Source organism: Pseudorasbora parva, chromosome 12 (genome assembly GCF_024679245.1).
Source record: "Pseudorasbora parva isolate DD20220531a chromosome 12, ASM2467924v1, whole genome shotgun sequence".
In the NCBI taxonomy this organism is placed as follows: domain Eukaryota; kingdom Metazoa; phylum Chordata; class Actinopteri; order Cypriniformes; family Gobionidae; genus Pseudorasbora; species Pseudorasbora parva.
The window spans coordinates 25642104-25930461 of record NC_090183.1 but is presented as its reverse complement, the minus strand read 5'-3'; the positions used below and the strand labels follow the sequence as shown (position 1 = coordinate 25930461).

Genomic DNA, 288358 nt, shown 5'->3' with positions numbered 1-288358 from the left:
TTGCCATAAAAATGTTAAAGAAGCCTATTTTATTTAGAACATATATTTGAGTATTTATTTATTTATTTGAATTATAGGCTAATTTCATTGGGGACATTCTTAGCTGGATATGCGCTTTACTGTTTCAGGCCCCACTTTATATTAGGTGACCTTAACTCTGTACTTACATAAAAAAATAAGTTCAATGTACTTATTGTGTTCATATTGTATTGCAAAGCACTTTTGCTGATATTGAGGTGGGGTAAAATTAAGAACAGGTGTGGTGACATGAGTAAGTTTAAGAGTAGGGTTAGGTGGAAGGGAAAAGTCAATAGTGTATTTATAAATGTAACTAAATTAATTACAGATTTACTTACATACAGAAAATGTTAAAAATCTAAGTATAATATAAAAACGTGTATGTAGTCAACACAATTTGTGCTTTGTATCAAACAATTAATTAAAATGTTAGTACATAGTAGTTGCAGCCGGCTAATATAAAGTGGGTCCCTGTTTCATGTGTTGCAGTGAACAACTGTTGGTCTCTCATATGTCTTTTTGCCACACAGGTTGTGGATATGCCAGAGGTTCTCAAACCAGTAAGCCCGGGTGGTTTGCATTCGTGTGATCATCCTTGAATGGAACTGAGACTTATTGCTTTATGTAAAAATAATATATTTATTGGGCTTAAATTATTTATGTACTGTGATTGTGAGCAAACACTGATAAAACCATGATGTTTTCTGTTGTACATCACTACATCACCCAAAGAGTAGTGTCAGTTGTAAATATCTAACTTATTCCTGGATATAGACATTTCTTCTTACTTCTGTTCTTCAGTCTATATACATCCATTAGCCAACAGTAGTGCTTTTTTAACAAAAAGATACAAAAAACTGTGGATAAAGTATTGCTAAAAACACAGTCTGGTTTATTTTCACTTCTAACATATGTCATGAGATAGAGATGACAGTGTCTTAAGGATGGTGCAGAACCTAATATAACATGATATTATATATGTGTGTGTGTGTGTGTCCAGTTAACCATTTTAAGCCATGCTGCTATTATCGGTTCCCCAGTTTTAGCTTTCAAGTGAAGATTGTTGAAAGACAAATGTTTCACTTTCACTGGCGGTATGAAGAGAGTAATCATAATCCTGGTACAGCTCTGGGTCCCAGTGCAGTTCTGTAGGTGTTTTGTCAACAAAGTGGTGAGAAGAAACACTTTCTTTCTGGGATATTTTAATTTAAAGCCACAAACCGTGGATAAATGGAAATGAGGAGTAGGCATTTCAGCGCCTGTTCTTTTTTTTTTAAGACAGATATATTTTATGAAGTACTACAAGGAATTGATAAAAAAAATAACTGTGTCTGCTGGAGCCGTAGCTTAACGATTGGCACACATGCTGTGATGCATGCCCTGGTGCTCATAAAGGTGATGTGGTGCTCATTTCCTAATTATCTCATTTAAATGTATATCCAAAGTGACAAAAATAACTTGTCATAAATAAATCAATAATATGCTTTTGAGCTTTTTAGCAATCAAAGATTCCTAAATAAGCATCACGGTATCAAAGATATTAAGTTTTGTGCAACTGTTTCGTCATTGATAATAACAACACGTTTCTTGAAAATCAAATCCACATATAAAAATGATTTCTAAAGGATCATGTGACACTGAAGACTGGTGTTATGGCTGCTGAATATTCAGCTTTGCCTTAATAGTTATAAATTACATTTTAAAAATATATTAAAACGGTTATTTTTAAATTGTAATGACTTTTATGACTTGTATGGTGAACATACAGTCTAGCCAAAAAATATTCAGACACCAGATATCATTGTGTATCACACTATAGTAAAATAAAGTAAACTGTGACATATTATACCCAAAAAAATCTTCATACAGTGGACTACCAGTAAAATTGATAAACATTTGGGACCAAAATTATCCAGACTCTTTGACCTGACCATGTTTTGTTCAAGTGTTTTCTTCTACACCACACGGAGAAATAAAAAAAAGCATTGCTTGGTTGACCTAAATTGGTATTATCTAATTGTGTCCTTAAATTGAATAGCTGACAGCTGATTGGTTAAATGTAATCCATTACATTCCTTTCAAAGTTATCTGTCATTATCAAGATGAATTTGTTCTGACACAGTTTAATTGTGAGTTCTTGTCATATTCTATTACCTTTTATAGCGAATAAACTGATAATGTGAGAAAATTGTGTCTGAATAAATTTTGGTTTGACTGTAAGCATTTTTCAAAAACATTAAATCTTACTTACCCCAAACTAACTATACATATACAAAAAAAAAAAAAAAAAAAAAGGGTTAATTGACTATATTAAGGTAAGTATGACCCTTGTTCATTTTCCATGTACATATGCACCATATACAACCAATGTTATAACACTATGAAAGCATAAAATGTAAAAACGCCCCAGCATACAAATATAAATCTATCCTATCATGCTGTGTGTCACCTCTCATACCAGTGACTGCATTATTTACTGAGGATGCCTAAGCAGTAGCGAAAGAATCTTGTCTGTTGACAACATTGGGCTCCATGACACACACTGCCATGCAGGTTGACAAGCTGTCAGTCATCCTTCGGTTTGCAGCACATTACCAAATGAAAACTTAAACCCAAGTCAATGGTCTGAGACCCATGTGACTGGTTTGTGGGTCTAGATGTCACTTGTCTCATTCAGATCCAGTCACTTGGATCCCCTGTCAGGAACACACAACAATCAAATGACCCTGAAACTCTCCAGAGCTTAGCCTGAATCAAAGTAAAGGAAAGTAATTACTGGCTTTCAAACAGACATATGTAGTGTTGTACTAGCACAATTCCAACAGGGAAGTTCTAATGATGGCATGAATCACAAAGAATGAACGAGATGGAAATTGTATTGACAAATGTATCTCTGAATTTTGCACACAACAAGACAAAGGCCTACAGTGTTTGCTTTCAAACAATAGAAGCATGTTACCTTTATTAAGATCCTCACAAAGGTATCTTTCTAAGAGAAGTGATGTCAGAAATAACCTTCGCTTCCCAGACACTCTCAGGTGAGTAGAAAAGATAGAGCGCTTCTCCTGCAGGCTGCACATCAAATGTAATTAAATTTCATTCGCAGTTATATCAACTGAACATCAGTCTCGACAAAGGAGATTAGTGTGTTTTAAAAAACCAGTCGCAATTAATCGGTTTCAGCAAGAGAGCTGTTTGTGATGGCCAGACGGGAATTTCTTCATACTATTTCGGGCCTAAGTGAGCTCATTTTTTTGAATGCCTGACTGCAAAATGCTACTTCTTCTGTTGAAAGCTTAATACATTTACTATCCAATTAGGTCTGTGCCATACACTGAGTTTGTTCAATATAAAGTGAATTACAAATAAAATGTATTATTATTTATTATTATTATCCTTGGACAGACAAATGTGGTGCGTCCCAATTCGCATACTATCCTTTTTAAAAGTATGTCCCAAATCATAGTTTCACGAGTTCACACTTACATATCATTTATTTGTGATTAGCTGAGTGCTCTTCACTGCTGAAGATACCCGGATAATCTATTTCCGTTCGGAGTGCAGATCCACACACACGCTAACGCTGGATATTGCCCACAACCCATTGCGAGTCGGATGAGGATTCGATTAGAACTACAAACGCGGATTAAAAAGTGTACAAAAAGTCAGATGATTAAGTGGTCTAGGTGAAGGGGCTTGAGTGATCAATTTGTCAGTATTTAACCTGATGAACAAGATATTTATTCAATGTTATCAAGCATTGTGAACGTTTGTAATGAAACACTCTAAAAAAATGCTGGGTTAAAAACAACTCAAGTTGGGTTGAAAATGGACAAACCAAGAAATTGTGTGGTTTGGGTCCAGTGAATGGACCCATTCAAACAACCCAATTTCTGGGTTTGTCCATTTTCAACCCAACTTGAGTTGTTTTTAACCCAGCATTTTTTAGAGTGTACATTTGGCCATTAACCTTTAAATGCATCATTATATTTAAACTGCAAACACATGAGGAGAGTCTCTGCATTTAAAGACCCATGAATGGCAGATCAACGCGCTACTACATTTCTCTGATACGGTAGGAGATTAAATTGAATGTGGAGGATTTGAAACATGAAGATGATCGACAGGACAGTTTAAACGGTGACGGGGCAGACGTAACTAAGCGACAGAGTCCGTTAAAGATGACCAAGTAGTATGTCCCAAAGCTTGAACACTTCTACTACACACTCAAAAGTATGTACTTTTTCTTCACAAAAAGAGTACATGCTTTTAGTAGACGAACTGGGACGCAGCAATGCTTTTCAAGGTCTTCAGAGGTTCTTTGTTATTCGATGGAGTGTCCGCATGCGCCGAATTGGTTCACATTCATCAGTTCCAGCAGATAAAATCAAGTCAAGTCATTCAAAAATGACCTAAAACTGGTCTGCCAGAGTCTTTCTCTCTTTGGGCACAAATAGGGTGTAGTGGTCTGTCTGATTGCAGGCCTGTGGAGGACTGCGCGTATGTGTGCTAGAGAGAGAGAGAGAGAGAGAGAGAGAGAGAGAGAGAGAGAGAGAGAGAGAGAGAGAGAGAGAGAGAGAGCATGTAAGCTGAGTGGATGCTAATCGCTGCTCCCCGTGCCAGAGCATGTCTTCCTGGTCCAAATGAGATTAGAGCGGTGTGTGCGTGGGGCTGTGGAGGTGAAAGGTAAAGGCACTTATCAGGAGGGTTCCCCTCAGGGGCCGCGGTGACTGACTCAATCAGAACCCCGGCACGCACTTCTCACTGGATTAGACTAATCAGGAAAGAGCAGGAGGGATGTATAGACCACTTATCGGGACAAAAAACATTGGGCTCCCTTTCCCTTTGAACAGACCCTACAGAAATGTTTGTTAATTTTATTTATTGCAGGATGCTTGTCGCCGTGGCAATCTTCCATAGAATCATTAAATAGGGCTCTTCGATGCACGAAAGGCACTCAGTGTTTACATGCCACAGAGATAGCGAAGTCTTTGATGTTTTAAGACCCCCGTTCCCTCTCACTTTTTGTCTTTATTATATATTTATTTCTCACTCTCTGTTTGTTTAGGAAGCCACCGCAGATCATCCTGATGTACGGTAGTGAGTTAAACAAAAGTCGGAATAATTATACCAAGGCAACTTCAGGAGCTAATTGGGCCTTTAGCATGCTTGCGAAAGCATTAGCGATAAAGCAAATTAAGACACTTATGACTACCTCCAAATTAATCTCTTTTTCTGGAAGGGATTTAGGGTAGTTTACAAACATACAGTCTATCTCTCCTGTTCAGATCAATTTTTTTTTTATTATTGGGTTATAACAGAAAAAAAAAATCAAGAAGAAACATTTTAAAAACAAAACCTGTTTTCCAAAATGCTACACACTTCTACACATCTTGAACTGACTTCAGCTGAACAATAACACTATTTTCTTTTCCAGCTGCTGTACAGCCGAAATGAACTGTTTGCATCATTGAATCTCTTTTCTGTTATCACTTTAAAGCTGCTTTGAAACAATCTGTATAAAGCACTGTATAAAAAAAGGTGACTTGACTTGACATTGTGAAGAGGTTGAGTCGCGTGGCCCATTAAAGACAGTATGAGAGCAGTGTTTCCTGTAATCAGGTTAAATTAAGACCACATGAGCGTAAGAACAGCTGCATTTAAATGATTCAGCCTCATTAGCTCAAATTAATCTCACAGACTAGAAGTTAACAGTCTGCATCCGAAATGGCATACTTCCCGACTATATATAAGGCAAAAAACAGTATGTACAAATTTAGGCTTGCTCATAAAAGAGTAGGCAAAAAGTGCCTGAATGACTTCTACTACTTCTGCCGAGATGAAGTGAACCTTCAATGGACACTTTACTGTATGAGACATTTTTGCACAATGCACATTGGTGGTGGTTAAGGAGATTCCCCCTTATTATGTAAAGCCCTTTGAGTACCCAGAAATAGTGCTATATAAATGTAACAAATTATTATTATTATTATTATTATTATTATTATTATTATTATTATTATTATTATTATTATTATTATTATTATTATTATTATTATTATTATTATTATTATTATTATTATTATTATTATATGAGGCCAAAAGAAAGGATTTGTGAATGGCATTAAAGTCACGCAACTGATACTGGTAGGTCACGATAATGACAATTTTTCAAATGTAGTACATTTATACTATAAATATTCATACTATATAGAATTTTTTTAGTGCTCGCAAAGTAAGTACTTCAAAGTAAGTACATACTCGAGAGAGTATGCGATTTCAGATGCAGCTTTAGTGACACAGGGACTGCCTTGGGTTTTTTTGTTTACCCACAGTCCATTATTGATACGTTTGCATCTGAAGCTGAGGTCTCAAAAAAGCATCAGATTATAATGATACGGTGGCCTTGACGAACCTGTTGCCTTGGTTGTGTCATATTGAAGAGCCAGGGTAAATGTGAGTCATGAGTTGTGTGTGTGTGTAATATGACTAGTTCATTATGATCTTACGTTGGACGAGCTGTTTGGAGCCTGGATGGATGGATGGATGGATGGATGGATGGATGGATGGATGGATGGATGGATGGATGGATGGATAAATGGGTGGATGGATGGATGGATGGATGGATGGATGGATGGATGGATGGATGGATGGATGGATGGATGGATAAATGGGTGGATGGGTGGATGGATGGATAGTTTACTTTTCAAGACATTTTGTGAAAATGCTGTTGTTCAAAGTTTTCTTAACACAATATCATGAGAAAATGTGACTATTTTACGAATTGGTGATCTCATATGATTTTTTTTACGATTGAGCCATATAAAAACAAAGAATGAAGTTCCACCCTTAAACTGAACCCTCAGTAGGATGTAAACAGATCATAGCATTATATATATATATATATATATATATATATATATATATATATATATATATATATATATATATATATATATATATATATATATATATATATATATATATATACACACACACACACACACACACACACACACACACACACACACACACACACACACACACACACACACACACACACACACACACACACACACACACACACACACACACACACACACAAAACCTAAAGGATTATTAGGAACACCGTATACTAATACTGTGTTTGACCCCCTTTCGCCTTCAGAACTGCCTTAATTCTATGTGGCATTGATTCAACAAGGTGCTGAAAGCATTCTTTAGAAATGTTGGACAATATTGTTAGGATTTCTTCTTGCAGTTGATGAAGATTTGTGGGATGCACATCCAGGGCACGAATCTCCTGTTCCACCACATCCCAAAGACGCTCTATTGGGTTGAGATCTGGTGTCTGTGGGGCCATTTCAGTACAGTGAACTCATTGTCATATTCAAGAAACCAATTTGAAATAATTTGATATTTGTGACATGGTGCATTATCCTGCTGTAAGTAGCCATCAGAGGATGGGTACATGGTGGTCATAAAGGGATGGACATGGTCAAAAACAATGCTCAGGTAGGCTCAGGTAGGGTATGCTTTGTTGGCATTTAAACAAACTCCAGTTGGCACTAAGGGGCCTAAAATGTGCCAAGAAAACATCCCCCACACCATTACACCACCACCAGCAGCCTGCACAGTGGTTACAAGGCATGATGGATCCATGTTCTCATTCTGTTTACGCCACATTCTGACATCTGAATGTCTCACCAGAAAATGAGACTCATCAGACTAGACAACATTTTTCCAGTCTTCAACTGTCCAATTTTGATGAGCTTGTGCAAATTGTAGCCTCTTTTTCCTATTTGTAGTGGAGATGAGTGGTACCTGGTGGGGTCTTCTGCTGTTGTAGCCCATCCGCCTCAAGGTTGTGTGTGTTGTGCCTTCACAAATGATCATTTCAGTCAAAGTTGCTCTTCTATCAGCTTGAATCAGTCAGCCCATTCTCCTCTGACCTCTAGCATCCACAAGGCATTTTCGCCCACAGGACTGCTGCATACTGGATGTTTTTCCCTTTTCACACCATTCTTTGTAAACCCTAGAAATGTTTGTGTCTGAAAATCCCAGTAACTGAGTAGATTGTGAAATACTTAGACCAGCCCAAACATCTATGCCACGCTCAAAATTGCTTAAATCACCTTTCTTTCCAATTCTGACATTCAGTTTGGAGTTCAGGAGATTTGTCTTGACCAGGTCTACATGCCTAAATACATTGAAGCAACTGCCATGTGATTGGTGGCTAAGATAATTGCATTAATGAGAAATTGAACAGGTGTTCCTAATAATCCTTTAGGTGAGTGTATATATGGCCAATATACACACGTGAAATTAGTGAAAACTGAGTTAAAGCACATTAGGTATGCATTCAAACATGACTGAGATATGATGACTAAAGAGACCAGAAAAAAGCCATGTTGTCCACTCATGCCATAGCACTCTACTTCACAAACATAGTCTCTTATGAAAATGTCAGTCAGTAATTGATCATTCTCAGCATTTTATTACTGAAACTTGAGGCTCTATGGGCTGACCTTTACAACTACTCATCTGCCCCTTCTTCTTTCCTGTTATACGTTTATCATAAAGGCCATAATATGATACTAAACAGGTGGGCTGCATTAGACATAATAGACTGTTATTTCATGCATGTCATTTTAAATTATTTTCATTTTCAGTTATGTTAGTGAACCAAACAACATGAATTGACATAAATCTATGTGGAAAGCAGTCAAAAGTTGCTCAATCTAAGGGAGAAACAGACGACAGAAATACAGTTTTAAGCTAATGAGTTGAACTACTGTAAGCGGTGCACAAATACCCAATAATAAACTTTTAGAGCTGCAAAACAATTCCAGTACAGTGTCATATCATAAAAAATTATTAAAAATTTGATTTGTAACTGTACAAACTGTAACTTTTAACTCAAGACTCACTGGGAACAGTGGGCTCTTGGATGGCATCCAGCAACTAACTTGTGCTGGGAACTGTTGCATGATTATAGGTAGGATTACTGGCTCCTAAAAGACCTATGAGTGTAAACCTGCTGGTACCTTGACATTATGCCTTAAATTACAGGAAACGCTCTACAGGGGACATCTTGGTAATTCTACCCATAGCTGATGGTTTCCCACCATCTTATCTAGTTTTTGATCAGTAGAAGGTCAATTGCCATAAAATTGATATGATGTCCCATTAAGGCATTCAAGACCTAACACTGCTAACTTCTTTGGCAGCCCCTGTATCCGACTTCTCTCTCAGATGTACTTACATTGCCTCTCCTCTGATCAAGAGGGACCCGGACGAGAACGGCACTTGAAAAATGTTAGGACCACCCAAGCTTTAAAGGTTCAGTGTAGTATTTATGATTCTCTATTGACAGAAATGCAATATAATATACATAACTATGTTTTAATGAAGTATAAAGATTTTTAGAAAATGTACCATTATGTTTTTATGACCTTAGAATGAGCCATTTTTATCTCTATACAACTCGGCTCACCTTACAGGGAAATCGCCCTTTTGCGCTGCCATGCTTCTACAGTAGCCCTAAAGGGACAAACTACTCTACAAAGCGCTATACTCATTCTTTGGACTCCCTGACAACAAAAATGTTGTCCTGTGTTGGCCACCATAGCTTCTGTGTTCCAAAGGGAAAGGGGATCCAATTCACAACCTCACCGCTAGATGTCGCTGCACCTTTATTTAACCTGCGGTGACAAAAGTCGAAAACACCTCCTGCAGAAGAAAAACTTCCGCTGAATATGACTTTGCAGAAATCAAAAACCCAGTTTGAGGTAGTTACCATTGATAAGCCAGAGTAATGTAATGATGCTCAGGTGCAAGGGACCTCATTGTAGAGCGGCATAGGCCAAGCTACCCAGCTTTAAGTTAGGCAGCCTGACCAATGAGGTGCTACCACTCACCAGAGCACTACAGAATATTGGAGCAAGATTGTCTCAAAAGGTTTTCTTTGTATTGGTTGCCAATCAGTTATAGGGTTGATTTTAGGATTTTGTTGTTTGTTTTTAAATTTTATTGCTCCACCCTATCTTTCAGATCAGTTACAGTTATACTCAGTAAGATTACAGTAAGATCACTTACTGTAGGTCCTCTGATCAAAAACTCTTGACTGTCCTGAGGTCAAGTGGTAAACTTTGGGGTTATCATTATTTTTCAGTGTTGGCTCCGAAGCTCTGGAACAGTCGTCCGTTGGCTATTAGGACTGCCTCCACGGTGGCATCACTTAAATCTCTTTTAAAAACTCACCTTATCTCCCAGAATGGATGTAATGTATAATGTTTCTATATTACAAAGAAAGTCAAAATTCATTTTCTCAACTTGGAATGCAAGGATGATGGCCACTGGAATGACCACATACCAAGATCAGAGGAAATATTGATATTATTGAGAAAGACAGCTATCATACATATAATTAACTGTCCAAATGGAATGTCCATAAAGATGCTCTTCAAGATACAGGATTAGCAAGAGCAGGTACCATCAATGAGGCAAATTTTATGTTCTACAGTTTTGACAAGCCAGCTGATAAAACAAGGTTGTATGCTACATGCTATGCTGTATTTGCCATACATAATTGTCAGGTATAAGGAAATGGGGGATCCAGATGCAGAGTGACAAATAATTTAATGACAGGACAGTTCGACGAGACACAAGAGGGTGGTTGAGGAGTGACAGTTTAAACAGCAGTGTCAATGGGGAACAATGACAGGACATGTGAGCTGAAAAGCTGACCACTGAAAGCTGACCAGACCAGGTAGATGGAAGTGAAGACAGGGCAGTAGGCAATGAAGCAGATCCACGACTTGCTGCTCACAGACTCAGATCCAGTCTAGCTACCAGGTAGAAGGAACCAGCAGTCAGGGAATCCCAAGGAGGAGGCAGGAACAAACACGTGACAGGACTCAAGACGATTAAAGAAAACAAAACAAATAAAAACTGCCAAAACTAGGACACAAGTAAACAAAAGATACACTAAAAATAACTGGAACTAGAAAAGGAGAAAAAAAAAAAAAAAACCTGGAGAAACCGTCTCAGGTTACGTATGTAACCATGGTTCCCTGAGAGGGAACGAGACGCTGCGTCGAAACGCTAGGGGACGCCTCTGCGTGCCACGTCATGAAGCACTTGTGTAATCAGTCCAATAGCGGGACGATACGTCACGGGCGGGTGACGTCATCGACCAGGAAGCTATAAAGCATGCCCGGACCAAACAGTCACTAGCTTCTGAAAAAGTCGAACAAGTCGATCACAGGCATGCCGGGAGTATGGCATCTCGACGCAGCGTCTCGTTCCCTCTCAGGGAACCATGGTTACATACGTAACCTGAGACGTTCCCTATCTCGAGGGAACTTCGAGCTGCGTCGAAACGCTAGGGGACCTCAATACCCACGTCGCCAGAGTCCCAAATGTCTGTTTGTGTGATTTAACCCAGAAACACCCGGGACCCCGGAGTAGAGGCTACGTCCAGATTGTAAAACCTCACAAATGTATGCGGAGAGGACCACCCAGCCGCATCACAAACCTCTGACAGTGAAACTCCCGAAATAAGAGCCATAGAGGCAGCCATACTCCTAGTAGAGTGGGCGCGGACCCTCATAGGTGAAGGATGTCCGACCGACTCATAAGCGAGCGAAATAGCCTCGACTATCCACTTGCTAAGCGTCTGCTTTGAAGCCGGTTTTCCCTTATTGGAGGACCCAAAACATACAAACAACTGTTCTGACTTTCGCCACAGGGCAGCTCTGTGGACATATGCATCTAGGGCCCTGACCGGACATAGCAGATTTAGCTTCTCTTGGTCTTGACTAGTGAACGGAGGCGGACAGAAAGCCTGCAGCATTACTGGTCCCAGGACGTTGGTCGGGACCTTGGGAACATATCCTTCCCTCGGGAAGAGAAATACTTTCACCATTCCTGGTGCAAATTCAAGGCAAGAAGGTGCTACTGATAGAGCCTGTAGGTCTCCTACTCTTTTCAGTGATGAAATCGCTAGGAGAAACACTGTTTTTAGTGTGAGGAACTTTTCTGACACTTCCTCTAACGGCTCGAAGGGAGCCGACATAAGGCCTTCCAGCACTATGGCCAGGTCCCAAGTCGGCACCCTGGAGCGTGCCGCAGGTCTGAGCCTCAAGGTACCACGGAGGAAACGCGTGACCCACGGGTGTCTCCCTAATGATGCGTTATCTAATGGATTATGATACGCAGATATCGCCGACACATACACTTTCAGAGTCGACGGGGATAACCCTGCGGAGAATTTTTCTTGCAAGAACTCGAGAACTGAACCGACCGGGCAGTTAACAGGGTCCAAAGTCTGGTGCGTACACCAGGCGACAAAAACTCTCCATTTGAGTGCGTAAAGTCTCCTTGTGGATGGTGCTCTGGAGTGCAACATGGTCTCTATCACCTCAGTCGATAGACCCGTGTTTATGAACTGGGCCCCCTCAGGGGCCAAGCCCACAGTTTCCACAGTTCCGGGCGCGGGTGCAGTACTGACCCCCCGGCCTGTGAAAGAAGATCCCTCCTGACTGGGATTTCCCAGGGAGGACCCTCTAGGAGAGACATGATGTCTGAGAGCCATACTCGGCCCGGCCAGAACGGGGCTACCAATAAGAGCTGAAGCCCGTCCCGGCGGACTCTCTCCAGCACTCCTGGGAGCAACGCCAGAGGGGGAAAGGCGTACAGACGCAGCCTCGGCCACGTCTGTACCATTGCGTCCAGCCCCAGTGGGGCTGGATGTGTGAGGGAAAAGAATGCTGGACAATGTGTCGTCTCTCGAGACGCAAACAGATCCACCTGGGCTCGCCCAAAGCGGATCCACAGCTCCTCCACCACCTCGGGGTGGAGCCTCCATTCCCCCGGCACCACTCCCTGCCTCGACAGGGAGTCTGCCGCTACATTCAGGACCCCCGGGATGTACATCGCCCTGAGCGAGAGTATCTTGCCTTGGGCCCATATCAGAATGTGATGCGTGAGCTTCCACAACCGACGCGATCTCAATCCCCCCTGGTGATTTATATACGAGACCACCGAAGTGTTGTCTGACCGAACTAACACATGGCGGCCCCGTAGGTCTGGGAGGAAGTGTTTGAGTGCTTGAAACACAGCCATCAGCTCCAGCTGGTTTATGTGCCAGGAGAGCTGATGGCCCCTCCACAGACCTTGGGCCGAGCGGCCACTCATGACCGCTCCCCAGCCAGTTAGGGAGGCATCCGTCGTTAGCATTACGCGACGACAAGGAGCCCCCAGAACTGGACCTTGGGAAAGGAACCAAGGATCTTTCCACTTCACCAAGGCACGTAGGCAGCGCCGCGTGACCTTGATTAGGCGAAAAGGGTTTCCCCTCGGGGAGAACCCCTTGGTCCTGAGCCACCACTGCAAGGGTCTCATGTACAGCAGGCCAAAAGGTATCACGTTGGACGCTGCTGCCATCAAACCCAACACTCTTTGAAAGTGTTTGACAGTGAGTGACTGGCCTAGCTTTATCTGGTTGACGGTATTCAGGATCGTTTTTACCCTGGGCGGAGATAGCCGAGCCGACATCGTTCTCGTGTCCCAAACTACCCCCAGAAAAGTAATGCTCTGCTGTGGCGCCAACATACTTTTCTTTTCGTTCAACCTTAGCCCCAACACCTTCATGTGGGCGAGAACAGCATCTCGATGCTGAACCGCCAGTTGTTTCGACTGTGCTAACACTAGCCAATCGTCGATGTAATTTAGCACGCGGATGCCCTGGAGTCGCAGCGGAGCCAGAGCTGCATCCACGCACTTCGTGAAAGTGCGGGGCGATAAAGCTAGACCGAATGGCAGCACTCGATATTGGTACGCTTTTCCCCCAAAAGCGAACCTGAGGAACTGTCTGTGCTGCGGAAGGATGGAGATGTGGAAGTACGCATCTTTTAAATCTATCGTGACACACCAGTCCTCGGACCTGATGTGACACACGATCTGTTTTATCGTGAGCATTTTGAATTTTAATCTTTTTACTGCTCTGTTTAGATGACGCAGATCTAAGATAGGCCTTAACCCCCCATCCTTCTTCGGAACTATGAAGTACCGGCTGTAAAACCCCGACTCTCTGCAGTGGGGAGGGACCCGTTCTATAGCCTCTTTTCGCAGAAGAGTCTGTACCTCTTGTTCCATTACCAGAGCCTGCTCGGGGCTTACTACCGTGGCAGTAACCCCGTTGAACACGGGCGGGTGTAACCCGAATTGAATTCTGTACCCTTTTTCTATTGTACGCAGGACCCATTCTGAGACATTCGGCAGAAGTTTCCACGCTGCCAGAAAATCTACTAAGGGAACCAGCCTCTCGAGGCTGGTCTCTGGATTTTCCTGTGTGGTCAGCCCGGTGTCCTGTAACGGATAACCGGCAGGTAGCAACCGAACTGACCGCCCAGGGGCCCTCCCGAGAGGGCGCGAACATCCCCAAGCCGCTACGTTTCCGGGCGGACATGGAGATATGCGTTCGCTGGGGACCGCCGCGCCCTGAAGCACCAATGGTGGCAGGGTTGGCAGACCGGCCCCCCGATGGCACCGGGAAAGAGCGGGCGCCTCGGCGAGCCGCACTTTCCCGGAGGGGACTGCCATCGGAAGCCCTGCGCTCTTGGCGTCAGGACTTCTTAGCCGAGGCCTTCCTAGCGATAAGGACGGTCCTCAGATCCGTCCTACCGCGGGAAGGTCCCGGCTGAGCGCGTCGCCCGGACCCCCGTTCTCTCTGCGGGGGGGCCCGAGCGGCCACGCTCTGTTTCTGTTGCGCTCGATGCGCTGCGGAGGAGGACGTACTCGGCTGGGGCTGCCCCCGCCCGGCAGCCCCTGGGGGATATGATTTGCGGGGGAGAAATTTTGAGAACGCCGCCGCCTGCTTCCTGGCCTCCTGGTAACGGTCGACGACTGTTGTTACAGCGTCACCAAAGAGGCCAGTAGGCGAGACGGGCGAATCCATCAGAAACTTCTTATCCCTTTCTTTTATATCTGATAGATTTAACCATAAATGTCTCTCCGTGGCCACCAGGGCTGCCATAGAGCGGCCGATGGATCTGGCCGTCTCCCTGGTGGCACGAAGAGACAAATCTGCCGCCCGTCTAATTTCGGCGATCGTTTCTCTCCCCACTTCCTCAGTTTCTTCATTTATATCCCCCAATAAATCTGCCTGATATGCTTGCAGGACGGCCACCGTATGTAAACAGGCGGCCGCCTGCCCGGCTGCCGAGTACGCCCTGCCCACCAGCGCTGATGTTGTTCTTACGGGCTTGGTGGGCAGCTGCGGGGCTTGCAGCAACGATGCTGACTCGGGGGAGAGATAGCTCGCGAGCGTCTCTTCCACCCGCGGCATCGCCGCATAACCATGAGCCTTCAACCCGTTTATATTTGAATATTCAGATGTTGACGGGTTGAAAACTCGGGCTGACGCTGGTTTAGCCCAGGACCTCGACACCTCGGTGTGAAGGTCCGGGAAAAATGGCAAGCCCCGCTTAGGAGGTTGTGTATATGAGGGCAGAAATCTTTCATCTAGCCTGCTTGTGTGCTTTTGTGACTCATAACGCTCGGCCGGCCAGTCTAAACTTAATCTGGCAACGGCGCGAGTGACAACCTCCATTAGCTCCTCCTGTGCGTGTGTGTGTAATGGTGGAAGTAGTTCGTCAGTTTCATTTACGCTTACAACATCCAGTTCCTCGGAACTGGAGTGCTGCAGCTGATCTTGTGCCTCAGCGCGAGCGGAAGAAACCGCAGAGCGTGCTTCCAACTCGCGAGCTGAGGCTTGAGATCCAGCGGGTAAGGGCAGAGATAGGGGATCACCCGTCTCTAACCCCGCCACCAGATCTAACTGCGATCCCCAAGACGCGAGCCTTCGCTGTGCCTCGGCAGCAGCGGGACCCGAGCCCTGAGGACCGCGAGCCAAAGCACTCTCCTCGAAGAGTGCCCGGCGTGATCTTAATGTACGCATTGGGAGACTCTCGCAATGCTCGCAGCCAACCCCCTCGAGAGCTGACTGGGCATGCTCGAGCCCCAAACACATAACGCACAGGTCGTGTGTATCTCCGCCCGTGATGTAACGAGGGCAGGGAGGAACACAACGCCTGAACTGACTAGACATTCTCTTTTCTCTTTTGACACACACACAATAAATGGACATACAATATCACACAGAGCGCTTGTGAAGACACAGAAGCTAGTGACTGTTTGGTCCGGGCATGCTTTATAGCTTCCTGGTCGATGACGTCACCCGCCCGTGACGTATCGTCCCGCTATTGGACTGATTACACAAGTGCTTCATGACGTGGCACGCAGAGGCGTCCCCTAGCGTTTCGACGCAGCTCGAAGTTCCCTCGAGATAGGGAACTAGATCAAAATAAAGACATACACTTGACTAGACTAAACATTCAGGAATAAAGAAAATAAAGAAAATACTATTCTAGACCTGACAGAAGGACTAAATACTATAAGACTTGACAAGAACTGCAAGCAAACACTGAATACATACTCACAAGCACACACAACGGACCAGCAAAGACAAGCGGGAAAGGAGCTCAATATAAAGGGATCAGCACATGAGGAACGGGTGAGCATAATTAGTGAAACAAGGACTAGACCAGACTAAACAAGGGGACATGGCAACAGCAAACAAGTAGGCAGGACAGGAGGACCACATGACATAGGCCCTGTCCCAAATGACACCTTAAACCCTCACGGTCTTCCTCTGAGTCCGCACTTTTACGATGTAATGCCACTTTGACTGCCGGGAAGAAGTCCGCTGCGTAACCCGCACCAGTGCAGACTCAACAAAAGTGTGCCTCGAGGGTGCATAACGGCTGCAAAGGGGGCCCTCGCAAGCACCCCTCTGAGACGTAAAATGACAAATGGGAAACAATGCGGTCTTGAGGACTTAACGGACACGCACACGCACCGGCCATTGTAAGTCCACAAGACCGAAAGTGCATATGAAGTGTGCCATTTGGGACAGGGCCAAACACAAAGACAGACAGATCCATGTGCTAAGACACAACACAAACATAGAAACATTAAACAAAGACAAAACAGACAAGACTGCCAGGGCAGAACCCTGACATATAATAACCTGATCAGCTTATACAAACACCCACTGCAATAAGAGACAGGATTTCTTTCTTCAGGCTCAACACCAGCCAAGGTATGTTTTTGAAGTATCTGCCTATGCACCAACACTTACATTTAAAAAAGATCAATTATATGGACAACTAGAAATGCTTTTCCAGACATCTTATGAAACAGAATGGATAGTCTTGCTGGGTGACATGAATGCCAGAGTTGGGGATAAAGATAACACCTGTCCTGACTGCATTGGAAAGTTTAGTGTAGTTTGAATGAATGAAAATGGTCAACTACTAATTAAGCTCTGTTATAGAAACAATGGGAAACCACTCAGAAAGATGACCTGGTGCCACCCAAGAGCTAAAGCATGGCACCAGCTTGACTTTGACTTTGTAAAGCAAACAGGTGCATACTACTGACTGACTGTGACACACATCACAGTCTAGTTGTGTCATACATAAACATTGAACCAAAGCCTTTCGACTGTCAACTGAAACAGTCCCAAAAGGTTAATATTCACAAAGATCTCAGAGAACACATACTGCAGCAAGACTGAATAAAAATGTGCAGAGCATTCCTGATACCTCAGAACTTAATGCTTTCTGGGAAGCCATAATAAGTGTGATCTATGACATCACTCTACAAACTTTTGGAAAGAAAAGTGGACATTTTCTTTTATTTTTGAGGAAAAGCAACACATTCTAGTCCGCCTCAGCAACAGTTTCATATCGTGCTGTCAAATCCACTGCAAAGCAACCATTTGGACATGTGCCCACATTTTCTGGGGTATGCTATGCTCTAATATTAAAATTGCAATAAACTCTTGAAATATCAAAGGTATAAGGCTATCAAAATTGCAATAGGACCTACCCCCTAGACCAGTGGTGTGGTTAAAGCCCATGGGTACACTGAACAATTTTAGCAATCCTATAAGATCTTTACAAATCATACTGTGCGCCATGGATCTATTACACTTGGGTACGACATGCATAGACCGTACAATGATGACACCTCTTGAATCGTAGGTTACGATGCAAGTTTCTATAGAATAATAAAACGTCAAAGGCATACGATATTGCTAAACAAAAAGACCATGACGAATCACACTTTGGGAGTTGTAGGTTTTATGTGTGCTGATAAAAAGAGAAAGTGCCGAAAGAGGAAGGAAAAAGAGCCTGTTTTAAGTTTTAGCGCCATGTCACGTTGATTAAATGTCACATTTCTATTAGCTGGTCACGTAAGGCAAAGCAGCCAACACACTTGTGCAGTGATCATGCTGAATTTCTGACACTGTCAGTAAATTGTCGTAGGCTATTGGTTTCAAGACTGTGACAACGCCCCTCTTTTTATCTCTCTTATTGTACGACATAGGACCACCAAAGTAGGAGCCATGATCACAAAAATGTCACCATACCTGTCCCTAACTTTACCCGTATCCCACCTCAATATAAACAAAAATGTTTTGCAATACAATATGAACACAATAAGTACATTGTACTTATATTTTAATGTAAGCAGTAGTTAAGGCCCCCTAATATAAAGTGGGACCCTAAGGACTGGGCAGAGGTAAAGCCATTGGGGCTGATGCAATACCAGGCGAGCTTCTCCAAGCTGGATTAGACCCCCTAGCCCGCCATCTCTATCAACTCTTTGTGCTGGACCTCTATGCATGTTCCTCAAGGTTTTAAGGATGCAAAGATCACTACCCTCTACAAGAACATAGAGGACTTTGGAGACTGTGATAATTAACATTAAAATTTCACTGCTGTGTGTTACAGGCCCACATCTTATTGTCTCACCTTCAACAGCTAGCTATGGTCATAAGTATATCCCGAATCCCAGTGTGGTTTCGGCTCAACTGCTCCTCAACAGACATGATATTTGTTGTAAGACAATTACAAGACAAATCAAGAGAACAGAATCAGCCACTCTACCTTGCCTTTGTAGACCAAAGCTCTTTTTATGGTCCTGAAAAAGGCTGGCTGCCCTTCCACCCTTATATCACTTATCAAATCCTTCCATAATGGAATGCAAGGCAGAGTTCAATTTGATGGTGACCTATCAGACAAATTCCTTATAAATAGAGGCGGGAAACAAGGCTGTGTCCTTGCTTCAACCCTCTTCTGCATTTATTTCACCTATTCAAGTCTGCCTTACAGAAATTGGACAATCACACCGGAGTCACTCTTTTGACTAGGGATGATGAAAAAATGTCTTCAGTCTATCCTGTTTCAGAACAAGAACTAAAATACAAGAGTTTGTTATCAGAGAGCTGCTCTACGCAGACTCTGCTTGACTTTTTCTCATGCTTATGTGATGTTTTTTGGGCTCACAATCAACTAGAAAAAATGTGACTATCACACGTTGCCAACACACATTGTTTTCAGTTTAATAATATAGCACTTGATTATGTGTGAAAGTTCACTTATCTTGGCTCTCCCATGACCACATGTTAGTACCACCCTAGACGATGTGATTTCAATCAGGTTGAGGAAAGCTGCCTCTACTTATGGACTACTGACTAAACATACATGGCGGAATAAGCATCTATCCGCGTGAACTGAAGTAAGAGTGTATGATGCACTGAGTGCCTGTTCTGAATGCTGGACTACCTACAGACATCAAGAGAGTCAGCTAAGTGCCTTCCATACTAGATGCCTTAGGTTTATAATCGGTAAGACCTAAAGGGATAAAACATTGAATTAAGATCTGTTCAAAGTAACCAAAAGTCAACCACTTTCCTCCCGCCTAAAATTAATTTGTCTCAGATGGGCTGGACGTGTCACCAGAATGCTCAAGGAGGGTGCCCGCGCTGCAGGTAGACCCAAACGGAGGTATAAAGATGTCCTGAAAAGAGATCTGGTGGATTTCAGCATACCAACTAACTCCTGAACCCTGGCAGTGCTGATCTATTCAGAGGAAAGGCTCAATAACATGTCAACAGCCTCCAGCAGCTAAAATAATGTTGACGGAAATCCAACCAACAAATATGAACTATGCTAGCCAATATATCTCTATATCCTATTGTCACCTTTATTGTCGCTGGCGGCAAACGCATACCAAACAAACAAAAAACAACAACAACATTTGGCTAATTTGTAAGTTATGAAAGTTGTATGCGTTGGTCTCACCTGCAGCTTCTGAAATTAAAGTTATTCAAAATCCTTCTGAATAATACTAAAATCATAAACAAGTGGCTTAAATTTAATTTCATGATTATTCATAGTAGCCTGACGTGGTCATACTAAATTCTAGATGAGTCTGATACTGCTCCATTGGGCTGTGATTATGGGGCATGTTTCAACCGAACCAGAAAAGACATCAATTGGATGGACCTACAACCAATCAGAGCAACGAAGTGACGCATTACTTAGTTGTCAAATGTCAACAGAGCTCAACTGCACTGTGTTGCCGCGTTTTTTTCCCCCGCGGGTTGTTTTCTATGTCCGCTTGTTGAAGCGTATATTATGTGATATATAGACCCATGAATGCGAATTTTAGCAGCCAACCTTGCCAAAATAACAAACATTTTACCCCCAAACGCCATTTGTTTCTGGAGAATGTTCAAACAGATGTCCCAGTTTAATTTATATAGGCCACTGTACATACAGTACCAACAAACAGCAATATTTAGGTTTTTTAATCCATTGAAAAGCCTGCTGGGTATATGGAAAGAAGGACAGGCGTTTGGGAGGGAAAGAATCAAGTCACATATGCTTCATGTTTTGATTTAGTATCAGATGGTTGCAGCTTGCAAGGAAAACATTTTAAAGGAGGAGCACGTTTTTACATTTTGATTAAATATTATAGAGACAGTAGCATTTGGAATTTTGATTGGACAGTCCATGGGGTCAGTGATTAGCTTGTTAGCCTGGTTTGCTTTAAGGCAAAAAGCCTCTTTTCCATATTTACCATAAAATACTAACATTTTGCATTTAGTACAGTCATCTGTCATTAAATATTGCAAAATACTTTAAACAAAAGCTTACCAAGGTCATACAGAAACTATCATGTAACAGAGGTGCTCTAAATGCTTTTATTTTGCAGTAAAGACCAGTTTGACTGTTTTGACCCCTTACTCAATAAAAAGTTTGAGGTTGGAATAAGTCTCTTATGCTCACCAAGGCAACATTTATTTCATCCAGTAAAAAAGAACAATAACATTGTAAAATATTATTACAATTGATATAATTATTTTTTATTTTAATTCATTTTAAAATATAATTTATTCCTGAATTTTCAGCACCATTACTCCAGTCTTCAGTGTCAGATGATCCTTCAGAAATCAATATAATATGCTGATTTGGTAATCATTTTCATTATTATCAAAGTTAAAAATGTATCGGTTACTCATGTAACCTCGGTTCCCTGAGAATAACAGGAATGAGTATTATATTATAAAAGCAGCCCATTTTCACCAAATAAATCAGGCTATTCGACTGGAGCGATGACCTGTGATGTTTAATTGCATGGCCTTCTAGGCAATACTCATTCCCTCTATTCTTAGGGAACCGAGGTTATGTGAGTAACCAAGACATTCCCTTTCGAAAACATTTCCTAATGTTGCGTCACTCGATGCTTATGGGAACTCAGATCAATCAAGGCGTAATATAAAAGATGATGACCTAGATCTGAGCTCATGAGGAACCAAGCATGAGGCTATAGAGTAGAACTTCAGAAATCCAACGTGACCCGGGTGATGGTAAGAGGCCACTGAAGGAGTATCTGGTGGTTTGTGTCCTTTAGAGGCCAACCTCACTTTTCCATAAAGGACTTGTGCCTGCAGTGCAGGGACTTCCAATTTGTAAAATCTCACAAATGTGGACAGCAAGGACCACCCGGCTGCTGCACAAATGTCATCGACTGATACACCACTGGACCAACCCAATGAAGAAGACATGCCTTTTGTAGAGCGTGAGCTCTGACACCTATGGGGCATTGAAGGCCAATAGAGGCATAGGCTAGATAGCGTCTACTATCCATTGACGGAGCTTGACCAATCCTTGCCTTCAGACGCTGCCAATGAAAGGCTGTCATCATGGTAGTCTGCCTCTGAACGAGACGAGTCCACTCCCGTTAAACAGGGGCCACCCTTCTGTTTGTGTGAAGAGCACTGGCAAAGCCTGTCTATTTGGAGTGAACAAGGCACACTGCCGGGATCTGAGCCAGCATGAGTCATGTTGTTACTCTGCTACTCATGTTGAGCTCTGTTACTCATGAGTCCTCTGGTTTCTTCCGCCGAGGTTCCTGGAGGGGGGGGGGGGGGGGGGGGGTGGACTCTGGACTATGGACTATGCTCATCAGAGTCATGCAGAGGGACTCTGCATGCCTCTGCATGGCTGCTGGGAATGGTCGCGGGCGAAAGGATGCTCCCTGATTGGTTTGTGCACATATGCTGCCTCGTCATAGGTTCGTAAAGTTCCCATTATAGCCCAAACAACCAGCACTGGTATCTTGTATAATGATTTAATAATAAGGATTAAATATTTTAAAAAATATGTTTTCCCATAAGTGTCTAGCGATGCAATATTAGGGAACCGTTTTCCCATCAGAATCAAGTATTCAAGAGAGACATTTAATAATGGTGGTTACCGTTAATGCATTAAAGACTAGTACTATGTACAAAGATATCTTGAAAACAAGCCTTACCATTGGAATATGTAGATGTTCACTCTGGGGTGAAATTGACCTTTGACCTTGTGTCTCCTAAAGTCCCCTAAAGACTTCTGGGTGTCAGCTATGTTAAGAGGGGGTGGTGGTGGTGGTGGTGGTGGGGGGTGTCCTTCATAATCAACTGCAAACCCACATTCATGTATGGCTCCATTTTACTACATAACAGATATGTTCACACTTCAATCAATTTCCAGTGGATACAATTATTACAATTATTAAAATCTACAACAACAACAACAACAACAATTCTTGTTGACTTTTTTTTTTTTTTAGATTTACTCATGTAAATAAAGTTAAATAAAATAGTTTGCCAAATTGGTTTCATACTAAACAGTCAGTATGCTTCAGATAGAAATTGGTAATGCTGAACAAAATTATGATTATGACCATTATGACTGCTGCAGTAAAGCTTGTCTAATACTATAAGTAAATCTGTAAGTGGGAAAAATTAAATGACTCTCTCTATTCAGCTTCATAACCATTTAATTCCAGGTACATGTTGTCACAAGTCATGCCTGTCCTAGACTCCATTTCCCATGATCCTCCCTGGCCCACACCTGAACTCACTTTTTCGTCATCTCTCCCGCTCACCCTGGATTCCCTGCACCTAGTCCTCCTCATCTATACTCATTTTTTATTGTACTCACTCCAGCACTCCTTGTCCGTTCTATTGTTATGTCTATGGTGTTTGGTTGCTGTTCTGGGCCTGTTTTGAATAAACCCATCTCTTATTGGAAGTCTGACTCTGCCATTTGTAACAGAAGAACGGACCAAAACATTAATGACTTCACAAGAGGGACTTTTTCCTCATCCCCAGCTCTCCCATGCTCCTCAGGAGAGAGACTTAAGTGGTGGACCAGCTCTGGAGGCTTCGGCAGGTCGGTCGCCTGCTGTAGAGTTACATGAAGGCATTTGCTGAGCTCTGTTATTTGGAGAGCTATCCAGATGCTTCTCTTTCTGCCTGTTTTCTGATGGGACTGGATGAGGATACATTTTGCTTCATTGAACCTGCCTGTCCCTTCCTATTAACCTGATTCTAATTTTAAATTGTTCGGATCTTTAAATTGAAGAGGTTCATAACGAAGTGTCTTCCTCATCCAGTTCCCTCAGAAAAGCAGACAGCCTGGTCAGTCCCAACATCGCCGGCTTCCTCTACCTATCCCTCCAGTGGGTTCTGTCGTGTCTGTCCCGCAGCACTAACCAGCAAAAACAATGTCCTCAGAGCCCTCGTCTCCAGCCAAGATTGATGCCACCACAACAGAGCTTGTATCCCTGGCAAGGTTAGCCGCTGCAAACTGCAGGAAATGATGTGTTACTCCAAGTCCCCGTGAGCCTGCTCCAAGTCCAGAAAATCCTCCCTACCACCCCTGAACTCAACCCCTGGGCTCAAATGGCTCCTGATCTGCCAGGGTCTCCCATGACTCCTGACCCAACAGGGTTTCCTACGACTCCTGATGGACCTGTGTACCTGTCTGATTCCTTGCACCTGGTCCTCGTCATCTGCACTCCCTTTATATCTTACTCCCAGCACTCCCAACACCCTTCTGTTCCACTTTTTAATACACCACTTATTGGAAGTCCAACTCTGCCTCATCCCTGCCACAACCACCATTTGTAACCCGTGTAAATAACACTAAATAACTTTTTTTTTCCTCTCTTCAAATGAGCAGAATTGGATGATTAGAAATGCTTTAAGGTGAAATTTATATCTGCATATATGTGGAGAAGCTAATTTAACTGTCCCTCACATTGTTTGTATCACCATCACACTGGTGATAAAATTGATACAGCTTTCCAAGTAATTAAGCTGAAAAGTCATGAAACCTTCTACAAATGTGACTATACCAAAGTGCTTGACAAAGCGACTCTATCATCACTATTTGCATTTATTAATTAATTATAAAAATTTCCTAGGATGTCTAGGAAAAAGACCATTTTCCAAATGGTTCTTGTTTCCAATTACTTTTGTAGTGCACTTCCTACGCACACTCTTCTGTTCAACAGATGAAAACCATTATTTGTGAATGCTTCTCAAGGCCGACATATATTGTGAAGTCAAAAGTGTGGCCACTTTTTCTATATATTGATTTGCACATGAAGATGCTTTCACTCAGTGTGTTGAAATTAATAGAGTTTAAGAACACTTGTTCTGAGATGGAGGCCATTGTGTGCACTTCCAGAGCATCTTTGTCCTGCCAAAACATTTCAAAACAAAGTTCAAATGATCTCTGTGCTGAACTACACATAGTCTGTGCATAGCCTGTAAAATCAAATCTTGATTTGTTTGAGACGGCATCTTAAAATATAGTTCTTTGACTGGAATAATTCAGACATTCCAAAAGAAATCAATTATATAAAACCTGGTAAACCAAGCACATAATTGTTAAAATAAGAAAATGGATAGAACATTCAACGATAAATGTTTGTTGTGATGCTGAAATGCCCAAATGTCTAGTCCATTGCATCATTCAGACTATTTTGTATTGCTACATTCATTCGTTCATTCATTCGTTCATTCGTTCAATTCATTCAATGTTGTGAGTTGTGTTGTCATAGTACAGTTGTATATAACTTTATATGCAAAAGATTAGTAAGCATTTTTATCAAAATCATTAACACATGTTTTTTTACAACTTGTAGTATTTTAAAGTTTAGAATGACCCCAGACTTCCATCATATTGAACCCAGAAGGTTCCTTTAATATGTATTTTGTCAAGTTTTTAAAAACAAGATTAAAAAAAGCAAAAGGGTAAGAAAAATAAACTTTTTTGGAAAGTTGTTGTTGTTGTTGGACCATACAGGAATACAGAAGAACATGGTTCTAATGAGGGTCTGGTGACTTGGTAAGAGAGCATCATTAGCATTCATTATAGTCCTATAAGCTTGAGTAATTACAGGCGTGAGAGCACGGTAGAAGAGCGGTTTACACTGTTAGTAATTTGATTTCCATCTACGCTAATAACTTCCTTTGTGCGTGTTTATGTGCCGTGGCAGAACACAAGTACTGTTTGGCTGCAGGCTGAATGAGGAGGAGAAAGAAAAGGCTCTTTAAAATATCTATAATTAAGTTGTATTCATCTTATTGCACTGTCACAATCCAGATCTGTGACATGGGAAAGATAGAGAACGAGACTCGGCTAGCTTTACATGCACGTAAGGAGTAAGACGTGTTATTAATACTGGATCAGATCTGTTTTTGATTGGGTCATATCACATGCCATTTCTGAGGCTCAGGCTAACAAACACGAAAAAATAAAAGAATACAAATAAAATAAAATGAACTAGAGAGGTTGCATTGCAAAGCAGATCTGTGTTTAAGATTGAATTCAAATTAATGAAAAAATAAAATAAAATCCATTGGATGACTCTATGAGATGAAAACAAGCTTTGTTCATTAATTAACTTTATTAAGCCGCAGAAAAAATAAGATTATTTTGTCACTTTTTTGGTTTGATGCAGTTCATAGAAGAAATATGATTGGATGGTTTTGTTCTCAGCTGATCTGTGACTCTGTCCACACAGGCCCAAATGCATTTCAAAAGAATGAATAGAACTAGTAAAATAACCGAATAGACCATTTATAAGCAGAAAGAAAGCCGGAGTATTCACTTCTTTTTTAAACCAAAGATGCAATCTTCATTTTATTTTATTAGTTTTCCCCCAGCTATGCAAAAATAAAAAAAAGTAATCTAGTATACAGTGGCATCTGAATTAGTGTGCATCTTTAGATGAAAGAGAGAGAAATAACAGATCAAAACAGAGTCATGGCTCTCTTTAGTGAGAGTGTGTGTTGGTGTGTTTGAGGAGTGTGTGCCACATTCATATTTCAACATAGAACAAAACCTATTCACATGCTCTTTCATTGTGAATTATTTATTTATTTGTTTATCCGCCGTGTTTCAGAATTCGCTTCTAGACCTTTTAGGACTTGTCATTGACTGTTCTGCCTCCGTGCGTCCTCCTGTTGCAAAGACAGATGAGGTGAGGGTGAAGTACAGCGATGTGGTTAAACGTCACAGAACACACAAAAACATGTTCTAACGGTTGAAATGCTATTTTTGTTTTTTCAGTGTGCAACGCTTCTAAAGGGGCTTACAGAAGGTGACCTGTTGGTAATTGCATACAAATGAGGGTGAGTCGCGAGTTGAACCATGAACGCTTTTTTGCCACCGTTTCTGTTTATGTCCCCAAAACCTTCCTGCTGTAAACCTTAGCAAATCTCTCTCTCTCTCTCTCTCTCTCTCTCTCTCTCTCTCTCTCTCTCTCTCTCTCTCTCTCTCTCTCTCTCTCTCTCTCTCTCTCTCTCTCGCTCAGGGCAAGGTATAGAAATGGAGGGGTCAGCAGGTTAACTCGGCGTCTTTGTTATTGCACAATAACTTCCTATTTACCTGGACCAATTCCTTTCTTCCCTGTGTGAGCGTAACCCAGCTGTCAAAACCTGGTCTTTGTCTCGACAAGGAGTGGTGACCCATGCATTTGGATTCCCTTGCTTGAGTTTCAATAACCCCGGCGGATCTGCGAGGGGATGGTGGGGGCTGACTCATGGTACTGTCCTGGGAAAACACAAGCTCATAGGGCGACCTATGAGATCCCGTTGGTTTAAACCTCCCACAATGCCGTCTTTAAAATGATCGACTTTCTGCAAACGTGAGATCAAGTGAAATTATCCTAAATCTGTCTGAGGTTACTTGACTCGAATGCAATTAATGTGTCAAAGTACTGGCAGGTACACCGACATGAAACTAAAAATATTAGAAATGGCAAACGGCTATGCTTGTTGTGACATGACACCCACTAGAGTGAGCGGCAACGTAAAATAGACGGCTCCTGTATTTGAAGTGTTTTAATTGGTCTGTTTTGATGACAGAAGGGAGTGCATTATCACTTGCTGTTTGACAGGTAATGAGTGAGTAGAATAAGGAGACATTGTTTTCTTTTTTCCCTCAATGATTTGAATGTCAAACTCTGTTTTGTGAATTGATGGACTGGAATGTCAACACCCCCCCCCCTCCCCCTCCCCCCCAAACACACACACACACACACACACACACACACACACACACACACACACACACAACACACACACACACACACACACCCCTATTTTCTTTTTCTGTTGTATTGTGATTCAGTGGTGTGGGAAATCCTTTACATATAATATCTGAAACTTCTGTTTACCTTTTACATCAAACTTGTGTGGCACAAAAGAACACAAAAGATGAATTGATTCTTTTATTACTTTGAAAGGGACTGCAACAACACAATGCATAAAAGAAAGAAAAGACTAAAGGAATCGTAAATACAGAACTATGAAAGAGCTTCGCAAGAGAACGTCATCTGAAAACTAGTCAAGCAATTATTTACTGTGGTCCAGAAGGGTTTCGCACCGCCATTCTTGCCCCTGGCATTCACAAGGTCTTCTCTGCTCATCTGCCAACTGTGTCAGAGGATCTGGCGTTCAGCAGTGCCAGTGTGAGGACAGTCTGTGCCAGTGTAGAAGAAGAAGGCATGGCCTTACCCACCCACAGAGCCATTGTGTGTCTGACTGATCCACTGGCATAAATGTACTGCCTTCCCATATGAAGGTATGTTGGTGTTGGAATGTTGGTACCCCCCAAATGCAGTCCTACAGGTGACGGCAGTGCCACTGGATATTATTTTTGTTCAGGAAAGAAATTACTCAAATAACTACAAATCTTAGCATGATCTATGCACAGACTGTGCAAAGGAATTATCATTACCAATTGTATTAATTGTCCACAATAATTTGTATTAATTCTTATTAATGATTCATACTTTGTTTAACAATTTAGAATAGCTGGTAACACTTTATTTTGATGGTCCCTTTTGAACATTGTTCACTATACAAAGTTCACTATAAGTAACTTTGCAACTAAGCTACATGTCAGCTAAGTCTCATTAGAGTATTAATGTGTCTCCTTAATATCTGCTAACTCTTTATGATGGTCCTCCAACAGACATTCTGACTCTAAGTAACTTTGCAACTACATGTCCCATTATTCTAACCCTAACCCTACCAGTCTTCTGACACTGTACTAACACTCTACTAATCCTCTAATGAATATAGACATGTTGATGCAACATTACTTATAGTCAACAGAATATATTAAAGGGACCATCAACATAAATTGAAACTATTTTTTTTCACTAAACAGAACATTTTATTCAGCCAACAAATACTTCTTCAAAGACTTCTTGTTTAAAATTGACTAAAATAATTGTTGTATGGTTTTATGTGCTCTTTAAGGGATAGTCCACTCAGTTCTTTATTCTGTTGGACATAAAAGAAGCTATTTCGAGCTTTTTTCAGTGTTTTTTTTTTCTTTTTCTTTTTTGTTCATACAATGGAAGTTGGTGGTCACCCAGAAAAAAATAAATAAATGCATGGCAGGCTTGGAACAACATAAGGGTGAGTAAATGATGACAGACCAAAGCCAGAAACAGTCAGTAAAACTACAACAGTGACCACATATTTTATTTATGCTGCAGCTGCAATGCATGCTGGGACTTTGCAGAACTGTAACATATCAGCACACTGTTCAAAATAAAACTGTAAAATTGATAAAAATTAGGCTAGCTAAGACAACATTTATTATATTGTTAATCTAAGATGTGTTTTTGTTGGAAGTAATCCACTTCAAAGTAATTTGTGATTAAAAAAACTTACCGGATAGAATATAAATATATTTCCTGTCGTTTTTGTTAAATTGAATGCATCCGTGATTAATAATTAATAAACTTATTGACCTCAAACTTTTGAATAGTGTATATTTTATAATTTCTGAATTATATTTATTATAAAATAACAAATATATATTTTAAAATTGTATTCATATTTTGAATTATAATTTCAATTTCTATTCATAGCCATAGTCTCATATTTAAATTTTCTGCAGATGTAAATGCAATAATGCCACCACTATGCTGCCCGTAATTACATTTTATACATACACACACAAAAAACACTAACTTGTCATCATCTCAAAATATGTCTGTGCTACTGTAATATCTTCCAGGTCCCCCCCCCCCCCCCCCCTCTCTCTTTCTCTCTCTCTCTCTTTCTCTCACTAATCCCTGGTAAATGGCTAAAGTATAGAAAGCCCTGCAGGCAACAAGGTTTTGTGCTTGGAGGAGTGCTCAGTGAAGCATGCAGGAAAGAGGAGCCACCAAGGGCACATAGTTTGGGCTGAAGGTGACCTCAGATATGCACACCTCCCCTTTGATCCACCACACAAAGAAGAACGAGAAGATATAAAGGTAAAGATGTAGATCAGATCCGGGAAACCTCTGTCTATGACATAATTTCTGTCTTTTGGTCTACTCTTATTGCTCTCTCTTCTTCCTAGAAATGAATCCCCTCCACTTCTCAGTGTAATGTGTTTCCACATAATTAATTCTCTTCTTTTTGAATCCTCTCTAAATTCTCTTCACTAAAGCAGCATCTCTCTCTCTTTCTCTTGCCCCTCCGCCCCCTCTCGGTGCTGGATGATGAAAAGCTCTTGTAGGAGTAGGAATGGCTGCAGGCTGTAGACAGGCTCTTCCATTAGGCATGTTAAATATGAGAAGACAGGACTGTGTGAAAAGAGGCCCAGGCAGAAAGCTCTCCCTCCCACAGTCTCCGAACCTCAGCCGCAGAAGCAGTCAGGGTTTGAGTCAGGCCACGGTTCTGTAAACCACAACGCTAATTAATGTATCTCCACCCCTTCTGCACACGGAGAGAAGACAGATTAACAGGATGGATTTTAGAGAAGGGAGAAAAGTTTGGAGAGTAAGCATTAGCCCTGGTTCATGTTCACGTAAGCTAAGTGTAAGTGTGGCTGCAAGGTTGTTGCTTTATCCAGAAAATAAAATGGGTTATTATATTTTCAGGGAGACCATAGCAATATCCAGATTTAAATTAATCTGCATGGAATGGAGCTCAAACCAAAAACTGGATCAGGGGTCCTAGGACCAACAAGGAACCACAAAGAGGGGGTCTGCAGAAAAGTTCAGAGGGTAAAAAGTTAGGAACAAACCCAAACAGTACGTATACATGTGTAAATTCATATTTAAATAATATTATAAATGTATTTTGTAAGTGATATTTTTATTTTTCACGTTATTAATGTATAAATAATTTCTCTGTTGTTATTATTAATGTTAATAATGATTAAAAATGCTTTTAATTTTACATTATTATTGTTTTATTCTGCTTTTCCGTATTCTGGAATTTTTACATTGATTTTTGACATGAAAAGATAAATATTAGCATTTGTATTTTAGGAAGGCTAAAGGTAAGAAACCCTTTGATCTTATTTACCGAATGGAAAATTATGTTTGTGCGCTTGTCACTGCATGTATAACTTGCATCAATCTGACGCTCGTCACTGTCAAACAATGGGTGAGCAGATGGCTCCATTATTTATTGTTGCTTCAGAGCCTAGATTGCATAAAATGTGCATATTATCCATATTTTCTGCTGAGCAGCACATGATGCATCAAACAGGCTCAGCACAAAAACTTTGCTTGCAGCTACACTTCTGCTAGGCACTACTACACAGCTTGTGGGCCGTTGTACTAAAATAAATACGGTGTGAAACAAGCCTATCTTTTCTAGTCAAAAGTAATGTACCATCTGGTAGGTTAACTCTGTTTGTTTTGACTCCCACAGTTTCCCAATAACAAACTCTTCAGGCTCTGTGGATCAGATGAGCTAAAGACTTGTCTGAGTGTCTGAAGTGCTGTCCGCCCCCTCACCTTTGACCCGACACCCGACCCCTGATGTGTTTTGTTGGGGTGCAGTTGTCATGCAGGACAATAGGAGAAAGACGACAGGCCTGGGATGCCGCGGCAGTTTGTAGACCTTTGGGCAAAGACACCATCCGCCAACCCCCTCACACCCATTACCTTAGTGGGGTAAATCCAAATCACTCAACTGTGTCACCTGCCCCCCTCCTTCTCCAAAACCTCAATCTCCTGCCTGTGCTGCTAACAAGATCTGATACCATCAGATAACTGCTAGAAGTGCAGAAGTGGGTGGAGAAATCATTCTCCACCACCAACGAGATGTCACCACCATCTTTGTTGGAACTGTCACGTTAGAGTGGTTTGTGCTCCTCGCTTATTGGAAAGACCAACAGACATTGTTGGGCGAATAAAAACATGCCTCCAATATCAGATCTCATCGCCATCCTGAAAATGATTGCTGGATGAAGTATGTCATAGACAAGATTGCCTATGTGTGTGAGTGTGTGCGCATTTGAGGCTTCCACACAGTGTATGCAAGAATCAAATTATGATTCAGGAATGAAAACGTTGGAGTTCACGCTGATAGATCCTCATCTAGCATTATGAGTAATTTAAACCTGAAACTGCTAAACCATTTCACAACAGTTCAAACAAAGCACAAGAGATTTTAATGAGTGTCAAAGGCCAAAGAAGATCTGATAATCTCAATGAGATGAGAGAAGAAACCTTAAATGGATATTAATATCAAATCAGGACTTGAGGAGTGAGAGCAGCGTAGCGCGAAATGCCCAATCTGAAGATCTCAGGCCCGTCTCTGCGCTGGCACTAATGTGAGCTGACCTCCCAGAGCCCTCTGTTAGGATCTGGAGAGACTCTGATTAATAATGGAGAAACGGTGCGGTCAAAGACGGCTATCTTGGTGGTATGAGTCGGAGATGTCCCTCTGCGTCTGTCACCCCGAAAAACACAACCGTTCTAGATCCCCAGAGGACAGAATCTATAATTGATGAGAGATCAAAAACGAAGTAGGACACTATGTAGGTTGTATGATTTGAATGGTCAAATGTGCTGGAATGGGACAGAAGGCAATTTTTTTAGTTGTGATAAGAGAATGGGAGAGAAGCATGAATTGGAGGAAAACATGCAAGGGACTTTGTTTGTATTGGAATTATTTGATAAAATAAATAGAGTAATGACAAATTTCAGTGGCACAATTTCACATTGAAAATATTGTAAATATCTCTTATTGTCTCAGATGTACAATCATTTGTGTATGAACTAGAATTTGTGCTTTCCAGAATTTTCAGGCCAAGTACCACCTTCAAACTGAAGAATCAGTCATAAAATATCATAAAATAAGTATGTATGTATTAAATAAGTATGAACTTTGAAAAGAATATTAATATGGATTCTTAGAAATAAATTGAACATAGATAATGTTCTCATACAATGCAGAATTAAGAAAAACACATGGTGCAGAAAGTTCAAAGGAGAAACTTTTAATAATCACAGAGAATATACAAAGGAGGATAATAGTACTTATAGCAGATAACATAAGATGGGAACCGACCAAAAATTTAACAAAACAGGAATACTTATACATAGCGAAGTAAACTGGACTCAAGTGGCATAAATAAGTAACCTAGGCAACAAACAAGGAGGAATTAGTTACTAGGGAAACAGGAACTAATCTGAAAAAGAAAAGAAAAACATAGTAACATGAACAAAAACACAAAGAGACATAATATGAGCCTGACATTACACCAACCTCCCACCAGGCACATCTACACACTATAAACAGTCCCAGAGTGGAGGGAAGGAGGGGATCTTTGAGGAGGATGAGGCCTTGGCAAAGGACAGGACACAGGGAGGAGCTGGCAAAGAGGCGAGGAGCCAAAGTGGAGCCTTGATGAGACTCATGGGCTGGACCTGGGGATGAACTGAGGTGAAGATAACGACCGTGAGTGTGAGGGTTCAGGGTAACATTACAGGCCTGGAAGTCCAAGGTGACATCATCGTTTTAAAGGACAGAGGCCAGTGGAAGCAAGGATCATGGCAGAGCCATAGGGAATGAGGAATATGATGCAGTGAAGGGCTGAGGCAAAGCCAGAAGCCCAAAAGTCCACTGTGGAACCAGGATGACAAGTGACCAAGGAGGTCCTGATTAGGTGGAGCCAACAGTGATGGGGTGGAAGGGTGACAAAATGTGGAAGAGGATTGTCTAACAGGTTTCCATGTGTGCTTACAGTAGTGGGAACAAGGGTAGTGGGCACAAGGGTGGGAGTTGGCTCAGTCGAGAAGTTGAAGAGCCAGTGCTCCTCGACTGTATCTTGTAAAGATTGCCCCCATGGTGCAAACTCTGGGATGGACCCAGTGATGGGCTTCAGCCTTGGGATGGAGGTGGCATCCAGCTCTAGCTCCGGGATGGACACTTTAGCTAGCTCTGGTTTCTTAGTGGGAAATTGCTCTTGCATATAGTTCATGGAGGGCATTGGCTCAGGCTCAATGTCTGTGGTGGACTTGTCTGTGGCAGAAGATATCTCACGTCCTTCAGGACATTCCGTGCTAGGATGACGAGTGGCTGCTAGTGACAGAACATACACCTGGGAGTCAGACTTGACGACTCCCACGGTGAAGGAGGATCAGCATATCCACATGGTGTAGTCCACAAATGCAGCCAAGGGATGGTGATGCTCCCACAACAGTGGGGTTTGGATGAGGATGTCATCTATCCTGCTCCAGAAGATGTTTGAGTGTCTCATCATCCCAGTGCGCCTCATTGTTTAGATGTAGAAACCCCTCCACATTCTAGCGCTACATACCTTACACACTTCTATCATCTGACTGTTTTGGAGGTAACAGTTCTCTTTTGTATCTGTTTTGGTAGGTTATTCTCTCCCTTGTTATTCTGCATACACTGCGGTATTAAGTAAACACATGGTGCATAAAGTCCAACGGAGATACTTTTAATAATCACAGAGAGTATGCACAGGAGAATAATAGCATGCAGGTACACTCATCTAAAGGATTATTGGAACACCTGTTCAATTTATCATTAATGCAATTATCTAATCAACCAATCACATGGCAGTTGCTTCAATGCATTTAGGGGTGTGGTTCGGGTCATGAACTCCAAACTAAATGTCAGATTGGGAAAGAAAGGTGATTTAAGCAATTTTGCATGGGTATGCATGGGCTGAAGCTGATAGAAGAGCAACGTTAACCGAAATAACCACTCGTTACAACCAAAGTATGCAGCAAAGCATTTGTGAAGCCACAACACGCACAACCTTGTGGCAGATGGGCTACAACATCAGATGATCTCACCGGGTACCACTCATCTCCACTACAAAAAGGAAAAAGAGGCTACAATTTGCACAAGCTCACCAAAATTGGACTGAAGACTGGAAAAATGTTGCCTGGTCTGATGAGTCTCGATTTCTGTTGAGATATTCAGATGGTAGAGTCAGAATTTGGCATAAACAGAATGAGAACATGGATCTATCATGGCTTGTTACCACTGTGCAGGCTGCTGGTGGTGGTGTAATGGTGTGGGGGATGTTTTCTTGGCACACTTTAGGCTCCTTAGTGCCAACCGGGCATTGTTTAACTGCCACGGCCTACCTGAGCATTGTTTCTGACCATGTCCATCCCTTTCTGACCACTATGTACCCATCCTCTGATGATTGCTTTCAGCAGGATGATGCACCATGTCACAAAGCTTGATTAATTTCAAATTGGTTTCTTGAACATGACAATGAGTTCACTGTACTGAAATGGCCCCCACAGACACCAGATCTCAACCCAATAGAGCATCATTAGGATGCGGTGGAACGGGAGCTTCCTTCCCTAGATGTGCATCCCACAAATCTCCATCAACTGCAAGATGCTATCGTATCAATATGGGCCAACATTTCTAAAGAATGTTTTCCGAATTTTTTTGAATCAATGCCACGTAGAATTAAGGCAGTTCTGAAGGTAAAAAGGGGGTCAAACACAATATTATTATATTTAAGGGACATCACAGCAATTTCATACAAACCGTATAACACTGGGCGAGAACAATTTAATTATCATATGCTTTTCTTTTAATTGATAAAATATGTTAGAAAAAATATAGAATTATCATTTAATGTACCCTGTAAAATGACTCCTATGCACATCCCTTATCTTATAGATGTATAATGCTACATTATAACAGCAGATATTAAAAAGAAAATATTAAATGTTTCAAGTTAGATGTATTTTTTGCATGTTTGAGAACTTCTAAACTAAATAATTCTGTATGCTTTTGCTGAGATGGTTTTCTCAGTATCACTTAAGAACTATCTTTTTTGGGTCATGTACCTTAATAGTACTATGACAGTCTTTGAAATGCCCTGAGGTACCATTTCAATACCATGGTTCATGAATATGGTAAACTAATCCAGTGGTTCCCAATCCTGGTCCTGGAGTACGTAACGGCTGGACCTATCAGACACACAATTATCCGTTATATTTAATGAATAATCCAACAGACCCCTCACCCAACAACAAAACTAGGAGCCAAGGTGTCCGTGACAACCCCAAAGGCAGAACAGACCCCTGGTTACCATGGCAACAAAGACAAACCAGCAAAGATAAGACAGTTTACGACCCAAAGGAATGTAGAGAGAGTCCACTCTCAAAACCATTCTCTATAGAAAAAACTTTCTTTGAATGAACAAGCATATTTTTGTATATTGAATATTTTATGCATGCCACATGCCAAAATAATCTGTTACCGGTAAATAATCGGTTTATATCACCTCCTCATAACGTACATTGTATGCTTGTTATATAATTTCAAGGTAGGGAGGCATCAAGGCATATCCAAATCTAATGTTAGCTTCACTTCCTGTCTCCTGAGATACCTTCATCTAATCGAGTTTTGAAGGCAGCATAAATGTATCCTTCTCTGCCTTTATATCCCACAATGCTGTGCGTTCCATTCAGTGACAGTTGAGCAAATATTTTAGTTCTCACCAAAGCTCTCTCTATTTTGCTGTAGATCATGAAACTATTACACTGCCTTAGTAGTCTGTCCTAAATCCGTTTTGTGATGTGCCTTCATGCACAAAAGCTGCCTTACAAGTCATTGTTTGATAAGACAGCAAGGCAACAAGTCAGCTGCCTAGGTTTTCAGACATAGCCATGGCGTTTCTTTGAATGCGCTGATTTGAATCAGGTGTGTTTGATTAGAGAGACATTTAATATGTGCAGTACTGTGGGACACGAGAACCAGGGTCAGGAACCACTTTATCAAAGTATCTTACAATCTGATACCATTACTGTACCTTAGTGTTATCATAGCTTAGTGTTATACTTCGCCATTGCATGCATATTCAGAAAACCCTTTTGTAAGTAAGAATGGCTATCCTTGCTCAACACCACATGAATCTGGAGCATCAGTGTTACAGTGATTCTATAGTTCTTTATTTGTGACAGATCCAAAGCATGTGTGTCTAAGGTGCATCTCATATTTGTATGCTAGGCCAAATATTATCTATCTTGTAGGAGTACAACAAGTACAAGGAGTAACAGTCAAAATTTTATGATATTATCATGATTTTTAATATAAGCACATGAAAAATTCTAGTTTAATACATCTGTCACACTCCATGGTTACGGGCCACTGCACCACTGTACTTCAGAGTGTAGCTCCAACCAGCTCCAAACCACATGCCTGGAAGTTTCTAGTAATCCTGAAGACCTTGATTTTCAGGTTCAGGTGTTTAATTAGGGTTTGAGCTAAACTCAGCCGGACAGTATGGCTTGAAGTCCCTGGACGTCCCTTGAAGTCCCTCTAATATATGAATCAGTGCTATTTTAATATCATTGAGATACTATTATAGATTGATCAAAGTCAAAGTCAGCTTTATTGTCAGTTCTACCGCATGTACAGTACATACTGTACAGAGATTGTAAATGTCGTTATTCTCTGGAGCGTGCAGTTACACACTAACAGTTAGACACTAACAGTCATAAGACATAAGAATAGAGATAAGTTAGATTTAAATTATATATAATGCAAATATTATATATATATATATATATATATATATATATATATATATATATATATATATATATATATATATATATATATATATATATATATATATATATTATACACAGTGCCTTGTCAAAGTATTCGGCCCCCTTGAACTTTGCGACCTTTTTTCCACATTTCAGGCTTGAAGCATAATGATATGAAACTGTAATTTTTTTGTGAAGAATCAACAACAAGGCGGACACAATCATGAAGTGGAACGAAATTTATTGGATATTTCAAACTTTTTAACAAATGAAAAACTGAAAAATTGGGCATGCAAAATTATTCGGCCCCCTTAAGTTTATACTTTGTAGCGCCACCTTTTGCTGCAATAACAGTTGTAAGTCGCTTGGGGTATGTCTCTATCAGTTTTGCACATCGAGAGACTGACATTTTTGCCCATTCCTCCTTGCGGAACAGCTCGAGCTCAGTGAGGTTGGATGGAGAGCGTTTGTGAACAGCAGTTTTCAGTTCTTTCCACAGATTCTCGATTGGATTCAGGTCTGGACTTTGACTTGGCCATTCTAACACCTAGATATGTTTATTTTTGAACCATTCCATTTTAGATTTTGCTTTATGTTTTGGATCATTGTCTTGTTGGAAGACAAATCTCTGTCCCAGTCTCAGGTCTTTTGCAGACTCCATCAGGTTTTCTTCCAGAATGGTCCTGTATTTGACTCCATCCATCTTGCCATCAATTTTAACCATCTTCCCTGTCCCTGCTGAAGAAAAGCAGGCCCAACCCATGATGCTGCCACCACCATGTTTGACAGTGGGGATGGTGTGTTCAGGGTGATGAGCTGTGTTGCTTTTACGCCAAACATAAAGTTTTGCATTATTGCCAAAAAAATTCAATTTTGGTTTCATCTGACCAGAGCACCTTCTTCCACATGTTTGGTGTGTCTCCCAGGTGGCTTGTGGCAAACTTTAAACGACACTTTTTATGGATATCTTTAAGAAATGGCTTTCTTCTTGCAGAGAATTGATTACACACAGGTGGATTCTATTTATCATCATTAGTCATTTAGGTCAACATTGGATCATTCATTGGATCATTGGAACTTCTGGAGAGAGTTTGCTGCATGATTGTGTCCCACTTGTTGTTGATTCTTCACAAAAAAATTACAGTTTTATATCTTTATGTTTGAAGCCTGAAATGTGGCAAAAGGTCGCAAAGTTCAAGGGGGCTGAATACTTTCGCAAGGCACTGTATATATATATATATATATATATATATATATATATATATATATATATATATACAGTCCCTGACAAAAGTCTTGTCGCTTGTGTACAAATTGACCTAAAGTGCCGCTGAAAAATATTTCTAATCAAGATTTTTTTTACAAGAAATGGCTCATTTTAATCCCACCAGCTTTTGTGATAATGTTTCAGTGAAAAACTAAACTTTCAAAAAGTATTCTAATATTCACAGCTTGGTAAAGCCCATTGAGTCAATTTTTGCAAAGACATAAGTTATGTCACCTTGTCATATGAGCTTCACCTGTGACTAATAATGGATCAATTAGGTCTCAAGTGTGTATAAAAAGAACCCCAGTATGCTAGACCTGCACATCAACTGCAACTAGACCTCTGCAAACACGCCTAAGATTCACCCTGAGACTAAAGTTTTGATTATCAAGAGGCTGAAGACCAGATCCACTGCTGATGTGGCAGACACCTTCAATGTGTCTCAGCGTCAAGTACAGAGGATAAAAAAAAGATTTGAAGAGACTGGAGACGTTTTTGACAAGCCCAGGTCAGGCAGACCCCGCAAGACAACTGCTCGAGAGGACCGTTTGTTGGGTTGAAAATCCAAGGCCAGCCAATTTTCCACTGCAGCAGAGCTCCACGAGACCTGGTCACCTGAAGTCCCTGTGTCAACCAGAACAGTTTGTCGGATTCGGTCTCGAAATGGCCTCCATGGTCGAATCAGTGCCCGGAAGCCAGCACTAAACAAAAGACAATTGAAAAACCGTGTGGCATTTGCCAAGGCCCACAGCCTGCTAAAAGGATGGACGCTGGAAAAGTGGCAGAAGGTGGATTTTTCAGATGAATCTTCTGTTGAATTAAACCACAGTCGCTGCAAATATTGCAGGAGACCTACTGGAGCCAGAATGGATCCGAGATTCACCCAGAAAACAGTGAAGTTTGGTGGCAGAAAAATCATGGTCTGGGGTTACATCCAGTATGGGGGTGTGCGAGAGATCTGCAGGGTGGAAGGCAACATCAATAGTCTAAAATACCAAGAAATATTAGCTACCTCTTATATTCCCAACCATAAAAGAGGCCAAATTCTGCAGCAGGACGGTGCTCCATCGCATACTTCCATCTCCACATCAAAGTTCCTCAAGGCGAAGAAGATCAAGATGCTCCAGGATTGGCCAGTCCAGTCACCAGACATGAACATCATTGAGCATATGTGGGGTAGGATGAAAGAGGACGCATGGAAGACGAAACCAAAAAATATTGATGAACTCTGGGAGGCATGCAAGACTGCTTTCTTAGCTATTCCTGATGACTTCATCAATAAATTGTATGAATCCTTGCTAAACCGCATGGATGCAGTCTTTTAAGCTCATGGAAGTCGTACAAGATATTAAATTTGGATCTCACAGCACCACAACTTAATTTGCTGACATATTTTTGTATTTGCTGTAAATTTGTTCAATTTCTGTATAGGCGACAAATCTTTTGTCTTGCCAAAATTTGACCTTTCTGTCTTGATTAAATGATAAATATTTTTTCTGTGAACATTATTTATTTCAGTGCATTAAACATAATTTGGGAGGGTTTTAGCTTTTCATATGAGCTATTTCTAACACTAATTAATTAATTAAAAGTCAGGTTAATATCAGGTATTTCTAGAAAATAGATAAGCGACAAGACTTTTGTCAGGGACTGATATATATATATATATATATATATATATATATATATATATATATATATATATATATATATATATATATATAATTTGAGTTAATTTAGTAAAATAAAATGTTTATTTTATTTAGAGTAACACATTTTTTTATTTTATATATGCATATCAGAGTTAACTAAAACTAATGTATGTATTAGTTAAGTTAATATAAGTTTTAGTTAACTCTGATATGAAGGTAATGTCCTACTAATGTAGTAGTTTATGGAGGTATCACTTGCAACAACTTCAAGACCCATTATTTTTCATTGTCTACATCTCACAAACCGTCCATGTGTGTCTTTGTGTGCTCTTGTAATCTTTCACTACACTTTATGGAGAAAGATTATTGTCTGATAGAGGTGTTGATCAAACATGTCTAGACCTAAGTATATACTCGGGTGTCTTCTTTCAAGCCTGAAAGCATGTCATACTCTAAACAGGCTTTATCTTACACACTCATCTCTTTTCTTCCTTGTGAGCTCCCTCAGGGGCCACATGCTAGCACAAGAGCCTTCCATAGCTGGAGGAATATCCTTCGCTCATAAATAGGGACTCAAATACGAGCTTAATGAGTCTTTATAACTTGTGCGCATCATTTTTTTGAAACTATATAAAGGATAGTGAACATTAGATTTTAATGTAGTTTAATTTGATTCATTACGGTCTGATAATGCCACTTGACAAATGCGTTTTCATGCCTGAGGAGCAATGGTGTTGATAATATTTGTGTAATGATGTTGCGGTTTAAAGTTAGAAGACAGCTATTTGTGCACGTCATGGCCTTTTAAACCTTTTATTTGTAAAGCTTTAGTCAACTATCTTTTGATCATTTAAGGCAAGTAAAAACAAGAAACATCCTCTTCTGCGGTCTCATTCAGTTATTATCACCCTGAGGTGAATCCTGTAACTCCTTCTCTTTGGTTGTTTTTTTCACTAGCAGAATTGACTTGATATTACGGATCGAAACATCGGGTTGCTGTTTGTGTGCTGCTCTTGGCTCTTTTCCCTGCCCAAGGAAGGTACTTTGGTAGGCATATATCTATGTGTAAAGTGTGCAGTGTGTGATTTGTTGGATCCATCACAGTCGTTTATTGATGCCTTGAGGCCAAGCAAAGGTCTGTGAGAAGAGGAAGTATTCACATTTACAAACACATATACACATGAACTTGAAACTGGGGGGTGGAGGAAAGAGAGGAAAATCGACTCTTATACACAAGTTACAAATTGTGAAATGTAAAATGGTATTATCTAAATAGTAGTAAATGTATTTAAATATAGAATTTCTTGTAAATGTTTAAAGACATTTAGCTCAACAGGTTTGAAGCAATCAGATCAGGATTAAACTCCATCAGACTTTCCATCCAAACCTCATTTCACACTCTCACACTCACACACAATTACAGTGCATTAAAGGAAGATTTACTTTTTCAAAGACACATAATTACCGGGTATGGAATGAGTCATAGCTGTGAGAGACACGTAAATAGGAAAGAAAAACTCGTTCATCCAATTGTGACTGCCAGAGCTTTGCCCTGTGAAGACAAAAACAAGCCAACGGATAAAGAGAGTTAAAGCCAGACTCTTTCCTTTATTCCTGTTATTGTGCTCTTCCATTCTTCCCCATTCTGTATGTCTCACGTTCTTTCACTATTTCTTTTTAAACAAGTCAATTTTTTTGTTTAGAAAATTGTGCTGAATGAGAACAGAGCACATGTCATATAATGTTCTTCTCTAAGCCAAAAACAAAAGTTATATGCTAGTTTTTATGACAATATGGTTTTGCATTAGGTGTCATGAACTAATAATAACCAGTATTTTTATACAGTTATTAACATGGTTAACATTGTATATATATATATATATATATATATATATATATATATATATATATATATATATATATATATATCATAATTATATGTATACAAGTAGTCATTATTAATGCATAGAGTAGGTTAACATCAGGTAGAATTTTGGTTTACATGTCATTTTTTCTTCTTCTTATGTGTATGTGTGTGTGGGGGGGGGGGGGAGGTGTAGTACTGGTAAACCCTTTATTATGGGACATTTTGTCCACAATGATGGCAAAATCTGAAATCATTATCCTTGTGAGGACATTTCTTGGTCCTCATGAGGAAAACAGTTTATCATAGCCTATGATGTTTTTTCAAAATGTAAAAATGCAAAAAGGTTTTTTTTTGTGTGTGTTTTTTTTTTTTTTTTTTGTGATTGGTAGGTTTAGGGGTAGGGCTGGTTTAGCGGGATAAAATATACAGATTGTACAGTATAAAAAAATCATTATGTCTATGGAAAGTCCTGATAACACATGAAAACCCAATGTATGTGTGTTTGTGAGATTTATATCCATTTCATAATTTTAAACCTAATAAATGAGTATAGTTTGAACACACTTTAACGGTTTTATACTGCCGTGACCATATTTTGATTACCGAAAACCATGAGACTTGGCCCGGCTCAAATTATACTCAAAGATTCCTTATTAATTTCAATACATTTAAAGTATGATCCCTCTGTATGGATAGAAAATTGTTATATTAGGGCCAGGACAGTACTTGAAAACAGGACATGTCCTGGGAAAACAGGACGTTTGGCCACCCTACTGTAGCCTACAGCATTTTTTTTTTACATTCACTATATGATACTTAATAATCAAAGTCCATCAAACCTCATTAAAACATATCCCTTAACCCCCAACCCTGCATTTTAGAAATGAAAATTAACCAAGATTAGCCTAAATATTTCCAATTCATTTTAACCAGCATCTCAAAACTTTTCCTCACTTCCATCTCTTCCTTTCCTTCTCCAGCTTTTTCAGCAACAGTAAAAAGAAACACAAGAAAAACAAACACTAGGTTACGGAAAGCCAATAGGCTGTTGGCCCGGTGGGAGGATTTGCTGATGAAAATATTCGCTGATCAGGAATGAATCAAAGGAGATAATAAATGTTTTGGAATCTGTGCACCCTATGGACTACGTCCCCCTCGCACTATCAGCCTGAACCATCAGGTTACTTGTCTTTATCAGTCGTTTGGCTGCATTTCCATGCATATGGTCTGTTGACTATGTACAAGGACTGGGCTGCACTGCCCTCTAGTGGTGGATGTCCATCTGAGGCCAAACGAGGTAACTATTTCTGTCCTTCAGCTAATCATAATGTTATCGAAGGTAAAAGGTATTTGCATAAAAAATGCGTATGTACTGTGTGCGTACCTGTAGGTTTAAAATTCTTGCGAGGACAAAATATATACATTATTGTCTTAATTAAAACATAACATGCAAAATTGTTGCTGTGCAGGTTTGATTTTAAGGGTAGAGGATATAAATGTCTCGTAGTTTGATGGAAAGACCTTACCATGATACACAAACAAACGTGTGTGAGTGTTTTTCTGTCACCTGGCTGAGTGAGTGGGTTTCTCTTGGTTTTGTCCGGGCGTGAGGCTGCTCTTCCTGTTGAGGAGAGCGCAGGACTGGTGATAAGATTATGCCGTGACTTGTGTTTGCCCATGATGAACAAGCCCTCGTTAGCAGGACCTATAGTGTGCTCATTAGTATCATCAACACATTTTGCTGAGAGTTCAGACAGACTGTGGCTCTTCCCTCACCCTCTTCATCATCATTTACTGTTAGCACTCTTTAATTATCTGTGTCCCTCCTAAGCAGCTTGATTTAGTGCCGATATACACTTTTAGGGACTTTGCCAATATGGTTGCCCAGTCTTAATTGAACCCATTTGCTAGGATGATGCCACAAATCCATCAAAAGTAACTAAAAGAAGACTCAAGCTGTGGGAAAGAATTTACAGGTTGCAGATTGTAGAGCAGCACAGTAACTCGGTTGTTAACTATCATTGAATTTAAGACATTTAGCAGTATATTGTAACAATTATATATATTATTTTATAATTGTATTTTATATAATTTTTTATTTATTTATTTGCATACATAGAATATGGACTGTACAGGTTCACAACTGAAATTGTAAGGTTGTGAGTTCAAATGTTTCTCTGTCCGTGTTTTTATGTATTCATTTATTTTTATCTTGGTTTGAGACTAGTTAAATAGTCTGTTACAGTAAAATAATTTTGGAGAATTTTGCCCCAGACAAGAACCCCAGAAATAAAACCACACTGGCAAACATTAAGGTGTGTTAACTATACAATGCATTTAGATTTTAACCTTGGAGCAACAGGGAATGTCAGGTCAGGGAACGGTTGTATAGGCTACACTATTTTTCAACCGATTTTTTTATTTATTGTTTTTTATTAAGTATATACAGTTTTAACAGTCACTGCTGGCCAAAACAATGCTTTGACATTTTAGTATACATTTTTCCCCTTCATGAAATGCTTTAGTATTCATATTGTTGTTACCCTAATGTGACAAATTGTGTATTCAAGTTTCTTTTTTTTGTGATATAGCTTTTGAAAAGTTCAACAGCTGTTTAGTCAAGACATAAAGGTAGCCTAGATATGTGTATAGAAATTGACTGCTACCCTGAGAACTACCGCTGCAGTAAAAAACTAAAAAACTAAAACTAACTAACCCCAATCTCCTCTATCTTATGAATACTGTCTGCAACATCATCTTTAGGCACTGATATCTTTGTGCACTATTCTTTGTATTTCTAAGAAAGGTGTAAAATACAACATGGCTGCTCTGAAAGTAAACAAAGCCTTCCATTTCCATTTTTTCTTCGCAGTGGGGTGTTCTTTTTCAGCACTTTCTTTCATATCCTCTCTCCGGCATATCCAAGTTGTTTATTCTTCTTGATGACTATCTCTTGCACTATAGAAATCTGAAAAGACTTTGGAGCAAATCATTCAAAGCCTGGATATTTTTAAAAAGATTTTTAAGGCTTTTGCAAAAAAAGTACAATGCCTTGGGTTCCTTTTATTGCCGTCTCTCTCCTCATTCTCGTCATCTTTGTGATACTTGCAAACACACACTTTTATGACAAGAGCTTTAACTTAAATCAATTTAAATCGGCCTTTGAAATTCCTTTCGTTATGCTATTGTGCAGGTTTGAAAAAGAATGAAAGGCAAATCGGAATTGTAACATCTGGCGTATTGGGGTGCTCTTCCCCCTCCTGTGCGGCTTTCGTCACACACACAAAAAGGTATTGATCGATTCAAGTCCATTTAAAGGTTTTGAAATAAATCTGTATCTTCCCATTTTGAGAGGGGATACAGAGACAAGAAGGGAAAAAAAATCACGGGCCCTGCAGGCAAACAAACACATTAAAGATGCTGGGAGGACAGAGGAAGCCAAGCTTAGTTAAAGCCAACTGGATGATTCATTTACCGCTTCTATCGGCTCCATAAGCAGTATGTGTATTTCTGCTGAACCTAAGGACTCTCTCGCGTTCTGTCTCACTTTCAGTCTAGCTGCCTCTTTCCTTCTAGTGACTTTGAAGCACTCTTCTTACAACTCAATAGTGAGTCCTGCACAAAGCTTACCCAGAAAGATGCTGTTGGTGGATAGTACAGTGGGGTTTTTTTCTTTTTCTTTTCTTTCTGCCCTACATTCAAACATCACTTAGGCAATTATAGTCTTTTCTTTAAAGGTTAAAGTCATTCTGCAGTTATTCTAAAGCTGTATTGCCTTAATTTTTAAAAGAGAAGAAATTACCAAAAAAAAAAAACAAAAAAACATGCACTTGTCCATTTAATGTATAGGGAATGTGGCCTTCTTCAATCAATCAGTCAAAAAAGAAAAAAGAAAAAAAGGATTCACATGTCATAAAATCCCATGCCACACATTCCATATTACAACTGTTCTGATCTAGTTTGACATATCATATTTTTGTTCATTGCTATGGTTATGTAAACCACTGCGATTTCAACAGTGAATCCCGCATTTATATGTGAATGTCACTCCCGAAACTTTTGTGTATGTCGTCTTGTATGCAGCATGAAAAACAAAACGTATATACAAATTCTAAAGGAATTGTATAACCTTGAAAGTGTGCAAAGAGCGCTCGCTTTATAATAAATGTAAATCTGTCACGTACTTCAGTTCATTGCAAGCTCACAAAATTAGGTTATAATTAATGAAGCTCATACACTACATAATTAATCTTTTATTTACACTGTGTGTGCACTTTGTTATAATGAGAGGTTTCATGAGCATGCAGAACATTGTGTTCAAGTGATCAGTAGACATACAGATTGGCCATATCGATCAACGCTGCAAGGTTTGTGTGTTTGTGTTATAAATACAAACCTTTGATGTTCTCCAGAGCGCAAACATATACGATTTTGTCAAATCTGTTTTTTGGGGCCCTATATGGGCTCAGACTACAGGAGTTTTAAAGCTGTCATGAACTGGCTTTTAAATGTTTGTATACTGTTGTCTGAGGTCAACTAATGACGCTTGTGCAGTTTTTACATTCAAAAACATAACAGATAAGTAATAGGCTATGTTCTACACTGGTTTTGAGGCTTTCTCAAGAAACGTTAGTTTTGATGGGAGTGCAGCACTGAAGCCTTGGAAGTAAACGCCCACGGTTAGGATTGGATAAGATTTGCATATTTAATGAGCTTCAGCTCCCCTGTCAGTTCACATGAGGGAGGGATTGTTTTGAAAGCGGCAACCAGAATGATTCTTCTCTCACAGGGCTCACAAAATGTCTTTATCAAACAAACACAATGATTTATTTCTCATCCACCCACAATTGATTGTAATATTATTTTTGTATCGGTATGTGCTTATTATACGTGTTTCGCCGCACATGACGTCAAGGTGTGGTATATTCTGAGATCTATCGTTTTCTGGGCCTGGTGTCTATAAAAGCTTTTCTTTGACTAACAAGGAAGTTTTCAGCTCTTAAACTTAGAGGATATTCTTATATGACCATGACCTTTTATATATATCAAAAGCTCAGTGTAGTTGATGTAGTTGTGTAGTTGTAGTGTAGTTGATTTCTCAATTCATGACCACTTTAAAAACCTACGTGATCTCATGGGGAAGCGGATGTAAACAAATGTTTTTTTTTTTCTCCTTTATGTCACCAGACAGAGTTTTGGTTCCTTGCCAGCGTCGTCCCTGTTGCCTTCGGCATTTGGCTTGCTCATTTGGGGACACAAAATATTTAACTATATTACCTTCTATTAAATTATGTTGCATTATTTTCCTGCTACCATTGTGAAGCTGCTTTGAAACAATGAAGGTGACTTGACTTTACTTGACTTGACATAGCAGATCGTCATTAATGTCTCAACAGGTAATGTTTACATTTGCTAGCATCTTTCTACACTCACTCGGTATGTTCAAAACCAACTCGATTTCTCCCCAGCTCTTCCTTTTGTCCGTACGGTTGTGTCATGTTTTCAAAGACATGTTATACAAATATAGGTGTTTTTGCAATACTCAACACACAGTTCCGCCATCTCCGCTGTTCAACGGACCTGCACACACCAGCTTGTTTTGCGGTCGGTCGCCATTTCAAAAGTGCTCTCTTTCACTTCTCTCACTGGCTATTGTGAAAGAACAAACATAATCATCCTGATTTAAAATCCTTAATATAAAACATGTTTGATATGATCGGGGCTGCCCTGATACACATCGGAACCTATCGAGGTTCTCGACTAGATTTTTGAGGGGAAAATCGGGGATAAATCATTTTTATTGATAAATCATTCACTAAAACTCCTGTGGTGTTATACCAGATTAAACGGCCGCTTTTCCCAAATGTCATGAAGTGCAAGAACCTGAGAACCAATGAGCATGAGGTTATATGTTGGTTGATGTTGTGCGTTCATCAATGTTTTCATTTTATTTGAGGGTGAATAAAGGATAAGGGCTTTGTAAAACATCCATTAATTTGTGTGTTTGTGTGTTTTTTTGTGTGTGTGTGTCAGCGATGCGCGTGTTGATCCAAAACCAACGGTTGCCTGCGGTCACCTGTGGGTACCCATGGTTACAAGTCATCTAAAAATATTTTTAAGGATATTCGGGTCGCGGTCGGTTGGGTCGTTTGAAATAAAGATGACGCAGGGCAAAATCCCCGATTTCCCAAAACGTTGAACTGAGCAATTCTACCTTTTTAATAGGCTATAATTTTTTTAACGCATATAGCCTAGCTCAGTAATATCCAACACGATCACATGGTAGTCTAATGCGTATCAATAGTATGAGTGTGCAATCTCATGGAATATATATGCCAAAATTAGTTTTGACGTGTAAATGCCATACGCAGTTTTTCTCGTGTATATTTATGCCGTGTATATGACATGCTCTTGGGTTGGAGGTCCGTGCGTATAATACTCCATAAAGTGTGTATCATATGCACGTGAAAAACCGTGCATAAAACTCATTTTGGTGTGTACATTCCAGAGCTGAATTTTTGTTGGGAAAGTCGGGGGAGAGACACACACTTCGATTAGACTGGATAAACACATGCAGCACCTTAATGAAATAAATTAATTAATCAAGCCTTTATTACACAACACTAGGCTATATCATACAGCATTCAGAAAAAGAAGAGTTTGCGATTTGCACTCCTAAGGGCTTGCACACCTTTCCAAAATTGCTGATGAATTCTCCAAGCAGGGTGGAAACATAAACATCGCGTTCATCAATAATATGCATCTAGACAGCTGAAATGGTCAATGATGGGCCGCCTCAAGAACTGCCTGCTCTCGCCGCTGCACCTCTGAGCGCACGTCAGGGCCTGGAACATTTCTCCTCCAGAGGTTGGATTAATAATAATAATAATACATTTTATTTATAATGCACTTTATATTAAACAAAATCTCAAAGTGCTACAGAATTAAAAACAATCAACAACAATAAATAAATAAGTAAATGAAAAAAATAAAACTGTAAAAAAATAAAGAAGTAACAAGTCAATTAAAAGCTCTGCTAAAAAGGTGGGTTTTAAGACCACGCTTAAAGGCATCTATAGTCTGTGGAGACTATATTAATGAATATTATATGCCAGGGAGCATTTTACATTTAAAAAATGTGGGTCAGGAAGCGGGTCAGGTAACGTTACAATATTTAATTTTTTGCGGTCCGATTTGTGGGCGTGTTAGCGGAAAACGTTGGTCGGTGCGGGTTGTTAATACATTGACCCGCGCATCACTGGTGTGTGTGTGTGTGTGTGTGTGTGTGTGGTCTTGGTAAACCCTATCTTATGGGGACAAAATGTCCCCACAAAGATGGCAATATCCAAAATCCTTGTCATTGTGAGGACATTTTGTTTGTCCCTATAAGGAAAATGACTTTAAATCATACTAAGTAATGTTTTTTGAATGCAGAAAGTTTCAGTGTGTGTGTGTGTGTGTGTGTGTGTGTGTTATGCAGAAGAAATAAAGCCATACAAGTTTTTTAAAGCTTAATGATGAGAAAATTAATGATAAACTAAAGGTACATTCCGTAGTTTTTAAAATGGCGTTAGCATCTCTATTCTTCGTGTACTTTAAGAACTGGTAGCACAATGCTGTTAGATGATGGCATGCTTCACTTCACCTATCAACGTGGATCATGATTGTCTCTGAATTTTACATACATTACACTGATTCTAGTAAGTTTTAGAAAGTGGTCTACACAATAACTAATTCCCTTACCAGTGAAGCAAGCATAAACCAACTTAGATATCACTACTCTTGATTTCTGTCATCAAATCTTTCCATCTTTCTGAAATGGCCTATCTTACACACAGAGAAAAGGGTATTCAAAATTGTACCTTTAGGGTTAAAACAGCTTGTCGTTGTTGCAGTACCCTAAAGAAGACATATTTGTAAATTTTTAACTCCTAAATGTAGGTGTACAAATACGTACCTCAAATTACTACTATGAACCTTTTTTTTGTGTGGTAAAAAAGGTACAAATGTCTTTTTAAGGGTACTGCCCCAGCATCAAGCTGTTGTACCCCAAAAGGTACAATTCTGACACCCCTTTTTCTCTCTGTGTAGTTTATTAAGTGTGGTCCATTGGCTAATTTTCACTCTTTGCATCATTAAATAAGACTACGCTGTTAGCATATCTATAGAGGCGGCAGCCAATGATCAGCGAAATATGAGTTAAGTCTACATCTCATGTGAGTGTATACCATTCAGATGACTATTCACAAAAACATGTTTTATTTCATATACCAACAATTTTTTTAATACAATGGTACAGGAATGACATGTTTTTGTAGGCCATAAGCCAGAAACAAGTTAGCATTTTAGCACTTCTGCTTTTTCGAATGGGTGCTTAAATGCCTGAAATAATGTCTAGATATTTTTACATTTTATTCTATGAAATAAAAACTTAATGGTTGGGATGTTGAAGTCATAGGACCTGCCGATTATATTTAGTATCCAAAATTCATAAAAGCTTTATTATTCTGAAAAGATAATCATAAACTTTTCTGGTCAAAGCGGTTATTTTATGAAAATAAATTAAGTTGGCATATAAAAATACTTAATCACAGTATCATTCAACTGAATACACCTTTAACGGTTTATTTAAGTTATGTTATATAAGGTATACAAGGAAATTAGTAAATTAATCACAGCTCAATGCACAGTATTTGTTTTCTTTCAAATAAACGCATAAGCAGCTGAAACTTTTCCTGTAGTGCAATGAGAGGCTACAAAGTGGATCCCCATCCAAATGGACATGGTAGTCATATCTGTTTGAGTTGAATTAGGAATGTCTCCCTCAAAAACAGCTTAAACTCCGTGAGCAGTGCGAGTGAGAGAGACTTTGCCTCTAAGTCAAGTATCTCATTGACCACACTTCAAACTTGGTGAATTCTTGAGCCCCTTCAAAAGGCCATCTTGGCAACATAACACATGTGAACAAGCGCAATACGCTTGAGAAAGCTTCTCCTAAACACCCAGCACCTCTGATACAAGCAAATCCTCCCTAAGCCACTAAACTGTATTTAAGCACTGACCATGAGCAGAAGGCAGCATTAGAATCTATCAGAGCCATCGCCATATGATTTGTGGTGACAGGGTTGACGGGGAGCTATGGAGAGGGCTGCACGTGGGTGGTCAGTGATCCCCCCTGATCTCTGCTCTTCTTAAACCCTTAGAGGAAAATGGAAGCTGCTCGGATTATGGACTTCTGTAATTGTGAGAGGTGGCAAAGTCCGAGAGCAGTGATTGCAATGGATTAAGACAAGGAGAGAGAGAGAGAGAGAGAGAGAGAGAGAGAGAGAGAGAGAGAGAGAGAGAGAGAGAGAGAGAGAGAGAGAGAGAGAGAGAGAGAGAGAGAGAGAGAGAGAGAGAGAGAGAGAGAGAGAGAGAGAGAGAGAGAGAGAGAGAGAGAGAGAGAGAGAGAGAGAGCTCCTTCCCCTCAGGCCTTTAGAATGAGAATGAAGAATAAAGGTACAATCCTACAGTGCCTTCCAAACATTACAGTTGACATCAAAACTATGATTGTAAGACAATAAGATGTCCTTCCCCTGACAGTTCACAATCAAACCAGTGCCAAATGTAAAATGATCTGCAACTGAGGTTATTTTTTTTAATTTTATTCTAAGAGTAGATTTTTTTTTTTAAATTAAAGTTTTCTTCTTCCATATTGTGACATATACATCCAAGTGAAATGTAAAGTTCTGTTCATTAGTCACTGATTGAATTGAGAAAGAAAGGGGCAGGTTTAAGCAGGCTAAATGGTTGGAGAAGTCCAGTAAAACATTACCAGAGAGAAGTCTGTATAATTGATAAAAAAAAAATAGTTTCCATGTTTAGAATTTCCCTTTTTTTTTCTTTTTTTCTTTTCTTTTTTTAGACATATATCTGATGTGTTCTATTGTCACATCCACCACCTCTGGTCATGGGCACTCCTCTCATCTTTTTGCCTTTGCACGTGAACTGTATTTCCCACAACCATGGAGGTATGATCTATCTGAACAACCTATGAACTCTCAATCTGTCCTGTCACGACCACTGAGGGCAACCTTGAACTTTTAGCCTATTCTATTATGACCACCGAGGTCAATATGGAACTTCCCTGTTCCACGGAGGCCATTACTGCACACCATGCCTGTTCTGTCTTGACCAAGCGGCAACCTCCCACGATCTCTCTTGAAGCCAATACGGAAGTAATGTAAACTGTAATTCCTTAACTGGCCACTAGAGGCAGGCTCCAGAAGGGAGCAGAATCTCATTGAGCCCCATGTTAAAATTCTCAACAGCCGAAAAAAAACATGTTTACAGCCTGGTACAAATTGTGGTTTTGGCCTATACGGCTAATTTTGATCTTCATGACAACTGTGAGGGGGGTGAATATTTTTATAACTCATTCATTTACGTTATATAAGGCTTAAAGTTCTGCATAATTAAGGGCGTGGTTACAAGTGGATAGCCATTTATCTGCCGTCTATAGTTATTGCGTCACCACAGCTCCACGCACATCTTGCCTTTTTGCCCACTTTCTGTTATCCAGGAGTGACACGCGATGACTCGCTCACAAGATGGCGACGCCCAGCTCGCCCCTACTTTAAGCTTCAGAACGGCTTATCGGAATCTTATGGGTGACGTCATGGATACTACGTCCATATTTTTTTTTACAGTCTATGGTCTTGACTGAAGCTCTCCAGCCTCGGCTAGACTCTGCGTGCCTTGCTACTGGCATCACTCCTGAATGTCCTGCCTGCCCTGTATTGGCCATGGAGGCCGTTATTGAACTCTCTTTAGATACAACCCTAGAGGCAAACCCGAACCTCTTTATGCTCTTTGTTCCAGTTCTGCGTGATCAGCCGTGATAGTCTTCTACTCTGATGTGGTGGTCTTCTGCTCAGCCATTGGAATTTTCCATCCCATCAGCTCTGATGTGGTGGTCATATCCTCTTCCATGGCCATCTTCTGTCCTGTCTGCTCAGCTTTGGAGGTCATCAGCTCATCTTTGGTTGTCTCAAGCTTTGCTGAGACGGTCCTCAGTCCCGTCAACTCTGGCCACCTGCCCTGCCTGCTTCACCTTGGCCACCTGTTTGATTGGCTCCCCCCTGCATCCCCGATCTGCTTCAGTCTCCAATTCTTCCACCACACGGGCCTGGCCCTCCATCCCTCCCCCTATTTCGCCTCCTCTCCACCTTCTTCCAGGATTCTAGTGTCTGTTGTAAGATTTTCTAGGAGTAAGGATTGTACTGAATTGTGGAGTTAGACCATTAAACAGTTCTTCACCATTGCTGTGTTCAGGAATTTTTTAGGGCTAAAATGGTGGCTTGATGACGCACTGGAGCCACTAAGCCTGGCCCCTCCCCTAACACGATCATTACTAGAGCACAATCGCATCAGTAGCCCGCTCTATCGCGAGTTACTGTCAGTACTGTTAGTTAATACAGCCTACAACTTACTTTTTTTGAACAGCTACCTTGATGGAGAACTGTGGATTACCACCAACACCTTCCTCTGTAGTGATTTTACACAATATAGTTTTACAAATTTTAATCGGAGACAAATGGGATTGGCAAACAGCTGCAGAATGGGGCCAAACCGATTCTGCCCCATTCTGCCCTCGCTGGATTTCATCCTCGCATCCCGGCGACATCTGATGCCATCCTGAACTGTACGTGAGTGTTGTCTTGTGTGCTTACAGCAGTTTCCCCGCGAGTGGGTGTGGTTTCGGCGCCGACAGCAGACACTCCCCGAGCGTTTGAGAGCAGAGAATGCTGCTTATTTTTTCAAGCTATTTTATTAACTTGCTGGATTTCTTTGAGATACAAATTTGGCTAGGTGGTTAATAACACATTTATCCAGATGTGGACAAAGTACACAACTTCATTACTTGAGTAAAAGTACTACTGGTCAAATATTTCTCCGTTACAAGTGAAAGATTTAAAAACTGATTTTTTAATTAAAGGACAACTCCGGGGAATTTTTGCGTTTATCTTGATCGTTATACCTTTGTGAGTACAGTCTATAGAAAAAAAAATCGGATTGGTGCTTGCAACACGGAGCTATTACAGTTAATGCCCAGAGCCCCCACTCAGCTAAAACGGCAGCTTTGGGGGCATATACGTAAAGGGTGTCATTGTGCCTCTTATCAGACACAAAATGCAATTAAAATGTCTGTCCAACATGAACAGGTCCCTTACATGACAACGAGATGCGTTTAGTCATTTAGCCATTGTTTAAATTCACCTAAATAGTGTTTTAGATGGCCAGCTGTAGTCTCGCGATGAAGTCCCGTGGGAACGCAGTTGTAGCCAGAAAAAAAGGCAAATAGTCCAGTTGGAGTAGAAATCAAATCTCCATCTTGAGGAGAAATAAAAAAAGCGCCGCTCACACATAGTAATTTCGGTAAACATTCAAAATGTTACGCTTTATCTTTATAACATATGATACAGTTAAACAACATCACACAACCAAATGTGCTGTTTCCCTGAATACCATCACGCTTGAAAATGTCACTGATTTCCTATGACAGCTCCATAAACAGTCATTAACATTAGTTACTTACATTTTAGATGCAATATTGAGTCTTTTTGTTCTATTTCAGCAGCGAAAATAGTTCCAAACAAAGATTACAAGCAACAAAGTTCCAAACAGCAGAACCATAACACTTCTCATGTGTTTTGAATGATTCAATGGTTGAATCAAAGATTCAATAACCTGTTCGTAAATGACTGCCTCATTCTTAAAGGAATCAGTCGTTTGAATGAACCGTTTGAATTAATGACTCACTCATTAAGTCTCACCTACTGCTACCTACTGGTGGTTTAGTTTCCTATATTTTTCAACATTTATTTTGTTTATTCAAAAATACAAATCACATAACATTATTTAATGCAGTAGTAATTTTTCTGGGTAAATAATTTAATTTGATTGGTAACATAGTGTCTTATTTTAATTTAATGTATAGATCAGATTTAAGAATATAATACACTCTAAAAAATGCTGGGTTAAAAACAACCCAAGTTGGGTTGAAAATGCACCAACCCAACAATTGGGTTGTTTTAACCCAATGGTTGAGTTGTTCTTACCCAGCAATTGAGTTGTCTTAAGCAACATTTAACCCAACCACTGGGTTAAAACAACTCAACCATTGGGTTAAAACAACCCAATTGTTGGGTTGGTGCATTTTCAACCCAACTTGGGTTGTTTTTAACCCAGCATTTTTTAGAGTGTATGAAACCTGAAGCATAGCTTATATTTAATAAGATTAGGGGAAAATGTACCTTTATAAAGGTAAAATATCACTAATATGCAGATTTAAAATATGTCAAAGCTGATTGAACACTGAGAATATTGCTTCAGAATAAGTTATATTTACAACACACACACACACACACACACACACACACACACACACACACACACACACACACACACACACACACACACACACACACACACACACACACACACACACACACACACACACAAATCTAACTTTTTTCCGGACAAGAAAATATTTAACTCGGACAAGTGAATGACCATTTTACTTATTCGAAGGAGAGACATGAGCATGCTTAATGTCGAGCCCTAAATTAAATTAAATTTGAATGCACAATTGTTTTTTAAATACATAAGAATTCAACACTTTGCATACATCTGTTATTTTGTCTTATTATCTTTATTTAGTAAAGTCTGGTGCCTTTAGTCCCTTCAAGGAAGGTATACAGTTTATTATTAATTTAACAATAGTATCAGATCGGTATCGGGTATCGACAGATACACAAAGCCCAGGCATCGGTATCAGTATCAGTATCGGGACTGAAAAAGTCGGATCAGTGCACCCCTAATAACGATCAAGATAAACTTTAAAAAGTTGTCCGGAGTTGTCCTTTAAGTAAAAGTACAGTTTTCAAAAGTACTTAAGTATTAAAAGTAATTTTCCTTTTTTTTATGTCAAGTCATTATTTTATTATTGCCATCATGGTTTGAGCCAGTCAGTGTTGTTCCATCTGACATACTAGCATTCAACTAACTTAAAGTAATTTAAATACTTGTATAAAAGTTACAAAGCCCTTTACAAAGCTTACTTTAAGGCTAAATGCACAGATCCAATACACTGATACACATCTGATATTCCCACAACTGTTAACATTAACATTCTGACATATACGTTTTCTTCCATTTTGCAAAAAACTGAGCAGTGTTCAAAAAATGCTGGGAAATCATTGCACTTCACATGACCCTACAAGAGTGATTCCTGAAAGGCTTTTCTGCAAAAACCAAAAACACATTTTAAAGAAGAAAAAAAAATCATCCACTGACTTTCACACTTTTGACTTGATAAAAGACCTTGATAGAAATCTAGTGGAGTAAAAATTATGATATTTGTCTTTCAAATGTAGTGAAGTAAAATTCATGTTTTCAGAAGAAAAAAAAAAATACTCATGTAAAGTACAGATACTCAAAAAGTGTGCTTAAGTACATTACTCCAGTAAATGTACTTACGGTAGTTTCTGGCCACCTCTGCATTTGTCAGTGGTGTGAAAAACTCAGAACTCTTTTTTAATTTTGACTTTATAGGGACTGAGTGCACCAGGTTGGAGTGTAGCATGCACCATCTCCTTTGCTTTCCTATCATGAACAGCATTTCTCACAACCCATTGTCTGGACTAATGTTAGATTACATCTACCTGTTTCTAATTATCTTGTTAATGCCTGCCTATAAGCCCTGTGTTTTCACCAAACGGCAATCTCCCGCGATCTCTCTTGAAGCCAATATGGATGTATTGTAAAGGAAGTAAGTAAACTGCAAATCATCAACTGGCCTCTAGGGACAGGCTCCAAAAGGGAGCAGAATCTCATTGAGCCCTCATTTATATCCTGGTACAAATTGTGGTTTTGGCATATACAGCTAATTTTGACCTTCATGACAACTATGAGGAGGGTGAATTTTTTTAATAAAACTCATTAGTTTACATTATATAAAGCCTTAAATTTCTGCATAATTAAGGGTGTGGTTACTTTGAGTGACAGGTGGATAGCCATTTATCCGCCGTCTATAGTCATTGCGTCACCTAAGCTCCGCCCACATTTCACCTTTTTGCCCATTTTCTGTTACCCGGGAGTGACACGCAATGACTCGCTCGCAAGATGGCAACTCCCAGCTCGCCCCTATACTTTAAACTTCAGAATGGCTTATCGGAATCCTATGAGTGACGTCACGGACACTACGTCCATATTTTTTTTACAGTCTATGGTTTTCACTTATGCTTTGCAAATTCTTGTAAGTATTATATTGCATTTCTGAGCGGTCGCCCTCTGTATCCTTTTGGTTTCTGCCTGGTTTCCCATATTTTCCTCTTTGCCTGTGTTTCCCTGCCCTGTTGTCTTTTTGGATTATCTGCTTTGTGTTTTTATCTATTGCCTGATTTATGCTGTATGATTTTGGATTGTCCTAATAAAGGGCAATCCAGAATCCAATTTATACATAGATGTTATTTATACACCTATGAATAATTCATATTATTTTATACCATTTAAATCCAGACTATTAACAAATATAGACTACTTCAGTATTTTCAAATATTTTGCCACTACTAAAAGTGTGATTGGTTACCACTGAGACTACACTGTAAGAGAAGGACATATTTGAGGTGTAATATGATGTCAAAAAATAAAATAAAAGAGCATTTTATTGTGCATATTTTCCAAAGCTGTGGCTCTCTCAAATTTGATTCAAAAAGATTTGTTTAAATGTGTATTTACAATGAAATTACATAAAACTAACGACATACATTAGCTTTAGCAAGACAAAGAAGTCCTGCATTTGTTCAACATGTGCTAAGATTTGATTTTTATTAAAGTCAGTCACAATGTAACAGAAGTAGCGACAGACCTTTTGCGAAAATTGCAAAATTTTCATTTAATTGTTTGGATTTGGATGCCTAAAATGTTAGCTATGACAATAGCATTAGCAAGACAAAAAAAGTCCTGTATTTTTTCCCCTCAAAAACTTTGTCCAAAACACTAAAAGACAGACAAAAAACAACAAAACTGTTATATAATGACATTGTTAGTAGACACATGAAATAAACTAATGGGAGTTTATTTTCTAAAAGTCCACAGAGCTGAAAGTGCTCACAGAAACACTCAATTATCAACAGCAGTGATTGCGAAACAAATGCAACAATCGAAGCGAATAAAGCTAAAGTTTCCGCCGCTGAGCCGGTGGTGCTGAGGTGCCGGAGCTCATCTCCCGTCTGCAAGCGGCACGGCTCCTTTGTCTCCTGGAGGGGAGGTGACCCCATGTCTGCTGCTTGTATCAGTGGAGCAGCATTGTGCTCTGGGGGAGATTTAGCTTCTCAAAGCATCTCCCAGCCCCAGCTTTCTCCACAAACACCCTGACTGCCATCTCGCCTTTTCTCTCTCACAGACAGTAATCTTTCTCTCTTCTTCTCCATCTCTCATGAGCTCGCATTGTCAGAGCGCTGCTAATGTTTGCCTCCTATTCAGTATATATACACATATATGTATTTTTGTGTCTGGAAGAATCCATTGTTCCCAAATCATTGTAATATCTATTTAGAGTGGCAACAGCAGTGGCGGCTGATGCTCTGTATTCACAGAGCATAAACCAGCCTTAAGACTTAGAAAAGCTGAAAGAGCTTATCCCTATATTCTTAAACTCTCTGCTTTTATGCGGGTCTTAGGCATTAAGGGTAGGATTGTGAATAGCAATTGTTTGACTGCTGCAAAGAGAGAGCGAGTGTGTATACGTGGGTGGGGGAATTTTATTCCACGGCAAAATCCTCTCTCTTTTTCCTCCCCATTTTTTTCCCTTTTTTCCTCCTTCTCGCTCACACTGTCTTCATGACTGTAAATATTAAACCACGTTCTTAACTCGTAACGGTGTATGAGACAGAGTAATGTGCTTTTAAGGATACATTATGTGAAAGATTTTCCACAGTATACAGCGCTGCTCAGAAATAAGAAAAGGCTATTTTATGGAGACTGAAAACAAATTTGCCGCGGTTGAGAGGAGAAGAGAAAAAAGTGATTTGGAAGCTAAAAAAAAATACTGATAGAACTTTGAGGTATCAAATTGTTACCAGACAATAAAGAAAAGCCTTCAATGGGGTTGGGAGGATCTGGATTTCTTTTAAAAATAAATATATAAATAAAATTCTCAGTGTCCCATTTCTTTGTGCTTCATTGCTATGTCTCAAATCCGTACTTGGTTTTTCTTTAGATAGTGTCTAATGCTAATGCATTTCAAAAGGCTTTTTTCAAAGCACAATGGAATACACCATAAGAGTTTAGCAGTTTCGCTCCAGATGTGCTTGAGCTCAGCGTGTAGAAGAGGACGGCTCTCTGAAAGGCCTGCTGCTTTCTGTTTATAGCCATACTGTTCCACTGGAAATAGTTTATTATGTATGCAAAATGCTCTTACATTTACGGTATGGATAACATATGGACAGCAGGTTTTGGAGGACAACATATGGCTTATCCTTTTCTGCCTTTTCTTGGTGCCTTATGGCTCCAGAGAAGATTTTTGTTATTATCATCACCTAACAGTATTTAATCTATTATAGTCAGCAGCTCGGTTTTTTCCTATGGAGAGGAGTAACCAAGGCCTGTCTGTTATATCAAATTAATGACACAAGCTGTGAATACACACAGATGTTGTTGGTTTTAGTTCCTGTGTGAGTAAAAATGTAAAGAAACAAGAGCAAACTGTTGTGAAGTACTGTCGCTGAAAGCAGCTGGAGCCAGGTCTCCGCCTAGAACTGTAAACATGAAACAAATTGCTTCTTGGCTGTCAGGAAGGAAAGTGGTGGCGTTTGTAATTCTGTGTGCTGTCGTTCTACCGAGTCCATTAATACAGGCAGGGGCTCTTTAATTGAGGGAGCAAGGCTGAGGTTGGGTTGAAAATGAGTGGATGGTTAATGGGAATGAGCAGTGTGGACATTTTAATCAGCTGTGACTCTTCAGCAGGATTGAAATGGAAGCGAACAGCTTCTTGTCGGCACTGAGGTGCAGCCATCCATCTTAAAAGCCACTGGCTGTATCATTCCTCTTGTTTGTCATTCCTCTGTCATCAACACACCTGTTTCTCTGTTGTTGAAAAGGAGATATACCACTTGCCACAAGTACCAAAACTCTTACTGTTGACCAGCCTAAGTAGTGACAGAGACCGTGCCCTTGGTATTACTATGAAAGGCAGAAACTGTAACTGCCAATATGGCAGCTCTGATAAAAGAAGTCCCACCTTTCAAATAAAATATTTTTTTTGCTAATTGCTCTTGCTGTTTGATGAGAGAAGATCAAGATACCTTAGAAACAAAAGTAAAATGGTTGGTGTCATGAAACTTGCACTTAGCCTTTGATGTACACCACACATGTGCATTTGTAACCCTAGCTACTAGCAACCTCCATTACCCATTGGCCAAGTGACTTGAATTTGAAAATAAAGTTTCTGATAATATTCATTTCAGGTTTGATTTCAATAAAATTGTATTGAACTGTGAATTTTTTTAAAGATTTTCCTATTCAATTAGTTAGGAACTCTACTTGATGACAAAAAATAATTGTCAGAGTGTGTTCCCAAGATGGCCGCCGGCTTTGGCAATGATGATGACATATAGGGAAAAATCCAATTGGAAGTAAGGATCCCCATGCCCTCACTCCGAATGGCAGAGCCCTTGAAGTGGGGACTTTGGAGGAAGCAGAGCATGTGCGTGTCATAATGTAGCCGTTTGGAATGTACTTGGTGAAGGGAGCTATGAAAGAAAATGAAAAGTCCTCATTATCTTCACTTGGAATATTACCATTACCATATTAGGGCTGCCCCCTAATAGTTGACTAAATAGTCAATCTCATCTCATGAGAGATGGAGTGTGGAAGCTAAAGTGTAGCTCTTTTTACTGCACAACATGGACCTGCACGTCTTGGTCTCCCTGAACAGCAGCACATCACATAAAGACTCAGCGTTTAGGCAACCTGCCTCAGCCATATGAAAGGTGCATGTCTCTCTATAGGCGCGTTCACTATACTGCAGAGATTTAAGTCAGCATCGTCAACTGCAAGCTTTATGCGTGCACTTGAGCAGGAGGCATATATTTCACATCCCAGTATATATTTAGGCCCTAAGTTATTTAATTATTATAAATGTGTGATTGGTCGACTAATGGCTTAAATTAACAACTACTAGGCAACTAGAAAAACCTTTAGTCGGGGGTAGCCCTACTTTATACAGCTTGTACCATCACATGACCAAACCATATGAAGAACCATATGAGCGGAGCGAGGCCGGTGGCAGTTTGCCTTATTATAGGGAGATGAGAAGGTCTGAACCTCTTACCATTGGAAAAAGTGTAACAGTTAACTTGGATCACGTGAGGCACCTCAGCCTATCATATAATGGCAGTGACATCAGTGGCCAGCATTGAGAGTTTTATGACAGTCAGTAACAGTTTACATTACACACAGTTTCATGTTGATTTGCGTGTTTGCCTTATGAATAATGTTCTATATTTTGATGTTATATTGCTAGTTAACGTACAGTAGGACTGCATTATTTGTAGAATGTGCTTCTAGAGTCTGCAATGTTTGTAGAGTGTGCTGAGCGGTAAAAAAAAACTGCTCTGTCATTGCAGTCAATTCTATTGTAGTGTACTAAAAATTCAATTGTAGTATAATTGTTAACACCTGGTAGCCATAGAAAGATTTTTTTATTTTTTTATTTATTAAAATCTTTGTTTAATGGGTTACTTCAGTGATTTAGCATGAAGCTTTTAGGCATATATTAGATATAGGCATATATTAGGCATATATTAAATACTACTACATATTTGCTGCTGGTGGTAAATACAGTAAATGAGTCTGTCACAAAATGACCCACACTGCTATAGATAAAATCTACATATAGTTCCCAAAGAAAGTTATGTTTAGTGTAAAACACGTTTAAGATTAGCGACAGTCTGTCGATTCATGAAATGATAATCTATTTCCTCACAAAAGCTGTTTATTCAGCGTAAGTGAGCCTCTCCTCCATTGATATACATTTTTTTTTAAATGGCCTCTTGTATCCTAGCCTGTGTACCCCCTCAGCCAAAACATTAGCTTTAGCCAGGTTTTTTTTTTTTTTTTTTTTGGGACTAAAGGTTGTCGGTTTCCTTTCCAGTGGCTTTGACGGCTGCACAAATGTTCATGACAAGTGTCAGCTACGCACCACACCAGTCTCAAGTCCCACAAAGTATCTCTGGAAGGATTTAGGAATTTCATACAACAAAAACAAAAGGTCGGGGATTTTACTGTAGGGAAAAAAAGAAGTGTTATACGTGGTGATGTGTTTTTTTTTTTTTTGGAGCTTGGGTCAACCACGGCTATTTGAGAACATGTGCCTTTGTTTCTGGTCTTCAGGATATTTGCTGAGGCAGTTCATATGCAAAACTTTGCAAGATATTGTCAGACGCTCTCATTTGTCCTTGCCACGTTTGTCATTAATCTTTGGCCCTGCTTGGTGAGAGACAGGCCTGATTTGTATAGGGGGTCTCCAGAGGGAAGCCCAAGACATTCAAATAATATAATGGTATTATGACCAGCTGCAGTAAAAATGTGTCATATAAATTATACATTAGCATAGAGCACTATGCCTCACAGATTTATATGACAGCTCTCAGTCTACAGTGAAATTCAGTCTGGAGTAGGAAAACGAAAAATCCCCCCCTCCCTCTCTTAAGGCCTCATATAGCGGCTTTCAGTAATGCGTAAGTGGGCTGTTTCATTAGAGGTTGTTTGATGGTAAACAATGTAGGACTATAAACCCTCCTATCTCAATGGGCACAGAAAGACATTAAGAACAGCTTAAGCTGTATTATGTTGCATTTGCTTTGTCCGCCATTTTTCTTATAGACACTCAACCCTGAGTGTGACCCTCCTCAGTCTGGTTAATGTGAATGTGTTTCTAAAGGATCCAAGGATGAAATGTTGCTTCATTGTGTCTAAATCATAGATAGACACATATGAATCGTGTTTATTCTTTAGTCCTTGGTACCCCACAGGCTCAATAAATGGGGGTGTTTCTTCATTTATGCACTTTTTATTTCCTGATGGTTGTTTTTCATTACAACTAACATATGTTTGCTGTTGTTAGATGAACAACCCATTAAAACTCTTTTTGAGTGAACCCTACACTCACCACACTTACACTTGGTAAAACACCAACAAAATGTATTCCTTTTCATACAAATTATGATTACAGGAGCAAAGAAAGACTTTGAGTGTTTCTTTGATTTTCTTGCTCAGTACTATTGCTACCTTCAGTGCAATACCATTGCATGGGAATCTCACACCTCCAAGTTAGGCATACATTATAATGACATTTCACATTTGGAACATAGGCAGCCTAAACAAACATAATAATAAATTAAAAAAAATTCCAAGCACATTTTACCAATTCCAAATAACATCAATCTTAATAACTACTATTCAATCTGTATTTAATAATTTATAAATTATATATAATTGTTTGATATATAATTATAGCTGGAAATAAAAATATATTCAGATGTGCATGATTACCAAGCAGCTTTTACAGTTGGGCCAAAAACAGAGATTTAAATCACACTGAAAAGTCAAAAATTATGAAATGCTCATGAGAAGGATGCATTACTAGAAACTGCAAAGTGAACATGACCAATGGACAGACACTCAGCATTCATAAAAATAATAATAATAATAATAATAATAATAATAATAATAATAATAATAATAATAATAATAATAATAATAATAATTTAAAAAAAAAACAGGCCAAGAAGAAAAATGCCATTAATATATTACATTTTATTTGACCTAAAATGATGTGAATATTTTTGTTATGCAATTGTTGTCATTGTGTAATTTTGTAAAATGATAAAAATAAAATAAATACCATTATAAATATTATATATTAATATAAATAATTTCAATAATTTAAAATATGATATATTTCATTTTGCATGTATGATGCATAAAGTGTTAGTTTTGATATATGGATGTCGTCGACATAACCATAGTTGACGACACCCATCAAATCAGAGGGAATTTGAAAAATTGTAGATTATCTACAATTATTTATTATTTAAAAAAAGAAATAAATAGATATAAATATGTCCTATATATTGTTACAGGGCCACATAAATGTGTCATAGAACGTTACCCTACATATTCTTCTTCCCTTGTGTCACTCCAAAAGTGAAAAGTTATTATAAAGGTTGTTTTGTCCATAGATGGTGAAACTTTTTTTCCCCCACATCTCTAATAGTACTACTTATCCAATTGACATTAATGGTTGAGGGCATTTCTCCTCTGCTCAGAGAGCAGTATATACCAAAAAAGGGGGGGAAAGAGAGAGAAATGTAGAGTGGCACAGGGAAATGACCCAATACCCAAAGGAGCAGAAAAACAAGGTGAACAGGGTACAACAAGTACTAAGCCACATTTGAGAAAGGTGGAGAGCTGAGAGAGGCGAAGCCTGGAGACTTTGTTGGCAGAGATGAATTAGAGCACTGGAAATAGCCTTTTCCACCTTCCCACTGATACCGCCAGTTAACACACTCACACACACATACGCACATCTATCTCTCTTGCTTCTTATTGCAAACATCCACAAAAAGACAGAGAAGGAGCGAGAGCATTGTATGGAGGAAGAATAGACTGTAGCATGTTCAAAGTCAGCCTCGATTTTCAGTTCTCCAGAAAGCCATTTTGTCGTCCACGCATGATGCAAGTGAAAATAATATGCTTGACCCTTTTGTGTGCACGCACGCGTTGAGAAGTTTGTTAGACTGCGGAGTTCCATAATAACTCGCAGAGCTCATGTATATTAAGTAGAAATTCGCCGCCTTTTATGATAAATTGCCAGGGTAATGGTGGGACACCTTTTTTGCATTTCAATATGAGTGGGTGTCAGATTGTTATTTCATTACCTGACGACACATTAGCTGATGGGAATTTAATTTGCTATTTCCCGCTCTCTCTTCCTCTCTTTGATAGCCAGGTACCCGCAGAGACCACGTCTAAACACGTATGATCTTAAGAGGAGGGGTCGGAAATGAATTATTAAAGGAATACACACGGATGTCAAACGCATTCTATAGCCCTCGTAAAAATAAATAAATAAGTCATGGAAAATGGTACACGCATGTACTCTTGCATATATATTTGAATACCTTTAGAAATGTTCCAGTAGACCTTAAAATTTCATCAAAAGTAATGATGCCACAGACTGCTGGGTTTCTCTTTGCTGAGTAGACAGAAAAATCAAGGTTTAATTCATTATTTGATAAAAATCTGAATGTCAATGAAACTAAGACATGGTAGACTGGAGCAATATTCTGCCATTCAGCTAGACTCTCTCTCTCGCTTTCATTTCTTCTCGCCTAACCCCATGCCCTAATCTACAGTACAAACTCAGCGGTGGAATTCTTTATGCCTTACTTACTTTGAGTGGGGAAAGAAGCCAAATAAAAGGTGCCTGTGCAATTAACAAATGACTTCTGCCTTTCTCGCCCCCTGCTTAATCTGTTTGTACCAAATCCAACTAATAATACATTAATGGAGAAAAAGATTATAGCGGATGAAATGAGACACTCAATGGAGGCAGTAATTACTCTCTCTGTAGTGCTCAATAGGCGTAGGCTGGATCAAAAAGCAGGCTGACGTGATACCTAGGAAACCGAGAGACTCTGCAATCCTTTGCCAAAAAACGACTCCATTATACTGTTCTCTGTAAAGGAGTAGTATTGAATGATTACACAGTTAACCAAAATAGAGAAAAGAAACAAATTAGTTACCTTTATGCGAGTTTATGATGTTCATAATGTGGGAGGTGTCTGTGCGTGTGTGTGTGTGTGGGGGGGGGGTGCTTTCATTAAGATTAATGAAAACGTATAGCATTAAAAAAAAGTCAAAAGGTGATCTTTCCTTAATTTATTTGCTATTGAGAAAAAGGTGTATCTTGAGTACTTCGTGATATATCACAAATGAGAGTGGACTCTTATTGAAGTCACATTATCCTTGATCTTTGGGAATAAGATTTCTTTGTACTATGAAAATGTACTGTAACGTTTAGAATTCTAAACTTTCTCCCGGGCTCAAAAGAACATTGATTACAACTAAACTGCAAAACGGCTCGTTCTTGAACCCGTGATTTTTTCATACAGCCAATTCTAATAATTTCACTATTCATGTCAATTACAGGGATGATTGTCTACTCAATGCTGAAACAAAATAAGCCTGAACCCTACGGTAGTAAAACAGCAACAAAATGTATTCCTTTTCACACAAATTATGATTACAGGAGCAAAGTAAGACTTTGAGAGGTGTCTTTCTCAACACTTTTGCTGCCTTCAATGCAATACTATTGCATGGGAATCCAACAGGATCACATGGTAATGCGTATCAATAGTGTGAGTGTGCAATCTCGTGGAATGTAAATGCCCAAAAAAAATTGCGTGCATATGATACGCACTTTATGGCGTGCATATGACACGCTCTTGGGTAGGTTGGGGGTGGTGGGGTGGGTGGTTCGTACGTATAATATGCCATAAAAGTGCGTATCATGCACGCGAAAAACCGCATATGTATGCCAAAACTCATTTTGGCGTATACATTCCACGAGACTATCTCACACTTCCTAGTCAGGCATATTATATATTCAACAGCCTAAAAAAGAAATAATTATTTTAAAAATATACTCATTATATAACGACATCTAAATTCAAAATTATTAGAATTAATCATTTCTGTCCCTTTTTTTGTGACCCTGGACCACAAAACATAAGGGTCATTTTTTGTATTATTATGATTTATACATCAATAATTTATACAATGAAAACTAAAACAAGTAATCTTTCTATTGATAAGGACAATATTTGGCAGAGATTACAACTATTTAAAAATCTGGAATCTGAGGGTGCAAAAGTGTCTAAATATTGAGAAAATCACCTTTAAATTTGTCCAAACGAAGTACTTACCTGTATATTACTATTAATAATAACATTTTTATATATTTACAGTAGGAAATTTACAAAATATCTTCATGGAGCATGATCTTTGTTTGATATCCTAATGATTTTGATATAATTTTGTAGAACAGGGACATTTCCAAAGAGTTTCTTACAGGCACAGCAGCAAAATAATCTAAAAGAGGGTCAAAGATTAATTCTGGTGCAAGGGGCGCAAAGCTTTGCAAACAATACAAAGTTTGAGTGTGTGTGTGTGTGTGGTGGTGGTGGTTGGGGGGGGGGGGTCATATTAAATGGCCAATTTAAAAGTTCAGGTAAAATCAACCAAGATTAATGCCTCTTTTACAATTACAATAGGTGATCAACAACAAATGCTTGCATGCCAAAGTGGTACATGCCTGAGCTCACTAACAAACTGTGATAAAGTTAGCATATGTACACCTGTTAGCACAGTGTGGATTAACTGGCATTGGCCTGCTGCCATTCATCTCCCACATACAGCTGCAATTTATACAGGCCAAATGAGCTGATGTGATAGGACCATATGCTTGAGTGCATCAATGCTGCTCATAATTCAAATCTAATAGCTACTTAAACTGAAGTGAGAACCTGAGCAAGGCCCTTCATACAGAGTGGGGTAATAAGGGATGAGGGATGACTGGAGTGGGTGACTGATGCAGCTGGAGCTCTGAGGAAGTGGAACAGAGAACGGAATGAGGGAGAGGAGGAGATGAGGCTGTGGGATTCCTGGCGTTCATTTCAGCTCTTTAACTGAGGTCTGTTTCATTGTCTTTCCCTTTGCTAGCTCATGTTACACGGCTAATTATTATAATCAAACATGTTATGCAGTTTAACTGGAATGTTTAGAATAGAGATCCAGAGATGAGAACATAATCTACAGTCAGTACTGCATATTTGGCATTGTAAAGAAAGATTCTGCTCGTAGAATGACTTATTAGTATTGGTCTTTACTGAAAGGCTGTAAAGATTGGATGGATATCAAAGCTAATGTTTAGCTAAAATCTGACATGCAAGAGCAAAATATTAATCTGTATTTATACCCCAGTTTGCTTCATCTGATGTTTTTTGCCTGTTATCATTCTGTACAAAATTAGCATATTTAACTTAACTTTTTATTTTGTGTTAATAAAAAAGCAGAACGTTTCTATCACTCTATCAGTGTAACAATATGATCATATTCATAACAATATGAATAATTAAAAAGGTAACACTTTTCAATGGTTTTATAGTAAGCATTAGTTAACTAGGCCTAGATAAGTGATCTGGTTACATAGACAATTCCTTAAATTTAATAACTGATATGATTAAACTAAACGATAATGTCAGGGTTCTGTCACTTAGGTCTAGCTTTCTTTTGGTTTTGTGACAGAGCCTTGACACTCCTGTATTGTTTGTCTTGTCTTGTGTGAGCACGCAGCTTTGACCATGCTCGAGCTGCGTGCTCTTCTGTCCTTGTAAGTTTTCTGTGTGGGGCGTGGTGTTCAGATCCAAGCACTTCTTCGGTCTAGTTGGGTTTCAGTTTTGCGTTGGCATTCGGACATTCATGCTCTTGATGTTTTGTCTTCTGTTGTGAGCGCTCGGAATGAGCATTTGCTCGTTCGTTTGCGCTCTGCCCGTGTGTTTTGTTTTTCTTGTGTTGTGTAGCGTCAGCTGGTGTTTTTCACTAGCTGCGTGCTTTCATGTTGTCATGTTTTGTGTGAACATGCAGCTTATGAGTTTTCATCAGCTGCATGTTTATGTCACGTTTGGTGTGAGCACATGTTCATGTGTTTCTATAGCTGTGTCTCATTTCAGAAGGCTGCGTCCTCCGGAGGCCGCATTCGAAGGGTGCATACGTCATAAGGCCGTCTCATTTCAAAAAAGTGAGTAGGACTCTCCAAATGCGACATTCGGATGCGTCCTTCTTACACAGGAATTCGGAGTGTGCTGAGGTGCAGCCTTCACGGCTGGAGATAACCCACAATTCTTTGCGTCTCCGTTAACAACCGTCATATTTTTTTTAATATTATATGAACCACCGCCAGATATACATGCGAGCATAGGTGTGGTGTTTAAATTAAGTAGTTCAAGCTTTTTTTGTTGTTTTTTTTAAGCTCTATTACCTCAAACAGATAGTTGTGGTAAACAGGATTACAACTGTAGTGCATTTTAAACATTTAGAACAGTACATTGCTGTCAAGACAAGAAACATTTCATAGTCATTTTCAAGTTATAAATAATTTTCATTCATATAACTGGCGTGAGAGCGCAACGTGGCTGAACTTGTTGGCATAGCAACGTGATACTTCCTGCCTGTGTGTCCTACGAAGGACGTCTCGTTTAATTCTGATTGAGGACACTCCGTATAATGCATCCTACACAGGACGTGTCCTCCGGAGGACGCAGCCTTCGAAATTTAACGAAATGAGACACAGCTTTTGTCCCATGTGCTCTCATGTTGATTGTCTATCCCCGCCCACCTTGTTTCCTGATTATTGGTTCATTTGCCCCACCTGTCTTCTCTCGGTACCCTTTTTTGTTTGCTCCCTATTTAGACCCCGTCCACACGAAGCCAGAGCTTTCCCCATCTGATTTTTTCCCCCCTTGTTTTAAGAAATATCTGTGTAACTATCACCAAAACTTACTCAAAACGATGTAGTTCACATGCCAGACCAGTGTGTGGCACTGTAATTCTGCCAAAGAAATACCCTAAAAACGGAGAATAAGAGTTGTAGCTAGAAGGGTATAGCAGCATAGATATCCATAATAAAGGCTAGGGGTGCTTCTCAATCAGCTCCCAATTTCAGTAGTCAGGGCACTGATCAGGGAGTCAGCCCATTGACTTATGTCCTGATCAGTGCCCTGACTAGTGAACTAGGGAGCTGATTGAGACGCAGGCTAGATGTCTCGTGCGCGCTGTCGGCCAATGGAGGTCGCCGTCTGCAACTTGCGGCCATCTTGTCACAGGCAGCTCGCTCACTCGTAACAGTGTGTTTTAATGGTGCATGTACATTTAAATAGCCATAACTTGTTCAATTTTCAAACTGTTTTGTTTGTTATAAACGTCAGAGATGTAGTTATGACGCTACATATTTATGAATAAATATAACCATGGATGGACTTTAATATGAAAGTAACATTGAACAGAACAGACAGGTGCAATAAAAAAGGTATTTATGTTAAATCAATATATAGGCTACTAAAACAGTGTACCGAATGGCAACGTGAGAAATTAATTATACACACACACACACACACACACACACACACACACACACACACACACACACACACACACACACACACACACACACACAAACATATACAGTTCTGAATGTTTTTTTTCAGAGCTAGCTATTGCTAATATATATATATATATATATATATATATATATATATATATATATATATATATATATATATATATATATATATATATATATATATATATATATATATATACTTTTATAATAAGAATATCACTATTATAATAAAATAATTCGTATTTTAAAAAACACAAACATGCAAACTATGTTTATTTTAACTAGACAAAATATTGGTTATCATAAAATCGTTATTGGTGTCAATAAAACCTATATAATTGAACAGCTCGATTGGGGTCTCAGCCTTGATAATGTGCACGTAAGTTATAGCCGTGATACACAAGCTGCACGATTAAGTAGTTTACCGAAACGAAAAGCTGCAATTTCAACGTGTTAAAGTACCCAGATTTGTAGCCATATTAATAACGTTTGCAAGAAACCAAACCATTTGTAAATCCGTCAAGATTTCAGCGAGATAAGAGTATTTATGTTCGTACAGATCACTCATCTTACATCAGGTTCCACAGAGCCCAACAGAAAGCTTGCCTGTGACAAGATGGCCGCCGGTGATGACGATGGTGACTCCGCCATAAGACATCTAGCCTTTATTATGGATATCTATGTATAGCAGTAGTAAGAGGTGAGGCAAAATCTCACGAAAAAATAACAATAAATACATTTGCTACTTAACAGATGTGTTTTATTAAATGTGTAATGAATTGAATTTTTTATTTTTTATACTAGGTCAATTAATGATGTTCGTGGGGTTTTTACATTCAAAAACATCACAACCAAATAGGTTATTTTCTACACTGGTTTTGAGGCTCTCTTCAAAACGCTGGGTTTTGGTGGGCGTCACGCAGTGGAGAGTTGGAAGTAAAGTAGGTTCATCGGCCTACCAGGCTTTGCGAGCGATGGCCCATACGAGTCCAGCGTGCTTATGCTCCGTAAGTTATGCTCTGTTAGACACATACACATGAGCAAAACAATCTATAACAATGCAATACTATTACATTTAAAAACACTTTTTACTCACATAAGTGTGTTGCACCATTTCTGTCAGATTCAAATCCAGCATCGACCAGAGATTTGTTTACAAACGATGAACTGAACTGAAGTGAACATGTCTTCCACGCGTGAGCTGGAACTTCATTAAAAATAAAGTTCAACCACTCATTCCTAATATTAGGATCCGAAGGAAGCTTATGCAGCGACTGTGTTCTTCCACAACCAGGAATAGCACAATATCTTAATCTTCCTCTGCATGTTTATTGTTGTTGACCAGTTGAACTGTTGTTGCTGTAGATTCTGTAGAGGCAGTGTTTCGTCGCACACTGACGTCAGTATGAAGCACAGGATCGTTTTCTGGACCTGGTGTCTATAAAAGCTTTTCTTTGACTTACAAGGAAGTTTTCAGCTCTGAAACTTACAGGACCTTTTATATATCAAAAGCTCAAGGGAAAGTTGATTTCATAATTCATCACCCCTTTAGGATACCCCTCTACACCTACACCAACCCTAAACCTACCCTTGCAATAATGTAAATACGGTAATTAAATGATGCGACATTGATGTGTGCATGCCCAGTGCCCGTAGTTGTATTCCTTAACTCTTTCACCATGCTGGACATAGTGTGATGCTGTTGCGCAAAATATACGGATTGGCTGAACACACGAAAATGCAAGATTATCGTTTTCAGATTGATCTACTCTGGGACCCGGTTTCAAAAAATATCGGATTCATGCTTCCAAAACAGCTGATCCATGTGGACAAAATGCTGATATGCTACAAAATGTATACGTATACAGCTAAACATGTCTCTGTGTGGACGAGGCCTCAGTCTCCTTGTTTTTGCAGTCCTGTGCTGGATCGTCGTCAAACAGTCCTCCTGTTTTCCTGTTCCTGATTGTCAAGTCAAGCCAAGTCTAGCCAAGTCTTGTTTTTCCCCCTCGGGGTTGTTTTTGTTTGTCTTGTTGTCTTTTGTTTAATTTCTAAATAAAGAGCAAATTTCTTACTGCATATTGAGTCCTCAGTCCTTTCCCTTCAACAAGCCCTGACAGATAAAACTGAGGTTATTGTTTTTCGTCCACCATCCCTTTTAAAGCAGTCTGAACTGAGTCTACCTATTGATGGGGCCACATTAATTCCAGCTCACACTGTTAAAATCTGGGTGTAACATTTGACTTATTTACTCACACTTAAAGTACATTTCAAGCTCATATAAGTCCTATTTCCAAGACTGCATTCTACCACCTTCGTAATATTGCCAGACTGCGACCTGCTCTGAGCACTAAAGACACCGAAACTCAAATGAATGCATTGATAACCTCTCGTCTAGACTAGTGTAATTCATTTCTTATCGGGCTGCCTGCTAGAACAATCACTAGACTACTATATGTGATACATTTTATAATCAGTCATCAATTAAGTCAAGAAATCTGACCGCATTACCCTTTTGCTTTATAATCTACATTGGCTAACAATCTGTTCGCATTCTGAATAAAACTATTGTTAACTTTTAAATGTCTTCATGGACTTACTCCCCATAATGAACTATTATTCTCCTCCTCATTCTCTCCGGTCATCTTACTTACAACTTCTTAATGTAACTCGTTTTCATATTTCAACAGTGGGTGGTAGATCTTTCGGTGCTGTGACTCCTAACTTCTGGAATTCTATTCCTCTTACGCTGTGTGACACTTCTCTTCTACATATCCTCATTCCAATCTCCACTATAAACATATCTTATAGTATTTCCAACCCCCTCTGTTCACTGTTCTGTTCATTTTGTTCAGTTCACTTTATATTTGTAGGGTGAATTCAGGCTTATTGGGACCTTTTTTCCAATCATCGCAATGGTAAAAAGTATCCCAATCAACCTGAATTCAGCCCTGCACATGAAAAGAAGACAAACCACTTTATTCCTAATATTTTCCAAAAGTATTTTCTACCAAATGTCATTTCTACCACTGTTAACTTCAATACATGATTTGATAATGTGGTTAAATTTAAATTGTTGTGGAAATTTCAATGTATATACACAGTCAGTGGATTTTTTTGTGGATAAATTGGTCCCACTTTATATTAGGTGGCTTAAAGTGTTAGTTTCACTCCAAAATTCTGTCTTTCATTTCTTACCCTCATGTTGTTTGACACCCATAAGACCTTTGTTCTTCTTCGGAACAAAATTAAGATATTTTGTTTGAAATCTGATGAATCAGAAAGGCCTCCATTGACACCAAGTCCATCTCACTGCAGTGGTTCTACAATAATTTTATGAAGCGACGATAATGCCCCACATACAATTTGTATAGTGATTTGTACAACCTTTGAGCTGGGACTACCAAAGTTCGGAGTTCGGACTTCCAAAGTCATGTTATTTCAGCAGTTTGGTGGTTTAACACGCGATCCAAAACATGAAATGATGCGCTGATTCAAAACGCTTTGAGGCTTTACAAAGTGGTATTTTGAAATCCTATCACCATATAAGTCGTTATTTTGCCCCTATCTTCATAAAATGATTGTAGAGCCACTGTAGTGAGATGGGCTTTGTAACGACGTCTTTAGTGCCTTTTATGGGTCTTAAGAGAGGAAATGTCACTGTGGCCAATGGAGGCCTTTCTGAGCCATCGGATTTCAACAAAAATATCTTAATTTGTGTTCCGAAGATGAACGCAGGTCTTACGGGTGTCGAATGACATGAGGGTAAGTAATTGATAACAGAATTTTTATTTTTGGGTGAACTAACCCTTTAACTACTGTGTACGTACATAAAAAAAAATAAGTATAATGTACTTATTGGGTTCGTATTGTATTGCAAAACACTTGCTGATAATATAGGGATGGGGTAAAGTTAGGGACAGGTGTGGTGGCATGGGTAAATTAAGGGTAGGGTAAGGTGTAAGGGAAGTGTCAACGGTGCAATTATAAATGTATTTACAGAAAGTAATTACAGATGTAATTTTTTTAAGGTATTTAAAAAAATGTAAGTACATGTATGTACACTAAGTGCATTGTATCAAATTATTGATTTAAATTTTAGTACATAGTAGGCCTAATTAAGGCCACCTAATATGAAGTGGGTCCGACAATTTAAACTAGTGGCTAGAAGGTGAAAAGTGTGTTTTAGGAGACTTTATTTTTGTTGTAGGTTGTAGAATAAAGAATACAATGTATTTCATAAATAACATGTTTATAATGTTTAAATAATAAATTACATATACCAGTCCTAATGATGTTCTGAAATGGATTTGAATACAAATCAGTAATGTGGTAATGAGATCATAATTCTTTGAAATAGCCATCAGTGCTCACATTTAGATCAGATTCTCTGAGTTGTTTGTCAGGAAAATCACAGTGTGTCATCTAATTATACTTTAGTTCTGCGCTGGCCTTTTACAGCAGTTTGGTCTGTTATAAGCAAGCACGAAAATTGTCATAATTCCATGGAACACTGTGCAGAAAATAACATGAGCTTGCCTGCAGCCAGTCCCATCTTATTTCACCTTTTATTCCTCTTGTTTACTCTTTTCTCTGACGTTCTGCTATAAGTGTGAGATGCGGCCTGTCACCACAGCGTTAGCCACTATTGTCATCTGCTCAAGCCCAAATCAATGAGAACAGCCACACTTCCTTCCCTCCCTCTCCCCATCGCTCAATTCTTCTGAATGTCATACCCATTGCCCATTGTCACTGTATTAACCGTAGGCTAGCTTAAAAGTAATTGGAAACTGACGCCATCCAGAGCTCCAATTAACGCTCCCACCAAAAGTCCCCTCTTCTGTGTAATCCACTATAATAGCTCCATGTTTTGGGCGACGGTGGGTTGCCCGTGTTCACCGTTCACCTCCTGACACTGGGCTCTTCAGCTCCATACAAAAACCCCCCGTTTGCAATAATCTCAATTTCCAGCATTTGTCTCCCTCTCTCTCACTGCGTGGTGTTTGCTCGCAGTCATTGCGTATGTATCGCGGGAGCAGGAGGTGTAATTGACTGCTGACGACTTGGCGACAGGATTGTTAATTATTACCTCAGGGAACAGCGACCGGGGGAGAGTTCAGCTCTTCCACTCAGAGCACTTAAACAGCCGTGACTACTGCACTTACCATATTCAAATGCATCCTGCTCTGTGCTGTCTGGTGTCAAACCTCTCACTGTGACAGAGAAAGAGGAGCTTCAGAAATATAGAGTGAAAGTACAATGCAACATTGTCCAGATGAAGAATGACTACTTGGTCTTTTAGTTTGGAATCAAGTATTTGTAACATTAGCTGTTAATGACAAAGTCCAATCCAGTCAGAGCAAAGGCTAGCTGATAGATTAATGAACCATGCTAATGTAATAATAATTATATAATATGATTAACTGCTCATTTAATATCATAATTTTTGACTGACAACTCACTAAACTATCAGCTTTATAACTACTCTTGAAATTCACAAGAAATGTACATTGAAGTGTGTAACCAGCAGCCATATAACCCTGCACCCCAAGACTGGTTTCCCACTGAAGCTAAGCAGGGCTGAGCCAGGTCAGTAACTGGATGGGAGACCAACTGGGAAAACCAGGTAGCTGCTGGTAGAGGTGTTAGTGAGGCCAGCAGGGGGTGCTCACCCTGTGGTCTGTGTGGGTCCTAACACCCCAGTATAGTGATGGGGACACTATACTGTCAAAGAGCACCGTCCTTCGGATGAGACGTTTAACCGAGGTCCCGACTCTCTGTGGTCGTTAAAAATCCCAGGATGTCCTTCGATAAAGAGTAGGGGTGTAACCCCGGCTAACTGGCCAAATTTGCCCACTGGCCCCTGTCCATCATGGCCTCCTAATAATCCCCATATCCTGATTGGCTTCATCATTTGGTCTCCTCTCCACCAATCAGCTGGTGTGTGTGGTGAGCGTTCTGGCGCAATATGGCTGCCGTCGCATCATCCAGGTGGATGCTGCACATTGGTGGTGGTTGAGGAGATTCCCCCTTCTATGTAAAGTGCTTTGAGTGCCATATAAATGTAATGATTTATTATTATTATTTTTTATAATGCCTGTACACTGTCAAAAAAAGAGTACACAATTGTACCTTTTAAGGTACAAGTGGCCGTCACTGGGGCTGTACCCTTAAGAGTACATTTTTGCACATCTAAGTCAGGGGTAGGCAAGTTCAGTCCTAGAGAGCTGATGTCCTCCAGAGTTTAGCTCCAGCCCTTCTAAGACACCACAGTATAAAACCATGTGTTGATTCTTGATATCTGTGTGCGCGTAAACCTTTTCCCTCTAAAAATGTTTAAAAAAAACAAAATTTAGAATGTCTAATCTGTGGCAAGAAAATATTGTTGGTGAATATTATTTATGTATTTATTTGTTTGTTTGTTTGTTTATTTTTAATCAGTGATGAGTTTAGTCAAACATTATTTTCAATGAGACATTTTGTTTAAGGCTCCTTTTGTTTGGAACATTTATGAGTTTTGTTTACACTGTAACAAAAACCACTGTAACAAAAACTTGCTTAAAAATCTAAGTCAAACTGTCCACCTAAAGGGCACACTGATCACCATAATGGTGACCAAACTTTTTCAATAAACCATCAAAATCTAAACCTGTTAATTCTCAATAAGAGCTTCTATAGCTGTCTTTCAGGGTTGGATCCAAACTCTGCAGGACAGCGGCTCATTAGGACCGGACTGAGGAAAACAATAGTTGTACCCCAAGGATCAATTGTGTACCTTTAAAGGTACAGTTAGGAACAAAGGAACAAAAATTGTACCGCCAATGTACATTTTTTTCTAAAAGTCTAGCACTAGCCTCACCAAACAGATTTGTAAAAATAACCAGATTTTGCCCAAGATCTGTGAAGTTGTTTGGAGATTGGAAAGATGGATCTAAACATCCCAAACTGATTTGATCATGTATATTTGTGAGTGAGTATTACATTGAATAGGTGTGGTCACATTAACAAAGCTCAGCTTTCCCTTGCAAAAAATAAGTATACGTTTAAGTTAATTTTATTACAGTAAGTAGCCTATACTTAAGTAAACTTCAAACATTTTTTTAAATATACTTGATGTAGTAAGTATACTTCTATACGTACTAGTAGTATACTTGTGTACTATCTCAGTACTTGACTAAATTGGGCCACTTTCAAGTGCAGAGGGTATAAATTATACTTTACGCTAGGGGTTCTCAACCCTGGTCCTCGAGGGCCACTGTACTGCAGAGCTTGGCTCCAATCCTGATCAAACTCACCTGCCTGTAGCTTTCTAGTAATCCCGGAGAGCGTAATTAGCTGGTTCAGGTGTTTTTGATGGTTGGAGCTAAACTCTGCAGGACAGGGGTCCTCATGCACCAGGGTGGAGAATGCCTGCTTTAAGGGTTAAATACATGTAGCATAAAACTACTAATTTAGTAGTAGACTTGTACGTTTTCTTTAAGTGAACACAAAAGATTAGTTCACTTCAAAAATAAAATTTACTGATTATTTACCCACTCCATCTCATCCAAGATGTTAAAGTCTTTCTTTCTTCAGTCGAAAAGAAATAAAACATTTTGAGGAAAACATTCCAGTGTTCTCCTCGTACTTCTATGGCAAACAAAATGTTGAAGGTCCAAATCAATGCAGTTTCAAAAGGGCTTTTTTAGGGCTTCAGAAGCTCTGCACGAGATGGTCACGCTAGACGTAGGCAGATGTACCGCCCCTGTGTTTACAATGCGCACATGTGAAGACTGATACAAATATTCTTTAGCAAAAAATACATTTAAAAAAATGGTAAAGCAATGATGTATGATTTTGAAGTTGGAGCTGGTATTAGTCCTCACGCGGAGCGGTACTTTCACCTACATCTAACGTGACCATTATGATGTGATTATGCAATTAGTGGTGTTAAATTGTTGGTTAATATCAGTGGAAATGCAGCTCATGTCTGGATCAGATTCATAACATTGATCAGAACACAGATGGAGTAGATTGTGTTCATCAATTCATCTTTGACCGACTCAATTCATCTTTGTTCATCGGTTCATCTTTGACCAACATTTTAGTCGATAACATCTGGCAGTTTTTATTTGAATGCTGTTTAATATTTGATCATGTTATAATTCATAAGCAATGCTTCTATCACTTTTTTTCTGCTTCTTCTTCACATGTGTTGATCTGGAGAATCAGAACTCTTTCAGAAGATGTGTAATAGTGCCCCCTAGCTTATAACAATGCGGGGAAGTACATTCCTATGTACACTAATAGTGGACTACACAGCAATTTACATACTCAGAATTAGGAGTATATCTGTTTCCTTTATAAATCATTATTTTTAGACTTAATGTAAGTTTATAAGACAGTATGTAAAATTATGTAACAAAGTATTTAAAGACTACTCAAGAACAGAGCCAATACATAAGAACTTCTGACCTACAACATTAGTTTGTCTGGAAAACAGCTACAAGGTCTGTCTAGAAACAACCTCTGTTTGGGCTTTATTTACAGGATAGTAGAGAGGGAAGTGTAAAATTGGAAATGGGTCATAAGCCAAATTAGAATCATACTCTGGACCCTTAAGCCAGCCACTGTAAGCTACCTATTGCACAAAAGCAGAAGAAGATAAAACCCCAACAACAACTGCATTTTGTTTCACTTTGCTCATCTCCTACAAAACACAGGAACACTGTGATGAAATAGATTTTTTACAAACACTCTCTGGCTTTTTCTGATGTTGACTCTGTTCTGTGAGATTGGGTAGATCAGCCTGGTTTGAGAGGCATTGCTTTGGCTCCACTGTGGCATCTATATCAAGCTTTCTTTGCGGGAGGATATGGACGGGGGTGTAAAAACAATTGGACAAAATGGCCTTAACACGCTTAGAGCCTCTTCTTTCTTTAATCAAAGCACACACACACGAGGCACAAAGGGAAACAGAGAAAACGTGATTCTCCGCTGGAGCTCAGTAGCCTCTGTTCTCTGGCTTAGCTTCACCGGCTGTCCCCTATGCTGAAAATGAGGCGACACACAGGATTCCAATGGCCTCTTTCACTTTTAAACTCTCTTAAAGGCTCTCACTGTTCTTTCCAAACAGAGTCTGGTGTAAGATGTCTGATCTTAGCAGAAGTATCACTGGAGTGTTGATGGAGTAGGAAAGCTACTACAAACTTGATAAAGAAGTACAAGTGATCTTAAAATCCTAAATAGTATAGTATATAATACTAGGCCAGCAATATGCATTCCTTTGGAATTGAACCCATGACCTTGGCATGCTAGCACCATGCTCTAATACGGTTTGAGCTACACAAACACCTTGTTACTGTAATGTAGAGATCACCAGTTAGCAACCTTGGAATCCATTATCCAAACTGCTTGTCCTATGTAGTTGAAGGGATGCTTGAGTCCCAGTGTCTCATGCAGAACAACACCCATGCATTTACTCACCCTCAAGTTGTTCCAAAACCTGCATTAATTTATTTGTTCTGCTGAACACAAAGGAAGATATTTTGGAAGATAAGGAAGATAAGTTGTGGGGGACCAATGACAATTTTTTTCTATACTATATGGTTTGGTTACCCATTCTTCCAAATAAATGATTTTGTGTTCAGCAAAACAAAGACATGAATACAGGTTTGTAGCGAACATCCACCCCCAGTCCATGCTGCCGGGAGCAGCATTTCGGTTAATATAACATGAGCAATACTTTACTCTCAATAACAAAATAAACACAAAACTAAAATGACAGCGGTGAGAAAACAGTTAATTCTCTTGAAACTTCATTTAACTGACAGATGTACAAAGAAAATATTTCTAATGTTTTCACTGACCACCTTAAAGGGGGGTGAAATGCTGTTTCATGCATACTGAGCTTTTTACACTGTTAAAGACTTGGATTCCCATCCTAAACATAGACAAAGTTTCAAAAACTAATGTTGGACGTTTGATGGAGTATTTCTGTGTTAAAAATACTCCTTCCGGTTTCTCACAAGTTTCGGAGAGTTTTTTTCGAGTATGGCTCGGCTTGACGTTAATAGAGCGGAAGGTCCTTGTATGGGCCGTACGGGCTCTTCTCCCGGTAGGTTGCGCGCGCGCGACTAGAGTGAGAGAGGAAATGCACGCCCATAAACACTGCTCTCAAGCTGCAGATCCAGTCGATCCAGGTGTCGCGCTCCACTTTATTCCTATGAGTGACATCAAGCAACTTCAACGCTTCAGCACAGCATTCCGGGAAGGCAGCGCTGCATTTGAACCAATTTGAACGCAGAAATAACGGGAAGCTTCACAACATCGCTTCAGTCGCGTCGCAAAAGTGGATCTCCACGCCACTGCTGTCAGGACTTCACCAAATCATACCAAAGAAGTGTGTTTTTGACAGAGCGGTCCCAGCGATAAAGGTTCGGTCCTGCTTTGGAAGCAGCCAGTGAGTAAAACTGCTTCAAATGTCTGTGCTGTTGGCTATCGTCGCGTGAGTAAACATCAGTAAACGACACGATCGCGCGCTTCGTCATTCAAATGCGCTAACGGACTCTGTTGTTGTTCTATGTATAACGTTACACTAGTCTGACGTGCAAAACCGCTTTGCTTGCTACTGCTAAGGTTTAGTCGCATACAATAGTCCATAAACCGAATCATGTCCTCATAAACTGCGAGTAAAGACACACAAATGTTGACAGGCCACTAAATACAGTGCATACTACAGAGACGGACGTCCTGCTGTTGCTGTTTCTCCTGTTCAATTTATTTCAGCCTCCGAATGATTCTGGATCATATATCTATTAGCTGAGAACGATAGCCATGGGGTTTCTCCCCATGGCTTGAGAACGTCACTGCTTTGCGTGCGCTAGTCATTCTTTAGCTCCGCCCACACAATACGCCTCCAGGCGCTCTGTTTTTTCTGGAAAGACTCGGTACAGCCTATATTTCTTTTATAAATATAATAAAGACTTTTCGGAGATATGAAGGATGCAATACTACAGGGAGTGCAGAATTATTAGGCAAATGAGTATTTTGACCACATCATCCTCGTTATGCATGTTGTCTTACTCCAAGCTGTATAGGCTGGAAAGCCTACTACCAATTAAGCATATTAGGTGATGTGCATCTCTGTAATGAGAAGGGGTGTGGTCTAATGACATCAACACCCTATATCAGGTGTGCATAATTATTAGGCAACTTCTTTTCCTTTGGCAAAATGGGTCAAAAGAAGGACTTGACAGGCTCAGAAAAGTCAAAAATAGTGAGATATATTGCAGAGGGATGCAGCAGTCTTAAAATAGCCAAGCTTCTGAACCGTGATCATCAAACAATCAAGCGTTTCATTCAAAATAGTCAACAGGGTCGCAAGAAGCGTGTGGAAAAACCAAGGCGCAAAATAACTGCCCGTGAACTGAGAAAAGTCAAACGTGCAGCTGCCAAGATGCCACTTGCCACCAGTTTGGCCATATTTCAGAGCTGCAACATCACTGGAGTGCCCAAAAGCACAAGGTATGCAATACTCAGAGACATGGCCAAGGTAAGAAAGGCAGAAAGTCGACCACCACTGAACAAGACACACAAGCTGAAACGTCAAGACTGGGCCAAGAAATATCTCAAGACTGATTTTTCTAAGGTTTTATGGACTGATGAAATGAGAGTGAGTCTTGATGGGCCAGATGGATGGGCCCGTGGCTGGATTGGTAAAGGGCAGAGAGCTCCAGTCCGACTCAGACGCCAGCAAGGTGGAGCTGGAGTACTGGTTTGGGCTGGTATCATCAAAGATGAGTTTGTGGGGCCTTTTCGGGTTGAGGATGGAGTCAAGCTCAACTCCCAGTCCTACTGCCAGTTTCTGGAAGACACCTTCTTCAAGCAGTGGTACAAGAAGAAGTCTGCATCCTTCAAGAAAAACATGATTTTCATGCAGGACAAGGCTCCATCACACGCGTCCAAGTACTCCACAGCGTGGCTGGCAAGAAAGGGTATAAAAGAAGAAAATCTAATGATATGGCCTCCTTGTTCACCTGATCTGAACCCCATTGAGAACCTGTGGTCCATCATCAAATGTGCGATTTACAAGGAGGGAAAACAGTACACCTCTCTGAACAGTGTCTGGGAGGCTGTGGTTGCTGCTGCACGCAATGTTGATGGTGAACAGATCAAAACACTGACAGAATCCATGGATGGCAGGCTTTTGAGTGTCCTTGCAAAGAAAGGTGGCTATATTGGTCACTGATTTGTTTTTGTTTGGTTTTTGAATGTCAGAAATGTATATTTCTGAATGTTGAGATGTTATATTGGTTTCACTTGTAAAAAATAAATAATTGAAATGGGTATAAATTTGTTTTTTGTTAAGTTGCCTAATAATTATGCACAGTAATAGTCACCTGCACACACAGATATCCCCCTAAAATAGCTAAAACTAAAAACTAAAACTTGCAAAAATATTCAGCTTTGATGTTAATGAGTTTTTGTGTTCATTGAGAACATGGTTGTTGTTCAATAATACAATTAATCCTCAAAAATACAACTTGCCTAATAATTCTGCACTCCCTGTACTCTATAGGTACTCAAGATTGACATGAGATTGACTGAAACTGAGTGCTTTACCCCCCCCCCCCCCCCCCCCCCCAATTGTATTTTGAAAATATATACACAAATATTATTTTTATTTTTTTGATGGCAGCAACACACTCAAAAAAAGTTGGGACAGAGGTATGTTTAACACTGTGTCACATCAACTTTCCTTTTAATTACCCATTTTAATCATTTGGGAATTGAGGATACTAACTGTTGCAGTTTGCAAGTGGAATTTTTACCCAATCTTGCCTGAAATCAGACAGTCTGCTCATTGTTGCCTGATTTTCCGTTTCATGATGGGCCATACATTTTCACAAGACAGATCTGCACCTCCCTTCTATGTTGTAGACTGTAGAGTGTCTGGAAACCACTCTGTTGTAGCATGTGCAGAATGATGCCTGGCATTGTCTCACTTCCCAAGAAAAAAATAGTCTTAATGGCAGTATATGTCTCTTTACAAATGCACAATATGGCTCCACGTTAATGGTACCTTAACAAATAAGCAAGTCACCCATGCCGTTTGTACTGATGCACCCCCATACCATGATAGATGTTTGCTTTTGTACCTGTCACTGATGAAAGTCTGGATGCTTGCTTTCATCTCTGGGACTGAAACCTCGATGTCTGTTTTTTCCAAAATCAAGCTGAAACATGGACTCATTCAGCACATCTTTTAGACCATCTGAGATATGTTCTGGTCTAGAGCATTCAGCAGCAACTCTGCATTGAACAGATGTATAGCGTTCTAAGCGATTTTCCAAAGTACTTTCGAGCCCATGTGGCTATTTAACACAGTAGCGTGATGGTTTCTCATGCAGTGCTGTCTGAGGGCTCAAAGGTCACGCACATTCAATTAAGGTCTCCTGCCTTGCCCTACACGGAATGAGATTTCTCTGGATTCCCGAAATCTTTTCACAATATTATGTATTGTAGATGGTGAAATACATAAAATCTTTGCAATCTTGCATTGAGAAATGTGATTTTTTTTGTTGTTGTTGACAATTCTCTCATGACATTTGGTACAAAGTGGTAAGCCATGACCCATCTTTGCTTACAAAGACAAAGAAGCTCATGTTTCACCCAAATATGATACCCTCACCTATTTCCAATTCACCTAAAAAAAGTTTAACTTGGATATTATATCATCTTTTCACTTTTATTTTGCCTCTGTCTTGGAGTGTGTTACAGCCAAAATCAAAATGTGTTTATACTTACAAAATACAATTATATTGATCAGTGAAAACATTGGAACTATTTCCTTTGCACTTTTGTTAGTTAAAAAGAGAAAACGAGATTCAAGAGAATTAACAAATCAAATTGTCCCAACTTTTCTGGAAACGGGGTTTGTAGTAAAAAACATGAATAAACTTCAATTAGAATTACAACTTCAATTTCTACTATAAAGCAACTCTCCAGTGTGTTTATGTTTTTATGTTCTCATATCTGACCTCAATGGACTGAACAGAAGAAATTAACTGGAGACTTCTGTGTCAAAGAACCCCAGAGTACACTATTAAGTAATCACAAAGGACCAATCCCAGCAAGGAATTTTGCGTTTAAAAGACATCTAATAGTCCAAACACAACGCGTCCAAACACAACGCTGACATCTAGGCTAAATCAAGGCAAAATTTGGGCTCAATGGGTTGTTGGTGAAAACTGAATAGTTTGTCTAACGGTTGTCTAACCGTAGCCTACAGTAGACTTGACATTTAGATATCTAGAGCATGAACATGTAAAAGAAATAAAACCAAATACCTTGTAATCACTGTTGACTTTGCTTACACATGGGAATATTATACATCTCACAAGTTATTTTGGCAAAAACGACGTGTTCAAAATTTGTAAATTCAAGATTATTTTGGCTAGAAGTGGGTTACTCATAACCAGACTTTATCGAGTCTACAGTTAACTGAGATGGTGAAATGATGGCTATTGCTTGATAAGATGGTATAGTTTAAAGATCTTTACCAGCCAGAGTGAACTTTTTTAGGAAGTTTGGTTTTACAAGCTGTTTTGAACTTCTAAAATTAACTCCAAAAGTCCAACTTTATTTTGGCCTCATTTTGTTTTGAAATTATATTGTCTCACCAGTTCATTCTTTGCTATAGCTTGAAGAATATTGGGGAATTTAGCATATTTGCAGCCAGGCGATCTCCCATCCAAATACTAACCAAGCCAAATGTTCATTTGCTTCTGATATCAGATGAGATTAGATCTGACCACTGGACCATGACCCACTGCTTTTAAATTATTTTTTATGCAAAAAAAAAAAAAAAACATTTTGGTCACACAAAATGGTCAAGCCACAGCTTTAAATTGCAAAGTCAAAACAGAAGCTACATGTAAAGAAACAAATAACCATGACATGGATGGAGGATTTATTCTCTTTTTAAGCAATACAGAGACAGCCTGGAAGAAAGTTCGACAGTCTTGACTCTTGTACTGTGGTATTGTGGCTGCCAACCTAAAATGTACAATATCATAGGCCGTTCATTTTCAACATCTCCAGGGAACATGCTGGCTGCTGAAACATTGTGAGTTATGATTGTTTAAAAATAATAATAATAATAATATTTGACCTTTTAGAACTTCAGTTGAATAACCATATTTCATTGCTGTGGGCATTAAAAGCTTATCATTTTGTCTGATATCACTGTTAAATTGGTCTTTCCATAACTTTGCCCTTCTGATCTTTATTGCTGATTTAGTAGAGTGATCTTCATTTTTTTTGTGACATCTTTATTGTGCATTTTGGCCCTCCACATTTGAGCGCATGCAGGTCGAGAGGAAGCTTTACTGAAGCCCAATAAGAACAGTGACATAATGTTGGATTCCCATCTGTAATTTGATAGCCGAATGAAAGAAGCATACCTGGAAGGGCACAAAGCGTTTAAAGATGGCTGTAGCGGGCCCACTTGCCCTTGCCCTTAGTCTAACATTCAAGGGGAGAAGAGTATCCCTTTGTTATCATCCTTCTCTCTCTTGCAATTATCACCCTCTCCACTTCCCCCTGCCCCGCGGAGCCCAAGAGCTGAGCCGGCTGAAGACGAAGAATAGCTACATTTATAATTTTTTGTACTCTCTCTCTCTCTCTCTCTCTCTCTCTCTCTCTCTCTCTCTCTCTCTCTCTCTCTCTCGCTCTCTTCACTCTCCATAGATTAATTTTCCAGGAAGCCCTGTCACTGCCCATACAGGGTGGGTGAGGGAGAGAGAGAAGGAGAAAGAGAGTAGAAAATGAGGGGAGGGGAGAGATTGGGGCTATGGTGCAAAAGCCTTTTCGCTTTCCTTTTTCCCCTTCTTTTTTTTTCTTTGACAGATCATTTTCATACGGGGGTATCAGGGGGTCTGGCCGATAATTGGCATGCAGATTGCTACTGATGGCGTCCTGCAACAGAAGAAAAGAGCCGGCTAGTTAGAATAATGAGCCAGCCGTTCTGATGGATGGCCGAGAGAGGAGGTCATACAAAATGTTTCAGACACAATCCAAACCCTGTTCCCCTCCCCTCACCTCCGCACAAGCGCCGCCAATATCCCTACTTCTCCCTTAAAGAGCCTCTCTTCTTTGCCTGATATTACATTATTGCTCTCCAGTCTCTCGCTCTCCCTCAGTCTCCCTCACTTCCTCACACTTCACTTTATACTTAGATCCACCTTTACTTCCTTATGCTTGCTTTCCTCTGCCAGCTTTTATGTACCTTCTTTATAATAATAATAATAATAATAAAAATCTCTTCACTTCAAGGCCTTGATGTCAATATAATCAACAGATGTGTTTGATATAAATAAACCGCAGTGTGTATACAGCCTATCGTCATGTTAGATGATGCCATGCCACTAGAGCAAAGCATCTGAAACGTCGCCTGAGTTTGGCAAATTAATTGATGGCGTTAAGTGGCTTCTTTTCATTAGTTCCAAAGAAAAGAGTGGTTGGTAAGAAATTCTCTCTTCATTCATTTTCCAGATGTTACAGAAAGGGTTAAAAAAGGCTTTATACTGTCGTTTCTAAAGGGTATATAGGGGTGCCCTAGTTTCTGAACATTTTCATACTCTTAGTTTAGATGTCTTATTCTTTGTGCTTAATGCAGCTAAATGTTTACATCCTTGTGTTAAGGAGAGCACTTGAAGCGAGTAACCAACCCGATCTCACAGCAATTCAATATGTGTTTTACCAGGTGGCGAATTGTGAGATAGCGTTGGAATAATACCAAAGCTATTTCACTTAATGACTATGAAAGGAAAAACGCAGAGTTAACTGATTTATATTTGTCTAACTCGTATAAATTCAGTTTTTGCACGAAAAGATGTCTGATATCCCTTAGCAATCTGGTCAGTTTGTCTTTATAAACATAAAATACTGTGGCATATACTTAGAGTATGCATGTTAGAATATGTACGCTTCCGTTTAAAACAGTTTGGGGGTCTACAGTAAAAACGTAATATTGTAAAATAAAATAAATAAATAAACAGTTAAAATAGAATAGCATTTATTTGATATGCATTATAAAATTAAGTTTTTATTAATGTAATGTATTCTTGATTATTAAAGGTATTAATATATTCTTGTTTTCTATTTCTTAAACCAATTTCCTTCATTGTTTCAACTCAAATTTTTAATTTCAATAAACTCAAAATTTTAAGGCAACCGCAGGTTACTTTTTTAAAGTTATATTTTTAAGTTTTTTAAAAAAAATAACAATTATTATTAGTATTTTTTACAGTGCAGATGGTGATCCTTTCAGTGTTCCAACTCAGGGTTTCATTGCCATGCCTTAAGGGAAAGACTGAGTTCTTACAAAGTTCTCAATGGCACACTGACACGGGGATTTGGGTTGTTGGGCCTTACAAATATCAACCACCATCAACTTCAGTGTGAACCAGAAACCTATTCACCTTTGCAGGCAGCAGTAATTATTTTCTGAATGAAGGTAGGGATTGGAATGCTGACGCACCCTGTTTCTGCCTTTGTGTTAAACCCAGAGGCTTTAAACGTTTCTTTTTTAAATCTCTCCTTTTCTTTCCTTCACTGTTACCTGAGGTCTTAACTCCCATATCTGTAACCACATAACTACTCTAGCTAAACCCCACCCATTGTGTCACTACTTGTCTGTCTCTCTAACTTTAATATGCTTTTCACTCACTCACAGATCTGTTGGCGATGGTAAAACCACCCCCTGTCAATGCCCAGTTTTTCCCCTCTGCTCTTCTCCATGACTCTGTACCATGATGTCAGAATGGGCCTGGAGGGTGTGGTGAGGCCTAGTAGTTAAAGCTTCTCACACAAAGGAAGCTGTCACTTCCACACCGCCCCTTGAATGCCATCCCTCCTCTCTGATCGCTTCTAATCCCTGCAGCTATACTGATAATTAGCCCGTCCTGTCATCCAGCCAGGCACAGCCTCCTCTCTTTGATCACCTCCAGCACAGGTAAAGCAGCAGAGGAAGGCTGATTTAGTGTGGAGGACATACACTTTTAACTAAGGCTCCTGGTGTTAAGATGTGTAGTCGATCAGATCACAAATAGACGAGGGAGACACATAACCGTTTACTCCTGGTGTTTTAATCCGTCTCGTTTGTCCAGTTTCAACCACTTCTGTCCTGATTTCTTTGAGGGGCGGGTTAAATGCATGGGCTTTTTTCACAATTTAATTGACGAAATAAGCTCACAATTTAGATCTGAGCATGAACAAAGATGACAGAAAAGGATATGGAAAACAGCAGCTTTCATTTGTGATCTGACAGTCGCAAGACTAGGCGAAAGTGGTGAGCGCATGTAAGAAATCAGGAATGGTGAGGGAACATTTTGCTTGGTACATTTTTCACCTTCAAACCAAACTTGGGTCCTTAGCCGAAAAAGTTTTAAAGCACAGGTTTAGACTTTAGGTCAGTAGGCGGAGAGTAGAGGGTCTTTTGTGGCTCTTCGAAAGCATTCAACGCTTTAGCGTTGTACTCTATGAAAGCAATCCATTCAAATGTTTTTTTTAACGCTGTAAGTGGACAAGGCCAATCGACCAGGCCAGTGTTTCCCAAAAACCAGACCAGTAAAGCTCAGGCACACTCCTTCAGTGCCAAGGTCTGCCTTTCCCTTATATGAAACACATCTGAGAAACACAGACATTTTTACAAACCTGAAAATAATAAGACTGTTGAGGCACGCAGCAACAAAAACATTTTTGATAAAAAAAAATTTTCTTCCAGATTACAGATTTGTATTGAATTCAGTAATATTCAAAGTAGTATGAGGGTTGGGTAATGGGGGGCTGGTATGGGGGGCTGGTATGGGGGACTGGTAATCACTATGTTATGGAGACAAAATGTCCCCACAAATATGGCAATATCCAAAATCCTTGTCCTTGTGGGGACATTTTTGGTCCCCATGAGGAAAACATCTTATAAATCATACAGATCGAGTTTTTTTGAGAAAGTAAAATTGCAGAATGTTTCCTGTGATGGGTATAGGTTTAGGGGCTGGGGCAGTGTAGGGGGATAGAAAATTTTGTACGGTATAAAAACCATTACGCCTATGGAAAGTCCCCATAAAACATGGAAACACGACATGTGCATGTGTGTGTGTGTGTGTGTAACTGGTAAAGAGCAATGTTGCTACCAATGACAACTACCAATGACCAGTGTTTTTATATAGATGCTTGAACCCAACAACCAAAAGTTGTCTTGGTGTCTTGTGATAAGAACGGAATACTTTATTCCATTGTCTCATCAGGCATTAGAAGCCAACTGGTAATATAGTAGAAGTGAGTGTTGGGAATGAATGCTTTACAAGTAACTCAAGTTACGTAATCAGAGTACTTTTTTTCAAGTAACTAGTAAAGTAACGCATTACTTTTTAATTTACAACAATATATCAGTTACTTTTTTTAAAAAGTAACCCAAGTTATTTTGTTTTCCTATATGACTGACAGCTCTCCTGTCCGTCCCCATGTTGAGAAAATCAGAAGTAAATGCTGTGTAATGTGTCTGCTGTGTAAACATGATGATTAATGTAATCTAGACTAGATGTGAGTATGCATTTACCAATCTCATTTGCACAAAAAATAAATAAAGTATTCCTCAAAATGAATAAATTCAGTGAAATGCAAAATAGGAATACTATGCAAACCTCCAATAATCAAATGCTAATTAAAACCAATATTTGTATGCATTTAATCTCACTTTATTGGCCAGTGTACTTGCTGCTGACCTTCGATGATTCAGTTAAACCATAAGCAAAAATAACTTGGTGAGTAAAAGTAATGCAAAAGTGGCACAACAGTAACGTAACACTTTACTTTTCTTAAAAAGTAACTATGTAATTAGTTTCTTTTTAAGGGAGTAACACAATATTATAATGCATTACTTTTTAAAGTACCTTTCCCCAACACTGTTAGAAGTATATTTTACTTGTATATAGTGTATTTTTGTTCCTTTATTATATTTTTGTTCCTGGTTGACATGTGCTTATCTAAAATAAATCTAAAATGATTTTATTTGTGCATGTTGCTTTTACAACATTACTGTAAATTATAATGATGTGATTGTTTACTATTGTGGATTAATATTAAGAGACATAACAGGACAGTTTAAAATCAATTATAGCAAAAGCTGATTAAAAATGATGGAAAACTTAAAATTCATGCACTTTCCTTTATACATATATAGCCCAAATAAGGAAATAATTGCATGATTATATGCACTATGTATCCAAGTAATGCATTTGTGCAAATAACATAAATCACTTTGCACGTTCACAAAATTTCCCTAAGCTTTTTGTATCTTTAAATTTTCAGAGACCAGAAGCTATTTTTCATTGGTCCAAAATCCTCACACACTTATTGGTCACTTGTCATTTAACATTTAACACATTTTATCCAAAGTGATTTACAGTTCAAAGCATCAACCTTTCCAGAGAGTTACATCACCTTCACTGCTGCAGTTGGCAAGTGCTGCGTATTCAGGATTAGTTGCTAATCGGGATGGTCCAATTTGCTAGAAGTTGTGAGTATTGTCATGGAGATGCCAGGGATTGAACCAGGACCTGCAATTTGCGCTATACCACCGGGCTACATCCTCTTATTAGCATGATTCATATTCCTGAACAAACTCAAACCTGGAAATTTCAGGGAACGCCAACTTTAAAGCCCATACTAAATCTGAGCTGCGCTTTCATCAGCTTTTGCGTAGAGGAAGTGTCCATCCCAGAGGGTCCTCGCTGCAAACATAATCTCTCCCGCACCCCCATCAACGGCAAACAGAAAGGGAACAAATTCAGTGTCTCATCCTCATTCTTTCTGTCGTGCCAAGAAGCTGTATACAGTACACTGCAGATCAAAGCCTTAATTGAAAAATAATTATAGGCACTTAATCATGGGAGGCGGTGGGCTAATTGAAGCAAAAACAAGGCAGTGAGTGGAGGCCCTCCGAATCGTAGCAGAAAGAGGATATTGTGTGAGCTCCCGTCTTTAATAAAGCATCGTCTTCAATCCCCCATTGTCTCCCAGATTAAATTGGAGAGGGCTATTAGCAGAGTTAATTGGCTCTCTAATTTAGATCTGGCCAGTCTCAATGCATAACGGATGTGAGTCGGAGCGGCCCGTGATGTGCTCACTCTGTCACACCATATTGCCAGACCTGATTGGTTAATTGCTCTGGAATCTGCAAAAGTTTGTACCCATCCTTCAACTGCAGAAGACCTCTGCCTTCCTGGAAGAATCTCCATCCTCGACTCGAGTGATTCTTCATTCGCGCGTGATGGAGAGCAGCTTCAGACCGCACTTGTGAGTGTGTTTGGAAGTTATGTGGACAATAAAATGTAGCGCTGTGGTGTTGCTCATCTCTTGAGTGAGCGTATGCTTCCTATAGTAAAGATGAAAAGCCACGCAGCTTAAACAAATTCACCCTGTGACCTCACTATCCGCGAGGCTCTGACCCGGGGGTCAACACATTAAGTGTGGCTACCGGTAATAGAGGAAAGGTCCTCCAGCAGGTCCTCCTTATTTTCCTCCAGCATCCTGAAGCCTTTTTCGGAGAACTTAAGCTTGCCGTATAAAGCACCAATGGGACCATGTCAGCTTCTAGCATCTGTGTTTCCTCTGTGCTAGAACAAAAAAACTTGAATTCGCCATTTCCCGCTCTTTCCGCGAGAGCCGTGCTGAATGTTGTATCGTCTACTTGGTGTTGTGTATTAGTGGATGCTGCTCATTGAAGCTGGGCCCCCGGGCGTTCATCTTGGAGGATTTGAAATCCTCTGTCTGTCAGCTGAAAGTGGCAGCGCTGGCATTATGGAGCTTCGGGATGGACAGAAGATAAAGAACAAGGACACAGAAGATTGTGAGGAACTATGGATTGACTGTTTCAACACTTATTTCAAGTGTGAAATGTGGGTAAAAATCCTAATTGTCCTCTTATTGACTGGCCCACATTCAGCGCGAAATCCTCAAGGCCTGTTGAGAAGTACAAACAAACTGTTTCCGCTTGGGGCTTCGGAGAATGAAAAGAGAATGAAAAGAAACACTCTTATCAAGTGCTCTGCAAATTTGTTTCCTGCTGTGATACAAGCCGCTTATTCTGTACACTTTGCGCCCTCTAGTGACAGCTGAGCTGTAATAGCAATTAGGCATCAATTCTAGTGGATAGTGAAGAAGAGTTACAGAGGAAGTAAGCCAGGTAACCATTGGTAAAAGGCTGTAAATGGCACCCTATTTGTCACCATTTTCCCTGGAGAGTCTTTCATCTTCGCTAACACTGCACGGCTTGGGTTCTTTTCTCCGAGACTTCGCTAATGGAGGGCCCACAATGATTGCAGCTGCTCAGGCTATAAGAGCTCAGAAGCACAGACAGAATTTAAAGGCCAGAAACCTTTATGTCTCTTTATGAGGATGCAAGCCATTCTAGGTCACGGTGTAAAATAGGGCAAACAATCATCAGGCCGCTGCTGAAAGCGCGGTAGGAAGGCAGGTTGTGCGTTGCCCGGTGAGGAACGGAGAGGGGTGTGATTCAACATTTAATCTCATTCTGAGATGAATGTGTGCTGATAAGAATGGCAAGGAACCCAACTCTGTTGCCTGAGAGATAAGAACATGCAGCCAGGCTATTGTGGCAACTTTAGCCAGCATTTTTGGTCAGAACTTACAGCCACCTCACTTGTTGCAAACTATTGTGTTTCCCCTTCAACATGGCAAACATTACTTTGAAATATTTTGTCTTTAGCTACTGTTTTACTTTGCATTGTTACTTCTACAAGCACACTTATAATCATGATCATGCCTTGCCTTAAAATATGACATATATAGTGATAACTATACAGCTTTAATAATCATTCTAATTCTATGAGAATAGCTAGCATCACACCATGGCTAGAATGACACAGAAGAACAAAACAGTTGGAATCACTTTCAGAATGCTTTTTTTCCAGGTGATAAACAAATAAACATACTGACAGCCAATCAGAATCCACTTGAATTTAAAAAGAACAAGCATTGAAAGCGGCAGATGACCTAACTGTAGCGTACTTGTAATAAAGTTACTGTCAGCTGGACACTATCTCTTTAGTCATCTTTAAAGTTGTTTCCTCCAATCATGTAAATGCTTCCTAAGCAATTAAAGGTCGGAACGTGATGTTGATGATGGTTCCGACCACATTAGCTAACTATTGGCTAACTAAATCCAGACTTAGCAAAAATGTTTTGTTTCGTTTTCTTTTCCTTTTTTATTTCTTCATGTACTTTTTTCTATTTTATCACGAGTAGTCATTTTCACCAGTACATCAACCATATATTCATTACCCCAATTTGATACTGTATATTCATGTTTGATTGAAAGTCTTCAATATTAGATTAAGATTGATTTCAAATATAAATTATAATTAAATATCATAAACACACAAAAAGTTTTTGAAACCCAATGATTATTTGCTGTATATAAAAAGCTCATTGAAAATTTTCATACAAATGAAATGTGTCTTACATTTGTCACTATCAAGTGCACAATTTATAACAAAACAGCGCCTGAAGGTTATACTACAGCACACAAACAAGTAATAGCTGATATTTTTGATTGATAATGATTCATTTGTAAATGCAAGTCTATACGAGTCTAAAAATGAGGGTTTGGAGTGAAATCATGCATTTATTTGGCAGGTCACATCACACGTCACCATGCTCCTGGTCTACTGGCTGCAGAACTCCATGCACTGGTCCCAGAGGTTCCGACGACCTCTGAACTTTTGCGTACTTTCGCACGGTTTGCCGTGAGCTCTTCTATGGAGGACAGCTCCAAATCACTCTCCTCATCAGACAGCTAGAAGACAGGTATGATACAAAGAAATTCAATTAAATACTAAAGACAATGGGTCTCATTCACTAATAATTGTGTACACTGTTCTTATTTATACGCACATTAGAACTTCTCACGAAAACTTCCTTTTTGCCTAAATCACAACACATGTGTATATAAATGTGTAAAGCTCATCCCCCCTAGCTTCAGGAGGTGCACTAGCAGCGGCCTTTGGTGTCCTTGTTAGCATGCCTGCAACTCGAGTTCGAATCCTGCGCAGAGCAGGGTGAGTGGGACAGATTACTTTTGGTGCTATGGAGGTGTAACAAATAAGAGGCGTGTAAACCTCATTCCGCTGGCCTCAAGAGGCGCGTGTGTAACTGACATTAGGGGCTGTGGTCTTTATAGTCCTTGTCAGCGCACACGCCTCCCACGCTGGAGACTCCAGTTCGAATCCCACTCAAAACGGGTTGTTTAGGACCAGTTACATTTGGTGCCATTGACGCAGATGGGAGCGAGGTTTAAGGGGGTTAATGTAACAGACGTAGGTCAGTAAGAGCTGTGCATATAAATCTCATTCCCCTGGCCCCAAGAGGCACGCTAGTGGCTGTGGTCTTTCGCATCCTAGTTATCGTGCCTGCGACCCGGGTTCGAATCCCGCTCCGAGCAGGGCGAGTAGGACCACATTGGGTGCCATTGACCCGGATAGAAGTGAGGATTAGGGGAACATCAGTTGTTAGCGCGCCTCTTGAGAGACATGCACAGCTATTACACTCACCTGGCCTCAAGAGGCACCAAACAACTAATATTAGCGGATGCAGTCTTTAAGGAAATTCTGAGGAAAATATTACATGATTTTTGCCCATATAGCGGACATCACCGGGGTCCAACAGGTTGAAGGTCCAAATTGCACAATGGCTCTACACAATCCCAGCCGAGGAATAAGGAGAACTCTTACCTAGCGAAACAATCTGTCATTTTATATATATATATATATATATATATATATATATATATATATATATATATACTTTTTAACCACAAATGCTCATCTTGCACTCCCTTTGAGCCACACTACGTAGTCACGTTGGAAAGGTTTGGTGGAAGTACCGACCCAGTTTAAACAAGTGAAGAGAAGGATGACGGTTCAAACGTTGTATGTTGAATGCAAGCCTGCAGTCTCCCTCTCATTTACTGAAAATTTCGCGCCTCGATCGCCCTCCGGTGACCGGTCCCAGTATAGCCGCCCCTCTGTGTTTTCTAATGGACGCGAGGCAAACTAAATAATAAAATTGCACTTCAATTTTTTTTCCCCAAAGTTAGTTTATGTCACTGAAGGCAGTTATCATCACGATGATTTCATTTCAGGTGTTCGTTTTAAAAATAAGTTTAGTTTGAGTTAGTTATTTGATGCTATAAAAACGGGGGGTGTGACGTCATGATTGACAGCTGAGACTGACGGCTTCTCTGAGTGAAGTTGTCACTGAGGCACTAACTGACTTTTTTCGAAATTTTTGGGAGCAGATTAGAGCTTTAGCTTTAATTTCTACATTTCCATAACTGTTTATTTCACACCAACATAATTAATTGTTCTGCATCTGCGAGAGTGTGGGCGGGCTTTCGATATCGCAGCTGTACTTCCTGCTCTACTTCCTGCGCTCTACTGCGCAACTCCGGTCCCGAAATCGCTACTGCGCAGACTCGGTCCCAAGATGTCTGCGCCGTGCACCCCCGTCTGAAAGCCTCAAATCTGCCAAGCGGAAACGGATGATGTCGAGTCGTCCATATCTTTTTACAGTCTATGGTTGAATGACACAAATTTATATGTATTTGTGTTATTTTTAATGGTCTTAGTGTACAAGTGGTTTCAGTTGTTCTTACATTTATTTTTATTTTTAATTTCGAATACATTTTAGAACAAAAGTTATTGAAGAATCATGATTTGTCCCTGAAACACACACATTTGAGTGTACATATAGTTAGTGAATGAGACCCAATGTTCAAAAACAAATTATTTCTGCAACAAGATTTCAGTATGGAAATAGCTTATATGAAAGCATGTGTGCTATTTTTTTTTTACCGCTCTCTGCTTAACAATGCCAGGGCGAGGGGATGGTGGCAGAACTCTAGTCCCACCTACAGGCTTTTTGACTGGTGTGCTTAGCTGTCTTTCCAAACTTCTTGTCAGTGTTTGGACAACAGAACCTGCAATCATAAACCATTCTTTTTAATGGACTAATATTGTAATGTAAGACTAAACTAAAATTAAACTAAATTGTTCACATCCCAGAGGATGTTGGAATGGAATGACAGCAAGGAATTTACAGCAAGGTTATTTAAAGACATTCAACACAGCTAAAGCATTCTGGGGAATCAAGTGTTATTTCACCTTGGTCCACAAAAGTTAATTTATCAAATATGATAAAATAGATAATTTAAATATACATTTCTATTGGTGACGTTTAAAAAAAATCTGTCTATTCTGTTGTCAAAGAGTGCAGCAAGGATTACACACATTTTTGTAGGCCAAAACACAAAAAAATAGTAAGTATTTTAGTCCTAGTAAGTATACTAGTTAGTAAACTAGTAAGTATTTTGGTTCCATCGTCCTAAAGTCAATAGATTTTTTTAAATGGGTTTTTGGTTAAATGCCTGAAATAAGGTCAGTGGTCAACACAAGCTCAAGATATTTTCACATTTTTATTCCACAACATGAAATACATCAGTAATACCCCCTTAGTTTTTTAAAAAAAAAGCTTTTACTTGTCTTGAAAAAGGCGATTGTTAACAAGTTGCTAAAAGGATTAACAGAAGTTGTGATGTAGTTTGCTTACACCCTACATCTAGCCTTTTACTTCTGGCAATTGTATTTAGGCTTCTGAATTCATAAAAGTTGTGTTCATTTGTGAAGATCATCATGATGAACAAAATGGGCAAGAATCAAACATTTGTTGACATATATATATATACATACATACATTGACATAAACTTTTCCCGTCATATATATATATATACACATGAAAGGAAGTGATGATCATATATATATTATTTATAGATTAAATGTATACAGTATTAAGACTAGTTTCAAATGGCCTTGTTGTGATTAAAATAAATAGTTTTGTTTGAATTTGCTCACCATGTGGATTGGAAGCTTTGAGGAATTTGGGTGTGTCTGCAGCCTCTGACAGCTCACTATCTGACCAATCAGGCTCAGCTGTTGGGTTCAGCAGTGATCCTGACTGAACAAGGCGGACAGAGGGGGAAGGCTTACTCCGTAAGCTGGTAATATAGGCACTGTCCTCAACTGACTCATCTGAACTGAAAGGTGGTGTGCTAAAAAGAGAAATATACTCATTAAAAGTGATATTAATTATATATACAGTGAGGAAAAAAAGTATTTGAACACCCTGCTATTTTGCAAGTTCTCCCACTTGGAAATCATGGAGGGGTCTGAAATTGTCATCGTAGGGGCATGTCCACTGTGAGAGACATAATCTAAAAAATAAAATCCAGAAATCACAATGTATGATGTTTTAACTATTTATTTGTATGTAACAGCTGCAAATAAGTATTTGAACACCTGAGAAAATCAATGCTAATATTTGGTACAGTAGCCTTTGTTTGCAATTACAGAGGTAAAATGTTTCCTGTAGTTTTTTACCAGGTTTGCACTAGGGGTTGCACCTTAATGCTCTGTCACGACGCTTTAAGCTTGACGTCGACTAGTCGCTGGCCTATAGAGGGCACAACAGGATAAACAATTCCTGACATGCAGGCTCTGTTTTAAACAGTTAAAAATGACAAATAAATGCATACTCTGTGAGCTCTCCACAAGACATGTTTGATTATACCATCTGGATGCTCAAAACTGATCAGGAGAATGCACGCTCATTGTACACGTAAGTTAATCATCGCGCTTAACTGCGTGCTGCATATTGCAACACACACACACATAGCCGATCGCACATCACGCGGAGATTGCGCGCGCCTCACACAAAACCATCCAGTAGCGCAGAAATGTATTGTCAACACTGTTCTGTGATTTATCCACACAAAAAAAAGCTTAGAAACTGAAACGTTCTAGCATATATTTCTTGATAACTAAAACTCACAGCTTCACTATTAGTAGAGAGACGCTGCCAGGTTTCACACACAATCACTCACGAACTTACTAATGCCTTCATATACATGTAATCTTTATTGTGCTACTTTATCTGTATCTTATTCAGAAAGAACAGAAATCTGTGAGAAATATAACAACCATAAGACAAAAGAACTGATACAAAAGCTGTCATGTAGGATCAATAACCTTATGGGCAGCGCTGTGTCATATGCCATGTCAGCTGTGCTGTGCTCAAGAAGACCCAAGTTCGAGTCTCAGCTCATGGTTCAGGTTTATTTTATTTTTAATTAATGACGTCATCAGTGACTAGTCGACTCAACTTTCATCACATAAATGTCGACTTTGAAAAAATTAAAGTCGTTCAACCCCTAGTTTGCACACACTGCAGGAGGGATTTTGGCCCACTCTTCCACACAGATCTTCGCTAGATCAGAGTTTGAGCTCCCCCCAGAGATTCTTTTTTGAGTTTAGGTCTGGAGACTGGCTAGACTATGCCAGAACCTTGATATGCTTCTTACAGAGCCACTCCTTGGTTATCCTGGCTGTGTGCTTCGGGTCATTGTCATGTTGGAAGACCCATCTTCAATGCTCTAACTGAGTGAAGTAGGTTGTTCCCCAAAATCTTGTAATTCATGGCCTCTCCTTAATACAGTGCAGTCGCCCTGTCCCATGTGCAGAAAAACACCCCCAAAGCATAATGATACCACCCCCATGCTTCACAGTAGGGATGGTGTTATGACCAAAAAGTTCTATTTTGGTCTCATCTGACCACATGACTTTCTCCCGTGACTCATCCAAATGGTCATTGGCAAACTTAAGACAGGCCTGGACATGTGCTGGTTTTAAGGGTTAGTTTACCCAAAAATGAAAATTAGATGTGTATCTGCCTACCCAGATAAACGGTTTCTCACAGAAATCGATTGGTTCGTTTCTTAAGACATCAATGTGTCATTAGGAGCTGCAGGGTTTTTGTGCACGTTGTCTAAGCATGTTTTTTTATTTTGCTCTCATAGAATTGTTACCTATTCACACCATTATATGACTGGCACATAGCAATGCTTAGAGTTAAAATCTTAATTTGTGTTCTACTGAAGAAACAAAGACACCTACATGTTGGATTCACAAAGCTGCATAAAGACACATGTCCCCCCCATACAATCAGTAAGAATCCAACTACTAACATGGCCAAGACAAAAGACACTAGAGACTAAATTGTACACCTCCACAAGGCTGGAAAGGGCTACGGGGAAATTGCCAAGCAGCTTGAGGAAAAGGACTGTCCACTGTTGGAGCAATCATTAGAAAATGGAAGAAGCTAAACATGACTGTCAATCTCCCTTGGACTGGGGCTCCATGAAAGATCTCACCTTGTGGGGTCTCAATGATCCTAAGAAAGGTGAGACATCAGCCTAGAACTACACAGGAGGAGCTGGTCAATGACCTGAAAAGAGCTGGGACCACCGTTTCCAAGGTTACTGTTGGTAATACACTAAGACGTCATGGTTTGAAATCATGCATGGCACGGAAGGTTCCCCTGCTTAAACCAGCCAATGTCCAGGCCCGTCTTAAGTTTGCCAATAACCATTCGGATGATCCAGAGGAGTCATGGGAGAAATTCATGTGGTCAGATTAGACCAAAATATAACCTTTTGGTCATAATTCCAGTAAACATATTTGGAGGAAGAAGAATGATGAGTACCATCCCATGAACTTTATCCCTACTGTGAGGCATGGGGCTGTAGTAGCATCATGCTTTGGGGGTGTTTTTTCTGTACATGTGACAGGGCAACTGCACTGTATTAAGGAGAGGATGACCGGGGCCATATATTGCGAGACTTTGGGGAAAAACTTCCTTCCCTCCGGTAGAGCATTGAAGATGAGTCGAGGCTGGGTCTTCTAACATGACAATGACCTGAAGCACACAGCCAGGGTAACCAAGGAGTGGCTCTGTAAGAAGCATATCAAGGTTCTGGTGTGGTCTAGTGTCTCGAGACCTAAACCCAATAAAGAATCTTTGGAGGGAGCTCAAACTCAGTGTTTCTCAGTGACAGGCCAGAAACCTGACTGATCTAGAAAAGATCTGTGTGGAGGAGTGAACCAAAATCCCTCCTGCAGTGTGTGCAAACCTGGTGAAAAACAACAGGAAACAATTGACCTCTGTAATTGCAAACAAAAGCTATTGTACCAAATATTAACATTGATTTTCTCAGGTGTTCAAATACTTATTTGCAGCTGTATCATACAAATAAATAGTTTAAAAAAATCAAACATTGTGATTTCTGGATTTTTTTTAAAGATTATGTCTCTCACAGTGGACATGCCCCTATGATGACAATTTCAGACCCCTCCATGGGCTGAGTGGGAGAACTTACAAAATAGCAGTGTGTTCAAATATATAATATATATATATATATATATATATATATATATATATATATATATATATATATATATATATATAAAGCTGTTTGGCCTCTCACAATTGGATTTCATGTTGTAATTTTCATGTCACTGAGCAGTCTGAACATTTACCAATTGTAAGGAAAAGTATACCTGTTCTTTTTTTGCTGTGTTTTTAGAGTCTGATTTTGAGGAGGTGCTTTGGAGCGTGGGGAGGGTGTTGGAATAAGTGCTTTTGGCTGCTGGCTTTTGGCTTTCTGAATGGATGGCTTTGAGCCCTCCCTGGATAAGAGCCTTTTTTCCTTCACTGTGGAATTTTTCATTCTCCCTAAAAACAAATATAGTAGATTGACTGATCTTGGTTCAAATGAGAAGAATTCAAATAGAACTGACATGAAAGCAGATAAGTAAGAATATGGGTAATGTGGTGGCATGATAAATAACACTTCTGCTTACTCGGTTTCGAAGTGCTGGGTGTTAATTTCCCCTGGCTCTTCTGTAGGCTTTTCACTCGCCTGGTGACCTCATGTACCAAGTTGTCTCTATGGTTTTGAAGCTCTGGCTGCTGTCTATATCTCTGCAGCCGCTGACCAGTCAACAGAACACTCAGACTCTTAAATGTTTGCTTTGAGATGCCTTTGGTACCCTGCCAAAACATCATGACTTTAACCACCGAGCAATGCTTTTAAATCACATAATATATTAATGTGTTCATGGTCCAAAATGTACTTTTTGCCACACATACTAATAGCTGATGAAATAAGATTTACTAGCCATAAATATGTATTATGTATTATCATATTACTATTTGTAATGTTTTTGAAAGAAGTTTCTTCTGCTCTTCAAGTTTGCATTTATTTGATAAAAAAATAGACATTTTTTTTTATATTGGGATATATTACAAATTACAATATTTGGTTTTCAATGTATAAATTTAAATGATCATTTATTTCTGTGATGTAAAGCTGAATTTTCAGGATCGTTACTCCAGTCTTCAGTGACACATGATCCTTCAGAAATCATTCTAATATTCTGATTTATTATGAGTGTTGGAAACAGTTCTGCTGCCTAATATATTTGAGGAATAAAAGGTTCAAAATAACTGCATTTATTCAAAATAAAAACATATTTTCAAATAATATAAATCTCATTTACTGTCACTTTTTATCAATTTAAAACATCCTTGTTGAATAAAAATATTGATTTATTTCAAAAAAGAAAAAGAAAAAAAATGTCTAACCCCAAATTACTAACCAGTAGTGCATATTGTGTATATTGTAAATATATATATATATATATATATATATATATATATATATAGAAAGATTGGTGAACCGGTGACAGGGTCATGGGTGGCCAAGGCTCATTGATGCATGTGGGGAGCGAAGGCTGGCTCGTGTGGTCCGGTCAAACAGACAAGCTACTGTAGTTTAAATTGCTCAAGACGTTAATGCTGGTTCTAATAGAAAGGTGTCAGCAATTTGTTGCGTATGGAGCTGCATAGCCGCAGACCAGTCAGGGTGACCATACTCACCCCTGTATGTGTATACATATATACAGTGGGGCAAAAAATATTTAGTCAGCCACCAATTGTGCAAGTTCTCCCACTTAAAAAGATGAGAGAGGCCTGTAATTTTCATCCTTTTTCTTCACTTCTCTTTATGAGAGACAGAAAATCCCATTTTTAAATAATTTATTTGCAAATGATGGTGGAAAATAAGTATTTGGTCAATAACAAAAGTTCATCTCAATACTTTGTTATATACCCTTTGTTGGCAATGACAAAGGTCAAATGTTTTCTGTAAGTCGGCACAAGGTTTTTACACACTGTTGCTGGTAGTTTGGCCCATTCCTCCATGCAGATCTCCTCTAGAGCAGTGATGTTTTGGGGCTGTCGCTGGGCAACACAAATGTTCAACTCCCTCCAAAGATTTTCTATGGGGTTGAGATCTGGAGACTGGCTAGGCCAATCCAGGACCTCGAAATGCTTCTTACAAAGCCACTCCTTCATTGCCCAGGCAGTGTGTTTGGGATCATTGTCATGCTGAAAGACCCAGCCACGTTTCATCTTCAATGCCCTTGCTGATGGAAGGAAGTTTTTACTCAAACTCTCACGATACATGGTCTTTCCTTTACACGGATCAATTGTCCTGGTCCCAAAGCATGATGTTTCCACCCCATGCTTCACAGTAGGTATGGTATCAATTGCAAATTCTTTCTCCCCCAAACATGACAAGTTTTTACAGAAAAGTTCTCTTTTGCTTTTATCTGACCATATGGCATTCTCCGTATCCTCTTCTGGATTATCCAAATGCTCTTTAGCAAACTTCAGATGGACCCAAACATGTACTGGCTTAAGCAGGGGAACATGTTTGGCACTGCAGGATTTTAGTCCCTGGCGGCATAGTGTTACTGACGGTAGCCTTTGTTCCTTTGTTCCCAGCTCTCTGTCATTCACTAGGTCACCCTGTGTGTTTAGGGTGAGATCTTGCGAGGAGCCCCAGATGGAGGGAGATTATCAGTGGTCTTGTATGTCTTCTATTTTCTAATAATTGCTCCCACAGGTGATTTCTTCACACCAAGCTATTTACCTATCGCAGATTCATTCTTCCTAGCCTGGTGCAGGTCTACAATTTTGTTTCTGGTGTGCCTTTTGAGAGCTCTTTGGTTTTGGCCATAGTGGTTGTGGATAAGTGTCTTTAATACTGATAACAGGTGCCATTAATACAGGTTATGAGTGGAGGACAGAGGAGCCACTTAAAGAAGTTGTTACAGGTCTGTGACAGCCAGAAATCTTCAGAAAAGCTTTTTTTGTAGGTGACCAAATCCTTATTTTCCACCACAATTTGCAAATACATTTTTTATGTGATTTTATGTGATTTTATGGATTTTTTTCTTTCTCATTCTGTCTCTCAAAGTTAAAATGTACCTATGATGAAAATTACAGGCCTCTCTTATCTTTTTAAGTGGGAGAACTTGCACAATTGGTGGCTTTTTTGCCCCACTGTGTGTGTGTGTGTGTGTGTGTGATATTATATATAATTTTTTTTTAAATATTAGTAAATCAGCCATTGAGCAAAACGTTGTTAGAAGAGGTGTTAGTCACAGTAGATGTGTTCTTTACTTCATTAGTCGGTTTGTATGTTGGGGTGAGACTATTAGTTTAACAGTATGACTTAAATATGTTATTTTCCTAAAAAAATCTGTTTTATTTACAATTTTTTCTCCCTTTCGACACAACAAATGGTAATATTCATGCCTTCAATGTGTTCTACCTTCCGCAGTCCCATATTTTCCAGTTTTTCCTCAAGTGATTCTTCTAGAATGGGTCTGGACTCTCTCATCAGCTCTGGCTTTCCTTTGTGTGACTTTAGAACCTTCCACTGGGGTTCATCGGAATCATCCATGCCTGGAGGTGCATGCACAATTTTCATTTAAATACATCATGGCATGATTGGTATATGCATACAGTATACTGTAGTTAGAAACAACTAAACCACATACTCTCCCCTTTCTCTTCGAGCTCCTCAGAAGAATCTTGAGCATTCTGAGAAACCACTGGAACTACCAAATAAGAGAAAAAAGGGGCCAAACCACATTACAATTCATTCAAAGCAACATTTTTTAATCAAGAAATGACCACATAGATATCATTCATTACCTGAAACTGGTATGACCGACAGTTTTTTAATCTGTGTGATAAAGCATCAATTGGAAAGATAATTAGTGTTTAAGAATCAAGACATCAGCAGATAATTTTACAATAACTACAATCTCTTTAATAATCTAATTATGAATTAATATAGTTAAAGGTAAAGTGTGCCATTTTTCAATTTGAAAATACCTTAAAAATAATATCACTGTTTAATATGAGATACATTTTTTAGGTTGACTTCTCCAAAGTCTAAGCACTGTGGTGCTTCATTTTACAGGATGACATGCAATAAACTTGGGGTGCAAAGCGAAAAGGGACAGTTGGACAGTTTGGGGAAACCTTTGAAATCTGAAAACAATATTTTTGCAATTGTTTGGTGCCTCTAGTGGAACTTCACCTTTAAGGAAACATTTTCTGACAATTGCATGAAATTACAGCAGACTTTCATCCACAGTTTTACTGATTGTAAAATTCTTAACCAACCTTCTCCTCCTGAGAATTGATGAGTCTGTCCTTCTTGCTCAGTTGAGAAGAGAGAGATACAACCTGCTGTTGAAGTTTTTTGAGACTGGAGCTAGAGTTTTTCTCCAGAGACAAGGCCTTCAGAAGCCTGGCATTCTCACTCCTCAGCTGTGACATACAAATCACAGACGTGATGAGAGGATTCTAAAATGCTGCACAGACAGAGCAATACCAGAAAGACTTGCCTCCTCTTGCTTCTGCTGGTGTCTGTCCTGTGCTTCCTGGTATTTCATCTTCCATTCACTTTTCTAAATAAAATAAAAAATTAATGGACATGAATAATTAAATATATTGAGAATGTGTTATTTATATTTTTAAAGACAAAGTAAATAATGCAAGCAAGCACCATGTGGACTTAACTGTCATTTATTTTTTTTATCTTCTTTAAAAAAAAACTTTAAAAAAACATATATTGTTACTTTATTAGGCAAACCTGTTCAAAGTTAATGCAAATATATAATCAGCCAAGCACATGACAGCAACACAATGCATTTAGGCATGTAGACATGGGATGCATCTCAATCTGTTCCCTAGTTCAGCAGTTAGGGCACTGATCAGGGAGTCAGCTATTTTAAGGGCGGTATCAATTGCAAATTTGCTCCAGTGCACTGAAACGTTCACTCCTTAAAAAGTCCCAAAATACACAGTGAACAACAGGGAGCACTATGTTCCCTTAACGAAAGTAATAAGCGCAAAACATAAATCACATGAGCCAACTCACTACACATAATGACACACGATAGATGTTTGTTTTTAAATACAATCCATGTAATTATATTTCAGCATAAACATTAGCCTAGAAATCTAGACGCACCCTAGCGGCAGCCAATTTAATCTGCCCGCAAGTGTCGTCTAGGAACTCTCAATACCCTTCTGAGCTGTATTCCCCTAACTCTTGCCGGGCCAATCACATCGTGTTTAGAGTCGGTGGGCGGGGCCATAATGACGACGGCCGTGTTGCGTTTGCGTGATTCTAGTAAACACAGAAACTGGCTAACGGCGGTCTTTCAAATCAGCTCTGACCACGACTCTGGAAGACTTGGAGTTAAGCTTTTCTCTGAGAAAAGGACAAAGAACGACACTGAAGTCATTCTTAAAAAGGGAAGATGTGTTCGGAGTTTTGCCGACCGGATATGGCGAATGTTTAATCTAGCAACGAGCTCTGTTTCACCTTCATTGCTCTGGTTGGTGTAGCGCTATCCTATCGCGTGCAGAGGGAGTTTGAAAGACTTATAAAGATATCAGTTTGCTGTTGTTCATAAACACCAGTAGTGATTTAAATTTTGTACAATGAGGACATTGTTATGTTGCCGGAAATAGAGCCATCAGTGTGTAGTGAGTAGAGCTGCAACTAACGATTATTTTTTCTGTCGACTAATCTAACGATTATTTTTTCGATTAGTCGACTAATCTAACGATTATTTTTATTAAAATAAATAATTAATCTAATGTTCTTTTTTTTTATTAGCTCATGAATCCTTTGGATAACTTTACAAAAAATATATAAGTACAACTTCTAATATAATATTTCAACCTTTATTCATTTTCAATCAATGTGGTTGAAGTTTTTACAGTATAAAATAATAAAGAGGCAAAGAAAATTATTTTACTATGGTAAATATGAGTTTATGATAGCGTTTATAATTAAACCACAGTAGCCATACATTTACAGTTGTCTGAGACGTCATGAAATGTTCTTTAGCATCACAAACCATAAAATGTAGTCAGGGTTCTGCTATGGTTTAACATGGTTTCCAGAGATCTAGAGCTGATTCGGGGTAGCTCGGTGGTTTGTGACTGTTGTCTCGCAGCGCGCTGTCTTTTAAGGGGCTGTTCACATATCACGTCTTTTGCGCGCTCAAGTTCATTATTTCCAATGTAGGCGTGCGATAAGCGCTCTCATAATGAAAGCGACGCGCTCGTTTTTTCCAGGCGCGTCCGCACCGCATCGAGTTCATCTCAACTTTTCAGAATGCCGCAAGCACGAGAATATCCGACCTGAACCAGGAAGTTAGTCACCAGATCACACGGAAACCAGTTATACTGTAACACCAGAGAGCGCCGAGATGTTTTCCTCTGAGGTGCTCGCGCATCGCAGTTGTGCTGCAGTGGTACACCATATCGGTTTTGCAAAGGGAACAATGGGCCTTTTATTTGTCCTCTGTTTAAGGTATTCCCATACTTTTGATAACAGTGGTCTCTGTTTTTGTGATAGAATGCAACTTTCTCCATTCCCTGTATGCCATTACACGAGATGTAAACAAACAGTGTGACACGTCGACTTATTTCACGCACGTCGACGTATTTTTGTAGTCGACGTAATCGATGACGTCGACGCGTCGTTGCAGCACTAGTAGTGAGTCAGGGTCCTTACTGTCCTAACCAGTGCCTGAATTCATGTACGCGATATACTGATTTACGAAACTTGGGAGTTGATTGAGATCTGCTAAGGTTGAACTGAGCATCAGAATGGAATGAGAATACTTTTTTTGTGCAATTTAAAAAATAAATAAAAATAATTCAACAATTTTCTCACCCATGTCATTCTATGACACTTTTCATGTTGTACACAGTAAGGGTTTTTACTTCGTTTTTTGCACACAAAAAGTATTCTCGTCGCTTCATAACATAAAGGTTGAACGACTGGAGTCACATGGACTGTTTTAACGGTCTTTACTACCTTTCTGGGCCTTGAAAGTGGTAATTCCATTGCTGTCTATAGGGGGTCAGAGAGCTCTTGGATTTCATTAAAAAAAATCTTCATTTGCGTTCCGAATGTGAACGAAGGTCTTATGAGTTTTGAACGATATGAGAGTGAGTCATGACAGAATTTTCATTTTCACCTTAATTAATATCCATTCATTTATAAACAGTGCATTGTATATATGACTCAATGATCAAATAGAGAACTCTTACCTTCCTGGCCATTATCTCTTTTAGCTCTCTCTCTCCGTTTTCTCTCAGTTCTTTCTCAGGGTTAATCTCTTCTTGTAAACTGGCAGTATTACATAGACCCAGTTCTTTGCTCTGCAACACCAGCAGCTTCTATAGAAGGAACAATGACAAATAACAAAAAATTATCCAACAAACACTAAACTACTTGTCCATTATACATCCCAACCTACCTCCAAAAGCTCCTCTATTGAACGGTTAGTAGAAATACATAGCAGAGGATATGTCTCCATCTACTGGCGACAATTTGAAATGTTTATTTTAAACTTGTGTATACTCACAGCCTCAATGGATGAGCTCTTGCTTGCCATGTCTTTTGACTCCTGGTGTAGCAATTGTCTCAACTCTCCGATTTCCTGCTGAAATTTTCTTCTCTCCTCTTCTTTCCATCTCTCCAGCGCTTCTTTCTCAGACTGTTCTCTCCTTTTCTGCTCTTCATGTTCCTAGAAGAAATTCATACATACATTTTCTAAATTTTTAACAAAAAGGTACTTAAACTGATATTTCATATGCAGTGCTTAAGGATACAGAGCCCCTGAGGGAACATGGTGAGAGGGAAGAAATATGAGAAGATGGAAGGAAAAATATGTCAGTGCTTTTCCGTCTGTTTACACAACTTTTGCGTTCATTGAGAAACTTAGCACTTGCTCACAAAATGTTTGTGTCTCCTCCCATCACTATTTCCCTTTAGGCACTCAGTATTACTGAGAGGAAAATTCTATTTCAGTGCTTTTGGGTTCGCTTACAAAACTTTTGCATTCGCCCAATAAACATTTTGATAAACAACAAAATGGAAATTACAACCTTATATTGCCATGCAAAGCCAAAAATGCAAGTCCCTGTCCACTTTCGTTGTGTGAAAAACAAAAACAAAACAAAAAAACAGCTTGGAATTTTTTAGGAACTATTCCTTCAAGAAGTATAAAGCTTACTAAATTGTCAACAAAAATAAATCAAACAAGCAAACAATGGAAAAAGACATAAAAGGAAAATTCAGATTCAAACAAACTCACCTGTTGCCGCCTCACACTGTCTGTTTCTCTCTCTGCCTGAAGCTGCAACTGTGTCAATCTCAGTCTCTCCTTCAGTTCTTCTATCCCATCTTCCATCTGTTCCACTTTCCTCTTCTTCTGCCTCTCTGACACACACATGCACAAGTGATACTGAGTTGCCACAATATTCTTTTTTTTTACCACATCATCACATATTTTTTCAATTGAAGTGCTAGCTTCCCTATCAGAAATTTTATGAAACTAAACTTAAAAGTTTAAAAGAAATGAATGGACACACATTTTCTCACCAACCTGCATCTGTGACCTCATGATGTCTCCGCTGAACATGTGCTTGTAAGTAGGAGTAGTTGACAAATGATTTTTCACAGAACTGGCACTTCAATAAGGAAAAAGGATCAACACATTAGAACTGTTTTTTTTTTATTATTATTATTATTGTTATTATTAATAAAGGATATTGCACAAAATGGGCAGTTCATTTTAATATTATAAAAATAAAAGAGTGTTAGCCTACAAATATACTTTCATTCAAAAGTTTGGGCTCAGTATGATTTTTTGAAAGAAATTAATACTTTTTTTTTTTTTAGCAAAAACATTACATTTATTAAAAGTGACAATGAAGACATGTACAGTGTTACAGAAGATTTCAAATAAATGCTGTCCTTTTTACCGTCTAATATGAATTATTCTTTTAAATCATCGGTTTCCATAAAAAATAAAATAAAATAAAAAGTAGCACAACTGTTTCCAACATTGATAATAATCACAGGATTTTAAAATATATGAAAATAGAAAACAGACATTTCAATTTTGACTGCTCACCAAGGCTGCAATTATTTGATTTCAAAAACATTAAAAAAATCGTATGGATCCCAAACGTTTGAGCTGTAGCGAATTAGTGTGATTAAAAAAACTTTTTGAAAGTTCTTTATCCCACAGACATGCCTTAAAGGGTTAGTTCACCCAAAAATGAAATTGATGTCATTAATGACTCACCCTATTGTCGTTCCACACCCGTTCATCTTCAGAACACAGTTTAAGATATTTTATATTTTAGTCCATGGACGTCGGAACCATTGTGTGTGGGTGGGACAAGACCCACCCACTTTTTAAGACCAATGATATTGGACCCACTCACTTTTATCGTCTCTAATTCAGCACGTCCGTTTACCTTGACTACCTCTTAACCGAGAAACTTATTAAGAAAAATATTATTAAACGCATGTTAGACGCTTTATTTCCCCTTTTCTAATATTTTCTCTTTTTTTATTGAAAATAAATACCTTTCCGATCTGATATGGGATGGGGAAAGGGAGTAGAGCGAGTGTCGCAAAAGGCGGATTCGAACCTATGATCGATTTTCATCAAAACTTAATGCCATGCGTGCCACAGTAAATTCTTCAGTGATTTTTGTAATTTTGTCTGGCCCAATCAATCGTTTAGAACTTCCACTGGACTCAGTGACATTGTTTTGTCAAGATGACAAACCAGTGTCATCACACCAGTGATGTTTCTTTAAGGCATGTTTATAAAAACTTAAATGGCTTAATCTAAACCCAGTTTGTGAAACCAGGCCTGTGTTCAACTTTTCAAGAAAACCACCTTGTGATAATTATTAGCACTGGCCTGCAGGAGGAGCTGTTGAGTGCTGATCAACTTCTTTCTCCGTCGATTCTCCAGCTTAGTTTCCTGCAGGTTTTTTTCCAGTTCTGCTCGTTGTTCTTCTCCTTGTTGGACCAGAGAGAGCGCCGCCTGCAGACGCTCCTCCAGTCCTGACAGCTGAGTGCTCAGGACGTCCTGGCAGTGCAGCAGGTACTCAGTGCTCAGCTGAGACATACGAAGCAGCTTGATCAAGGAAGGGTCAGCGGGCCCACGGCAGTTTGGACACCGCTCGCCGTCTACGGCACAGAATGTTACAGTCATAATGAAATCCTGGAGCACACCCACATCTATCTCTTGCGCAACGCGGTCCACATCAAGGGCAGAGAGACGCCTCCAGTCTATGGGGTCAGTGCGTGAGCGGAAGCGGAAGGGCTGAAGTTGGTGTGCTGGGCTCCAGGATGGTGTAGAGGACATAGCAGTGTAGGGCTGACCAGGGGAGAACTGGCCCAACATGGTGAAAGATTTGTGATACAAAGATGAATCGATGTGGTGATTCCTAACAAGAGGCTGGATGGGGAGAGAAAGAGAAAAAAAACATTTGGAGTATTTTTAGTTTAGCTATGACAACCAAATCAACATTTCTGAATCAAAGGCATAATGACATTTCAAGATACATTAAACTAGGAAAAACAACTATTTTAAATTAAAACTATCACCATATTACTACATTTTACTACATTTTAATGAGTATAGTCTTGGTGGGTATAAGATAGCTTTTTCTCTATAACCTTCCTGGTTTCTTTTTTAGCATATTTTATTATATGTCTCTTTTTATTTCAGGACTATAGGGAAACTGGCCCCTAACATGTAGACTGCATAAAACGGACATTTGTATGGGATACCCCTGGTGACCTGTCTGTTCACTTCTTTTATAGTTCTGTGTTCCAACTTAAATTTCTTAACATTTCTGTTTATCACACAAAGCTTTTTTTTTTGCAAAACAGTATCACCTAATTATAAATTTTTTGAGGCATAATAGAATAATAATTTTGACTATTAAAATGTTTAGTTTTATATTAGGCAATGTATAATTTGTTTTGGCAAAACAGATCATATTTTTTGGTTAAACACAGATAATATGCAGTTTACTTTGTTCAGATAAAAACACAATTTATTGTTATTTATAATTTGAATTTAATTATAATGTATTCTATATCATTTTAAAAAGGGGGAAAAGGTTTAGTTTTTTCTTATTTTAAAACAAAATTGAGAACCACTGTATCAAATACATATTATAATATACAAACGCCCTCTTTTAGCTAAGGAGCTATGCTAATTTTGTCTGTAGATGGCAGAAAACATATTGTGAAAGTCCATCTCTATGACAACTGTTAAATCCATTGTCAGTGTCCACTATTGCAGTTGTTTATTGTTTGGAATATTATTTCAATAATAAGCTTTCCAATTTGTAAAGAATAAAATGTGTGTGAAAAATGGAAATAAAAGCCCTTCCCTTTCTCATGTTCTGTGCAGTAGATATACATTAGCATTGGCATAGTACATTAAGCACATTAGCAACAACAACAGAACCAAATATAGATTTATTAAGTGTATTGTATATGAGAAAGACATTCTTCTTAAAGAGCAATTTCTTCACAACAGTCAAAAACACATGCAAATCTGTTTGGCTGTTTACCTGAAAATGCATTTGGTAAGGGTTCATCTTGCTCCTATGAATTAGTGTCAGTGTCTGAACTGAGTTTGATGCCTCTTAGTTTACATATCAACAATAATCCGTCTCTCTGCAACTCAAAACACAAGCTCTCTGATTACTGGCTTATGGTATTTAACTTCCCGTTTCTAGACAACCAGCCACGCCTGTAAATCACTGACTTAACTGACTGCACAATCTCAAAAGCTTACCAGGCAAATGACCTGCATCAGGCAATCAATAGTAATATAAGGAAGTTTTCTCTGGGTCATATTGATTGATTGACCAGCTGATTTAAGCACACTAACATCAGCATCTTCTGTTGATATTAATTAAAGGATCTATCATGATAATGTGATTAAATCAAAATTGAATCAGTCTTAATTTTATTTTATTAAAACACAAAGCCTTCTCTTTATCAGGCCACTGGCAGGATTGTTATAAATAGGCATGTGCCACAGATAACATCATAATGTCATTTGTTGCAAGAACATTTAAATGAAATACAAAAAGGACATATTTTTCTGTGATCAAGATCAACTTATGAAATAAATTCAGATTTTAAAATGTTTTTTTAAAAGACTGGCATATAGTTTGGTATAATTGGTATATATTTTTAAAATATTGGTATATATTAAAAAAAAATGATTCAAATATTTTCATTTGGGAATATTATTAATCAGATCAAAGTCAATGAAAAGGAACATTTTGTTATAGTCAAATATAACCCTAAGAAAACTTAATGTCTCAAAAATCATGATAAATACTAGCCTAGAAATCTAGACGCAACCTAGCGGAAGCAAATCTAAGCTACCGCGAGTATCGTCTAGCAACTCTCAATACAGTTCTGAGCTGTAAAAACCAAACTCTGGTCAGGCCAATCAAATTGTGTATAGAGTCGGTGGGCGGGGCTTAACATAATGACGGCCGAGTTGCGCTTGCGTGCTACTAGTAAACACAGACACTGTCGAACAGCGGTCTTTCAATCAGAATTTTTTCCTCAAAATGAATGTTAGAAGCAGGACATATGGGCAAGCGTAAGGTTTTGAGCAAGTTTGACAAGGGTCAAATTGTGATGGCAAGACGACTGGGTCAGAGGTGTCTGCAGTGGTTAGTATCTATCAGAAGTGGACCAAGGTTAATGTTAATGCTGGTTCTGATAGAAAGGTATCAGAAAACACAGTGCATCACAGTTTGTTGCATGTTGACCCCCTGTCTATCGCCGAAAGTGCCAACAGTGGGCACGTTAGCATCAGAAAAATGGAGCAATGAAAAAAGGTGGCCTGGTCTGATGAATCACATTTTCTTTTATATCACATGGATTGTCGGGCGCATGTGCATCGCTTACCTGGGGAACACATGGCTCCAGGATGCACTATGAGAAAAAGGCAAGCCGGCAGAGGCAGTGTGATGCTTTGGGCAATGTTCTTCTTGGAAACCTTGGGTCCTGCTATCCATGTGGATGTTACTTTGACACGTACCACCTGCCTCAGCATTGCAGACCATGTACACCCTTTCATGGAAATGTAGTCCCTGGTGACTGTAGCCTCTTTCAGCAGGATTATGCGTCCTGCCACAAAGCAAAAATGGTTCAGCGGCACAGCAACGAGTTGGAGGTGTTTATTTGGCCTCCAAATTCCCCAGATCTCAATCCAATCGAGCATATGTGGAAGGGCTGAAAAAAAACAGGATCCATGGAGGCCCCACCTCACAACTTACAGGACTTAAAAAGATCTGCTGCTAACATCTTGGTTCCTGATACTACAGCACACATTCAGGGGTCTAGTGGAATCCAAGCCTCGACAGGTCAGGACTTTTTTTGGCAGCAAAAGGGGGACTAACACAATATTAGGTCATAATGTTATGCCTGATCGGTGTATATACCCTCACTGGCCACTTTATAACATATTAGGAACACCTGCTCAACTGCTCAACATTTAATACAAATATCAAACTGAGTGTAGAATGGGGAAGAACTGATTTAAGTGATGTTGAATGTGGCATGGAGGTTGGCGCCAGACGGGCTAGTCTGAGTAGAGTATGTCAACTGCTAATCTACAGGGATTTTCACACACCATCTCTAGGGTTTGCAGAGAATGGTCTAAAAAAGAGAAAATATCTAGTGAGTGGCAGTTGTGTGGGTGAAATGCCAGAGGTCACAGAACAATGGCCAGAGTTTTTAACTGATAGAAAGTCTACAGTAACTCTAACTACTGAGGTATCCAGAAGAACGTCTCTAAACGCACAACATATCGACCCCTGCAGATGGGTTACAGCAAGACACACCGGGTGCCACACCTGTCAGCCAAGAACAGTAAACTGAGGCTACAATTCACACAATATCACCAAAATTGGACAATAGATGAGCCTCAATTTCTACTGCAACATTCAGATGGTATAGGGTCAGCATTTGCAGTAAACAACAGGAAACCATCCTGATCCATCCTTGTTGTTGGTGGTGTAATGGTGTGTGGGATATTTTTTGGCACATTGTCCCTAGTAGCAATTGAGCATTGTTTAACTGAGTACTGTTGCTGACCATGTCCATTTCTTTATGACCACAGTTTACCCATCTTCTGATGACCACTTCCAGCAGGATATGTGCCATGTCTCAAAGCTCACATCATCTCAAACTGATTTCTTGAATGTGACAATACTATTCTCAAATGGCATCCACAGTCACTGAATCTCAGTCCAGCAGAGCAACTTTGGGATGTGGTGGAACAGGAGATTCACATGCACAATGGATGTCAATATGGACCAAAATATGGTAAAATCAAGTATTTAAGGTATTACACTGGTACAAGACATTTCATATGCCCTCATATTTAAAATAGCTTTAAAATGCTAAACAATGTTTTATTAATAATGTAAAAATGCATAATGATAATGTTTCCTGTGATGGGTAGGTTTGAGCAGGGGTAGTGCAGGGGGATAGAATGTACAGTTTGTATAAAAAACATTAGCCTAGCAACAAACTTTGTCTGTGTGTGTGTGTGTGTGTGTGTGTGTGTGTGTGTGTGTGTGTGTGTGTGTGTGTGTGTGTGTGTGTGTGTGTTCCATGAATGATATGTTTAAAAAAAAAATTGGTAAATAATGGTGTGTGTAGCCTATGCAAAGTCCAAACAAAGTTAGCTATACTCCACTTGACATATTTAATACATTAAAATCCGAATCTAAAAAAAAAAATGTTTAACTTACACGTTGTAACGTTAGCTAAGTTACGTTAAATTGAGACGTGTTTTAAACTAGATATTTTAAAAGGTTTTATCGTTTCGGATATCCTTATTTGTCAGAGACCGATCTGCAACCTTAACAGTAGGCTACAACGGTATAAATCGATAGCAATATAACGTTAACCTAAACAGTTTCTGCGATCAACGGCTGACAACGGCAATAAAACAACAAGGAACTAATAACCGTTAACGTTATAGTAATTTCAGACACTTACCTTTGTCTCTATTACAAAAGGTCAAAACAATAGATTATAAGTTGTTTATAAGTTAAAATAATAAAACCGGAGCAATTCATGATGGCAGTTTCAAGCTAAAAATTGAAAGGAGAAGTTAACAGCTGGCAACTGTTGCTGATGGGCGGGGCTAAGCTAAGGGAGAAGCGTTTCTTGTTGCCATGGACACAAATGACTCATGACCTCAGGTGCCAAAACTGAAGATAAGCAGAAAAGAGGCCGTTTTTCCTTTAAAACTATCTAATTTTCACAAACATTTTCTTCTTTCTTGTAATATTATCTATAAACACAATTTCTCTCCAAACAGGTGTTTTATCTCAAATGGTAGATCATTCTGTATAAATGTAAGTATTTGTTTTTTAAATAATTGGCATTGTAATAATATTTATAACCATGAAGGACTTGTTTTGACTTATTCTAAAGTGCTTTCTAAATGTAATATTCTAGTCACTCATACACATTTTGCTGTGTTTGGATGCTGTTCCTCAGCTCTCCCCATAGCCTACTCATTGGATCGTTCTGATTATGAAGTTGGTTGTATCTTTTTGTCTCTTTCCCCTATTAAAAATAATTATCCTTGTGTACAGGTATTGAAAAAAAAATATGTGTACAGGTATCTGTGAAAAAAATTCATAAACTTTACTTCATTTAACTAAAAAATGTGACTTTTTAGAAACGATAGCTTACACAGAAACTGCCATACAACAATTCAACTGGACACAAGATGGCGCCACAAATCTTTACACGTCTGGGATGGTGTCAGGTTTTCCTGCTAATGAAAAGGGAGGTTAACATAACTTGAACACATTTATTTATTTATTTATTTATTTATTTATTTATTTATTTATTTATTTATTTATTTATTTATTTATTTATTTATTTATTTATTTATTTATTTAAACATAATAGGCTGCAGCATACAGTATGCTAAGGTATTTAAATACTTTTATTATAATAAGCCTATTGGTGGAGAAAGCATTTTCAAAATGTGTCCCCTCAGTAATTGTCTAAATTGTGGCAACCAAAAAATAAATAAATATAAAAAATACAAAGTATATACAAATATAAAATATAAACAAATATATTGCAACAACAACAACTGTATTAAAAAAGTACAATGAATATGTAGATTGAACATCATCACAGTGTACAATTTTAAATCTAGCATGCCTATCCAATAGAATAATTCGGTATTTAAATTGCAATTTACAATTTATCAGTTTAATGGTTTTTAAACAATAAACATAAAATAGTTTATCAATGTGAATAACACATTCATAAATGTGTGTAAAACAAAAAGCTAAATCATTTATCAATCTAAACAAAGGAAAAGATTGTATTATTGTTATCTATACGTAATAGTCTTCTAAATCAGTTTAGCTTGATAACCTGAACATTTCTGTGCATTTTAACAGATTCTCTTTCAGGGATGTTTAAATCTTGCTCTCTGCCTGACTGCCCTCCTCCAAACAAGTTCATCCTTCACTGTCTGTTTAATGAGGTGCTTGACTTGCACAGCTCTGTTCTCACACAGTAGTCTCGCTGTCAGGACTACCTCCTTTTCACAACAATCCATCATATTGGGTTTTTATTTTCAAGTATGACCAATGAGTCACATACACTATAAGAGGGAAGATACGTAGTTTGAATAGGGATAGGCTAGTTGTCACATGGGCATGTAAATGGGCAATTCTTAGACTACGGGCACTTTCATGTCCTTTTTGGAATTTTGTTCATTATATATATATATATGTATGTATATCACTGTCAGAAAAAAGGTACAGGGCTGTCACTAGGGCGGTACCCTAAGGTACAATACCGAAAAGGTACTAATATGTACCTTTAAGGTACTATTTCACACTCTTAAATTAATGATATGTACCTTTTAAGGTAATGATATGTAACATTTAGGGATGTGTAAGGTACAAAGATGTACCTTTTCACTTTTCACCCAGTGACAGCACTGTACCTTTTTTTTTCTTTCTGATATATATATTTTTGTGTACCGAAGATGAACAAAGGTCTTACAGGTGTCAAACGTCATGAGAGTGAGTAATTAATGACAGAATTTTCATTTTTTGGTGAACTTACCCTTTAAAACCTACAACCCCAAATCAAAAAAAGGTGGGACAGTATTGAATGTGCAAATAAAATAAAAAAGAAGTGATTTCTAAAATTACTATAAGTACCCGTACCCTCTTCCTCCGCAGCCAGGACTTTGTAATGTGTGCAGAATGTGGTTTTGCATTGTCTTGTTGAAATATGCATGGACGTCCCTGGAAAAGATATCTTCTTGAAGGCAGCATATTATGCTCCAAAATCTCTATGTACTTTTCAGCATTAATGGTGCCTTCACAGAAGTGCAAGTTACCTTTGCCAAGGGCACTGACACAACCCCATACCATGACAGACCCTGGCTTTTGGACTTGTTGCTGGTAACAGTCTGGATGATCCTTTTCTTCTTTGGTCCGGAGCACACGGCGTCCATTCCTCCCAAAAAATACCTGAAATACTGATTCATCTGACCACAGTACACATTTCCACTGTGTGATGGTCCCCAGATGCCTCCGAGCCCAGAGAAGTCGACGGCGCTTCTGGACACTGTTAACATAAGGCTTCCTTTTGGCACAGTACAGTTTTAACTGGCATTTGTGGATGTAACTACGTATTGTGGTACTTGACAAAGGTTTGCCAAAGTAGTCCTGAGCCCATGTGGTGATATCGCTTATAGATGAATGACGATTCTTGATGCAGTGCTGCCTGAGGGATCGGAGATCACGATTGTTCAGCTTAGGCTTGCGGCCTTGTCCTTTACGCACTGAAATTCCTCCAGATTCCTTGAATCTTGTAATTATGTTATGCACTGTTGAATGTGAAATATCCAAATCTCTTCCTATCTTTCTTTGAGGAACATTGTTTTTAAACATTTCAATAATTTTCTCAAGTATTTGTTGGCAAACTGGCGATCCTCGGCCCATCTTTGCTCCTAAAGGATTAGATCTTTCTTGGATGCTGCTTTTGTACCAAATCATAATTTCAATCACCTGTTGACATCACCTGTTTCAAATCACATCATTATTTAACCCTTTTACCTCATTACTAGCCCTAAATTGCTCTTGTCGCAACTTTTTTTTGAAATGTGTTGCAGGCCTGAATGACAGGAAATGATGCATATTTACAAATGACATGAAGTTGACCAGACAAAACATGAAATATTTTGTGTTCATATTGTCTGCAATGAAATACAAATCAAAGTAAATTTAGAAATCACTACTTTCTTTTTTTTATTTGCGTTTTCCAAACTGTCCCAACTTTTTCTGATTTGGGGCTGTAGTTTATATATATATGGCATGGTTGTTGGTGCCAGACGGGCCGGTCTGAGTATTTCACAATCTGCTCAATTACTGGGATTTTCACGCACAACCATTTCTAGGGTTTACAAAGAATGGTGTGAAAAGGGAAAAACATCCAGTATGCGGCAGTCCTGTGGGTGAAAATGCCTTGTTGATGCTAGAGGTCAAAGGAGAATGGGCCGACTGATTCAAGCTGATAGAAGAGCAACTTTGACTGAAATAACCACTTGTTAAAACCGAGGTATGCAGCAAACCATTTGTGAAGCCACAACACGCACAACCTTGAGGCGGATGGGCTACAACAGCAGAAGACCCCACCGGGTATCACTCATCTCCACTACAAATAAGAAAAAGAGGCTACAATTTGCACGAGCTCACCAAAATTGGACAGTTGAAGACTGGAAAATGTTGCCTGGTCTGATAGGAACGGGAGCTTCGTGCCCTGGATGTGCATCCCACAAATCTTCATAAACTGCAAGATGCTATCCTATCAATATGGGCCAACATTTCTAAAGAATGCTTTCAGCACCTTGTTGAATCAATGCCACGTAGAATTATGGCAGTTCTGAAGGCGAAAGGGGGTCAAACACAGTATTAGTATATGGTTTTCCTAATAAACCTTTAGGGGAGTGTGTGTGTGTGTGTGTGTGTGTGTGTGTGTGTGTGTGTGTGTGTGTGCGTGCGTGTGTGTGTGTGTGTATATATATATATATATATATATAAACAAATTATATATTAAAATATATATATTACAGAAAAAAAGTCGTGTAAAAGGTCCTCAAGCTCAGCCATCTGGAGTCCTGCAACAGCACTTTGAAGAGCTGGCAACATTGTCCGTCCCAGTGTGTGTTTGTGTGTGTGCTCGTGGAGTGTGAAGGCATGGAGGAAAGCCCCACCACTCGGGCCGCTGAGGGGGATCTGTATCTGGCCTTTGTGAATAAATATTAAGTAGAATATCTCCTTCAAGTCTCCTGTGTCTCCAGTGATCCCTCCCAGCCTCCCTCTACACATCTTCAAACAATCCAGTCCTCCAGCCCTGCCTCTACTGGTTCCCTTCAGTTCCTCAGCTCCTCCTTTGTTACTCCACTTTTCTGCGCAGATTCCTGGCTGCGCTTCTTGCTGCCGAGCCCATCTCTCCACCTCAGCCAATTGACCAGTTGGCTCCACCTTCCTCAGCTTCTCCTGGGACCGTCATCCTATAGCTCCACTAGACTCCCTCGTCCTTCCAGCTATGCCTTGGTCAGTCATCACTCTGCCTAAGCCATGGACTTCTGGACCTTCAGCTGTGCCTTGTCCTTTCAAAGTTGGCCAGATTTTGAATCTCCTTGGTTCCGCCTGGGTCTCCTCCTCTCCAGGCTTCACCTTATTTGGGCAGATTCCTAGCTCCAACCTGGATCCTCCCTCCACTGACTCCGCCTCTGGACCCTAATCTTAGCACTGTTTTTATAACATATGAAGACACAAATGTGTATAATGAAATGGGTATTACAAGAAGAGGGTGAAATATGAGAACATTGGCCATGTCCCCACTTTTCAAAATGCTAATAAATCATACAGGATGAGTTTTTTTTTAGAAAGTAAAAATGTAGAATGTTTCCTGTGATGGGTAGGTTTAGGGGTAGGGGCAGTGTAGGGGGACAGAAAATACGGTTTGTACAGTATAAAAACCATTACGCTTATGGAATGTCCCCAAATGTCACAAAAACAAATGTGTGTGTGTGTGTGTGTGTGTGTGTGTGTGTGTGTGTGTGTGTGTGTGTGTGTGTGTGTGTGTGTGTGTGTGTGTGTGAGCCTGTTTATGTGGTTTATGAGGACACAAATTTGTATAACTACATGGGTATTACACTGGTATTACACTATAAATGTGGTTTATGAGGACATATCAAATGTCCTCATAATTCAAATGGCCTTAAAAACATACTAAAGTATGTTTTTTTGAGAAAGTAAAAATGCAGAATGTTTCCTGTGATGGGTAGGTTTAGGGGTAGGGGCAGTGTAAGGGGATAGAAAATACGGTTTGTACAGTATAAAATCCATTACGCCTATGGAGAGTCCCTGTAAACCACATAGACCAACGTGTGTGTGTGTGTGTGTGTGTGTGTGTGTGTGTGTGTGTGTGTGTGTGTGTGTGTGTGTGTGTGTGTGTGTGTGTGTGTGTGTGTGTGTGTGTGTGTGTGTGTGTGTGTGTGTGTGTGTGTGTGTGTGTGTGTAATGACCTGATAAGTTTAATCTCTTTGATTAGTAGAGTTCCAAATGTGTGGTGTTGGTGTTCCTGGAACGGGGTTGGGGAACATTAGAAGTTTAGGTATTTTCATGTAGACCTACCATCACTCATGGAATTAATATAAAAATAAGCTCCATATTTCCAAAAGGCTCTATTATGTAAAATACTTGTATAGGGAAAAGCCACAGTACATTTAAAATCTCGCTTTTTCAGCACTGCTATTAATAAATTAACATTTAGGTCAAAGCATGTATTATTAATTACTAGTTTTGAGGTTAATAATGGATGTCTGGGCATGATTAATGCATTGTTAATTAGCTGCTAATATTTTCACTGCCTTAACAGATTCCTTACTGCTGATTTGTGTTGTAATCCTTTTAAGGTTGCCTCCCTTATGCCTTATGCCTTTTACTTTTACTCCTTTCTCCATGAGTCATTTTTCTCATTTGCAATTTTTTCTGCAGTAATGTAATTTTCCATAGTGAATGAGGGACAATAATTTAACTCATAAGAGAATAAATAATAATTTACAAAAAATAGCTCAAGATCACATTATTTGCAATTGCACAGTGTGTGTTGTATTTTGGATCCATTTGTTTTCCAAATGGCACCCTGAGATTTCATTTTTGAACGAAGTGTCTTATGTATGAAATAGAGTGTAGTATGCAGGACCAAGTGTGTTGCATAAAGGCGTAAGTGTGTTGCAGAATTGCAACCAGAGTGCAAAGCAGTGCTTTTGTTTAATGAATGGGTAGGTATGGTAACAGAAGCTTCAAGTTATGTTACTTTAGTTTAAGCATGGGTCTATATATAGTGTTCAAGCAACGGACAAAAACTGTAACAATATAACAAGAAACATGATTGCATGTGGAAATAATCTCATGGAAATATACTGACCTTGTATTGTACTGATACATCCAGGGTTTGACTGTGACTATTGACTGTACAGATTTTTACTTCACACACAGTGTGCAGTCTTCTTTATCAAAAGGTAATTAATCCACAAATTCATAAGCACATATTCATGATTTTCTATTTATTTACTTTAATTAGACTGTAATTTAGCTAAAGGAGGTTTCTTCCTCCATTTTGTACTGCTGTGTTTTGACGTTAATTAAACCTTTAAATTGGATTTTTCTCCACTGCTGTAGAAGTAATTCTTAGTAATGGAACATTCAAAAGTAGGCCTACTAAAATTATATTTTAAACGCAATCTGACAAAAGTCTAAATGAGTTCATTTTAAAAAGTAAAAAAAGAAAAAGTTGAACCTTGTTTTATATCCACTGATTTTACTTTTATAAAAAAACATTTTGTGTGCGTGTGTGTGTGTGTGGCCTGGTAATTCCTACGTTATGGGGACAAAATGTCCCCATAAAGATGGCAATATCCAAAATCCTTGTCCATGTGGGGACATTTTTAGGTCCCCATGAGGAAAACATCTTATAAATCACACAGAAGGAGTTTTTTTGAGAAAGTAAAAATGCAGAATGTTTCCTGTGATAGGTACGTTTAGGGGCAGGGGCTGTGTAGGGGGATAGGATGTACAGTTTGTACAGTATGAAATCCATTACGCCTATGGAAAGTACCCATAAAACATGGAAACACGACGTGTGTGTGTGTGTGTGTGTGTGTGTGTGTGTGTGTGTGTGTGTGTGTGTGTGTGTGTGTGTGTGTGTGTGTGTGTGTGTGTGTGTGTGTGTGTGTGTGTGTGTGTACAATATAGACCAAGATAAATAACAGCAAAAAGAGTCTGGCCCAGATAACATTTTGTTTTTATTTTAATACTTATTCTTTGGTTACATTTTATTTTGATGGTCAACCTTAGACATTCTACTATAAGTAACTGCAACTATTAGGTTAGGGTACCCCACCTTATATTAGGTGGCTTTAACTACTATGTACATATATAACAAAAAAATATACTTTTGTGTTCATATTGCAAAACACTTTTGGTGATGTTGAGGTGGGATACGGGTAAATTTAGAGACAGGTGTGGTCTATAAGGGTAGGGTTAGATGCTAGGGAAGTGTCAACATTGTAATTATAAATGTAACTAGAAATTAATTATGTAATACATGTATATTTTAAAATGAAATACAATGTAAAAACATGTATGTAAACTGTTAGGGGTAAACAACAGGGTTTTGAACTAAGACCAGTAGTGAAAAAGGAAAACCAAGAGTCAAGAGTGTAATTAACATTTTTTACTGAAGAATAGTTTGCAGAAGCCAGCTTCAAGTCTCACAAGGAGTTACCCGCGCGCCCTCTCTACTTGTCTCGTCCCATACAATTGTTCTAATAGTTATACTTTTTTTCAGTTTCAAGGTCTAGCCACATCATTACTGAAAGGTGGATGATTTTGATTGGCTTAGAGAAAACAAACAGTCATGTAAAATTCCACACATTGTCAGTTAACCATGATTGACGGATCAAGGGCCCTATCTTGCACCCAGCGCAATTGACTTTGACGCATGTGTCATTCCTATTTTGCACCCGCGCAAAGCGCGCTTTTCCCTCCACAGAAGCACATCGCTAAACTAGTGAATGAACTTGCGCTCCCTGGGCGGTTCAGCGCAAAAAAAGGAGGCGTGTTCCGGCGCAAACAATCCCTGGTGCTATTTTGCTGTTCCATTAAACAATTGTGCCACTGACCAGAAAAAACCTAGTCTAAAGTCAGTGGCGCGTTGCGCGTTGTTCATTATGCTATTTTAAGGGCGCATGCTTGACCATAATAATGTATAGCGTGCACAACGCACATACACTTTACTCATGTAATCTACACAGATGCAACAGTTATTTTTGCAAATCATAAATTGTTACACTAAAAAAATATTAACACATGAGATGACGGAAATCATTGTGGTGTGCCACGAAGATGTGAAAAAATAGGCATAAATCTAGCTTACAAATTATTCAGGCTAATTGTAGTAATTAAGGACCAGACCTGTTTGCCCAATAGTGGCAAGACATATATATAAGGACATCTGACAAATTGGTTTGTCCGTCAAGAACCCAGAAAAAAAAAACGACTGAAAAACTGAAAAACTGTTTAACTGACGCTATTTTGGGTGGGTTTCTCCCATCCCCATACAACACAACTTCTCTGTCTTTCACTGCTCTTACAAGAACATCAGTCTCCTCGGCTGTGAACAGCTCCTGGCGTGCGCCTGGTAGATACGCCATAATAATAGCAATCCATAATGGAACTTGCGCACCTGCTTTTAAAGGGAATGTTGGATGACGCTCTGATTGGTTTATTCCCGTTACGCCTGAACCACACCTATGAATAATGAAGCTACTTCAGACCAACCCATTTTAGATTTGCGCCGGGCGCAAGAGCCATTTATCCCACTGGGAAAATAGCAACAGCGTCGAGACCCGCCCACAAAGTTACTTGCGCTCCGCGCTTCGACACTTGCGTTTCAGATCGTTAAAATAGGGCCCCAAGTGTCACTTGTTGATGCTTTCACCCCGGAGTTAGGCATGTAGTGACCTTCAAGATCTGGAGCAGGCACTAGCTTGTCCAGAACAACAAGTCTCTCAGGATGCCCGTTATCCACCTCTAGTCCTGATCTGTAACACAGAATACTGCACACATACACAGATACGCTCCGAGGTTGGAGCTGATTAAGCTCCAGTTCTGAACAGAAGGTTTCCCAAAACATACTGATAACATGTGTTTTCTCTTAGTGAGAGGTAAAGACTCGCGATTTCCAAGACAGATGGTGTATGAAGTTGCAGAGACAACCAGTACCTTGGCCTTACCATTACAACTGTAATTCTTTCAAAACATCACTTTCAAGTCATGTTGCAAGCCATCCATTGTTTCAATAAGAGGTTGAAAATCATGCATTGTTACTGAATTAATGTACAAGATATAAAGCTCTGCTATGCATTATTAAATGTTCTTGTTTTATGTCAGAATAAAAAAAAGAAGATATTTGCTACAGTTGATGTATACATTTTATTGATTAGATTTTTATGAATTATCGTAGTCAATGGCTTACAAGGTCTGCATGGTTACACATATTCTTCCATATATTGTCCTTTGTGTTCAGCAGAAATAAAGAAATGCATACATGCAGGTATGGAACAACTTGAAGATGAGTAAATGACTATGAGTAAATGACTAATATATAATATATATATATATATATATATATATATATATATATATATATATATATATATATATATATATATATATATATATATATATATATATATATATATATATATATATATATATATATATATATATATATATATATATACGCTTTGAGTGCCTAGAAAAGCACTATATAAATTAAAAAAATTATTATTATTATTATTATGATATACTTTTGCAACTTAATACTTATTGTTCCCCTATATTACAGGGGAACAATAAGTGCGTAATAATATAATACTGTATACTGTTGTACAAATGGCAAAATATCTTCATCATTAAACAACCAGTGCTCATAAAAATATTTTTACACTATTTAAAAAACAATCTCGATGAGGCCAGTGCTAAGTGGGAGCTATTGGCCACCCAGATGAGCTGAGAGAGCTGTCTGAGGGGCTCTGTACCTGCAGCTAATATACAGCAAAACACGCACCATTTCCTCTTCATATGGGACATCTGATTACCACAGCAGTTGCTTACATCTGTTACTATTTAATAGACGATTACTACTGATCTCTAACTTCATAGTTTCACTAAACAGAAATTAACAGATCAAATTCTGCATACCTCCGCTTATAAAGCTACCCTTAAGAGAACGTTCCAGGAACATAAAGCTAACCTTATGAAAACGTTCCAGGAACGTTATGCTAACCTTAAGAGAGCGTTCCAGGAACATAAAGCTAACCTTATGAAAATGTTCTAGGAACGTTATGCTAACCTTAAGAGAACGTTATAGCAACATTAAGCAAACTGGGCATTTCCACATTTTTAGTACCTATAGAGTAGTATTGCATCCTTCATATCTCCGAAAAGTCTTTAGTTTTATTATATTTATAAAAGAAAGATGGGCTGTACCGTAGCCTTTCTGTACCATAGGAAAAAACGAGCGCCTGGAGGCGTATCGAGCGGGCGAAGCTAAAGAATGACGAGCGCGCAGGTACTGCACGAGAGCTTCTGAAAGCTGTCATCCTCAAGCGTGGAAAAGAAAACATTACTCTAATAAACCATAGCTATCAATCAGATTCAACTAATACAGATTTGATCCAGACAGCAGGACGTCCGTCTCTGTGGTATGTACTGTATTTAGTGGCCTGTCAACATTTGCGCTTGTTTACTCGTGTTATATGATGACATGATTTGGTTTATGGACTATTGTATGCGACTAAACCTTAGCAGTAGCAAGCAAAACGGTTTTGCACGTCAGATAGTGTATAAAAAAAAACAATGGATTAGCGCATTTGAATGAAGAAGCACACTTTGTGAGAACGTCCCCTAGCCTAGCTTTATGTTTGGGTGGTTTTACAATAAACAAACTGACAAATTAGTCAGCTAAACAAATGTATTTAAACACACACCATAGGTCGCATGCTCCATTGATAAATTAACTAACGTTATACACGATCGTGTTGTTTACTGATGTTTACTTACGCGACGATAGCCAACAACATAGACATTTGAAGCAGTTTTACTCACGCCTGCTTCCAAAGCAGGACCGTGAACCTTTATCGTCACCGCTCCGTCAAAAACACACTTCTTGTTGATTTGGTGAAGTCCTGTGACAGCAGTGACCGTGGAGATCCACTATTGCGAGACAACCGAAGCGTGATGTGAAGCTTCTCGTCATTTCTGCGTTCAAATCGGTTCAAATGCAGCGCTGCCTTCCCGGAATGCTGTGCTGAAGCGTTGAAGTCGCTTGATGTCACCCATAGGAATAAAGTGGAGAGCAGCACGACAGAAGTGTTGCACGGACGAGTGGATCTGCACCTTGAGAGCGAGTGTTTATGGGCGTGCATTTGCTCTCTCGCTCGCGCACCCTTCCGGGAGAAGAGCCCGTACGGCCCATACAAGGACCTTCCGCTCTGTCGACATCAAGCGGACCCATACTCGAAAAAAACTCTCCGAAACTTGTGAGAAACCGGAAGGAGTATTTTTGACACAGAAATACTCCATCAAACTTAGTGTTTGAAACTTATGTTTAGGATGGGAATCCAAGTCTTTAACAGTGTCTTTAACAGTTTTTTTTCTGTTCTGCTGTCATCACTTATTTGACCAATTAAACTGTAAGCAAGAGAAAAGAAAGTAAAAAAGCTTTTTAAAAGGAAAAGCTTTGAACCTTCTTGTGACTACTAAGTATATTTTAATGAAATAAAAATGTAATAAAAATAACATTTAAACACCTCTTCTTGGAAAAAAGAAAGAAAATTACTTCTGTCTTTACTCTGTGTAAACGAAAAGGAATATAAAATGTTAAAATAGATTAAATAACTTTCCGTATTTTCAGAAGCTGTTCTTGTAGCGATGATCACTGAAGATAGCAGTATTGATTTTTTTTTTAAACAGCAGGTGTGGTGGTGGTTTAAAGAGAGGTTCAAATAGCTTCACATGTTTTGCAATTTCACAAAGTAATTCTCAAAATAAAAACAGAGATTGACCATTCACCCCTAAAAAAAGTGAATAAAAAAAATCTATATCCCTTACTGTTTGCGTCACTGGAAAGTCTAGCAATAAGCTGTGACAAACATCTCCTTTGTGTATTTTGGTCAGGCTGTTTGAGACATACTGGCTCTCTTTGTTATCTGCTTAAATTGATCTAAAACACAAAGGATGCCAAGCACTTGAATGATGCATTGAATTCGCCTTACGTTTATAAAAGGCATGGTCCAATGAACTTGATAGATTCACTCAACTATGTTCAATAAAAGATTTGATTATATACCTTTTACACAGAACGGATGAGCTATCGACAGTGGATCATTTGTTTTTTTTTTTTCTTTTCTAAAACATGTCAAACTATTACCAAGAAGGTGCAGTAGCTATGGTTGCTATACATGCTATAACATGCTACTGCAGTCAGTTTTGAGGAAACATTTGGCTTTATTTCCATGGCCACAGGAAGATGAGAGTCATACATACATGATGATAACAGCGCTGCACCTGCTGTGTGACAGCCAGTAAGAGGTGTTATTTTAAGCAGAAGCCAAATCTAGATGATTTGATCTGTGGCAATTTCATGCACAGTTGGATTCCTCCATTCCTCTACAGGTTGTGTTGTGTGTTGGCAACACTTGACACAGCAGAGACAAAATACTCATAATTCCCATGGTGGACAATTACATTTGGAAATATGAGTCAGATGCTTAAAATACTTAGAGAGATCTCCAGTAAACCATTATGCAGTTCTATGTATCAAAGTTTCAGTTGGTTATGCTTCTCTGTTTTATTTAGCAGGTGCATTTTGCGCTCTTCATATGTCCTATTTTTGTTCTCACTCAAAACATTGAGTGAAATATAACTTTGAATACAATCTTACTTTGATTTTAGTTTATTCATCTCATTTGAATTGAATTGAATATGTCTCTATACTTACTCTTGTATCAGATGTTCAGTATATCAGTGCAGGCAGTTTTATGTCTTTGTAAAATGTAGAAAAATGTTTTGTCAGCATTGTTTTAACAATATCATTTTCTGTGATGCTTTGCTATATGTTCTGATCGCTAGCTTTTTAAGAGTATTCACATTGGTTTCACAGATTTTAAGGCAACATTAATTCATTATTAAACAAGATTTCTGACAATGGTTGTACATTTTATTTAAAGCTACACTGTGTGATATTTTTCCCCATCTAGCGGTGAAAAGGAATATGACCATCCAGTGAATATTAGTTTCTGTTCCTCTCAATTCCAATTTCGTTTTAACTCCTACAGTGGCCGTTTTAGTCCAAGATTAGCATGGCAATCCCCCTCTTCACATTCGACACGGTGCCAGCGAGTGTTTAACGCGAAAGGCGAAGCTTGAATGTATGGGTATGTCCCTCTTCGGCTAATGTACTTTCAAGATGGAGGGGCAACATGGCGACAAGCATTCGAACCCCTCACCCTTGTGTATTTTCAATGGCATATTATAAACTTACCAGAATACTTTATTACTTGAAAGAAGTAAATATACATTAATGAGCACATAATTTTTTGAAAGAACTAAGTGTTTTTAGCAATAACTAAAAAAAGTTACACAGTGTAGCTTTAAGTTTGGACAAAATGTATAGAAATGTTGCTTTAGCTAATTTTAATTAAGCAATTTATACTGCTTGTTTAAATCCCTTAATTTTAATTAAGCATTTTGAACAAGCAGTATAAATGAAAAAAAAATTCAGGCTACCCCTAAAGGTACACATTTTCCACCTTTTTTCTCTTTGTGTGAAAGCATTAAAAGTTTAAAACAACGCTAAGTGTAAAAAAATGTACACATTTGGCTATGTAATGTAAAAGGCCAAGTGGTTGAACTATTTAAAAAAGAATAAAATAAACTTTCAACAAGATATTTATTACAACACACATGTTGGCCTTAGCTAATGAATAATAACTTTAGGCGTACTGATAATAATACTTATAATACTTTGGGTAATCCAAAAAAGGTCCAGAAACGTATTATTAATATTCATAAGAGCGGCCCCAGCCAGCGTTGTTTCTGTCAATCTCCAACTCAATAGATGGCGCTATAAACTCCACTCGTTCCACTCGCATCACTTCAGTCCGCGGAGGAGTAAAATCCCTGTGTTGAGTGACGCAGGAGAGCAGTGTGGATGGTTGGAGCTGCGCTGATGTGCAGCAACTAGGACCGAGCCGATGAGTCAAGAGTCTAGGGTTTTAACAGAAAACCACACTCTACTAACAGATGACTGTATGAAATCCCCTTGTTTGCACTGATGCATTCGGTTACCACATCCATAACTTTACTGTGTTCTCTGCGCATAATCGAGATCATCTGTCCGGAGTCGATATTACTGCTCCAGTAACGGATTGATCCCCGCTTCTCATTCACATTTTACGGCATGACATGTAGATAATCATCCGATACTTTGATGGGGCTCCTGAGGATCATGATGCCACCCAAGTTCCAGCTGCTGGCTGTTATGGCGTTTGGAGTGGCGATGCTTTTTATTGAGAACCAGATTCAGAAGCTGGAAGAGTCGCGGGCAAAGCTGGGTAAGACTGCGGTTTTGTCTCAAACCTTAGTGAGCTGCCTACCTAGCCAGCATGATATGGGCATGATGATTTGATTATTGATTGAATAGATTGGTACGCGCACATGATGTCCAAAAATGCGGTTCATATGCAGCTCATAGGGTTTAAGACAGCCTGCTGCTGTTATCTCCTTTGCAACAAACACACCACTGCAAGACATCTCGGCAGGATTAGAGAGAGTGTATTAAGAACCGAATTTGCATTGCACTTATTTCAAGTAATAGTTCACCCACAAATGAAAATGATATACTGTGAGGCACAAAAAAAGAGATTTTGAAGAATGTTGTTGCAATGCATTGACAATGAATAGTGAGTAAAGATGTCAAACCTCAAAAGGATGTATCACCAATGAAGTTGCTCAGACGTATCTTTTGCTGCTTGTCTTTTAAAGTCGTTTGATTGATTTTTGTAAGGTGCAGAATATTTTATTTATATATTTTTTATAAAGTAAGCTATAAAAGTACAACTGTTCCCACATGCTTTTTCAATATTTTTGATTCTGAAAGTAGTTTTCTATCAACCAGAAACGAGGTGAATCTCAACTTTTATTTAAATGAGAATTCAAATTGGACAAATAAGACCAAGGTACACAAGGTGGTGTACTAAATGGCTTTATTAAGGGGAAAGAACAACAATCCCTTGAAGCATTGTAAAATGACAATTTAAAAAATGGATTAATAAAAAAAAAAAAAAATGATTTTAAATGTTTTTGTGTTTTTTTTTTTCAAAATATGCTTGGCTAGAAAGAAAGATGGAATAACATTTTTTTTTTTTTTTTATAAAAAAATTGGTTATGTAAAGTACCTGTCAAAAGTTTGGGAACATTAAAACATTGTTTTAGTGTTTTTGAAAGAAGTCTCTCAACCAGGACTACATTATTTAAACAAAAATACAATAAAAACCAAAGTAATATTGTGAAATATTATCAATTTAAAATGACTGTTTTCTAAAAATCCAATATTTTTTTTACTAGCCATGAAACAGATTAATCCTTATTAAAGTTACAACAGTTATTCAGTCAAGTGCAATGAGTGATTGTTCTTTGTCTTTGGTTGTTTAATTAAAGGACAACTAAGGTGAGAAATGAACCTAGGGGGAATTAACAGATGGTTACCGAGTAGATCGTTCTCTGGGATGCGTTTTCATGAAAATCGAATGTAAAGAGTTTTATCTCTAAAAACAGATTAACTTATAGTGCTTGTCTATGGGGCACAGGGTAGTAAAATTAAATCGCTAGTTAATACCACTAACAAGGCTCAAAATAGCCTCACACTAACACAGTAGCATAATGAGGGTCCCTACATGCAAACCGAAGCATAGAGAACTTTGTAAGTGTACAAACAGTTTAATAAGAAGATACTTTATAAAGAAAACAGTCTCGACGAGTCGATCCACGCGCTCTGTTCTAAGTGAGCTGGTCGATAGGAATTAAGTTTGTGAAATGTAATTACATGGACATTTTTATTTTTATTTATTTATTTTCTCTGTTGCGTTCAGTGTTTTCTTCCGGAAACAACGGACCATGAGATTCCAAGTCACAGTTCATCACTTAGCAGAGCGCTCGTGGATCGACTCGTCGAGACCCGTCGTATCTTCTTATTAAACTGTTTGTACTCTTACAAAGTTCTCAATGCTTCGGTTTGCATGTAGGGACCCTCATTATGCTACTGTGTTAGTGTGAGGCTATTTTTAGCCTTGTTAGTGGTATTAACTAGCGATTAAATTTCACTACCCTGTGCCCCATAGACTAGCGTTATAAGCTAATCTGTTTTTAAGGATAAAACTCTTTACATTCGATTTCCATGAAAACGCATCCCCTAGGTTCTTTTCTCACCGGAGTTGTCCTTTAATGCACATGCTAATGCTCGGATCCAGTGTAGCTTTTGCGTTTTATTTCTCAGCTGTTTATGTTCAGTTAATACATTAACTGAGAATGTTTACAAGGATACTTGACAAGACGGACATGCGCTGTCAGAGATGTGGATTTCTGGGGGCACACTTCGGATGTTTGCGCACAGAAAACTTCCCACACAGCGAGCGAGTAACAAATTGAGTTCTCTTTCGCATTTTCTTGAGCCTTAAACTTTCGCAGCGATTCAGCTTTGGCGAGCTGAGACAAAATTGGCAAGCGACGTTTGTTTAAATTCTCACAACATTTGCATTGTAATTTATAAAAGTGTTATTGGCCTACCAGGGATTGATACAGTTTCATATACTTGCCAACACTGATTTTTACTATCATTTGCCGCATGGTGATGTGCATCTGGAAAGTATTCACTGCGGTTCACTTTTTCCACATTTTGTTATGTTACAGCCTTATTCCAAAATGGATTAAATAAAAAAAATTCCCTCACTTCTACAAACAATACTCCACAATGACAACGTATATGAAATTGAGCTCAGGGTGCGTCCTGTTTCCACTGATCATCCTTGATGTTTCTGCAACTTGATTGGAATCCACCTGTGGTAAGTTCAGTTGATTGGACATGATTTGGAAAGTCCTACACCTGTCGTTACAGGAATAGTTCACCCAAAAATGAACATTTTATGTTTCTGCTTACCACCAGGGCATCCAAGATATAGGTGACTTTGTTTCTTTAGTAGAACACAAATGAAGATTTTTTTTTTAAACCCCAACCATTGCAGTCATATAATGCATGGGGTTACCATTATATGACCCAAGACCAGGTCCAGTAGTGAAAAAGGAAGACCAAGAGTCAGGAGTGAAATTAATTACATAATTTACTGAAGAATAGTTTGCAGTTTCATCAGCAGAATCCAGCTTCAGATCTCACAAGGAGTTTGTAGGCTGCGCTCCCTCTCTCCGCGTCCCTCCGCCTATCGTACATATGATTGTCCCAGCAGTTATACTGTTTTCAAGGTCTATCCACGTCATTACTAGCCTAGAAATCTAGACGCACCCTAGCAGCAGCAAATGTAATCTGCCGCAAGTTTCGTCTAGCAACTCTTAATACAGTTCTGAGCTGTAAACACCAAACTCTGGGCGGGCCAATCACGTCGTGTATTGAGGCGGTGGGCGGGGCTTAACATAGTGACTGCAAAGTTGCGCTTGCGTGCTTCTAGTAAACACAGAAGCTGCCGAACGGCGGTCTTTCGAATCAGCTTTGACCGCGACTCTGGAAGACTTGGAGTTAAGCTTTTCTCTGGGAAAAGAACACAGAACGGCACTGAAGTCATTCTTAAGAAGGGAAGATGTGTTCTGAGTTTTTCCGACCAGATACGGCGAAAGTTTAATCTGTCAACAAGCTCCGCTTCATGTTGCTCTGGTTGGTTGTAGGACTATCCTATCACGTGCAGAGGGAGTTTGAAAGACAACCGTTTATCCCGCCCCTCAGATTGAGCCCTGTCAATCGTGAGTTTCCAGACCAAACATCTTGATGCGGGTGCGGCTTGTCAGGCTACGTCATTATAGCAAGGTGGAGGCTTCTGATTGGCTCAGAGAAAATGCACAGTCAGTCATATTGTACATATACAAAGGTACACAGTCTCTCCAATGTTGGAACTGATTAAGCTCCAGTTCTGACTAGGAACTTTCCCAAAACATACTGATAAAATGTGCTTTCTCTCAGTGTGAGATATAGACAATAGGCAAAATTCATCTTCATTCTTTAGTTTTCAGGAAAAATAATTAAATTCTATATTTCCTCTCTGGTAGCTGGGCTTAATCAGCAAACACTGTTTCTGCACTCCTGGCATGTTAGGGGTGTGTGACGCTTCCAAAATCCAAACACACGATACCTTGTTGCTATCAAATGTTTAGTGACGCATCACACGTCTCTAGGCCAGACTCTCAGTCACTCCTCAGAGAGCAAACACAAACTTTAGAAAACAAGAAACAATCAGTGTTTCTCTCAGGCAAAAACTGTAAAGAATCATTATAATAATATACGGAGATAAATATTGATTAAGGTTTTGATTATGAATTGAATTAGGACATTTACAGGTATATTGAAGTGGCAGTGGATTTCAGGATATACCTTTCAAAAGTAATAAAATAACAAGCACAGGCAAATCCAAAATAAACCGATGTCTTGACACGAAACGATCGGTTTGTGCAAGAAACCGATCAGTATTTATATATGTTTTTTTTAACCTGTAAAACACCACTATGTCCAACAGCCTTGAGTGCGCGATCACTTCTGGCAATTGTGTAAACTACGCCAGATTGTGTATATTGATCACATACACTGAAAGTGATTGCTCGTTTGAGGCTATTAGTGGTATATTAGAGATGATAAATTATATAAAAATGATATCTTGCACAAACCGATCGTTTCGCGTATTAAAGGCCCACTTAAGTGCCTTGAAACATTGCATTATTCAATGTGTTGACGTAATTTCCCCTGAAACGGCTTCAGCTGTTAGCAGCTCCTCCCCTTTTTTGAAACAGCCAATAGCGTTTCGTTAATTTAGAGTTTGACAAGAGCGCAAGTCTAAATTTAGACCAGAGCCATTGGGGGGTGTGCGCTGCTGCGGTGCGTGAAACTAACGTGAAAACAGACTTTAATCGTCTTAAATAAAAGCATATTAACACTGAATCGTTTCCTATCACATATATAGTGTGCTATGTGCCTTTCACCATGTAGAAATTAGTAAATGTGTGAACAGCTGACCGATTTCAGCCGCAGCTTTAGCAGTGTAGGGGGCGGGCTTTAGAATCTAGAGAGCATTTTGATTGGACAGAAGATTTGATGAGAAGGTGAAGTCTGCATTGATGTCACAAATCTGAGATTCGTTTTAACAGAAGTGAGAGACTGTACATTTTGAATGCTTATATAACCTAAATGCAAATTTTGTCATCGTTTTGGAACATACCAGCTTATTCATAACTTTAAGGCTAACACAGTCATACTAAAAGATAAACAACTTAAATTTTGATTTCAGTGGGCCTTTAAGACATCAATGTGTCGTCATAAGCCACAGGGTTAATTTGGATTTGTATGTGTATCTCTTTTTTTCTCTTTTGTTAACATTCACATGCATTATATGACTACAACAGTTGTAGTTAAAAATCTTCATTTGTGTTCTACTGAAGATGCCCTGGGGGTAAGCAGATGAACATAAAATTTAAATTATTGGGTGAACTCCCTTTAACAGTGCATGTCAGAGCACAAACCCAGCCATGAAGTCCAAGGAATTCTCTGTAGACCTGTGAGACAGGATTGTATCGAGGCAAATATTTGGGAAAGGGTACAGAAAAATGTCTGCAGTATTGAAGGTCCCAATGAGCACAGTGGCCTCCATCATCCATAAATGGAAGAAGTTTGGAACCACCAGGAGTTTTCCTAGAGGTGGTCGCCCAAGCAAACTGAGTGATGGGGGAGAAGGGTCTTAGTCAGGAAAGTGACCAAGAACCCATTGGTCAATCAGACAGAGCTCCAGCATTTTTCTGTGGAGAGAGGAGAACCTTCCAAAATAGCAACCATCTCTGCAGCGCTCCACCAGTCAGGCCAAGTATGGTACAGTGGCCAAGACGGTACATGACCGCCCGTTTGGAGTTTGCCAAAAGGCACCTGAAAGACTCCCAGATCATGAGAAACAAAATTCTCTGGTCTAATGAAACAAATATGGAACTCTTTGACCTAAATGGCAAGCGTCATGTCTGGAGGAAACCAGGCACCGCTCATCACCTGGCCAATATCATCCCTACAGTGAAGCATGGTGGTGGCAGCATCATGCTGTGGGGATGTTTTTTAGCAACTGCAACTGGAAGACAAGTCAGGATCGAGGGAAAGATGAATGCAGCAATGTACATCCTTCATAAAAACTTGCTCCAGAACGCTCTGGGGCGAATGTTCATCTTCCAACAGGACATTGACCCTAAGCACACAGCCAAGGTAACAAAGCAGTGGCTACTGGGCAACACTGTGAATGTCCTTGAGTGGCCCAGCCAGAGCCCAGACTTGGAACACGATTGAACATCTCTGGTGAGCTCTGAGCTTATATATATATATATATATATATATATATATATATATATATATATATATATATATATATATATATATATATATATATATATATATATATATATATATATATAAAATTAAACTTTTCACATGTCAGTATGGGTTATTGTTTGTAGACTTGAGAAAAAAAGAATTTAATCAATTTTTGAATAAGGCTGTAATAACAAAATGTGAGAAGTGAAGCACTGAATACTTTCTGGATGGACTGTACATATACATATAATATTAAGTTATGAAAGTGCATATATTAACTAGGTGAATGGTTCGTTCACAAATCGGATGTTGCTACTTCTCTTAAATGTTGAAGAGGAGCAAGGACGGATAACAAGATTGTCAGTGAATAACAATTTAAATTCTCTTCTTCACATAATCATTGGCATATGAATATTTATTTTTGGGTGAACCATCTCTTTAAACATAAAACATAGCAATACTATTTTCAGAAAAGGGGTATTTTGTAATGCATTTCATCAAACTGTTACTCTGATCCAATTTTCTGCCTTTGTTTATTAATGGCGTACATATTTAGACTCATCACATTGCTCAGTGTGACGCATTAGTGTGATCCTTCAACTGAAGTGTAATCTTTGGTCTTGATTGATACTCCAGCAGCCTTTGCTTTGCCCTTTCTTGTCTTGTGTTTATGAATGTTTTTAGCTTTCAAAATATTGCCTCGTTGATCCTGATTACAGACTGAATTTTTTGAACAACTCAACATGGAGTCAACATGCTTTGCATCATGATCATGTAGTCAGAGTTCAGTCAGCCATATGCAATGTTTGCAAAGCAAATGTGTCTTAAGCTGGCATTTGAAATGTCCCACATTTTTCATCCTTGCGGTTACACTTTTAGAAATCATGCGTTGCAATAGCGTAAATGCAGAGATGGGGACTCGAGTTTGAGACTCGGACTCGAGTGTGACTTAAGTCGCACACACAGTGACTTCAGACTCGACTCGGACTCGAGCTGCGGGACTCGTGAACAATGTTTATTTTTAGTAGGGCAATCAAAATTAACATGCTAAAAACGCGTTAACGCAAATTAATTTTAACGGCACTAATTTCATTAGCGCAGTGCACATTTTCTGTTTGATCTGTGGCCCGTAGTTGGAGAAATTGAGAACATCCATAGATGTAGGCTAGTAATGCAGCAGTAGCAAACATTAATAGGGGAAGAAAAGGGTTAAAGGACACCTCTGGTGAATTTTTAAGTTTATCTTGATCGTTATATCTTTGTGAGTACAGTCTATAGAAAAAAAAAAAAAAAGAACCTGATTGGTCCTTGCAACACGGAGTTAATACAGTTAATGCCCAGAGCCCCCACTCAGCTAAAATGGCGCTTTGGGGGCATAAACGTAAAGGGTGTCTTCGTGCCTCTTAACAGACACAAAATGCAATTAAAATGTCCGTCCAACATGAACAGGTCCCTTACATGACAACAAGATGCGTTTAGTCACTTAGCCATTGTTTAAATTCACCTGTTTTAGCCAGCTAGCTGTAGTCTCGTCTGGGCATTAACTGTAATAACTCCGTGTTGCAAGCATCAATCCGGTTCGGGTTTTTTTCTTCTATAGACTGTACTCACAAAGATATAACGATCGGAGCCCAGAGACTTGAGACTTGACTTGGACTCGAGCCCAGAGACTTGAGACTTGACTTGGACTCTATATAGCTCAGAGACTTGTGAGCATCTCTGCCTAAATGTTTATAGTAGTGTATTGTGTGTTGATCATACCTTGATTTCTTGAATGTATTGTCTGAGCATTTTAATATCCAGAGCTGTCTGTTTAGGTCTTAAATGGTGTGATAATGCATCTGTGAGCCACATATCTGCTGCTTATGTTCATATTGAAGGCATGAAGGTGGCTTGTTTAATCACACACATCCTCCAGTGACCCATGACAAAGAAGCACAGGTGCATCCACACATTACTGTAGCAGAACTGCTGAAACGAGTCAATTTGAAGTCTGGCACTGAAAAGATTGCTAGAGAATGGGTAAAAGTTATAGGTTTGTTGAAATCCTTGAACGTTTAATAGAGTTAGAAATTTAAATTTCTGAAGTGTAAAAAAAAAAAAAAAAATCACCAAATGGTTTGTGTTGAATGCTTTTTCAGAAGTAGACAGAATATATTTAAATTCAACATTCATCTTTATTTGTATATATACACACACACACACACACACACACACACACACACACACACACACACACAGATTTTGGACCACAATTATTCAGACACTTTGACCTGACCATGTTTTTGCTTAATAGTAGTTGTTTTTTTCTTTAAACTTTATACACCACTGACTGAAAATAAATAAATAAAACAATTCCAACATTACTTGGTCACTGGTTGACCAAAATGTTGTATTATCTAATTATGTACCAAATTTAACAGCTGACAGCTGGTTGGTTGATTGTAATCAATTAAATAACTTTCTATCAAAGCTATCTGACATTTATCAAGATTAATTTGTTCTGACACAGTTTAACTCTTGTCATATTTTATTACCATTTTCTAAACTATAGCGAATAAACTGTGATTGTGTTGAGAGTGTTCAAGCTGTCTGAAAACATTTGGGTTTGACTGTATAAATACTCCTAGAGGTCTGCGAACATCTGCATGCTTGCTTTTATTATGGAATGATCTAATAATTTGTGCTCAAAATACATAAAATACAAATACATTATGCCTAATGGAATCCCATCAAAACAAATAGCATGACTGGAAGCATTTACATTTAGTGGCACCTTTAAAAAAATAAATGAATAAACATGTCACTCTCCGTTACCAGTCTAAATGATGCTGTCATATTTAGCATTGAGCCCAGTTTTTGCATTATGGATGAGGAAATATTAATCATAAGTCCATGAAGTGGGGAGTTAATTTAATTGAAAGCAATGCTGTCATTCTAACCTTGTGATGGACGTTTGTTGAGGCTTTGGATGCCAGGACTGACAGAGTGAAATCTGATTTGCCCTGTGCAGGCTTTGAATTTATAGACTCTGCACTATGCTTATTAGGTTGTCTCACATGACATGGTTCATTAGAAGATGGAAAACCCTTAGCTTTGCCTCCCACTCCACTAAGTTACAAGCATCACTGTCAAGCTATAAATCTGCTGTTCAGCCACTGCCAACAGGCCCCTTATTGGGGTTTTTCTTACGCCATAGATTATACAACATCAGTTTATTCTCATTTCACTACCAGCTATGCAGTTCACAAAGAGAAATAAGCAGAAGCCTCCATGCAGTGTGACAGGAATAGCTCCGCTTTAAAGAGCCCACATTGCACATCGTAAAATTCTCCTAATGTTGTCCTATTGGCAAAGAGATGAAAGCGCAGAAAGACTGATTTTTTAAAATCAATTTGATGCCAATGATATGCAGCATAATCGCTCTATGCTGTGCAAATAGTTCACTGGATTGTTAGAAATGCATTTGGAGGCATGAAATGGCTGGCATGTTGTATTTATGTATTAAAAAGACAATCTTACAACATTTTTTTTCTTCTTCCAAATATACAGAACAATTCATCTGAATGTTTTTTTTGAAATTTCTATAAACAATTTTTTCAGTTTCCATAAAAATATTAAGCAGCATTACTGTAGATTTAAAAAAAAAAAATCATATTACAATGATTTATGTGTCGTTTTGAAATTTTGAAAGAGGTTATCATTTATTATCATTTTTTTTGCATTTTATGCATGCTTTGTGGCAGTGGTGGCACAGAATATGCTCACTTGACCATATAAGAATATTTTTATTCATTCCTTTTATAAAGACACTTTAACTATAGTTGTACTGCTCTCTGAAAAATCCTTTTCACTTGTCACAACAAGCATTTTTTATCGTTAATCATTTGAAAAGTCTCTTTCTGCAGTGATTGTAGTTAACTGTTAACAGACATAAAGATTGGATGTCCTTGTTAACAGCCAGTGAAATCTCTCAGGACTAGGGACAAGCTGGTTGTCCATGTGCTCAGGGGTGGTGAGTGGCTGATAGCAGATCTTTCAATTGGAGACCTTGCTCTGGTGATTTTTAAATGTAAGTGATCGTTAATCTGTTTGTCAGCAAGTCAGCACCTCTTAGCTGTTTTACTAGTAGTCATGTCATTCTCTGAGAATTTAATGTGGGCCATGTGCTATCTGGCTAGATGCAGAACAGGTATAACTGATGATGACAGTGCTCTATAGCTCTGGAAAAAAAAGAGACCACTTAACACTGATTTCTCAATGTCAAGTGTTCTGTTAATTGTTTCCAGAGCTATACATACACACACAAACACACTTTAATGACATCCCATTCTTAATCCATAAGGTTTAATATGGAGTTGGCCCACCCTTTGCAACTATAACAGCTTCTGGGAAGGTTTTCCACAAGGTTTAGGAGTGTGTTTATGGGAATTATTCACATTTTTGAGAGCATTTGTGACGTCAGGCACTGATGTTGGACGAGAATGCCCGGCTTACAGTCTACGCTCTAATTCATCCCAAAGCTGTTCTATCTTGTTGAGGTCAGGACTGTGCAGGCCAGCAAAGTTCCTTCACGTTCCTCCATACTCACTTATCCATTGGTTTTTGCACCTTGGTTTTTGCACTAGTGCGCAGTCATGTTGGAACAGGAAGGGGCCGTCCCTAAACTGTTCCCACAAAATTAGGAGCATAAAATTGTCCAAAATATATTGGTATGCTGGTGCATTAAGAGTTCCTTGCACAGGGACTAAAGCCGGGTGCACACTGCGGGATTTTGCCCATGATTTGTCCGTCTGAGACAAATTTAGCAAAACCTAAAAGATTCCTCTGCTCCTAGGCTAAAATCTGATGTCTTTGATCGTTAGTTTGACATCTTCATCGGCAGCCGATTAATGACCGCTGCAATCAAATTTTCCCTCAGTCGAAATTCTGGCAGTTTCAGAAGATTTGGCACAACAATCTTTTTTTTATTTATTATTCCCCCAATTTTTTTAAGACAAACTATGACCAAAACGAGAGGGCTAGAGATTTCTTTTATAATATATATACATATATATATATATATATATATATATATATATATATATATATATATATATATATATATATATATATATATATATATATATATATATATATATAATATATATATATATATTTATGAATAACACGTTCGGTGACAGTGAGCTGCATTTCACGCGGGACTGAAATGGTGGCTACAAAGAAATCTAGCTCTCGTGTGTGTATTGCCATAACATTATTATGAAGTTGTGCTGTGGGATCTGGCACCAAGATGTTAGCAGCATATCTTTTAAGTCCTGTAAGTTGCCAGGTGGGTCCTCTTTGGATCGGACTTGTTTGTTCAGCACATCCCACAGATGCTCGATTGGATTGAGATCAGGAATTTAAAAGGCCAAGTCAACACCCCAAACTTGTTCTCAAACTATTCCTGAACGATTTTTGCTTGGGTGCATTATCCTGCTGTAAGAGACCATGAATTTGACTGTGTTTAAGGCTTCTGAAATGTTTGTTAGATATTAAAAATGTGTTTAAATTATATAAATATATATCTGCTGAATGCTGACAGTAAATGAGAAGGTATTATTGTGTTTATTTTATTTGTTTAACACTTCAACTTCTATCTGATAACATGGTCTCTATTTAAAAGTTCTAATAACTAATGAAGATGGAGAACATGATCACTGTGTGCTCACTGCTCAGTGCTGTCAAAATAAGTATTTTGCTTCCAACAGATTGGCCAAACAGAAAAATGTACAAGTGGATACTGAATACAACAACAACAAAAACACATCTTGGATATATCAGTCGACCATTACACAGAACCAATATTCCACACTTCAATAAATTTCACAATTCCTCAGATTTAATTCCGTTGCAGGGAAATACAAACACCAAACTTTATGTAGACCTGCAATATTCATAATCAAAATGTTAAATACAAATACACTTTATGGATTTAATCTCTATCTTTATTTATGTTACTATTTTGAAACTGTTGTATGAATTATGAGGAACTATGTTATATTTTTATTATTGTTGAAATTCTTCTGTATTCTGGTTTACTGATATCCATAATGGCAGGGCAGATAAAAGGTGCATTGCATGTTGTGCCCTCTACACTATAAAAAATGCTGGGTTAAAAACAACCCAAGTTGGGTTGAAAATGGACAAACCCGGATATTGGGTTGTTTGAACCCAGTGAATGGACCCATTTAAACAACCCAATTTCTGGGTTTGTCCATTTTCATCCCAACTTGGGTTGTTTTTAACTCAGCAGTTTTTAGAGTGTATTGTTTGGGGTTTTAGTTGCATGTTCATTTTGCTCTTGGTGTGGGTAGAGCACTTGTTGTTTTCTCCAGGTCCACACACGTTTTTTGTAAAAGGGCCTTTAGGTACTTGAAAGTTCCCTTTTTCATTTCATGATTTCCAATTACCCACAATGGCAGGATCTCTACAGGATCTTGATGTAGTGTTTATCTGTGCTCCTAAAGCAGGAAATGCAGCTTTTCACATATTGCTTATAGACATCTCCCAGGAAATAATACATAACATACAAGGGTCAATTCCATTTCCTAGAGATTATCCTGCAACCCCCTGGCACTCCATTGGCATGGGAACTGCAAAATTGGTTGAGAAGTTACCTGCACTTTGTTCACCTTCTCACAAGCAATTGCATTTCTACAAATGCCTATGAACCTGATATCACTTATAATGAAATTGAGATACTGGCAGTGATAGTCAGTGATAATCTGTTTGTCCCATTAGTTTCTCAATTTATTCCCTTGTATTGATACAGTTTGTCTTTACAGTCACCGTAGTTGTAAACGACCCACTTCACCCAAACAAAAAAGCATATTGACTTGGCCAAAATAGAAATATATTTTTTGCAATGAAACCCTATTATAATTATCATCTCAATACTAATGTTGCCATTTACTTAGCAATTACGCAGTATAATGTATTCAAATTTATTCTAAATTCTAAAATAATGTCAGTCTACACTATAACTACAACTGATAACTGATAAAGTTGAGAGCCAATCAGAATCTCCCAAATTTGGACGAGCTTGAGCATATAAAGCAATAGAACACGGCAGCATGTAGTTATAATAAACAGAATGTTATCGTCCATTGATGTGTAAGCCAATATTCAACGTTATCATTTGTTATCTTCATAGATACAGTTCTTGGTGTGAACCAGCATTGAAAAGCTTATTTGTCCTGTCTTACACAGTCCAGTGTTGTCATTCTCAGAGGTTATGAAACTGGACAGTATGTGTGCCAGCGTGACTATGATATTGGCAAAGATGCAAATGAATAGACTTTTTATTTTCTTATTGTTACTCTGGCCCTTAAACTTGAAACTGAAAAATGTGTTTGTGATTGAACAACAGTTTGTATTTTAGTGACATGATTCATGAACTGAATTTTTTTTTTTTTAGTTTATTGATTCTGCCATCTGTTATGACCTACTTTCTGTTTCCTCTGAACATTTCTCTGCTAAACAAGCTGTGCTGTGTTAAAGTCTTCATAAAATGGGCTTAGTTTTTATTTATTTTTGGACATTAGATAGCCTGGCTCAATTTTAATTTTCCCTCTGATTTTCTCCAGGCAATTTTTAACTGGTTCAATCAGCAAACAGAGGCAGTGGCTGAGAATGATGACGTAGACGTCGTGCGCTAGTTTGAGTTGTGTTTCAGTAATGGCGGCAGAGAAAGAAGCGAGCAAAGCCATTTTTATTCCGTTGTGAAAACGCTGCAGAATATCCGGAAGTTAAAGCCAGAGCAAGAACAATCTTTGCTGAGTTTTGTTGGTGCACGGCAATGATTTTGTGACCCTCCTCCCCACAGGGTTAAGTAGTGAAGGAGTTGACTAATCGCTAACGTAGGGCTGGACGATATGGCCAAAATTTATATCACGATATATTTCTTAATTTTGGTCGATACGATATAATTTCGATATCGATATGAACTATATAAAAGCTTTAGAAAAACTACCAAGAACTGCCACAAAGGATTTCTGTACCTACAAACTTCTGACAAATTAATTTGCCAAGTCTATGAAACCTCCTCCTATAAAACTATATAATATTTTAGAAATAAAAACGGTACAAATAAATTAATGTTCACCTTTTATTTGTATTTAGCCTTTATACGAACAAGAAATGTGAAATCACCATCAAATAAACAAGACTCACTTCGCAGACGCAGTTTATTGAGCATTTTCTTTTAAGTGATAAATTTCAGTGAAGAACAATTCATAGCGCTATATTCTCCTTTTATGCAAAACTATACCTTTATCTACTGATGCACAAAAAATTAATAAAATAAGACTCAATTCAGTGGCCTATTTGTGCTCTGTTTGAGATGAGTGCACGCTGCTTTTTGCAAGGCTTTAAACAGGAGAAAATGATACATTATCGTGAAGCCATGTCTGACCGTCTTTCACAAGCTTTGAAAGGTAATTTAAACGAGAATGAACGCATTGGTTAATACATGACATTGTGTGCAAATGTGGAAAGTATTAAAACAAATGTGCCACTTGCCTCTTACATAAATAGTCTACATGGATTATTTGTAACGCTTGGCATCGTTGTTAGACATTAGATTGATGCATCTATGTCGATGTATTGTTACACCCCTAGTCGGCACCTCTCCCGCACAAGTTTAATATCAGCCCCATTCGCACGGGATTCGTATATCTGGGGACCTCTGGTGATTTGTAATAATTGCAGAGAATGTCTGTGATCTTAATCCCGTGCGAATCGGCCATGTCTGTAATTTGTAAAGTAAAAATTCCCCCGCAAATTAGCCTACCTACCATATTTCGCCGAACACCGAGTCCTGTGATAACATTAGTCCCGTGCGAATCGACATCTCTGTGATTTGGCCAGGATTAGGCGGATTGTATATACTTTTTGCAAGCTTTTTTTCTCCCTGTGAGCATTTCTATCTTTATCTTTCACGAAGAATAAAGTCTGCATTCATAATGCGCACCGTTAATTCCCGTGCAGCCGCGCCCGCACGGATTATACTTTCACTTTAGAAGGAGTATCAATTTGAGAGTAATCTGATTGAATGGTGTGTTTAATATTAACATCAATACTGTTCTGAATGAAAAACATAACAGAACAGTATAGTACAATGACAATCTTGTTTAAATAGGCGCTTTTACATTTAGTTTTGAAACTGAATCTTCCGCCGTATATTGTCAGCCTACTCGTGATAAATGAAATCTGATTCCTGCCGCCGGTCTGAGCTCAGTTCATGGCGGCTGTTCGCTAACTGAACGAAATTATATTTATTTATTAGGCTACTGTAAAATAATCAAAACGATATCGATGCCTGTTTATGATTTCATACAGTTATCTATAACGAACATCATATCCGGGAGAAGTCAGTAAATTCGAGTAAAATCACAGGCTTTGCTTATCCCGTGCGAATGCGCCGCGCAAAACTCAGATGTGGAGGAGCATTTCTAAATCACAGAGGTCCCTAGATAATACTAATCCCGTGCGAATAGTGCTTTAGATAGACGAACCACTTCCACGCCACTAAAGAAAGTTAGTCTTTCTTCTCTTATCAACTATTTATTTCTCCTTACTTGTGGAAGCTCGTTCAGTCACATTTGTGTTGCGGTCGAGGAAACTCTCTTTGTAGCTAAAACGTGCGTTGGATCTATCAGCCTACTACTGCTGAGCACTGGCTGCGTGTCCGTGGTGTAGGCCTACGTCATCACGCAAGAAGCCAATCGTGTTCTGCTCTTTCTGATGGCATGCGCCCTGAACGTCAGTCATATCGAAATATCGGAAATGTGTTTAAAAATCATATCACCGTTATTGAAAAAAATTATATCGCGATATATATTGATATTGAATTATTGTCCAGCCGTACGCTAACGTTTGGTCGGGACATATCGAAACATACAAAACATTAGCGATTGGTTATGGCAGATCCAATAGTTTTAAACTTCAACAGAGTACCCACCTTTAAGGAAGTTAACGCTTGTCAATGGAGAGTGGCCAGACTCTCTGTACAAATGAAATGTACGAGAGTCTCGTAAGACCAGGCTAGCAAATATAAACCAAGCTATGGTAATTTTCTGATATGACATATGATTTACACTATCCCATCTAATACACGCTACATGCCAAGTAAAATTAGGCATCAAAACATTACACAATAGTCAATATAATATTGAACCTTTCGGCACGGCATTCACGGTTCAATACGCGCTGGTGAATTGTGTTTTTGTCGGTTTTGCATTTAATTAATTATTTCCATTTCCCTCAGTTTGAAATATTCCTCTCAGTTTATTTTGGCTCTTTCTGAGTGTGCCTGTGAGTCTACGCGCTGATTTGAGCAAATATCTAATCATATGCACTAAAGCCTTGCCGGTTAAACATTTAGTCCAACACAACACAGTCCGTGCCTTGCCGGTTAAACATTTCATTCGCGTGCACGCAAATTAAATGTTTAACCGACAATGCACGGACTGTTCAATGTCCCTATTATCCTATAGCCTAGTACATAAAACACTGTTTTGCATTGAGTGTGCGCACTAAACGTCTGTCAAACACACGTGATTACTGGACTCTCTTAATGCGCTAATACTGTCAATTACACACAAGGTTAACATATAAACACAATCGGTTATGTCTAAAGTGAAAGTAAAATCTTGTGCGTCTATGAAATGTGAGCAGGTCTTCAATTGACAGCAGCAGCCTACTGAACATGCTGTCCTTAAAGGGACAGTTCACCTCTAAAATGATGTTAATAAAAAAAAGACCTTTAATACAGTAGCTTTTAATAAATGTTGGATATTGAAGACTATGTAGTTTTAATTTAAGCCAACATTTATTCATTCATTTTCATACTTAATGCTACTGTACATCTCTGAGCTGCCACTGTAAATCTTTATTTATTTTATCTTACTATACACTGGGAATGTGTACAGGGTTTTTTAGATTAATTTTAAGTAAGGGTTTAAGTCTTTTAAGTAAAATAAAGAAAGGGTATTGCAAAAAACATTTTCTCCTTAACCTTTTTCTGTTCCTGTCGCTGAAGAATAGAATGGCAAAGAAAACAAAACAAAAACGAACCAAACCAAAAAAATGTCGATTAAAAACTGAGGTATGTATTGAACTGTGGGCTAACTGTATTGTTGCATCCCTAGTTAACATGTATTGTGTAAGGTAGAAGGAACTTGGAATTTCAATTTACTTAAATAAAAATAAATTGGGAAATTAATTTACATCCCATAATTGATCATTGTTTAAATTTAAGGATTAATTAATCTATTCATCATTAAGCTTAACCTCTTTAATGCAAAGGGGAGGTTATTAAATTATTTTACTTGATAACCACTTGCTTAACCAACACAAAAATATTGTCGTTTTAAAGCTTAAATGCTTGGCTTACAATGAATAAAGGAAACATGACCATCACTTAAGTGCTTTTAAATTGGCTGACATTAGAAATGCTCAGTTTTCATAACAGGGAAAAATAACTGTTTTAGATAAAAATGTGATCTGATAAAGTCATCATACATTAACAGATTTTTATAGATATTGTTGAAAAGATCTCAACTAGCAGAATACGTAAAGCATATATGTGGACCACAGAACCAGTCATAAGAGTTAATTTTTTGAAAATTAAATGTATCCATCATCTGAAAGCTTAATAAATAAGCTTTCCATCAATGTTTGTTAGGATAATATCTGGCTGAGATACAGCTCTGCCAATGTGAAAATCTGGAATCTGAGGGTGCAAATAAAGAAAGAAAAAGATAATCCCCTTTAAAGTCCTTAGCAATGCATAACAGTACCATATTTTCGGACTAAGTCACTTTTTTTCATAGTTTGGCTGGTCCTGCGACTTATATTCAGGTGCGACTTCACTGCATGAAAAAAGGTGTATCCGGACCCGTATACTCCTGTATACACTGCTGAAATTCGGAAGAATCCGGGAGTATACTGGCCGGATAGGTCAAATTCCATGGATCGGTATATATCCGTATACATCCGGAATGATACCAAATCGGATGTATGTTGTGGCCGTATACTTCCATGCTACAGCCATTTGTTGCCATGGCAAATAATCCCATCAGGTTTTTTCAGGAGACATTTTCACACCTCTGAGCAGCTTTGCCTCCCATCCCCTATTGGCCTTTCAACTCAAACCTGGATTGGTTGTTCTTTTAAAACCACTCCCAAAACCCAAACTGCTATTGGAGGACAGGGCACATTGAAAACCCAGTAAAGTGATTTTATTGGTTACTTTTAAAACTTAGCCCAACCTAGGCCTTATAGCTTAGTGATTTGATTGGTTATAGGTCAGCTATGCAGATACTGCTCATACACCATAAACCCCACCCCCCTCTCCCCCCAAAGGAAAAATACACACAAAAAACAATTTAGGAAAATATGGAATATTTATTAAGGTACATAAAACATTACCAAGAGCATTTTAAACAAGCAAAAGAATAGAATGGAGAAACAAAAACAAGTGAACAAAATGTATTTAAAAGGGATGAAAATGTAAAGAACAAAAAAAATAAAAAAAATAAAGGCATTTAAAAGGAACAAATAAACAATATAAATATAACTATATAAAATAAACACAAGTTAAAATGAAAGGGTAAAAAAGGCATGAAAAATAAAATTAACACAACATATTTAAAAGTTGGCGATATAAAGAAATAAATACACAGTGTATCTAAAATGTAAACATTATAAAATTAGAACCAGAATGTTAAAAAAGGTTATATAATATACATAAATGTTCTAAGTAAACAATAAAAATAAGTGGAAACATTTCCAAAGAGCATTGTAAAAATACATTATAATGATGCACTGATGATGTGACGTGTAGCGTGGGTCAGCCTCTAGTCTGGTTCGTGGCACTTGGCAGAGCGCAGACAACCGTGGTTCTGTTTGGTGGAGACCTCACCATCCACACTGGCCTTCCATCAACATCATCGTCATCTTCATCAGACATCTGCTCTATTGTTGCGGTCTCTCACAGGTCTCTTTCTGCGTTAGCTTGTACAACCCTGGACCTGGTCTCCAGCAACTGCAAAACATGACAGTAATTTAACCACTAAAACACAGGCTGTGTTTACATGTGCAACAATAATGCAACTATGTATTCTAAGAGTAAGCTCTTAATCGCAGGAAGATGCTCACATGACGAGCAGAACTCTTCACTCCAGTTTACATGCAATTTGCATTATTCACTAATGAGTATGGTTATGTCACTCAGATTTGATCAAAGTATTGGGTTTAATGTATAAGTTTAATCACAATATTGACAAAATCAATCTCCTAAAGAGAAAATAAATGCTTAGCAAGTTTCATAACTTACCCTTCACTTTCTTTGACGGTTCTTTGCCATGTTCTTCATAGTGTGTCTTTTTTTGGGCCTTTTCAGGCTGAGCCACAGAATACTTCCTCCGTGGTGTCTCAATAAGTCTTGCAACCTGCTAAATAAATCATGAATAACTGTAATACCAGTAAAAGTAAGCAAAACAGCACACGTGGAAAATATTTATATAAAATGAGTTTAAAAATAATACAATCTTTAAGATTACCTTTTACACATTCAGGGTCAACATCTGTAAAAGTCGTCCTTAATTCTTCAAAGGAAAATGGTCAAAGCGAGGTTGTGTGCTGACTATTCTGGGGGGAAAAGTTGCAGTTCTAATTAATGAAATTCAGTTTTGGCATTTCAAATCCATATGACGTTAGTAGTAGGTTAACCTAACATTTACAGTATATACAATAAGCAGTCTTACCCAGTCTGTGGATCGTATTTGTGTGGGCTGTTCTCTGAATTGGGTTTCACACAAAGGCACCTTACAGATTCCTGTAAAGTTTGAAATTAAAATGCGTTTAAACGGATTCACAATCTGCAAGAACCACAATATTTTCAAGTTTGAATAAGATGGCCATCAAAGTAACCGCTGGATACAAAACACATAACGTTATTAGGCTAACGTTAATTGTAAGCCAACTTTGGTTTACAGGCACATTATATAACAATAACTGAACTTACCTCACGTTACGTGCCCTTTTAAATCTTTTCACGGTGTTGTTAGGCTCTTCCTGTAAGTTAGTCCGTGCTGGTCATACTTTTGCTCGAGAGAATAAAGACGCTGGAGAGCCTCTTGCAGAAGATCAGCCTGTTCATGCTGTGCAGATATTAAAGTAGTAAGCTGACGAGATATAGCATTCTGGCCGGAGATCAGCTGCTTCATCAAGGCATTCACAGTAACTGGGCTTGAGCTTGAGCCTGCTTGTCCTCCTTTGTTCAGTGGCGTAGAAAAACTAAGGTTCCTTTTACTCTTCATATTAAATCTGTCGAAAATGATCGATTCCAAATCTCAACCAAACACCACAAAAAACAACAATCCGTTCTCTGTACTTCCGGAAACAATGCGGAGGTTTCAACTTTCGCGCGCTTGAAACAATACACTACTATTGGGTGCGCCTCCGTCCCCACCTTTATTGTGAGTGGTTGATTTCAAACCTCAAAACGCCCCCTCTTTGGCGCGTGTTGTTTGCTTGCTAATCCCCACTCAAACCACGCCCTCGGTATGACGCGTCGCAGGTGTATCTTTAATTTGGTGCAAAAATATAATGCTGGACATAATTATCTATCAACATGGAAGGACAACCACCTGTTGATAATAATACGAGAAAGAGAGCTCGGCGGTTTTGCGACCACTGCAACGAGAATGTTTCACATGCATATTTTTATCTTCACAAAAAAAAGTTTTTTTTTCACAATGGAGCGATTACAGCTGAGACAAATCACAACACAGAGTTAGAAGTGAGTGCATGTGATGAACTTCATGACTTCATCCAGACGTAATGAGACCTGTGGACTGGGATGATGCTTGTATTCATTTTGGTAAGTTACTGAACATTTTTTTTTATGTAAAACCAAATGACAAGTAAAATAAGATGGTGATCATCAGCATTTGGTTTATATATTTACTGTTGTCGTGCAACATTACACTGATGTTCATGATCTGCTTTGGTTAGAGTTGACACAATAGTAATTTGCTTGTTTTCAGAATGTAGTAAGTTTGTGTTTTTTCCAGTATAGGCATAAGTCTTGTTAATACATTGTAACTTTTATTTATTACAAATTTGGTCATGGCTGTATTTGCTGAACATTTAAATCATGATGGGCCATTCATAACAATAACTAAAGTTATTTGGATAAACTATTACGAATGGCCCATTAACATTTCTATGGCCCATCATGACCCGTACACATGCTGTACTGTAAAGTGCATGATATGTGATTCTAAGGGATTTTAGTAAAAAGCTGATAACTTTAAGATAATGCTAGACAAATGCACAGCTCCAGCCATTAATCAATTGGTGTTGTGATGTTTCACTGTTTAAACTAAATCTTTGTATTTAGCTTGTGTATGTACATTTGTGTGTAGCTAAAATCGTTGTATTGTTCTTTAATTGTTACAGAGGACATTGGAGACCAAAAGCAAGTTGATTTCTGCATATTTGAAGAAACCAAGCATTTACATGAGAACCAAGATTCGGCAGATCTTCTTGATTTATCCATCACTGAAGGCAAGGCTCCTTACATTTAAATTGATGCACACAGACAGATGTGTATTGTTACACTTCTATTAATTTTTTCTAAAAAAAAAACTCTTTTTTTTTTGAAGAAGAAGAAGAACGCAATGAGCTGCTCAGGCTTTCCTTGGAGCTCAGTGAAACGTCTTCAGATGATGACAGTGACCATGAAGAGCAACATGTCTTTACAGATGGTCAGCACTGAACATTTGGATTTTAAAGATGACAAACCTGAAGAAGATAATGACAATAGAGACAGCTCTGCTTTATTACTTGTAAAGCTATTAGCAATAATGCTTTTAACCTGGCAAGCATTGTTCAACATTTCAGACAATGCCATCACTGCACTGCTGCTATGCCTCAGACAACCAATGGCTCATTGGAAATATTCTCAGTGTTGATTGGTGTCTCCTGGGTTTGCCGCTTGGCCTTTGGTTTACTCAGTTGGGGACACACAAACTATAACACTAAATTTATGATCGAAGTTATTCAACTAAATATACAAATAAAATGAATTAATTAGGTCTTATTTAATTCTATAAACTATAATATTGATCTGCCAACATTGTTGACCCTACAGCCAACTAAAATTTTGTTGCAATACAGTCTCATTTGACACTGTGAGGCTAATTTGAAACAATCGTCATTGTAAAAGCGCTATATAAATAAAGTTGATTGATTAATGCAATTTGCTGGTATGATTCCCAAGACTTTATATTAACTAAGAAAATATACCAGTACGACAACTTCACTGAATATGCTGTCTGTCCAAAAAGATGATAAGCTTCGATGGCAAGGAATATCTGTACCCCAAACTAACCTATTGTTACAAGAAAGTAACTCAGTCATTAGAGACATTGGTAAAAAAGACCTGGGTTTTTTAAAAAGAGAGGCGTGGAGAGAAATACAAATTCTTGGACGAACCAGTCCTAGACCCAAATGCAGAGCTGCGTGCTGGAGTCATTAAGAGATTTCTAATAATCAGTGTTAAAAACTAACACGCGTCCTATACGCCATGTTGTTGCAAAGGTTTCGTGGTTGCACCCTCATCCAGACAGATGTTTCTTTGGGAACCCTGTGGAGGTATGGGACACAGGCTGATTGTGCAGCAGCGTTCCTACCTGTGGAACGTATTGCAGGGAGATGTGTACTAAGTACATGCATTGTGTAGTTAAGTCAGACAAAAGAAAAGGTATCAGTCATAATTCCCATTTGCACAATGTTTGAGATTTAGCCCCATGCGATTTCCAACGACCTTCTTTTTATTCCTTTAATTTTATTTTGAGCATATCTGGGGTTTTTTGTGTTTTTAAAGCCATGTTTTCAATATTTCACATTAATATACATTCCTTTTTATTAAATGTTATTGTTATTAACTGCATTTTGTAAAACTTCACAATAAATGTGTGTTATTCTAAAATGGTTGGTTAATTTTCCTTTATTTGTTCCATTCAATTCCTTAATTTAAATACTCTGTTTTTGTGACTATATGTTCGGGGTGTTTATTTTGTAGTGTTTTTATAAAAACTTTGATTAAGAGTCATAATTCTCAGTCCTGAAGTCCTCCCCTGCCACCCCTCCCTCTGAGAACAGCCAGCACCTCAGTGTCATTAACATATGAAAGGCCTTCTTCACACCTAACAGTCACCATTCCTAGCACCCAGCAGTGTTTCAGCTGTATATTTCCGTGAAATTTCACGGATGCCTGTATATGTCCGCATATGTGAGGTTTCCGGGTGTATCTTGAAATATACTGTTCCGTGTTACTCTGATCCGCTTTTTCCCACATACGTCCGGTAAACCTCAAATTACACAGGAGTTTACCATGCCCGGATAATGCCGTATTCCAGGGTTTTCATGCAGTGCTTGTATATCAAATTTAATTCATACTTAGTGACTGACAAGAATAAACATGTAGCCACGAGAGGGCGCTCGATGCTGCTCCTGTAGCCTACCCCTGAAAAAAATAACTGAAAACAGAAAAAAACTCTTAACTGAAATATTAACTAAAAGACAACAACTTAGAAAGACTGAACACAAACAAAATGCCCCCATAAATAAAATCATATTCTGCTAATTAAAAACTGCATGCAGTAAACTATGAGCCTCTCCCAGAGCGTTATTCAAGCACCATCTGTGGACTCGTTCCTTCAGCTCTGGCCATCTTGCTTTCAGTCCGCGATTAGCTTTCCTTATTACAGTTAAACCTCTGCTTTTGGCCAGCTCCTCACAAGTTTCTCACTTACTTCAAACTTTCTTTCTTCGGCTGGGTTATGCACAGCGCACGGATGTGCACATGCGTGCGCGGCTCCCGCTCGGCTTCTGCCCTAATGTGACTTATAGTCCAGACTTCTATATGTTTTTTTCCTCTTCATGGCGCATTTTTTGACTGATTTGACTTATACTCCGGAGCAACTTATAGTCCGGAAAATACGGTACTTAATAATACATTTTTGATATATTTAGGAAATTTGCTAAATATCTTGATGGAATATGATCTTTACTTAATATCCCAACACATTTTTTGGCATTATTGTTTGTTTTTTTTATCATTTTGACCCATAAAATGTATTGTTGGCTTTTACCACAAATATCCGTGTGACTTATGACTGGTTTTGGGGTCCAGCGTCACCTATTTGTTTCAGTAAGAGACCAAACTATGAAAAGCACCACCGACGCACATCCAAACAGAATACACATGATGCTTTTGCGCCACGTTTTGGATTGTAACTTCGTGAAACATTAGTAAACCATAGTAGATAGATATCTTTTGCCAATCTTTAGATAGAGCATGTGGTCTCGAATAAGTCTAAACGCAACACAAGACCATGCGTAGATCACATAGTGACATGACATGCTGCTTGGCTAAAGCTATACATGACTTCCGGGATCCGATCACGTTTTGAACATGACGCAGTGTTTTCCAAAGGAGTCTGGGGGACGATGTAGAGAGATCAGACCAATCAGACACGGTTTTACAGCTGGAGTATGCTTGGATTGGTTTAATCGTTCAGAATGACAGGCCTTGATTGACCATGCACCACAGCTGAAATACAGCACTTGAAGATCATCATTTATCAACCATGGCTGTGCTTGTAGAAGCCGTTGATCGCAGAGACCATTGGCAGCAATGACTCTACAATCTACTTATGCTTACAGTGCTATTGGAAAACGCAGCCCAGGGGTCTGTTCTTTACATTTAGCTGGATTTGATTGTTGACGATTTGACATGATCTTAGATTGTTGATTGTTTGACATGATCTGATGGTTCTTTGAAGCTCATCCTGGACTTGCTATCATAGCAATAGGTCCGTAAGCTCAAAGGCTTATTTCATGTAAAAAGGATTATATTGCATCTTGAGGTGATAGTTAAAATATGTCCCAGCCACTGCTAATCTATTACAAGAGTTCATTACTGAACCAGGGGCAATAAGGATTTTAAATAATACTAATATAAAAGTTTATTTTAAAATAATATTATAATGTTGTGTAAAAGGTGTATAATACTATAGACATAGTCACTTGATTAAGAGATTTATTTGTGATGGAATAATTTCTTTATAATTTTATTAGAGTCTTATACACATGCAGTGACGTTACTCTGAGCCGTGCATTGATTTGAGTGATGACGGATATTATGGGAGTGGATTGATGCAGTGCAAGAAATTCAGATAACTTGATCTTAACCCTTAATAAAGGTTAATTATTGCTGTCACGTAACAATTCTACTTCAATTTGATTTAAAAATGTAATAAATTGCTAATTACAGCATTGAAATAAAAATGTAATGGGTGTACACTGTAAAAATTATTTTGAGTTAATACAATGAACATTTTTTGAGATTCGACAACCTTTATTCAAATATTATTAAAAGATTTTTTTAAGCATATTGGGTTATTGTGTGTTTTATTTCTGATGACACAGTGAAACATGCCAAATAGTTAGGGCTGGGACAAAAAATACGTCGATTCGTCAGACCCAAAACAAAGATGGCGGCGCCGGAGAGTAGTAGCAACCATAGATATACATAATAAAGTATATTATGTAATTAATATATAAGTATATTATTTATTATGTAAACAAAGTATACGTATAGACCCCGACAGATATACTTATACGTATTATGTATGCTTCCAACACGCTCGTGTGTCGCGTGAAAAATAGGCGCTCTTCTATTTTTCTAGCATGCACGCGGTTTCCGCGCGTCACACAGGCAGTGTGTAAACTCCAACCTGTTAACATGGGAGCCAAAACAAAAACGGACACGCCACACAGCCGTATTTGATTAGCCAACTTGTTGATATTTAATCAATGGGTATAGCCTGTAGGCTGAGTTGCATACATAGAAACATTGTATAACGTGTTTCTTTGTTGTTGGTTTGTACTTATTTATTTGTGTGTGTGTGTACTTTGTTTTTAAGGTTTTAGTGAATGCATTGCTCTTCTATAGTCTTTTACTTTGGAATTTTAAGAGCAATAAACATATTGCAATGTTAAGGAATTTGTTTTTTTCATTCAGATAATTAAATCAACATGTATAAACTGCTATTAGGCAATTAACGGGGAGATATCCGATAATCAAATCGAAATTCAATCAAACAGGAAAAATGAATCGTTAGATTAATCGATGCACCGAAAAAATAATCGCTAGATTAATTGTTTAAAAAATAATAGTTTATCCCGGCCCTACAAATAGTGCTATTTTCATGATTTATCAATTTTTTTTATGTGGTTCAGATACAAGAATATTTTGAGTTTCTATTTATTAAACAAATTTACTTCATTGTATCAACTCAAATTTTTAATTTCAATAAACCCAAAATTAAGAAAACCAGGTTACTTACTTTTTTTTTTTTTTTTAAAGTTAAACCAACAAAAAACAACATTTTTTTTATAGTGTATAAAATCGTGCATATAAATAATTGGGAATCATGTAAAAAAAAAACAAAAAAAAAAACATATCATTTATCTATTATAACTTATGTTGGTTTGGTCGGTTGGCTGTTTCCTTATAAAGGTCCAGAAATTGTGTTTTTATTTTATTTGTCAATTTAATTGCCACGCTGTAAAAAAATATTTAGAAAAAGTTACCTTGTTGTCTTAAAATTGAGTTCATTGAAATTTTGAAATTAAAATTTACTTAATACAATGAACATTTTTTGATGACAACCTTTATTAAAATATTATTACAAGATTTTGTAAGCATATTGGGTAATTGTGTGTGTTTTATTTCTGATGACGCAGTGAAACATGCCAAACATTGCCATTTTCAGGATTTATCATTTTTTTATGTGGTTCAGATACAATAATATTTTGAGTTTTTATTTATTAAACACATTTTCTTCATTGTATCAACTCAAATTTTTAAATTTCAATAAACTCAACATTTTAAGGCAAACAGGTTACTTACTTTTTTAAGTTAAACCAACAATTTCTTACAGTGCAGGTGGCTTTTTTAATTATATGTCATTACGTTGTCATTCTATCATGACAACATACATATTTTATGTTCTTGTGGCATTTACACATGCAAGTAGTTCTTGTGTTAAAATCCCTTGTTTGTTTTTTGGACCCATAGAAAATTGTTTCGAAATAAATGGCCATCATACGTAATCCATTGCATGGCTTTAAAGGGGTGGTTGATCAGCTTTTTTTCGAAGGCTTGATTGTGTTAATGGGGTGCAGTTATAACATCTCATAATTATATTTAAATCAAAGATAGTTACATATCTGATTTTGGGTGGGTTTCCAACATAAACGATGATTAATTCTGCTTGACAAAATAAGGCAGCCACACAACTTCTGGTTGTTCGTTTCTTTTACCTGAATTTCTTACAATTATAATGAGCATTTAACAACCAACTCATTATACTAAAACCACAACAGTGTTAGTATCCTTCACACCCCACTTGTGCATCTGAGATCAAAGATTCATCCATCTTGATCAAACTATGTATCAAGTCTTTGCTTGTACAAACACGACATGTGTAAGAGTCAAAGAAACCAGTCTTATCTGTGTTAAACACTGAAGGAGTTCAGAGGAGATATCGACTGAAGTTACTGATGTCCTTGAATAGTGCTGGTAGTCCGTATTGTAGAACGTCAAAGCAGTCCTCAATGCAAATCCATAGAAGAGAAGACAATTTAGTCAATTTAAGTCCTTGTCAACAGCATCAATGAAGATTCCAATTCCATCCTCAACATGATCATAGGCATCAAACATCCCATAGACAAAAACCCTTCTACAAAAAAAAAAAAAAAACTAATTAATACTTGTTTTACATAATACCTGTCAACCACAGGAAATTGTACCCATTAGTTTTGTTTTATACAAAATTATTAATCAATCTACCTCTTTCATAATTAGATGAAGGTAAAACAAATAACGATACTCACAGTTGAGAATGAAGCAAAAATGCTTCTCAACAAGGGTTCCTCAAATGCAGTAGATCAGCTCAAACACTAGCTGTGTCTCATTTCAGAAGGCTGCGTCCTCCGGAGGTCGCATTTGAAGGCTGCATACGTCATAAGGGCGTCTCATTTTAAAAAAGTGAGAAGGACACTCCAAATGCGACCTTCGAATGCGTCCTTTCACAGGATTTCGGAGTGTGCATGAGGTGTAGCCTTCACGGCTGGAGATAACCCATCATTCTATAACAGCCGTCATATATATTTTTTTATATTATATGAAAAAACTGCACCACTGCCAGATATACATGCGAGCGTAGGTGTGGTGTTTAAAATGTAAGTTCAAGCTTGTTTTTATTTTTAAGCTCTATTACCTCAAACAGATAGTTGTGGTTAACATAATTACAATGCTTTAGTGCTTTTTAAACGTTTAGAACAGTACATTGCTGTCAAGACAAGAAACATTTCATAGTAATTTTCAAGTTATAAATAATTTTCATTCATATAAACTGGCGTGAGAGCGCAAGGAGGCTGAACGTGTTGGCATAGCAACGTGATACTTCCTGCCTGTGTGTCCTACAAAGGACGTCTCGTTTAATTCTGATTGAGGACACTTCGTATACTGCATCCTACACAGGACGTGTCCTCCGGAGGACGCAGCCTTCGAAATTTAACGAAATGAGACACAGCCACTGCTACCATCATAGACAGTAAAAGAAATGGACGGAGCGATCCCATTGCCTTCTACGGCGTTAAGTGATGTCAGTATAGGAGCACTCACTTCCTGATGGCTGAGCGAACTGCGCAGGCTCAGACTGAGCTTGACGACGTAGATGTGACGTGAGCCTCCTGTCTGACAGCTGTGAGTCTTCTAGTAGATGTGGAAAGTGAAAGCTGAATCACGTTGTTTAAATATTTTCTCCCGTTGCTTTTGGCTCACTATGGGCTTCTCCCCATTCTTCCCCCTTGACTTTATCAGACTTTATGTCTCCACGTCCCCCCGACGGTCTCATAGACAGTAAAAGATTGCCTGCGAGCGTCTCCTCAGGTCTATACGGTAATTTCTCAACTGTGCGACAGAGTCGCGTTGGTTATGACGCAATCGTTAGCCTATTTTTACAAAAACAGCTTCTACGGGGCGATAGTGTAAGATACAAGGTAACGGAGCCTTTTATGCATTGTCGTGTTTCTTTAGAAATAAACAATGGACAAATGGAGTCTTTAAACGTCTCAGATGTAAAGTTATTCACTGTCAAAGTGACTCAAAAATGAATGGGAGTCAATGGGATGCTAACAGCAGGTGATGGTTTGGTTAGCAATGGCAGCCCCTATGGGTGGAACGCTTTCCGAGCGCTAGATTACCCCCTTGGCTACCATGCACATGGGCACACAAACCAACTCTTAATCAATTCTTCTTCTATTCTCTATCTAGGCTTACCTAAAGTTAATACTGCCCCCTACCAGGGAGGATTGCTACTACAGCTGCACTTAACTCGTAGCAGGCTGAAGACTGTTACATAGTGTAACATAGGTTCATTCTTTGTAAAAAAAAGAAAAGAAAAAGAAATGCATCTTTATTTTTACCTTTATTCTACACCGCTGTGCCCCTTCTTATAAAAGCATTCTGTTGAGTTCCTGGTTCTATGAAGCCCCTCCCCCAGAAATACGCAATGGGCACAGATTGGTTAGCAGGTCCCCAGTGTGTTGTGATTCGCTAACCGTCACGTCCCTTATCGTTATGGGTAGTTGCATGTGTTCTGGTGTATTGAAAACAATGGCATCAATATCGCCATATCAATTTGAGCCTGGATCAGAATATTAGTGAAGAGGATCGAGCAGAACCTGCGCCAGATACGTGCATGTTTTGCATAAGTCACACACAATGTGTGGCACATTTCCAACTGTTACAGGCCATTTTAACTGCTTTTTAGCTGCAGGGAGTTGAAAGTGATTCAGAGGCTAAATCTTATCATTGTCCTCATTGAACTAATGGCTTTACTTGGAGATGATGGCGTTTTTTTGTAAGTGTTGTGGTTTGCTCATTTGTTTTACTTAGTTCCTATTGTTTGATATTTTAACGAAACCTGAAAGATTTATGTCCCTCCATTGAAAGTCCACAAATTATTCTTATAAATACAAATCAGCATTAATCATATAAAGCTATAATTGGTCTATAAAAATGAGAAAGGACATTAAAAATGTGTTATAATGTTTCCATTGTTTTCGAGCAATACATTCTCTGAACAATTGACATGCATCAGTTTAAACAGAAAGAGTAAAAGTTACTTGTTTGTCTATTCTTTGAATATGTAGCCTATGTATGTATGTGTGTGTGTATATGTGTAAACCATAGCATAGTGCCATTGTGGATTCACAAAGGCTGTGATTCAATTAAATAAATAAATGTATACACGCTCTGGGTTTAAATGTTTTTAAATGCATGTAGATTACATATGTGCATCTCAATCAATCAATCAATCAACTTTATTTATATAGTGCTTTTACATGACGATTGTTTCAACGCAGCTTCACAGTGTTAAACACGACAATATTGCAACAAAATTTGATTTGGCTGTACAGTCGTTCTCGAGAAAACAAAAGAGATGTTATCAATTTATATTAATTTATTATATAGCGACAATGTTGGCAGTATTATAGTTTATAGAATTAAATAAGACCTAATTAATTAACTTTATTTATATATTTAGTTGATCATAATTTTAGTGTCCCCAACTGAGCAAGCTAAGCCAAAGGCGACAATGGCAAGGAACCAAAACTCCATTAGGCCATGATAGAGAAAAATAAACTTTGTGAGAAACCAGACTCAGTCGGGGTGCCAGTTCTCTTCTGGTCTATTATCAAAGAGTGTATTAAGATTATTCTATATCAACCTTATAGGTCAGAAATCAGATTAGATCGGAATATTCTAAATTTCTGGGTATCACGCATGAGACGGGTTTGTTGAGGATGGTGTGTCGATTACACAAGAATATGAATATTTGAAAAATCGGAGTCGTCACGCTGGAGACGGGTTTATTGAGGATGACGTGCCGGTGAGGCAAATTCAGAGGAGACACCAATTGACACAGGCTCAGCAGACACTCCAGGATGAGCTGGTCATGTCCAGACGCAGGTCCACCACCCGATCCGGACACGGCCTGGATCCGGCGACTGCAGTAAACCTTGGGATAAACAGAGACTAAAATTAGCGTAGATGCCACTCTTTTTATGATGTAACGAGTACATCAGGTGTTGTTGGAAGTTTTCCTGGTTCCGGCTGACCTAGTTAGGCAGCCTAACAATCAGTCAATTGATTTGAATAATGAAAGTAAAAAAAATTCTTTATGCCATAGTAAAGAGATACGTTTTTAGTCTAGATTTATACTGACGGAGTGTGTCTGCTTCCCGAGCAATGCTAGGAAGACTGTTCCAGAGTTCAGGTGCTAAATTGGAAAAGGATTGACCACCTGCAGTTGATTTAGATATTCTTGGTATTATCAGCTGGCCAGAGTTTTGAGACTGCAAAGACATGGAGTATAATGTGTTAAGAGCTCACTTAAAGGGTTAGGTCACCCAAAAATGAAATTTATGTCATTAATGACTCACCCCAATATCGTTCCTCACCCGTAAGACCGTTCATCATCAGAACACAGTTTGGTATTTTATATTTTAGTCCCTGAGCATATTCAGTCTATGCCCACTTTACTGACGGTCTATGTCCAAAAAAGGGAATAAAAGCATAATCAAAGTAGTGTCTTTTGAGGCCTTTTATGACTAAGATATAAAATCACATAAAATGAATAAATTTTGGCATATTTTGACATAGGTGGAACTTGTAGTATAAAAGGTCACTTTTCTAATCTGCATATTTTGCTGTCTCCCAAGATTTGGCTGAAACTCCCCCCCTCCTTTTTTGAATAGAAATCCCTTTTGAAAGAAGTGGGTTGTAGCCACTTGGAGACCAAATCTGAAAGCAGACAACCCATAGAGCCCAGTGTGGGAACAGCTGAATAGATTTTCCAACTCGCTTCCATCCGTGCTCCTCCCCTTTATCCGAAAATTGGAATGCCTCTTGTTCTGTAGTGGATTCCCTGCTCAACTTACGGGTTTCCTTGGCAAAGCTGTGTTTACGGAGGCTAGTGAGGGGAAAAGGGACTGATTGACAGCTGCCTCTCATTTTACCGTGCATTGTTCTACAGAGACTTCCCCTTAGCTTTATCACGAAAAAAGCAGCTCCCAGGAAACACTTGTCTGGTCTATTGTAATTTACCACTTTTATTTCTTTTTTTGAATAACGTTTTGCCATTGTTCTCAGTTTTTAATATTTGCACCAATCATAATTTTTTTCAAAAATGTGAAAAGTGAATACTGCTTTAATATCACGGTTGGTAATATTAGTATTGCCATGTCATACCATTCCTGTGTAACTAAGAGCACTGACATTAATTTTTATGGGGTGCTTATGTTTTATGTATATTAGGTGCTCCCTTTTTAATAGAACACATTAATGTCCTACAGAGAATAAGCGGTTGAATGGATATACAAAATAGCGCCTACAATTATAAATATGAAAGAAAAAAAAACATGATTACAATACAACACATGGCCTGAAAGTATTGTTTTCCTAATGAGTTGGACTGAATGTATTCACTCCCTTTGTGCCTTTGCAAGCCTGTATTTAATTGTCCCTCCCCCTGTGTTTCTCTATTAATCTTTCCCTCAAAGTCTTGCTTTTAGATTATTCGAGTGACAAATGATCCAGCCTGCCTGGATGTTGAATCATAGCTCACCAGACCACTGCTCCACAACACAAGGGGTTTCACCTGCAACCTAAAGATTTTCTCATTCTTGCATGGCGTATGTCTTCCCCCAGCACACGATTTCATTAATGCAATCTTTAAAACCTTTTCACAGCTGCAGTCCTCTTATCAGTCGCTCCCATAAGGAAATTCTGACTGCGGAATCTCTTTCAGGGCTGAAATTAATTATCCCTAATATCGCTAAATGAGAATAGCTGAATATTAATAGCACCAGTGCTGACCTAAAAATAGCGCCGGTCTAAGATCATTCGTTTACGTTCTCATCTCTCTCAGCCGTCCTGGAGCCCCACGCCATAGGCTTTTTCTAATGTGCGAGTATGTTCTTGCAAACATTCTCTTCTCCATCACTACCCACACTTCACCCCAGCCTCCACTCCAGACGGCCTCTCACGTCTGCAGCCTCACCCACGCTCCAATGATCACAGTAATGTTGTTGGGGGAGAGCAAGTGTAGAATACGCACTGGTAATAATGGACAATTGGAGGCTTCAGGAACCAGATTTAAGAATTAAGATTTTGGAAATAAAGTGGTAGGAAAATTGGCAGTTTTGATTTTTATATGTCTTGGATAATTTGTAGGTTGGCTGATTGGATTTCAAAATGTTGTGGAGTAAATTACAAATAATTCACTTTGATTAGAACTTCTAGATAGACCTCAGGGGTGGGCGATATGCCACACACACACACACACACACACACACACACACACACACACACACACACACACACACACACACACACACACACACACACACACACACACACACATGATTTTTTTCAGGAATATCACAATTCTTTTTCATGTTGGTTTTATTATTTTGCAAGTTACCGAAGATACACATTTACACAACATAATGTACATATGAAATAAACTGTGCTTTATTTTTTCAGTAGGTGTATTTAACATAAGCATTCAAGTAAGAAATTAAATGAACAAATATAAAAATAAATCACTACTTGGACATCGCTGTGTAAATTATCAGAGTGTCTATTCAAACCAAGTGCAAATAGCGTGCCTTGTTGGCAAGTGGATCGCACTGGAAAGGCATTTACTTTCAATAAAAATTAAGAACATTTTATAAATGTGGAAATAAAGTGCCTAACAAAATGTTTAATAATAATAAAAGCATTTATTGTGTAGGTGTAGGGAGGGCTTTTATTATCCCTTTTAGTGGGATCATTTACACTAAAATATTATTGCATCATGTTAATGTACAATACTGGGGTGCAAGTAGTATATATCTGTCAAAATAAAATATAAATTACATATAATTACCATTTCTATTGCAAAGAACTGCTACTTGTATATGGTGTAAACAGAATATATCACAATTTTAACTTAAAATTGTAAGTAGCAACTATCACTATTGTATAAATAGCATTTATCTTTAAGAAAATATGCTATTTTCAATTAGTGTAAATAGAATCTCTCTCTTTCTCTCTCTCTCTCTCTCTCTCTCTCTCTCTCTCTCTCTCTCTCTCTCTCTCTCTCTCTCTCTATATATATATATATATATATATATATATATATATGATATGATATAAAACCTATGAATCACATAAATTAGGTCATGTGACTATTCTATAGGTCTATTATTACCTTCTAGAACGCTCAGATGTTGTTGCTTCCAGACAGAAGGCATCTGCCGTCGATCGCTTGCAAAAATTAATCAGAGCGTTTTGTTTGTGCGCTCTAAACCACATGTAATTTATTACATTATTAAAAGAGCCACAGTTGCTTTGCCAGTGGCTACACCTTCCATTTTCTTTGAAACCGTTTTCCAAGAAGTCATGATTTTGTTCTCTTGAACAAATGGGGATTTTATTTGATTTATTTATTTTATCTGATTTTTCATGTAAATTAAACTTGAATGGCTTGTGAAGTGACAGATGAATTTGTATGTTTAAGGGCTGCTCACACCAGTCACAAAAAGGAAAAAAGTTGGCATACCACTGCTCCATAAATAGAAAAAATAATTTATTTCATGTTGTCACCAAAAGTGGTGTTCCGAGCCATATGGCTCTTGTTCAGACAATGAAGTTATTTACAAGAAGGCCCTTATATACATCAGTATTTAATCACTAAATCGATTTAATTCATGTGATGTAGTCATGGTCTATCATGTGGTGTATACTCTAATGTATATAAGGGCCTACGTGTCAATGATTTTATTGTCTGATGGCCATATGGCTCAAAAAGCATGCATTTTTTTTCTCCATTTATGGAGCTGTGGTGTTTACATTTTTTTTTCCTTTCTGGATGTACACTTTTTCTAAATAGTTTGATGCGAAAATATGGAGGGTTATCAGGTTTATTAAATATCAGGGTTTAAACTTTTATTTTGAAATTGCGATGAACAGTTCACATATTTAGAAACCTAGTGATGTATTCTTCTTTGTTGGCGTAGATTTATAAATTATTTACCTTACAAATGTGATGAAATGGTGCTTCTTGCCTTCCCAGATGAATGTTATAAGCTCCCCAGCACATGCAGTGATGGAATTTGAGATGCGCTCCATGTGTGTAAATCATAAATGATAACCAGTCATGTGGAGCAGCATTTACTGCGAACAGAGCTGCTCTGAGACACATGTAACCTACATGCATGTAAATAATTAAAGCTCATATACATGTGCTAAAAAAAGTATTCATACCCTGTGTAAATAGGACCAAAGAAGGCTGTGAAAATAAATCTGCATTATTAATCCTTTTGATCTTTTGTTTTAAAGATGTATACAGATCTAACCTTTCACTGAACAATAAAACATTTCAATGGGGGGAAATCTCATTATGAAATAAATGTTTTTCTCTACACATTGCTCACAATTAATTGTACCATTTTTATTCAATATGTTTTGCAACCTCATTTTGTCAAGATAACAGCTCTTAGTCTTCGTCTATAATGCCTGATGAGTTTGGAGAACACCTGACAAGAGATCAGAGATCATTCCTCCACACTGAATCTCTCAAGATCCTTCAGATTCCCGGATCCATGTTGGTGCTTCTTCTCTTCAGTTTACCCAACTCATTTTCTACAGTGTTCATGCAGGGAACTAGGATGGTCATGCCAGAAGCTTGGTTTTGTACATTTTTGTTTTGATTTTGATGTTTAAAAAAAAAAAAAAAAGGCTGTCCTGTTGGACGATCCAACCTTGGCCCATTATATGATTTCTAGCTGGGACAGTCAGGCTTAATTTTTATCTGTTGGTATTTAATAGAATCCATGATGCCATGTATCTGAACGAGCTCCAGGGATTCTGAAAGAAAAACAGGCCCACAACATTAAAGATCCCGCAGTACATTTAACAGTGGACATGAGGTACTTTTAATCCCTTTGTGCATCAAACCAATCTTGAGTGTTAGCTGACAAAAAGCTCATTTTTTTCCCCATCTGATAACAGAACCAGGTCCTGCCTGAAGTTCCAGCAGTGTCAGTTACTTTTCATACGTTCTATGGTCAGATGAAGGGAAAAAACAAACAAACACTTAAGATGGATTTGGTGCACACAGGGATAAAAAAGTACCTCAAGTGTACAGTGAAATATACTGCTGTATCTTTAATGTTGTGGGCCTAATTTTCTGCCAGATCCCAGACATCTTGTTCAGAGTGACACATGGCATCGTGGATTATATCAAACAGCAAAATATAAAATAAATAAATAATAATTTCTAAACCTGGCTGCATCTGCTAGACCCCCCCCCCCCCCCCCCCAATCAAAAACAACACAAAATTGGTCACCGAGCACAAAACGAAGCTTCTTCCATGACCATCCCAGTTCCCTGACCTGAACACTATAAAATGAGAGGGTTGAACTGAAGAGAAGAAGCATTAACATGGATCTGGGAATCTGAAGGATCTGGAGAGATTCTGTATGGAGGAATTGTTCTCCAAACGCACCAGGCATTATAGAAGAAGATTAAGACCCGTTATCTTGGGAAAAGGAGGTTACAAAAAGTATTGATTCAAAGGGTACGATTAATTGTGAGTTTTGTATTATAGAAAATCCCCCTTCCCTCATTACAAATTGTTGTTCTCCAATGAAAGATTATTTCTTTGTAAGTTTTAAAAATAAAAGATCAAAAAGATCAACGCATATTTATTTTCACAGCCTTCTTTTATCATATTTCACAAGGGTATGAATAATTTTGAGCACATACTACATATATTAAAGCTGTAGGGCATATATGTATTCAGTTGAATCAAAGCCTTAGAAAACTATCTAATAATAATTAAATAATAATGCATGGATTCTTATGGAATCGTGGAATGCGCCATTTCCAGCGAATTTTCTGGTTATTTGACACCATCTGTTGCAGTCTTTAAAAATCAACTAGAAATTAATCTAGGAATCGTGATGGCCCTGAGTTCACCCATTTTCACACTCACACATATCATATTCGCAATCCCACAGAAAATCCAATATGACAGCCACTGTGTAACAACAGTCGGTTGTGAGAGGTGGTGTGCATGCTGTGACGGTATTGATCTGGTGGTGAGAGAGATGATCTCAAAGATAAAGACGGAACAGAGATCCTAAAGATAACAAACTCTTTCCCAGAGCCAGTTTGTGACGAATTTCTCACTTTGGCTGGCGTAGCTCGCTGTAGCTTCCAGACACAGCGAGAAGGTGAAAGTTGTTGTGCTGAATCATTACGGCAGAAGGATCGTCATAAATTATTCATCAGACTCTCACACCTGACTGCCGCCTTGGCGCAGAAAAGGAAGGCTGGCCACTATCTCCACTCTTCTCAAGTGTTTTTGTAATCCAAGCAAACTATTGATGGCTTTTTGACAGCTCTTTTTTGATCTATCAAATAGTGCCTGTGAAAGGCTCATATTCTGAAGGACTACGTTAGAGAAACCTGATGATGACGATACTTATGACTTTGATGTGACTTTCGTCTCCGAGCTCGAGCTTATGTGGACAGCTTCATCTACCTGCTGAGATCAAAGTTAGAGCCACATGCTCTTGATCTTAAACTCTGCCTTATGAATAACACTTTTTAATCCATATTTTCACTCTTCTGCTTAATATTGAGGCCACATGTTGGGTCAAGGTGACTCTTGTCAACCAGGATTGACTGCCGGGCCACTCAATGCCAGAAAATAATCATTGATTGGAAATAATGAGGAAAAACCAACATAAAAGTACCGTAGCTCAAATGCATGATTCATATATACAGTAGCTTCAAGAATATATCTTTATGCAGCTAGTCACAACTGCTTTTTTTGTTGCACATCAAGTAATTAATTGGTTTTGTAACTGTAGTTTTAAAGTAAACCTGCTTCTCTTGCCAATAAAAGGTGAGATATGAGAAACGATTCATATAATGGGGTAGTCACAGTGGATCATTGGTTGCCTTTCTTGGTTGTGTGTTACTAATAACACCATATAACATCAGAAGAAAAATCCTGATTCTCTTACTTGCGCACTATTGTGCCATTTTGTATTGCTTCTAGTGTGTTCGTTCACACTAAAAACTTAACAGGCACCGCTTTCTTTGTAGCTAAAAGGGAAGGAGCTATCAGTCTAACTTTAGATACCCTATTCACTGACTTTATAAAGCTTGGAAGCATCAGGATATTTATTAATATAACTCCTAATGTGTTCATCAGAAAGAAGAAAGTCATACACTTTGAGTAAAATCTTGGGGTAATTTTCATTTTAAAGTGAACTAATCCTTAAGGTACAAGCATATTTTCTCAATGTTTATAGCTTTCACATTGTATATTTTTAACCAAACGTAGTAATAAGTAGTTTCACTGATGTTGGACTTGAAAGTGCTCCTGCAATATCTATACTCCGCAATCTTCCTGCTAGAGAGACTTGTGCAATTAATTCTTCACACAGTCCGTATGAGGGCTGCAAAGGTGTTGCACCGCACAGCATCCTTTAGCATGGTATTCTCACTCACACCTCTGTGTCACAGCCTGGTAACAGTCAGAAATAATAACCAGTTCAGGTCATGCTGTCACTCAAATAATCCACTGCATCGTTTTTTTTTTTTTTATTGTTCATTGCTTCATTCTACAAGTTTCTGTTTTCAACAAGGGAGTAGAGCATTAGTATAAGGGTCATTCAGCCACTTAGTGGATGGGGAATGAAGGACCCTTATACTTTTGCTCTAGAGTTTTGTTGATACATTGAGCTCTTATTATTTAAATCATTTGAAATAACCAAGCATGTGATGTGCCAGAGCTTCAACAGATGCTCATGCTGGTAATAAGAGAGTCCAGCTTGTGACATTTCTTGATCCTACTCCCCCACTTTCTTCTTGTACTATTTCTTCTTGTACTATTTCTAAATCTTTTTAAATAAAGGGCAAATGTCACTTTTGCCATTTTGCTAAAAATGTGATGTGAGGACGTTTTTCCCACCAGTTAATCGACATTTGACAATGCTGGTATCACCGGCAGGGGCTTTTAAATAGCTAATTCTAAACTGACACGGACATTTATAGCGGTATGGTGCAGAGCGATTGTTTTCAATCAATTCCTATAGAAGCAGGGTTTTTCCTACATTTAATTTTTTTTGCCGGCCGCCAAAGCAAATTTTCGTCCCGCCAAAGCCTTATTTGATGAGTTATTGTGATTTATAAATTGATGTAGATTACTAATGCTCGTGACTCTCTGCTCGTTCTGACACTCAGTTAAGAAGACTATCTGTCTTCAAAACCATCACCGTTCTCTCTCTTTCTCACTCGCGCATATCAATCAAAATCAACAGAACTGACAAAATGGTAAAAGGTCTGAAGACTGAATCCGTGCGCCACGTGGTGCGTTCGCACAATATTTTCCCTGAATTACTGCTGATTGTGAATTGTGCTCAAAAATCGCACCTCTTTTAACAGACGTTTTGCACACGCAGCTGACATAAACCATACTTTCAAATAAACAGAAAAATATCCTTATGAAGTGTTTTCTGTGATCAATTGCGTTGTTTTAAGAGTCTGCGTTCACACCATAGACTGTAAAAAAATATGGACGTAGTGTCCGTGACGTCACCCATAGGATTCTGATAAGCCGTTCTGAAGCTTAAAGTATGGGCGAGCTGGGAGTTGCCATCTTGTGAGCGAGTCAACGCGTGTCACTCCCGGATAACAGAAAATGGGCAAAAAGGCGAGATGTGTGCGGAGCTGAGGTGACGCAATAACTATAGACGGTGGATAAATGGCTATCCACTTGTAACCACGCCCTTAATTATGCAGAACCTTAAGGCTTTATATAACGTAAACGAATGAGTTATAAAAAAATTCACCCCCCTCAGAGTTGTCATGAAGATCAAAATTAGCCTTATAAGCCAAAACCACAATTTGTACCAGGCTGTAAACATGTTTTTTTCTGCTTTAAAGTTGAGAATTTTAACATGGGGCTCAATGAGATTCTGCTCCCTTCTGGAGCCTGTCCCTAGTGGCCAGTTGAGGAATTGCAGTTTACATTACTTCCGTATTGGCTTCAAGAGAGATCGCGGGAGGTTGCCGCTTGGTTCACACATAACGTCACTCATTTGAACCGATTCATTGTAGCGAACTGATCTGTCCAACACTGAACTCACAAATCGGTATGTGTAATCATTTACTCAACACCTCTGTAATTAGAATTACGTGTGCTTACCCCATTAAACAAGAGGGGTTAGTAAGAATTAGTTTTAATAATCCACAGTAAAAAATAAATACTCTGAATTGAGAATTAAGTGTGCTTACCCCATTAAACAAGAGGGGTTAATAAGAATTAGTTTTAATAATCCACAGTATTAATCCACAAAATAATCCACAGTATTAATCCACAAAAAAATAAAAACTCATGTATTTATTTTGAGTATTTATATTAATAATGTTCAGTAAATTAAGACTGGAATAAGGTGAAAGCAGAAAAACGCAAGTTAAATTGTTTATGGCAGAGAATTAGACTTGTTATTAAATTTTTAATGCTGCTTTAATATTGTTGCCAAAATAATGAATCATAAACCATGCAAACTGTGTAAAAATGAGGAACTAAAGAAACAAACATCAAGACATCAAGACATCATACATAATGAGATATCAAAATTAGATGAGCAACAACAAGCAAAAAAAAAATGTTTGCATTTATTTTACATTTATTGTCAGTAGGCTGTTGGGCTCACAGATCACGCGGGTATGTACTTTTACTGTTGGGGTGTGTGTGCGCGTGGATGCGTGTGTGTGGATGACCATGACTGGTCAGCCACCACCGAAGACCATTTCTGACCCAGGAAAAACCCTGGGAAGTTGAGCTTTCATAGGAATGAACTGAACTTACTATTGCTTTAGAATAAGTTCTTCAGTTTTGGTGTTTTATTGAACACACCATTCAAGCAATGACAAGCGCACTTAGACTCTTTTGCATTTCACTTTGAAACCAAATCTTCCGCCATCATCTTGTCAGTCAGCTCCTCACTCTCGTAATGAATGAGATCTGACTCCTGCTGCTGGTCTCCGCTGCGACTCTCGTTCCGCTCACGCTGTATTAATCAGACATGTTCAGTTTTTAATTATAGTGTCGGTTCACTATATGAACTAAATTATTGTATTGCTATAAAATAATCAAGTGATGTAACCGGTGTTGTGGAACACCGGCAACACTGACTATCGAAGCAAGTCTACTATGAATCCATTTTATTTCGAGAGAGGGAGAGTTTAAAAGCATTGATTCACTTTAGTGATGATGATGATGATGATGATGATGATGATGATGATAAGAAAAGGGACTAGCTATGCAATGGCATGCAGTTATTGGCGGTATATTCCACTAATATTCAGGGTCCTTCCTGTATTGACAGGGGCACGTTTAAGGTCAAACTGGTGTGCAATGTTTTACTACGGTTTCCGAGTTGAACGTCAATTTTCATGAAATTTTGAATCATGAAAGTTTGAGATATGTTTCCTCTTGTTTGGTGGGTGTGCCAAAAATGTCAGCCCAATCAGCAGCATTGGGTGCGAGACAGCTGGTGCAATGGGTCCAGGTAAAGTCGTTTGCAAATGCAGCTCGGCATGCGCAACAATTGAAGTGTCCGCACGAGCGCGAGGGTGTGTGCGGCAAAAACCCCATTTCACTTGGCGCTGTGCACGTCAAATTTTGTAACTGTGTATGGCTCCACAACCAAAGAAACACAAGTTCGGGCGCATCTGGCCGAGCATGACGTCTCATCACGCCGGCACCCGGTCTGCACGTCAGGTATAAAACACCTCCCCAAATGAGGTGGCGTGCAATCAGCGAGAGAGACGTGGAAAACAAACAAGCGCGCAAATGGAAATTATCGCGGCCGGAAAAATTATCGAGCTCTTTTTTTTTTCTTTTTTTTTTACAGTGCGATTAATGATTTATTGACTTTCGCGACAGGCCTAACTATACTGTCTAAGTCCAGAAAGCTAATAAAAACATCATCAAAGTAGTCGATATGTGACATCACTTAGTTAATTAGAATCTCTTGAAGCATTGAACATACATTTTGGTCCAAAAATAACAAAAACTATGACTTTATTCAGCATTGTCTTCTCTTCCGTGTATGTTTTCAACTCTCAAATACAGATTCAAATGGTTATGAATCAGCGGATTGATTCATGATTCGGATCGCGTGTCAAACTGCTGAAATCACGTGACATTGGCGATCCGAATCAAGAAAACATCCACCACACCATTACACCACCACCACCAGCCTGCACAGTGGTGAAAAGGCATGTTAGATCCATGTTCTCATTCTCATCTGAATGTCTCAACAGAAATTTAGACTCATCAGACCAGGCAACATTTTTCCTGTCTTCAGCTGTCCAATTTTGGTGAGCTTGTGCAAATTGTAGCCTCTTTTTCCTATTTGTCACTCGAAATAGATAGATGAGTGGTAGCCGGTGGGGTCACCTGATGTTGTAGCCCATCCGTCTCAAGGTTGTGAGTGTTGTGACTCCACAAATGCTTTGCCATACCTCGGTTATAATGAGTGGTTATTTCAGTCAAAGTTGCTCTTCTTTCAGCTTGAATCAGTCGTCCCATTCTCCTCTGACCTCTAGCATCAACAAGGCATATTTGCCCACAGGACTGCCGCACACTGGATGTTTTTCCCTTTTCACACCATTCTTTGTATTTCCTAGAAATGGTTGTGTGTGAAAATCCCAGTAATTGAGCAGATATGGAAATACTCAGACCGGCCCGTCTGGCACCAACAACATGCAACGATCAAAATTGCTTAAATTACCTTTCTTTCCCATTCGGACATTCAGTTTGTAGTTCAGGAGATTGTCTTGACCAGGACCACACCCATAATGCATTGACGCAACTGCCATGTGATTGGTTGATTAGATAATTGCATTAATGAGAAATTGAACAGATGTTCCTAATAATCCCTTAGGTGAGTGAATAGACAGACAGACAGACAGACAGACAGACAGACAGACAGATAGTTAGATAGTGCTGCCTTAACAAAAATGTTTTTTTTTTTTAAGTTTGGAAAAAGCTTTAATTGCTAAGAACTGTTATGTTTTTAGACCTTGACTCAAGAGCTGAGTTGTTTCATCAATAAGGTGAACTTTAAGTGGTTTCCATGCCAACAGTCTTTAGTTTAAGTGTTCTAAAACAGAGACTTAGAGACCAATTCTTGACCTGAGCTGAGTCCACAGATTTCAGCCTTTTGAAAGCTTATTGAGAGACTACAGTGCAATGTATGTATATTTGAAGACCCAGCTTGGATCTTTATAACAGGTAAGTATAGGAAGGAGGCTCTATCTATTTAGAATTGTGTAATAGAATGACTGCTCGGTGACATGTGTTGTGAAAAGCTTTTGTGACCTCTGTCTTTCGGCCTGCCTTGCTTAACTGCTAATTCTCTGTGAACATTCTTTGAAATTCACTTGTACTCAGCGTCAAGGTAAGAGAGGGCAGATGGGCCACATGCAGATGTGAGGAAAGGAATGTTAAAGCAGTGTTACGTTCATCTCCGCACAATTTCTTCTAAGGCATGTTTGCTTAGAAGTACTGAAATGTTTTATAGCTCCTCTGTTTCTCAACTGCGATCATTTGTAATTAGGACAAATCATTTGTTGCATTATTGATTTTGGCATGAATGTGATACAGGGTAATAGATTTGACTCCAGTGCCTAGATTCATCTTCAGAACACTGAGTCTCTCAGAAATAAAAACGTATTATATATTTATTTTTTCAAGACAAAAGAAAAATTAAAGCTTCATATTGATGGCACAAAATATTCTAGGGAGCTGTTGTTTCTGAAACACAAAGTATAATGCATAGTTTTTATAATATTTCTATAATTTTTTTAATAATATTTTATTTTACGTATTATTTCATACACACTGGCTATCTAAATGGGGACATTACACAGACGTCTATTGTTTTCATTTACATATAATTGTACATTTTATAGCCTAACTCACACCCTAAACCCGTCCTTTATAGAAAAGTTTTTCTTGCCTTTCATAGAAAATAATTTTTGCATTAAACAAACAAACAAAATAAATCACTTACACCAGTTTTACAAATGAGGACATCCCCAAAGGGTGTTTTTTGGAGATTTTTGTCTCACTTTAGCTCACTTCTCGGTACAAATTTGTTCCAAAAAATATGTCTAAGTACACACACACACACACACACACACACACACACACACACACACACACACACACACACACACACACACACACACACACACACACACACACACACACACACACACACACACACAGTTATATATTTCATTCATATTTTGATCATAGCACAGTCTAAAAATAGTCCAATTTGTGTATTGATTTTAGGGAATGTTAATTTGGGAATAATTCATTAACACTTTACTTTGGTTTCTGAGAAGCTCATAATTAACGTCTTCTCTTCTCTCACTTTTTTTATCCAGTTAAGCCTAAACCATTCATGGACAACTTTTATTTGACAATCGAATGGTATTTGTTTTGCAAATATTTGTTTTGTTTTGCCTTTTATTCTTTTTAAAAGACAGTAATATAAATGCGAGTAATAAAAATTTTGTGTATGTGGTGGCTCTTAATTCTCAGCTGCCTGCGAGTGAGGGTGTAGTTGTTCGTGAGCTAGAGGTTGTAAAGTCGTTCGCAGAGCAAGAAAGGACATGAGCTGGAAAATCTGCATGCTTGGCAGGATTTATTAAGCCTCTACAGTGTCACTTGGCCTGTCTCAACAATACCTTTTCCTTCAGGCTTTAGGCATAAATAATTACCTGAAACATTTTCTTTTTCTTAGTTTTTTCCTTGGTATGTAGGATATGAAACTGACACCCTTGCTGCAGTTGCTGGATGATTACCTCACAATTAGTGTTTCATATTTTTGAGAGAATTTTAGTAAATGGGTTTTAAGGAAATGTAAAATATATAAATATTTTTTCCTGTAGAGTAGATTGTTCTTTCATGAGGTAAATGTATCTGTCTTTGATCTAGGTTACTGGGCTTTGCAGGAACAATGGGTCCTAGGGTACTTACTGTACTCTTTGAAGTCTGCACTCATGCTGCAGTCTCCCATGTGCCAGCAGTCCACCCTGCTGCACGGGAACTGCAAGTAGCAATAAGTGGATACAGGCAATAAGTCGAGAAGCTTCAGCAGGTAGAATGGGTCAGTTTTGGTGATCCTCACACTCCGTATGTCTCAGTATGCTTACGTGTGCAGTAAACATTTAGTCAAATATCCAAATGTCAGTTTTATATATTATATTTCCTGTCGCTGATTACTTTCCCCTCCAGTGGGCGTAGTTCTGAAGATTATCTATCAAAGATAAAACATTTCAAATGCACCTGCAAACCATTTTATGTGGGTATTTCATGATTAAAGATTTCTACTATGTAAAAATCTCGTGTCTCGTGAGATGTGTCTCGTCACATGGTTCTGGACATAAACATTTCTGCAGATGAAACATGAAGCCAAATAAATACATGATTATGCATTTAAATACATGAATTCATACGGCTTAGGGTATTTTTGTAACAATAAATAATGAGTAATGCTTACATGGGAAATTCTGAGCAGATATAGCATTGATTTTATTATAAAACACTTCAAATAATGTCTGCCCATTATAAAAAAGAAAAAAAAGAAGAAAAAGAAAATCCGCTTTAGATTGCAGTCTAAAGTTATTGCAAGCGCTTGATGATGGTTTAAGTAAAAACATTGTAATAATCTTATAAATTGCCACAGCAGGAATAGGAAAGGCAGAACCAACTGTTGCACGTCTCGAGCAGAACAGTGGCATTTCATTCCTAAGTGAAAAACAAACAAAAAAACAGTTAACTGAATGATAAAATGACTCACTCCCAAAGTCAGTCACTTGTTTCATTCTGAATTGGATGAGTGTTTTTGAATTAATTGGTTGACCGAATGGTTTAATGGCTCGTACTAATGTGGAATGTGCAAAGTTGCAAACACAGACAAGTAGACTGATACAAACAGTGAAAAAGACCCAGTGCTGTTAAACCAGATATTAGAACTCTTGGAATGCCTCTAGGTCCCTTAGAATAATGGACTAAGACGAACTGCTACAGAAGTTGTAGTATAAGTATAAATGAGATTGTAGTACATGTTCTGAACATCAAGGGCATTTAATGGTCAATAGTTTAATTGCATTGTCTTGTAGTGTGAAACTGTGTGTGTAGGTTATAAATATATTTGTTTGTCCATTGATGGTTGTGCTGAAGCTACTTAGGCCGCTCTAAAATGTCCCTTTTTCTGTTTATTAAATTGGTATAGAAGTTCAAGTAATAATTTCTCCCATTTAATATGTTTTTGACTTGTTCTAGACACTGTGGTCCAGGAGTGGATTGTTGCTTGATGATGCACAGCCTAATTGAACTGAGCTCATGATTGTGACTGAATAGTCTACTGTTAGCGATACAGGGGTTGAACTGTATGTGAACCTCTATATTTGACATCTTTGCCCACAAGATTATCATGCGTCTCTGTGATCTCTGATTCTAACATGTCCTTGTCTGTTTCTGACCCTTTTTTGTGATGATGTCTCCACAAAGCGCATATAGGGATAGGGATTAATCCACAAATGATTTCATCATTACTCACTCTCATAGCCTTCCAAACCTGTATAAGGAAAAAATAACAAATAAAAAAAATCATGCCTGTGTAAATCAAAGTCAACGTGGTCCCATATTTTTTCAAAACATTCTTCAAAAACCCCAATGATCTTTTTCTATTACAGAAGAAACAATAGTGAATTTTTAAATGGAAACTTTTGTCATTTAATATACTTTGCATAATATACGCTCGGAGTCACTTTGTCAGGCTTTGTATCTCTCCACTTGCTTGTATTCACATGCGTACTGGCATTATCTATCTACGCTTGTCTGTGTTCAACTAAGATCCTGTTAAAGGTCCCATTCTTCGCGTGTTTTCGAAGCTTTGATTATGTTTGCAGTGTGTAATATAACATGAGTTTATGTTTCGCGTGTAAAAAAAATGTATTTTTCACACAATTTACTTATCTGTACACCGCTGTTTTCTCTGACCTAAAAACAGCCTGATGATTTCCTTGTTCTATGAAGTCCCTCAGAAATACGTAACGAGTTCTGATTGGGCCAGCACTTCCCGTGTTGTGATTGGACAGCAGCTTAGCGCACTTTGCCCGGAAAGGTCCTGCCTCTTACCATAACGGGGAGATGCAAGCACTGAATGCGCGCTCTTCTCCAAGTGGGAGAACAACAACCACGCCCCCTATTTTGTGTGTTCTTGTGGGCGGAGGGTTAGTCAAAAAACGGTTCTAGTGACGTCATTACATCCCTGCACTTCCTGCTGTAGTCCAAACCGGCCGTTCGCTGTAGGCTTTGAAAGGGGACTTCTGTTAAATAAAATATCTCGCTTGGCATTGAACTTTGAGCTTTATAATTTTACAGGTATTATTTATGCTCCAACAGCAACATTACACACTAACTACAGTTTGAAAGATGGAATCGCGAAGAACGGGACCTTTAAATATATAGTTCATCCAAAAATGAAGATTGCCATTTACTCACCCTCATGCTGTTACAATCCCATATGACTTTCTAGTGAGTTTAAAGTGAAGTATCTGAACTATTTACCCATACAATGGAATTCCGTGTGCTTCAAATATCACATTTTCAAATATCTTCTTTTTGTTTTCTTGTTCTCATTTTGGGTGGAGAAGGCCTTAACATATCATCGCTGTCTGACGAAATCCTTGTATATACATATTTCATCTTTTTTCCCCCTTCATAAATCTTTACTATTGGTCATCCTTTACGTCTGTTGGATTTGCAAATAATTATCCACAATGTAAAAAAAAATCTCCAATTAAAAATTCTCTAGTGACTGATCACATCTAAATTTTTCAATTGGCCGAATTGAATTTCGGTGAATTAAACTGCATCAATTCACAGAATTTCTATTCGGCCAACTGAAAAATTTAGATGTGATCAGTCACTAGAGAATTTTTAATTGGAGACATTTTTTAAAAAAAAATTTTAATGAAAAGTATTTAGAAAGCTTGTGACTAAAACTCGTATCCTCAAACTGTCGGTCAAACCTCATAACTCCCCTCCTCTATCACGAATGATGTGCCACACACAGTTTGGACCGTCTCAAAGCAAGGGTCAAAAGAATTGGTTGAAATATCTTCGTTTAGATGAGGAGTGTTTTAGTCTAGCGTCTGTCTTCAAGTCTTTGCCTGTATTGTCTTAAATGGCCACTTGATTTTTAATAAAGTGAGATTTTGGCCAAATCACAGTAAAAAAAGAAAAGACAACTCAGCGTCCAAATAGCTATAGTAAAATGATTAACGCTTAAGTTGATAAAAAAATGTAATGTGATGCACTTACTGCCTCAGATGCCATTTGAATGATGGACTAAAAGGGTGTGTCCGAAATTCGCTGGTCAAAAACCCTGTAACTCTGAGTAACTGAGTTTATTTTTTAAAAAACACAATAAACTTTAGCAAAACTATAATTTGCTATAATTTGAAGAATGAGGAACTGAATCGGAACATGCTGAAATGTCAATTTGCTCAGAAGGATCAGTTCTGAGCGATATGCAAAAGGATTGGTAGTCCTCTGATTTGCTAAACAAGGAATATGACTGGTCACAGTTTTTTTTTCTTTTTTTTTCGATTTAGAATGCCTTGGGCTGTCACAAAGAAAGGTGTGATATTTCAGGACACCTAATTCATTGAGATATGTCAGGTAATAAGGGCATGCCTTCAGCCCTTTTGAATAACACAAATGAATAACTACATGAATACAAGCAAAGCTTTCATTTGTCGCTTACTCTCTTGCAGTATATTTATCCTATCTTATGTGCATCAGTGCACATTGTTTTTCTCACAAGGGTTAGAAATAAAAAGACCTTTCAAATGTCGTTAGTGACTCTTGGAATGTATTTTTGGGATGTTAATGAATTAGTCATGAATGACTCTCTGTAACACTGAAGCTGAGTAATTCCGTTGAATTGTCACAGAGTATTGAGTGTGCCTGTGAATACAGCAGTTCAATTCTTTGTCTCATTTGATATAGGTTGCTTGCTATAGTCCTCTGTGTATATATATTATATAGGTTATGTCCAAATTAAATGTTGACAGACACAGTTGTCTGTGGGTTTTGCTTTGGATGATGCTCTGAGCTCTAAAAAAAAAAATCCCTAGAAGGAAGCTAGTCAGCTTTCAGTGTGTTTGTGTTTCTGTGTAATGTGAGCTGTCCTAAAGACCCTTTTACACTAATGGTTTGTGTGGTACCTGATTCATCTAATGTGAACCCTAGGGGTACTTGTCCTGTTTTAGTACATTATTCTGGGTTCGTGTTGTACAAAAACACCTTAAGGGACAGTCCATCTAAAAAATGAAATCGTCATTATTTTCTCCTGTCATGTTGGTCCAAACAAGTATGACGTACAATTTGCTATACAGTAGGAATATATTTATATCATACTGTCATCTGTTTGTTTTGATGGAGTGTTTTAAAGACCTTTGAGTGTTAGTGTGTAAGTAACCGTACATTTTCTCAAATGAAACCAAGAATCAGATCTCATGTCAATCTTGAGTAACTATAGAGTAGTATTGCATCCTTCATATCTCGGAAAAGTCTTTAGTTTTATTATATCTATAAAAGAAATATAGGCTGTACTGAGTCTTTCCGGAAAAAACCGAGCGGCTGGAGGCGTATCGTGTGGGCGGAGCTAAAAAATGACGAGCGCGCACAAAGTGGTGACGTCCTCAAGCGTGGAGAAGAAAACGTTACTCTAGTAAACCATAGCTATCAATCAGATTCAACTAATACAGATATGATCCAGAATCAGATCCGAAGGCTGAAATAAATTGAACAGGAGAAACAGCAGGACGTCCGTCTCTGTGGTATGTACTGTATTTAGTGGCCTGTCAACATTTGGATCAACATGGATTATTGTATGCGACTAAACCTTAGCAGTAGCAAGCAAAACGGTTTTGCACGTCAGACTAGTGTAACGTTATACATAGAACAACAATGGTGTAACCGCTCACGCTTTGTGAGAACAAAATACTGACACCTATGGTTTTACAATAAAAAAACTGACATATTGGTCAGCTAAACAAATGTATTTAAACACACACCATAGATCGCATGCTCCATTGATAAATTAAAGTCCAGTGAACCGGGAAGTTACAACCGACTTTATTTCAGTGATTTGACGCATTTCCGAGAGAAACGGAATACTAAATGAGCAGAAACAGAGGGCGTGACTTGTTTCCCCCTCCCTGTGACCTGATTGGATATCCGCAACTTTCCTGCAAGTCTTAGTGGGCGTCGCCATGACACTCGATACTTCCTTCATTCTCTACACCATGTCTGTTTATTAGCTCGCATTCTCTACACCATGTCTGTTTATTAGCTCGCATTCTCTACACCATGTCTGTTTATTTAGCTCGCGGGCAGCAGACTGTCGGTTGGATGGGCGTGTTTAAAGATGGCATTTCGAAGCCCAAGCCGTCAAACAGGAGTCATCAAAAAAAGGCCTACCAATGTAGGGGGGAGGAGCATTTTCAGATTTGATTAAAGATTACGAAGCCAAATAATTTTTCGGAAAAAACTCTCTGAAACTTGTGAGAAACCGGAAATACTCCATCAAACGTCCAATTTAGTTTTTGAAACTTTGTCCATGTTTAGGATGGGAATCCAAGTCTTTAACAGTGTAAAAAGCTCAGTATGCATGAAACGGCATTTCACCCCCCTTTAAGAATGTCCTCATTAGTGTGATGACACACTGAAAAATACCACAAGCGTCACACACGTTTAAGTATGTGCAGTAGATGAAAGTATGGCGTCGCTTACATACAAACACACAGAAAATTCAGACTTGAATGCACCAAAATGCACCTGATCATCTAGATGTAAAAAAAATCTATAATTATAATTCCTCACCCATGTTCATCACGCACTTGCACCAAGGTTCATTTCAATTCTGAGAATGCATCTTTAATATGGTTTGTTGAAAATAACAATGTGTAAAACAGACAGAGTATCTTGGAGAGCATCCTAGCAAACATAATGTCTTATGTAAAGCGTAAACAGCCGAGAAAGACATGGTCATGTGTATGCAGTAGTAAGCCTATTCCTGCTGTCTTGATTTTGATGGTAATCAGACAACAAATGAAAAGGAAATCCCCTGTTGCTCTGACTGAATAGCTTTTGTAACTTCAATAATTGTAAAGATTATAATATACAATTTTATTTTATATTTGATTACTTTATTTCAATTTTTGTACCTGAAAACTACCATTAGATACCTGAAAACCTGAAAAGAACAGTTTATTTTATAGGCCTTATGCAGCTTTGCTCTATTGTATATTTTTGTTCTGTTAGTTGCAATTACAGTTGCACATACCGAACCATACACTCAAAAAAATTATACGTTGGATTTACTTGATTTTTTTTTTATGTCAACAGGTTCCACATACTGTAACTGGTTTAAGTTGATTGAATTAACATCATTTATTTCAGTGAACTTAAGTTTTTTACGTAATGTTAGTTCAATGCCATTTTGTTGAATCAGGTAGCATTTTTAATTTTGTCCAAAACTATTAAGTTCAAATTATTCTAATGAATATCAAATAAAAACCACAACAAGTAATCCAGTTTAATTACAAATGATTGTATCAAATGTAACACAATTTGTTTATTGTATACAATTTTAATCAACAAGTTCAATCTTTTACAAAGTTGTATTGGCTAGCCAGAAGTTGTTTTTTTTACATCCATGGCATGCCCAAAAGTAGTTTTTTTTTTTTTTGTATTATTAAAACAACTTGGTCATTAGCAGGTCCTCCACCCAAAGCACTGCTCTACACTTCACCACACTGGTAACCTCTAAAAACACTAACATAACACACATTTTTAAATACCAACATAACAGAACATTAAACATTAAAAGCCTCTCCATTTTCTCATCTTGTTAAAAATGCATAAAATAGCACTTTGTTTAAACATTTACTCTCCAAATTCAGGCCCTTTGCAAAGCATGATGGGAAGTGAAAGTCCTGTTCATTTGGGTTACTTGACTGAAACGTTATTTGAGTTTAGTTTTAAGTCAATATAACATGACATAATTACAGTTGACCCAGAAACCTGATATAATGCTGTTAAATCAAGATAAATTGCTTAAATAAAAGTGAACAGCATCATACAATCATTTTTTTGAGTGTACTGAAATTGTGACCCTAAAACCTTGATAAAAACCGAACCATGAGCAATTTAAACCTTTACACCCCATTACAAGTGTAACAAGAACGACTGTGAGTTTAATGTTTCGGGGAATAATTAACTCAAAAGGGATTTAATATTCATATTCATGAATTTATGAATATAATTTGCTAGTCGTTCATTACGTATTAAAATTTTACGATAGGGAAAAATGTTTAAATACAAGTAACCCTTTACGGAATTGCTTGAAATTATCTTACTAAGTTTGTCCTGCAAATTAGTTATAGGACTTTCAAATCAATTCTCAATAAGGGATTACTGCTTTACGAGCGCATAAGAATCATTAACTTACTGATCAGGACAAAGTCAATATTTCAAATGGTCGTACAAGTTACTTTACTAAAATAGTAGCATAAGCAGTTAGGTAACGTTAGATCGTAAGTTTCATTGACTTCGTGTATGTGGAAGAATAACAGATTCAACTCATTAAATGTCTTTTGGAGGTTTAATAAACACAGACTAAAAAATAACACTACAATTCACACAGAAAGTACACACTAAATATGCATCAAACGAGTATAAATATAGATAGTAAACGAAAGAATATGGTACATAAACGAAGATAATGAATAGACTGAAATTAGAGAGTTAAAGAGAGAGAGAGAGAGAGGAGACAGAGAGAGAGACAGAGAGAAAAAGAGAGTGGGGGGGGGCAGCTTCCCTCAGTTCATCAAATACAACCTTCACGGAGTTAACTTGTCCCAACGGGAGAGAGAGAGAGAGAGAGAGAGAGAGAGAGAGAGAGAGAGAGAGAGAGAGAGAGAGAGAGAGAGAGAGAGAGAGAGAAGAGAGAGAGAGAGAGAGAGAGAGAGAGAGAGAGAGAGAGAGAGAGAGAGAGAGAGAGAGAGAGAGAGAGAGAGAGAGAGAGAGAGAGAGAGAGAGAGAGAGAGAGAGAGAGAATCCGAGCACCTCTTTTTAAGGTCTGGGAGTAGTCCACTCCTCCGGGGTTAGACTTAACCAATGAGATTGTTGGGATTTCCAAGCGGGAATTCCTCTGGAGATTTTATGGCTCTTTGTTTCAAGCTTGAATCAATGGGTCTCTGCCCATTCATACTCTAATTAATGCAACAAACACACACTGCATTCTCTGAATAAGTGACATACATGGAAGTGTAAGTCGTGAAGTGAGCATTAATTTGATAGGAGACATGACATATATGAGGTTACCTGAACTAGTAAGTTGTTAAGACAAAGACAAAAAAGATGCAAATACCATACAGAATAAACATTTTACAAGACAGTTATGTGTTTACATACAATGTCCTGGGGTGCATGTTCATTTATAGATGGTTGTCTATAATTTGAGGCAAAAGCTTGTGTTTTACAAGCTTTAACTCTCTGTGTATGAAACTTTTCATGTGGCCAAATTCTTTTGGGCCGTAAAACGTCTTATCAGATGGTTTCCAGGGTAACGGAGAATCTTTCTCTGTTGTGTTGGGGGAAGGTCTGTTACTAAGCACAAAGCATTCAACATATTTGTTAAATGTAACTGGCGATTGTGTGTTTGATTCGCCTGAGTCGCTACACAAGGGTGTAACAATATTCAAACTCATGGTGTACCGAATGCCCCCCTGCTGCTCCAGCCCATTGCTGAGGTTTATCTTACTTTTACCTAATAACAAATAAAAAAAAAGGGTAAACTTTGTCATTTGATTTAAAGGGGTACTGTATTTAAATTGGGTCTTCAATGTAGTAGAAATGTGAAATTATTTTTGAATTTGGTGCTTTCTAGACTGAGAAAAGACAGAAAATGTATGTTCGTCTCATGGGGATGAAAGACTACAATTCCCAGAATGCTTCGCTGCCCAGTGAGGCCATTCCCAAAGCCACCAACTTGATTACTTTGACTGAGTTGGAGAAGACACTACAATTAAAAACTGAAAGTGTCTGTTCAATATAATGAGTGAGTCACCGCGCGAGTATCACAGCACTGAGCACTAACTGCAGGAGTCAGATAAATGAGCTCTCGTGATGAGAGCTGAGGTGATATCACGACTACACTTGCGGCATACATTCACAACGCGAGTTCAGTCTGGCGCGTTTCAGTTCATGCCTTTGCAAGCTTAACTTTCATAGAAATTAATTTGAGAAGTTAAAAGACTCACCATTGCTCACCATAGCTCAGTCTAAATGAGTGCCTGCAGCTGCGAGCTGAGCTCTGTGTGTGATCACCCACCCCCCATGCGCGGGTTTAAAACGTGGAAATGGCTCCCTCTGCTGGCTGTAGTCTTTAGCCTTTGGCCAAATATTCCTCCTATGATGCAAATATCGTCAATTTGCATCATAGAAGGAATTTATCCAGAAATAAAATGCATAAATCTCTTGTTTTAGGGGGATATGAGGGGGCAAAGCACAATCATTTGAATATACTCCAGGGTTTCTACTGATACAAAGCCATATGCTAATCGCTGAAGTAACCCTTTAAATATAATGGGTGTAACAGTACACATTCGTCGCGCACCTTTTCGGCTCACGGTCTTGTGTACACAACGAATACAGCTTTGTAGCCTAACCACCAATAAAATACATTTTTTATAAAAAAAAGTGTCCATGTTATCATGAAATTCAAATACCGTTTTGACGCACTTTAATGTGGAGTGACAGACAGGGTGCGAACTACGGGGGAGCTAGGGGGAGCTCGGCTCCCCTAAATAAGACATGGGCTCCCCTGAAAACGTGATTTGTGAAATTTTGCGGGGTCTCAAAAATATTGACCATGTGTTATTTTGAGGTGCAATTTCAGTTTTCTGTAATGTGATCATTGTGGATTATTATATGTAAAATTGCTAAAAATAATTAATTTGTGCATGACGGAAAATTAAATCTAATTCACTTCAATAAAGAGAACTATACTTTAACAAAGATAACATTGTCATGACCATCAAGGTATGGTGGCACTGCGGTGCAAATTCCGCTCATGTTTAGTAGCCTACATGTCAATGCAAAGATTTGTAGAAAAATAAAAAAGATTATCCACTTCTTGATCTTGGATTTCTGGAAGAACAGCAAAGGAAGCTGACCACAAGACTCTGTGGTCGATTCTGTGTTAAGGCATGTTGTGGCTGGGTATAGGTCTGCGCGACTATCGATGTCCTAAGACTAACGTTAGTTGAATGGAGGAATTCTGGTATTCTTCTGTAGCCTGACGAGTAACTTTGACCGTTGTTAATGTGAACTCAAAGACAGCCGGATGCTTTGTTTATTGACTATTTGTGGGCTTTTTGACCTATTAATTCTTAATTCTTACGATTTTTTTTTCTTTCTTCTTCCTTCATTAAATTCAAAGATCTTCTTCAATGATTGCAAATTGTATATTAAGAGTCTCCGCAATGCGTTCGGCTGTGTGTGAAGGAATATACACGTCCTCTTTTCCTCTCTCCACGTATGTTTTTTGTGATGATTGTCCATCCCTACTGTTCAAGAGGTCGCGCTAGACTTTCACATTGTCCGTCAATTTGACGTCTCATGTAATGTTTGTCTCATGTAATCGCTCAGTGTTTCAACCATGGAAAGACGTCAGTAAAACAGCATAAGGTATAAACAATATTTCACGTTGAAATGAATATGTCATGCTCTGCTACCACACCGGAAAGCACTCTCCACCAACTGGACAGGGGTGGAAATTACAGTTACATGTCAAATAGATTAGGGGTTTTTAAACTGGGGTCCTCCAGATGGTCCTAAGGGGTCCCCAGAAAATTTCAGAGACTAAAAAGACTGCAAAAATTGATAAATTTAATTTCTAAATGGGTACTTTCCAGAATTGTGTTTGTTTGCTTTGAGTCCCCTTTATCTTGCTCACTGGGGTTGTAAGGCAGTATTCTTAACACACTATGTAAGCTGCTGTGTTAAGAATTGTAATAATTCATTGTGAAAGATGCGTATACAAATAATTTTTAATTGAAAAAATGTGCTTTAGGTTTTTACAGCCAACAATTTATTAATTTTGGAAACAATATTTTGTAGTGATAATATCACACAATTTATCTAACAGTTTAAATGTTTTTTCATAGGCCTATATAAAAATTGATGGGTTTTAGGAAGGGGGTCCCTATAAAATATTCATCATATTTGGGGGTCCTTGGCATCATAAAGTTTGAAAACCCCTGAAATAGATCACCCTGCAGTGTAATTTATCGTAATGACGGATGGCCTTCAGATTTTAAAGTCACTGCAAAAAAAATAAAATAATAATAAATAAGACAGGCAATGAATGAGAATTTTCAGTTAACTGTGCTGCTCTTTTACAGTGAAAGTGAATGGGACCTGGATCTCCCAAAAAAGACTACAAACAAAAAGTTATTCTGACTCGGGCACTATTTTCCAAGACTTCTGAAGCCATGGAATTTGCATGAGGGATAACCTTACTTTTCCTGTCAGAGACCTTTGACCAATAGGTAGTTGGGCAGATCTGCCTTGATTTATATTTCCAAATGTGATCATAGATGACCTGGTTTGACCATCTCTAACATGGCATCTCAAGGCAGGAAGTGACAAGGTGAATAGAGGAAGTAAGATTGACAGAGAGCTGAAAATAGCCTATGATGCAGCTATTTCTCTGTAGAGCATCCATCTAATGCGGTGATTCTTCACACGCCAGAACTGATTTGATACACTCAAGCTTTACATTTGTAGGTCATAATGACGAATGTTAAAGACTTATGTGTCAGTTTTCCCTTTGCCGTCACAGGGAAGTTGTCAGTAAAAAAAAACACTGATAGATACTGAAACACGACAAAGCAGAGAACCTTTTAACAACCATAGCATTCGATTTTATTCTCCGAGCTGCACGTTGGTCGCAGTAAAAGAGAGTGGGGATGAAAAAGTCGAAGGAAAAGAACGATTGGCTCTCAGAATTCCTTAAGGGAAGGGAAAGAGATGGGAACGAGAGCGAGTGAGTGGCTGAGTGTGTTGGGACTGGTGCATGATGGACAGTCAGAAAGAAATGGCAGAGGCACATACATTTTCGTTCCCGTCATGGCGAGATTAATCTTAGGTGTCAGTTGGATTTGCCTCAATATTTATCATTTATTGCATGCAAGGGCCCACAATGAAGTGCCGAAACTTTTGATGCTTGGAACTGCAATTTCCACAGAAATAGAGTTGGATGATGTTCAGCACATAAAAATCGACCCTCATGCATGATTTATGAGCAAAAGTAAAATTGACTGCAGACACTGAAATGTGTTTTATTGGAGCTGGACATAATTATGCAAGGTTGATGTAATAATCTTTGTTGAGAGGGGTTTGTGTTATGTGCCGTGGATTAAAAAATTCATGAAGTCGTCGCAGTTTTCTTTATGTAAATTTAGCGCTTTGGACGGACCTTTCATGTGCTTCATTTGCAGGAGTGAGCGGTAACTCTGGGGGCGAGAGTGTTTCACAGAGCCCATCAAAACTACGGCTGACCGCAGCCTTCAGTAATTCTGTCAGATTGAGAGATCCATTTCACCCTGTGTGAATTCTCACTCTTCTGAGGCTTAAGTTCTTTAAACGCATACATTGCACTCCATTTTGGATGACATCTCGCCACGTCTAGAGTATCCTGATGGTTATTTCAGGATGGAGTAGACTCCTCTGGTCAGCTTTTTTCCTCCCCCTTTCTCTCTTCCACTTCAAAGGGATCATGGTATGAATGATTTGAAGGAGTTCCTTGAGGTTCACTTATAGTAAGTTAAGGTTTTTACACACGCACACACACACACACACACACACACACACACACACACACACACACACACACACACACACACACACACACACACACACAGGGGCAATTTAAGGGGCAATTCCTATAAATCTTGTCATTAAACAGCAATTATGAAAATGTTATTCCTTATAAATATTTTTTGCAGTAATAATAATCATAATAATTATTATTAGTCATATTAATATATAAACACAAAATGTCATATACACACACTTTTAATTTATAAAAACAAAAAACAAAACAATAATCACATTTTAAATCGCAATCGCAATTTTACCCAGAATAATCACACTTATATATTTCCCCCAAATCGTGCAGCCCTAGTACAAACATAATCCTCAGATGCAATCGGGACACCATAAAAAAAAAAAAAAAAAACATCCACTTGTTCCTTATGCTGAGATCTTTTTGAAGTCTGTACAGAGACACAAACAAGCTGTTTAAATAGGACACGTCAACATGAACATTCTGTTAGTCTTCCATTTGTCCTGTTCTCAGGAGTCACTCAACCACTTGAAGTATATCAGAAATTAAATGCTCATCTGTAGGCTGCATCCAGTGTTGTAAGTATCAATTAGTATAATGGGTTCTATTTGCTTTTAATGTGACACTCACAACTGGTATAGACTGATGTCAGACTGTACACTTTCACAAACAGCACAACATCTTTTGAGAGAGAAAGACCCCTCCATTTTTTTCAGAAGTCTAAAAGGAGAAAGAATATTTGAATTTGATTCTGTTGCTAAAAAGAGCTTCTAAATTGGATAATCAAGTAGACCTATTTTAACGATATAAACACATGGTCTAAAGCGCATGGCGCAAGTGCCCTTAGGGTGTGTCTGAATCCACTTTTGCTAGTTTATGAACTGTGGCATCTGCTTGCTCGTCATTAGGCCTCCTGCAAATAGGTGGCTAATTCTGATGCATGCAATGGCTATTCATAATGGCATGTAGACATTTTTATATTTATGTACACCATAATAATATATTACAATTTAATTATTATATTTTTCATATTTAAAAATGTGTGTGTGTTGCTGCGCTTCCCTGTGTGTGTAATAAGAAGAGTCTATACTTGTCGACCCGCCTATAGGCACGTATTACTATTACTATTACTATTATCAGAATATGAGTCTGAAACTGCTCCATTGGGCTGTGATTATGGGGTGTGTTTCAACCGAACCAGGAAAGTCATCAATTGGATAGACCTACAACCAATCAGAGCAACGAAGCGACGCATTGTCAAATGACAACAGAGCTCAACTGCACTGTGTTGCCAAGTCCGCGTTTTTTTTCCGCGGGTTGCTTTCTATGTCCGCGGGTTTAAGTGACTATTATGTGATATATAGACCCATGAGTGCGAATTTTATCAGGTAACCTTGCTAAAATAACACACTTTACCCCCCAAACACCATTTTTTCCCGGAGAACCCTCCGTTTAGGATTGGAACAAATATAATCCAAGCCCCTTTGATGACGTGCATGATTACATTACTGTTTATCATCTGTCCGTCATTGTCTAAAGCCTGCCCTGATGATTTCATTGGTCCCAACAGTTTCTGTTTGGAGATAATTACTCCCTCTATGGATGAGGCCAGACCGAACCGCCCCGACCTGAAAAAAATGTGGGCGGGGCAAAGATCGGCTGGCATCCAGGCTATTACTAATGCGGCCTTGTGGAAAGAGTACTGAAAAAGCATACTCAAGTAGAAGTACTGTTACTTGTCAAAAAATGTAGTAGAGTAAAATTACCTATCCTAAATACTACTCAAAGTAGGAGTAAAAAGTGGTCATTTTAACCCTTAAATGCATGACTGTTTCGCCAAACATTTTTACATATTTGGGTCGTTAGCGACCCGGATCTATATTTAACATGGATAGACCTCTACCTGTTGCGGTAATATATAAAACTCCTGATGTTAGAGTAACAGTTACAGAAGAATTTTGTTACCTTTGGGAGCTTGGAAGGGTTCAGTTTGAGCAGATGTTTAATACCATCATCATGTCCTCGTTAGAACTCGTTTACCAGTACATTCAGCATCTGCCTCATATTCGCGATCTCGAGCAAATTCTCCAAACTCATTTTCAACGTCTTCAAAATCTATATTTTTTTGAATAGTGACAGCTATTCAAACAGTTGAGCACTGACAGCTTCTTGACCACATCCATCATCAAGAGATATTGACACCAATATTTGATTGTGTTTAGTACTTGCTCTCTGTAGTAAATCAAGCCAAATAAGTCATTTCAAGTTTTGCAGATTATAAGTAGGCCTATTAGTGAGGTAACTAGTGAAACGTCACTTCATCATTGCGTATCAGACATTGCCACCTTGTTGAATAAAGATGAATTGCGCCTTATTTAGTGATTATAGACTCATTTATCATTGTGCAAAAAAAAAAAAAAAACAATCGTACACACCTCGGGTCGTTAGCGACCCTATACCATTTTTTGGAGGCACATGGAGAAGACAATGCTGAATAAAATCGTAGTTTTTGATATTTTTGGACCAAAATGTATTTTCGATGCTTCAAGAGACTATAATCAACTAACTGATGTCACATATTGGCTACTTTGATGATGTTTTTATTCCCTTTCTGGACATGGACAGTAAAGTGGGCATTGACTGCATATGCTCTGGGACTCAAATATAAAATATCTTAAACTGGCTTGCGATGATGAACGGACATCTTACGGGTGTGGAACGACATTAGGGTGAGTCATTAATGACATCAGTTTCATTTTTGGGTGAACTAACCCTTTAATACACAAAGTTTCGTCATCCTGGCATGTGTGAAAAGTGTTAAACCATGCGTGTTCCAACCCTGCGTTAGTTTGTGCCCCGCGCTCCCCTATGTACCATGGCCTGAAAGGGGACAATTTTACAATTATACTAAAATCCTTTTACTTAGTAAAAAATATAACCTAGTCAATCATTCACCAGGAGGCATGTTGTAGAATGTGTGCAATCCGGTTGTTAAGGCTGACGTCACGCGGCAGCGCTTCCGGGTCCAAACGCTCTTAAACCACAAGAAAAACTACAAACGGTGCTAATATACACACACACAATATGGTGTAATACTACAAAAAAGCTATAATCACCTTTATCTCCATACCAAAATTCCAGATGGCCAGACAGTGATTAAATTGTTAAAATATTAATTTATTTGACGCTGTGACCACAGAGACTGTTGTGTCGACTGTAAGTATTTAAAATGTTAAACTTTTTTAAACATTTGATGGTTAATATGAATAAATAGCACTCATACACGGGTGTCGATGGCATTCTCAAGTGAAACAAGTTGAGGCTTGGACTCAGAAACGGCGTTCCTTATGTCATGACTTAACAAGCGGATAGGGTTTTCATCAATATGTTGATCATGTTGGTCTTTTTGAGGCCTTAGAAATGTACGTATCAAATGTGATATATTAGGCTTTATGGAGTTGTATCCATAAAAATGCATCAAATGCATGTGCTTTCAATAATACTTTGAATGCTCCAAAAAGTTATGAAAATTTGAAATTTTAGGTTGATGCAGATAGAGAATAAACTGTGTGCGAAAATGGTGTGTGTGTGTGTGTTCCATTGACGAGATGTTCCACAATATGTTCTGTTGCTCTTTGAAAAGTCTCAGCCCAAGTGCTGACGATTTAGTGAACTGGTGGATTATGTTCACAAAACCCGTCAAAATGTTTTGTTCATAAATTGATAAAATGTGCTTCTCAAGTTCAACACGTGACAAGCCGACTGGATAACTTTCACAATGCTTTTATGTTCTTTTCAAAGCTTAAAATCTCCAGTACCCATTAATTGAAAAAAGGAAGCATGTACAGTCTTGTTCAAAATAATAGCAGTACAATGTGACTAACCAGAATAATCAAGGTTTTTAGTATATTTTTTATTGCTACGTGGCAAACAAGTTACCAGTATGTTCAGTAGATTGTCAGAAAACAAACAAGACCCAGCATTCATGATGTGCACGCTCTTAAGGCTGTGCAATTGGGCAATTAGTTGAAAGGGGTGTGTTCAAAAAAATAGCAGTGTCTACCTTTGACTGTACAAACTCAAAACTATGTAGTACAAACATTTTTTTTTTCTGGGATTTAGCAATCCTGTGAATCACTAAACTAATATTTAGTTGTATGACCACAGTTTTTTAAAACTGTTTGACATCTGTGTGGCATGGAGTCAACCAACTTGTGGCACCTCTCAGCTGTTATTCCACTCCATGATTCTTTAACAACATTCCACAATTCATTCACATTTCTTGGTTTTGCTTCAGAAACAGCATTTTTGATATCACCCCACGAGTTCTCAATTGGATTAAGGTCTGGAGATTGGGCTGGCCACTCCATAACATTAATTTTGTTGGTTTGGAACCAAGACTTTGCCCGTTTACTAGTGTGTTTTGGGTCATTGTCTTGTTGAAACAACCATTTCAAGGGCATGTCCTCTTCAGCATAGGGCAACATGACCTCTTCAAGTATTTTAACATATGCAAACTGATCCATGATCCCTGGTATGCGATAAATAGGCCCAACACCATAGTAGGAGAAACATGCCCATCTCATGATGCTTGCACCTCCATGCTTCACTGTCTTCACTGTGTACTGTGGCTTGAATTCAGAGTTTGGGGGTAGTCTCACAAACTGCCTGTGGCTCTTGGACCCAAAAAGAACAATTTTACTCTCATCACTCCACAAAATGTTCCTCCATTTCTCTTTAGGCCAGTTGATGTGTTCTTTGGCAAATTGTAACCTCTTCTGCACATGCCTTTTTTTTAACAGAGGGACTTTGCGGGGGATTCTTGAAAATAGATTAGCTTCACACAGACGTCTTCTAACTGTCACAGTACTTACAGGTAACTCCAGACTGTCTTTGATCATCCTGGAGGTGATCATTGGCTGAGCCTTTGCCATTCTGGTTATTCTTCTATCCATTTTGATGGTTGTCTTATGTTTTCTTCCACGTCTCTCTGGTTTTGCTCTCCATTTTAAGGCATTGGAGATCATTTTAGCTGAACAGCCTATCATTTTTTGCACGTCTTTATAGGTTTTCCCCTCTCTTATCAACTTTTTAATCAAAGTACGCTGTTCTTCTGAACAATGTCTTGGACGACCCATTTTCCTCAGCTTTCAAATGCATGTTCAACAAGTGTAGGCTTCATCCTTAAATAGGGGCCACCTGATTCACACCTGTTTCTTCACAAAATTGATGACCTCAGTGATTGAATGCCACACTACTATTTTTTTGAACACACCCCTTTCAACTAATTCAACTAATTGCCCAATTGCACAGCCTTAAGAGTGTGCATATCATGAATGCTGGGTCTCATTTGTTTTCTGAGAATCTACTGAACCTACTGGTAACTTGTTTGCCACGTAGCAATAAAAAATATACTAAAAACCTTGATTATTCTGGTTAGTCACATTGTACTGCTATTATTTTGAACAAGACTGTATATTAAGTATATTATTTTACATTTATTTTTTTATGTTTCATGAAACAAAACTGGCCAGGGAAATGTTTTTTGGGCTTAATGTGAGTTGGGCTGAAGATTCCTGCTGTAGTGTCCCGACTTCTGTCATGCCTTTTTCTGTTCACTTTGGATGATGCATGAGCCAACAGCAGTGGCAGGAAACTCGTTGCCTGTCAAGAAATCAATAGGCCAATTAGCCATTGCTGCCCCAGTCAGACGGGGGGCTGTGCTCAACAGATCCAGAATGGGTCTTTGCCAGTTTGGCTGGGTTTGAAGCACCGTTTGTGTTTCGCTGGGGGTTAATGCTGAGGTGATGCTGTTTGATTTGGGCTGTTTACTGTCGGACTGATTTTGGGGAGTTGCTGTCTAGACAGAAGCACAGTTGTCTTGTATCCAATCAGCTGATGTCCTGGGTAATTTTGATTTGAGATACGTGGTCTAACACTAGTACGTGACTTAGGATTGATTGAGGTGGCCTAAAAAAAGAAGCCTACGTCTGAGTAATCTTGGAAAAAGAGAGAGGTTCAATTTGGATTGAACATCCACAGCCAAGTTGATTAGACCTTAAGGCAGCACTTTATTTAAGAAAGTATTAGTAACCAGCAAACAATGCTATGTTTCATTGAGGCATTAAAGGGGTATTTCAGCGCTGGGAAGATGAATCTGTATTTAAACTGGGTCATTAATGTAGTAGAAATGTGAAATTATTGTTGAATTTGGTGCTTTCTAGACTGAGAAAAGACAGAAAATGTATTTTTGTCTCATGGGGATGAAAGACTACAATTCCCAGAATGCTTCGCTGCCCTTTGAGGCCGTTCCCGAAGCCATGGCTACTGGATTACTGTGTTTGATAACAGACACTACAATTAAATACTGAACGTGTGTGTTCAATATAACGATCGAGTCGTCGCGTGAGTACTAACTCAGATTAGGAGTCAGATTACATTTAACGTCATAAATGAGCTGATGAGCTCTCGTGATGAGAACTGAGGAAATCGCGACCACATTTGCGGCATACATTCACAACACGTGTTCAGTCTAGCGGGTTTTCAGTTCATGCCTTTGGAAGCTTAACTTTCTTAGAAATTAATTTGAGAAGTTAAAACACTTACATTGCTTAGCATCCGTTTAAATGACTGCCATCATTTGATTATACTCCAGGGTTTGTACTGATACAAAGCCATATGCTAATCGCTGAAGTAACCCTTTAATGTTTTATACACAGCGGCTGTCCTTTCTCTGTCAAAAACAAACCAAAACAAAAATCCATTACACATGATCCTTTAGAAAGCTTTCTAACAGTTGTACTACTTGATGGATTTTTTGTTTGTTTGTTTTCAGTATATTTTGAATAGAAAGCATTATAAGAACATCATGTCATTTTAAATAGTAATATTTTTAAACATTATAAATGACAGCCTGGGTTCAGATCCTGTCTGAATAATGTATTGCAATGAAAAAAATAATAATAATAATAATAAAAAAAAATAAATAATAATAATAATAATAATAATAATAATTGTAGTGAGGATGCAGTTGGTTGCTTTGTAATTTGTGAATTCTCTGACTTGATTAACTTGACCTTTACTGTGCAATGCTATTAACATAAAATCCATCCCTCCAACGCTTTTGGCACCACTAGCACGCTTTCAGAAACAGAAGCGAGATAAGTTGGAGAGGAGGGAAGCCATAAATCATGAGTATAGATGGATGAGTTGATTGTCAATGGACAATGAGTGAATTATATATATATATATATATATATATATATATATATATATATATATATATATATATATATATATATATATATATATATATATATATATATATATATATATATATATATATATATATATATATATATATATATGAATTCATCCCGTTTTTAGCCATCGATGCTTAAAATTTCTTTATATAACAACTGAACTTTGCTCTTTCCCTCCTCTCCCCATAACCAGCCCACTGTGGTGAGATGTGCGTGTGCGTGTGTGTGTGTGTGTGTGTGTGTGTGTGTGTGTGTGTGTGTGTGTGTGATGCACAGTGGACCAATAAACTGTGAGGCAAGAGAGGGGGGGACTCAAAATGTTTCTTAACTTAAAACACATTTTTTTTGCCCAATTTCGTTTTTAGTGTTTTACTACTTACACAATTAGGTATATATAATTATATTATTGATATATACTGTATCTATTTTATTAGTGTATCTATCTATATATCTATATATATCTATCTATATATATATCTATATATATATATATATATATCTATATATATATATATATATATATATATATCTATATATATATATAGATAGATAGATAGATAGATAGATAGATAGATAGATATATATATCTATATAGATATCTATCTATCTATATATATATATATATCTATCTATCTATATATATATATATATATATATATATATATATATATATATATATATATATATATATATATATATATATATATATATATATATATATTAGGGCCGGGACTTTAACACGTTAATTAAGATGAATTAATTACGTGACTTTAACGCGTTAATTAATTACGCAAAAAAAAAATAAAAAAATTAACCACACTTATTTTTGCACCGCGGAACGTTTTTTCAATGAATGAGTTTCGACGGACCGATTATACTGGAATACCAAGCCTGCAGTCTCCCTCTCATTTACTGAAGCTTTCGCGCCTCGATCGCCCCCCGGTGACCGGTCCCAGTATAGCCGCCCCTCTGTGTTTTCTAATGGACGCGAGGCAAACGAAATAATAAAATTACACTTCAAAAATGTTTCCCCAAAGTTAGTTTATGTCACTGAAGGCAGTTATCATCACGATGATTTCATTTCAGGTGTTCGTTTTAAAAATAAGTTTACTTTGAGTTAGTTATTTGATGCTATAAAAACGGGGGTGTGACGTCATGATTGACAGCTGAGACTGGCGTCTTCTCTGAGTGAAGTTGTCACTGAGGCACTAACGGACTTTTTTCGAAATTTTTGGGAGCAGATTAGAGCTTTAGCTTTAATTTCTACATTTCCATAACTGTTTATTTCACATCAACATAATTAATTGTTCTGCATCTGCGAGAGTGTGGGCGGGCTTTCGATATCGCAGCTGTACTTCCTGCTCTACTTCCTGCGCTCTACTGCGCAACTCCGGTCCCAAAATCGCTACTGCGCAGACTCGGTCCCAAGATGTCCGCGCCGTGCAAGGCCTCCTGAAAGCTTCAAATATGGCAAGCGGAAACGGATGATGTCGAGTCGTCCATATTTTTTTACGGTCTATGTGGAATACCAACTAGCGCTCGCTCCGGAGTCACGACAACAACAAACCATGGGTGCGTCTCAATCAGCTCCCTAGTTCAGTAGTCAGGGCACTGATCAGGGAGTCAGCCCATTGACTTATGTCCTGATCAGTGCCCTGACTACTGAACTAGGGAGCTGATTGAGACACAGGGCGTGAGTGAACATGAAAGAAGAAGCTGATGAGACTGCTTCGCTTGGCCCCGTGGATGGGAAATTTTGTTTTAAAAAATGAAAGAATGGAAGCGTCAACAAGAGCATGGTTGTGTGCAAGCTATACAACAAGGAATTTGCGTATCACCGCAGCACATCGAGCCTCAAATATCACAAATATGCTTTTGCTAAACTTAATGGCAAACATTGCACTGGTATGCTGGACTGAAATAAATAAACAATATTTTGTTGATTAAGCTTATGTATTCAGTCATTATTCAATGGTATACTAAAAATACATGTGATAAATTACTTCTCATTGTTCTCAGGTCAAATATTTATATGCAATTAAAATGCGATTAATTTCGATTAATTAATTACAAAGCCTCTAATTAATTAGATTATTTTTTTTAATCGAGTCCCGGCCCTAATATATATATATATTAATATGTTCAATATTTATTATAATGGTGCACAGTGTAATGGTGCACATTACATATATATATAAAGGTGCCCTGTGACCTCAATGAACCATAATTTGTTCTTGTAAGGCCCTGTGCTCTTAGTCTTCAGTGAGTTCAAATGAACTTTTCTGCATTTAATAAAAGATGAGAACACTCCGGGAGAAGGAGCTGTCCAACCTGATGGCACCATCAAATGCCTGTAGTCACTTTGCTTTATCTTTCTACTCTCAATCTCGGGCCAGCTCACTCCCAGAGTTGGTTCCGCCAAGTCTACAGCCTTCACCCATAGATTAAAAGTTAAGTTGTAAGTGTAGTATGGACTATTTGTTGTCTAAGGGCTCAAATATTGCATTATGATGGATATCCCAGTTATTCTCAAATGGAAAAGCAAAAGGAGAGCAGCAACAAACGCAATGCTAACAAATGGACAATGGGGCAACTAGGAAGGTGTGGAGGGACAAAAACATGGCATAAATAGTGTATTGTATTAAGAATCAGTCATTACATTTAAACATGTCTTGAAAATGTCAAGTTTTTTCATTCAAACTTAAATACAAAGAGGACCTTCCTTATCTCTTATGTTACTTAGTTCTATAAATGCTACACACACACACACACACACACACACACACACACACAAACACAAACACCGTACAGATACAATAGATAACATACAGCGGGTAAGATAATATTGAAAACATCACCATTTTTGTCAATAAATATATTTGACATAACATTTTCAACAGATGTTTGTAGCAACCCATGCAATCTACTCATGCAAAGTAATCAAACCATAGATGTCCATAAATCAAGTTAAGTTTGATAATGTTAACTAACACAGGGAAAAAGTTTTTACAAGGAGAAACGAGTTGCATGGATTGCTGAGGTGTGATTTTGACCCAGTCTTCAAATGTTGGAGGTTCCATTGGCCTCTTGTTCTATGAACTCTGATCTTAAGTTCTTTCCATAGATTTTCAATTGGATTCAAGTCAGGTGATTGGCTAAGCCATTCTAGCAGATTTATTTTATTTCTCTGAAACCAATTGACTGTGTGTTTCCTTGGCTGTGTGTTTGGGATCATTGTCTTGCCGAAATGTCCATCCTCATTTCATCTTCATCATCCTGGTAGATGGCAACAGAGTTTTATCAAGAATGTCTCTGTACATTTTTCCATTTATCCTTTCTTCAATTATATTGAGTATGCTAGTATGCTGAAAAACAGCATGATGTTCCCACCTCCAAACTTCACTGTTGCTATGGTGTTTTTGGGGTGACGTGCAGTGGCATTTCTCCTCCAAATATGCTGTGAATGGCATCCAACATTTTGGTCTCATCTGACCAGACTATATTCTCCCAATATTTCACAGGCTTGTCCAAATGCTGTGCAGCAAACTTTAAACGAACTTCAACATTCATTTTATGCATTATGCATTACTTATTGTTTTCTTTAAAAAAAACAAATGTACCTGCTGATTCCAAGTCTTTCTAAAGCTGTCCACAAAGTGATCCTTGCCTCTCGGACAACTCTTCTGATAATTATTTTCACTCCTCAGTCAGAAACCTTGCGATGAGCACCAGGGGTCTTATTTATGAAACTTTGCGTAAATTTCATCAGAACCTGCACAAAAATCCCTTTATAAATCACAGCCAGCAGCAGATTATGCGCACGTGGGTCTCCTCCCCGAAATCACCATATATGGAACTTACAGCGCCTAGTTTTACTATGCATGACCTCATCTGCATATCATTTGCATGCATATTCCCATCCACGTGACACCATGTTTAACCCTTTCAAAGGTAAAAGACATTGAACATTTATGACATTTGTGCCTTACAATTTACAATGCTGAAAATCAATCAATATCCTTTTTATGTTATATCAATAAATATATCAAAATATCCATAAAAACAAAATTTTATAAAATACTTCTCTGGTATTTTTATTTTATTTTTTTAAAAGTTTTATGTTATATCAATAAATATATCAAAATATCCATAAAACAAAATTGTATAAAATACTTCTCCGGTATTTTTTTATTTTATTTTATTTTTTTTACGTTTTATGTTATATCAATAAATATATCAAAATATCAATAAAAACAAAATTGTATAAAATACTTCTCCGGTATTTTTTTTTTTTTTTTTTTTTAAGTTTTATGTTATATCAATAAATATATCAAAATATCCATAAAAACAAAATTGTATAAAATACTTCTCTGGTATTTTATTTTTTATTTTTTTAAGTTTTATGTTATATCAATAAATATATCAAAATATCCATAAAAACTAAATTGTATAAAATACTTCTCAGGTATTTTTTTTTTAAAGTTTTATTTTAATTAAAAATATTTCGTTAATTTTAAATACTTCAAATCAAATAAAATTCATGCAGTTTTACTGATAATATCCCTGAATGAAAACTTGTTCTCTCCTTATTCGGCCATTGGCATAATCCTCCAGCAGTGCCATCATGAAGCATTCCATACCCGGGTCACTGGAGGATTTATACGTTTCTAACAAAAATGTTATAGTGAACACATGCTTCTTCATGTTTTGTAATGAACAGTGCAATAGTTAGGACCGATGAGCGATTGTGCTTCATGACTGTATTTGCAGACTTTGACATTTTATGATATATGAAGCTACATTAAGGAAAATATTTGTGCAGTTCTCTAATAAAAGGGTATTTCTTGTTATTCTGTATCACGTAGTCACGCCATCTCCTTCTGCGCTCCCGTTGTGGACAATGTGACTGTAAGGGAGTGCTGATTATTATTATATATATTTTTAAATACATTTTGAATTCCGTTTGGATTTTACTAGATGTATATAGCCTAACACAATCGGCACAAATAACACTGTTGGATTTAATCTTCATGATAATGTGGTTATAACGTATGAAATGGAGTGAAAATTAAATGTCATTAATTCTTATAATATAGCTCAAAGTTTGCTTAAAGGTACGCACATTCTCCCGTCAAGTTTGTTTTTTATAGATCACAACCTTTATGGTGAAATTGTTCTTTTCATTTTCGGATTATGGCCACAAAAGTGCACACTGCAACATTCAGAAGTTTTGAAAACCTTCTGTAACCAATGCCATCTGTATCTTTTGCAAAAATAAGGTTGCAAAGGTCTTGAGAGAGCTCTTTGCTTTTACCCACGATGAGATGTTTCTTGTGTGACACCTTGGTAATGAGACACCTTTTTATAGGCCATCGGTTGGGACAGAACCAGCTGATATTAATTTGCATTGACAAGGGGCAGGATTGCTTTCTAGTTACGGATCGTCTTGGCTTTCCATGCCTTTTTGCACCTCCCTTTCTTTATGTGTTCAATGCTTTTCCCCTGTGTCATTTAATAGTATTACACATATTAATGTGTAAAACTTAATTTACGGACATCTATGGTTTGATTTCTTTGCATGTGTGGATTGTCAAGTCAACTTTATTTATATAGTGCTTTTACAATGACGATTGTTTCAAAGCAGTGTTAAACAGGCAAATATTGCAACAAATTTTGATTCGGCTGTACAATCGCTCTGGAGAACTTTATCAGCTCATTTCAAATTATCATATATAGCGACAATGTGTGCAGATCAGTAATCTAGTTGATATAGTTAATTTAATAATTTATTTGGATATTTAGTTGAAAACTTAGATCAAAATTGTAGTCTCCCCAACTGAGCAATCCAAGCCAATTGTATGGAAGGTGTGTGGAAGGAATTGTATGGTTGGTTAAAATTTCATGTCAATAGCACCGATGTCACATTACAGATACAGTAAAGTAGGTGCGAGGACTCAAGTGCCGGAGATGATGATAATTTATTAACAAAAATAAAACAAACTCAAAACCAAAATCCCACGAGGGGGAAAACTCAAAACATACCAAACTTACAGGGGAAACCAGGAGACATAGACAGAACAACGATCCGACCAAGACTGACAAACACAAGGAGCTTATAAAGGGAAGAAATCAAGAGGGAATCAGGGAACACGGTGGGGCAACTAAAGGTCCCGTTCTTCGCGATTCCATCTTTCAAACTTTAGTTAGTGTGAAATGTGGCTGTTAGAACATAAATAATACCTGTAAAATTATAAAGCTCAAAGTTCAATGCCAAGCGAGATATTTTATTTAACAGAAGTTCCCTTTCAAAGCCTACAGCGAACGGCCAGTTTGGACTACACCCCTGCACTTCCTTCAGGAATGACGTCACTAGAACCGTTTTTTGACTAACCCTCCGACCACAAGTACACACGCAAAATAGAGGGCGCAAAATATTGCACACTGTAAACATAATCAAGGCTTTGAAAACACGCAAAGAACCTTTAAAAACACTAATCGGGTAACAAGGGGGAGGGATCAGACAATGACAGAGCACATGCCCAAAATAACAAAAACCTACAAGTGCACACAAGACAGGACAGGCATGTGACAATCTTTTAGAAATATATTTATTGAGAAAAATGTTGACGTGTTTAATACTTATTTTACCTGCTGTAAATTGGACAAAATAAGTGCACTGGCTGGTAATCGGTTGCTCCTCATTGAACAAACCACGTGGTGTTTTTACACAAGACTGTCCCGAAACATGCGTGGTTGGAGAATGACGTGGCTTGTTTGGTCGTGCAGCGTTTTGGACATTGGTAGAGTGTTAGGAAAGGATGTGGTGTGCAGGATTGATGAACTCCAATCCTCTTTCTGCCACTGCCTCCAGTGAGTCCTGTGTGAGTCTGATAACAGACTGGCCTTTTTAATTAGTTCGTTGAGAGGTCTGGAATTGCCTATGCTGGTGGCTTAGAAATCACACTGGCCTTTAAATGCTGTAAAACATCTCCAGTTGCATAATGCATAGTAACAGACCTGCAGCATGTTCTGAAAGGGCATTTCTTAACCAATCCATGCAGTCTTCTGCTTAAGTTGAAGTAGGACTTAGTACCTTTTCCATCACTACACAATATTTTTAAATAGTTCTGAAAATGGTTAATAATACAAGTATAGCACTTTTTTGACACCTTGAAAATGTGTGTACACATTAATCATTTTTGCAAATTATATAATAATTCATAAGCATGTTACATCCTGAACTAAACTCACCTTGTCACAAAAAGATCAAACTATATTCAATGAGACCTATTGATCTTGACACAGGTTTGCAGGGGTCCTTCCTGATGTAAATTCCTTTTTTTTTTTTTTTTAATCTTTTTTTCCTTTAAATATATATTTGTTAGCAGGTACTTAAAAAAAATGTAATAACCCACAAATACATATGTGTTTTCTGTGTACTTAATGACTACAGCATTGATTTCTAAAAAATATCTTGTGTGAGTTAGTGACAGTATCCATAACCCAAGTATTAAATTTTGGCACAAAACCCATATCCCACATTTGGGATACAGATCAACATGCACTGATCGACCAGCCAGGGATCGGAAGCAGACAATTTTTTTTCGAATAATCAGCCTGGATCGGTGACCGGCTAGTCAGTCTCGCATCTACAGATTTTTGTTGCCAGCGGCAGATACTCGCTCTTCTATCCATTGTGAAGACACACACACACACACACACACACACACACACACACACACACACACACACACACACACACACACACACACACACACACACACACACACACACACACACACACACACACACACACACACACACACACACACACACACACACGTTTGTTTTTGTGACATTTGGGGACATTCCATAGGCATAATGGTTTTTATGCTGTACAAACCGCATTTTCTATCCCCCTACACTGCTCCTGCTCATCCTAAACCTACCCATCACAGGAAACATTCTGCCTTTTTACTTTCTAAAAAAAACTCATCCTGTATGATTTATAAGCCTTTTGAAAAGTGGGGACATGACCAATGTCCTCATATTTCACCATCTCCTTGTAATACCAATGTCATACCCATGTCATTACACACATTTGTGTCCTCATATGCCACGAAAACACGGATGGAATCCAGTCATAAAAATATTTTGATAACTTTACTTTTAAAGGAATAATCACAAACATTTTCTTTTATGTAGTAAACCTGTTATACACAACTTTGCCACCCCCAAATTTTTTTTTAATTTAAATTTAATTTGATTACCACAAATCAAAAATACACAACACAGAATTTGGGTTTAAAAAAAAAATATTCCATAGCTTATGATTTGTATATTATTGTAGATGTAGGGCTGCAACTAAATTTAGAACTTTTTAGCAACTTTTGGATTTAGCTTCCATTAGCAGATATGTATGCTAAATTAATGTTTTTTCGCTGAATATTAATGTTCTGTTTGATTCTCATGCGCTCCAGGCAGGCAATCATTCAGTGAAGTTAAGTTTAACACAGACTGTCAGGATGCGCTTTAATGTAAAATGTAAATACTTGTGAATTGGTAGCATTTACGGATGAGGATAAAACAACTGTTCTCTATATAGATCTGTAAAATAAACGTTTTGCGTTGAGGACCCATACACATCTGTCAAAGCACATGACAGGGTGTGTTAAACCCTAATGCACTCGCTTGAAGCTTAAAATAAACAATTCTCATGTTTTGGGCGCTTGGATCATGTGCCTTTCCTGCATCAGCTCACTCGATTTCTACTCCAAAATTTCAAGATGCACATTTTCTCCATAAAATGCATTATTCAGAGCTAATCATTATAGATGATTAGATATCTTTATTCTATTGCATTTATATGTGCTGTTGTTTGAAATGTATTGTTACTAGTTTTTTTTTTTATGAAAATAACTTTTTGCATTGCAGAAACGTAAAATAAAAGATTTTTGTTTGTACGTGTTATCAATTATAGTTATTTGAAAGAAAACCAGAATCGGCAAAAAATTGTTATCAGCAGGTACGACTGCTAAAAAATTTTATTGGCCAAGAAAATTGCAATTGGTGCATCTCTAGTTACAGACACAAATGATATCAGAAATCCTGCTGTTTATTGAGGAAAGGTGTGCTATTACATATCTATGCTATCAGACTTGCGGTTTTCATCTGGTGGGCTAAAATCTCCTAGGTCCGAGAACAGTACTGCCGCTTGTCTTGATGCCCTACTCATCATAATGTTATGATGCCCCCTGGTGACGTGTTCACGTATTTGTTGACGGGGTAGGGGTGGGGGGTGAGGGGGTGGGGTGGGGTGGACGTGGTGCTGAGAGAAAATTCTCATGGTGCCCCCCTCAGCAATTGGTGCCCTACGCGCAGCGCGTGGTATTCACTGTCTGAGAATAACATGAAGACCTGAGGTAGGCTCTTCATGGTCAGCAAGTAACCACTAACCTAACCAGCCTAACCAGAACACCCGAGCAACACCATTGCGAAACTCAGGCAAGCGCCCAGAACCGCCTAGCATTATGGTGGTGATTTTGCATAGACAAGCTCCCCCAGCATATTCTTCAGAAAATGTTAAAATCTTAAGAAAGAAGGGTGAAAAATAGACAGAACTGAAGATGTCTGATCTCATGTGCCTGTTTCAGGGCAAGAGTTTGGTTATTTCAGCGGAGGTCTGTAATCAAAGAGCTTCAGGCATTCTCATAAAGGAGGTGGCCATGCAAAACTGGTATTAATGAAATACTCATTCAACGAGGTGGTTTCATACCTATCAGCTATCAGGGCTTCGAGACGCAGATGTTCTAGGAAATTGCCACCCACGTGAAGAGCATTTGACATGAGAGCGTAACAGTTACAGTGTGACCAATACACACAGTGATGCTGCTCTTTTCATATTGCTTGTTTAACTGCTGTTGAAAGATGTGAATGAGGAACTGAGAGAAAAAGAACATGGGATGGCTTTGGCTCGATAAACTGGAAGGAAGTCGGGTTTGCTCCAGCTACAGGAGCTAAATGCCACCCTCCTAATTAGTCCCAGGGGTCCCCGCAGCCTGCTGGCCTGGAGAGGTGAATGTCTCCATCTCTACAGTTGACAGCATCACTTCACCTTCACCCTTCATTGATCTCTCAATCATGTGCGTCGGGGCCAGTCTGGGTTGAGAAGTCATGAGATGGCCCTCTTTAGCCCTGTTATATAGCACATAGCACCTTCACACTGACCCGTTTTATTTCATGACCCAGTGCTCATCCTCACTCAGCAGACTGATGGAGTGTTTGGAGCATTCCTGCGTTCTCTATAATGAGCTGACAATAAGTGACATTTGAGTGTTCTATAAATCTCATCGAAACACAGTTAATGGATTATATAAGAACCACACTTCAGCTAACGGCTTTGTTTGCCACAATGTCATGTAGATATTATTTAGCTTTAAACATATTGGAAGGATATTATTAAATCTATTGAATATATATTATTAAAACTCTTATTTTAACTGTTTGATTATTTACATTTTAGTTAGCTCTGTGTTAAAACTGTTAATCTGATGGTGATGATTATGATGATGATAAAATATTAGGGCCGGGCTTTGATTAAAAAAATGAATCTAATTAATTAGAGGCGTTGTAATTAATTAATCGAAATTAATCGCATTTTAATTGCATATAAATATTTGACCTGGAACAATGAGAAGTTATTTTTCACATGGATTTTTAGTATACCATTGAATAATGACTGAGTACATAAGCTTAATCAACAAAATATTGATTATTTATTATATTTTAGTCCAGCAGACCTGTGCAATGTTTGCCATTAAGTGTAGCAAAAGCATATTTGTGATATTTGAGGCTCGATACGCAAATTCCTTGTTGTTTAGCTCGCACACAACCATGCTCTTGTTGACGCTTCCGTCCTTTCGTCTTTTAAAAAAAAAAATCCAATCCACGGTGCCAAGCAAAGTGGTCTCATCAGCTTCTTCGTTCATGTTCACACTGGTTTGTTGTTGTCGTGACTCGTGAGCGCTAGTTGGTGTTCCAGTATAATCGGTTCGTCGAAACTCATTCATTGAAAAACGTTCCGCGGTGCAAAAATAAGTGTGGTTAAATTATTTTTTTATTTTTTTGCGTAATTAATTAACGCCTTAAAGTCCCGAAGTTAATTAATCTTAATTAACGCGTTAAAGTCCCAGCCCTATAAAAAATATTATTATTACTAACACTATTAGAGAAATGCTACTTGTTAAAAAGCTGGAAGAAACCAATGGAAATCCTCCTTACCCAGTGATTAATTCTCATTATGTGCGTTTACATGGAGCACTTAATCGGTTTGAAATTCCAATCCGAATGAAAATGCTCCATATAAACACCTAAATCAAAAAAAAAAAATGCCCAAACCGAATGAAATTGTAATCGGTTTGAGAGGGGTGGCAAAAACCTTTTCATGAACCGATCAAACGAAAAATGTAACCATGTAAACGACCTGACCCGATTACTTTGCAGTGTGCCTTATATGACGTGATACACAGCGCGCGCCTTCACCACTGACCGCGCGCCGCGCTCACACGCAGGATAATGTTGAGAGGAATGTTAATTTTTCTGAGGGGCAAACTTTTTACCCTATTTCTTTTTATGTTCTATTTACCTTCTTTTACCTTCTTCTTTTCACCTTCTATTTCGTTAGAAGTTATGAAGGTACACTCTAAAAAATTCTGAGTAAAAAACAACCCAATGTTGGGTCAAATATGGTCTAACCCAGCAGTTGGGTAGTTTTAACCCAGCGATTGGATTGCCTTAAGCAAATATTTAACCCAACCACAGGATAAAAACAACCCAATTGCTGGGTTAGTCCATATTTGACCCAACAATGGGTTAAAACAACCCCACATTGTTGAGAGTGTAATGTTGGCATTGACACATCCTCTCACCTTGACAGGGTTTGTCCCAGGCACTTTTACTGCAGCTGCACCTGACCGTATAGTTTATTTTTTCTGAGATGATTATTACACTTTACAATAAATAAATAGCTTTTATAAAACCGTATACGTCATGGTGGCCGTTGAGAGTTGCTATGGCATCCGTGAACACATTCCAGCTGCTGGAGAGGATATAGAGTCGACATCTGTGATGATTGCGATTGAAAGTCAGCACATGTGAACCCCAGATCGGTTTAGAAAACGTCTCATGTAAACAGTCCACTACTTTTTTCAATCGGAATTATTTTAATCAGAATGACAAAATTTTTTGCATGTAAACATGGCTATTGATTGGGCTTCTGTCTGGTATAAAACGATGAGCCAAACTTAGTTTCTCCTTCCTTAGTTTCATATTCCTCTATTACAGACCATCCCCAATTTGAATTGACCTTATAACAAGCTTGACTTTCTTGGACTTTCTTAAGTGTATAGGATAGGGCTGTCAATCAATTCAATTTTGTAATCGTATTAATTACACAATGTAATCACATAAAAGGTGGGGTAGTGCTATCTGGTAACCGTTGTTGGTATTTCAAATCACCAAAACAAACACGCCCCTACCTCCAAAAGGGTCTCACCCCTATTGTGATAGTGCCACCCCACACATACTGTACGTAACCCAGAGGCAACAACGGCTATGGCAGAATCTCTGTGTATCTAATCCAGGTCGAATATTCAATGAAAAAGTCATCCCTCTTCTATCACAAAAACACAAACCGTTCTTGTGAACAACTCGATAGTACACAAGCAAGACAGTCCAACTAACGAACATATTACAATTATGACAAGATTAGAGTTACAGCAATCACAAAAACACACACAAACCGTTCTCATGAACAACTCGATAGTACACAAGCACACGGTCCAACTAACAACATATTACAATTATGACAAGAATAGAGTCATAGCGATCACAAAAATCACAAACTGTTCTCATGAACAACTCTATAGCAAGAGCCGACAGTCCAACTAACGACATATTACAATTATGACTGGATAAGGGTTATATAGGTCATGAAAAGAGTAAGCAAACATATATTAGGAGTATAGTATCTTACTTGTCGGAGACATTGTGTGAGCTGATGCTTGAAGCACACAGTGATGAGATTTAGATGCTCCATACGGTGTGGAAATGAACGGGTCTTTATCATCGCTGAAGTGAGACACAATACGATCGCAAATCTAGCGAAAGCAATCTAGCAGCATATATTAGGCTAGTTGTCGGCTAATGTCCGTCATGTGTTACTCGTGTGTTTTGAGTAATGACGTGCACAGAGCGACAGCGAGCGCTCTTCTCACCATCAATGGTAGACACGCCCCTTACCTGCTGATTGGCTACAAGTTTGTTATTCCACTCGGCCCGTGTCCTTTTTCTAAAACGGTTTTGAAATAACTTACCCCACCTTTAATGAGAAATTATTCTAACATAAATTTTAGAATTTACTCCCGAAAGATCGTTTAAAGTCGTAATTGTGTTAAATGAGGAAAGCATTCAATTTACATTATAAAGCTTTAGGAAGAAATATTTTGATTCCAAATAGAATTCAGTCAGAGCTATTCAACTGACGAACGGCTGATTCATTCAGGAACAAAGCAGGTGATGTTTACGTTCCACATGGATGACAAAACAGTGGCGGAAGGAGCCGGAATCTTTTTTAATAGCCTTGAACAAGAAGCTCTGGGGGATGCTGATCTCCTGGAGCCGCAAAGGGTCCTAAAATCTGGAACACGCAGATGAGACCCTGAAGTAGGTGCAGAAGTTTCTAAACAATCTGGATGAAAACTCTAAACGTAGTGTTCGTTAATGTCTCTCTCCTCACAGACTGGAGGCTCAGAACGTGGTCATATCTGTTGCTGCCTCAGACCCAGATCATAGAATCTGTTGTTGTCTCTGAACGAGGCAGAGTCTCCGAGTGGTGTATCTGTTATTTCTCACCTTATGGTAGACTCAGAACTTATATCTGTTGCTGCCTTCCCTGTAATGGGCTGCAGGCTCAGAATGTTGTTGTATCTGTTACAGTCTCAGCCTTGCAGGCCGCGAAACAGAACATAGTTGATCTGTTCCTGTTCATTCCCCTTACGGGACAGCCTCAGAACGAGAATGTACCTGTTAATGTCTCGCCGGATGAAACAGAGACCCAGAACAAGGAGTGTCTTTAAAATGTTTCAGTGGATTTCTCACTTTCCAAACCACCACCATAATACCTTTGGGTCCAAACAAGATGGGAAAAGATTGAACCGTCATACATTATTTCATTTAAACTACCAGCTGAAACTGTGCAAGATGCTGCATTACAGAAAGCTGTCACTAAGAATGCTTATTTCTCTGAACAATTATGAAATGGATGTATGCCGTTTACATCACTTTTAAGGTTTTCAAACATAGTTATGAATGGATTTGCATGGATCATTGTTGGCCTCTCTGTTTCACCCACTGCTGTTGCATCTGGAGGTCCTGAGGAATTTTTATGGCAGTCATAGGCCAAGACCATAGGATTTAGTCTCTAGATGAGTGAAGGGCAGAAACTGCATGTGGAACAATGAGAAGTCCTGTCCTTCCCGGGTCTTGGTACCAGAGGTGGTCTTCTTGCCCTCTAAGAGTTGTCCTAGCTGTTTTTGTCTGCTGCTGTTGTTGTTCAAGCATCTTTTTCTGATGGCGATGGACAGTTTGTTTGTTAGTCCACCAAGATCCAATCAAAATGTAGCAAACCTTTGTCCACTGTTATGGACAGAGAGGATCCCAGCCTTAAATGATTAGTCAAATTGAATATTTAACCTTTAACCGTAAGTAAGAATTGTGTCAGTTAAACGGTTTACAATGTAGATATTGTTTTATTTTTAAGTTGCTTTTTTTTTGCTGGATGGTTAAAGAAAAATATGCTATATTTGTTAACTTGCAGGGCGCATTGACCACACATGCCTACACAGACATTTCGCAAAATGAAGCAATGGAAAAGAAGTAGGCCTACTGTGTTGGGACCATTTGACAAAGTTACTTATATTAAATAATATCCTGATGTTTCCAAGCTATATACTGGCAGTGAACAAAAGTTTAAAACTCAATAAAGTACATCCATCAACATACTCCACAAAGGCCTTCTGAAATGGAGATGCATTTGAGTAAGAAAAATATCCATATTCAACACGTTATAAAGTAAAATATCTAGCTTCCGGCAGACCATCTTCCGTGTTCAACTTCCATTGTGAAGAAGTAACTGACATGACATATTATAGCGCAAGCATTTTGAACTGCAAGAGGTGTTACACTTTCTTCGTAAGTTGAATACGCTACTTTTAGCTGCTCACACTGCTCACCGGTGTAAACATGGCCATGTCATTCTTATGACACTCACTACTCTGAGGAACTGTATGGCCCAGGGCCTCACAGTTACTTGCAAAGTTTTACAATTTACAAAGAATTTAAACTTTCAAGCTATAATAAACCACTCCAGCTGAAGAAGAGGAAAAGAAGAACTAAATGTAGTACTTGTATGCTTTGGTACACCTGAAGTATGTACAGGCAGAGAGGCGTTTTATACCGCATTGCATCCTTTTTTGCACCTCCTTGTGCTTGAACAGACACATACACACACAATTGTCAACATACCCATCTCGGCAATTATTCTCTTAAACACACTTGGCTATGTCTGAAGTGAACATAAAGTATGTAAGAAAGAATTGCGCTGTGTATCATTATTGGATCTGTGCATTAGGTCTGAAAGCACTCTATAAATGCTTGTACTGTCTATGGGTTTAACACAAATTAATATATTACAGTTAAAATATGCCAGAAAAGAAATGTATACAGTAATGAAAAACCTCTGCTTCAATTATTTAAGTGTTGTTGTGTGTTGCTACAAAAGCTGCAGTATAATCTTCACCCACCTCACGCTCTTGGAAGGAATGAATAATCTCTGAAGAGGGTAATACTTCATGCCCTCACACACACTGATACTGTGAGACAGAGAATTAGGCCAGTGTGCTGTCAGCAGTTTGCAAGCCCATAGAGACACTCTGGTTCCCTAAGTCAGCAGTGTAAGGCAGGCCAGGGATGCAGCCCCTCTGACATAGCCTGAAAACTTAGAGCTGACTGCTATGTAGAAAACATTTAATAGGCATTTCCTTTGTGTTGTCATCTTAGGTGTCTTTACACTGCAGAGTCCTGTGTTCAATACCCAATTCATCTCTATCAACAGCATTTGTAGCAGCATGTTTGCAATTATAGACAACTTGTATCAGCTTGTATCTCATTTAAAACATAATACATTTTTGAGCAAGTACATAACCAGCCAGTGTTCAAACTATCAAAACTACCTAATGGTAAGCTTGTAATAATGTGATATAATTTGAGTGGTACTGGTGGATTTTTGCAGGAAATATCACGTCTGAATACAGAGGAGTCTGGCTATAGGCTATAGCATGTGCTGATGCTGCAGGTGGCGGACCATTTATAGCCTTTTCTCACAGCAGCTGGAATAATTGAATTTATCATTTTGATAGTGGACTAAAATCCAGAAAGGTCCAAAAGACAATCATCAGTGACAACTGGAGATTCACCTGTGGTCATAAGATTAGACTTTACAGAAATTGAAATCTACAGGTAATGCTAATACACTCTAAATAAATAAATGTAGTAACACAATATGGATGTTGTTAACATTACCAATTACAAAGTATAACAGTAATAACAATTTGCACGGTTTAATATGATATGAGCTAAGTGATCGTTAGATTTAATCACTGTTGGTAGCGCAATTTATTGTAATGCTATTTTTTCTCAGTTTGTCAGAACAAAAGTGGCAGACATGTTACATACTTACTTTTTCAGATTACATTTTGCAGGGAACATTATTATTTTGGTCATACTTCTAAGATGTAGAATCTATGATTCCGAAGTACAGTATCCACTGTACTGACAGCAACACTCAAACTAAAAATTTTACATTTTAAGATACAAGTGGCCGTCACTGGGGTGTACCCTTAAGGGTATATTGTTGTGCCCTATTGTGCGTTCCATTGTGTTCCTTAAGTAGAGGAACACAATGGTATAATTGTACTCTAAAACCGAATTGTGTACCTTTTAAAGGTACACATTTTATTCCCCAAGGAACAAAATTGTACCTCCACTTTTTTTCTGAGTGAAGCAGCACATACTCCTCAAAATATTAGATTAATTTGTGCTGAGGAGTCGTGACGATGCACAACCAACGTACAGAGGATCGGTCCACAAATAACTGCAGGTTTCAAACAGAGATGGTAACAAAGAGGCTAAACTTATGGCCTGCAGCTTTAAATATATATTTTTTGATATGATTACAAATGTCTAAAACGTACAAAGTAGTTTGTGTCTAAAATGTACATTTTCATTTATCAAAATATGCAAGCCGTTAAACCCAATCGAAGCTGACTGACTTCTCAGTGATGCGCTATGTTAGAAGATTGACTATAACAGTCAAAGCCCTAGCTGTCGTATAATGTTATATTTACTCTGTTATTGCAGAGAACAGTCGCCATTTCTTTTCTGTGAATCAAAGCCATCCATGATTTTTGAAATGTCAAAATAATTTAGATCTTGTCTGTTGTATAATGGCTTTGTTCTCTGACATTTCAGCCATTTCATTAGAGCTGATTTGTCTTGTCAGTTAATTAGCTTGGTGCTAATGAAGCTGAATGATTGGGCTTAATAATAGTGGAGTGCATTATATATAGATTATGGTATTTGAAGATTTTAATACAATTTTAACTTTCAACCACAAACCATTTGAATATAGTCTTATCACCCCTTTACAAAAGATACAAGACCAACGTAGCTAGTTAATTGTTATTATTTTTTTATTTTAATTTTTTTATGGAAAGTTTAAAAAAAACCTTAGGTAAAAACATGTCTTCAGTGAAGTTATAAAGATATATATATATATATATATATATATATATATATATATATATATATATATATATATATATATATATATATATATATATATATATATATATATATATATATATATATAAATAAAAGTCACACTTTGACTTTTGATTGGGTTTTGAAACATCAGTTAATGTCATTAAATATCATTAGCATAAAGAGACACACTTTTATCTTCCACTCCACTTTCTACCATCTCTTTCTCTCCTTTTGTATCATCTTTCTTTTTTTTCCCTCTGAAGCTTTAGCCATCTCTGCTCAATAATATTGAGCATTGTGCCCTTCCTGCGCTCCTGTCCGCATGGCTGAAGGACCTGTCAACAACTGAGTGTCACTGAACGGGCAGCTGATAGAGGCACTGCACTTTTTGTCCTCTCCTGAGTTAGCCACACGCCCACAGCCAGCGCTGACAGCAGAAGGTGACACAGTAGAGCCAACCGGGCCGAGCACGAAGCCCTGCAGCACTCCTGATGTGTGCTCAAAGGAAAGGAGCTGCTAGAGCTGTAACACTGTTGCTTAGTTAAGGTCAAGTTGATATTTTGGTAGTCTCAGCCTCAGGCGGACACCTACAGTCCATTCACTGACCATCTGATGCATATTGCACACAAAACTGGTGATCTGGCAAGCTTTATTCTGATTGGCCACTATATGGTTCACACAGAAAAATAGGGTGTCAAAATTGTACCTTTAGGGGTACAACAGCTTGTCGCTGGGGCAGTACCCTTAAAAGGGCATATTTGTACCTTTTTTACTCCTAAAAAGGTACATATTAGTACCTTGGAGTGCAAAATGTGTACCTTAAGGTACTACTATGAACCTTTTTGGTTTACGTTGTCATTTTAAGGGTACTGCCCCAGCGACAAGCTGTTGTACCCCTAAAGGTACAATTTTGACACCCTATTTTTCTGTGTTGATACAAGTGTTTTATTTTTTATTTTTTTAAAGAATGTTGATCTAAATAAAACTAAAAACTAAAACCAATCATTTTAAATGCTATTTATTTAAGTGAAATTTGGCAACAATATTATGTACAGTATCAAAAATTGTTATTGCTGAAGTATTAGTGTTTTATCAGCAAAGGTGATGTACAAGTAAAATATTGGAAATGATAGTAGACCGATATAGGTTTTTCATAATAAATGTATATTTATTTTAAGTAGTTTCAAATAAAAAAATGAATCAATGTGTAAAATATTACTTTAAAATCACTCATACATTTCCAGCGACAGCAGAACTCCCCCGTTTGCGAATCTAATCGCTGAATTCACTAAAGTGTGTGAGGGTCTTGGAATTTGGTATATTTATTTATTTATTCAAAGCATATATGTTATATACGAATTCCATATTTGCTGAATCAATGCCAACAGTTCAAGTAAAAGTATTACAGAGTTTGCCATTCTATTACTACTAATAATAATCAATGCTATACTTTAATACTTTTCATATATCATTTACTTTGTGTAATAGTTTTGTCTAATAATTCATAAGACGCAATAAAGTGCATCAAAATAAGTCAAACAATCATTCATTCGATCATAGAGAATGCTATGTTGTTGTTGGTGCCCTAGCTTCGCTTGTGTTCGGTCTGTTATCTAAGCAAATACAATTAATTCACCTCATTATTTAATGTCAATGTGTTTATTAAGTTGTTTTGTAATAATTGGGATAATAAAATCAGCATTTATTTTGCCTCAGGGTCAGGGTTCCTGTTGCATTTATGACTGACTGTACATTATCCCTTACATAATCTGATATTTTATGCAGACCTGCCATTAAACTGCACATAAAAACAAAACAAACTGCAGTTGCAGTCACTTTACATGTAGATCAGACAGTCTCTTACTGTCGAATTGGGTGGTTTTTGCCAGACTAATTCTCTGCTGTTTTACTGCCGAGATTTGCTTGCTGCATGAGCAGTATGGTTAGTGGCAGATAACATTAATGCATGGTGCAATTCATTTACAGGAATCGGAATGGTTTCATGGTCGGGGTTTTGAAAGATGGTTTGAGGGAGGTATCTAAATCTAGGCCACTGCACAATGGGCTGAGGATTTGTCCACTCCGCCTCACTGTCTCGCTCCGCTCCCCGCAGAGTGTCGTCTGACTTCTGTAATTTCATTAAGCTGTGAGCCCTCACCATACATTGGGAAGTGTAACACTTGCTAATTGGGAACAAGCATTAGCCAAAGCTCGTCTCGTCTGCCGATTTGAAAGGGAAGAGACAGCGATCGCCCCCTAGTGCTGAAAATCCCTGGGGTTAAGGAGGCAGTGAGATCAAGTGGCATCAAAGCACTGAGTGTGTTTTAATTGGGACAAGAGGATTTACTCAAGCCAGCTTCTAGCAAGATGAGTCGGATAATGGAAGAGATTGCTAACAACAGCTTTAAGGAATGCCTGTGGGCCAATCACAGATTTGTGTTATTTTTGGAACATTATGGTAAAATGCTGCTCTAAATGGAAAACAAAATGTTTTTAGGGTATGTTTATATGGCAGCCAACGGTGTATAGTTATCATTATTTTTGTGTTAAATATTTTTGTTTGGTAAATAGGGTAAATCACCTTTTGAAAGTAACGGTTTATCCAGAATTGTCCAGGTTTTCCCCTTTAGAAACGGCTTCCTGACCACTTTTGTGGTATATTTTACATATCCCTTAGTTTCCATTTCTGTCCATAATACAATCTCATTGGTCCAAAACATCACTCCTCATAACTAACATAACATAAATGCATTCTTAATAGGGGTTAGTGGTATTGAAACATTCTATTTGACAAAACCACTAAAGTATGTTGTTTTTGTTAAAGATAATACATGATCTTTTTTCCTTTCACATGCATCATGTAGTCACTGCTTGTGTTGTGTATGTTTGCTTCACTCTGTTTCCACAGGCAAAATGAAAGACAGAAGCTTAGCTAAGGTAGCAGAGATTGAGTTCTGCTTTTGTGATGTTTACCATTTGACTGTCCACTAGGCTGAACGCCAGGGAAACACTCGGAAATGGAAAAAGCTTTTCAGTTCATTTGTGGATCAAACTTTATATTAGTCAAGGACCCACTTTATATCAGGTGGCCTTAACTACTATGTACTAACATTGTAATACGCACTTATGTACATACATGTTTTTACATTGTACTTACATTTAAAAAATACCTGCATGTAATTACGTATGTAATAAATTTTTTTGACAATTGACAATTCCCTTACCCCTAAACCTACCCTTAAACTGACCCACACCACCACACCTGTCCCTAACTCTACCCGTATCCACCTCAATATCAGCAAGTGTTTTGCAATACAATTTAAACACAATAAGTGCATTGTACTTATTTTTTGATGTAAGTACATAGTACTTAAGGCCACCTAATATAAAGTGGGGCCTTAGTCGGTATTGAATAAATAAATAGCTAGCATAAAGACAGAGAAACAGTAAAGAATTTAGGGATGCACATTATTGGATTTTTGGCAATATCCAATATGCTGATATTAATAAAAATAAATATTAGTTAATACTGACCTACTGACTACTTTTTTGAATTATAAAATAATTATATATTATTTTTTTTTTTTCATTTGAGTTATTGAGTTAGAATGAAAATTTTTACTCAATAATTTATGACAGAACGTTAACAACATTTATTTATCTTTAACAAGTAACCTTTTGGTAAGGAGACCTGTTAAAGATAAATAAATGTCATTAACGTTCGTTTTATAATAAGAGTACATTAGAAGCTCTGAAAACAACAAACAAAAAAGTCAGTCACATTCCCCCTCAGGCGTACAAATTCAGTGGAGAATTCGGTCGCCCGAAGGAGAAAATTGCATTGGGCTATTTTTGGGCTTCTTTCTGACTGGTCATTGGGTATCGCACAACGGATGCGTACTTCTGTACTCGCATTTGCAAATTCCAGGCAGCAATCAAAAACGAAATACTGTATAATAATAACCATATGCAAAAGTTCTCTGTTAGAATGATCACACTGTGACGTGATGTTATCTGCCCACATTGTCGCTATATATATGAGAAATTTAAATCAGCTGATAGCATCACCGTTTTCTCCACAATGACGGAGCCGAATCAAATTTTGTCGCTATATTTTCCTTTTTAACACTGAAGCTGCTTTGAAACAATCATCATTGGAAAAGCGATATAAAGTTAACTTGACTTGATTTGACACTTTGTACATGTGAGTTATTGCAGGCGCATTTCAACACGTTATTCTCATTTTTCTTAGCGGACGTATTTTGAGGCCTTTATCGTCCGATTCCAATGTTGTGCTGATAATATCGTGCATCCATAATTGCATTTCCTTAAATGGGTTCAACAGCAGTTCACTTTCCTTTTTCTGGTGTCTTGAGGCATCTGCCTTGCCATGTCCTCTTTTTTTCTTTGTTAAATCCTTTTCTGTTGACTGAATGATGAAACGAGGATGCAACCTCATTATACCTCCCACTCCTCAAACAATGCGTTGCTTATTTTTACTTATTCAGAGGGTTTAAAAGGGAAGCTTATGCTAAATCTAATCTTAAACTAGATTTTAGAAAACAGGATTGTGTGCTTGTACATGCGAAACTCACTGCCAAATGCTGGGGTGTTGTGGGTTGTTGCTAGAGCATTTGCTACAGTAAGTGTTTTGTTCTGGGTCATTAATAAGGGACTGTGTTTCCTGACACTCAGTGCTGCTGAATACAGCAGCATGATAAAAACGAGTTACATTTTCAGCAAATTGTGAGCATGCCAATGGCAAGTAAACACATTTCTATCGAGCTTTCCTTTTGGAGTGCACAAACGTCATTGTACTCTGATTCATGAGCAAATGTCTTTTATGAGCTAGTTATTTTTAAATGAATAATTTATAAAGACAAGCTCAGTCTGACAAATCCTTCACTGAATGAGTTGCTGACTCACTAAACTAAAATTTAGTTTAGACTGACTAACTAAAATTTGTATTGATTTCAGTGATTTTCGTTTCAAAATTGAAATGTAGGGAAGGAATTAAAGGGTTAGTTCACCCAAAAATCTTTAATTACTTAAAGAATTAGTAATTATTATTTTAGTTTTTTTTTTGGGGGGGGGGGGGGGGGGGGGGGGGGTCTTCATTTGTGTTCATTTCTTGCGGGTGTCGAACAACATGAGGGTAAGTATTTAATGACAGATTTTTGGGTGAACTTACCCTTGAAGGTTGGTTTGGACACTTTTTGCCATTGAGATGACTGTGAAAAAGTGTCCCAATATACCTGAATTCACCTACCTAATGTTTGTATAATTAAAGGGGTACTTCAGCGCTGGAGAGATGAATCTGTATTTAAACTGGGTCATTAATGTAGTAGAAATGTGAAATTATTGTTGAATTTGGTGCCTTCTAGACTGAGAAAAGACAGAAAATGTATTTTTGTCTCATGGGGATGAAAGACTACAATTCCCAGAATGCTTCGCTGCCCTGTCAGGCCACTTCCAAAGCCACCGCTACTGAATCACTTTTACTTTCCCACCACCGCGTTCATCTTCATAAAATCAGTTCAGTTAGAGAACAGACACTACAATTAAAAACTGAACGTATCTCTTCAGTATATTTTGATTTAGCCACTGCGGAAGTGTCACAAATGCAGCAAGAGTCAGTTTACACACATAGAGATGAGCTGAATGAGCTATCGTGATGAGAGCTGAGGTAAACGCGTCCACGCCCGCGGCAGTAGTTTTCAGCGCGTGCGACCCCATCCCCCATGTGCGAGTTGAAAACATTGGAAAATAGCTCTCTCTGCTGGCTGTAGTCTTAGCGCCTGGCCAAACATTTTACCGAAGACGCAAATCGACGATATTTGCGTCACCGGAGTAATTTTTTCCAGAAATAAAATGCATAAATCTCTCTTCTCAGGGGGATATGAGAGGGGGGAGCACAGTCATTTGAATATACTCCAGGGTTTCTACTGATAGAAAGCCATATGCTAATCGCTGAAGTAACCCTTTAAAATCGAATTTGTTTTATAAGTTATTGTATTTTAGATGCATTTTGTGTTATTCACTACTGTAAAGTGACATGACTGATATTTTTTATGTAAAGGTCACAGATGTGACTAATCAATACAATATTGTATTTTTTAAATATTTTTCCCCAAATGATCATATAGGCCTGTTGTTGCAGCCCTAATTGCCTACTAGCAAATGCATATCTTGAGATCACTGCAGCTCCATGTTCTTGTGTGAAGCTGAAGGTCAAAGTTATATTTTAATTGCTATGACTCTGTGCCAAAAATATGCTACATTTTACCCTTGTGTGCCACAAGGAATCAAAGGTTGTATGGTTAAGGGTCCACAGGCATTGTGGTTTTTTTTAGTTAAGCTGAGCTGTCATGATGTCAGAACTGGTTTCCAGTCAGTCTAACACCATTCAACTGACTCTGACCTTCACAGACTCTGTCATCCCTCTGATAACTACCTTGTTTCTCTCTTTATGTCATCTGCAGTGGACGTAAAGTGTCCTGTGCGGGCTGTGGCTGTCATTATGGGTGTCATCTGCAATGTTTATCGTCTGTACTTAGGGAATCGTTTTAAAGGCATTGGGCTGTAATGAAAGTGAGGGATTGGTGAGTGCTCTGAACAGCGGTTTATTGTTTAATGGGCATTTTAAAGAATTTTGTCATGGTTTTCAATCACATCTTGATTGGTAGTGAAACCAAGGATTAAATGATGCTATCAAACTGCTGTAGTAACAATTGCAGGTAGGACAGTGAAAGACAGAAGTTAAAGCTCACCTTGGACAAGAGAAAGGGAGTGTGGCGTATGCTAGATTATAGGCCAAAACTTGGAGGACAAGGACATTTGTTTGAGCCAAACTATTGTTTCGGGTCATTACACTGATTGAATGTGTTGGAAATTAAACTGGCATGCAGAGCCTATAATAACGTTATAATTCACTTTAGAGTTTTGCATAGGGATATGCTGGTCCAAGATGGAATTTTTTGAAGGATTTGTAATTTTTTGAAGGTATAAATAAGACGAGATACTGTGCATTGCCTCATGGTTGTTACTGTCAAGCTTAAAAAGAAAATGACCAAAAAAGCAGCTCAGAAGTTTTAATGTATTACATTCTAAGTCAGGGATGTCAAAAGTACTGGTACTTCGGTAATAAGTCTGTACTGACTTTTTTTAAATGTGACGATACTGGCATTTCTTTAGTACAGAGTACTGGCTATATTCAGTACCTAACATAAGCCCTATTTGGACACGATTAGTTTACCATGGGGAGGTGGGGGTTAAGTAATTTTACCTCAGGACATCTGTAATATTTATGGCCAATTCGCATGGGATAAGACATCTCAGTAAAACTAGCAGAAGTGGGAGAAGTAACTCGCTTAATGCACCACAGTAACCTCCTTGTCGTCATGTACGTATGACGTTGTTTTCTGTTATCCTGTGAGAAAACACTATATATATATGTGTGTGTGTGTGTGTGTGTGTGTGTGTGTGTGTGTGTGTGTGTGTGTGTGTGTGTATGTGTTGTGCATCTAATAAGTGCAAAACGCGCCAAAAACTACTTTCAAACAGGAAATTATGGAATTTTACCGTACATTTTTACTGCATGTCTATTTGAATGGGATTGCTATTACCTGAGGTAATTTTTTCAGACCTTTTTACAGAAGGTAAAAGTCTAATTTTTACTGACTGGCATTGTCCGTAATGATTACTGAGATGGCACATTCGGATGGGACTAAAATCACCAAGAACCTAATTACTCACCATAAACACGAGGATGGGTACATGGTGGTCAAAAAGGGATTAAACATGGTCAGAAACAACTATTTTTTTCAAGCTTCAGGTGTCCAATTTGGTGAGCAAATTTGAAACTTTTTCCTATTTGTAGTGGAGATGAGTGGTACACGGTGGGGTTTTCTGCTGTTGTAGCCCATCCGCCTCAAGGTTGTGCGTGTTGTGGCTTCACAAATGCTTTGCTGCATACCTCGGTTTTAACAAGTGGTTATTTCAGTCAAAGCTCTTCCATCAGCTTGAATCAGCCGGCCCATTCTCCTCTGACCTCTAGCATCTACAAGGCATTTTCACCCACAGGACTGCTGCATACTGGATGTTTTTCCCTTTTCACACCATTCTTTGTAAACCCTAGAAATGGTTGTACATGAAAATCCCAGTAACTGAGCAGATTCTGAAATACTCAGACCGGCCCGTCTGGCACAACGTGATGATCTGCGGTGATGATCTGATAGCATTTAGCTTAGCCCACTAAGCCCAGTTCATTCACTATGGTACCAAACAGAGATCAAGTTAGAAGTACCAAACACCTCCATCTTTTCCCTATTTGAATACAGTTACACGAATAGTTGAACGATCAAGTATGGTGACAAAATAAAACGTGGTACTTCTCTAATCGGATTAAAAAGGAGAACTATAATGTATGGCGGATTAGCACGTCTGAGAGTACTTCGGCTCGGCGCAGTAAAAAGTGCCGGCCGAAACATCTTCCCTCACATCTCCCCCTCACTCTCTCATTTTTGTCAATAGGGAGATGTGAGGGAAGATGTTTCGGCCGGGACTTTTTACTGCGCCGAGCTGAAGTACTCTCAGAAGTGCTATTCCGCCATACATTATAGTTCTCCTTTTTAATCCGATTAGAAACGCGCCACATTTTATTTTGTCAACATACTTGATCGTTCAACTATTCGTGTAACTGTATTTAAACAGGGGAAACGTGGAGGTGTTTGGTACTTCTAAATTGATCTCTGTTTGGTTCCATAGTGAATGAACTGGGCTTAGTGGGCTAAGCTAAATGCTATCAGATCGTCACCGCGCGTCAGAGAGATTAAGTGCACGCACTGAGACGAGAGAGGTATGTATCAACTCGTTTAAGTTAAGGGAATAACATAGTTTAATATGAAAAGGCAGTGAAGTATCCCTTTAAATCACATTTCTCTCCCATCCTGACATTCAGTTTGGAGTTCAGGAGATTGTCTTGACCAGGACCACACCCCTAAATGCATTGAAGCAACTGTCATGTGATTGGTTAATTAGATAATTGCATTAATGAGAAATTGAACAGGTCTTCCTAATAATCCTTTAGGTGAGTGTATATATATTTGGTATGTTACTGTTAACATAACAACTGTGACTTGATAAAACAGTTTCTTTCAAGAGAACTAAAATAAAATTAGCTTTCATTATGACAAGACATATCATAGCAGACAGCTGTTTTAAATTAGAAATCAGTTGCACACATTCACTTTCGTTTTTCGTCAAGTCCTTTATTTTTTCAGTCCTGCTGTACAATGCTGACTGCTGAAATAAAACCCCACTAATTGGCATATTTGTCCATTTTTTTTTCTTTTAAATGCACTAAAAAGCTAGAGAGGGAACACAAAAAAATTGAGAGAGAAATCAGGACTATGTGTTAGAGCCGAGACGGTGAAGTGTCGTACAATAAATTTCGAGGTTTAATCAGGAGAGGGTGAGCCGCCTGTCAATGATATTGGCCCGTGAGACAGTCGGGTGTTTACAGAGCCAGGTGCGCTGAGATAATGTACTGCCTCCCGGCTCCTGTCCTCCATGCTCTTCCCCTATGACAGATGGGTGATAAATATGCTTGTATCTAATTAAATCAGCAGAGGTTATTGGGATCAATCCATCTCACCTACCCCTCCCAACCTGCCGACTCCTATAGTCCTATCAGCCATTAATCTCAGCTTTTGTTTTATGTTCCGATAATGTCGACCCTTCTACCTGCCTTGAATTGCATCAACTTGATTGCCAGGGAGATGCTAGCACATGATACTTTTTTGTTTGTTAAATGTGACCTGTGACCTCTGAAAAAAAGGGGTTTGACCTGCGACATGTTTCCTGTAAAACTTGAGCATCATGCAGTTCTTTTTGACTCTGATGACTTCCTGCTAAATTTTCTGTTATTTATTTGAACAGTTGAGTATGGTTTCTGCTTAAGGGGCTTATTTTTAAAAATATATATATGCCATTTCTGCATAATTTTAGTCAAATGTATTCTGATCTTTAATAAATACTATGCAAATAATTATAGCAAATAGCAATTATCATTTTATTAATTCAAAAGTTAAATAATTTAGTTCACTATTATAATTTATATTTAGACATATTTAACCCTCTGGTTCTCTTCGGTCAAAGAATAGAGAAAATGTTACGTTTTTAAAATGTTATTTTGCCTTATCAGAATTTTGTGTTAACTATGTGAACCAAAAAAATATATATATATATATTAGAAAACATTTTGGTGTCATTTTCATTGAGAAAAAAATGGCTAATAAAAAATGTATAAGTATTGCATAGGATCAAAAAATACCCTCAAAATTCTAAATAATAATCAAAAAATATTATTGAACAAAAATGTATTACATTGGTTGTCCTAGTTACATTTCAAGGCTTCAGTCACTTTTGACTGCAAAGGAGCCAAGTGTGACCCTAAACGAAGAGGACCAGAGGGTTAAAACATGTTTAGGGTTAGTTTTAGGGATGGGGTGATTACAATTTTCACAAAAGACCGCAATAAAATATACTGACGGTTAGTTTTATCATTTAAAATTTTATTTGAAAAGTGTTTAATTATCATGATTTTGAACACTCGCGGTAAATCCTATCCAGCCAGTATCAGTCTGGCGCAGACAGTCGCGCAACGTTGTTTTTTGAACGAGAAGTGGCGCAAGGCAGTGACAGCGCTCAGGAGATTTTTCAGACTTGAAAAAAGTCCTGAGGGAAACTTATTAGAAGATGGTCACTGCTATAGGGGCAAACCAAGCGGCAACCTCCCGCGATCTCTCTTGAAGCCAATACGGAAGTAATGTAAACTGTAATTCCTCAACTGGCCACTAGGGACAGGCTCCAGAAGGGAGCAGAATCTCATTGAGCCCCGTGTTAAAATTCTCAACTTTAAAGCAGAAAAAAACATGTTTACAGCCTGGTACAAATTGTGGTTTTGGCTTATAAGGCTAATTTTGATCTTCATGACAACTCTGAGGGGGGTGAATTTTTTTATAACTCATTCGTTTACGTTATATAAAGCCTTAAGGCTCTGCATAATTAAGGGCGTGGTTACAAGTGGATAGCCATTTATCTGCCGTCTATAGTTATTGCGTCACCTCCGCTCCGTGCACATCCCGCCTTTTTGCCCATTTTCTGTTATCCGGGAGTGGCACGCGATGACTCGCTCACAAGATGGCAACGCCCTGCTCGGCCATACTTTAAGCTTCAGAACGGCTTATCGGAATCCTATGGGTGACGTCACGGACACTACGTCCATATTTTTTTACAGTCTATGGGGCAAACACTTCAAATCTGCCGAGTCGTCTTCATGACCATCACCCACTGTTGTAAAGTGAACGAAAGGCAAGTTAACTCTGACCTCAGTACCAAAATTATGTCTGGGAAATAAATGGACACAAAATGTTTTTTGTTTTTTTTGTTTAAATATTTCATCTAACTCAAACGCTTACAGCAAGTGGCTCTGAGCCAAAAACAAAGGCTATTAAAGGGATACTTCACAGTTTTTTTTTTCATATTAAACTGTTATTAACTAAGACGAGTTGATACAAACCTCTCTTATCTGAGTGCGTGCACTTAATCTCTCTGACGCGTGGTGACGATCTTAGCCCACTAAGCCCAGTTCATTCACTATTGTACCAAACAGAGATCAAGTTAGAAGCAACCAAACACCTCCACGTTTTCCCTGTTTAAATACAGTTACACCAATAGCTGAACGACCAAGTATGGTGACACAAAATAAAGCTTTTTTTGACGCTTTTCTAAGCTAAGCTAAAAAGGATAACTATAATGTATGGGAGAATAGCATTTACACCCACAGGACTGCCGCATACTGGATGTTTTTCCCTTTTCACACCATTCTTTGTAAGCCCTAGAAATGGTTGTGCGTGAAAATCCCAGTAGCTGAGCAGATGAGAAACACTTAGACCAGCCCGTCTGGCACCAACAACAATGCCACGCTCAAAATTCCTTAAATCACCTTTCTTTGACATTCAGTTCGGGAGATTGTCTTGACCAGGACCACACCCATAATGCATTGAAGCAACTGCCATGTGATTGGTTGATTAGATAATTGCATTAATAACAAATTGAACAGGTGTTCCTAATAATCCTTTAGGTGAGTGTATATTCATTGTAAACATGTTTTATTTCTTTATTTATTTTTTACCACACAAATAATATGGGGACATATTGAATTGAGATACATTTTTTAAATCATATCTATTTATAAATATATATATATTTTTTTTTACAGTGTACAAAACAATTGCCCATAAATGATCACAACAATAGTATAGCTGTAATAATAGTAATCCTCTGATTTCATTTTCAATACAATCAAAAATGGAGATGCAAGACAGCAAGTTGCAGTTAAATGAAATGAGCGGGCGTGTTCATTGTGATACATGGTGGTGTTTTGTTATAATTTTTAGTTTGCTGTTGATGACGGTCAGAAATGCCACAGAATAGAATCTTACTTTAAATGTGCATAGAACAGGTTGTTCCCTTTCGAGAGAGGTTCCTCGTATTACGTATGGGAAAAACTCCTTTTCTCGAGAATATGAAGCAAAACTTTAATAAAGGTATCCATGTAAAGCGCAGTGCCGCTGAACGGCCATAGCTCAGCGCGAGGAGCGCTCTGATTGGCCGGGCCACGGCAACTGCATGAACCTATGGTGAGGCGGCTGAGAGGAACGAGCCAATGGGGGGCGTTCCAGAAGCCCGCCGAAAAAAGGTGCTTATATTTGCATACAGGAGGCTATATAAAGCCCTGATTTCGCCATAGGTGTCAGATTTTATCTCCTTCAGCGATACCTTCGCTGACCTCCGGAAGAAGCAACCGCCGTCGAAAAGGCACCAGCGGAACCTGCAGCTGAGGACGACGGACTCCCTCTCCGCCTTCTCTGCCGTTCCAGCTACGCCATCCGGCGATCGTATCCTTTTAAACTCTCTTCTCCTAAAAGAGCGCGGGGCGTTGTTTCAAATGCCTCGCATTTCCTGCGGCTCTTGCAGAGCTCCTCTCCTTGGCGGCGACCGTCACGTCATCTGCGTGGCATGCCTTGGACGGGACCACGCGCAGCTCGCACTCTCTCAGGGCGGCTGCCCCGAGTGCGATGAGATGGCGCTGCAGACCCTTCGGGCTCGCCTCGCCACCTTCGACCAGGTCCCTCCTCCTGCCGCTGGGCCGCGCCGCAAGAAACGCCGCGACCAGAGGCTGCCGGAACGGTCTGGCGACTGCACGCCGGATGACTCCCCGCGTGCCTCGCCATCGCCGGTCACCTTCACCCAGGAGGAACAGCGTCCCTCTCATGCAGCGGCCTGTTCGGTTTCCTTCGGTGGCCCGTCGCCAGAGGATGATGAGGACAGCCTCTCCACAGCCGCTTCTGGTAGCGAGTGGTCAGCTTCTGTCTCGGAGCCCCCCGCTTCGACGCAGATCGCCACGAGCGCCAAATCTAACGTCGACGCGGAACTCATCCGCATGCTCTCCAGGGCCGTGGAAGACCTCGGGCTCGAGTGGTCCCAGCCCGATGAGCCAACGCGCAGCAGATTGGACGAGTGGTTCCTGGAAAGCCGCCGCCTCTCTTCTCCTCAGAAGCCCGCGCCTTTCTTCCCTGAGGTACACGACGAGCTTACGAAGTCGTGGAAGTCCCCCTACTCTGCTCGCGCCAGATCCGCCTTTTCCCCAGCGCTCTCCGTTGTCGACGGCGCTAAGGAAAAAGGCTATGAGTCTCTTCCACCCCTCGAGGAGGCTGTCGCCGCGCACCTCTGCCCGCCCTCCTCCTCCAGAGGATGGCAGTCCAGGGCTCAGCACCCGTCCAAGCCCTGCCGCACCACTTCTGCTCTCGCTGGCCGGGCATATGCCTCCGCTGGCCAGGCTTCCGCGGCCCTTCACACCATGGCTGTCCTTCAGGTGTTCCAGGCCAGACTTCTCCGCTCCTTGGATGAGTCTGTCCCCGACTCCGATGTTTTGAAGGACCTCCGCAGCGCGACGGACTTGGCCCTTCGCGCCACTAAAGCCACTGCACAAGCCATCGGGAAAAATATGGCTAACCTGACGGTCTTAGAGAGGCACCTTTGGCTGAATTTGACCGAGATGAAGGACGCGGATAAAGCCTCCTTTTTGGACGCCCCCATCTCCACTACCGGTCTCTTCGGCCCGTCAGTCGTGGGTTTCGCGGAGCGTTTCACTGAAGCGCAGAAGGCTTCGCAGGCTATGAGGCATTTCCTGCCTAAGCGCTCCAGCTCGTCTTCAGGCCAGGGACGCTCTCGAGGTAGACCCCCGCCTTCTCAACCCGCTAAGCCGGCAGAGCCACCTTCCCGGCCTCGCTCCTCTTCTGGACCGCGCCAACGTTCCCGCTCCGCGAACCGCAGCAGTCGGCCTGAACGCCGGGGACCTCGACCCAGGCTTGTGTTGAACCCCGAGCCTCCGAAGCCGTCCTAGCCGCAGGGATAAAAAGGAGATGGTCAGGTCTCGCCTCGGCCGGACCCCCATCTCTCCCTCCCGGTCTCCCAGTTCCCTGCACCCAGGTGACTGCCGACCTCAGTTTAGCAGCCAACGAGCCCGTTGTCAAACGCACTCGCCTGCACACAAACGCCGTTATCACGGCGACCCAAATAAATCTCAAAAAGAGCTTTTTTTCTGTAGTAAATGTGCCCACACATCAGTCTGCACTCCTACACTCATTCACCCCTCCCACCCATGCTATAAATGTCCCGGCGCCCACTCCACAGTGCACGCCGCCACACATAAGCACTACCCCCTCTATGTCTCAAGCACAAAATGGCAGCGCTACCGAGTTCCCTCTAGTAGGCGACCCTTATCCGCGCCGGCTCCAGCCGCTATCGTGTCGGGCTCAGGCCTGGCAAGCCATGCCCGGGGTATCAAATTGGGTTATGAACATAGTAAAAAGGGGCTACTCGCTACAGTTCGTTCGCAGGCCCCCGCGCTTTCGCGCCGTGGTCGAGACCTCGGTGAGAAGCAGCGTCAGTCACGTGTTTCGCACCGAGATTTTGAAACTGGTAAAGAAGGGAGCGGTGGAGCCCGTCCCCCCTTCCAAAAGCGAGTCGGGCTTCTACAGCCGATACTTTCTCGTTACGAAGAAGGACGGAGAGCTCAGGCCCATCCTAGATCTAAGGCATTTGAACAAAGCTCTAATGACTCGCTCGTTCAAAATGCTAACGGTGAAACAGATCCTCGCGCACATTCGCCCTGGGGACTGTTTTTTCACGATAGATCTGAAAGATGCGTACTTTCATGTGCAGGTAGCCCCCCACCACAGGCCATTCTTGAGATTCGCCTTCGAGGGGCAGGCTTATCAGTACACGGTCCTGCCATTCGGCTTATCCCTGGCGCCCCGCACGTTTACGAAATGTATGGACGCGGCATTAGCCCCGCTCAGGCTGAAAGGGATGCGGGTGCTCAACTACCTCGACGACTGGCTAGTGATAGCCCAGTCTCGAGCAGAACTACTAACACACAGATCCTGGCTCCTCAACCATTTAGACTGTTTGGGTCTCAGGATCAATATCGCCAAGAGCTCGATGTCACCCACTCAAAAGATATTTTTTCTGGGCATTGTTCTAGACTCGAGACTCATGAACGCGCGGCTGACGTCACAGCGCGCGCTATCCGTCCAGAACATGGCGACTTCATTCAAAGCCGGAACTCGCGTTCCCCTGAAACACTTTCAGAGAATGCTCGGCCTTATGGCCTCGGCATCGTCAGTGCTCAGGCTGGGACTGCTACACATGCGTCCCCTCCAGCGTTGGCTACGCGCCCGTGTCCCTCCTTATGCATGGAAATGGGGCCGTTTTCCCGTCAAAGTGAGCCACAGCGTTGTCAAAACTTTGGCTCCTTGGACGAGGACAGAGTGGTATCGGAGGGGCGTGCTTATGGGCACAGTTACGAAGTTGAAAGTGGTCTCGACAGATGCCTCCACTCGGGGGTGGGGAGCCCTGCACGAGGGCAAGCCGATCTCTGGCCTGTGGGCAGAAACAGAAAAGCGGCTGCACATAAACTGTCTAGAGATGAAAGCGGTCGCCTTATCGCTGAGAGCTTTCCTTCCACATATAAAGAACCACCACGTCTTGGTTCGTTCAGACAACATGTCGGTGGTAGCGTACATAAACCGCCAGGGTGGCCTGAGATCATATTCCCTTCACCGCATGGCGAAGCATCTCCTTTTATGGGCAGAGCACAACCTGAGCTCCCTGAGGGCGGCTCACGTGCCAGGTATTCTGAATGTGGGTCCGGATATGTTATCCAGGAGAACCATTCCCCCAGGGGAATGGTCTCTTCACCCGCAAACGGTTCTTTTAATTTGGAACACCTTCGGCAGAGCGAAAGTGGATCTCTTCGCCTCAGAAGACAACACTCACTGCCCAATATTTTTCTCCAAACGCAGGGATGCCCTGGCCCATGTCTGGCCCAGTCTCCCGCTGTATGCTTTCCCCCCGATCGCGATGCTACCACAAACCATCAAGAAAATCAGGGAGACAGCATCCGCGGTGCTTTTAATAGCCCCGCTCTGGAGGAACCGAACGTGGTTCTCCGATCTGATCCAGCTGTCAGACACAGCCCCATGGCCCATTCCGCTGAGGAAAGACCTCCTCACGCAGGCGAAGGGGGGGATCTGGCATCCCAGTCCCGAACTATGGGCCCTCCACGTATGGCCCATCAACTGGTATCGGGAAACCTCTCTGACAGAGTTATGAACACTATAGGGGAAGCTAGAGCCCCCTCGACGAGGCGGCTCTATACTCTGAAGTGGTCAGTGTTTTCTAACTGGTGTTCCGTCCGAAATATCGACGCACGCTCATGCGAAACAACAGAAGTGCTCGCTTTTCTCCAAGAGCTACTGGACGCGGGTCGTTCCCCCTCCACGCTCAAAGTTTATGTCGCCGCCATAGCAGCTAACCACGCTCAGGTCGCGGGACATTCACTAGGGAAAAGTGAGCTCATTGTACGTTTTCTTAAAGGGGCCAGGAGATTGAACCCCCCTCGCCCCCCTTCGGTCCCTATTTGGGACCTCGCGGTGGTTCTAGACGCTATGAAGGGTCCCCCCTTCGAGCCTCTCCAGACCGCGACCATAAAGCTTTTATCATTCAAAACTGCGTTTCTGCTGGCTCTGGCCTCGGTTAAACGTGTGAGTGACTTACACGCACTCTCAGTGAGTCCGTCCTGTCTCGAGTTCGGGCCCAACAACTCCAAAGTTGTTCTTAAACCGAGACATGGTTTTATACCCAAAGTGCTTTCTACCCCTTTTAGAGCACAGGTTATTACTCTGCTTCCTTTACCCGCATCTCAGGGTGAACAGGACGCGAATCTACTCTGCCCGGTCAGAGCTTTGAGACTGTATCTGGAGCGCTCCTCCCCCTTCAGGCAGTCGGACCAGCTGTTTGTCTGCTTCGGCGGCCGCACTAAAGGTTGTGCTGTCACGAAGCAAAGACTCTCACACTGGATAGTGGACGCTATCTCGCTGGCATATGAGTCTAAAAACCTGACTTGCCCTATAGGCGTTAAAGCCCACTCCACTAGAGGCATGGCTTCATCTTGGGCTTGGTCGTGTGGCATTTCTTTGGAAGATATCTGTGCGGCGGCAGGCTGGGCCTCTCCGTCCACTTTTATCAGATTCTATAAATTGGAGGTTCCAGCTCTACAAGCAGGGCTTCTCTCCATCTAGGCTCTATCTTGACCCTGGTAAACAGATTGCCTTTAGTTTTGGCCTGTACACATCAGTCCTTAAGCACTTTTCATTTATCATAAGATCCGACTATGTCTGATCAGCCGTTCAAACGAACCGACTCTTCCGGTTCTTCATCCCCCCTTATAGCCGCCTCTTCGGTGTCTCGGGGGTTATTTACATGTGCTTTGGGCATACTGGGTCAGTCAGCACACACGGCGCTTTACATTGTGTTCCCATACGTAATACGAGGAACCTCTCTCGAAAGGGAACGTACTCGGTTACTTTCGTAACCTCGGTTCCCTGAGAGAGAGGAACGAGTATTACGTTCCGTGCCGTGTTTATGCTTCTCAGGTATCGCTTCAGTCGATCTAAAAACCTGACACCTATGGCGAAATCAGGGCTTTATATAGCCTCCTGTATGCAAATATAAGCACCTTTTTTCGGCGGGCTTCTGGAACGCCCCCCATTGGCTCGTTCCTCTCAGCCGCCTCACCATAGGTTCATGCAGTTGCCGTGGCCCGGCCAATCAGAGCGCTCCTCGCGCTGAGCTATGGCCGTTCAGCGGCACTGCGCTTTACATGGATACCTTTATTAAAGTTTTGCTTCATATTCTCGAGAAAAGGAGTTTTTCCCATACGTAATACTCGTTCCTCTCTCTCAGGGAACCGAGGTTACGAAAGTAACCGAGTACGTTGTTCAAATATAAAACTTGTTAAAATGTTTTCAGTGTGTGCATCTAGTTTTTTTTAACCCTTTCCTCTCATTTTAACAATATGATAATTTTGGTCACTTTAATCATATGAAATTTTCATACCGTCCCATCACTAGTTAGTTACTTGTAATTATGTATAATTTACTGTTATTACTAATATAAGTAAGTCATCTTAAAATAAATTATTAGCAATAAATATACTGTTTAAAATGTGTCCATGGTTATTAGCATGATTTTATTAATAAAGTAATTGATTCCTTTGTTTTAAATCCCACTCCAACTAACTCTGTATATTAAGACGTTTAGAAAAGAGCTGATTTAGTCACAGTAAAATTAAATATGCTAGGTTAGTTTTCCAGTTTCAAATAGGAAACTTTCTGTCTTTTGTCATGTTTGAATGAGCTTCAAACCCGACAGAGAAACTGTCCTTACATGTGCAGACGTGCACACATTTAAAGACCGCTGTCATCGCCACGAGATGAGAGATCTGCTCTACTGATCACACACCTCTTATTCCAAGCACACATGACTGTTCTTCCTGCTTCTCCTGCAATTGAGATGAACTTCAATGGTGTAGTTCAGTTCTGCCTCATGAGAATAACAACAAAGGCTTGAATTCCATCAGATAAACGCCTGATAGCGACAGCTTTTCAACCTTAGCGACATATAAACCAACGACTCCTCAGGAGCTTTTTTTTTTGTGAGAGGCACTGTATTAGGATAATAATAAAGGTAAGGAATAGGTCATCTGGTGGGGAGATGGAAAATAAATTCAGTCACTATTAAAGTGAAAGTGTGTACACTTATTGGAGAAAGTGTAGATATCAAAATATTGCGTTAAAAGATCTCTCTTTCTGTCCTCCACAAAGCATGACTTTTCTGACCCCTTTCTTAACTCGTAACATGATCATACCTTGAAGATTAGATGCAATGGTACTTTGAAGATTAGTTGCTGTGGGGATGTATCTGGTTTATTTGAACATTTTTACCTATAGAATATCCACACATTTATAACTGCCAGATTCCAGATAAGCACCACCTGCTAAAGATTGTGAAATCGACACAATATGAGCTTTGTGGATAAGTGTTCAGGCAGGGTTGGTGAACATTGTTTTCTTTGTATTTTTATCAGAAAATGATGCTCAAGAGCCCCTCCATAAAGCCCCCCAAACAGTTAAGATGTAGTCCTGTAAATTCTCGTCTATTCGTTTAAACCCTGTAAAATACATTTCTGTTACTCACCCCCTATCAAAACCATTTGATTCTTGTTCTTTTAGCACTTACAAATACATTTTGAAGATGTTTAAACAAAGTAAAATAAAGTCGATCTCTACATTCAAACTTGGCATGGATAATTATAGGAAAGTTGTATGAAAAAGTGGAGGCTGAACATTCTACCAAATGCAGAAGTTGACTAAATTATTATTATTATTATTATTATTATTATTATTATTTGTGTGTGTGTGTGTGTGTGTGTGTGTGTGTGTGTGTGTGTGTGTGTGTGTGTGTGTGTGTGTGTGTGTGTGTGTGTGTGTGTGTGTGTGTGTGTGTGTGTGTGTGTGTGGAAAACTTGCAGTTAAATGTCAAATATTTAAGCTTTATGTTTAAGATCTTTAAGGGATAGTTCACCTAAGAATGAGATTCCATACATTGGGTCACTGGAGTTCTGCAGTGATGACATATTTTTGTAGGCCAACCCTGAAGTTAGCATCACCCTGGTTATCTTGAGAAAATCCCAATAGGATTTTTCAATTGTGTTTCGGGTTATTGCAGAAAATAAGGTTTGTCACTAACAAAAGCTTATGATGAAACATTTTGTTCATCATGATAATCTTCACAAACGAGCATCACTTTTATGAATTTCCAAGCATAAATACAATCGGCAGAAGTCAAAAGCTAAATTGCTAAATAAAGCTACCTCTTTAATCCCATTTAGCCACCTTTTGACAACCGCCTTTTAGAAAAGCTTTTAAAAGCTCTCAAGAGGGTATTACTGATGTATTTTATGTCATAGAATAAACTATAAAAATATAATTCACAACAGATCTTATTTCAAGCATTTAACCAATAACCCATAAAAAAAACCTTCAGGACAATGTAAACGGAAGAGCTAAAATACTAACTTGTTTCCCGGTTTCGGACAAAACTCTGAACACATTTTCCCTTCTTTAGAATGATTTCAGTGCTGTTCTTTTCTCAAATAAAAGCTTAACTCCAAGTCTTCTCAGAGTCGCAGCCAAAGCCGATTCCAAAGACCGCCGTTTGCCAGCTTCTTTGTTTACAAGTAGCACGCAACTCTGTCATCATTATATTAAGCCCCGCCCACCGACTCTATACACGATGTGATTGGCGTTACCAGAGTTTGTTTTTCCAGTTCAGAAGTCTATTGAGAGTTGCTATACACTCACGGCAAATTAGATCTGCTGCCGCTAGGGTGCGTCTAGATTTCTAGGCTAACATTTCCTCTTGCAAAAAATTGTAACTCAAAAGCTCATGCAAAAGGGTTAAATAAATATTGCGAGTTGCCGGGAGCTTAGTGATCGTGACGTTGAAGTCATGTGACCATGGTGTAGTTCTTTATAGCCTACATTTAACTTTTTACTTTAGCCGGTTGTATTTGGGCATCACAAATAATTTAATGTGCACTATGCAACTTTCCATCCGCTAGAGGGCGCCTATTCTAAACAAAGGCATAGCTTGATGACGCCAAGTTTGAGCGCAGCATCTTGGGACATGTGGCCTTCACCTCACAGCCGGTGGAAAATAGGACTCGGGCAGAAATCATGTTTACAGATGCGGTTATTTACGTTACTGTAGTATGAAGCAGAGCAGGATAGAGTGTTGTGGAGCTGAGCACGGCCACTGTAGCGATTGTTACACAAACACGCGCCTCGTGAGCACCGGAAGTTTTCTTCACCGGGACGGGACACAGTTGCCGGGCGCCTGCGCAGCTAACACTGCTCTGTTTATCATATTAGATACATTTAAGTGTGTTTAAAATGATGTTATGACGTTACATCATGTTTCGTTCTCCCCATCAGATAATTTTACTGATATAGAGATGTGGACAACAGTTGATCATTAGCGGATGAAACACCTCCAGGAAACCTGCCGAGCCTCCCCATGAGAGGAAGCCCTCCCAGAACCCCTGACAATTACACGGGTAGCAGGATACTGCCCTCTAGTGTGCAGAACGGAAAGAGCGAGAGTTGATCGTAGACTTTAATGAGCTCCCATCAGACCTCGGTTGCATTACAAAAGCAAAAACACCTCAAACAGCTTCACTTGTAATCATGCAGCCTCCTGTTAACACCATCAAAGGCTTAATCACCTGGAAAGTGTGTCAGGAAAGAGCAGGTTGTTTTACTAATTAAGATGAGAAATGCAACCGTGCCTTCTCCCTCTGTACCTCTGCTGGGAGAAGTGCTGAGCTTTCCCCCTCCATCAGATTGATGAAAACTGTAAGATGCATGAGTGAGAGAAATGCATTCCTGCTGTGATTATGTAAAGAAGCTGAAGGGAGTTGGATTGCCGTGGAGCTGTAATGGACGCTATGCGCAATGACACGACTGAGCCATCTCCATCCCTCTCCATTATGAGCAGATTCAACCTTCTGTTAGTGCTGCAGAGGACAAACACACAGCTCAAGTTTCAGGCTTCATCACTCCTTGCCTATTACACCCACAACTATCCATGACGCCTTTTTCACTGCTGTACAGCTGAGCTCTATGCTGAGAACAAACAGCATGAAAAAAACTAAATGTTGCCATTATAATCCTATTATAATGATTATAAGCTTTTTTTTCTTTTCTTGTGGTAGATGCTATTGCATGATCAAAATATTTAAAAAATATATTGTTTTGGTTGGGTAACACTTTTAGTTTCATTTAAAATGCTCTTAATATAGTGATAACAGTAAATTATGCATAAATACAAACCCTAATCCTAGCCATAACCTTATTTAAGTGCATGTTGTTAATATTACTTTGTAACTGACTTTTCATGGAAGTTACTACAACTTCTGTACTGAAGTGTATTTTTGTGTGCTTAAATATTTCATGTGCATATCATATATCAAGTGTTATATATATATATATATATATATATATATATATATATATATATATATATATATATATATATATATATATATATATATATATATATATTGTATATCCGAACTTCCAGTCTATTTTGTATGTTTGATATACATTTATATATGTATTTTAAATAGTACAAAAATGTATTTACACTTATTTTATTTTATATAAAAAATAAGTTACCTAATTCAAAAATTTGAGTTATTACAATGAACATTTTTTGAGAATCGACAACTTTTATTTAAATATTATTAAAAGATTTGTAAGCATATTGGGTAAGTGTGTGTGTGTGTGTTTTATTTGTGAAGATGCAGTGAAACATCACAAATTGTGCTATTTTCTTGGATTATCAATTTTTTTTTATGTGGCTCAGATACAATATTTTGAGTTTTTATTTATTAAACCAATTTCCTTTATTGTATCAACTAATTTTTTTCTTTTATTTCAATAAACTTTTAAGTTAAACCAACAATATTTTTCAGTGTAGTAGATATTTAACTATTGTAATTAAGCATAATTTCATACAGTTCTAAAGTTTTTATTTATTTAATTTTTTAAAGCTTTATTTGATAAAAAATACAGTGAAAATGTTAATACAATCTTGTTTTCTTTTTTTTTTAATGTTATTTATTCCTGTGATGGAAAAGCTTATTTTTAGCAGCCATTACTCCAGTCTTCGGTGTCACGATCATTTACATCCCTCGCATTTTCTAAAAGAAGGGCGTTTATTTGAAACTGTATTCATTTTTTTTTGTTAAATGTACATTTTCTGACCAATTAAATGCATTCTTTCTGTATAAAAAAGATTGCATTTGTTGTTGTTTTAAAAAAAAAAAACATACAAGTACATAAGTAAACAAATTTATGGTGTGTTATTTGTATTCTATTGTTCAAAATGTGTATTATTAGCTGCTTTCAGTGTTATGGAACTGCAGTCTGTCATTCATAATTGTACTGGTGAGGATTTTAGGGGAGCATTATAGTTTTAATGTCTTGTGTTGATCACAGTGTAGACGGCTCTGTTGATTGAAGTGAGTGTCCTAGTTTGGTGGTGCAGATGGGATGTCAGGCTGAGTGCGGTTAGGGTCCTCAGCGGTGGAGGATGCTTTAGAGCAGTGCAGCTGATGCGTAGAGGCTTGTTAAGAGGTTGATCAATATTTTAAGTGGCTTATTTTATGCACTGGTAGGTGTGCACTGTTGAAGACTGATGAGTCTATTAGCAAACCGAGCTTTGCATAATTGCTGTGTGGAAAATGAGCGCTTGATATAGTGAGATGACTGGGGAAAGATTTAATTATTTTTTTAGCTTGGCTTTTGTTTTGCAGGATTGCTATGCATTTCCATTATCATCACACAGAGCATAAAATTCCACTGTTATTTAGTTTATTTACACTTCAGAAGATATTGTGCTATTTTAATCTATCTCTATTCAAATATTTTAAAAGAGAGTCCACCCAACAATGAAAATTCTGAAATTACTCTCATGTCGTTTGACATGTGGAACATAAAAGACAACGTTTTGAAGAGTGAATGGGGATCAGTTTTGGCTCCGATTGGCTTTTATTGTATGGACAACAAGTACCATTTAAGTCTTCTATGTTACACAGAAGAAGAAAAATAAGGTTTGGGGAATTTATTTTGTGTAGATGTTGACAGAATTGTCAGTATCCCTTTAACTCTTTTGATGACATTGACAATTATTTTAATTTAATATCTACTACAAAGCACAAAATCACTAGCCTAGAAATCTAGACGCACCCTGGCGGCAGCAAATCTAATCTGCCCGCGAGTGTCGTCTAGCAACTCTCAATACCCTTTATTCGCCTAACTCTTGCCGGGCCAATCACATCGTGTATAGAGTCGGTGGGCGGGGCCATAACGACGACGGCCAAGTTGCGTTTGCGTGCTTCTAGTAAACACAGAAACTGGCGAACGGCGGTCTTTTGAATCAGCTTTGACCGACGACTCTGGAAGACTTGGAGTTAAGCTTTTCTCTGAGAAAAGAACAAAAAACAGCACTAAAGTAATTCTTAAAAAGGGAAGATGTGTTCTGAGTTTTGCCGACCGGATACAGCGAATGTTTAATCTATCAACAAGCTCTGTTTCACCTTCGTTGCTCTGGTTGGTGGTAGCGCTATCCTATCGCGTGCAGAGGGATAGGATAGCGAACATCTTGATGTGGGTCTGGCTTGTCAGGCTACAAAATCACTGGAATCCACACAATTTATTTGTATTTTCTTGGTACATTGACCCATCAGATGCATTTTTACTTTGTATTTGTTTGTTTATTTAGGAAACAATATTGTAAAAGTCACTGTACTGGTTGGTGTTTCCCTCCTGAACCCTCTTGTGAACTCCCTGTGAACCACAAGAGAATTCTTGTTTTGTTGTTGAATGTTGGTCCCTCATGAGAGACACTCTTAAAGAAAAGGTCCTTTATTGGCATTGATGGTTCCGTGAAGAACCTTTAACATAAATGAAACGTTTCCATTCCACAAAGTTATTCATGGTGGAATTTTTTTTTCTTTACACTAAGAAAATATTATTTTTATTTGAAATCTTTTCACTGAAAGGTTATTTTGGGACCAAAAAAACTATTTTATGCATCGTTGTGAAAACCCCTAGCCTGACAAGCCAGACCCACATCAAGATGTGTGGTCTGGAAACTCACCATTGACAGGGCTCAATCCGAGGGGCGCATAAACGGTTGTCTTTCAGACTCCCTCTGCACGTTGTGTACGCAATTGGATAGCGCTACAACCAACCAGAGCAACGAAGGATAAGCAGAGCTCATTGACAGATTAAACTTTCATCGTATTCGGTCGGCAAAACTCAGAACACATCTTCCCTTTTTAAGAATGACTTCAGTGCCGTTCTGAGTTCTTTTCTCAGAGAAAAGTTTAACTCCAAGTCTTCCAGAGTCGCGGTCAAAGCTGATTCGAAAGACCGCCTTTCGCCAGTTTCTGTGTTTACTTGTAGGCAGCACGCAAGCGCAACTCAGCATTCATTTTGTTAAGCCCTGCCCACCGACTCTGTACACGATGTGACTGGCCCGACCAGAGTTAGGCGAATACAGCTCAGAAGTGTATTGAGAGTTGCTAGACGACACTCGCGGGCAGATTAGATTTGCTGCCGGTAAGGTGCGTCTAGATTTCTAGGCTAGAAACCCCCCTATTTGGCCTTTTTGACAGCACCTCCAGGGCACTGGAGAATTGAGAGAAGTGCTCGCTTTATACAATAGAGGGTGCCCAGCTCAGACCGCACAGCCTTTAACAGTTTGGTCAGAGAAGAACAGATTGATATTGAATCTCTTTGGTGACCCACTGTCCTTCCCTCGGGACAGGCATTGTGCTTCAGGACTTCATAGCAATGTGCCTTCCTTTTGTGGTAGTTTTTGAAGATTGGAAACAGCTGCCAAAACTCAGATGTCTAGTTGTGTAATGTATTTGTTTAAATGGGTCATGAATCAACTTTTCATCCAGCCTTTGATATATAAAAGTTCATCTTGATATAAGAATATCCTGTAAGTTTCAGAGAAACTTCCGTGTTAGTCAAAGAAAAGCTTTTATTGACAGCAAATGATCAATCTCCCAGCAAATGATCAATCTCAGAATCAGCCAACCCTTGATGTCAGCGTGTGGTAAAGCGCCGCCTCAACACAAGTACGCCTGATTCTGTAGCCCCGCCCACCCACTCATGCAAGAATTGTAACATAAATAATATGGGCATACGTGGAGCTAAATGCATCCTGCTACCGAGTAAAATAAACATGCTGAAGTGGCATGTTAAGGCATGTTTGTGGAAGAACACAGTCGCTGCAAAAGCTTCCTTCGGATTTTAATATTATGAATGCGTGGTTGAACTTTGTTTTTAATGAAGATCCAGCTCAAGTGGGGAATACATTTGTTCCTTCATTTCATCCTGGATTTGTTTGCAAACAAGAGACTAGATTTATTTATTGGTTTATTAAACCAATATCCTTTGTTGTATTAACTCTTTCAACAAAATATTTTTTTTATGGAAACGAGGTAACTTTAAGTTAAACCAATATTTTTTAAAAAAAAAAATTACAGTGTAGCAATATACTGGACATTTTGAGTGAAGCAGTTGACTGATAATTATTTGTTTACTTATTACGTTTTATGTTTTTATTTATGTGTGAAGCTGATTTTGAAAGTGAAGCTGATCATGAGTTGTGTAAATGTCACTGGGATCATCTTCTGTGTTCTCTGCTGTCACGGTCTTTAACGTCAATTGATGCAACTCCCAGAATGTAACTGAAAAGCTATGAAATATTGAAATGTACATTATCAGCATAAAATGTGTGGAATGTTTAAGCTATACTCTCTGAAGGTATAGACAAGTGATTCTCAAATAGTGATTTGCGCTGATATTATTCAAAATATTACAACATGTGTTACTTTTATCTTGTGTATGTTACTTTACACCATTTTTGTAAAGCAGCTGAGCTGCAAATTATTTGGCAATATAAATGTAGAATTATTTGTCATGTCGGTAAAGTTCATTGAGACTGAAAACAAGGGACTATGGTGCAGAATTCTCCTGACGTATTAATACCAGCAGTGAAGTTATTGTGCTTGAATGTGTGTGTACATAAAGAAAAACGCATTTGGTCTCTGAAACAGCTTGCTTTGTTTTCTCTTCTCGCGCTGCTGTTTTCTGTCACCTAAATCAACAGGTGGCTAAAGGGCCTTTTGGGAACCTTTACAGATCTTGAGCTGCCTTAGATTTATAGGCTGTTGTATCTCTCTCTGTCTCTCTCTTTCTCTGAAAACTCTTACAAGTTTCCCTGTATTTAATGGACAAATAGGAATTGCATATTCTTGTAATGTGCTTGCCTTCCTTTGGAATTACTAGTACTATTAGAATTGTAGTCAGTTTTCCATAAAATGAAACTCTGATAATCTTGCTTTTGTAATAAAAATAGTAATAAACATGGCATTAAGGATACAGTGTGTTTTTTCTATTTTAAAATACTCCTGGTATTTTAAAATAGAAAAAAACACACACTGTATCTTTAATGCCATGTTTATTACAATCTAAGGTCAGATGAACTCAATTTGTTTCTAAATGTCAGGCATAACATGGCATAATGAGATGTTTGAGATGCTTGTTTAAAATGTGTTAGAGGATGACCTGAACAATGCTTTGGTTTAGTCTACCCTAATTAAGTATATACAGTGGGTTTCGGTGCTGTTTGCTATAAAAATAACGATAAAATCCTTCTTTGCCCTGCAGAGCGCACCATGGCCAGACACGAGGTGCGAGAGGTGGAGCACAGACAGACGCGGGACAGCCTGCGCGACTCTCCAGCATTGCCTGAGATTGAGGATCTGATCATCATCTATAACCGTGTGCCCAAGACTGCGAGCACTTCCTTCACCAACATCGCATATGACCTGTGCGGAAAGAACCGCTTCCATGTTCTCCACATCAACACCACCAAGAACAATCCAGTCATGTCCCTGCAGGATCAGGTAACATGTCCATTACATCAAAATGATTGCCATTTCTGTAAATACTATGAGGTTATTTAATGTTAATCCAATATGTGTGCAAAATTCTAGTTTTCTGCAAAACAAAGAGATTAAGGACATTTTACCACATAATTTTTTTGCGCACTCCATGTAGTATACACTATATGGAAAAATGTATTGGGGTACCCGACCATTACACCAACAGGGACTGTAATATCATCACATTTTAAACATATTAATGTATTAAAGTCTATGAAGTTGGCCCTCTCTTTGCAGCTTATTCTCTTCTTGGAAGGCTTTCCACAAGATTTTAGAGTGTTTGTGTGGAAATTGTTATCCGTTAATGCAATAGAGCATTTGTGAGGTCAGGCACCGATGTTGGATGATCTGGAACGGAGATTGTGAGCCAGGCCTTCTCATCTCAAAGATGTTTGACGGGTTGAGGTTAGGGCTAAGTGCGAGACGGTCAAGTTCTTCCACATCAAACTTATTCAACCATGTCTTTAGGAACCTTGCTTTGTGCACTGGTGCACAGTCATGATGGAATAGTAAAGGGTCTTTCCAAAACTGTTCCCTTAAATTTGGAAGTACAGCATTGTCAAAAATGTCTTGGTATGCTGAAGCATTCCATTAAGATTTCACCATCCCTGGAAGTAAGGGGCCTAGCCCAAACCCTGAAAAAAAGCCCTATACCATTATCTTTTATGCACCATGCAGCTCAGCACTCGGTGACCCCACTCTGTGACTTTGCATGGACTTTAACTTCCACTTGGAAGTTGACGCTGTTCCTAAATGCTTCCACTTTTCAATAATACCATTTCAATTCGATCATGGAATATCGAACAGGGATGAAATTTTATGAACTCACTTATTGCAAAGGTGGCTTTCATAGTATCATGCTTGTAATCACTGACCCTTTGTAGACCAACCCATTAATTTTTTTACTACAAATGTTTGTAATGCAGACTGCATGGCTATGTGCTTGATGTTATACACATGATGTGGCAATGGGTCTGATTGAAATGCCTGAATTCAGTAGTTAGTGTGTCTCAATGCTTTTTTCCATATAGTGTGTGAACACCACAATCAACAGACCCCTCTAAAAAGGAACCAATATCCTTTTTATGTTTCAGTTGAGTCACATTTTTTAAGTCCATAACTGGGTTTTGTTGATTTAAAATGTACTATGTGCGAGATCTCCCTAAATGTCATTGAGATATTGCAGTTTATTTATCACAATGGAAATGAAAGCTCTAGTCAGGACTTTGTGACATAACACAATTTAAAATAACTGCTTTTCTATTTTTAATATATTTTAAAAATTGATCTATTCCTGTGGTCTCAAAGCTGAATTTTTAGCACCCATTACTCCAGTCTTCAGACACTGTTTACACTAGTGTTTTTTCGGTGTAGCATGGCGTTTCAACCCCTTACGTGTCTAAGATCGCAGATGGCCCCAGATTACTATTGTTCAACATTCACTGCATTCATCTCCATCTAGACTACATGACCAAAAACGCATGTCACATGATCATTTATGCACACTGGGCATGTGCGTTCAAGTGTAAACAGTTGCCAATTGCTCTAATAATAGCTTCTTGCACATGTAGGCAGCTGCAGTATTATACAATGCTGTTTAACTGCAAAATGGCTGTTAAAAAGGATAACAAAGTCAGCAACGCTTGCTGCTCCGTCTCCATGTTATTGTTTACATGGTCGTCGAGGATGGTCTGTACAGAGCCGTTGAGAGAGACGGCTCTGGTCTGTTGTCGTTTATCAGTAGCGTAATGTGGGCAGCCAATAAAATGTTGATAAAAAAAACTATTGCGAAAAAAAGGCATTTCCATTTACCGATGTTGTGCGACTTAAAGGTTTTTTTCTCTCTTGCGCGATAAGTCATTCAAAAAATTATGCTAACGTGTGCTGGTAGGTTTCCTTATATCCCAGCCAGCGCACTAGCCATTATTTTAAATCGAAGGCATAGGCGTGTTATTCAAGCAAGGAAAGCCCCTTATACTTAGGAGCGGCCAGCCTGCACCGTATGGGGTGTTTGTGGGGTTTTCTCCCTCATATCTAGCCTGACAAATTTGGTTTGGAAACTCACCATTGACAGGGCTCAATCCAAGGGGTGGGATAAACGGTTGTCTTTCAAACTCCCTCTGCACGTGATAGGATAGTGCTACCACCAACTAGAGCAACGAAGGTGAAACAGAGCTCGTTGAAAGATTAAACATTCGCCGTATCCAGTCGGCAAAACTCCGAAAATATCTTCCCTTTTTAAGAATTTCGGTGCCGTTCTTTTCTCAGAGAAAAGGTTAACTCCAAGTTTTCCAGAGTCGCGGTCAAAGCTGACTCGAAAGACTGCCGTTAGCCAGTTTCTGTGTTTACTAGAAGTACGCAAACGCAACTTGGCCGTCGTCATTATGGCCCCGCCCACCGACTCTATACACGATGTGATTGGCCCGACAAAAGTTTGCCGTTTACAGCTCAGAAGGGTATTGAGAGTTGCTAGACAACACTCGCGGACAGATTAGATTTGCTGCCGCTAGGGTGCGTCTAGATTTCTAGGTTACCTCATATCTGCTTCAAGGTCTTAATGATAATGTGTGGCATTGTCGTTTAGAATCCAGTATTCCTGTAATTCTGTCGTTTGTCATTTACAACTTCTTGTCTTCTGTCAAACATACCGTTTCATCTTTAAAGAATGATCGTTTTTTACTTACACCAGGTGACCTGTAAATGCGAAAAACTGTTTCCATTGCTATTCTGCGAAAATTTCCTTTTTCGAATTGCCCGAAAATCACCCTCATGCGAGTGTTCAAACTTTTTAGCAATATACGGGAGTTTTTGCAAAACTGACGCGTTTCCATTGGCCGTATTTTAAATTCGCAACTTCAATTTGTGCAATTTAAAGGGTAATAGAAACACATTAGTGTAAACAGCGCATCAGTGTCACATGATCCTTCAGAATTCATTCTGTGCTGAGTTTGTGCTCAATAAACGTTTCTTGTCAGTTTTTAAAACATTTGCGCTGTGTAAAGTTTTTGTGGAAATTGTGATTTTCTTTTTTTTTTATGAAAGAAAGTTCAAAAGAACAGCATATTTATATTACTATCATTTTTTTCCTACAACAATGAAAAAGTCTTTGCATTCACTTTTGATCAATTTAATGCATCAAAAGTATTCATTTCTTTAAAACAAATCTTGCAGACCTCCAACATTGAAGTAGTGATTAGGTTTAACCTAAATTTAGATATTATAGGTTTACATTTTGTCAGTTAACAATAAATATTTAAAAAAGTAGTAAAATATTTGTAAAAGTGTATCAGAGTTGTAAAAAAATGCCATTAACTTTTAAATATGCTTACACAAGATAATAATTAAATAGCCAGACAACGTCTGTGAATATGCCAGCTGTTAGACACATTTTACTGACACTCACAAGAAACCTACTGTGCAGTTTGGACCGAGAGTGATTGTGGTGGTCTTTTTCTTAATTCTCACTCTGACAGGTCAAGTGAAGTCTGTGCAGCGGCCCTGTGTTTCTGTCGCACACTGCCTATAACAAGCCGTCTCTCATCTCTGGCTCCACCTCCATTATTCATAGCCTACTGTCAATATCCACATTGCTGCTGTGCCTTTGTTTGACAAGCAGCGTTGAACAAGCTGAACCGAGAGATAAAAAGAAAGAACAAGGGGGTGAGGGGAAAAGAACGAAGCGCAGATTTTGTTGACAGCAGCAAAGAAATACAATTCTCTATTCATCATATTTATTGTTACACAGAGGAATGTGTTGTCAGCTAACGGAAATCAATCTCAGGTTTTGACAAATGCAGCTGTTTTATTTGCAGGTTGAAGGTGTTGCCTTCAACATGAAGCATTCCTGCTTCATTTTGACCTCACACGTGTCAACATTATTCAACTCGGCGTGCGGCTGTGTCGGATTGCGATCACGAGCATATGTTTGCATTTGTATTCACGTCACTGCTATCCGCAAAATAAAATGCTTTGGAGCATAGGGAAGGAAGGTGTTATTTGTGGGCAATTCTACCAAGGTAATATCCAGCCTAGCTTTCAACAAAGCCTGTCGACGGTGCAGGTGGTAGAACCTTTCCCCTCCCAGGAGAGTTCAGCTGTGGGACTATGGGGAGGATGTTTGGAGAAAACATTGCTGAAATGTGTTTGTGTCGGGTTTGTATTAAGTAGTGGTTTGTTTAGCAGCCTGTGACAGATGCAGTGCGTCAGCGCCAGATTGTTATTTGAGATTTGGATATCGTTGATGCTTGAATGATGGAGGCATATCACACATGCATTAAAATAAATGTAGTGGTTTATAAACTGTGCACAGGGATAGATTGAATGTGTTATCTTGTGCTTTCAGATGAGGTTTGTAAGGAACGTGACGTCCTGGCGAGAAATGAAACCAGGTTTCTACCACGGCCATGTCGCCTACTTGGACTTCACAAAGTGAGTTTTTGCTGTATTAATAAACCGTCACAACAATCACTGTAAGCAATTGCCTTACCAAATAGTAAATTCATTGTTGTCTGTTCCTGAAAAAGAGACATCCTTCAGACCAGCTACATACTTGACTGATACATTTAGGTGCTTCTGCACTCTAGTGGTTAAAAGTGGAAGCCTTACTTTGGAACATGCTTTTCTATGGTTTGAAGTCTGAAACCTCACTGAATATTTTATTTTGTGCGGTCCAGTTTTCACTATTAACTAGTTGCTTATTAGAATGCATATTACTAATATATTGGCTGTTTAGTACTTATAAAACACACATTAATGCCTTGTTCTGCATGACTATATTCTACATCCCTAAATCTTACCAATACCTTAACTTAACTTCCTTACTAACTATTAATAAGCAGTAATTAGGAGTTAATTGAGGCAGAAGTCGTCGTGAGAATTGGATCCTAATCTAAAGTGTGACCTTTATATCTATTTTGCACAAATGTGTGGAGCTTATGTACTGCTGTCGTGAAAGGAAAAGGAATATATATCAAGTAGTTAAGAAAATCTGCAGGTTGGAACATGAGTTTGTTTTGTCTTTAAAGATTTGAAGTCTGAAACCACATTACATGTTTTAAGTCATTTTTATTTTATTTTGCACATATTTGTGGAGTTTATTTGCTGAAACCACATTTAATTATTATTATTATTGTAAAATTGTATTTATTGAGCACACATCTATGGCGTTGTCATTAAAGCAAAAGAAACACCTTAAAATATTTAAGAAATTTAAGATTTTTTACTCCAACCGTTGCCACTGTGCACTGTATAATGCATGTCAATAGGAACATTTTCGAGTATGAGAGCTATGAGATTAAAAATCTGTATTAAACGAATCTGTATTAAACCCTGTGGCTTATGCTGACGTATTGATGTCTTAAGACACTAAACGATTGGTTTGTGTGAGAAACTGTACAGTATTTATATAATTTTTTTACCTCAAATATAACACTATGTACAACAGCTGTGAGCGTGCGATCACTTCCGCTGGGTGAGGTCAAATGTACACGATATGGTGTACGATATGCGCGAGATACGCCATATTTGACCTCACCCAGCAGAAGTGATGGCATGCTCGTGGCTGAAAAAACACATAATTAAAGCTATATAAAGCGATTAAGCTATATTTATGTGGTGTTTCCATGGTTTCTACAAAATAAATCTAGGGTTTATCTGTATCATTGATAGGTGACACACTGGTTAAAATTGCTTATTTCTCTAGATTTTAACATTCTTGGAAACATTTGGGATAATTTAAGCACGCCATCAAAATATTGCATTACATTGCCCTAGTGGTTTTTGGATATTTTAATAAAAGGTTAAAGCCTTTAAGTGGCTTTAACTATCATGTACTTACATCTAAAAATAAGTACATTGCACCTATATGTTCATATTGTATTGCAAAACACTTTGTGCTATTGAGGTGGCATATGGGTAGGTTAGCGGTGGGTTTGATTGTATGGTTAGGTTAAGGGGTGTTGGGTTCTTCCGAAGAGGCATTCATAAAGTAAACAAAATATTGATTTATTAAAGAAAAAAAGAAAGATGCAAAGGTCACAAAAAAATTAATAAATAACTGCATGTCTCAGATTTTCTTTGACCCGGATCCCTCACCAGAACTTCCTGGCCATCAAAACCAAACTCCTTTTTAAGAAATTATACCAAACCATTGCATTACCCAAAGGGTTCTCACAAAACACTCAAATAAACTCCAGAAACATATGAAAACATTCACCATAAAGCAATAATAAAAATAAGTATACACAAGGTATTATACACAAAAATATATCCATTCAAATGATCCAAACACATATGTTAAGCCAAACTCTACATTTCCCAAAATTCCCCAAAAATAATAATACAGTGTTTCCAGAAATGACACATCCGTTTAGTCCGATCTTCGCTCAGTGCTGTAGTCATGTAGCCTGACAAGCCAGACCCACATCAAGATTTTTGGTCTGGAAACTCACCATAGACAGGGCTCAATCTGAGGGACGGGATAAACGGTTGTCTTTCAGACTCCCTCTGCACGTTGTGTACGCGATTGGATAGCGCTACAACCAACCAGAGCAATGAAGGTGAAGCAGAGCTCGTTGACAGATTAAACTTTCGCTGTATCCGGTCGGCAAAACTCAGAACACATCTTCCCTTTTTAAGAATGACTTCAGTGCCGTTCTTTGTTCTTTTCTCAGAGAAAAGCTTAACTCCAAGTCTTCCAGAGTCGTCGGTCAAAGCTGATTCGAAAGACCCCTGCCGTTCGCCATTTTCTGTGTTTACTTGTAGGCAGCACGAAAACGCAACTCGGCAGTATGTTAAGCCCCGCCCACCGACTCTATACATGTGATTGGCCTGACCAGAGTTTGGCGTTTACAGCTCAGAAGGGTATTGAGAGTTGCTAGACGACACTCGCAGGCAGATTAAATTTGCTGCCGCTAGGGTGCGTCTAGATTTCTAGGCTAGCAGTAATGGGCCTTCGGCGAAACCACGGGTAAGAAACAAATCAAACACAATTAAATAAATATATTAAACTCATACCTTTGTCTAGTGGTATAAATTCATTCTCTAGCGTGCAGTCTAGTAATGAATTGGCGCTGTCTCCTTTTTGGATCTCAAATGTGCACATCCCTAGTACATCCATTTGGTTATATGATTATAACAAAACAAAATAATAAAACAAAAACAATCTTACAAAACCAACTAAATGAAAATGCACTACCAAATAAATAAATACAATATATGGAAATAAAGAGGGGAAACAATAACAAGAAGTCAAACAATAACAATTCAAAGTAAATATATAGCCTATATATGTGTGCCCTTAGCCTTCGCAAGGGGTAAGGGAAAAGTCAGCAGTATGATTATAGATATTATTAAATAAATTAATTGCAGATGTACATGTAAAAACATGTATGTACTGTACACTAAGTGCATTGTGCATTACACACACATTTAAATTTGAGTACATAGTAGTTAAAGCCACCAAGTAAAGTATAAAGTGACCAAATATTATATTTATTATATCTTTTTTTCCAAAATAGGTTTGGGATCAAAGGGAAGCCAGTTTACATCAACATCGTACGGGACCCCATTGAGAGATTGGTGTCTTACTATTATTTTCTCCGATTTGGAGACGATTATCGGCCAGGTCTCAGAAGGAGAAAGCAGGGTGACAAAAAGGTATTGTATTGGAGGACTTTCGTTTTTTTGACTTATCAAAATTTTGACTTATCAAAATGCCTACATTATGAAAAGTAACATTTCATGTTCTCACCATATGAATGCTGAGATGCAGTGTGTGTGACTGCTTTTCAGACGTTTGATGAGTGTGTGTCGTCAGGAGGTTCTGATTGCACTCCTGAGAAGCTTTGGTTACAGATCCCGTTCTTCTGTGGCCATTACTCTGAGTGCTGGTGGGTAATATGAGCAGTCTGCAGCTTGTTACTCTGCTCTTCATTTAATGCTCTTTCTCATTAGATAAATTGATTAAGTTACCCTTAACCGATTTGTTCTCGAAACTATGTAGGAGCTGGAAATGATCTTGTGTGTCTGTGTGCAGGAATGTTGGCAGCAGGTGGGCTCTCGAGCAGGCTAAGTATAATTTGGTGAATGAGTATCTGCTCGTGGGAGTGACTGAGGAGCTGGAGGATTTCATCATGATGCTCGAGGCAGCGCTGCCACGTTTTTTCAGAGGAGCATCTGAGCTCTACCGCACAGGTACTTGGTCCTCATCTAAAGATTACAGGAATAGGTCAACCAAAAATAACAATTCTGCCTCTTATCTACTACATCTACATCAACGTTTCCATTCCAAACCTGACTTTTTTTCTGTGTAACAAAAAAGGTGAATACAATAGCTTTCTGAGAGGAACAGCCATACATTCAAATTCATGACACATTTATAAAGTCCATGAAAAAAGTACCTTAACAATGGACGAATGATTCTTCTGAGCAACATGATATCTTGACTTTGCGTAAACATACACATACATTAACATACAGAAGATAAGTAGGTTGATCCACACAGATAACCAATTAAAATGGATACAAATGAAAACAAACATAACATTTTTCAGTTTTTGTAATAAATTTCAGCAGTAAGTAAAAGATTTAAATAGGAAAAATATCGAAACTCTTTGCTCATTTTTTGGAGCGAGATGCTTATGGTCTAATCAGATTCAATGATGTATGCTAAGCTATGCTAAAAGTGCTATCGCCAGACCCGGAGATCGGCTGAATGGATTAAAAAATGGTAAAACAGTCATGCTTAATCCTTTTTGAAAATATGCTCATTTTCCAAATCCAGTTTAACAGTTGAGTTTTACCGTTTTTGAATCCATTCAGCCGATCTCCGGGTCTGGCGATAGCACTTTAAAGGCAGACTAGCTGATAGACAGGTGTTCAAATACTTGTTTGCAGCTGTATCATACAAATAAATAGTAAAAAAACAAACAAACATATATTTTGATTTCTGGATGTTTTTTTCTAGATTATATCTCGCACAGTGGACATGCACCTATGATGACAATTTCAGACCCCTCCGTGATTTCCAAGTGGGAGAACTTGCAAAATAGCAGGGTGTTCAAATACTTATTTTCCTCACTGTATATAATATATACTGCACCGGCACTAAAAAGCTCCCCGAATTTGTTAGGAAATGAACATAAAGAAATGTGAAATTGCTTAACATCAAAATCACTTTAACATGTGTCACATTGTAATTATGCTTTTTGAGCTCATATTTAAAGATATTTAAGAATTTTGGATCAAAATATCCACAAACCACTCGAACAATGTTATATATTTTGTTAACTTGTGTACCTGCATTATCCCAAATGTTTCCAAGAATGTTTAAATCCTGAGAAATAAGCTATTTTTACCAGGACACAGACCATGTCTGTACATCGTCAGTCATCATCAATTTCCGGTTTTATTTTGTAGAAACCATGGAAACAACAAAGACGCTTTTATATATTATGTGTTTAGACAATTCGACAGGTGAGCAATTGTTTTAGGTACATTCATCGACAGAAAATTAAGCATTGTTATATAGCGCAACACAGTTTTGTGTTTTCTTAAATTTACTGTGACTATAATGTTACTATGCCTAATATCAATATAGCTTAACTTAATTGTGAAACAAGTGTCTCATAGTAGCCGCCGAATGAACGCACAAAGTAACATTGTAACACAACTTTCGATACAATTAAATAATGTATCTAATATAAAATAAAACAGCACTATATTACCTCACATAAATGAATGGAAGAAGAAGAAGAGGTCGCCTGCAGCATAATAAAAGCTCTGCAAAAATCAAGGCGTCACCAACATCAAGCTATGCCTTTGTTTTGAATAAGCGCTTTAAAATTACATATTGTGGCTTTAACATATAAAGTTAAAATTCAATATATTATCTATTAAAAGGCCCCTCATGTGTTTCAGCACTGAATTAATTTTTAATTATGTTAAAATTACCTGCTTTTTATTATGTCTCTGACTTCAACTGCAGGTAAGAAGTCTCACTTGAGGAAAACAAGCGAGAAGAAGCCTCCCACTAAAGAGTCCATCTCAAAGCTGCAGCAGTCCAACATATGGAAGATGGAGAACGAGTTCTACGAGTTTGCACTGGAACAGTTTCAGTTTGTGCGCGCTCACAGCGTCAGGGAAAAAGATGGAGAGCTTTACCTGCTGGCTCAGAACTTCTTTTATGAGAAAATCTATCCAAAAGTAAACTAGAGTATACATTAGCATGGTCCAAGTTTGGCCTGTTCATGTACTGTTCTGTCACTTTCACTGGGAAAAGAAGAAGAGGACATCTAGAATGTGGACACAAATGCCTGGTGGTCCTAGACTAGAGGGGTTGAGAGTTTTAGACCGTGTTTTTATGTTTTGTTTTTTGTTTTAAGAGAGAGAGAAAGAAAGAGACCACGACACTCGGTATCAAGCCAGTTTGAGCCCGGTATCTTTTTATGGACTTTAACAGCAGTGAAAACACTTGTGACACAAACATAAAATGTTCACATAATTCATCATGCCTTCCAAAAGAAAATGACAAAAGCTTTTTGGCCATCAGTCATTGTTGTGAAATATGAATTTTGAACAGGGTCAAAAGGGTACTTTTTGTACCAGACATTTGGTACATTAGGAGCACCTCCTTATTTTACTACTAACTGTGGTTTTGTGAATTCTTAACACTTTCTTGCATTGTGTATATTGATTTTTAATAGAATGCCATGAACAGTGTTTACAGACTTTAGTAAAGGTATTGTAGCCAGAGGTTAGAAAGTCGTAAAACAGATTTCATATCTGTACAAATTGTATTTACATGTATATTTTATGTAATTGGACCAAATGGTTGTAAGAAATTCAAAGCTGTAGAGTTTAAAATTAGTTATTTAGGAAATAGACTTCTTTTTGAGAATTCCACTGGTGCTTGCTTGCTTTTCTATTGCTCATTTCCCCTCCATCACAACTCCTGGAGACTCTAAAATAATGGAATGACCTCCAAGACTTTCAAGTACAGAGACTGCTTTGAATTGAAGACCATGATTTCCATGATCCTGTTTCTACCTGCTACTCTATGGGGCCTGATTATTCCTGAACCAGTTCCTTGAGTCGTAACTACTGGTATCATCTTGTAGTGCAGTGTTGGTTTAAGGTAATGTGGTCTAAAAAGACTACTACACTCTCAGAAGTCCCAAATATTATAGTGTGTTCTAGCAGAAGACATGAAAGAAGGAAGGTTTAAACCAACATTAGTTGTACACTCAATAGTGCCTTCATGAATCATTTATCCCACCCTGGTTTCAGCAGTGTTCGGATCATTTAAACAATGTCTGTATTTTACACTGTAAAAGCTGCCAGCTTTCCTTTTATATTTGTTCTTCCCTTATGTTTTGGTTCCTTTATCCAATTATTATTTTTTTTTTTTGTATAAATTGTCTCAAAGCATTTCAAATAAACTTAACTGTCTGTGAGACCATGTTGTTTTCAGAATGCCTAAGTTTCTCTTACAAACATTAATAATTCATTCTAAAGGTTTTAAAATGTGCGGTTATGGTGGGAAATTTGGGGAGGAAAACAAATTTATATGAAATGTCTTCTCTAGGACTGTCAGAGTTAATGTGTCAAATGTTGTAGATGCCAATTAAATATTAAACATTTAAGTTTTACTGAATTTTTTTAATGTATTGATCCTATTAATTAATCATATACACTATATTGACGAAAGTATTGGGACACCCCTCCAAAATCATTGAATTATGCTGTTCCTATCACTTCCATGGCCACAGGTGTATAAAATCATGCACCTAGTCATGCAGACTGCTTCTACAAACAATTGTGAAGCAATGGGTCGCTCTCAGGAGCTCAGTGAATTTAAGTGTGGTACTGTGATTGGTTGCCACCTGTGCAGTCCATTTGTGAAATTTCCTCAGTGCTAAATATTCCACCGTCCACTGTTAGTTTTATTATAACAAAATGGAAGCAATTGGGAACAGCAACAGCCGCGAAGTGGTAGGCCACGTAAAAACAGAGCAGGGTCAGCGCATGCTAAGGCACACAGTGCACATAAGTTGCCAACTTTCTGCAATAGTTACAGACCTCCAAACTTAGTTTGGCCTTCAGATTAGCTTTAGAACAGTGTGTAGAGAGCTTCATGGAATGGGTTTCCATGGCCGAGTAGCTATGTCCAAGCATTACATCACCAAGTGCAATGCAAAGAGTCAGATGCACGCTTCTCTGTCTGGCAATCGAATGGACGAGTCTCCGTTTTGGTGGTGGCCAGGAGAATGGTATTTGCCTGACCGCATTGTGCCAAGCATAATATTAATTAACTATTAAATAACCATAATTTGGTGTAGGGGGGATTGTGGTGTGTTTTTCAGGGGTTGGGCTTGGCCCCATAGTTCCAGTGAAAAGAACTCTTAAAGGGGGTATTCATTGAGAAATCAACCTTCCCTTGAGCTTTTGATATATACAAGGTCATGGTAATATAAGAATATCCTGTAATTTTCAGAACTGAAAACTTCCTTGTTCGTCAAAGAAAAGCTTTTATAGACACCAGGCCCAGAAAACGATAGTGTGCTATCGTCATGGCAGAATGAAACACACCTATAGAATAATAAGCACGTCTAATTTAGTAGCCCCGCCATGACTCATAAAGCTATTTGGATCGCGCTAGCCAGCAGCAATAAACATACCGAAGAAGATAGCAAGATATTGCACTTTTCCTGGTTGTGGAAGAACACAGTCGCTTCCTTCAGATCCTAATATTAGGAATGTGTGATACTTAATAAATGATAATATAAACATTTATTTTTAATGAAGTTCCAGCTCACATGGGGAAGACGTACGCGTGTTCACTTCATTTTATTGTGGAAACATTTGTTAACAAGTCTCAGGTTGTGTTGGATTTGCAGACACAATGTTGTGCCTTCTATATTGGATCCGACAGGAATGGTGCAACAAACTTATGTGAATAAAATGTCTTTATATAGTAGTCCCAGGGCTATGTGTTTTCCTGACGGGCTACCAAAATGTAAGCCTGTCGGCAGGGTGGTAATTCTCAAATAGTAAAATAACATTCCTTTATTGATCTGGGCGTGCACACGTGTGTGTGTGTGTGTGTGTGTGTGTGTGTGTGTGTGTGTGTGTGTGTGTGTGTGCGCGCATGCATTTCACGCTTATATCCACCGATCATGCATGCCAAGTAATACAGAAATAATTTTCCAATCAATCACGGGTGGATGAGAAATAAATCATTATGTTTGTTTGATAAAGATGTTTTGTGAGCCCTGTGAGAGAAGAATAATTCTGGTTGCTGCTTTCAAAACAATCCCTCCATCATGTGAACTGACAGGGGAGCTGAAGCTCATTAAATATGCAAATCTTATCCAATCCTAGCTGTAGACATTTACTTCCACGAATAAACGCCTCCAAACCAGTGTAGAAAATAGCCTATTAATTATTAGTTATCATGTTTTTTGAATGTAAAAACCACACAAACGTCATTAGTTTACCTCAGACAACAGTATAAAAAAATGTAAAAATTCTGTGGAAAGCCTTCCAATAGAGCTGAAGCTGTTATAGCTGAAAATGGTGGGCCAACTCCATATTAAACCCTACGGATTAAGAATGGGATGTCATTAAAGTTCATGTGCATGTAAAGGCAGACATGCCAAAACTTTTGGCAATATAGTGTTGGTTAAAGGTACTGTTCTTCACGATCCCATCTTTCAAACTTTAGTTAGTGTGAAATGTTGCTGTTAGAGCATAAATAATACCTGTAAAATTATAAAGCTCAAAGTTCAATGCCAAGCGAGATATTTTATTTAACAGAAGTTCCCTTTCAAAGCCTAAAGCGAACGGCCAGTTTGGACTACACCCCTGCACTTCCTTCTGTAGTGACATCACTAGAACGTTGACTAACCCTCCGCCCACAAGAATTCGCAAAAAAAGGAGGAGTGGTCTTGTTGCTCTCCCACGTGGAGAAGAGCACACATTGAGCGCGTGCATCTCCCCGTTATGGTAAGAGGCGTGACCTTTCCGGACAACAGCGCTAAGCTGCTGTCGAATCACAACACGGGAACCGCTGGCACAATCAAGGAAATCACCAGGCCGTTTTAGGACAGAGAAAATGTATTCGGTTACTTTCGTAACCTCGGTTCCCTGAGTATTACGTATGGGAAAAACTCCTTTTCTCGAGAATATGAAGCAAAACTTTATTAATAAAGGTATCCATGTAAAGCGCAGTGCAGCTGCACGACAATAGCCCGGCACGAGGAGCGCTCTGATTGGCCGGGCCGCGGCAACTGCAGGAACCTATGGTGAGGCGGCTGAGTGGAATGAACCAATGGGGGCGCTCCAGAGAGCCCACCAAAAAAGGGTTCTTATATTAGCATACAGGAGGCTATATAAGACCCTGATTCGACATAGGTGTCAGGTTTTAAAAATCGACTGAAGCGAAACTTGAGAAGCACGAACACGGCGTGGAACGCAATACTCGTTCCCTCTCTCAGGGAACCGAGGTTACAAAAGTGACCAAATACGTTCCCTTTCGAGAGGTTCCTCGTATTGCGTATGGGAACACAATGTAAAACGCAGTGTGTGCTGACTGACCCAAAAAAAAACAACTGAATGAGGGAAAGTCAAAAAAACTCTAGAGAGACCGACGCAGGCGGGCTTCATGAGGAGAATGAAAAGAACCGGAAGAGTCGGTTCGTTTAAACACCGGACCGGACATAGTCGGATCTATGGTAGAGTGTAATGGTGCTTATGAACGATTGTGTATAAGCTGGACGCAATATAAGCAATCGTGTTGTCAGGGCTTCAGATAAAGCCCTTAGACGGAGAAAAGCACTGCTTGTAAAGGTTGGACCTCCAAATTGTAGAATCTGATAAATCTTCCATGGAAGTGCCACATGACCAAGCCCAAGACGAGGCCATGCCTCTAGTGGAGTGGGCTTTAATGCCTGTAGGACAGGTTAAGTTCTTAGACCTATATGCTAGTGAGATCGCATCCACTATCCAGTGAGAAAGTCTTGTTTCATGACAGCACAACCTTAGTGCGGCCACTGAAGCAATGAAGAGCTGATCCGACTGCCTGAAGGGGGCGGAGCGCTCTAGATACAATCTCAATGCTCTGACTGGGCAGAATAGGTTTGCGTCTTATTCTCTCTGAGATGCGGGTAAAGGAAGCATTTTAATGACCTGCATACTGAAGGGGTTGATAGCACTTTGGGTATAAAACCATGTCTCGGTTTGAGCACAACCAAGAAGTTGTTGGACCCGAACTCAAGATAGGAAGGGCTCACGGAGAGTGCGTGTAAGCTACCCACTTGCTTAACCGAGGCCACAGCCAGCAGAATGCGGTTTTGAGTGATAAGTGCTTCAAGCTCGTGGTCTGAAGTGGTTAAGAGGGGGGGACCCTTCACGGCTTCTAAAACCACGGCGAGGTCCCAAATAGGGACTGAGGAAGGGCGAGGCAGGTTTAATCTCCTGGCCCCTTTAGGAAAACGTACAATAAGATAACTTTTCCCTAGTGAATGTCCCACAATCTGAGCGTGGTTAGCTGCTATGGCGGCGACATAAACTTTGAGCGTGGAGGGGGAACGACCCGCGTCCATTAGCTCTTGGAGAAAGCGAGCAGTTCCGCTACTTCGCATGTGTGTGCGTCGATGTTCGCGCAGCACACTGATAAGAAACCACTGAGCACTGGGCTCTAGCTTCCGAAATAGTGTTCATAACTTGTCAGAGAGGTTTCCGGATACCTGTTGATGGGCCATACGTGGAGGGCCCACAGCTCGGGACTGGGATGCCAGATCTTCCCTTTCGCCAGCGTGAGGAGGTATTTCTCAGAGGAATGTGCCATGGGGCTGTGTCTGACAGCCGAATCACTTCGGAGAACCATGTGCGGTTCTTCCAAAGTGGGGCTATTAAAAACACTGTGGATACTGTCTCCCTGATCTTTTTGATGGTTTGCAGCAGCATTGCGATCGGAGGGTGCATATAGAGGGAGTCTGGGCCAAACATGGGCTAGGGCGTCCCTGCGTTTGCAGAAAAATACTGGGCAGCGAGTGTTGTGCTAGCTGAATCGTGGGGGAATGGGTCCTCTGGATAACATGTCCGGACCCTGATTCAGACTACCTGGCACGTGAGCCGCCCTTAGGGAGCTCAGATTGTGCTCTGCCCATAAAGGAGATGCTTAGCCATGCGGTAAAGAGTCTGATCTCAGCCGCCCTGGCGAGTTTATGTACGTTACCAAGACATGGTGGTTCTTATGACATAAGCCACTCGTTCATGAGTCTTGAGTCTATGACAGTGCCCAGAAAAGATACTGTACTGATAAACCTGCCCCTCGAAGGCGAATCTCAAGAATGGCCTGAGGTGGGGGGCTATCTGAACTTGAAAGTGTCCGTTTTTCAGATTTATTGTGAAAAAACAATCCTCGGTACGAATGTGCGCAAGGATTTGTTTCACCGTCAGCATCTTGAACGAGCATGTCGTAAGTGCTTTGTTCAGATGTCTGAAAAATGGGCCTGAGACCGCCATCCATTTTCAGGGCGAGGAATTAGCGACAGTAAAAACCTGACTCGCAAGCGTCGGGTGCACTGTTTCCACCGCTCTCTCCTTTAACAGTTTTAACACTTCAGTGAGAAGCACGTGACTGACACTGCTTCTCACTGAGGGCTCGACCACGGCTTGAATCGCGGGGGGCTGCGAGCAAAACTGTAGCAAGTAACCTCGTTTTATATGTCTAACACCCAATTTGATATACCAGGAATGGCAAAAAAAATTAATATTTTCATAACAATTAAAATATCCTGCCTGCCACTTGTGATTAAATTAATGTATCCCTGCAAAAAAAAAAAAAATCACATTGAGCTCAGAATTTTGAATAGTAGTATGTTTACGTATTAGAAAACTGCAGATTTGGTATTACATTATTATTATTGGTAGTAGTATATACAGTATAACTTTACAATAAGATTTCATTTGTAGACATTAGCTAAGTAAGGGATAACGTACACCCAGCCGGTTGTTATCGCAGAATAAACCCCGACAGAGTGATCTCTCTGAAGGGGTTTATTCTGAGATAACAACCGGCTGGGTGTACATTTTCCCGCTTATTACACGGCTACTAGTCTCAAATAAATAATTATTAGACACAAAATATTGTCTTGAGATTAAATATTTTATTAGCTCTTACACAAAGCTTCCGCGAAGAAAAACAGTTCCAACCTGCTTTAAGCCTTTATCTATTGCTGAAGATTTGCCATATGCCCTTGCTAAATGTTGAAAATGAATGCTGAAAGGGTTAGTTCACCCAAAAATGAAACCAAGCCTATGATTTACTCACCCTCAAGATATCGTAGGTGTGTATGACATTCTTCTTTCAGACAAAACAATCAGAGTTCTATTTAAAAAGTCCAGGCTAACGTTAATCCAAGCAGTAGTTGTAGTTGTGTTTGAAGTCCATAAAAAAATGCAGCTGTCCGTCAAATAACGTGCTCCACACGGCTCCGATGGGTTAGTAGAGCCTTCTGATTCGAATTGATGCGTTTGTGTAAGACAAAAATCTATATTAAAAATGCTATAAAGGAAACCTGCCTTGAAGTCTTCCATTGTAACCCACGGCTGTTTAAGCCACAAGATGGCACCAGCGTTAAAGGACAACTCCGGTGAGAAATGAACCTAGGGAATTAACAGATGGTTACAGAGTAGATCGTTCTCTGGGATGCGTTTTAATGGAAATCGAATGTAAAGAGTTTTATCTTTAAAAACAGATTAGCTTATAACACTAGTCTATGGGGCACACAGTAGTGAAATTAAATCCCTAGTTAATACCACTAACAAGGCTCAAAATAGCCCCACACTAACACAGTAGCATAATGAGGGTCCCTACATGCAAACCGAAGCATTGAGAACTTTGTAAGAGTACAAACAGTTTAATAAGAAAACACTTTATAAACATAGTACATTACGCGTTCACAGACAGGCACCATCTTGGAAAACAGTCTCGACTCATCGAGCCACGAGCGCTCAGCTAAGTGATGAACTGTGACTTGGAATCTCATGGTCCGTTGTTTCCGGAAGAAAACACTGAACACAACAGAGAAAATAATAAATAAAACTAAAAATGTCCATGTTATTACATTTCACAAACTTAATTCCTATCGACCAGCTCACTTAGAACAGCGCTCGTGGATCGATTAGTCGAGACTGTTTTCCAAGATGGTGCCTGTCCGTGAACGCGTAAGGCACTATGTTTATAAATTATCTTCTTATTAAACTGTTTGTACACTTACAAAGTTCTCAATGCTTCGGTTTGCATGTAGGGACCCTCATTATGCTACTGTGTTAGTGTGAGGCTATTTTGAGCCTTGTTAGTGGTATTAACTAGCGATTTAATTTTACCACCCTGTGTCTACCCTGTGCCCCATAGACTAGTGTTATAAGCTAATCTGTTTTTAAAGATAAAACTCTTTACATTCGATTTTCATTAAAACGCATCCCAGAGAACGATCTACTCGGTAACCATCTGTTAATTACCCCTAGGTTCATTTCTCACCGGAGTTGTCCTTTAAGCATAGAAGTAGTACCGGTCAAGATAACTCATACCCGTATGAGCGGTTGTTATCTGGAAATAACATACCGCTGGAATGCGCGATTGACCAATCAGAATCAAGTATTTCACAGAACCGTGTAATAACATGAACTAACAATGAGCAATACATTTGTTACAGTATTTATTATTCTTTGTTAATGTTAATAAAATGTTGATCATGTTGATAAAAAATACAGTTAATTGTTCGTGTTAGTTCATTATTCATTCAATGTTAACAAATACAACTTTTGATTTTGAATCTATTGTTAAATGCTGAAATGAACATTAACTAAGATTAATAAATGCTGTAAAAGTGTTGTACTAAAGTAGTTAACTGTTAACTATTGATACCTTTTTAAAGTGTTACCATATATAATACCATTAATAACATGCACAAATGCCCACTCTCTATTTCCAAGTCCCATCCCTTCCTATGTGTTATTTTCTTGTAAAATAATATATTTCAATCAGAAATGACAGAAAATCTGTTATAAGCACCATTGCACATTGACTTTACGTAGAATATGTGACAGTTGACTAACTGATGTTATTGATGTAATCATACTATCATTGAAGTGTAATAGTAGCTGTAGTACACTTGTAATGGGCATTTCTTATTACCGGTTGCTCAAGCTCAGTTTTACAGCTTTACCATTAAACAAGGGCAGGTTGTCATGAGAGTGAGCGTGTCCAATGTGATCAGTCCACAATGAACAACAGCTTTCATCTCCACACAGACAGACAACGACAAGGAGAGAACGTCTGCTTCACAAAAGAGAACTCAATTAACTTTTTTTTTTCTTTTGCTGCAGGCGAAACAAAGCATTGTTTCATTAGGCAGATGAATACAGGCTGATAATTACTCCTCAATTAAAAAGAGCCTGTACCATGTATTGATTTGCAAGGAAGAAGGTTAATTAGAGTTCTGTTGATGTAGTGCAATCATTTGTTTGTTTCCATGTCATTGAATTTCCTATAGCATGAAACATGATTTTTATCTGAGTTATTGTTTGTTTAGAATATATTTACGGTCAATGACCATATCTCTTGAAGGATTGTGTTTGGGATAAATGATCAAACATAGGGCTTTAACATTCCGGCAGCCTAATATTGTATAGATGTGACAAGCTGGGTCATCCAAAGTAACATTTGTATCACTTATATATACTAAAAACAAAACATGTTTTGTATATATTTTAACTTGAATAGATTTATTGTTAGTAATAGCATGGTATTATTAAAATCACTTTAACATTTAGCTTACTTCATGAGGATTTTTGGTCTGTTTCCAGACTTTTACTGTGTTTGCAAGTAAAATTTGAAAACGTATACACAAATAGATTAATGCTAGCATTTTTTCTTCATTTTTCATATTAATTTTTAGAGCTTGACAATAAAAAGATAACCCATGTTATCAACATATGTTTGCTTATTTATAATAATAAGTTTATTTTATTTTATTTGCTTTGGTACTATTTTCACAAGCAAGGTGTACATTTTCAAAACTCATAGCATCACAACAGATCATCAAAAGTTCACTTTTTTCAAACATTTCATCATATTTTCAATTGTGTTAGTACAATACACAAAACCACAAAGTATCCTTTTCAATACACAAAAAAAGACTTTCATCTACATAAATGTTTCATTCACAGTAACCACCTTTCATAAATCTCTTACTATCAAACTTTTGATTTGCATCTCTTCTCATTCAGTTTGTTGTTGTTTGTTTGTTTTTGGAACATGTAAAAATGTAAAAAAACGTTTTGTGTGATGAGTATAGAGTAAGGGGAGAGAATATACAGTTTGTCCAGTATAAAAAATCATTGCCTATGTATACCTTGAAAGATAGTGAACCAGACGTGTGTGTGTGTGTGTGTGTGTGTGTGTGCGTGTGTGCGTGTGTGCGAGTGAGTGAGTGAGTGAGTGAGTGAGTGAGTGAGTGAGTGAGTGAGTGAGTGAGTGAGTGAGTGAGTGAGTGAGTGAGTGAGTGAGTGAGTGAGTGAGTGAGTGAGTGAGTGAGTGAGTGAGTGAGTGAGTGAGTGAGTGAGTGAGTGAACATAGAGCCGAATAGAGATAAGGGATGGATAAGACGGATGGAATAAAATACAGCATTTTACATTACAGTATATGCCGTGATACTGTAAACAGATTACCATGGTAGAGGCTGCCACATTACTGTAACTCACCCTTATAAAGTTCAGCTACTGTAGATTGAGTCATATGGCACAGTGGGAACATTTACTCTATTAGCAGCAAACTCTTAGCAAACTCTGTTCTATAGCCCAGAACCTCATGGCTGTGTCATAACTTTATCACACCTTTTGATAACACACTGAATAGAAACTATTACAAACATTATTCAATTTTCAGGTAATGTAATCATATTTTCTTATGTGGCATCTGTAGCCTGTGTTACTAATTAATTCAACATTGAGGTTGATTTGAAACATGTATCTTAAATTGTTTGCTGTTGGATGAACTGATTGTTAAAAGTATTGAAAAAAAAAAGATCATACTGGTGTGTTTCTGTGATTGAACCAAATGTCATCATTACATAATACAATAATCTTATAATAATAATTTGTTACATTTATATGGCGCTTTTCTAGGCACTCAAAGCACTTTACTAAAGAGAGAATCTCCTCAACCACCACCAATGTGCAGCATCCACCTGGATGATGCGACGGCAGCCATATTGCGCCAGAACGCCCACCACACACACCAGCTGATTAGTGGAGAGGAGACCAAATGATGAAGCCAATCAGGATAGGGGGAAGATTAGGAGGCCATGATGGACAGGGGCCAATGGGCAAATTTGGCCAGGATGCCGGGGTTACACCCCTACTCTTTATCGAAGGACATCCTTGGATTTTTAACGACCACAGAGAGTCGGGACCTCGGTTTAACGTCTCATCCGAAAGACGGTGCTCTTTTGAGAGTACAGTGTCCCCATCACTATACTGGGGTGTTAGGACCCACACAGACCACAGGGGGAGCACCCCCAGCAGCTACCTGGTTTTCCCAGTTGGTCTCCCATCCAGGTACTGGCCAGGCTCAGCCCTGCTTAGCTTCAGTGGGAAACTGAAGTAGTCTTGGGCTACAGGGTGATATGGCTGCTGGCGATCCAGCCATATCACCCTGTAGCCATATCTTGTGTTTAAAACCTAATACAAGATAATATGTGCTGAAAATATGTGCAACTGAATGAAAGCATGAGATGAGGTTTTGACAGAATGACTATCTGTGTTACAAGTGTGATCAGTTTGGATTTTTGTACTAAGCGTTTTGAAAATGTACACCTTACTTGTGAAAAAAATGTAAAATGTAAATTGTAATAAAATAAAACTGTAATAAAATAAAAATATTAATGAGGACAGGTCTTTATTTTTATATATATTTTTTTACTGATCTTAGGCTATATTCATCATAAAGGGACGATATTGAAAAATATCAACTCTATTCGCATGACATGAAAATAAATCAACATGAAATTTCCTTCCTAACAAGCATTCATATTAAAACTTCAACCTATTTTTGCTTGATTGAATGTGTATTTTTTTAACCATAATTACATTACCAATATATAATGACCTAGATATGTGTGATAATGAAATCGTGACAAATATCTTTCTTTCTTTCTTTCTTTCTTTCTTTCTTTCTTTCTTTCTTTCTTTCTTTCTTTCTTTCTTTCTTTCTTTCTTTCTTTCTTTCTTCCTTTCTTCAATTCCAAATGATACTTTTAAATATGACTAATTCTCCCTTCCTCCACAAGAGGGAGTAATGTGCTCACTGATCCATCCTTCTCCTTGAATCAGCTCAGCTGGAACTGTCCAACAAGCCCCATTAATGCACCTGTACTGAGCCAAATGGACCAAACGAACGGGGTATTACCATTAAGAATACAGATTGCACTATTACAGCAACACCGGCTTTCAGCGTCGGTGGCAGCTAAAAAGCTCTTCACTTTAGTCCCGGCAATTTGCGCCCCTCTCCCTCTCTCTCTGTTCACTTGCATAAATGACACACTACAGTTTAAGTCATTGTGTGCAGATGGTGGGCTGGTGATGTGCCTTTCCAGAGAATAAGTTTAGCATTTCTGAAAAGACTTTTAGGTCATAATGTCTTGAAGAAGCTTTTACCAAAATGAGCGATTTACAGGTCCAAAAAGACTGGCATATTTAACTTCCATGTTTGTAAAATTACAGAGGGATGAGTGTGACATGATTGGCCGAATTTTTAATAATAGGTTGAATGTGTCTTTATGTTTGAAGTATTTGATCAGGCCTACTCGAGGTTGAAAAGTAAAGCTCACCACCATTAGACTAGTAGGACTGTGAGTCTCCGTGCTGAAATAACCTCTAAATCAGAGTCAAAATAATGACCTCATTCAACTAATGAAGGCTGGCTGGGTTTGACAAACATAACCCTCTGGACCTTTGACAAAATGGCTGTTTTTCTTAGCTTTTTTTTTTTTTCCTGGGTAGATCAGAGGAGATTGCTGAGCTGTGGAATAAAACTGGTGCTCCATAAAACAAACAGAGCAGAGAAGGAGAGACACTGACCCCCTACTCTTCAGGACAGAAGGCAGGACCTCTGAGTACTTGGCTAAAGGGAATTATTACGCTTGCTATGAAAACCCCTTCATCTGATGGAAACATGGTGATCTAAATCGGAAGGTGGGGCGGATAAAACGAAGTTCAAAGTCAAAGGAGAGCCAAGGAAACTAGCACATTATTTCCGATCTGGGGGCGTTTAGGCTTCCTAGAATATGCAAGCTAAAAATAGTAATTAAGGGAGTTGTTCCCATGATGTGGAAAGATAATTAGGAAAAGCTAAAAATGTAGGCTGTGGTTTGACTTTTCTATACAAGGCGACTGACACAGGTACTGGAAAAATGTAATGCTCACTAGGAAATAAATCGAAATAAACCACATAGAGAAATTTCAATAAACATCATAATGGGGAATTTGTTTGACGTCTATGATTAAGGCCTTGGTCTAACCCATTTGTTTTTATCCAATTACTCTTTGGAGTTTAGGTCATTTCTACACAAACATAGAAAAGACAATCATATATAGTCCTTAAAGGGTTAGTTCACCCAAAAATGAAATTTCTTTCATTAATGACTCACCCCAATGCAGAGTCCTGCACAGGTCCAATTTTGTAAATCCGCACCCGCCCGTACCCGAGGTGCGCTAAACCGCATCCGACCCATTTTCCGACATGGAGCACTAATTAAAATCCGCACCCGACCCGTTTAAAATAGAACCGACACCCGACCCGCAGCCAAAATAAAATCAGTTTAGCATATAACATTACATAGGCCGACACATTTATTGCCAGGTCATACAAAAGTAAATACAGCACCGCGCCACATCTTTAAAATTCGAACACATTATTTTCAATGAGCGTACGCACACCGGCGGCGGCATTCGGTGCCTGTCCGCGGCGACTCAGGAAGTTGTTTAAAATCCTGCTGCGCCACAGAGCGCTAATGTACTGATTTCACCCTGTGCTACAAGATGCATCGTGTAGCTCTTCTGTCAGAAGTGGATTCAAAACTGAGCTCGCGCGTAGGCCTGTGTAATGTGCGTGTCGACCCCCTTGAAGCAACCTGATCTCACAGAATTCCGTAAAATGAACACGGACCCTTAACTCAAAAATCTGTGGTGGTTTCAAGGAATCGCCGTAAATTCTGTGATGGGTTCAAGGAAGTGATGAAAATCCCCAAAACCGATCAGTAACGTCGAGTCCATCCGCCGAATATTAATACATTTCAAATATTGCCGCCGGAAGAAAAATCCCGTCAGCTTTGAAGGCATTGGCTGCCATGTCTCGTGACCGATCACGTCATTCTGAAGAGTCTCATTTGAATCATGAGAAATATGAACGAGTGCGTGTGTGGAGCGCGATCATCATTTCAACGACTAAAACATTAAGATCAACTGTTCTTCTCATGAAGACATCGTATGACTTCAGAAGACTTGGAATGCAACATGAGTTAATACTTCTCTACTGTTTCTGGTCCGTTTTTGCAATAAATAACTGTGACTGTACATTTATTTGCCTGTTATGTGTTTTATATTGTTTAGATATGGGTAGGTTTAGGGTAGGAGTGGAGTTAGTTGCTCCGAAATATAAAGGTAGGCTAAATATTCATAAAATCATGTCTACTTTTACAAATGCAAATAATTAAATGTGTGTTGGGAATCCGTATGTAGACCACGGATGCTGACTGTCATTGACTTGCATAGGCATCACTTCTGTGGACCCATCACAGAATTTTCAGCGATTCCGTGAAACTACCACAGATTTTTGAGTTAAGGGTCCGTGTTGATTTCACGAAATTCTTTGAGACCAGGTTGCCTTGAAGCCTTGTGTGATTTTTTTGAAAGTGAGAGAATCCTGGGAGGGCGCGCAGCGGCGCGAGCACAAATAACCTGATATTGTTTTAAAATTATTTGATTAACTTGAAATACAAGCAAGTCATATTTTTGTAGATGTGTTCCTAAAAATATACATACATTTTTACGTTGGCACGTTAGACCCGTGTTTCCCCTTGTCCGACCCGCACCCGTATCCGACACAGTTGGATGTTTTTAACCCATTTCCGCAAAATTTGCGGGTCAACCCGGTACCTGAACCCGTCCAGGACTCTGCCCCGATGTCGTTCACCCGTAAGACCTCCGTTCATCCTCGGAACACAGTTTAAGATATTTTAGATTTAGTCCGAGGGCTTTCTGTCCTTTGAATGTAAGTGTATGCACACTTTGCTGACCACGTTAAGAAAGGTAATAACAACATCATCAAAGTAGTCCATCTGTGACATCAGTGTGTTAGTTAGACTCTTTTGAAGCATCGAAAATACATTTTGGTCCAAAAATAACAAAAACTACGACTTTATTCAGCATTGTCTTCTCTTCCGCATTTGTTTTCAAACTACAAATAAAGATTCAAACGGTCATGAATCAGTGAATCGATCAATGATTCGTATCTCCAGTGTCATGTGATTTCAGCAGTTTGACACGCGATCCGAATCATTTACTGATTTGCTGATTCATGACCATTTGAATCTTTATTTGAGGTTTGAAAACAAACTCGGAAGAGAAGACAATGCTAAATAAAATTTGTAATTCGTAGTTTTTGTTATTCTTGGACCAAAATGTATTTTCGATGCTTAAATAGATTCTAACTAACTAACTAACTAACTAACTAACTAACTAACTAACTAACTAACTAACTAACTAACTAACTAACTGATGTGGACTACTTTGATGATGTTTTTATTCCCTTTCTGGACATGGACACTATAGTGTGCATACACTTGCATACGCTCTCGGACTAAATATAAAATATCTTAAACTGTGTTCTGAAGATGAACAAAGGTCTTACGGGTGTGTAACAACATTAGGGTGAGACATTATCATTAATGACATCAATTTCATTTTTGGGTGAACTAACCCTTTAAGAAAAACTGTCCATAACCACCTCCTTCCATTACTGTAGAAACAGTTCTGATGCTGGATGTGACCTTTGACTATTAATTAGATTTATACTGTATATTATAGACATTTGACATTGAAAACTCTGTGCTCTTTCTCTTTAATGCAGAATCCAGGGAGGTAAAGAACCTAGCAGGCAAAGAGAGATGCAATCAGCATTTCAATCTTGCCTATTGTTCAGGCTTACTGATGAGCTTTGCAGTGCAGATAATGGAGTAAATTATTTACCTCTCTGCTCTCTTTTCTTTTGTGACTCCTTATTGTTGTCAGTGCTGTCAGTGAACCTGTGCAGAGCTGTATGGTCACAAGTTTAAGGCCTGTATCAGATTTTGCTCAAAAAGTCTGTTTCAAATGGTATTATTTGAAAAAAGGTATCTTCTTATCTCCTTTTTTGTTTTTAAGGGACATTCTACAAAACAGAAGATTCAAACACAGAAGGTGTTTAGGCACCTTTTGTATCCGTTGGCGTTCTTCTTCCGTTCCTTCTTCTTCTTTTCGAAGAACAAATTTGGAGTCTTTAACTAAATCCCTCTACCAACTGCCATCTACTGTTCAAAGTTGCACTCTCCATCATGAAAAATGTTCCCGCCATTTTAAATAAAAAAAACCCCTACTTTTTCAAACTACTCCATAGGCCGTGGCTCGCGTGAAGAAATGTTATGTAGCGTTTGTGAAAATGGATGTAAGGCATCAAATTCAGAATCAAATTCTGACCAAACTTGGTACATATCATCACAATCATGACCTGAAGCTACATGCTGTGTTTCATGCAGTGCCACCTACTGGTCCGGAGATACGAAAAATGTCTATTTTTGCTTATAATTTTTGCAATTTTTTTTAATGCTGTAAACATTTTTTTTTTGTTTTTTTTTTGTTTAATTTAAAAAAGTAAGCAATCTGGTTGCCTTAAAAATTTTAGTTTATTGAAATAAAAAAAATTGAGTTGATACAATGAAGGAAATTTGTTAAATAAACAGAAACTCAAAATATTATTGAATCTAAACAACATAAAAAAATGTGATAAATCATGAAAATAGCACATTTTGGCATGTTTCACTGTGTCATCAGAAATAAAACACACACAATTACCCAATATCCTTTCAAAATCTTTTAATAATTTTTTAATAAAGGTTGTTGAATCTCAAAAGATTATCATTGTATTAACTAAATTTTACTCAATTTAATTTCAATGAACTCAAAATTTTAAGGCAACCAGGTAACTTTTTTTCTAAATATTATTTTACAGTGTAGAGTCTGGCCACTTTCCATTGACAAGCGTTTATTTCCACGAAGGCGGGTACTCTGTTGAAGTTTAAAACTATTGGATCTGCCCTGAGCCCCTCTGGATCTGCCATAACCAATCGCTAACGTTTAGTCAGGACGTATGTCATGCACCCTTCGCCTGTTTCACACAAATCTGTCAAAATAAATGTGCACTTGTGCAGGCCAACTCAGCAATAAAACTATAGGATAAAACCTAAAACTGGTGCATTCGGATAGGGATTTATTCACGCCATGGTGAAGGGGAGAGTTCTGATCGGGAATGCGCTGCTCACGTGGTTCGTAACATGATTGTATGCTAAAAATAAATTCCGCTTATATGCTTGGTATGATAATAAATGCTGCTATAAATAACGGACCAATTCAAATGTTTATGTGCTTTTCTTTTAATTTGTTTGAGCGGTGATTAAATATATTGCTCTTGTAGGCTAAATACTTGCCAGCATTTACAAGTCTAGAAATGCATCCAAATAACAGCAAAGTGCGACTGTACGATGACCTGCAGTGGTCAAAAATGATTCTAAACAGTGAATTTTGAAGTGATATTTTGTTAAAAACTCACAGCTTTTACATCACCACACGACCTCTGTGTTTGTCAAAAACAGTAGGTAATTCGGCCAGGGATTTTTACGCGGGTGGTAGGAGATGGACGTCAATGAAATAACTGAATTGCTTGGCCCCTGTAAATGATGGCAATACCCTCCGAATCCGACCCCACGAGAAACAATAACCGTCTGAATAGGGATTCAGCCATCTCCTTCACCACTAACGGAGCGAGCTAGAAAATGAAACTTTTCCTGAATTTTTATTAGAAAATGAAATCACCTCCTTCTAACCACCTGAAGGTGTTATAGAGAAAATTAAACTTTTCCCTATAACGGAGCCGCAAAGCTCCGTTATAGGGATCGCGTGGAGTCTTATTTCCAACTCAACGACTCCCGGCGGATGTGGCAGGGACTGAGGACCATCTGTGCTTTTGGAATGAAATCCTCTGCAGAAGTGAGAGCTGATCTGTTGCTTGTGAACGAGTTAAACTCTTTCTACGCTCGCTTTGATGGCATTCGCGGCAGCGCGACACCGCCGAGTGACGCGTCAGAGAGAATCACTCAAAGCTGCAACAATCACGTGATCTCTGTCTCGGAGGATGAGGTTCGTAGGACACTCAAGCGTGTGGATGTTAGGAAAGCTGCTGGTCCGGATGGCGTTTCAGGTCGTGTCCTGCGGTCCTGTGCTGATCAGCTCGCCGGACTCCTCACATCCATCTGAGTCCCTTGCTACATCTGTGGTCCCAACCTCATTCAAAAAATCCATCATCATCCCTGTCCCTAAGAACAGTAAACCCTCTTGCCTAAATGACTATCGCCCAGTGGCTCTCATGTCTTTAGTCATGAAGGTCTTTGAGAGACTCATCAAAAACAACATCTGCTCCTCCATCCCTGACACCTTGGACCCTCTTCAGTTCGCCTATCGTCCCAACAGATCGACTGAAGATGCCATCTCTCACGTCCTCCACTCCTCCCTCACACACATCGACAGCAAGAATGGGAACTATGTAAGACTGCTATTTATTGACTATAGTTCAGCCTTTAACACCATAGTTCCCATTAAGCTAACTAACAAACTCCTGGATCTCGGACTGAACTCTTCTCTCTGTCACTGGATTGAAGATTTCCTCACTGGCAGACCTCAGGTGGTGAGAGTAGGACAGTTCACTTCCACCTCCATCACCGTGAGTGTGGGAGCTCCACAGGGCTGTGTCCTCAGTCCCCTGCTCTACTCTCTCTACACGCATGACTATTTGTCTACACACAGCTCCACCTCTGTCATCAAGTATACATACTGTTGTCCTGGGCCTCATTTCCAACAACAATGAGACTGCATACTTGGACGAGGTGGAGCAACTGACATCATGGTGCCAAGACAACTGTCTCCTTCTGAATGTGAACAAGACCAAAGAACTGATTGTGGACTTCAGGAAGAGACAGCAACGGTCATATTCCCCTCTCATGATCAGCGGGACACCAGTAGAGAGAGTGAGCAGCTTCAAATACCTGGGTGTGAACATCTCCGAGGACCTGACCTGGACTGCACATATCCAGTCTCAGGTGAAAAAGGCCAGGCAAAGACTGTACCACCTGCGCCAGCTGAAGAAATTCCGGGTCTCACCAGCTATCCTGAAAACTTTCTATTCAGGGGCGATAGAAAGTGTACTGACTCAGTGCATCACAGCGTGGTATGGTAACAGCACCAGTCACGACTGCAAAGCCCTGCAAAGAGTGGTGCGCTTGTCCGAGCGCATCTCAGGGTCAGCTCTCCCGTCTCTGCAGGACATCTACATCAAACGATGCAGAGGCAGAGCTACAAAAATCATCAAGGACATTAATCACCCGGCCAACCCCCACTTCACCCAGGTGCCTTCTGGAAAGCGCTTCCGTAGCCTGATGGCCAAAACTGAGAGACTCAGGAGGAGTTTCTTCCCACGGGCCATCAGACTCCTGAACGCTGTCACTTAACAACATGTGACTTCACCTCACTTCAGTACTAACAAACTCACATACTGATATTGCACTGCACTTTATTCTTGTGTTCCATGTAACTACTCATTATAATGCTGTTTGCACATTACACTCCTGCACTTCTGTTATCCACATAATTATTTTTATAGTCTCCAGTTTACTTTATCTCACTTATTTTATTCCACATCTCTTATTTCTTTTACTTGATTTATTCATAACTCTACATTTGTATATATATAGCACCTTTATCCTATTCCTATTTTATAATTTATTGTGCTTTTTTTGTTAATTGTTATTTGCTGTCTATGGAGCAGACTGCCGGTTGTATTCTGTATAACTGTGCATGTGACAAATAAAACTCTTGATGTCATCATGGCCACAAACAAACCCCAGCAAAGATTGTTATTGCTCCGGCTTTAACTTCTGGATATTCGGCAGCGGTGCCACAACTGAATTAATGGTTTCGTTCGCATCTTTCTCCGCCGCCATTACTGAACTACAACTCAAAATAGCACATGACATCAACGTCATCATTCTCAGCCACTCCCTCTGTTCGCTGATTGGACAAGAATACGTGAATACACCACAGTCCCAGACGTAGTACTGAAGCAAAATGAAAATTGAGCGGAAGTACGTAGGAGGGCAGAGCCAGGATAGTGTCAAACTGCCAAACTGCTGAAATCACGTGACATTGGCGATCTGGATAATATTGAATCTTAAATCATTTTGAACCATTTGAATCTTTATTTGAGGTTTGAAAACAAACCAGGAAGAGAAGACAATGCTGAATAAAGTCATAGTTTTTGTGATTTTTGGACCAAAATGTATTTTTGATGCTTCAAGAGATTCTAATTAACCAACTGATGTCACAGATGGACTACTTTGATGATGTTTTTATTCCCTTTCTGGACATGGACAGTATAGTGTGCATACACTTCCATACGCTCTCGGACTAGGAGGTCTTACGGGTGGTCTTACGGAGGTCTTACATGTGTGGAACGACAATAGGTCATTAATGACATCAATTTCATTTTTGGGTGAACTAACCCTTTAAAGCCTTGTCTGTGAAACTGGGGAATAGGTTTGAATTGGTAAAATGCACAAACCCTTTTATTTAAAGTAGGATATTGAAAGACCCTATGATTTTACCTACATATTTCATTGTGTGTATCAAGGGTTGATAAAGAATGAAATGAATCATTGACCTGTGTAGCTATTTACAGACCAGTGTAGCAGGGGGAAAACAGGAACTATAAAACATAGAAAAACATTTACTATTTTACTCGCCATTGGCCATTATGATCTCTGCTTGACACTGCTTTTTTCCAGTCTGCCTCAGTTAGAGGTAAATAACCTCCATGCAAATTGGTTTCAGTAGCCCTGAGCCCCTCTTTTGCATCAATTTATTTAGCTGCTTTGAATCCCTCATATTATTCCTCTTTGCTACTATTCAGTTCCACAAAAACCTCATGCTGACTGAGGGAAAATATCAGCTGCCTTCCTGCCTCTAAATGTTTTCCTGCTTTTGCAACTTCACACTTTAACGTGACAATGACCTTCACAAGGTAACAAAACTTCTCCCATGATTTTAATGGTCAATTGAAATGTAGCTAATGGTTTCATCATTTGAAGGCAATTACTTAATTAAGAGCGTGTGCATATTATCCGCATTCAACTAAACTAAGACCCCACACAAATGATGAAAAAGTAAACCTACTCACCAAGCAAGCAATAGCCGTCATTTCAGCATTTCAGCGTTAACTATAGATCCGATATAGTCCGGATAGTAGCCTAACCTAGTTCTAGCCAAAATAACCTTGAATTTGGTTCCAAAATAACTTGCGAAATGTATGATATTCCATCGTATACGCAAAGTCAAGGTGTTTGGTTTCAATTTTTTTTTTTTTTTTTTAGAATTTAAAATTTCACCGACCGCCCAAATTTTGCCTTGTTTTAACCTCGACGTCAGGACTGTGTTTGGACGGCTAGATGTCTTAAAAGCAAAATCACTTGCTAGGGATGAAACGTGCATGAACCGAATGCATAAGCCAAGTATGATATTTTTACCACATTAACTGTAGACTTTATAGATTAAGACAAGTTCTGAATCTCTAATTCCTCATATATTTACACTTGAAAGATTAAAGTATTGGGAAATGAATAACTGGCTGCTCTAGTACTTACGTTCATCAGCCGCTAGGTGTCACTGCTTCCTTGTTGAATGTGTAATTTTTCGACAGCATATCGTCACACTTGTTTATTGAAGGTAGGCCTACAGTCAGAGGTCGAACTGTAAAAAGATGGGTGGTGGGTGTGCTCCTACTGCTAACTTTGCACAATGGTTTCAACATGTTTCTAAATTTTAAAACATTTTTAGTTATAGGATTGAAGAGTAGAATAAAAATCTACATATGCATTATTCATGAAATCATTTATATGACTTATTGTATGACTGAGCGCCAGACTCTCTCTCTCTCACCTAAAATGATGCCTTAGTAGGGCACTGAAGTGTTCATAGACTAATCATTAACAACAGATTTAAATAAATAAATAACTATACATAACTCTATAAATGACTTCCAAAATGACAATTGGTTTGGAGCCCTATGCTTTTCAGGGCTCCAAAGCTCTAACAGTGGATGGTGGAGAGTAAATATGGTGATAGTATAAGTATGATGCAATGAAAATACCAGTAGTATACCATATGGACACCTTTACCTTACTATTTTCATCATACTATTTGGAGACCCACTAATTATAATCTTGAATAATAGAAGATGGATAGTACTGTATATGAATTGGGACGCATCCAAAGTTTATTTATTAAATGCACAGCAATACAGTATGCAACAGTAATTACTGGCAAAGAAATTTTTTTTTTCTGCAAGCCCCGAATAAATTAGAACTCAGACGTAAATAGAGCAATTAAAGAGAAAAATATATCAACACACGTATATACTGTAGATGTATAAAATGTGCAAATGCTGCAATATGCCTTGTAAATATGCAATGTGAGGCAAATAGTGATGAAAGCATAACATATCACACTGAGATAAACTTCATTAACCAGTAAGTGACTTTTACAAGTAAGGTAGGACCCTGCAGGACAACTTATTAAGATTTCGCTCACTCGGATCCACAACAAAGCAGGACTGTATCCACATGTCATTACAGAACTGAGCGAAGTCTAACGGTGACCCAGCAGAAGCCTGCTCTCCTGCTGTGGAGAGGACACACGGCTGCGGGTTCTCTGTGCTCGAGTTCCAGAGCTTTGCTCGGGTCACACATTTCTGGAGGCTGCTTCCCTGACAACTGCCAACAAAGGGGGCATTGAAGAGAGGCACTTTGATGCCTAATCTACATGCGTTTGTACAGAGAAACCGGAGCCGCGTTAAAGGAAACAGGTGCAACTAATTACAATGCTCTACAGTCCTTTCTCTTTCCTTCTCGCTCACTCTCTATTCCTTTCTCTTTGTATTTATCGCTCTCCCTTTCATACGATGACTATCACAGAGGCCTCGGAGCGAAAGGAGTTAGAAGCACAAATGTTAGGGCACATAGAGGGCGCAGTCTCTCCCGCACACCAGACATCAAAGCTGGCCACTTAAAAACATTCCATGACACTGCTGGCTGGCCCTGCTCACCAACGTGAAGTTGGCTGTTATTGAATAGCTTGATTTAACCTGTTGCCAAGTAAAATTAACCCACTTTAGTTTCTCTCTTTTCAAAGTCTTGACCTATGTCAGAGAAGTCAAATATGTAAAACAGGACAGCTGAGCATAAAAGAGCCTCGCGATGAAAGTTTAGCTTGGAAGATCCAGATGCTTGCCATCTTTTCCATAGTTGCTCATTAAAATACTCCAAAATATGAAATAGCACTGAGAGGAACTAAAAAACTGAGGCTGTCACTAGGGGCGCGTAGGTTATTTACTTATTTATTTTGACAGTCCTGGCTCACAGTGCCCTATTTAAGGTTTTTCTTTTTTCATGCCAAGGTTCCCCAAATATGTGATCACAATTCACAAAGTATAAATCTTTAAATTAATAATATTATGGTCTGGTTTCACATGGCTTAGATTAAGCCAGGATCAAGGCCCGTTCAAACCAAAATCGATAACTATAAAGATAACTAGCGTCACACCAGCGGACCATATCATTCTGTTTATTCTAAGCGTGTGCTTTTCTGACGCTTTAAATGCTCAAGCTTTTTACACCAGGATGGATTCTGATTGGCTGAAAATCGTTCTGAAAGTGATTCCAAAGATGTTGTTTCTCTGTGCCGTTATCATTATACTTGAAGAACGATTTTCAGAACTATATCTTTATTGTTATCTTTATAGTTATCGTCCTTGTTGTGAACAGACCTTTAAGCCTTACTTCATTTAGGACATTTAAAGGTGGGGTAAGTCTTATTTCAAAACCGTTTTAGAAAAAGGACACTGGCCGAGTGGAATAAACTTGTAGCCAATCAGCAGGTAAGGGGCGTGTCTACTAATTTTGTGAAATGTGGGGACATTCCATAGGCGTAATGGTTTTTATTCTGTACAAACCATATTTTTTATCCCCCTACACTGCCCCTGTCCCTAAACCTACCCATCACAGGAAACATTCTGCATTTTTACTTTTTCAAAAAAACTGTATGATTTATAAGCATTTTGAAAAGTGGGGACATGGGTAATGTCCTCATATTTCACACTCTTCTTGTAATACCTATGTCATACCCATGGCATTATACACATTTGTGTCCTCATATTTTACACACACACACACGCACACACGGACGCACACAAACACACACACACACACACACACATATATATATATATATATATATATATATGTGTGTGTGTGTGTGTGTGTGTGTGTGTGTGTGTGTGTGTGTGTGTTTGTGTGCGTGCGTGTGTGCGTGTGTGTGTGTGTGTGTGAAATATGAGGACACAAATGTGTATAATGCCATTGGTATGACATAGGTATTACAACAAGAGGGTGAAATATTAGGACATTACATATTAAAATGTAAAAAAAGGTTTAGCATATTTACTAAATATGATATGAAATTTGACATTAATTTTGGTTTTGTAACAATTTTCTTTTCTTTTAAATTTTCCTAATTTTAAAACCACTGCCATTTAATCTGTTAGTTTTGCTTAAATAATCTGAGAAAAAAAGTAACTCAACTTTACAGCCAGTGATCATTGTGCCTTTTCATTAGCAGAAACATTTTGTTCCACAGGAAAATCAGAGGCTGTGTACATTTTGATTAAGTAAATAAGGATAAGTAAATCATGTGCACGTAATCTGTAAGATCCAAGTGACCAGATTTATGCATGTGAACTGATGATTTCTGTCAGTGTTTTAGATTTAACTTTTATTTTTAAGTACAATAATTGTGTTGCTTAATTATCAATGATGCAAAAAAAAGTTGTGCTTTTGGTTGTGATCGACAGTGATATGACCCTTTGCTCTCAAACAGATGTACACACTCAGGGGATCACTCACTCACACTCAGTCTGAACAACAGCATTACGAGTCAATGAGTCACATCTCTGGTGTCAATGTGCTTACATCTCAAGAGCCTGCAGCGATCGTCCAGCTGGAGAAAGCTAAGAGGCCTTCAGCCCTTTCCCATCTTTCCCGTACAATAAAGAGGTGTGAATTACCCTGAGTGACAATACTTCTGGGTGTCAGGTTTAGTCTGTGGACCAACCCCTGTATTCTGTAACTGCAAACCGCCTTGACCGGTAAGATAATATAAGTGATGTTAGCAGCAGGAACAATTAGGGTGGGGTGGAGTCATCAAAACCTGTGCGTATCATTCACAGGAACCTGAAAAGCGACCAAATCAGAGCAGCTCGGAGGACAGACAGGTGTCTCAAATCAAAGCAGCTTTCTTTCTTAGGACTGCAAGCTCAGAACGGCTTCAGAGCCTTTTGAAAAGCGCTGTGAAATCTGACCAGCCAGTTGGGTGATTTGTCTTCCAAACGGAGTAAAGGAAAGTTCGTGAAGATGAGATTTGAAGGGAACTTTTGCACTTGTGTCCTGGTCTTACTAGGATCCCCGAATGCTCCTTAGAAGCAGAGGATATAAATTTGGGGGCTTATTTATGCCACGGCATTTTATTTCCCAGCGTTCTCCTGCTCCCTTTGACAGCAGGAATTTGATGCGGAGGCAAATGGCCAAATCCGTAAAGATAAATCACTTACAAATGTAAGGTACTCAGAAACATAATGCATTATGGCTGGAAGAGTGTAGCTGGCAATCTGTAGCAGACCTCAAAATCACTTACAGATTTCGGAAAACAAGGATATAAGCTGACCTTATCGTTTTGTGATGTGGAGCGTTTTTTCATCTTGGTGGCAGGTCATTTTGTGGCCGTAACAAACGACAGATACGTACAAGCCACCATGGCCACTTCGTTTTAAAGATCTATTTATAACGTAATGTTGCACACGGCATGCCTGTCATCAGCACACCGCCGACTAACCACCGGTCCCAAACGACTGATGGACACACTGTGTAAATCACTGTCTCCACTTCAGGATGTGGATACAAACCACAAGGGGCCTTCAACCAGCCACACTCAAATGCGACTTTGTTTTTAGCGGCGTGGGCTGACATTTCCCCCCGAGCTCTGTCTGAGGATCATACTTGCCTACTATCTGAAACGGGACAGTGAAGTCATTGTAAATCACACGTTAGTAAACCTCTGCCTCAAGTGGGTCAGACAGAACATGAGTTACATTCTCATCAGTGTTGGGTCGAATCCAGTATAACGTACGTTTCATATTTTGCACACTGACTGATTAAGTAGAGCATTAGAGCGAGGAATGCAGGTCTGGGTTTGGGTCCCTGGAGGAACGGGGATGAGGAGGTAGAGGTTGGGTCAGGGTGGGATTAGGGGCGCAACGCACTTCCAGCCAAACGTCCCTCTCAGGTTTACTTGAGTCTTGGCCTTCTACTATTGCAATGTTGAAATACTCAGTCAGGCTGTTGCATAAATACTAGAAAACTCTCATCTTAGAACAATATAGCTTTGTTGACGTAATACACTAGTACTTGGTCAAAAGGTCCTAAATATCATGCACATACCCCTTTTACACCTGGAACCTTGGAACATTATGCAGTTTAGGTGGCTAGCCAGGTATGTTTCAGTTCAGTTTGTGCCAACCCTGGATTTAAGGCATCATGAATGTGGCTCGGTGGTAACTTGCGCTTCAGATCTGGTTACGTTCCGAATAAGATGTCAAACCGAAAGTAAACCAATCAGCTTTGAACAAAGTGACACATGTCTGACACAATAAAGTCACTCCTACAGTCTCTCTTGCTCACTAGAAACTGGGGGATAGGGTGATGTAGCAATGATTATTTATTATAATTTAACATGCTTTATACATTATTCATATAATATAGCCCCGTTTCCACCGAAATTACCTAGAACAATTTGTACCAGGAACTTTTTTTTACAGGAACATTTTCCCCCCAGTACGGAAGCCCTGAACGGCCATGGATAATAATTTTTTTTCTGTCTTGTTATGTCGTGATCACGAGTTAATTATCTTGTGATCTCAAGATAACAAAAGTTGTTTTCTCGTGATAACGACATAATTTTCTCGTGATCTCGAGATAACAAAAGTTGTTTTGTCGTGATCACGAGTTCATATTTTCTAAGTTAAACAACTGCGCCACGAGGTGGCATTATAGAACCAATTAACTGATGGGGTGCGGTATAGCCTATCCACCTTGTGTTGTACTGGTCCAGATTGAACGCGTTGAAAACCTTTCGTGATCACTATAATTTGTGCAGTACTGTGTGCATTAGGCAATTAATATAACTGAATGGTCTAATGTGATTAGTTTGCTATAATAGTGTTTGGTGCGTTACTAAACTTACTGTTAAACTCATTTTGATTTCACTATTCTATTTGCACCTTTTTGTGCATTAAAATGCCATTTTAATCAGCAGCCTAACTGTTAGTTTGCCACATTGTGTCACTCAATGTATCGCCTAAATGTGATGTATAGCCCATGTAAAGATGCATAGCAGCCTAATTTAATTCAGTGATACTGTGCAATTAAAACGATTGTATTTTGTACGAGACTGTATTAACTGGATTAAACGTTTGTTTGTTTTTAGACATATGGAGTAGGCTACTGCACCGCTTTTTAATGAAATAAAGGCTAGAAGGAAGGATACTAATAACAAACAAATTATGTAATGTTATTTCAAACGAATGAGGAAAATAAAATGGACTGAATCGAAACTAAACGATTTTTAGAATAGAACAGAATAATCTGCCATCCTTCTGAAGGCACCCCCCCCCCTTCTCTTTTGATCATTTAAACATGTTAATTACACAAATAAAATGTTCATTAAGTGAAGCAAAGATTTTGCTGAAAGATCCAGCGCACGGTTTATTATCCATTGATCAGATGCCTGTGAAAGTTGTGTTTGTTGCTACAGCAACCGTAGACTCTGGGTGCAGTGCAGTATTTCAGAATGAAACTCGTGATCACGAGAAAACAACTTTTGTTATCTCGAGATCACGAGAAAATTATGTCGTTATCACGAGAAAACAACTTTTGTTATCTCGAGATCACGAGAAAATTATGTCGTTATCACGAGAAAACAACTTTTGTTATCTTGAGATCACAAGATAATTAACTCGTATACAAGACAAGACAGAAAAAAAAACATTATCCATGGCCGTTCAGGGCTTCCGTACCCCAGAGCTGCTACTGTCTGCATTTCCACTGCGGCCTAAAGTACAGTGAAGATTAGTCAAATTGCTCCGGTGATGTAGGACTGCGCGCTACTGCTCCTCCCAGTCAGCAACGGATAGTAATATTTTTTGCGTGACACTGTCAACAATAACAAGTATGGAGGAGATTCCATGCTTGCTATTTAGCTGGTTATGTATTGGTTTACTAAAGAGGTACCGTTAATTAACGAACGAGTACTGATACTAAAGCGAATTCTGAAAGCTTGTAAAGCTAGATTTAAAATGACGATGTTATTATCAACTATTATGGACATTGACCGTGAGATGGCTGAGACGAACGCGCGCCATCAGAAAAAAAAGAGCCAGACTGATATTTACTGAACGCAGAATGAACCTCGCAAAATACTTTTAAAAATGACGGTTGAAATAAAATGATGCATGAGCTCAACCAATCTTCATGTTCAGCGGCCAAGTCCCTCCCCCGAAAGTTTGTGAACTTTGAAAAAGTACTACCTCGCGAGCAGGGCCGTTTGGAGGGGTAACTATTTACTGGAACTTCATTTAGACCCCGGTTCCTGCGGTCGAAACACACCAAGTACCACCCCAAAGTTCCTAGTTCCTGGGGGAAGTTCCTGCGGTAGAACAATTATACCCCTAATCTATTACACATAAGCAATTTTAGTTTAACAAATATCATTAAGCATTTAGTTTAAATGAATAAAAATACTGTATGCTATGTTACATAAATAAGGTTTGGAATCATCTTCTTCTTGCTGTGTAAATGCATTTATGTACTTCAAATCTCTTAATCTTAATCATAATTTGTATTACAATCACTAAAACCACATTTGGAGGTAGTCAAATCCTTTGTGATAAGCCCCCAGTTTTACAGACAAGGCTTAAGCTAGTCCCAGACTAAAATGCATGTTTGAGTTGTTTTAACTGGAAGCAACTTGCACTGACATATCTTAAAATAAAATATTATTATTTTATGTAACCCCTCCAGTCCTACTTGCCCTGCTCTGAATGGGACTCCAATCTGTGCCTCCACCGTGGAAGTGGGCATGCTAACAAGAACGCTAAAGACTGCAGTCTCTAGCATCAGTTGCAAGTACACCGCTTCAGATCAGGGGAGTGAGGTTTACTTGCCTTCCCATTCTGGCCATGGCACCAATGTAACCCCTCTGGTCCTGCTCACCCCCGCTCCAAGCTTGACTTGAACTGGCTTTTCCGGGATGGGAGGCAGGTGTTAACAAGAATGTTAAAAAACGCAGTTTCTAGCATTAGATGCTAGTGTGCCTTTCGGGATCAGGGGAGTGAGGTTTACCTGCACAGCTCTCACGAGTTGGCCTCCATTACACTCACCCCCCTAAACCTCGCTCCCATTCGGGTCACGGCACCAACGTAACCCCTCTAGTCCTACTTGCTGAGAGGGACTCGAACCAGCATCCAAGAACACCTTTACATCATCAACCCGTGACATGTTTGGTGACGTGAGCTGCATAACAAAATCAATCTCTAGCTTTCATTTTGTTGGATTCACTTGAAAAGAAAACTGAACCCTGAAGACAATGTGTGTAAAAAAAAGTGGGGGTTTGCAAATCTTCTGTCACAGACAGAATTTCATGTGAGGCATGGGCGTCTCTAGGCCCTTTTTAGGGGGGCTTCAGCTTCGAACGTCTTTTAGTCTTTGTGTTTTTCAATCTGCAGCGGCACTGAGCAGAGCGCATGTCAGAAGCAGAGGTGTGTGTGTGTGTGTGTGTGTGTGTGTGTGTGTGTGTGTGTGTGTGTGTGTAAATCTGAGCCTCATTGGTCTGTCATCGCATGTCAATGTCAAAATATTTGAGAAAACCAATAAAATCAGAGTAGGCGGGCTTTATGTTCACACAGAAACTGTAGAGGTTGAGCGCAAATTTTTGTAGCGCAACTCAATGTCAAGTAAGATGAATGTAAGCAGCTGAACTAGACATTCATGTTTGACAGCTGCTGTTTTATATTGAAAAAGTTAAACAAAAGACAAAAATATTCAGGCAAATTAATAAACTAATTAACGAACAAGAAATATTAACAAAGCCATTTTCATCAGATTAGGCAAAAAATTTATTTATATAATTTAATGTGTAACCTTCAGTAAATAGAAAAAAATCTCAGCTTTTTTCAGCCGGTATTGGGCATAAGATTATTAATGAATGTGTTTATATTGTGAATTAAATTAATAAACGTAAAACTTTAATGTAAACAGTAAATTAACCTGTCTAAGAAAATTATTCAAAAAACATATGCGTAAATATCAGTATGTTAAGATGTAAACAATATGTTTACTTTATTCACTGACGAAAAAGGGAAAAAAAAATCAGTCAAAGCTCAATGTCAACAAGGGGAAGAGACAGGGCAAAATAAAAACAGAGAAACAGAGAGATGTGGAGATAAGAAAGACAAATAATTGAATGCCCAGTGACATGGTTTTTGAGCTATTGTTATCAAATGTTTTGGCCTTCAGAACATCTTAAAATACACATATGCAGATCATAAAAATCAAACTTTTCTCAGGGGAGCATTGAGAAACTTTACCATTGAGAACGCTGCGCTCCCGTCGGGCACTCTTCGAGGAGGGTGCCTCGGCTCGTGTTCCCCGCGGCTCTGGTCCCGCTGCCGCCGAGGCGGAGCGGAGGCTGCAGTCGTGGGGATCACAATTGGATGTTGCAGAGGGGTTAGAGACGGGCGCTGCCTTATCTCTGCCCTCACCTGCACCATCCAGCGGCTCTTCTCGGGGCATGGAAGCACGCATGGCGGTTTCTTCCCCCCCGAGAGAGTCGCCGGTGCTTCAACTGTCCAGCTCTGAGGAGGTGGACGTTGAAAGTATCGAGACTGAAAACTCGCCACTTCAGTCCCCTGCATGCGAGGAGCTCGTTGAGGTTCTGACGCGAGCGGTGGCCAGGCTTAACATCGACTGGCCAACCGAGAGATATGAGGCAGGAAGAAAACGTACAAGTAAATTAGACGAGAAATTCCTGCCTTCTCGCGCCTCAGAGCCTCAGCGACGGGGCTTGCCGTTCTTTCACGACTTGCACACTGAGGTGGCAAGGTCGTGGAAGAGACCGGCATCATATCGTGTTTTCAGCCCACAGACTTCGGTGTATAGTAACATCGCTGGGCTGAAACAGTATGGTTATGGGGCGATGCCAAAGGTTGAGGAGACGCTCGCGAGCCATCTCTCGCCTTCCTCGGCATCGTCCCTTAAAGCCCCGTCTTTGCCCACCAGACCTTTAAAGACAACGTCGGCGCTGGTGGGCAAAGCGTACTCGGCAGCGGGTCAGGTGGCTGCATGCCTGCACACGATGGCAATCGTGCAGGCATACCAGGCTGACCTGCTGAGGGATCTGGACAGTAGTGACGTCGTGGGGGGGGAGATATAATCACAGAGTTGCGTTCGTCAGCTGATCTAGCTCTCCGGGCCACCAAGGAGACGGCCAGATGTGTGGGCCGCTCTATGGCAGCCCTGGTGGCCACGGAGAGGCATCTCTGGTTGAACCCCACAGACATCAAGGAGAGGGAGAAAGCCTTTCTGCTTGATGCGCCGCTTTCTCCTGGAGGCCTCTTCGGTGACGCAGTCCATACTGTCACCAAGAGGTTCCAGGAGTCTAAAAAGCAAGCTGCAGCGCTCAAGCAGTTCCTCCCTCTCCGGGTCCAGGTCCCTGGGGCTGCTGCTGACATCAAGCATCCCAAGCCGAGTACGAGCGCCTCGCACAGGGCAAAGCAGAAACAGAGCGTCGCCACCCGAACTCCCCCTCAGCGCGGGGACGAGGGGCGGCGCTCTCAGACGAGGCCTTCGAGGGGCAGGGCTGATCTGAGGACAGTCCTGATCGCCAAGAAGGCCTCGTCGAAGCGTTCCTGACGCCAGAAGCGTCAGGACGCTGAGGGTGGTTCCCCCCGTAGGGAAACGGTGCTTACCCCTGCCAACGGTACCCGTTTCCCTGCGGCACCCTCTGGGGGCCGCGCTGCCAACCCCGCCGCAATGCCGGGCGCAGTCGGTCTCTGCGGGCAGTCTCTCCCGAGCAGTCAAGTCAGTTGTTCCCTACCGGTCCGCCGCTTCAGGGCACTGTGCTTGTTGCTCAAAGTACACCAGAGGCCAGCCTCGAGAGGCTGGTTCCCTTAGTAGATTTTCTAGAAGAGTGGAAACGTCTGTCGAACATATCTCGTTGGGTCCTGCAGATAATCGAAAGGGGGTACGCCATTCAATTCGAAGGGCGGCCACCTCCTTTCAGCGGTGTCCTACCTACAGAGGTGGGCCCGGAGCAGGCTCTGGTAATGGCACAGGAAGTAGAGACACTCCTGCAAAAAGGGGCTATAGAAAGGGTTCCCCCTCCCAGCAGGGAGTCTGGGTTTTACAGCCGTTACTTCATCGTGCCGAAGAAGAATGGGGGCTTACGCCCGATATTAGATCTGCGTCTATTAAATCGCTCAGTGGCCAAGCTCAAGTTCAAGATGCTCACACTCAAACAGATTGTGTCGCAGATCAAACTGGAGGATTGGTTTGTCACCATAGACCTCAAAGATGCGTATTTTCATGTCTCTATCCTTCCACATCACAGGAAGTTCCTCAGGTTTGCCTTCGGGGGAGAGGCATACCAATATCGAGTACTTCCTTTCGGTCTAGCACTGTCACCCCGCACATTCACCAAGTGTGTGGATGCAGCTCTGGCGCCGTTGCGTCTGCAGGGCATCCGCATACTGAATTATATCGACGACTGGCTGATTCTAGCGAATACAGAGCAGATGGCGGTTCAGCATCGAGATGCTGTTCTCGCGCATATGTCGAAGTTGGGGTTGAGGCTGAACGCCAAGAAGAGTGTGCTTTCTCCGGCTCAGAGAACCACTTTTCTAGGTGTGAACTGGGATTCGGTAATAATGCGGGCGCAATTATCGCCAACAGGCATAGCATCGATCCTGGCAGCAGTCAAAGAACAGAAGCTAGGCCGGGCCGTCACTGTGAAACAGTTCCAGAAACTGTTAGGTCTCATGGCAGCAGCGTCCAACGTATTACCTCTTGGCCTACTGTACATGAGGCCACTGCAGTGGTGGCTCAAAACACAGGGATTCTCCCCGAGGGGAAATCCGCTCCGCACAATCACAGTCACGCGGCGATGCCTACGTGCTCTGGTCATGTGTAAAAACCCGGGGTTTCTATCTCAGGGTCCCGTGTTAGGGGCTCATGTTCATCGCGTAATGCTAACGAAAGATGCCTCTCTCACGGGCTGGGGGGCGACCATGAGTGGTCGCTCATCCCAGGGTCTATGGCAGGAACATCAGCGGCACTGGCACATAAATCGGCTAGAGATGCTCGCAGTGTTTCTTGCATTGAAACAGTTCCTGCCCGACCTCAGGGGCCACCATGTGTTAGTCAGGTCAGACAACACATCGGTGGTCGCCTATATAAATCACCAGGGGGGTCTGAGGTCCCGTCCGCTGGACAAATTGGAGCATCGGATCCTCCTGTGGGCCCAAGGGAAATTGCTGTCAATCAGGGCAGTATATATCCCGGGGGTCCTGAATCAGGAAGCAGACAGCCTGTCGAGGCAGGGGCCGAGGCCCGGGGAATGGAGACTCCACCCAGAGGTGGTGGAGCTCCTATGGAAGGTTTATGGAAAGGCAGAAATAGACCTATTTGCTTCGGCGGAGAATTCCCACTGCCCGCAGTGGTTTTCTCTGTCCCATCCAGCCCCGCTGGGGTTGGATGCCATGGTACAGGAGTGGCCGAGGCTACCCCTGTACGCCTTCCCCCCGATTGTCTTGCTTCCAGGAGTTCTGGAGAGGGTACGCCGGGACGGGGCCCAAGTACTTCTAGTGGCTCCGTACTGGCTGACCAGAGTATGGTTTTCGGACCTGATATCTCTCCTGGAAGGCTCTCCGATGGAGATTCCGACCAGGAGGGATCTACTCTCTCAGACGGGCGGGAGATTCCTGCACCCACGCCCGGAGATGTGGAAACTATGGGCCTGGCCTCTGAGGGGGCTAGGCTCATAGAGGAAGGTCTCTTGGCCGAGGTCGTAGAGACCATCCTTCACTCCAGAGCTCCGTCCACGAGGAAGCTGTACGCTCTGAAATGGAAACTTTTCTCAGCATGGTGCAGAGAAGGCCAGTGGGACCCAGTTAACTGCCCGGTTGGTACAGTGCTGGAGTTTCTGCAGGCAAGGTTCTCGGCAGGGTTGACCCCCTCCACAATAAAGGTGTACGTGGCGGCCTTGGGTGCCTTCCACGTCCCTTCGGGTGGAGTGTCTTTGGGAAGACACCCTCTGATTACACGCTTCCTCCGTGGTACTTTAAGGTTGAGGCCGGCTATGCACTCGAGGGTCCCCGCATGGGACTTGGCCATTGTTTTGAGGGGCTTGTCCGGGCCGCCGTTCGAACCCTTAGAGGAGGTTTCGGACAAGTTCCTCACCCTAAAAACTATCTTTCTTTTGGCCATCTCGTCTCTCAAAAGAATAGGAGATATTCAGTCCCTGTCTGTAGGGCCCTCATGTCTAGAGTTTGCGCCGGGGATGGTGAAGGCCTTTCTACATCCCAGGCCGGGTTACGTCCCCAAGGTTCCTACGAGCCCACGGGGCCCCATTACTCTCCAAGCCTTCTGTCCTCCTCCTTTCACGACGTCAGACCAGGAAGGATTAAATCTGCTGTGCCCTGTTAGGGCATTGGATACATATGTCCACAGAGCTGCCCTGTGGAGATAGACTGATCAGTTATTTGTCTGTTTCGGACCCAGAAGGGGGCCCCAGTATCTAAGCAGAGAATGAGCAACTGGGTGGTCGAGGCCATCTCACTTGCTTACGAGGCGGCCGGGCAGCCGTCTCCACTGGCTGTCCGGGCGCATTCTACCAGGGGTATGGCTGCTTCTAAAGCACTTTTGTCGGGGGCTTCCCTCCATGATACTTGCAATGCGGCCGGCTGGTCGTCTCCGCTAACCTTCGTCAGGTTCTACGAACTAGACCTGGCATCTACTGTTGGGGCGCAGGTACTCTCGTAACCGTGTGCGCTTCGGCTTCACACATACGAGACACTTGGTCCTATGGCGATGTGGGTATAAGCGTTCTCACAGCGTTTCGACGCAGCTCGAGTTCCCCGAAAGGGAACGTCTCGGTTACGTATGTAACCCTAGTTCCCTGAGGGAACGAGACGCTGCGTCGCTCTGCCATACTCCCGGCGTGTCCGTGATCACTTACTTCAGGCTTTATCAGAAGTTAGTTCCTGTTTGTTTTCACGGACGCTTTATAGCTTCCGGTCGATGACGTCATCACGCCGACGATCGATCTTTTTTCCGATGGAATGGTTCTACAGGCGCTTCACGACGCATTAACGCAGAGGCGTTCTCACAGCGTTTCGACGCAGCGTCTCGTTCCCTCAGGGAACTAGGGTTACATACGTAACCGAGAAGATTTTGGCCTAAGATCCTAGGAATCTTTTTTCCTAGGAATCTTTTTTCCTATAGGAAGTTTTTTCTCAGACAGCCAAATGGTGGCCAAACACGGTTTTACTTTTTGCATTATCTACATGCATATCATGTTACATATTTGCCAGATAAGATGCAAAAATATAG

General features: G+C 39.1%; 2 protein-coding genes and 1 long non-coding RNA gene across 6 annotated transcripts; 1 reads left to right on the top strand and 2 right to left on the bottom strand.

The window, feature by feature from the left end:
* Positions 1–94110: 94110 nt before the first annotated feature.
* Positions 94111–116063, bottom strand: dzip1l (DAZ interacting zinc finger protein 1-like). 4 transcript variants are annotated; one of them, XM_067458397.1, is made up of 17 exons: positions 115928–116063; positions 113825–114046; positions 110766–111332; positions 109455–109539; positions 109164–109288; positions 108432–108593; positions 108115–108243; positions 105384–105446; positions 105160–105306; positions 104683–104713; positions 104526–104585; positions 104297–104430; positions 101478–101667; positions 101175–101349; positions 97635–97831; positions 96578–96702; positions 94112–94521 (listed from the first exon to the last, which is right to left on the bottom strand). In XM_067458397.1, exons 3-17 carry the CDS (start codon positions 111276–111278, stop codon positions 94375–94377), a joined length of 2283 nt encoding a protein of 760 aa, XP_067314498.1. In that variant the 5' UTR covers positions 111279–111332; positions 113825–114046; positions 115928–116063; the 3' UTR covers positions 94112–94374. The 4 variants fall into 4 exon arrangements, with proteins under 4 accessions (XP_067314497.1, XP_067314498.1, XP_067314499.1 ...); XM_067458396.1 differs by lacking the exons at positions 113825–114046; positions 115928–116063 and adding an exon at positions 112462–112581 and having other exon boundaries at positions 94111–94521; XM_067458398.1 differs by lacking the exon at positions 113825–114046.
* A 14157-nt stretch (positions 116064–130220) lies between these two features.
* On the top strand, positions 130221–253617 carry hs2st1b (heparan sulfate 2-O-sulfotransferase 1b). Its single transcript, XM_067459564.1, has 7 exons — positions 130221–130673; positions 241885–242123; positions 246505–246590; positions 249680–249818; positions 249954–250051; positions 250198–250355; positions 252148–253617. Exons 1-7 carry the CDS (start codon positions 130550–130552, stop codon positions 252372–252374), a joined length of 1071 nt encoding a protein of 356 aa, XP_067315665.1. The 5' UTR covers positions 130221–130549; the 3' UTR covers positions 252375–253617.
* On the bottom strand, positions 148883–150373 carry LOC137093575 (uncharacterized). The gene is made up of 3 exons (XR_010908508.1): positions 150286–150373; positions 150060–150177; positions 148883–149768 (listed from the first exon to the last, which is right to left on the bottom strand). It is a non-coding gene; the product is annotated as an uncharacterized lncRNA (long non-coding RNA).
* Positions 253618–288358: the final 34741 nt, after the last annotated feature.

Bases quoted from the DNA above. Each gene is read 5' to 3' on its own strand.
- dzip1l (XM_067458396.1), bottom strand. From the start codon at position 112,488: ATGAACCCTTACCAAATGCATTTTCAG. The intron at 105,447-108,114 runs GTAAGAGTTCTC...TATTTTATTTAG, and splicing joins AAGAGATAATGGCCAGGAAG to AAAAGTGAATGGAAGATGAA. The intron at 105,307-105,383 runs GCAAGTCTTTCT...TGTATGTCACAG, and splicing joins ACCAGCAGAAGCAAGAGGAG to CTGAGGAGTGAGAATGCCAG.
- hs2st1b (XM_067459564.1), top strand. From the start codon at position 130,550: ATGGGGCTCCTGAGGATCATGATGCCACCCAAGTTCCAGCTGCTGGCT. The intron at 242,124-246,504 runs GTAACATGTCCA...TTGTGCTTTCAG, and splicing joins TCATGTCCCTGCAGGATCAG to ATGAGGTTTGTAAGGAACGT. The intron at 250,052-250,197 runs GTGGGTAATATG...GTCTGTGTGCAG, and splicing joins GGCCATTACTCTGAGTGCTG to GAATGTTGGCAGCAGGTGGG.